General features: G+C 48.5%; 11 protein-coding genes, 1 long non-coding RNA gene and 1 pseudogene across 36 annotated transcripts; 8 read left to right on the plus strand and 5 right to left on the minus strand.

The window, feature by feature from the left end:
• The first annotated feature begins 14,537 nt into the window (after positions 1 to 14,537).
• Positions 14,538 to 167,021, plus strand: LOC125088827 (leukocyte immunoglobulin-like receptor subfamily A member 6). Of its 9 annotated transcripts, none has more exons than XM_047710350.1 (8): positions 14,538 to 14,645; positions 14,802 to 14,837; positions 163,137 to 163,424; positions 163,566 to 163,868; positions 164,092 to 164,388; positions 164,604 to 164,906; positions 166,421 to 166,471; positions 166,615 to 167,021. In XM_047710350.1, the coding sequence occupies exons 1-8, from the start codon at positions 14,612 to 14,614 to the stop codon at positions 166,749 to 166,751; spliced, it is 1,449 nt and encodes a 482-aa protein (XP_047566306.1). In that variant the 5' UTR covers positions 14,538 to 14,611; the 3' UTR covers positions 166,752 to 167,021. The 9 variants fall into 9 exon arrangements, with proteins under 9 accessions (XP_047566306.1, XP_047566308.1, XP_047566310.1 ...); XM_047710352.1 differs by lacking the exons at positions 163,137 to 163,424; positions 163,566 to 163,868; positions 164,092 to 164,388; ... (1 more) ...; positions 166,421 to 166,471; positions 166,615 to 167,021 and adding exons at positions 145,377 to 145,664; positions 145,808 to 146,110; positions 146,331 to 146,627; ... (1 more) ...; positions 148,877 to 148,927; positions 149,072 to 151,051; XM_047710349.1 differs by lacking the exons at positions 14,538 to 14,645; positions 14,802 to 14,837; positions 163,137 to 163,424; ... (3 more) ...; positions 166,421 to 166,471; positions 166,615 to 167,021 and adding exons at positions 144,883 to 145,012; positions 145,168 to 145,203; positions 145,377 to 145,664; ... (3 more) ...; positions 148,877 to 148,927; positions 149,072 to 151,050.
• TTYH1 (tweety family member 1) lies at positions 62,313 to 77,818 on the plus strand. Of its 2 annotated transcripts, XM_047710369.1 has the most exons (14): positions 62,313 to 62,535; positions 66,100 to 66,278; positions 68,228 to 68,339; positions 69,063 to 69,283; positions 71,430 to 71,525; positions 72,773 to 72,845; positions 73,214 to 73,289; positions 73,774 to 73,829; positions 73,996 to 74,088; positions 74,252 to 74,344; positions 76,849 to 76,991; positions 77,120 to 77,165; positions 77,254 to 77,334; positions 77,460 to 77,818. In XM_047710369.1, exons 1-13 carry the CDS (start codon positions 62,410 to 62,412, stop codon positions 77,290 to 77,292), a joined length of 1,353 nt encoding a protein of 450 aa, XP_047566325.1. In that variant the 5' UTR covers positions 62,313 to 62,409; the 3' UTR covers positions 77,293 to 77,334; positions 77,460 to 77,818. The 2 variants fall into 2 exon arrangements, with proteins under 2 accessions (XP_047566325.1, XP_047566324.1); XM_047710368.1 differs by lacking the exon at positions 77,120 to 77,165.
• LOC125088849 (uncharacterized) lies at positions 78,387 to 81,516 on the minus strand. The gene is made up of 3 exons (XR_007123796.1): positions 81,139 to 81,516; positions 80,257 to 80,311; positions 78,387 to 79,995 (listed from the first exon to the last, which is right to left on the minus strand). It is a non-coding gene; the product is annotated as an uncharacterized LOC125088849 (long non-coding RNA).
• Positions 81,612 to 93,291, plus strand: LENG8 (leukocyte receptor cluster member 8). 6 transcript variants are annotated; one of them, XM_047710321.1, is made up of 16 exons: positions 81,612 to 81,766; positions 83,315 to 83,407; positions 84,116 to 84,290; positions 84,608 to 84,709; positions 85,446 to 85,556; positions 86,371 to 86,623; positions 86,826 to 86,967; positions 87,186 to 87,374; positions 87,766 to 88,044; positions 88,138 to 88,278; positions 88,382 to 88,667; positions 89,215 to 89,316; positions 89,396 to 89,464; positions 89,554 to 89,683; positions 89,767 to 89,974; positions 92,043 to 93,291. In XM_047710321.1, the coding sequence occupies exons 2-16, from the start codon at positions 83,370 to 83,372 to the stop codon at positions 92,203 to 92,205; spliced, it is 2,388 nt and encodes a 795-aa protein (XP_047566277.1). In that variant the 5' UTR covers positions 81,612 to 81,766; positions 83,315 to 83,369; the 3' UTR covers positions 92,206 to 93,291. The 6 variants fall into 6 exon arrangements, with proteins under 6 accessions (XP_047566277.1, XP_047566279.1, XP_047566273.1 ...); XM_047710323.1 differs by having other exon boundaries at positions 86,374 to 86,623; XM_047710317.1 differs by having other exon boundaries at positions 89,767 to 92,185.
• Positions 93,015 to 95,192, minus strand: LENG9 (leukocyte receptor cluster member 9). Its single transcript, XM_047710360.1, has one exon. It carries the CDS (start codon positions 94,821 to 94,823, stop codon positions 93,378 to 93,380), a length of 1,446 nt encoding a protein of 481 aa, XP_047566316.1. The 5' UTR covers positions 94,824 to 95,192; the 3' UTR covers positions 93,015 to 93,377.
• On the minus strand, positions 95,974 to 100,439 carry CDC42EP5 (CDC42 effector protein 5). Its single transcript, XM_047710398.1, has 3 exons — positions 100,170 to 100,439; positions 99,802 to 99,917; positions 95,974 to 96,510 (listed from the first exon to the last, which is right to left on the minus strand). The coding sequence occupies exon 3, from the start codon at positions 96,508 to 96,510 to the stop codon at positions 96,049 to 96,051; it is 462 nt and encodes a 153-aa protein (XP_047566354.1). The 5' UTR covers positions 99,802 to 99,917; positions 100,170 to 100,439; the 3' UTR covers positions 95,974 to 96,048.
• On the plus strand, positions 111,305 to 137,209 carry LOC125088823 (leukocyte immunoglobulin-like receptor subfamily A member 6). 10 transcript variants are annotated; one of them, XM_047710332.1, is made up of 13 exons: positions 111,305 to 111,514; positions 111,669 to 111,704; positions 111,908 to 112,192; positions 112,645 to 112,947; positions 113,145 to 113,441; positions 132,086 to 132,388; positions 132,693 to 132,743; positions 133,621 to 133,737; positions 134,072 to 134,114; positions 134,193 to 134,230; positions 134,431 to 134,483; positions 135,239 to 135,283; positions 135,477 to 137,209. In XM_047710332.1, the coding sequence occupies exons 1-13, from the start codon at positions 111,319 to 111,321 to the stop codon at positions 135,621 to 135,623; spliced, it is 1,914 nt and encodes a 637-aa protein (XP_047566288.1). In that variant the 5' UTR covers positions 111,305 to 111,318; the 3' UTR covers positions 135,624 to 137,209. The 10 variants fall into 10 exon arrangements, with proteins under 10 accessions (XP_047566288.1, XP_047566289.1, XP_047566292.1 ...); XM_047710333.1 differs by having other exon boundaries at positions 135,242 to 135,283; XM_047710340.1 differs by lacking the exons at positions 111,305 to 111,514; positions 111,669 to 111,704; positions 111,908 to 112,192; positions 112,645 to 112,947; positions 113,145 to 113,441 and adding exons at positions 130,113 to 130,247; positions 130,404 to 130,439; positions 130,618 to 130,905; positions 131,049 to 131,351; positions 131,576 to 131,872 and having other exon boundaries at positions 135,239 to 135,403.
• A 21,132-nt stretch (positions 167,022 to 188,153) lies between the features above and the next one.
• On the plus strand, positions 188,154 to 192,366 carry LOC125088581 (leukocyte immunoglobulin-like receptor subfamily A member 6; annotated as a pseudogene).
• A 5,013-nt stretch (positions 192,367 to 197,379) lies between these two features.
• Positions 197,380 to 235,538, plus strand: FCAR (Fc alpha receptor). Of its 2 annotated transcripts, XM_047710372.1 has the most exons (6): positions 197,380 to 197,413; positions 197,570 to 197,605; positions 197,788 to 198,072; positions 232,632 to 232,955; positions 234,646 to 234,851; positions 235,119 to 235,538. In XM_047710372.1, the coding sequence occupies exons 1-6, from the start codon at positions 197,380 to 197,382 to the stop codon at positions 235,224 to 235,226; spliced, it is 993 nt and encodes a 330-aa protein (XP_047566328.1). In that variant the 3' UTR covers positions 235,227 to 235,538. The 2 variants fall into 2 exon arrangements, with proteins under 2 accessions (XP_047566328.1, XP_047566329.1); XM_047710373.1 differs by lacking the exons at positions 197,380 to 197,413; positions 197,570 to 197,605; positions 197,788 to 198,072 and adding exons at positions 224,826 to 224,903; positions 225,296 to 225,331; positions 229,694 to 229,978 and having other exon boundaries at positions 234,646 to 235,260.
• On the plus strand, positions 213,289 to 224,169 carry LOC125088834 (putative killer cell immunoglobulin-like receptor like protein KIR3DP1). The gene is given in 8 exon segments (XM_047710371.1): positions 213,289 to 213,363; positions 213,556 to 213,591; positions 214,386 to 214,527; positions 214,529 to 214,668; positions 215,345 to 215,622; positions 215,624 to 215,645; positions 217,474 to 217,773; positions 224,040 to 224,169. Coding segments are annotated over 8 exon segments (1,008 nt in total). The 5' UTR covers positions 213,289 to 213,329; the 3' UTR covers positions 224,096 to 224,169.
• Positions 235,539 to 241,667: 6,129 nt separating the features above from the next.
• Positions 241,668 to 248,841, plus strand: NCR1 (natural cytotoxicity triggering receptor 1). Its single transcript, XM_047710388.1, has 9 exons — positions 241,668 to 241,704; positions 242,125 to 242,317; positions 242,401 to 242,436; positions 242,620 to 242,904; positions 244,423 to 244,701; positions 244,947 to 244,997; positions 245,712 to 245,759; positions 245,883 to 246,088; positions 247,749 to 248,841. The coding sequence occupies exons 2-8, from the start codon at positions 242,284 to 242,286 to the stop codon at positions 246,056 to 246,058; spliced, it is 909 nt and encodes a 302-aa protein (XP_047566344.1). The 5' UTR covers positions 241,668 to 241,704; positions 242,125 to 242,283; the 3' UTR covers positions 246,059 to 246,088; positions 247,749 to 248,841.
• A 3,518-nt stretch (positions 248,842 to 252,359) lies between these two features.
• On the minus strand, positions 252,360 to 253,099 carry LOC125088846 (NADH dehydrogenase [ubiquinone] 1 alpha subcomplex subunit 8). Its single transcript, XM_047710396.1, has one exon. The coding sequence runs from the start codon at positions 253,067 to 253,069 to the stop codon at positions 252,551 to 252,553; it is 519 nt and encodes a 172-aa protein (XP_047566352.1). The 5' UTR covers positions 253,070 to 253,099; the 3' UTR covers positions 252,360 to 252,550.
• Positions 253,100 to 254,434: 1,335 nt separating this feature from the next.
• Positions 254,435 to 260,547, minus strand: LOC125088582 (NACHT, LRR and PYD domains-containing protein 7-like). The gene is given in 6 exon segments (XM_047709782.1): positions 254,435 to 254,480; positions 257,744 to 257,825; positions 257,828 to 257,913; positions 258,207 to 259,699; positions 259,702 to 259,844; positions 260,508 to 260,547. Coding segments are annotated over 6 exon segments (1,890 nt in total).
• Between the last annotated feature and the right edge of the window lie 23,968 nt (positions 260,548 to 284,515).

Below are 284,515 nucleotides of genomic sequence, written 5' to 3' on the forward strand. Positions count from 1 at the left end.
CTTCATTAGCGATTTTTCATCAGCTTTATTTAGGCATAATTTACATACAGCACACCGCAACCACAACTATGTGCAGTTTGATGAGTTGGGAAACCACCATCGTAGTGACGATTTCCATCACAGCCAAAAGAGTCCTTGTGTCCCCTTTGCCCTCCCAGCAGCCACTGATTTTCTTTCTTTCTTTCCTTTCTTCTTTCTTTCTTTCTTTTTTCTTTTTTGGAAAACATGTATTTGTTTGATGACATTTTTAAACAAATCTCTTCCCGTGAAATAATGTTAAGATTTGCAGAGAAGTAGCAGACACCCAGAGAGTTCCCCTATGCCCCTCATCCCATCTCCCCAACGTCAGTATTTTACATAACCGCACTGCATCTGTCAAAACCAAGCAATTCACGTTGATACGGTAATTAACTAAACTGCAGACTTCATTTGGATGGTATCCATTTTCCCTCACTAACGGTCTCTCCCTGTGCCAGGATTCAATTCAGACCACATATTGCATTTACTTCATTCTCTCTTTTTTTTTTTTTAATTTTTAATTTTTTATAAACATATAATATATTTTTATCCCCAGGGGTACAGGTCTGTGAATTGCCAGGTTTACACACTTCATAGCACTCACCATAGCACATACCCTCCCCAATGTCCATAACCCAACCCCCCTCCCTCCAGCAACGCTCAGTTTGTTTCGTGAGATTAAGTACTGGTTAGAGTCCAACCAGGAAAACAGAAACTCTCCCATTTATTTAAAAGAGTGAATGATCTCTTGTTTGTCAAACAAACAAATGTCAAACAAACAAAAAAGATGAATTCACATCATAATAACACAGAATGATCTCTCTTTTAAATAAATGGAAGAGTTTCTGATTTCCTGGTCGGACTCTAACCAGTACTCTCCACACACCTGCAGACCATACACCCAGGGAGGGTGGGGGATGGGCTGGCCGTTTAGAACAGGAATGGCTGACAGTACCAATACCTAGAGGCTCCTCTGAAGACTGAGGTCATAGGGTCCAACAAGTTGGCTCTTCTGGGTGGTTTTTTAGTTAAGGAAGGCGATGCGTTGCTGTCACCCCTCGCCCCTCTCAGACAGCCCCTCCACCATTGTATTCTTCTAAGATGTTGATCCCCAACTGGAGAATATTTAAGTCAAGGCTCACCACAGGGTAAGCATAGCACACCCTCCACCAGCAAAACCTTTCCTTGGGGGGTGCCTGGGAGACTCAGTGGGTTAAGCCTCTGCCTTCAGCCCAGGTCATGGTCTCAGGGTCCTGGGATCGAGCCCCGCATAGGACTCTCTGCTCAGCGGGGAGCCTGCTTCCCCCTCTCTCTCTGCCTGCCTCTCTGCCTACTTGTGCTCTCTCTCTGTGTGTCAAATAAATAAGTAAAAAATCTTTAAAAATAAACAAGTAAGTGAGTGAATAAGTAAGTAAATAAATAAAAACCTTTCTTTGGACCGTTGTGTGGCCTGACATGGTCCTTCCAATAGATTAAGATAGACACACAACATTTGCAAATTAAACATAAGCTGACTGTTTGCAAAGGCGAACGCTACAGACACACAAGATGTGGGGAGTGTAAGCTGCGACACGAAATGTTATTTAAGATGAGTTCTGAGAGAAACCAGAGTGTAAGGGTGGTCACCTAGGGGGTGGGCCCTTGCTGGAGACATTGGGCAAGGGTGTATATTTGCATCCTGGAGCCTTAACACAGGAGAGTGATTTTAGACAACAGAGCTGTATTCTAAACTGTTACACGAGCTCCGAGACTAGCTCTTAGCTGTTCCCACCGCAAGAAGAAGTGCGAAGTATGTAACAGGACCCAGGTGTTGGTTCAGAGCACAATGGCAAGCCTGTTGCAATGTAAATGTATCCACAACTTTGGGTGGCAATTGTAACTCAATTTATTTATTTTATTTTATTTTATTTTAGCCTCAGTAGAGGCAGATTTATTTGATTCTGTTTCCTTTTTTAAAATTTTCAGTTAGCCAACATACAGTACATCATTCGTTTTTGATGCAGTATTCACTGATTCATTAGCTGGGTATAACCCCCAGTGCTCATCCCGGCACGTGCCCTCCTTAATACCCATCACCCAGTTACCCCATCTCCCCACCCCCTTCCCTTCTGTAACCCTCAGTTTGCATCTCAATTAAAAAACAAACAAACGAAAAAGATGAATTCACATCATAATAACACAGATATTCCAAAAATATCACAGCGTGGTCCTTCCTTGCTGACCAGTCCTCCTCCTGGGACCTCGATGGGGTAATGTGCTTGTGGATATGCTGGGTTCCCAAGCTAGATCCCGGGCCTTGGGAGGTCTGCTTGGTGCGGCCCTGAGTCTCTGCCTCGTTACAGAGTACCCGATCAGATCCCAAAGTCCCCCATATCTGAGCGTCCGGAGCATGGCTCGGCCATCCAGGAGTGTCTGCGGGACAGAATCTGAGCCTAGCAGGCCCAAGGGTCTCCGATTCCTGCTGTTTCTAGAAAACTGGGCTGCAAAGTCCTCCCCAAGGCACCCGCATTAGCCCGCACCTCTGTGCTCCACAACTCTTGCCTTGATGTGTTCTCGTAAAACTTTTTTATTTTTTTAAAGAGCCTGGTGGTGGGTACTAACGAGGGCACATATTGCATGGAGCACTGGGTGTGGTGCATAAACAAGGAATCTTGGAACACTGAAAAAATTAAATTTTAAAAAAAGGTATAACAGCCCCCCAAAAAAGATTTGATTGATTTATTTATTTGAGAGAGCACACAAGCAAAGGAGGTAGGGGCAGAAGCAGAGGCAGAAGCAGGCACCCCACTGAGCAGAAAGCCTGATGGGGAACTCGATCTCAGGACCCCAAGATCATGATCTGAACTGAAGGCAGGTGCTTAACTGACTGAGCCACCCAAGTGCCCCTTAAGAATTTTTTAAATATACAAATTAAGGCAAAGCAACCTGGGGGTGGGGGTTCCAGATCCTCGGGCCTTGATGGAACCTTGGAGGGAAGTCTCGGGAAGAGTGACCTGCTTCCAAACACTTCCGAGCTCGCAGTAATGTGGCATTATCCCCGATCCACGCTGGAGCAGCCTGGCCAGGACGTGGATGATAGATGGATCCCATGTCCCACAGGCTCCCGTGTCTTCAGGACAGGATTTTCCACTATGACCCTGAGCTCCTGTCCCTTCCAGGGCTTAGGGAGACACACAGGTGGCCGATGTGGGCACGCAGACATGCGTCTGTAACCCCCGAGGCAGGGACCAAACATGAGTGAAAAAATGCACAGGATATGGTGTGGTTGGCACCAACACCATAGTTCAGAGAGTCTGCGTTTAGCAATCATCTGTGAAAATGAGTGGTTTGGTTCTGCTCTGGGTGGGTCTCTGATCTTCCCCACTGGGCTGGGCTGAGAAGAGAACTCAGCTTCCTGGAAAGTTTCTTCACAGGAGACCCAAGGCTATATTAGGCAACTCACATCCTCAGGCGTGAACATCCTCTTTGTCCAAGTGTCATATCAAAGGATCACAATTTGGTGTCACCAAATGCTTAACTCATATCAAAGTTTAAAATTTTTTTTGTCTTTTTCCTTAACTACAAGGTTTTATTATTTTTATTATTAACCAATTAAACATTCCCTTACCAACTAAATATGTAAGTATTTTTGTAAAATTTTTAAATTGTATCTTTTAAAAGATGTTATTTATTTATCTGAAGGGGGACAAAGGCAGAGGGAGAAGCAGGCTCCCGGCTGAGCAGGGAGCCCAATGCAGGACTACAAAGGCAGACGCTTAACTGAATGAGCCACCTAGGCGCCCTGTAAAATTTTTTTTTTAAACATACAAATTCAAATGATTATTTCAACTAGAATTCGGACTCAGTACCATGTATAAAACCACCAGTTTTCCTTCATGAAGCTCAGTGAGCTACTGAATGTAACTTGGAATTCCATATAATTAGGAATGTATGACACATATAAAAACTTTCTTGAGAATTTTATCTAAAATCCTTTTGTTCATTGGTCAAATAAGGGGTGTCCCTCCCTCCTTCCCTTCCTCCATCTCTCTTCCTTGCATACACCTCTCCCCCTTCCTGACCTTTATTTTTCTAGATGCTAGAAAATAGATGCTAAATGCTAGGCCCTTGTGAATACAATTTTCACCCTACTCAGGGCTGTGTTCAGTGGTGTGCCGGTCTCAGCCAGCTCAGACTGGATCCTGACACCTGACCGGGTGCCTCTGTTGGCGATAGACTTTCGGTGATGCCACTGTAGTAGCTTGGAAATCATCATTGTGTGAGTGCTTACACCCCAGAAATTGGCAAATGCTACAAACCGTGTTTTCTTTTAGAGAGCAGATTGTGAAACGTAGGACACCATGCTGATGGTCAAGGCTGAAACCCAACTTTAATGAAAATTAAACAGAACTCTAGGGACAAACCCTGTGAAATCAACATCCTACAGGAAAGCAGGAAATTTGTTAAGATTGTATCTGTGTCTGTGGTGTATCCTATCCTGCCCCATTCCTTCCTCCCTAAAGTAAGGGACAGCTGGAATCCCGCTACATTTCCCCTGTGCTTTTATAAATACAATGTTACCACACACACCTATGTACCTAGGTCCAATGTCATTGGTCACTTTATGACAAAGCATATTGATTATTGAAATCTCTTCAAATACAGAATCAGCACGTGCTAATATTTTATTAATTCATTAACAATGAGATCATGATTCAAAATTCTTATCCTTGGGGCGCCTGGGTGGCTCAGCGGGTTAAGCCTCTGCCTTCGGCTCAGGTCATGGTGTCAGGGTCTTGGGATTGAGCCCCACATCAGGATCCCTGCTCAGCGGGGAGCCTGCTACCCCCTTTCTCTCTGCCTGCCTCTCTGCCTACTTGTGATCTCTGTCTGTCAAATAAATAAAATCTTTTTTAAAAAATTCTTATCTTTACTCAAGTATTTACACTTTCCATGCCTCTTCCTTCCATCCTGTGTGTCTCCATTTCCACTGAAAAGGATTAATTTCCTTTTGCCTGAACCTTTTTTACTTGTGGTCCCCGTCTGTCACCAGATGTTGGTAAGATTTATCCACAATGACGTGCGAAATTGCAGACCACCAATTCTCGTTGTTCTAGAATATTCTGTTGTGTGAAGACCCGAGATGCATTTATCAACTGAGCATTAATGGGTATTTATTTAGTGCATGACCAGCATTTTTGGAGGTGATTGTATCGATTTAGACGCAGTCAGTGCCTTTGAGTGCCTTGGTTACCGCTGGACCGTCCGTTACTCACCAGCTGTGGAAGTTTCTACCTCTTCCGTTTCAGCTGCGCCGCCACTGGTAGTGATGTCTTACTGAGGTTTTGTTTTGCACTTCTTTGATGACTCATGCTGCTGGGAAATATTTTCATATGGTTTTGGTCATTTGCGTATCTTTTTTATTTGTGTGAAATGTCCATGGGAGTCTTTTTCTCTTGTCCTCATTTTAAAAAAACTGGGTTGACTCACCTGTTAGAGTAAATGGTAGGAAGCTTTCTGTTTTTCTTATTACACACATGAGGGCTTGGTCAGATATGGTTTCTGTGAAGAGCTATTTCAGCTCTAGTTGAAGTTTTACTCTCTTCTTGGTGTATTTTGAAGAATGTAACTTCTTGCAGATGTGGAGACCACGTCCCAACGATGGCGCTCCTCTGTGAAGGGGAAAACGCACACTTGCCTGCCTCATGTGGGAAATAACCTAAAGAAGAAATCCGTGTGGGTCTGTGTAACAAAGGAGTATGTTCGAATAACCCCTCCAACCTGTGCACCACCTGGGGTGGCTGACTCCTCAAGACATAAGAGGGACGGGCCACGTTGGGGTTCTGAGTCACATCACAGGGGCACAAAAAACAACATGCGTCTTGGCTAACCCGAAGAGAGTTGCCACAACCAACAAGAAGAGAGAGAAGTAGCCACATGAAGGGGGGTGAGTTTCCCATTCTCTTGGTGCTTGACTTTGGGCTTGAAGGGCTCTGCGTGGCACCTTCATTTCCCTTTCTGTCTGAACACAAGGAGCAGGACCCAAGACCAGACAGCCTCTGGATATGTGTCCCCTGGAAGTCACCAGCTGTGGCTTGGGCTGACACAGTGATTGCTGCAAAGTCCCAAACCGTCTAGTGCCGTGCCGTGGATGTGATGAGCAAGCTGGCCATTTTCCCACACTCCCAGCCATGAAGACAGAAGGGCAGAGCGTGGCGGTTAGGAGCTCAATCCCAACCATTGTGTGGTTTTTCTATCAAGTGTTTCACCGAAAGGTCATCCACATGACCTAGTTCCTCTTTCCCTTGACTGGGAGGATGGAAGAGAGCTGCCCCCCTCCACACTTTCTCATCCACACTCATGCCCTCCTTGAACATTATCTCAGGCCCAAACACGAAATCCAGATTGGCAACCCTAGCCCTGGGGTGTGGGAAGAGATTCTGAGCACTGACTTGGGTGTTAGACGGGTCTCACATAGAGTATGGTACCTCAGGGCACCCGGGTGGTTCAGTCCATTAAGCATCTGCCTTTGGTTCAGGTCATGATCAGGGGTCTGGGATTGAGTTCCACATCAGGTTCCCTGCTCAGCGAGGAGGCTCCTTCTCTCTCTCCCTCTGTTGCTCCCCCTGCTTGTGCTCTTTCTCTCATTCTCTCTCTCTCAAATAAATAAATAAAATCTTTAAAAAAATAGAATATAATATCTCCAACAAGTCACCTCCCCAAGGAACTTTCATCGATGTGATTTGGTGAATTTCCTTTTCCCCCGCAACCAACACCTATTTATTGGGTACCCATCAAAGGCATGCACTCAGAAGCAACCCTGTGTCCCAGAGGCTAAGAGTCCAGCAGAGATGTAGGGGGGAAGTCTCCAGGGGCTGAGGCTGGTCGATGAGGGTGGGGTGGTCATGGCAGAGGGAGAGGCTAGGCGGAGAGCAGCCAGGCTGAAGGGAGGAGCATGCCACCCTCCCTGTCCTGGGTTGACAATGTACCTGGTGGGGTCCATTGAGGGGCGGGGTCTCAGTGCTCCCTGAGATGGTGATTTGGGGTGGGTCCCTTTCCATCGGGGCCTCAGTTTCTCCATTTGTGATAGGGGAGAATCCTGGCTCAGATCCCAAGGACATGTCCTTTCGGACCTTCCAGGGATGCTGCCTTAGGACTGCAGAATGGGAAGGTGAACAGTGAGAGCTGTAGGATTCAGGGAAGGGCAGGACAGTGATGCTGGTGACAGCCCCAGAGCTCCTCTGTCTGTCCTGCAGTGCTCAGCCTGGCCGTATCCAGACAGCCCTGCTGGAAAGAAATCAGAATCAAACAGAAATAAGCAAGGGCTTGACGGTCGGGCTCCACGGGATGTAAATCCCAGATCTGCCCTTCTGGGCAGTGGGATTTCAGATGAGTCCTTTCACTGTGAAACGTGTCCCCTATGGTCTCCCTCATAGGTTTGCTGAGAGGTTTAGGTGAGATCTTGGAAATGAGAGCCCTGCACGGGACGGGCCCACCGGGTGTGCGAACCCTCGTGTTCCCTTCCCTCATGTGCTCACTGAAAACTGCAGCAGGCCCCACGTGCAAGTGTGGGGTCTGCAGGGCAGAGGACCAGTCTTGGCTGGACCTGGGGAGTGAGGAAGGCATGGAGTCCCTCCCACGCAGGGACGGTTCTGAGCACCCCAAAGCCTCTGACAATAGCAGACACATTCAGCTGGGGCTCAGGAGAAGGCAGGGTGCATGAGGACAACAGAACGGACCATTCCAACCAAGGCAGGAGCCCAGAGCCAGAAGCAGGTGTCCACTAGGGTGGGCATTGTGAGGAGAGCACAGGGAACCCACTGTCCTGGGTTGGAATCCCAGCTCTGCCACTGACTTCCTGGCCTGGTGACCTGGGGCACTGGACTCATCTCTCTGAGCGTTGGATTCCTTGTCTGTGAAATGGGTGAAGGTGGGGGTGGCATTTTCTGGTGCGTGATCGTTATAGAGATCAGAAGTGATGATGGCATAGACCCCATCACGGGTCTACATGCAGCAGTCGCCCAGTTAACTGACATCATGGTCCATTCATGGTTTCCCTGTGTCCAAGGTCATAAGCACCAGAGAAGCTGGATCCCAGCACCTGTGACCTTCTTCCTGATGCTCTTCCTCCTTCTCCTCTTCCTCCTTGTCCAACACCAGCACCAGAAAAAATGCTGCCAGTCAAGTAAGTAGACGATGGGGAGCTCTGGTCTACCTGAGACGTGAGACCCAACTCTGAAGATACAAAGTGGCTTCTTAGAGCACTGCCAAAATATGGCACCAAAACAGAAAGAACAGCACAGCCTTGTTCATTGGCTAAATCCATGGGCTATTTCTCTACCATCCTATCCCTCAGCTCGGCAACATCTGACCTCACCCCTCTTTCAGAGGTGATACATGCAGGCTACTGGGACATCATGTCTCAGTGGGTATTTCTGATACCACATGGGCCCCTCTTTCTTGGTCCCCTCCTTTGGGTCCTTTGAACTGTTGGTTGTCCATGTCTCATAATGGCAATGCTGCCAGGGACAGTTGTACAGTTTGTGCACTGCACAATAGGGATAATGGGATTTAAGACCCTACTGGTGGCTTCTGAGCACCGTGCCTCTTCTTATTCACACAAAGGCACTCTGTTGAATGGTCTGTCCATGAACAGAGATCCTCAGCCTGGCTTTTGCTCTGTTTACTCTCTTCCCTCTGGTTGTGTGGATTTAGATGCAATGGAACTACACAACCATGTGCTTTGAGTGTAATGATGTGTCATTTGTCTCCTAGTCCCGCAGGAAGCTCACCCGAACATCGTGTTGACCTCACTATGAGACAACTCCCTATTTGATGTTGTCACGTTTATTTAATCCCAGGTACAGCTGGACCATCTCCAGGCTCATAATTCCACAATTATTTCCAGCCTCAGATATCCAAGCTCCCGTGAGCCATCTCTGCTTGTCGGCCCAGTGGGCCTTTCAATGTCCCATGCGCCTAGTCTCCACTCTCCCCAGAAGAGTTTTCTTACCCTCGATATTTAGTACTTCCCCAAGTCCGTCTAGAGACACTTTGTTCATCACAGCTCGGAGGGGGTTGCCAATGACCTCTAGGGACCAGGTGTGCTGCTGCACATCCCACGACGTGTAGGACAGCATCCCCACCCGGAGCAAAGAGGGACTGGCCAGCTGTGCTGACACTCGGGGTGGAGGAGCTGTTGTAACAGAAGCAGGCTCTCCCCTGTCCCCTCCACTGCACTTACCCCTCCCCCAAATCATGGCTTCCTTGTTTGTGGGCGGCTCCTACCCCACAGCCATGAATTCCTTGAGCACAGGGTGCTGATCTGTCCTCTTCTTGGCCACCTGGCAAGTGCCCTGTCTCTATTTGTCTGTCTATGAGCATATGGGTGCAGACTGAAGTGGTTGAACCAAATCCCCCAACCTTAGTTCATTTATTCATTCAGGGAGGTGACAAATCCTTATGAGGAATCTCTGTTTGGCAAGGCTCTGTCTTAGACTGGGTGATAGAAACACATGCAAACCATGTCCCAACCGGGGATCCATCCAAGTGATCATTTAGGTCTTAAAATCGACCTTGGCTTCCGGGTGGACTTGTAAGTGAAGAGGGTCAAGGTGGAGGTCAGCCGCCCTCCTTGTTTCCCCCAACAGAGCCCTGACAGTGAGTCCACTGGGGTGACTGTGTCCCAGGGGGAACCACTCAGCCTTCAAGGGGGAGCGGCCCTCTTCCTTCCCTGTGTCGGACGGACTGCTGGACACAATGGACAGTAAGGGAAACAGGATGGTCAGGTGGGTCCATGCTGCTCCCGGAACCCTGGCTCCCCACCCATCACACACCTGACTCCCATTCTCCCACCCTCCAGGCCATGGCATCTGAAGACCCCCAGGATGTGACCCACACCCAGAGGAACAGCTTGAATCTCGGACAGGAGACAAGTGCACCCCCTTCCTCCCAGTCAATGGAGGCCCCAGCAGAGCCCATTGAGTGTGCTGCTCTGCCCATGCACTAGCCCAGGAAGGACCCAGACCCCACGCTCCCAGGAAGGGGACTGTAGAGACGCCAGGAGGCTGTGGCCCTGAGCCCCACCCCATGGACACTCAGCTAACACCCCTTGGCCTGGGGACCTCTCATAAGCAAGCAGGATATCCTGGAGCATTAGAAATCACTTAATTCTGCTGTAGATAAAAAAAATACCAGCTCCATATCTTCGGACATAAAGCAAAACCCTTCTAAAAACCCGCGGCAAGAGAAGCAAACCACAAATGAAGATAAGACTTTTTTTTACATAAATGACAAAGGAAGTATTCTACATTGATGCACAGTTTCACTAAATGGTCAAGTAAACGCTACAGGCCAAAGGGAAAATTATGAATGAAATTATTACAAAGAAAAGAGCGCCTGAAAATCAGGGGCTTAGGCAACATCTATAGAAGTCAGAAAAAGAACAGCAAATTCGTCCAATGGCACTGGGTGAAAATGATAATATATATTGGTCATGAAGGATAAAAGAGATAAAAATCAGTTGTATGAGCTTGGGCTGCCTTAACAAGGTACCATGGACTGGGGTTTGGGGGGAGGAGGGCTGACGACACAGAAATCTATTTCTTCATAGTTCTGGAGGCTGAAGCCTGAACCCAAGGTGCTGACAGGGCTGTTGTCCTTGGAGAGCTCTCCCTGTGGCTAAACAATGCCTGCTCACGCAGCCTTTCCTCTGTGTGCCGTGTGAGGTGGAGAGAGATCTCTGCTGTCTCTTCTTATAGGGTCGCCACCCTCTTTAATCTGGGCATGACCCTATGATCTCATGAGCATTCCTCTGTAGAGGCCCCGTCTCCAAACACAGCCAGCCCCGGAGTTAGGTCAGCAGCACGCATTAAAGTGGGGGGGGGGCATAAACATTTCATGTCATTCCATCCCAACAGTGACGCCCCCAAAATCTACACTCGCTCCAGCATCATCGATCAATCTAAAATCCAGAGTCGATTCTGAATTATCCTGTAAGTCAGACATGGGTGAGGTTCGGGGCACAATGTCTTCGAAAGCAGAATTCCTGTGCAGGTGTGATGAGTCCGTGACCCAGACCAGTGACGTGCCCGCCCCCAGAGGGAGTGATGGGAAAGAAGAAAAAGGGGACCACGTTCAAAACTGAGTAAAGCAACTTGCACAGATCTTAAGGCTCTGGAATGAACAGAGCCTTGGCTCAACGCGCTGCCCGCCAGGCCTTCTGGGGCGCCACCTCCATGGCTGGGGGGCTGCAGGGCCCTTCCCTCTGTGAGGGCCCCACTCCCAAGGCCTCGAGCAGAGCCTGCCCAGGGGAAACCAAGCCAGTAGCCCAAACTCTGAAACCACGGGGCCAGCCCTGCCCATCTCTGAACCGAGTTTGGCGTCGTCCTTCTCTTTCCCTGAAAACCAGCACATAGCCGGCTGACAAGGAAGCCTATGGTCGCATCCTGCAGAATCTGAGAAGTCTGACAGCTTTCACTCCTCCCTCCCGTCTCATCCCCTTCCATGCCCCTGGGCTGCGTTTTTGCTCTCACAGGTGCTTTCACCTTGGCTCCGCTTGCTCTCCCAAACCCTTTCCCTCATTTGTCCAAAGAATCTTCCAGGTCTCCCTTCGGAGTCTGTAGCTGAACAATTCGTTCTCCAGAGTCCTCAGTCTCTCATGGTTCCTCTCCACTCTGGTCTCCCCATCCCCCTTCATTTTTCCTTTCCTTCTCCTAATGTCCTCCCTGCTCTTCCTTCTGTCCCACAGGCAAGCGAAACCATATAATTGACTTTCTCTGCGTGACTTATTTCACTCAGCATAATCCCCTCCAGCTCCGTCCATGCTGAAGCAACAGCTGGGTACTCATCCTTTCTGATCAGAAACGAGCTGAGGGATTGGAGGGGGTGAGGGCGGGTGAGCCCGGTGGTGGGTATTCAGGAGGACACGGATGGCAGGGAGCACTGGGTGTTACACGCAAACAGTGCAACTTCGAACACTGCAGCAGACACTGACGATGGACTGTGTGGTCACTAACATACAACAAACTCATTCCTCCAGTCTCCTGGCTCCTCCGGAATTTCGCCATGAGCGCCCACACAGGAGCGCTCCAGGCACACGTCAAGCGCCACCGCCAAGCATGCCAAATTCTGCAGCTCCCTTGGCCTGTGCCGCGCTGACCTCTGGACAGGGTCCAGCCATGCTTTCTGCCCCTCCGTCACAAGGGCCCCGTTTTCTCCCTGGTGCAATGCCTCGTTCCTCATTGTGGCCGAGGCCCGGTGGGAGTGGACTTCGCGGTCCACGTCTCCGCCAGCAGCCGGGGCGCACGCAGCATTTCCAAACTCCTCCAGCCGCCCCCACCTCTTTTCTGTTTGGCTGCCAAGTCTGCAGCCCTCTGCTCCAGCTTCTGTGGCGAATGTCACAGACCACAGAAGTCTCCACGAACGTGCGACGGGGGTGTGGGGGAGGGTGTCCGGCGGGGACCTCCCCACCCACCCCCGGGGTGCAGACAGCCCCATCTTGCTGTGCGCCTTTCCCTGGTGTGAGCACGCGGACAGAGAGACACACTCGGAGCTCCCTGGACTCTCTCCTGAGGGCACTGCTCTAACCAAATCTGGACCACGCTTACAACCTCATTCTGTCCTAATTGCTTCCTTAGACGCCGTTTCCCAGTACAGCCAGGCTGGGGTCTGAGGCCTCAACTTACGACTCTGGGGAAAGAACATAAGCATCCAGTCCCATAACATTAATACAGCCACAAACATTTATCATCGAGTATTCCCAGAGTGTGTAAAGTCCTAGCGACCCTCGATAAGAAACAGAGAAAAGACACCAGGAACCCGCATCAGTAATGAAATATGGGACATCAGTACAAATCCCACAGGTTTTATGGTGTCAACCTAGATAAAAGAGGTAAATCGAGGCAAGCTGGATTACGAAAGATAGAGTGCATCTGGGAACAGCAGAGGACTTATACTTTGAGATGTGGAAACTCGCACACGATCTAAGGGCGAGTCTGCTGAGGGTTTGGGGCTGACTGTGTCTGGGGAAGAGAACAAAAAGGAGGGAGTTCAACCTGAGACCAAGCGGACACTTCCTGGCTTGAGTCTGGGAGAAGCTCTTGGTGGATGACCCATGGTCAGGGAATGGGTTTCCCTTTTCTCTAAAACCAGGCATTTACAGGAAATCAGTGTCTCTGACCTTGAATGTCATCGGCTACGGACACGTGCATGAGACTCTGCATGCGTGCCCTCCGGTCCCCTTCCGGACGGAGTCCTTTCAGGAGAGATGTGAGCGGACCTTAGAAGACCTTCATCCAATGTGGATAAAATGGACCAGGACCCCAGAAACAGTTCTAAAACCAGCTCGTGAATAAGTAGAAAACCTGAATCACCTTTTGAGCTCTTTAATAAAGTACCTCTGAAAATGAAACTCGTCCCACAAAACTAACTCCAGGTCCCACAAATCACAAGGTTCATAGAACAGACACATTCCCAAACATTTTCATGGGCTCACGTGAAGACCCAACAAGAAAACTGAAAGAGAGAGACATTGCACTTCCCTCTCCCACATAGAATGAGAAGTAAGATAACTTTTAAAAGGGGGGGAAATGGGGTGCCTGGGGGGCTCAGGCTGCTGAGGTCTGACTCTTGCTTTCAGCTCAGGTCATGACCTCAGGGTCAAACATCCGGCCCCAAGTCCAGCTCAGGCTGGGCTGGGTGTGGAGTCGGCTTGGGATTCTCTCTCTCTCTCCCTCTCTGTCTGCCCTCCCCCACCCCTTGTGTGCAGTCTCTCTCTCTCCAGAAAAGGGAAACATAAAAAATAAAAGTAAAAAATGGGGGAGAATATCTGATTACGACATTACTGCTCAATTCACATGGGCAATGGTTGGTAGAAAAATATTTTACTAAAGATCAACTTTTCCCCAACAAATCAGGACTTTCATCTACCCATTGTCCCACAGAGTGCAGGAAGGACCCAAAATCGGGAGGAAAACTCGGAGCCAGAAACAAGGGGCATGGAGGAGCCAGGAGGAACTCACACAGATATTCCCAAGAAGTGAGGGTATGGACAGAGTCACGGGAAAACAGAGAAGTCCTTGGAGGCTGAGACAGAAAGAGAGCCCACGCTCCAGGGCCAGGAGAGGGGTTGTGTTCCCTTCCCTCTGTGCCGGTATCTCTCCTCTGGGCTCATTGTCACCATGACTTTGACCTGAGCCATTCAAAGACGTCACAAGAAGAGTGTCTGTGCTGATATGAGCTCCCCAGCACAGCAGCAACCCACATCCCCTACAGCAGCTCTGGGTCTGGGGACCTGTCCATGGTGAGGACCCAAGGGTGTGATGGAGATAAAGGAGACCCATGGGGGAGGCTCTGGGAGGGAAGGACCTGCCCTGGTCTCCTCACCCGGATGGGCCATCTTAGGAAGCCTCGGGGTACCCCCGCTCTACCATCATGAACACCAGAGCCAGGCTGGGCGTGGGGAGGGGCTGTTCCCCTTCCTGGGGACTGCTGAGGTGACAACCCTGTGACAGGCAGGACTGGCCTCCGTGTGGCCACCCCCTGTGTCTCTGTCTGTCTTGTGGTCACAGTGGTCCCTCCATCTGCACAGGCGGAACCAGAGAGAGGAGACGCCATGAACCCCACCCTCACAGCCCTGCTCTGTCTCCGTGAGATCTGAGGAGGGGAGGGGACAACCTAGTCTGGAAGGGACCCACCCCACAGACAGGCCCTGGTCTGTCGGAGACCCCAGGCTCAGGAGGCTCAAGGGGAGGAGGGGATCTGCTAGCATTCAGGGCAAACCTCTCACAGGGACTCTCTTCCAGGGCTGAGTGTGTGCCCCAGGACCAGAGTGCAGGCAGGTGAGTCTGTCCCCAGGGGTCCCATTCCCACCTCCTCATTGGGGACAGGGGTCACCCACCAGGCAGCAGGGGATGGAGAACAGAAGTTCTGGGCTGACCGAGGGGAATGTCTGTGGATTTGGTGCTGAGCTGGGACCAGAGGGTGGGGAAGATCTGTGTCCCAGCCTCTGTTTCCTTCCAGGGACCCTCCCCAAACCCACCATCTGGGCTGATCCAGGCTATGTAATGCCTTGGGGGACACATGTGACCATCTGGTGTCGGTGAGGCCAGAGGCCCAGGAGTATCGCCTGCATAAAGAGGGAAAGTTAGAGACCTGGGACACATGGAAGATACTGGAGCCCAGGGACAAGGCCAACTTCTCCATCACACACATGACAGATGTATATGCGGGAAGATACCGCTGTGACTATCTCAGTCCCCCTGGCTGGTCAGAGCCCAGTGACCCCCTGGAGCTGGTGCTGACGACAGGTGCGAGCCCACTCAGAGTCCCAGCCCCAGGCTCTGCCCTCAGGAAGGGGGTGGGCTCTCCGGGGTCTCCCTCTCACACCCCTGCCTGGGGATAATGTGGGGGATCTGATCCACATTTAACACCACCCCCTCCTCCTCTTTTAGGATTGCTGGACAAACCCTGGCTCTCAGCCCAGCCCAGCCCTGTTGTGACCTCAGGAGGGAATGTGACCCTCCAGTGTGCCTCACCAAAGGGATCCCACAGGTTTGTCCTGATGAAGAAAGGAGAAAGCCAGCCCTCCTGGACCTTGGACTCCTAGCCAGCCCCTGTGGGGGAACCCAGACCCTGTTCCCTGTGGGCCCTGTGACCCCCGGTCTCAGGTGGACGTCAGATGGCTATGGCTATTACAGCAACACCCCCCAGGTGTGGTCCTAGTCCAGTGACCCCCTGGGCCTGCTGTCTCAGGTGAGGAGCCCACTCCTGTCGCTTCTGTGTCCTGATGATCTACTCAGGGCTCTATTACCTGGGCTGGGATGGGAGGGAGGGGCTCCAAGGAACATCACTCAAAGGGAGATCTGCCCCTCAGCTCAAAGGACGCCAACAGAGGTCCTGCACCCCTGCTCACCTTTTGTCCCTCTTCTGGGAATAAAGGTGTCCGATGGGCAGCTGGGAGGTCTTGGGGAGTCCACGGGGCAGGTATAGGAGAAGTCTAGTGAGATGAGGACTCCTGGGTCAGCGCCAAACCCCCATCCACAGGACCGCTCAATGTCAGGGCGTCCCCGCGGTCTGTTTGCTCAGAAGGAGCACACACCACCCTATATCAGCTCTGAGAGCCCCTCAGAGGATCTAACGCCCCCTCAAATACTCGGGAACAGTCTTGTGTTTCACAGGGGCTGAGAGCCCAGCAGAGACACCTGGGGCCACATGACTCTGAGGCTGGGCCACAGGGAACAGAGCGGGAGCAGAGACAGGGTCTCTGGGAGAAGCTCCAGAGCCCACCCAGCTACTGTCCAGGATCCTCTATAGACCCAGCCCCGACTGCCACCCCCTCCCCAGGCCCCGGGTCCATAGCTGCTGAGTCACGGGCTTCTGTGCAGGGGGTATAGTTTCGCAGTCTCTCAGGAGGAGGGCTGGGAGTCAGGTGAGTCATGGCAGGACCATCATGGGGCTCCAGGGGCTCCAAGGCCCACAGAGGAGGGCTGCATGGTCAGGGCAGAGGGAGAGGCTGGGGGCCAGGCCAGAGAGCAGCAGCCAGGGTTGGTGAGTGGGGAGCTCAGGAGCCTACCTCCTCCCCTCCCAGTCTTTGGATTGTGAGGTATGGGGGGGACTCACCAGAGGAGGGGTTCTCAGTGCTCCTGAGATGGTGATCTGGGCCAGGTCCCTGCTCCTGGTGAGGAGTCCCTGCTGTCCCTGTCCCCTCTGAGCAGAAAAGGTCAGCTCGGTGCCCTGTCAACAGGGAAGTATGAGACAGGATGCCTTAAAGGGTTCCCAAGGCATGGTTCACAGAGGAAGGTCCACCCAGGAGGGCGTGGGAATAGGCGGGACCTCTAGCCCCAGGAAGCCTGATCCCTGAAGTCTCGGGCAGGACTGAGGACGGAGGGTCAGAGAGGCAGGGACCTAGATGCCAGGACGCTGAGATGCCACCCACTGACTTCCTGGTGTCTCCTGCTCAGAAGCCCGGCGCTGGCTACCAGCCAGGGGCAGGGGTGAGGTAGCTGCTGCCTGGGAGGCCGGCCAAGGGCGTCCTGGGGCGGGGTCTGCAGGACTTCCCCTCTCCTGGGAGGTGGAGATTCTGAGAAAGGCGCCCCCTCCGAAAAGGGGGGAAGGGGCTGCTGCTGTGATCCCATTTCTGACCTGCACCTCGCTGCCTCTGCCAGGAACTGGGATCTGGGAAGGGCTGGGAAGCCGAGGGGATGGGGCGCGGGAGACTGTGTCCCTCAGGCCTGGGCCTCAGCAGAGCAGGAGGAAGACAGAGATTAGAAAACCCCCCATTGATTGAGCGTCTCAGACCCTCCTCATTCCACAGGAAACTGTGCGTTTTCTCCTAAAAACCACCTGCCCCTCGTCAGCGGACCGCAACGCCTAGGCCCCCAGCCGGGTTTGGAGAACGTGTGGGAGAGAGGAGAGAGAGGGGCGGGTGTGCCGCCCTTGGGGTCCAGGCCTGACCCGGCGCCCAGGGAGGATGCGGGGACTCTGGGACAGTTGCAGGGGACACACAGACGCCTCCTTCTCAGCTCTTCTTTCCCATTTCCAAGAGACCCGAGTATGCAGCCCCCCCCCCCCCACACTGAGGCGCCGCTGAGCGCTCTCACCCCGGGCCTGGAGCGGCTCCCACCGTTTTCTGAGGGCGCAGGTGGAGCTCATTCCAGACGCTGTCCTAGAGAGAAGGCTGCCGGCCTGTGGCAGCTCTCTACCGCCCCCTGCGCTCACCCCGGGGCCTGCACGCCCCCGGGTGCACACCTGAGAGCCAGGTGCGTTCCCCAGAGATGCTGCACCGCGTGTCCCTGTGCGATTCGTGTTCACGCTGCATTGCGTGTGGAAACCTGCCCAGTGTCCCTGTGCCTGCTTCTCGGAACTTCTAAAGGGATCCTTGCAGATATAAATTACAAATTTACGTAATGAGGATTTATGACTGAAAAAATTCTCCCATTTCATCGGGATTAGATGAAATGTATACATTTATTACAGAGAGCAATTTATGATGACAAAGTCTTGGGTTTTTTTTTTTAACAAAACATGCTTAGAAGCGAGCTTTATAAATGACGCAGGTGAATGCTGAAGTTTTTGTCATCAAATTTCTACATGCAAATCTTAACAATTGTTCAATTTTTCTTTATAAATATGATCTTTTATTTCTTCATACTTTCTTTTTTTACTTTATTTTAGGTTTTTAAATTAATATATAATGTATTATTTGCTTTGGGGTACAGGTCTGTGAATCACCAATCTTATACAATCAGAGCACTCACCATAGCACATGCCCTTCCCAATGTCCGTAACCCAGCCACCCTATCCCTCCCACCCCCCCAACAACTCTCAGTTTATTTCTTTAGATTAAGAGTCTCTTATGGTTTGTCTACCTCCCCTGTCCCATCTTATTTTTCCCTTCCCTACACCCAATGACCCCCTGCCCTGCCTCTCAAATTCCTCATATCAGAGAGGTCATATGATAATTGTTTTTCTCTGATTGACTTATTTTACTTGGCATAATACACTCTAGGTTCCATCAACGTCATTGCAAATGGCAAGATTTGGGAGCGGTTGATGGCTGCATAGTATTCCATTGTATATATATACCACATCTTCTTTATCGGTTCATCTTTTGATGGACACCTAGGTTCTTTCCATAGTTTGGCTCTTGTGGACATTGCTGCTATAAATATCCAGGTGCACCTGCCCTTTTGGATCACTACATTTGTATATTTAGGGTAAATACCCAGTAGTGTGATTGCTGGGTTGTAGGGTAGCTCTGTTTTCAACTTTTTGAGGAACCTCCGTGCTGTTTCCAGAGTGGCTGCACCAATTTGCATTCCCACCAACAGTGTAGGAGGGTTCCTCTTTCTCTGCATCCTCGCCAACATCTGTCATTTTCTGACTTGTTAATTTAAGCCATTCTGACAGGTGTGAGGTGGTATCTTATTGTGGTTTTGATTTGTATTTCCCTGCTGCACGTGATGTGGAGCACTTTTTCATGTGTCTCTTGGCCATCTGGGTGTCTTCCTTGCCAAAATGTCTGTTCATATCTTCTGCCCATTTCTGGATTGGATTCGTTGTTCTATGGGTGTTGAGTTTGATAAGTTCTTTATAGATTTTGGATAATAGCTCTTTATCTGATATGTATTTGAAAATATCTTCTCCCATTCTGTCAACTGTCTTTTGGTTTTGTTGACTGTTTCCTTTGCTGTGCAAAAGCTTTTGATATGATGAAGTCCCAATAGTTCATTTTTGCCCTGGCTTCCCTTGCTTTTGGTGATGTTTCTAGGAAGAAGTTGCTGCAGCTGAGGTTCAAAAGGTTGCTACCTGTGTTCTTTTCAAGGATTTTGATGGATTTCTGTCTCACATTGAGGTCTTTCATCCATTTGTTGGGGCCGATTCCACATTAAAACCTGTTAAACCCCTAGGGCCTACCTGGCCCTGCATAGCCAGAGTGATTCCATGTTGCCTAGATAGCCATTTTGTTGTTTAATAAATGCCTCAGCAGTTACTGATCCCGGATCCGGGTAACCATTGCTAAAACACATACATAAAACAAGGCCATTTTGTTGCTTAATAAACGCCTCAGCAGTTACTAGTATCAGTTCCAGGTAACCGTTACTAAAACACACAGGTAGAAGACATCCAATCAGCCAAAGCCACATATGTAGATGTCTGCGATTGTGCCCTATAAAAACTAGCCTGTAAGACCAAGGGGTTCGCTCTCTTCGGAGGCGGCCCTGGCTGGTCAGTCTGACTTCTAATGCTTGGCATAAAATAAGGCTTTGTGTAACTTTGTCTTAGTCTCGTTCCTTTGATAACGGACCCAACACATTTTAAGTCTATTTTTGTGTGTGGTATAAAGAAATGGTCCAGTTTCATTTTTCTGTATGTGGCTGTCCAATCTTCCCAACACCATTTGTTGAAGAGACTGTCTTTTTTCCATTGGACATTCTTTCCTGCTTTGTCGAAGATTAGTTAACCATAGAGTTGAGGGTCCATTTCTGGGCTCTCTATTCTGTTCCATTGATGTACGTGTCTGTTTTGGTGTCAGTACCATACCGTCCTGATGATTACCCCATGGATGATTAGAGCTTGAAGTCTGGAAGTGTGATGCTGCCAACTTTGGTTTTCTTTTTCAACATTCCTCTGGCTACTCGGGGTCCTTTCTGGTTCCATATAAATTTTAGGATTATTTGTTCCATTTCTTTGAAAAAAAAAAAGATGGCTTTGATAGGGATTGCATTAAATGTATAGATTATTTTAAGTAGCATAGACATTTTCACAATAGTTCTTCTTCTAATGCATGAGCATGGAACGTTTTTCCATTTTTTGCATCTACCTCATTTTCTTTCCTGAGTCCTTTATAGTTTTCTGAGTATAGATTCTTTACCTCTTTGGTTAGATTTATTCCTAGGTATCTTATGGTTTGGCTGCAATTATAAATGTAATCAACTCCTTAATTTCTCTTTCTTCTGTCTTGCCTTTGGTGTATAGAAATGCAACTGATTTCTCTGCATTGATTTTATATCCTGACACTTGACTGAATTCATGTATGAGTTCTATCAGTTTTAGAGTGGAGTCTTTTGGGTTTTCCATAAAATATCATATCATCTCCAAAGAGTGAGAGTTTGACTTCTTCTTTGCCAATTTGGATGCCTTTTATTTCTTTTTGTTGCCTGATGGCTGAGGCTAGGACTTCTACCACTATGTTGAATAGCAGTGGTGACAGTGGACAGCCCCGCTGTGTTCCTGACCTTACGGGAAAAGCTCTCAGTTTTTTTCCCATTGAGATTGATAATCTCTGTGGTTTTTCATAGATGGCTTTGATGATATTGAGGTATGTACCCTCTATCCCTACACTGGGAAGAGTTTTGATCAAGAAAGGATGCTGTACTTTGTCAAATGCTTTTTCAGCATCTATTGAGGGTATCATATGTTCTTTCTTTTATTAATGTATTGTATCACCTTGATTAATTTGCGGATGTTGAACCAACTGTACAGCCCAGGAATAAATCCCACTTGGTCATGGTGAATAATCCTTCTTGTGTACTGATGGATCCTACTGGCTAGTATTTTGGTGAGAATTTTTGCATTCATGTTCATCAAGGATAATGGTCTGTAATTCTCCTTTTTGATGGGATCTTTGTCTGGTTTGGGGATCAAGGTAATGTTGGCCTCATTGATGAGTTTGGAAGTTTTCCTTCCATTTCTATTTTTTGGAAACTTTCAGGGAATATGTATTAATTTTTCTTTAAATGTTTGGTAGAATTCCCCTGGGAAGCCATCTGGCCCTGGGCTCTTGTTTGTTGGGAGATTTCTTAGTTATAGGTTGCTGGTTATAGATGTGTTTTGGTTTCCTATTTCTTCCGGGTTCAGTTGTGGTAATTTATATGTCTCTAGGAATGCATCCATTTCTTCCAGATTGTCAAATTTGCTGGCATATAGGTGCTAGTAATATGTTCTTATAATTGTTTGCATTTCTTTGGTGTTAGTGGTGATCTCTCCTCTTTCATTCATGATTTTATTAATTTGGGTCCTCTCTCTTTTCTTTTGGATAAGTCTGGTCAGGGGCTTATCAATCTTATTAATTCTTTCAAGGAACCAGCTCCTTGCTTTTTTGATTGGCTCCAGTGTTCTTTTGGTTTGTATTTCATTGATTTCTGCTCTGATCTTTATTATTTCTCTTCTCCTGCTGGGTTTAGGCTCTCTTTGCTGTTCTGTCCCCAGCTCCTTTAGGTGTCGGGTTAGGTTGTGTACTTGAGACCTTTCTTGTTTCTTGAGAAAGGCTTGTATTGCTATATACTTTCTTCTCAGGACCACCTTTGCTGTGTCCCAAAGATTTTGAACAGCTGTGTTTTCATTTTCATTTCTTCCATGAATTTTTTAAATTCTTCCTTAATTTCCTGGTTGACCCTTTGATTCTTTAGTAGGATGCTCTTTAGCCTCCATGTATTCAAGTTCTTTCCAACTTTCCTCTTGTGATTGAGTTCTAGCTTCAGAGCATTGGGGTCTGAAAATATGCAGGGAATGATCCCAATCTTTTGGTACTGGTTGAGACCCAATTTGTGACCCAGGATGTGATCTATTCTGGAAAATGTTCCATGTGCACTACAGAAGAATGTGTATTCTGTTGCTTTGAGATTGAATGTTCCGAATATATCTGTTATGTCCATCTGGTCCAGTGTGTCATTTGAAGTCTTTATTTCCTTGTTGATCTTTTGATTAGATGATCTGTCCATTTCAGTGAGGGGAGTGTTAAAGTCCCTTACTATTATTGTATTATTGTTGTTGTGTTTCTTTGATTTTGTTAAAATTGGTTTATATAATTGGCTGCTCCTATATTAGGGGCATAGATATTTAAAATTAATAGATCTTCTTGTTGGACAGGCCCTTTAAGTATGATACAGTGTCCTTCCTCATCTCTTATTGTAGTCTTCTGCTTAAAAATCTAATTTATCTGCTGTAAGGATTGCCACCCCAGCTTTCTTTTGATGTCCATTAGCGTGGTAAATTGTTTACCACGCCCTCACTTTAAACCTGGAGGGGTCTTTGAGTGTAAACTGAGTTTCTTACAGACAGCATATCGAGGGCCTTTTTTTTTTTTTTAATCCATTCTGATACCCTGTGTCTTTTGATTGGGGCATTTAGCCCATTTACATTCAAAGTAACTATTGAAAGATATGAATTTTGCCATTGTTTTGCCTGTAAGGTGACTGTTACTGTATATTGTCTCTGTTCCTTTCTGGTCTGTTACTTTTGGGCTCTCTCTTTGCTTAGAGGACCCCTTTCAATATTTCCTGTAGGGCTGGTTTGGTGTTTGCAAATTCTTTTAGTTTTTGTTTGTCCTGGAAGCTTTTTATCTCTTCTCCTATTTTCAATGACAGCCTAGCCTGATATAGTATTCTTGGCTGCATTTTTTCTCGTATACTGCTCTGATTATATCATACCAGTCCTCTCTGACCTGTCAGGTCTCTGTGGGTAGGTGTGCTGCCAATCTAATATTGCTATCATTGTATGTTACAGACCTCTTGTCCAGAGCTGCTTTCAGGATTTTCTCTTTGTCACTGAGACTTGTAAGTTTTACTTAGATGATGGGTTGTGGACCTATTTTTATTGATTTTGAGGGGGTTCTCTGTGCCTTTTGGATTTTGATGCTTGTTCCCTTTGCCAAATTAGGGAAATTCTCTGCTATAATTTGCTCCAATATACCTTCTGCCCTTCTGTCTCTGTCTTCTTCTTCTTTGATCCCAATTATTCTAATATTGTTTCATCTTATGGTATCACTTATTTTTCACATTCTCCCCTCATGGTCCAGTAGTTATCTCTCTTTTTCTCAGCTTCTTTACTCTCTGTCATTTGGTCTTCCATATCTCTAATTCTCTCTTCTGCCTCATTTACCCTACCAGTAAGAGCCTCCATTTTTTATTGCACCTCATTAAAGCTTTTTTTATTGCAACTTGGTTAGATTTTAGTTCTTTTATTTATCCAGAAAGAGATTTTATTTCTCCAGAAAGGAATTCTCTAGTATCTTCCATGATTTTTTCAAGCAGCTAGCACCTCGATAATCATCATTCTGAACTCTACTTCTAATAGCTTACTAATGTCCATATTGATCAGGTCCCTAGCCATTGGTACTGCCTCTTGTTCTTTTTTTTTTTTAAGATTTTATTTATTTGTTTGATAGAGACAGAGATCACAAGTAGACAGAGAGGCAGGCAGAGAGAGAGGGGAGGCAGTCTCCCTGCTGAGCAAAGAGCCTGACACGGGGCTTGATCCCAGGATGCTGAGATCATGACCTGAGCCAAAGGCAGAGGCTTAACCCACTGAGCCACCCAGGCACCCTGTTCTTTCTTTCTTTTCTTCCTTTCTTTCTTTCTTTCTTTCTGAGATGAGTGTTTCCAGCTTGTCATTTTATCCAGATAAGAATAGATGAATGAGAGAACAAAATACTAAAAGGGTAGCAATCAGCCCAGAAAATATACACTAACCAAATCATAAGAGACTCAAAACCCAGGGGGAGAGGAAAGGAGGAGGAAAGAATATATGTGTGTATGTCTGTGTAGACTAGTGAATAGAACAGAGCCACACACTTGATTTTGGGTGTATTTTGGTCTTTAAGAAGAAACTGCTTCCCAAAGCTCACCCGGCCTGTGACTGAGCATTTCTGTCTCTGGCTTGCAGCATCCTTGGAGTCTCCAAACCAGCCATTTCCTGCTATATGCCCCCATGCCGCTCCTCCCAGAGGAAGGAGGGGTCTCCCTGGATCCGCCACTTGTGGGGTCCCTGCTTGAAGATAATGGTTTAAGGTAACCCCAAGCTGAGAGCCCCTCCTCAGCTCCATCTCTGCCACCAGCTTCCCCGCTCCCATACCTGGGGGCTCTGCCACACTCAGACACCACAGGTCTTTCTGTGACCCCGTGGGTCCTGACCCACACTGTCCCTGCAAGGGCTCCACCCACCCCCACACCCCATTTAGCCTCTGGAGCAACGTCCCTCAGTGTAGCCGACTTCTACAAGTTCAGATTTTGTGCTCTGCTGCTCCACTGCTTGTCGGGAGCCGGCCCTGCCCCCCACCCACCCACCCACCTCAGTCTATCTTCCTGTTGCCTCAGATTCACTTCCTGGCACATCCTACCTTCCCGAAAGTGGTCACTTTTCTGTTCCTAGAACTGATGCTCTTCTTCTCTTCCATCTCCTGTTAAATTTGTAGGTGTTCAGAAGGTTCGATAGCTATCTAGCTGGACCCCTGGGACCCAATATTTAGATCTCCTACTCCTCCACCATCTTGCTACTCCCCTATTTCCTTATACTTTCTAAATAATAGCTAAGTATATATAACAGTAATATTGGTTTGGTTATATTAATTTTATATTCTATTAACAGTACAGATACACCACCTTTTGGTGCTTTACCATTGATCTCCTTTGATCTACTGATGATCATTATATCAATCTCAAAAAAAATGAAACTTACCTCTTTATTTCCAGATTGTGCACTGGTGTTATTTGCAGCAAATGCCTTATGATAATGACGACAGAGTAAGATGTTAACATGAATCTAAGTGTTGCTTTAAGAAAACATTTTAACTGATAGCCCAAATTATTTAATTATTGTATGTCAAACACATGCTAAAAATCTGTATTTTTATGTATATAGCAATACTGACCTGTCTATTTCAGGTCATTTTTCTGTTATATTCAGGTTTTATTAGGAAAAAGAATTATGCTTTTCTTAATACATATTAGGAATAGAACTTTCCAAGGGCTTATACATTTCCTGATTTATTCTTCAAATTTTTTAGCCCTAATGAGATACATTTAAAAGACTTCTTGGTATTAAACATTTGGATATTAACCGACCAAATGATGTCTCTTCTTCATTCATACTTTCTGAATTGTGTAAGCTTATTTGAAATTTTCATGGAGAGATTAATAATTAGAACTCATCTACACTTTTTATTTTTGTTTTTTTTATGTGAAAACAGCTTAAAATAGGTTTGCAGAATTATCTAATTTTGTGTTCACCAGTTTTATAACAACACTGATTTTCTCTGTTCCTTAAGGTTTTGAGGTGAGAGGGGATGTCTTTGAAGATAAAAATCAAATGACTGGTGTTCTTCCTTGAAATCTTTTGGCAGTTCCTGGAGTTCTTTGTGACTAAAAGACAGAGATAGAGAAAGATGAGGAGGAGGAGGACAGTGATATGATGATGATGGTAGTGATGATCGGGATGGTCATGGTGATAAGGATGGTGGTGGTGGTGGTGATGATAAGGATGGGGATGGTGATGAGGATGGTGGTGGTGATGTGGATGGTGGTAGTAATGGTGGTGATGGGGATGGTAATGGTGGTGGTGATGATAATGGTGATGGTGATGGCGATGATAAGGATGGTGGTGGTAATGATGGTGGTGGTGGTGGAGATGGTGATGATGGTGGTGGTAATGATGGTGATGGTGATGATGATGACAGTGATGGTGATTATGGTGATGGTGACACCCTACCTAGGATAGTTCAAATATCTAACACACTTACATGGTATGTATTGAATTCTCTCACTGTCTCTCAATATATTCATATCTATATTCATATATATTAATTCATATATACATAAATATGAATATGCATCTTCAATATATTTATGGCCAATCTCTCATCCATGAACACTGGGTCCTGAATTGCTGAAAAAAGCAAGTTCTCCTATCTATGAGAGGTAGCTTACGTGCTCAGAATGAACACAAAAATTGAATAGCTCAAGTATTCCTACATTGAGAGACGATTTTACATACTGAATTTCTGAGCTAGGGGACACAGGAAGACTCCGCTCCAATGGGACTCAGAAGCAAAGGCTCAATTCATAAAACACGAGGAGACAGAAAGAATCCAATGAGAACAGAGACAATCCTTCGATAGCAGAGAAAGTGTCCATTAGGGGCTCCGTATTAGTTATATCACGAGAAATGGGGCAGGTACAAGAACACAGAGCCCAGGGGACAAGTTTGAGTCCCATCAGCACCTCATTTCCCCCCATACTTTTATGGTTCTCAGAAGTGGCTGATACTATCAGCCCGTCACAAAACAAGGCAGACACCAACACTGGGAGTAATGGATGGTATGGGGATGGCATGGATGGTTAAATGCTGTCAAGGGGAGCCAGGTGCCCCGGGTGGACATCTAGGAACCTGGGTGATTTTCATCTGCTGTGACCTTGGTGACCTCTCTACCTTAATTCATAGCCTCCCATCCCCCCCAGATTACACAGTAGAGACTCTCTTCTGCATGGCATGGCAGCCGAGGATCCTAGTGGTCCTCGGGACTCTCCTCTTTCAGGCTTGGTACAGTGAGAGAAGTGTGCAAGATGCGGCCAGGAGGCAAACACAAGAGAGAACGATGCAACGATCAGAATAGCAGAGACTGGGAAGTACATGTGTGCCCGGAAGTTTCTGGAAGAGCATGTGAGGTATGTGCCTTGTGAACTGTCTGCAGGTCACTGTGAGGAGGGAGAGGAATCATGGCTCCCAGTGCAGGGACAATGTATGCCCTCTTCTGCCATTGAATTATGGACTCCCCTTCCCAACCACTGGTGAGTTGTCTTCACTGGCTCTCATCTTCCCCCAACCAGCTGACACCCGCATGGCAGACTTCAGTCCACATCTTTGTACCCTGCCATGCTCTGGTTCCAGTTCCAATGAACACATTTTCTCATTTTCCTCCCTTGCAATCACCATAGACCTGGAGGCACATGAAAGGGTCTCCATCTTTTCAGTTCAATAATGCAGGCTGTTTGAATGAATCATAAATTGGCATCAAAAGATGCAGCCTGAAAGGGATAAATCCAGGAGATGCCCCCACACCCTCCGAGCATCCTTCACGACCACCAGATGGCCTGTCTGTGCTGCCTCCGAGAAACCCGTGTGCAAAATGCTGGCTCATGGCGTTGGCCAGTATCTCTGGTGTAGCTCGTGAGAATTAACCGGAAAACCCCCGGCGAACTCAATTCCAGCACGGCATGTCTGCAGGGCCGCCCCCTGGGTCTGGCCCAGGATCTCGAGTTGTCGCGACTTGAACCCTGCCAGAAAGCCCTCCGTGAGTCAGGCACAGGCGAGGCCAATGCCTCCTACTACTCAGCCTCCAGGGGTAACCTCCCTGGCGCTGGCAGATGGGGCCTGCCATGCCCCCTAGGTCTGGGCCCTAACCCTCGCCTGGTTTTTCAGTCTTCCTTCCAGGGTCCTGTCCCTCAAGCCCTCCAACTGGGGATCCCTGAGTCCCGCGCCACAAGTCCACCTGCCACCCAAGTGGAAACGGTGCCTTTTGGAGCTGCGGACAAGCCTCAGAGCGAGAGAAACTTTCGTGCCCCCACTGAGGCCATCCCCAACCTTTGGCGATACAGCAGTCCAAAAAGTCGGAGGCTGATGCCCGGCCACAACCCCTCCCTCAACTCTGCTCCGGGAAAGCTCACCTGTGCCAGGGCCCCTGGGTGGGCTGCATCGTCTCGGCGCGTTTTCCGGGTGGACGCGACATGCCCCAAGCAAGAAAGCGCTCTAGGCCATGGGGGACAGGGTGGTCCAAAGGACCGCCTGATGCTGGCAAATTCTCACGAGCATTCTGCCCAAACCTATACCTCCTTTCATAGGCAACTTCGGGTCCCAATGTGAGGTGCCCAATGGCAAGGAACGTGCAGAACTGATGTCACGAAACAGTACAAATCAACATAGAACCCATTAATGCCACTCCGATAGCCCTAAAGTGCACCCAGGTTTCCTTGCATTTTATGTGGGATGATTACTTCTATTTCTCTTGGCCCAGTTTGGTCTGAGGGTCCAGGACTCCAGATGAGATGTGAATACTTACGGTGTACTATCCGTCGTGGGAGGGCCACGAGCACACAGGCCCATGAAATTGAGAGATTCCACATCCTTAAAAACTTGAACCCAGAAGCATGTGTGTCACCAAGAAATTCCACTTCCGGGCCTAAGTTGTAGTTCTGCAAGTTAGACAGTTCTGGAGATCCCCATACACCCCATGCCTAGAGCGAACAAGAGGGTCCTGACAAATCTGTAAAGAGGGTAGATCTCGTGTTAAGCTCTCTTATTACCACAATGAAAAGCAGACATGAAGGAGAATTGCATCCATGTAACTGAGGAGACACTATTCCAGTGAGTTCATAGAAGGACTCACAAGGGACAAAAGGTGGTGGCAATCAAATATCCACCAGCTGACGATGGATTAACAAGCATTAACTGTGTCCAGCTACTGGTTTGCAAAAGGCATGGAGACAGATTCTAGATGAGCTAATGCCTGGGGGACAAGAGGCCGTGCAGGGACAGGAATGACTCAGGTTTTGCTGGAGAGAAGGTAGTGCTGTCCCAGAAACAGAGAACGTGATAGAGAGAGAGTGTGTGAAGGAAACAAACACAAACCCAAGTATAGAGCCAAGTGGTGGTTCCTTCTGTGAGTCAGTTTAGTCTAGAAATATGTTTCCCAAAATTCTCTGGGGTCACCCATCCGAGGTGGCCCCAATGGCTCCTCCAGTCAAATAAACACAGGATGATGTCTCCACAAGGTCTTTCCCTGAGCCCTCCCTCCATGAACCCGTCCACACCACAGTCAGGATCAGTGGAGACTAGAGAAGTCCTGTTGGAGCCACCCCATCAGCCTTCCGCTCTTGCTTATCCTCCAGGCCCTGACTCCCTGAGGAACTGTCTTACTCTCATGGCTCCATACCTTCTCATCACTGCCCCTCCCCTGCACAAAACCTGCCCACCTGTCTCTACCTTACTCCAGTGACACCCATTCTCTACACCTGACCCTCCACGGGCTGACAACCAGGCTGAGCTACCCGCTCCAGCCCCAGCAGGGCCCTCTCCTCCCCACAAGCAAGCTCATCCCAGTTCACCACCTACCCTCTACACACACACACACACACACACACACACACACACACACACACACACACTCATAACCACGTGCTTGTCTTCCTGGGATGTGACAGCGGAGACAATCCCAACAGAGCAGACTCCTTCCAAACCTCCTAAGTAATGAAAACAAAAAAAGAACCATTGCCGACTCTTCCTACCATCTGTGAATATATTTGTATTCCTGGGATTCTGTGAGCGGCTTAGAATGCCGGTCAGCTCATCAGGCAGCCAGCCGACGAAGATGAGGGTGTCATCGCTGCGGGTACCACAACCTCCTTCACAGAACACGGCCTCCGTAGTGGTGATCTCCTCACAACAGCAATCTGTTCACACGTTACCTTGCTGACGATTTTCCTGCTCCTGAAGGTAAAATCCAGGAACACGTGTGGGGCAGTAAGAGCCTGTGTGGGAGCGGGTCCCCCACTCCCTGAGGATGCAGTGCCTGGAGAGTTCAGCCTCTTGGGCAAGGATGACACCACTCAGCACACTTGCTTTTGCCCCGTCTTGTGTTGGACTCTCCATCCCAGAGGGTCCCCACCTGGGGCTCTCTATCCTCGGTTTCTCTCCTTCTCTTTGGTCTATCAAAACTATGGGCTGATTTCCCTTTGTCAAGGGTTTGTATGGTCTGCTGTCACTGTCACAGCCCCATGCATCCAGGGTGGAACGAGACTGTCCCCTCACCAATGAGTCTCCAGTGCCTGGTACCATGATGGGATGTGGCCACTGCCCACTGCACACGGACTGATTGCCACTGTGCTGGGAGGAAGGACGAAAATTTGCATTGACAGAAGCTCAGGAAAGGGAAGTGTCTCAGCCCAGTTCACATAGCCTCTGTGTGAGACAGGGCAGAAGTGGAACTGAAATGGGGCTGATTCCCAGGCCCTGCCCTACCTCCCCCAGCCTCGAGTCCTGGAATCAGTGTTGCTCGCTAGACTTGGGCTTGCTGGGGAGGAAACAGAGGGAGTGGGGTCTGGGGAGACTCAATCTGTCTGAAAGGTCCCAGGACCCGCTGCTCTCGGGTCACCCTTCAGGGAGAGCAGAGAGGGGCCCTGGCAGAGGCTCTTCCCCTTCCTGTGAGGCCATCCCTCTACGACCCGTGATGAGGAACTCGGGGCCTGGGTTGTACCACACCCCGTGCATCTGTCCATCCAGCACAGGCTGAGGACTTTATAGGCTGTCTGCATGGCTGGGGACCATGGGAGGCAGCCCCAGGACCCTGACCCTCACTGCTGTTCTCTGTCTCGGTGAGCTTTCTGGAAAGAGGAGGGATGGGGTCACCCCCCTACCTGCCCCCAGGTCCTGGTCCCTGGGAGACCTCAGGACTGTGGAGGATAAGTAGGGGCAGAACTTCTGGGGGGAGGCACGTGCTCAGCCCCAGCTGTGTCCCCAACACCCAGAGGCCCAGACCAGGCCTGGAGCAGCTACGTGTGGGTGTGGGAGGCACTCATGGGAACTCTCTTCCAGGGCTGTGTTGGGGCCTGTGGGACCAGGCACAGACAGGTGAGTCTTCCCCAGATCTCCTGTCTCCACCAATGACCTCCTAAGCAGCTGGGGGGCATAGAGGGTCAGGGCTGCAAAGTGACTCATGTGGGAGGGGCCTTGGGGTGACAGGTGGGAAGTTGAGAGGAGAAGGGCCCCCTTGCAACTCCCCATCTGATTCCTTTCCAGGGACCCTCCCCAAACCCTCCATCTGGGCTCATCCCAGCTCCATGGTCACCAAGGGGAGCCATGTGACCATCTGGTGTCAGGTGTCTCTGCAGGCTGACCGCTACTATCTGTATAAAGACAGGATCTCTGAGCCCTTGGAGACCTTGAAGACCTCACAGGGTTCCAGCAACAAGGCCGGTTTCTCCATTACATCCATGAGCTTACACGATGTAGGGCGATACAGATGTGCATATCAGAGCGGGGAGAGCTGGTCACAACTGAGTGACCTCCTGCCCCTGGTGATGACAGGTGAGGGCAGGAGCTGATCCCCTCCACCTGGGCCCCTCCTCCAGGCAGAAGGAAATGGACTGTGGCTTCAGGGGGACCCCTTGTTCACAGCCCACAGTACATGGGGTCCGTGGGGTCCGTGGGGTGATGGTCCTGTAACCAGCTCCCTCCTTCTCCCTCAGGACAGCATGACGCACCCTCCCTCTCAGCCAACCCAGGCCCTGTGGTGGCCTTGGGAGGGAACGTGTCCCTCTCCTGTAGCTCATCGTGGCCATGGGGGTCATTCCATCTGCTGAAGGAGCGGGGGGCTGATGCGCCCCAACACCTGGAACGGAATTTCCATCGTGAGAGGGGGCAGGGGCTCTTCCACATGGGCCCCGTGAACACCTCCCATGCGGGGACCTACAGATGTTACGTTTCTTCCGAGTCATACCCGGATTCGTGGTCACATCCCAGTGACCCTCTGCACCTTCAGGTCACAGGTGAGGGGGCCCCTGCCTCACCCCATCTACCTCCTGGACCCAGATGACTAACCTAAGCTATATGCACAGCAGAACCCTGAGGTTGATGAGGGGTGGGTGACACTGTTGTCCTGGGGCCAGAACCACAGGTGGGAGAACGTGGGAGGGGCCCATGAGAGCCTCACTGCAGGCTGTGGGCCATGCGGGGAGTGCGTCCCCAGTACCACTGTCCCCTGCTGTCCAGGTGTCTACAGGGCGCCCTCCCTCTCGGCCCAGCCGGGATCCCTGGTGCAGTCTGGAGACAGTGTGACCCTCCAGTGTCGCTCAGAGACCGGCTTTGACAGATTCGCTCTGACCAAGGACGAGGAGCTCAGAGGTCCCCAGAGTCTAGAAGGGCAACCCAGCCCCAACTTCCCCCTGGGCCCTGTGAACAGCACCCACGGGGGCCGGTACCGATGCTACTGTGGACACAAGCTCTCCTCCACCTGGTCGGCCCCCAGTGCCCCTCTGGTTGTCCTGATCACAGGTGAGGAGCTCCCTGACCCATGTCCTACTGTCTGCTCAGGGCCTGGGACCATGGTTGCCCCTGGGTGATGGGGTCCAGGCAGAGGGCCAGGATCCCAGGCTGAGGTGGGGATGTGGTCTAGAGACAGGTACTGAGAAAGGGACAGTGAGCGCCATGGAGATAAAGGACCCACTCAGAGAGATGGGAGGTGCCGAGAGGGGGTCCCACACAGAGTCCCTGGGAGAGAATGGTAGCCTCCCACCCAGGGTCAATGGCATGTGGGGGTGGCTCTTTACATGTCACGACCTTCCTCTCCCCCGGGAATGTATGTGAAACCGTCCCTCTTGGCCCAGCCTGGGACGTCAGTGTCCTGGGGAAAGAACATGACCCCCCAGTGTCGCTCGGAGATGCAGTTTGATACCTTCCACCTGTCCAAGGAGGGGTCCCTCGCTCCTCCTCAGGTCCTTCGTCTGCAGGACACAGGAATATCTTATCAGGTCAACTTCACCCTGAGTCCCATGACCTCAGACCTTGACGGGACCTACCGGTGCTATGGCTCACACAGCAATGCCCCCTACCTGTTGTCACAGCCTAGTGACCCCCTGGTACTCCTGGTCTCAGGTGAGGAGTCCACACTCCATGTCCATTGAGGGCCCTTATGCTTGAGTCACATCTGGTCCCTGAAGAGCTCTGGGCTGGGAAGGGAAGGAGGGAACAACAGGGAGCTCAGCCACTGGGTTATCCCCTCTGTGGGGCATGAAAAGACAGAAAGTGCCATGCCCTCTCCGTGTCTTACCCTGACCAGAGGAACAGAGGCAGGACTAGATGAGTGCAGGGAGGAAAGAAAAGAGTATAAAAGACAAGCAGCGACAAGGAGCAGTAGGGCTGAGTGGGACAGAAGACCCAGCACAGCCCCACAGCACCCTCTTCTTCTAAGCAGCATTTGCAGTCTACACTCCCAGACCCCATAGACAATCTTCATGTCTGCTGGGAACAGAGTCCTCTTAGCCTAGAGCATACACAGCCTCTCCAGTCCAGGGCTGAACTAAGTTGATCCTCCGCACTTCATATATTCACAGAGGGGTTGTTCCCACCAGATCTGGAGATGGGGTTGGGGGCATTTGAAGAGAGTCGCCTCATGTCTCCAGCAATATTGAGATCATGAGGGCGCACTGTGTGTTAGTGGGAGAGGAAAAGCCTGAGGAAGTCCAGGTCAGGTGCAGAGAAGAGCTGGCTGTCTCTGTCCTGGGTGCTGCTACGTAGAAAGTCAGACTATCACGGCACCTGTGGAACCAGGCCCACTGTAGGTAGAAAACAGTAAAGGGTGACTCTCATCTTCAGGTCAGGAGGCTGGGGAGTCCCTGGAAGTCGCAGCTGGAGCTGAGCTAGACCGGCCACCCCTGACTGAGACACTGACAAAACTCCATTCATATCTGAGACTTTGTTCTCCCAGTTACCAAAGGTTGAATCCTACCGTGGATTTCAAAAAACTAAACCAGATTGGAAAATTGGTACCAGTGAGTTCTCTGGAAGATGTTTCAGGAATTCCTCTTTCTTGGGACTTCTGTGCTCTGAATGTGCCCTTTCTCCATCAGTAACTCTTGGTGTGATGTGAAAGGAAAGAGAGAAAGGCTGGATTTCTGCCCAATTTCCATGAGCACCAAGGTGTCAGCCAGATCAGGCCATCCTCCAAAACATCTTCCATAAGAATTCATGTCTAGCGTTCCCTCCCCAATCTTAGAGTTACCTGGTATTCCTTGATATTCTGAGACCGATCTCTGTGTGTTCGTCCATGTGCCCATCTCAGTGCCCATCTTCTTTTATCTTTGATCAGGTGGTTTGTTGTGGTCTTTTCTGCCTGTTTCTCATCCACCTTCATATCTAGACAACACATTGAGTGAATGATTAGCAGTGATGTGAATTATGGAAATCCTTGCTCATAGAAAAAATGCCTGATGTGTGCTATATAATCCAATATTTATTTTTATTCAGTTCAATTAGCCAACATAGAAGTATATTATTAGTGTTTGGTGTAATGTTCAATGATTCATTAGTTGTGGATAACAGCCAGTGTTCATCAGATCACAGGTTATTTTCAAAAAGAACACATGTATAGATAAAGATGGAAAGTGATGTAGAAATATAGAATCCCAACTCAGGGACCAGAAGGAGCTGGCTGATGTGCAGGAATGAAAAGGTGGACCCTGCTTTTCCCTTCTCCATGTCCCTGGTCCTCAGGATAAAAACGAAGCTTCCCAAATTATTATTACCTCCTAATTAGATGGAAGGTGAGACCCTAGAGATGCTTACCTTAAGGGACTGGGATGGTATTAGCAAGATTCAGGGACTCCCTGGAGAGGAGGAAAGAGATTACTTACGTATTTCTATGTCTCCCCAACCACAGGCTCTGTTTTGGCCTCTCAGGGGTAGCTGGTGCCCTCAGAGAACCACAAAACAAGTCAGCCTCCAGAACGGATGAATAGGGAGAAATTCTGAGTTATGTGAGGGGCTCACAGGGACACATCCTGTCAATAAATGCAGGAACGTGGACATGCAGGATGCCAGGGTCATGTCAGCATGCTCTGACCACCACAATCTCTTTGTCCACGGTCTCTAGGGTCAAACAGCCAAGATTACACCGTGGAGAATCTCATCCGGTTGGGGATCTCTGCCCTGATCCTGATGGTTCTCGGGGTGCTGCTCTTTCAAGCTCGGCACCGTCACGGAAGCCCCAAGATGCAGCGGGACATACACGTGAGAGCGAGAAGACGGACAGTGAGGTAGAACTTTGAAAACGGAATGGATGATACCAAGAGTTTCTGGAAGAATATCTGTGCATAAGTTGGGGAAACTTTCTACTGAGAATATTCTGGGTGTTAACATGGTTTTGGTGCAGGAAAATGTCTGGGTCGGTGCTATAGCGGCTCTTCAGCAATTAAACTATGGTAATTTCTCGCCCCAGCACTTCTCCTTCCTGGCTTTTCCTTGACACTTTCTGGACTGGCTTCCTTCTTTCCTCAACCCTATGACATGGGGCTAATCCCCCCCAATAGCTCTGGGTCCACCCTGTAAGGACGTATTTAGTCAGAGCGACTCCATCCTGGTTAAAAGCCATTTTGTTGTTTGTGGAGTAAGACTTAAACTGACCCTGCCACCCTCCCCCGGGAGAAACTTACTTAAAAGCAAGTCTGGGAAACCAGTAAAATATGGTCAGCTAGTTCCTAATAACAGAGCCCAGAATACAAGACCCGGTTGGCCAGTTCTTGATAACAGAGCCCAGAATTCAAGGATGAGTTGGGCCAGGTGGAGACATCCAATCAGTAAGAAACACACATACTTTTTCCCTAACCACCAAAGAACGTAAACCCCGATGTTTGGGCGCCAACCTTGAGCACCAATTCTGACCAGAGTAATAGGTTAGGTCAAACAGCTACTAGAGAGTAAATTGTAATTCAATTGGCCACCTGCGTGTGACCTAACATGACTACAATCTCATTGGCCACCTATGTGTGGCCAGACTTTTGCTCTATAAAAGGTCGTCTGTAAGATGGGGAGGGGTCGCCCTCTTCGAGGTGGCCCTGACCAGTCAGTCAGTCAATTCTTGAGCCTGTAAGATGGGGGTGGTTGCTCTCTTCAGAGGCGGCCCTGGCCGGTCAGTCTGACTTCTAATGCTTAGCATAGAATAGAGCTTTGCATAACGTTCACCTTGTCTCAGTCTCATTCCCCTGACCAATCAGTCTGATTTCTAATACTTGGCATAAAATAAAGCTTTGAATAACTTTCACTTTGTCTCAGTCTCGTTTCGTTTAATAACGGACCTAACACACCCCTTTTCTCTGGTCCAGTTTCATGGAATGCTTTTTCCTCGATTCCCCGGTGTGTATACTCTTCAGCTCAGAACACAGATTCTGTTTTAAATACCGAACAGATGGATGTACAGCAAGTCCAGTTTGGAAAAAATACATTGAAAATCATTAAGGATCTGGACCCACAAGACACTCCCTCTTCATCACATGATAAACAATACAGTTTCTCCAGTGGTATCATCACTTGGGATGAGCATCCAGTGTGTGTAGTGAGAACCACAAGCTGTGGGTCAACTGGCTTTAAGAAAATGCCATTTTTGCAAAAGTCCTGATATAAGGCCTTTATTGATTTCTTTGGTGGAATACTGGCTCCATGGCCACTTTGAAGCCACCTGTGGGAATTCACTGAATACAGAGTTAGGAAGTCATGATTACAGTGGTCTCTCTCATGTGAGGAGGAGCCAAACGCAGCACACCTGCTGAGAATACCCATCAATGTGCGTATGTGTGTCCTATCTTCGAGGTTCTGGTCACTTCCACCTCGAGTGGGATGGAGTGAGTCTCAATTTTCTCTAGATCTTGAGTATCAACCAAAGTCGTTCTTGAATGAACATAGCCAATACTTCACATGTTGGCATTGAGGTCCCCTCAAAACATGTTCCCCATCTACCCATTCACCCTCACCTGAGTCTGACCAAAGAATGAGCTATGTCCCAAGTGAGAAGATGGGTCTCTCAACAAACACTTGAAGATCACAGGGTATGCAATTAAGGATTTAAAATCGGTTTGTGTGACTTTCAGACCTCGTCCTTCCCCATGAATCTGACCTGAGCTGAAGGTCATCCGTAAAGCTGTGGGGGCCACTTCAGAAGTAGAATTCAACCCCATCAGGACTCATTGGTCCCCAGTGAGGGGCATTTGGAGAAAGCAAATGAGAAAGGAGTGGCTCCCTTTTCCTGTAGAATTTCTACATCAAATTCCTCATATATACATCCTGTGACTCTCTTCTCTCTGACCCTGTTACCCCTTACAAGACTCAGAAAGAAACAAAGAAGCTAGAAAACAACAAATCGGATGGTAATGGCGAGTCTTTACATATCAATGTCCACTTTCAGTATAAACGGATTATCAAAACACATAAGGATACCTGAGTGAATAAAAAGAAACAACACCCAACCGTTTGCTGCCTATGACACACTCACTTCAGCTTGAAGACCCAGGTCTGGCAGAAATGGAAGGGAGCTGCTGTGGAGTGAAAACACACCTTATGAACATGGAAAGTTAAGGTATAAGGTGCTGATTGACAGATACTGTAAGGTGATTACTGCCATGTCTTTAACTAACACCTCCCTCACATCACAAAATTACCTTTTTTTTGTGGTGAGAACACTGAAGATCTGTTCTACAAGCAACTTTCTCAGATTTAATACAGTAGTATTAACTATCATCACAACGCTGTGCATGACATCTCCAGAACTTAGTCACCTTATAACTAGAAATTGGTAGCCTTTGACCACCATTTCCCCACTTCCCTCACCCACCCTGCCCCTGCTCATCACCCTTCTACCTTTCTTTGTTTCTGATTCTACAAGGATGATTTTGTAGCTTCCACACATAATTAAATCATCCTGTATTTGTCTTCCTCTGTCTGATTTATTTCATTTAGTATAATGGCCTCAAGGTCCATCCTTGTTGTTGCAAACAGCAGGACTTCCTTCTTTCTCATGACTGAATAATACTCGTATGTACATAAACGACATATTCTCTATCCATTCATCCATTTTTGGCCATTGATGGATATGGTTGTTTCCATATCTCGGCTATTGTGAATAAAGCTGCACTGAAGATAGGAGTGTCCACACCTCTTCAAGATCCTGTTTCCTTTCTTTTCACGCATACTGAGAAGTGACACTGATAGAACATTGAGCAGTTCTAGTATTAATTTTTTGATGAAACGCCATACTGTTTTTCCATCATGGCGCTACCAGTTTAAATTCTCACCAACCATGTACAGGATGTCCTTTTCTCCCCACGTGTGAAGATACCCTACATTCTCCTAGCTTCCTTCTGACTTTCCAGACTTCTTTTTTTTTTAAGATTTTATTTATTTATTTGACAGAGGGAGACACAGCAAGAGAGGGAACACAAGCAGAGGGAATCGGAGAGGGAGAAGCAGGCTTCCTGCAAGCAGGGAGCCTGTTGCCAGGCTTGATCCCAGGACCCTGGGATCATGACCTAGGCTGAAGGCAGATGCTTAATGACTGAGCCACTGAAGCACCCCTGACTTCCCAGACTTCTTGTTTGATGACAATTTATGTGTTTTCCAAACAAACAAAGATAAAAAAGAGAGAAACAAACCAAAATCCTCAGACTCTTAAATATATAGGGAGACTGGTGGTTGCCAGAGGGCACATGCATGAAGGGGATGAAGAGTTCACCTACTGTGATGAATGCTGAGTGATGGGTAGAAGCGTTGAGCCATTCTATTGTACACCTGGCACTAATACAACACTGTGTTAATTAGATGTCAATTTTTAAAAATTAAATTAAAAAAATAAATAGCTGAAAAAGAGATTTATTTGTTTTCTACAATTACACTAATGATTTTGAAAGTCATACATTGTGTTTCTAAATTTAAGTAGCTACCTGCATTGTTATTCTAGGAATTGTCATTTATAATTTTGAACAATTTTTGAGAGAGAGGGAGTTCAGGGATATGGTGCAGAGGGAGAGGGAGAGAGAGAATCTCAAAGCCAACTCCACATTGAGTATGGAGCCCATAGCAGGGCTGGATCCTGGGACCCTGAGATCATGACCTGAGCCAAAGTCTTGAGTTGGTGGCTTAAGTGACTGAGCCACCCAGACACAACAATTCTGAACAATTTTTAAGTCCATCCTCCACTTTAGTAAGAAAACAGCACAATTCAACATTATCTGAGCTCTTACTGCTTACTTTTTTTCCCCAAAAGCTCCATTTCTATCACCCACATGTTTCAAATATTTGCATGCAGCAAATAGTTTAATTCAGCTTTCTTAAATATATATGCATACATGTAATTAGATGCAAATGTAACCTTACAAAGCATTATTTTTTGCTGTTTCTTCTCAATATCTAATAGTCTTTCTTCATTAAGGATTATGTGCTTTTCTAATTGGATTTCACCATGCAGTGTTCCTTTCATTGAGGTAAGGGCAGGAAATAGCTAAGAATTTGCAGCTCTGGAAATAGCTTGTTTTCACTCTTTTTGAAAATCATAGCTCAGCTCTACAGTCAAATAATCTTCGACAAAGCAGAAAAAAATATCCAGTGGATGGGGCCCCTGTGTGGTTCAGTGGGTTAAATCCTCTGCCTTCAGCTCAGGTCCTGATCCCAGGGTCCTGGGATCGAGCCCCGCATCAGGCTCTCTGCTCAGCAGGGAGCCTGCTTCCCTTCTTCTCTCTCTGCCTGCCTCTCTGCCTACCTGTGATCTCTCTGTTAAATAAATAAATAAAATCTTTTAAAAATATATACAGTGGAAAAAAGTCTCTTCAATAAATGGTGCTGCGAAAATTTGACAGCCACATGAAGAAGAATGAAACTGGGCCAATCTCTTACACCATACACAAAGATAAACTCGAAATGAATGAATGACCTCAATGTGAGACAGGAATCCACCAAAATCCTGGAGGAAAACATAGACAGTAAGCTCCTCGACATCAGCCACAGCAACTTCATTCAAGACACGTCTCCAAAAGCAAGGGAAACAAAAGTAAAAACAAAATTTTAGGACTTCATCAAGGTAAAAAGCTTCTGCACAGCAAAGGAAACAGTCAATAAAACAAAGAGGCAGCCCATGGAATGGGAGAAGATATTCACAAATGACACTACAGACAAAGGGCTGATATCCAAGATCTGTAAAGAACTTCTCAAACTCAACACCCAAAAACAGATAATCAAGTCACAAAATGGGCAGAAGACAAGGACAGACACTTCTCCAAAGAAGACACACCAATGACTAATATACACATGAAAAAATGTTCATCATCATTAGTCATCAGGGAGATGCAAATCAAAACCACATTGAGATACCACCTTACACCAGTTAGAATGGCAAAAATCCACAATGCAAGAAACAACAAATGCCGGAGATGTTGTGGAGAAAGGGGAACCCTCCTACACTGTTTGTGGGAAGGCAAATTTGTATAGCCACTTTAGGAAACAGTGTGGAGGTTCCTCAAAAAATTAAAAATAGAGCTACCCTTTTAATGTACTGTTGAATCCTATTGGCTAGTATTTTGGCGAGAATTTTTGCATCTATGTTCATCAAGGATATTGGTCTGTAGTTCTCTTTTTTGTTGGGATCCTTGTCTGGTTTTGGGATCAAGGTGATGCTGGCCTCATAAAATGAGTTGGAAGTTTTCCTTCTATTTCTATTTTTTGGAACAGTTTCAGGAGAATAGGAATTAGTTCTTCTTTAAATGTTTGGTAGAATTCCCCTGGGAAGCCGTCTGGCCCTGGGCTTTTGTTTGTTTGGAGATTTTTGATGACTGTTTCAATCTCCTTACTGGTTATGGGTCTGTTCAGGCTTTCCATTTCTTCCTGGTTCAGTTGTGGTAGTTTATATGTCTCTAGGAATGCATCCATTTCTTCCAGATTGTCAAATTTGTTGGCGTAGAGTTGCTCATAGTATGTTCTTATAATTGTCTGTATTTCTTTGGTGTTCGTTGTGATCTCTCCTCTTTCATTCATGATTTTATTTATTTGGGTCCTTTCTCTTTTCTTTTTGATAAGTCTGGCCAGGGGTTTATCAATCTTATTAATTCTTTCAAAGAACCAGCTCCTAGTTTCGTTGATTTGTTCTATTGTTTTTTTTGTTTCTATTTCATTGATTTCTGCTCTGATCTTTATGATTTCTCTTCTCCTGCTGGGTTTAGGGTTTCTTTCTTGTTCTTTCTCCAGCTCCTTTAGGTGTAGGGTTAGGTTGTGTACCTGAGACCTTTCTTGTTTCTTGAGAAAGGCTTGTACCGCTATATATTTTCCTCTCAGGACTGCCTTTGTTGTGTCCCACAGATTCTGAACCGTTGTGTTTTCATTATCATTTGTTTCCATAAATTTTTTCAATTCTTCTTTAATTTCCTGGTTGACCCATTCATTCTTTAGAAGGATGCTGTTTAGTCTCCATGTATTTGGGTTCTTTCCAAATTTCCTCTTGTGATTGAGTTCTAGCTTTAGAGCATTGTGGTCTGAAAATATGCAGGGAATGATCCCAATCTTTTGATACCGGTTGAGACCTGATTTAGGACCAAGAATGTGATCTATTCTGGAGAATGTTCCATGTGCACTAGAGAAGAATGTGTATTCTGTTGCTTTGGGATGAAATGTTCTGAATATATCTGTGATGTCCATCTGGTCCAGTGTGTCATTTAAGGCCTTGATTTCCTTGTTGATCTTTTGCTTGGATGATCTGTCCATTTCAGTGAGGGGAGTGTTAAAATCCCCTACTATTATTGTATTCTTGTCGATGTGTTTCTTTGATTTTGTTATTAATTGGTTTATATAGTTGGCTGCTCCCACGTTAGGGGCATAGATATTTAAAATTGTTAGATCTTCTTGTTGGACAGTTCCTTTGAGTATGATATAGTGTCCTTCCTCACCTCTTATTATAATCTTTGGCTTAAAATCTAATTGATCTGATATAAGGATTGCCACTCCTGCTTTCTTCTGATGTCCATTAGCATGGTAAATTGTTTTCCACCCCCTCACTTTAAACCTGGAGGTGTCTTCGGGTTTAAGATGAGTTTCTTGTAGGCAACATATAGATGGGTTTTGTTTTTTTTATCCATCCTGATACCCTGTGTCTTTTGATTGGGGCATTTAGCCCATTAACATTCAGGGTAAGTATTGAGAGATATGAATTTAGTGCCATTGTATTGCCTGTAAGGTGACTGTTATTGTATATTGTCTCTGTTTCTTTCTGATCTACTACTTTTAGGGTCTCTCTTTGCTTAGAGGACCCCTTTCAATATTTCCTGTAGAGCTGGTTTGGTATTTGCAAATTCTTTCAGTTTTTGTTTGTCCTGGAAGCTTTTAATCTCTCCGTCTATTTTCAATGATAGCCTAGCTGGATATAGTATTCTTGGCTGCATGTTTTTCTCATTTAGTACTCTGAATATATCATGCCAGCTCTTTCTGGCCTGCCAGGTCTCTGTGGATAAGTCTGCTGCCAATCTAATATTTTTACCATTGTACGTTACAGACTTCTTTTCCCGGGCTGCTTTCAGGATCTTTTCTTTGTCACTAAGACTTGTAAATTTTACTATTAGGTGACGGGGTGTGGACCTATTCTTATTGATTTTGAGGGGGGTTCTCTGAACCTCTTGAATTTTGATGCTTGTTCCCTTTGCCATATTGGGGAAATTCTCTCCAATAATTCTCTCCAATATACCTTCTGCTCCCCTCTCTGTTTCCTCTTCTTCTGGAATCCCAATTATTCTAATGTTGTTTCGTCTTATGGTGTCACTTATCTCTCGAATTCTCCCCTCGTGGTCCAGTAGCTGTTTGTCCCTCTTTTGCTCAGCTTCTTTATTCTCTGTCATTTGGTCTTCTATATCGCTAATTCTTTCTTCTGCCTCATTTATCCTAGCAGTGAGAGCCTCCATTTTTGATTGCACCTCATTAATAGCTTTTTTTATTTCAACTTGGTTAGATTTTAGTTCTTTTATTTCTCCAGAAAGGGCTTTTATATCTCCCGAGAGGGTTGCTTTAATATCTTCCATGCCTTTTTCAAGCCCGGCTAGAACCTTGAGAATCGTCATTCTGAACTCTATATCTGACATATTACCAATGTCTGTATTGATTAGGTCCCTAGCCTTTGGTACTGCCTCTTGTTCTTGTTTTTGTTGTGAATTTTTCCGCCTTGTCATTTTGTCCAGATAAGAGTTTAGGAAGGAGCAAGTAAAATACTAAAAGGGTGGCAACAAGCCCAGGAAAATATGCTTTAGCCAAATTAGAAGAGATCCCAAATTGTGAGGGGGGAGAAAGGGGATAAAAAGGGGTTCAAAAAGAAAAAAAAAAGAAACTATTTAAAAAAAGAAAGCCGATAAAGAAAAAATATAAAAAGAGGAAAAAATATATATATATTAGATAAACTATTTAAAAAACGTTAAAAAAGAAAATGGTAAAAGTTAAAAAAAATTTAGCAGAAGAAGAGAAAAAGAATAGAAAAAAAAATTGAAAAAGAAAAAAAAATTAAATTAACTGCAAGGCTAAAGAATCATGGGGAAAAAGCCATGAGTTCCGTGCTTTGCTTTCTTCTCCTCTGGAATTCCGCCGCTCTCCTTGGTATTGAAACAGCACTCCTGGGTATGTGAACTTGGTCCTGGCTGGGTTTCCCGTAGATCTTCTGGGGGAGGGGCCCGTTGTAGTGATTCTCAAGCGTCTTTGCCGCAGGCGGAGTTGCACCGCCCTTACCCGGGGCCGCGCTGAGCCATCCGCTCGGGTTCGCTTTCGGGAGCTTTTGTTCCCTGAGCGCTTTCCGTAGAGTCCGGAGGACGGGAATGAAGATGGCGGCCTCCCGGTGTCCGGCCCGGAGGAGCCGAGAGCCCGGGGCCCCACTCCTCAGTGCGCCCTCAGAGAACAGCGCCAAATGACTCCCGCCACCCTGGCCTCCGGCCGCGCTCCGAGCTGACCGAGCCTGCGACCGGTTCAGGGCAACCCCGAGCTGAGAGTCACTCCTCGGCTCTGTCTCTGCAGCCGGCTTCCCCGTTCTAATACCGGTAAGCTCTGCGACACTGAGACACCCCCGATCCTTCTGCGACCCTGCGGGACCTGAGGCCGCGCTGACCCCGCCTGGGCTTCACCCCAGTTAAGCCTCTGGAGCGATGTCCCTCAGCGGAACAGACTTTTAAAAGTCCTGATTTTGCTCCGTTGCTCCGCCGCTCGCCGGGAGCCGGCCCCTCCCCCCGCGGTCTATCTTCCCGTCGCTTTGGATTCACTTCTCCGCCAGTCCTACCTTGCAGAAAGTGGTTGATTTTCTGTTTCTGGAATTGCTGTTCTTCTTCTCTTCGATCTCCCGTTGGATTTGTAGGTGTTTGCAATCTTTAGATAAGCTATTTAGCTGATCTCCCGCTACCCGAAGTAGTCTCAGCTGCTACTTCTCCGCCATCTTGACTCCTCCTCCTCGAAATCTTGCCATTTGCAATGATGTGGATGGAACTAGAGGCTCTTATGCTAAGGGAAGTATGTCAATCAGAGGAGGACAAATGCCGTATGATTTCACTCATATGTGGAATTTAAGAAACAAATCAGATACACATAGGGAAGAGAAAGAAAAGAGAGAGAGGGAAGGAAATCATAAGAGACTCAATGACAGAGAACAAACTGAAGGTTGACGGAGGGAGGTGGGTGGGGGGATGGGCATTAAGGACAGTAGTTGTGATGAGCCCTGGGTGTTGTATGTAAGTGATGAATCACTGAATTCTACTCCCAAAACCAATATGCACTGTATGTTAACTCACTAGAATTTAAATAAAACCTTGAAATTAAAAAAAAAAAAACAAAAAACAAGAACAATAATAACTTGATTAATGTGTTCAGCAAGTAAGAGGTAGACCTAGACTCCAACCCCAGGCAGACCCTGTATTCTCACCTAGTATTGCTACACTATGTTTAACAGTAATGTAATAAATTATATTTTACATTTATCAAAGGAAACAAAAGCTGTGTGGATAGACCAGTTAGGAAGCTCTCGACCTCCAAAAGAGAGAAGAGTTGCTCAGATTTATATAAATGCATGGACGTAAGACAGGGAGGGAGTCCCCAAAGAAAGGCTGATGGAAGGCCTGGTTTCCAGAAATGTCTGACTAGGTTGTTTCGAACTTAATTTTCCACTGTAAAAAATAAAACAAAACAAAACAAAATAAAATAAAAACATGTGTTTGCAGAACTTGGAGAGCTTCCAAGCAGGCAGAATCAATGACTCCAAGATGCAAAAGGGAAGAAAGCCAAGAGAGGTGAATTTATTATTTGAGGGTAGTTTTACATGGACTGATTCTGCTGATTCTGAAAGAAAAGGCAGCACATGTGAGGCTGAAACACTGAAGGAACATTCGGCAGTCTAATTAAGCAATATTTCAAATTGGGGACATCCAGCGGAAGGAACTATTGTGGTTAAGGGACGCCATAAACATCCCAGCCTCTGGGTTGGGACCCAAGAGGATAAAGGTTGATTGGACGTAAGCCAGACCTCAACAGGGCAGAAACCCAGTTTCAAACCAAGGCACCTGGTCCCCAGCCCATCTCCCAGCCAGAAGGAAAACCAAATCTTCCCTGGGGAGCTATTACCAGAGTGGCAAACCCGCACACATTTCTGGAGCATATAATCACAAACAATAATGTATCAAGAGGTAAGATGAGGCCAGAAAATTCAGAGGAAAGAAATGTGACATAGGTAGACCCCACTGGATTTTGAGTAACTGTCATTTACGGTGTCGAACAAACAAATGGCAAGCAGTAGGGAATACAAATGCCAGTAAAGAAAATTTACTGGCACCTGGGTGGCTCAGTGGGTTAAGCCTCTGCCTTCAGCTCAGGCATGATCTCAGGGTCCTGGGATCAAGCCCCGCATTGGGCTCTCTGCTCAGCGGGGAACCTGCTTCCCTCTACCCCTCTGCCTGCCTCTCTGCCTACTTGTGATCTCTCTCTCTGTCAAATAAATAAATAAAATATTTTTTAAAATTCTAGAATTTTGAAACCTGAAATAACTCCTGAAATTATGAATTCAACCAACAAGGTCAACAGCACACTGGACTCCACGAAAGAAGAAATCGTGAGCTGAGATGTGGTCAGAAGACAGGGACCAGGTGGAGGCACAGAGAGACTGAAGAATGAATATTCAGGAAAGGACATGAGACAGTATGGTGAGAAGGTCTAAGATTTGGGCAGAGCCAAGCGTGCACCCCCAGGTCCCAGAGCCAAGAGGAGGCTGTCAGGTGAGACCCCAGTCTGGCTCCTTTGACGGGGAAGGTCCAAGCTGCATGCCACCAGCTTTGAGTACCAGCCCCAGACAGGAAACGCAAGGATAATGCCTAGGTATTCATGCAGGGGTGTCTGAGAGGCAGGGCTGAGGCAGCTCACCTGAGAACATGGGCTTCGTCTCCCCATGCACTGAGCTTCTGTGAAAACCAGACTCCCCCACTCCTCAACCCAGCAATCCCATTGCCGGGCATGCTTCCAGAGGAAATGAAAACAGGGCGTGCAAGAGATTTCTGCATCCCCCTGTTCACTGTTATCTACAACAGCCAAGGTAGAGAGTCACCCTAAGTGTCCATGAGTGGGTGACTAGATGAAGAAGATGTGGGAAATATATACAATGGAACAATATTCATCCACGCAAGGAAGGAAATCCTGCCATTTGCAACAATATGGAGGGAACTTGAGGGTGTTAATACTAAATGAGAAAAGTCAGACAGAGGAAGTAAGTGTTCCCACTGCAAGAAGACAAGATGATTGTGGGACACATAGAGGTGTTGGCTGACACACAAGGGCAACCGCGATATAAGTGTATTGAGTCAACATGTTGTACACCTTAAACTTATACAATGTTATATGTCAAATATAACATATATGTGTCAGTTAAAGCCAATGCATGAGTCTGATCCCACAGAGTAAGACACGCTGATAATAAAATATAATTTTCCCCTCAGAAAGATGTACAGGAATCTGCATCCTCGGTCTCTCTCTTGGTTTACTGTTCTCATTGCATATCCTTCTACCACCCCACCTCCCCGGCCTATTCTACTCCCACCACACTGACATCTTTGCCATGCCCAGAACACCTCAAGCATGCATCTGCCCCAGGACCTTTGCACTTACCACTGTCTCTGCCTGGAATGTTCTTCCCTCAGAAATGCACACAGCTCACTCCTTTTCCTCTTGGAGTCTTGCTCCAATGTTCCCTTCTCATTTATACCTTTTCAGACCATCCTATCTAAAATTGCTTTACCCCCACCCTGATTTCATGTTATCTGTTACCACTTTGTTTCATCTTCAGCATGTATTATTAACCTGTTACATATTTTACATATTACTATTATTTCTTGTCTGTCTCCCCTAAGATATATCCTTATTTTAATTTCTAGTGGCTTTTTTTTACTGCAGTATTTTCTTCCTTCCTTCCTTCCTTCCTTCCTTCCTTCCTTCCTTCCTTTTTCCCTTCACTGTTTCCTGCTGTCTCCCTGCACCTAGAAGAGTACCTGGTATATAGTAGACATTCTGAGCAATGATGAATAAATAGACACATACAGGATAATAGGCAAACTAGGGAAATATTCAGTGTGTATTGAATATGAATCCAGAGGCCACATTTCGATGTTTGAATCCTGGCTCTGCCAGTTGCAAGCTCTGTAACTTTGAGCAGGTTAAGTAATCTCTTTACGCCTCTTCTGATTCCACAGAGACTGCGCCATTTTGCATTCCCGCCAACACCACACAAGTGTTCCAACTCCTCCTCATCTCCGCCAACACTTGTTATTCTCTGTTTTTTTTAATCATAGCCATCATAATGAGTGTGAAGCAGTTTTTACCCCCTTTTTAAGTCTGTTTCAAAATATCAAAATGTTGGATGAGAATCCTCCCCTCTGAGCTCATCCTGCCGTCTTTGGATGGTCTCCAGGTGGTGTGATGACTTGGAGGTGGGTTTCTTCTCCAGGTTACGCCTGTGACTGGATCCCCACAACACAGAGAGATAGGCACATGGGGACTGTGTGTCTCCCATGTTTCAAGGAGGTGCTAGAATCCAAGAAATGGACCAGGTTCTTCATCACCATGAGATCCCCCTCCTAGGGCCGCGTGGAATTAACATGTATCTTGTCCTCCCTCTTGTGGCCACAGTGAAGAAATTCCCTTTGAAGTCAAAGGGAAATTTTTTTTTTCATTTTTTTCATGAGAAATTAATTTTTTTTCATTCAATAAGTATTTGCTGATCCTCTACTGTGTGCTGGACAACATTCAAGACTCTTGAGATCCACCAGACCAGCAGGCAAGGATCCCTGCCCTCGGGGAGCTTGTATTTTCACAGAGGGAGACAGACCATGCCCCATGGACAGCAGTAAATTCGTGGTCTGCCAGAAGGTGAGGAGTGATTTGGGAAATGAGAAAGTGGAGGGGAGGTCCAAGGGATCTAGAGTGCTTGGGGGGGCAGGGGCAGGCTTTGATGTTACTAAGGAGGCCAGGGAAGGCATGGGGACGTGGTATGGGGGCAACCGTTGGGGCGAGAAGTAAAGCTGGTCAGCCGGGAGAACTCCAGCTTCGCTGGATCGAAGCCTGCAGTGGATGCGTGTGGAGCTCGTTCAGAGATGGCCAGGGGAGCGGTGCGGCTGAAGTCGAGGGACGGGTGGGGAGAGGAAAGCCCAGGGGTTAACTCAGAGAGGAAACAGTGGGTCACTGCAGTCCCCCTAAGGGAGGTGGGAGTGACCCTGAAGGCACCAAATGGAGCACACTTGGATCAGCAATTCCTTCCTGGATCTCTACTAGGAAGCGGAGTCCTTCTCCCAGCAGGGAGGTGTCATTCTTCCAGCCTGGAAAGTCTTCAGCAATTTTCTCCCCTCTCTTGCTAGGAGCCAGGCCTCCTCCCTCCCTCCTGCTCTAGACCTGTATCTGGCTGACACCTGGATGCCTGTCTCAGAAGTCTCCCTGCATTCAAAGTTTCCAGGGGGGTGTGTTGAAAATAGAGTTTGTGGGATGGTGACCCCAGAGTTGTGCAGAGCACAGACTACCCAGCTGTACAGGAAGCCTTGATGTCTTCCCTCCACAGTCACACCAAGTTCTGTGCCCCCTATGTCATTTCTCTGGGTGAATCAGTGTCTTAATCTCTCTCCTCCCAACGGCCTGTAAGCTCTTTGAGGATGATAGAATCAGAATTCCATCTATGTTCCTGGTACCAGAAAAGAGACTGAAATATTGGAGGCCTCAATAGCACTCTACGTAACAAATAAAATAAGCAAACTGGGCAATTACGATTGGATTTCTGCAAAAGGCCAGATATTACGGCAGCGTTCTAGGAATTGTCCATAATTATGCAGAGTCACCGAAGGATGTAAAGTCACTGGAATGAGCTAGGAAACCATGGCGTAGTCTTAGGAACCAGCTGGGTAATTGCACAAGGAGCTCCCAGAGCCAGCTGGGTAATTGCAGTGGCGTCCCTGGAATCCACTGGATAATTAGCATAGAGTCATGGAATCAGCAGTGATGATAGACGAGTCCCAGCTACAGACCTCAGGGAAAGTCTGGGGACGTCTTTGATTGTCACAGCTGAGGAGAGAGGCATCTCCTGGCATCTAGCAGGGGGAGGGCAGAGATGCTGCTAATCCGGGAAGCATCTGAGATGCACAGGGCGGCCCCCCACAGCAGAGCATCACCCAGTCCGGTCTTGGTTTGGGCTGCTGTCACAAGAAGACCACAGATGAGGTAACTTAAAACCCACGTTTACTTCTCACATTTCTAGGGGCTGGGAAGCCTGAGATCAGGGAGCCACAGGGCTGGGCTCTAGGGAGAGGTTTTCACCTGGCTCTTCCGGTGGCTCTTCACCTGGCGCAGAGAGAACAGACACCTGATTGCTGGTGACTTCTTCTGGGACTTCCAACCTGCGGAACAGAGGAATACATGTCTGCGGGTCTTTTGTTCTAGCAGCTGCACAGGCTACGGCAGTGGCCGGTGAGTGAAAATCCCGGGCCCTTGGTCCGGGTTGGTTGGTAAGAGCACCGGGAATGGTGAGTGACTACTCCTATTCCGACTGTACCCGCTCCGAGTCCTGGTTTACAAGCAGCAGAAAACGACGGTTAGTTTCAGCAGAGAAGAAATATATTGCCACGATGTTGGGGGTATTTCTTGGAATCTCAGGAAGAACTAGAGACTCGAGCCCCCCAGAATGGGCAGGAAACAAAGTGATGAAATATCCTGGTCTTGGGGCGCCTGGGGGGGGGCTCAGTCATTAAGCGTCTGCCTTAGGCTCAGGTTGTGATCCCAGGGTCCTGGGATGGAGCCCTGCATCAGGCTCCCTGCTCTGCGGGAAGCCTGTTTCTCCCTCTCTCACTCCCCCTGCTTGTGATCCCTCTCTCGCTGTGTCTCTCTCTCTCAAATAATAAATAAAATCTTAACCAAAAAAAGCCATCCTGGTCTTAACTCCCCCCAGAGGAATATATCACCATGTTGAGACTACATGATGGGTTGAGCCCGGAACCGAGCCCGCTATCTACCTGTGAGGCTGTGATCTATAATAAGAGATATGTGTTTGGTCTTCACCCCATTCCTGACACAGAGCTCCTAAAACCCTCCGAATTTCCTACAGGAGGCAAACAATAAAAATGTCTTTTGTTATGTGACTAAGTGACTTTGGGAAAACACCTAATGATGGCTGGAGGTAGAATCAGTCACCAGGAGCCAATGAGTTCGTTGAGCAGGTCTATGTAATGAAGACTCCATTAAAAGACCCAAAGGGTGGGGTTTGGAGACTCCCTTGGTTGGCCCAAAGCTGGAGGTGCAGGGAAAGAGAACGTAAGCCTCACGCCCTTTCCCGGTAACTGGCCCGGAGGCATCTCTCCCAGCTGGCTCTTCCCGAGTTGTATCCTTGTATAATAAACCAGTGATCGGATAAGCGAAACGTCATTCTGAGTTCTGTGAACTGCTCTTGCAAATTAATCAAATCCAAGGAGGGGGGCATGGGACCCTCTGACCTATAGCAGATGGTCAGAAGCCTGGGTGACAATGAGGACTTGGATTGGCCTCTGGGGGGAGGGTCAGTCCTGCGGGACACGGTCGTTCCTCCCCTGCAGGATCCGGACCCTGCCTCCAGGTAGACCGCGTCTGTGTCGGAATGGAGTTGAACTGCCGGACGTCAGCTGGGGTCAGCAAGTCGCTTTGTGGTGTAGAAAAGACGTCCGTTGGAATGAGCGTCAGAAGCAAGATCTCAGGGGATGGGGACAGCAAGCACCAGGGCTTCCCCGGAGGGAGGCAGAAAACACGTCCCACAAGGATTCGGATTGACAGGCACTTCCTTCCACGGAGAAAACAGTCCTTTTGCAATTCACCCCTTGGTGAATTCAGTTTCCCCTTCCTCCACTAAACCAGCTCTGATGCCATCTCTGCTCTGTCGCATGAGTCCTGCTGGCGCAGGACCCTGCTGCAGTCCCCAGCCCACAAAGGCAGCAAGGGCAAAGCAGGGAGAGCAAAAGAAAGGAAAAAGAGGAGACAGAGAGAACATCCTGGAAAGCTCCCCTTCCTGCGAGCACAGGTGAGGCATACCTGTCCACTGTCGCTCAGAAGGGATTACAGGAGTCATGGGTTATGCTGCCTTTTCTTGAGCTGGTGGCCAATCCCTGCCCCTCCGTGCCTGTCATGCTTTAAAGAAAATGGTTTCATTACAGCACACCTACTAGAGCTCAGCACATTCGCAGTGTCTGTGCCCACATACCTGTCCTGTCGAACTCCAGTCACAGACTCACTGCTGTGCCCAGAGTTACTCAGAACCCCCACCCATGTCTGTCGCTTGAAGCTCCAAGCTGCTCTACACTGCAGACCCTAAAGGAGGCAGTCCTGGCCACAGCCCCTGCCAGTGTCCTCTCTCTCTCGCTCACTCCAGCAGCCCCACCCCCACATACAAACTGTTTTTCCCAGGTCCTCCAGCCCTGAGCTTTTCTCTGCCTCAGGGCCTTTGCACCTGCCATTACTCTGGCTTGAAACTCCCCACAGCTTCTTGTATCACTTCCTCTAAAATATTTCCTCATCTGCCCCATAAAATGGGGCTCTGGTTATAGCCCCCTTGGCTGCCCATCTTTTCTCCCATGGCTCTGTTTTATATGTACTACAATTTATACACACATAGTCATGTACTCTGGGGTCCGCGTCACCACCAGAAAATAACAGAGCATCAGGGAAAAACAGCCTGTGTAACGAGAAGGGCACATCACCTCTCTGGTTTTCTCCCCCACCCCCAAATCCACAATTTCAGTCCACTGGTGAAAATAAATCAGACAAAACCAAACTAAAGGGGAAAAAAGAAAAAGAAAAATAGAACTAAGGGAGGCTGGACACAATGTCTCCTCCTCAAAGCTGTCAGGGTCGTGAGAAACAGGGAGAGAACAAGGGTGGTCAAGGACCGGGAGGCACCACACGTCCTGTGGGATCCTGGACTGGAGAGGAGACCTTCGTGGGAGCTGGGACTTTCAAAGGCTCCCGTGCCAGTGCGGGACCCTCATTTTACCGTGACCACGAGCCCTCCTGACATCAGACATTAACCTTGGGGAACACAGCGTGAGGGGTGCCTTGGGAACTCCAACCTGCCTTTGCCACTCTTCTCTACATCTAAACATTACTTCACAATAGAAGGTGGAAAACACAAAGCAAACACACCCAGTGATTCCAGTCCTGGGCACATATGCAGAGGAACAGAAGGCGAAGTCTCAAGCAGAAGTCTTGCCTCCTGCTCACGCACACGGTAGCCCGGAGGCGGCAGGAGCAGCCGGGGCGGGGGGTGGGTGGGTGGGTGCTGGTCCCAGCAGGTGCGTGGGGAAGCCAGACGTGATAGATCCACACGACTGAGTATTATTCAGTCTCGAGGAAGGAAATCGTGACAGGGGCTGTGACAGAGGGACTTGAGGACATTACGTGGCATGAAATGAGCCAGTCACAAAGGACCGTGTACGATCCCACTCACCTGAGGCAGCAGGAGTCACATTCACGGAGACAGAAGGTAGGACGGTGGGTGCCAGGGGCTGGGGGCGTGGGAACGGGGAGTCACTTTACGGGGAAGGAATTTCACTGTCGCCAGATGAAAAAGTTCTGGAAATTGGTTGTGTAATGCCACTCTTAAAAAAATGGTCAAGATGGTAAAGTTTGGGTCATGTGGATTTTACCGCCATTAAAATGTTTTTTAATTAAAAAATTTAAAACTTTAAAATTTAAAAAATTTAATAAAAAAATTTAAAAAATTTAAAAAGCAAAACAAAACGAGACCACCTAACCTATACGGAAAGTTCCGGAGAGCTGGGTGGTTGTTTTTCTGGCAGGACGCAAAACCCTTCCCAGAGGAGAGTGTTGGAAAGTGTGAGGCAGGAGGCAGGAGGACAAGGCAGGAGGGCACTGGGAAGTCTGGCCATGAGTGTTACCTGGACTGTGGTGACAGTGTCAAGGTGTCTGCACGTGTCCACAGTCAGCAAACTGTATGTGAGGCATTTGTGCAGTATCAGTTGCACCTCAGTTAAGCTGGTTTTAAGAAAGAGGGAGGGGTGCCTGGGTGGCTCAGTGGGTTAAGCCTCTGCCTTCAGTTCAGGTCATGATCTCAGGGTCCTGGGATCGAGCCCCGCGTCGGGCTCTCTGCTCAGCAGGGGAGCCTGCTTCCCTCTCTCTCTCTGCCTGCCTCTCTGCCTGCCTGTGATCTCTCTCTCTCAAATACATAAATACAAATATTTAAAAAAAAAAAAAAGAGGGAATTTTCAGGGCGCCTGCGTGGCTCAGTGGGTTAAGCATCTGCCTTCAGCTCAGGTCATGATCCCAGGGTCCTGGGATCAAGTCCCGCATTGGGCTCCCTGCTCGGCGGAGAGCCTGCTTCCTCCCCACAACCCCTCCACCCTGCTCATGCTATCTCAAATAAATAAATAAAATCCTAAAAAAAAAGGGGGGGGATTTTCCTGCTGTCTGTGCTCTTGGGTTGAGGTCTTAATGATGTCCTCAGACATCCCCAAGAGCCTGTCCCCAGCGCCAACAGTGGCATGGTGGCCCAGTCCCCCATTTTGAGGTGAGGCTCATAAGAGGGCGGTATTCCTTGACGGGTAGTTTGCAGAGTAGGACGTGCATTCTTGTAGGGTGCGACGGACTGAACGGTTGTCCCCCCCCCCAGACTTCCTGTGGAAGCCCTCCCCCGGATGTGGCCCCGTTAGGAAGGGAGGCCTTCTGGGACTGGTTAGCCGAGACCAGGGGAGTGGGGTGCCCGGGATGGGATTAGTGCCCTTACAAGGAGAGGAAGGGATGCTGGAGGACGCTGACCCAGTCTCCGTCTCTGTCCCGAAAGGCTGCGGTGAGAAGTCCATCCCCTGGAGCTAGGAGGAGAGCCCCTCCTCTGGGAACTGGTGACCGTAACAAGCCATCTTCCTAGTGCCAGCTACCTGCTCCTGATCCGTGGGCTTTTCTGTATCTGAATAACAGAATGTGGACTGTAAGGCATTGTGGTGCCTGCAGGGGACTGAGCTGGAGTCCGGTGTCCCCAAAACCGTGGGGTTCAGGTGAGCAGCTGGCTGGGCCGTCCTTGTAGGCACCCTGAGCACACAGCAGAAGCCTCGTCTGCCACGGCGGGGAGCTACGGCGAGAAGGGCCCCTCTGTGGTTCCCAGAGGGGAACCCCCCTGGCCTGTGTCCTGCGAGTGGGAATGGGAGGGGTCAGGCAGGACCACAGGGAGGAGCAGGTAAGTCACTTCTCAGGTTTGGCACAAGGGCCGGATGTCCACATTCTCATGCAGGCTGGGCCTCCCAGGGCCAGCCTGGACCCTGCTGCAGGGGGTGGGCGGGCAGGAGCTCTGGGCCAAGACTGGCACTCACACCCATCACCTCCTCTGGTGTTCCGGGGCCCAGATCAGTCTGGGCCTGGGAGGGACAGGAAGAGCGGAGAGCGGAGACCTGGCTGGCAGGGAATCCGGAGCTCTAGTCTTGTGCGGATGTGCAGCTCTCCGCTCCGCCAGGACATCTCACGGAATAGCTCCCACTCCCTGACAACACCCAAACCTGGAGCAAAGCCCTCTCTCCCTTTGACGCTGCTGCTCCGGTGACTCCCCTGCATGGGAATCCCAGGAGAGCTCTTTCCAGCACCCCCTCCCCCGCCCCCTGTGTTAGTCCACTGGGGCTGCTGTGACGGAGATCCACAGACCAGGGGCTTGGACCACAGACGCGTGTTTTCTCCCAGTGCTGGAGGCTGGAAAGCCAAGATCAAGGCGTTGCTCCAGCCGGCGTCTCCTTCCCTTGAAGACAGCTGTGGTCATTCTGCCGTTTGTCACCAGGACTACGTATGTGGGCTCTACCCAAGGCCCTTGCTGTCTCCAGAATGATGAGAGCCGGGAAGGTGTGCCGTTCCTGTAAAGAGGGGACCTCTGTGGACCCTGAGGAACAAACAGGGTTTTGGAGGGGTGGGGGTGGGGGATGGGTGAGTCTGGTGGGTACTAAGGAGGGCGCGGATTGCACGGAGCACTGGGTGTGGTGCATAAACAGTGAATCTTGGAACATTGAAAAAATTAAAAAATTTTTTAAAAGAAAGAGGTGACCTCTGGGCGGCTCCTCAGGGCAGAGGGGAGGGAGCTGGAGATGAGTTCCATCCCCAACAGACCCCCATGCACCTCTCCCATCTGGCTGTCCCTGAGTCATGTCCTTTAATCATACACTGGTGTAATGTTCCTCTGAGTTGTGTGAGGCACTCCAGCAAATCAGTAGAACCACAGCGGGGGTGGGTGTGGGTGTGAGGGGGTCAGGAACCTGGGTCTATATCTGGTGGGTAGATTGGAATCTGAGCTGGTCGGCGGGAGGTGGCGGGGGGGGGGCGTCTGTGGGACCGATGGTCTGATGCTGTCTCCACGTAGATAGTGTCAGAATTGGCTTGGCTTGGAAGATACCCAGCTGGTTGGTGGTGTGTGGGGGGGAAATACATCAGAATTGCCGTCAGGATCTGAGCCACCGCCTCCCCGTGTCCTCACACGGTCTTTCCTCTGTGCCCTCTTGTGTCTTAGTCTCTTCTTAGAAGGGCATCATCATATTGGATGAGGACCCACCATATGACCTCCGTTAATGGAATTACCTCTTTAAGAGCTGGTCTCCAAACACAGTCACTTCTGAGGCACTGGGGGGTTAGGACTGCAGCACAAGGATGTAGGGGGGACCCAGAGCAGCCTGGCGCTTGGTGTGGGCTCCCTCTCACCGCAGTGAGGAATAAACCCAGCGTGGGCGACTCCAGGTGCCTTCTTGGGGGTCAGTGGGCACCAGCAGTAATTTGGCTAATTTGAATAATGTGAATAATTTCCCCTGTGGAAGGGAAGCAGAAATTATTAGTGGGTAGAAGGAGAGGGGAGGTGGCTTCCCTAGGACTCAAAGAGGAGATTGGACAAAGTGACGCCGCGCCCCCCTCCCCACACTTGTCAGCTCAGACCTCCCCCAGGAGACAGGGAATGACTTTGGATGCCAGATGGTTTTGGTATTGAGTTCGGCTGGACTATTGACCCCCTGAAATTGGGACAGTTGGAAAACCCCAAAATGACAAGAAAATCTGGAAGATATGCTCCAGATATAGCCCTGGGGGAGGAAGAGGGGACTCAGACAGATGGTGTGTGAAGGCAGGGTGAGAGAGAATAAAGCTGTTTCCTGTTCACACCAGTGAGCCGACTTTTTTTTTTTTTTTTTACTATCCTATCTTTTTTTTTTTTAATTTGGATTTTTTTAAGTGAAATTTTTATTTTAGATTAGTTTTAAGTTTACAGAAAATCACAAGGCCGGTACAGAGAGTTCCCATATACCCTTCACCTGGTTTCTCCTGTTGTTAATGTCTTGAATGGCTGTGGTAGGTTTGTCACAGCTGATGAACCAATGTCAAGACATTATGATTAACGAACATCCATGTTTTATTAGGATCTCCTTTGGTTTTTTTTGTTTTTTTTGTTTTTGTTTTTTTTTTTTTACCAAGTGTCCTTCTGAGCCTGTATCCCATTATATTTGTCACCATGTCACTATATGCTCCTCTGGTCTCTAATAGTTTCTCAGACTTTTCTAGTTCTTGATGAACTTGACCGTTTTGAGGAGCGCAGCTGGGTATTTTTAGAATGTGCCTCAACTGGGGATTGACAGATGTTTTCCCCATAATTAGACGAGGGTCACAGGGAAGAAAACCACACAGGTAAGTACCACTTTCAACACACCATATGCAGGGCGTAATGAACACGACTGAGCATGGCTAAGGCTGGTCCTTATCCCTGGGAGGGAGTGTCAGTGAGGCTTCTCTACTGCGTAGTCCCTGCCCCCAATTTTCATGCTGTTCCCTTTAGAAGGAAGCTACCATGCTCAGCCCAACCTCAATGAATAGGGAGTTGTGCGCTCCATCGCCTTGAGGGTAGAATAGCAACACAAATCATTCGGAATTCTTCTCTGTGGCGGATTTGTCTATTCTCTCTCATTCGTCACATTGATTGCTTTCTCCGATCATTTATTTATGTCATTTGGGGTTTATAGATATTTATTTCACGTTTGGGTTATAATCCGATGCTAGTTTATCTACTCTGGTGCTCTACTTATAGTCCTGCTCTTTTCTTCTCAATATTTTGTTATGAAAAATTTCAAACATAAAGAATTTGAAGAAACATTCCAGTGGGGAAAACCCCAAAGAATCCAATTATAAGGTGGGCAAAGACGCTGAGTAGACATTTTTCTAGAGAAGACATACAGACGGCCAATGGGTTCGTGAAAAGGCGCACGACCTCACTTCTCACGAGGGAAATGCAAATCAAAACCGCCGTGAGATATCACCGCACACCCATCAGAAGGCTAGTATCAAAAATCCACAAGAGACAACAAGTGTTGTTGGTGGAGTTGAGGAGAACAGGGAACCCTCCTGCGCTGTTCATGGGAATGCTAACTGATGTAGCCACTGTGGAGAACAGTACGGAGACTCCTCAAAACATTAAACAGAAGTGCCCGTAATCCAGCAAACCCACCTTGGGTATTTATCGAAGGAAAACAAACCCAGCAACTCAGAGAACTCCTGCCATTTGTGACAACATGGTTGGACGTTGAGGGCATGATGCTAGATAAGTCAGATAAAGGTAAATATTGTATGTTCTTACTCATACGTAGAATAAAAACAAACAAACACATAGACACAGAGAACAGACTGGTGGTTGCCCAGCAGGGGGATGGGAGGGAAGGGGTGAAATTTGCTCTTATGACATGTATAAGTGCTGGGAATCTAATGGACTGCGTGTGACTATAATGAACTACCATGATGTAGAGTTGAGAGCTGTTAAGAGAGATTTTGGAAGTTCTCGCCAAACACACACATATAAAATGTGACTGTGTGAGGCCATGGATATGTTAACTAATGCTACTGTAATCATCATTTTGTAATATACACGTATACCGAATCATTACATTGTATACTTTAAATGAATACAGTGTTCTCTATCAATCATATCTCGGTACGGCTGGACAAAACAAGGACTGCCACGGTGAGTATCCAGATACCTGCCACCTAGATTCTACCTTTAATATTTTGGTTTGGTACATATCTGTCCCTCCCTCGATCCATCTTATTTTCTTTTTTGATCCATTTCAAAGGAAACTGAAGACCCAGTACACACACCCCCCCTTCCACAATACTTAAGCATGCATAGGGTTAGCTAGAGTTCTTATTTTCTTTGGAGGTAAAATTTGCAGTAAATGTACAGATCTTAGGTATAGTACAAATGCAGATCTCCGTGAAACCCAAATCCTTATTAAAATACAGAATGATGCTCCCAATCCATCCCTTCCCAGTCTGTCCTGTCCCCACCTACCCAGAGGTAACCCTTGCTCTGATTACTGTTGGTACCATAGGTTCGTTTTGTCTGTTCTAGAACACCGTCCTAATGGACTTATGCAATATATACCCAACCACCTGGTTAACCTGGTGAGTATCCCTGAGTATGAGTCCTGGGGAGTACATGCTGAACTCTTAAGCCAGGACCTGCTCTGGTCTTCCACCAGGAGAGATAGGTCAGGAGGCCTTCCTGGAGGAGGTGGCCTTCCTGCCTCTCTCTGGCTTCCTTTCTGCCTCTCTGGGCTGCTCCTCTGCAGCCTCTTCGTGGGCCCCTTCCTTTGCTTGCTGGTGCTGCTGAGCAGCTGGCTAGACCAGAGCTTATAAATCAGCCAGCTCCAACCCACAGACAGGTTTTATTTGGCCCACACAGTATTTTTTTTTGTATTTGAATTAGTTTTAACATTTAAGAGCTGAGGGATTTTGCTTTTAAAAATATCCAGATTTCTGTCTTCTCCTGGAAATTTGAAACACCTGGCAATGCTGTGTCCCTCTTCCCATATGGCCATCATTGGCTGAAACTAGAGAGGAACCACCCCATTCTCTGAGCCCTCCTCCACTGGGGGGTTCTCAGGCACCCCAGCCCTGAATTAACAGCTACAGAACTTGAGATGGTGTTGCAGTGGTATTCAGCCAAAAACCCTAGAAATGCTCAGGGCCCACCCTGGGAAAACCATTTATCTTTCCCAGGAGAAACAGACTCAGAGCAAGGGCAGGAGAAGGTCAAAGAGAACAAATTTCTATCAGACAGCATCTCAGCTCTCCCATTGACTGGGATGGATGCCTCGGGCTTAATCAGCAAAGGCCAGAAGCAATGCCCTACAGAATACAGACTTTCTGGACCCAGACTGTGTGTGAGAGAGACAGAGATAGATACAAGAGAAGGAGCCAGAGGGAGAAAGGGAGATTCAGTCAACAAACCTTTTCCTTAAGGGGAGTGAAAGGGAGTGGTGTGTGCCTGTGTTTGTTTGGGCCTATCTGTCCGTCTGTTCATGCGTGCACACATGCTGTGAGGAGGGGTGTGGGAGTAAACCCTGAGCCTCCATCCCCACCCCAGGAAGCCAATACAAGCTACTTCTGCTTAGTAAGAGTTACTCCTCATCTAACACCAACCCAGATTGTTCTCTAAAATTCAAGGTTAGTGTTTCTCAGATTGCAGGTCAAGACCTATTAGCCAGTCATGAAAAATGTAGGTTGTGACCAGATTTTTATTTCTGAAATAGAATAAGCATAGAAGAGGTCCGAGATAATTGTGCTTAGTGGAGGTCAGTTTTGTTCATGGAACTTTTCACTTTGTATTTGTGTGTACATGTGTGTGCGCACCAGGTCATGTTGTAAAATGTGTTTCTCAGGGTAGTTGAAGTACCACAAGTTGGAAACCCATCACTTTCAAATATCTATATCGGGGAGGGTGGACATAAAGCCAGAGGTGGAAGACTTGGAAGCAGGACTAAGAGGGTTTGTTTGACCTGAACCTGAGGGCAATAGGGAGCCACTGAGTGTTCTTGAGTCACTAAGTCACAATGGCCACCTCACCCCACCTGCAGATACATGAGCCCAACTACACACATTATGGAATTTGGAATTCTTCTTCCCCTTAGCAAGTCCCGCTGGTTCTGCAAACATCAGCTGCAGACATGATGTAGAAGATTATCCAACAAGGGCTCTTAGGACAGGCCAATCTCACCTTTCCCCCTCATTTTACAGATAGGGAAGAAGAGACTCCAAAATGGGAATTCACTTGCCTGGGGTCAATTAGCACAGCTCATGGGTTCTCATCTCGGGAGCTTTGTCACCTCTAGGCCCCATGCAGCCCATCTAATTGGGGACAGTGGAGTACATGACTCCAGCCACTGGAGTTGGAATTGGAGGTGGGCTGGAGAAGACCAGGATAGAGAGGATGAGAGAGAGAGTGTGTACAGGTATGTGTGTGGTGAGGGCAGTTGTCCTCACTCTTCCCTGTCTCCATCACCACCATCACTACCATCATCATCACTGTCACCACTATCACCATCACCATCATCTCCCTCATCATCACCATCACCATCATGACTATCACCATCTTCCTCATCTCCATTACCACCATTGCCACCTTCATCATGACTATCACCACCATCATCACCACCCCCATCTTCCTCATCATCACCATCACCACCATCTCCACCATCACCATCATCTCCACCACCATCACCGTCATCTCCATTACCATCACCATCACCACCATCATCATGACTATCACATCACCACCTCCATCTTCCTCATCTCCATTACCACCATCACCACCATCATCATGACTATCACCACCATCATCACCACCCCCATTTTCCTCATCATCACCATTACCACCATCTCCATCACCATCACCATCATCTCCATTACCATCACCATCACCACCATCATCATGACTATCACCACATCACCACCTCCATCTTCCTCAGCTCCATTACCACCATCACCACCATCATCATGACTATCACCACCATCATCACCACCCCCATTTTCCTCCTCCTCATCATCACCACCATCTCCATCGCCATCACCATCATCTCCATTACCATCATCACCACCATCATTTTGTGACTATCACCACCATCATCACCATTACTATCATTATTTTTCTCCTAGCAATGGGATAGGCAACTGCTATCTCCAGCCCTTTCTTACCAGTCTGGGGCACAATATTGGGATGAGAAAGGTGGAGTACTAACCTTCTAGGAGAGACCAGGTGTGGAGACCCCAGGTGGCAAAGTCTAGCCTAGGTCCACAAGGGTGGGAAGGATCCCTGGGTCAGATTCCCAGGAATCTTAGTTTTAGCTCCAACACTGACTGCCCGGGGGGTGATGTCAAATAGCCAGGTCCCCTCCAAGGGTCTCTACTTTCCCACGAATCAGTGTGGTTCAGTGGGCTCCTGTGAGACTCTTATAGACAGCAGCTGGGAAAAATACTCTGTGAACTGTAAAGTGAATGGCAAGAAGTGGGGGTCCTTGTGTACATTGAAGTAATCCTTAAAGAGTCTGGAGAGGTTCTTAAGCCCATGGCAGGCATTCTTATAAAGATAGGAGGGGTCCCTATTTCTAGATAGATGAGCGGGGTTCTTCTTGGGATGGGCGGGGTCCTTATACAGGTGTGAGGGGTTCCTTAACACCGGTATGCAGGCTTACATCCTGGAGTGGTCTGCACACATAGGAAGGTTTGTGTATAGAAGCTGTCTTCTTATGCAGATTTTAAAAGGTGGGGGTTTTACCCAAATGACAGCCTTTATAGATGAAAGGACACTTACACACAGAAGTGAGGGTTTTTTTTTTTAATTGATGCAACTGACCGTTATTTGTAAAGTGCTATGCAAATATTTAGTGACCTTTGCACAGACGTAAAGGTTCTTCCTAGAGATAAGGGAACCTTATGCTGCTCTAGGGTGATTGCATGGTACGAGCGGCCTCATTTGGACGGTGATGTCGCTGGACAGCGTGGTACCTGCGCCGGCCGCAGGTGGGAGCCGTCACTGAGGGGCGGAGCGCTGGGGGCCCGCTGGCAGTCCCCCCGGCAGCCACCAGAGGCAGCACCGTCCCCGTCTGGCCCGCGCCTCCCCCCTCCTCCCCCAATCTCCGCCCCCCACCCTCTTCCTCCCCCTGCTCCTCTCCCCTGAGCCCCGCCAGACCCCGCTCCGCCCGCGCCCCGCTCCACTGCCGAGGTTCCCGCAGCCCCGGCGTCGGCCCCGCTGCGCCCTCCCCGGGGGCTATGGGGGCGCCCCCGGGCTACCGACCCTCCGCTTGGGTGCATCTGCTTCACCAGCTGCCCCGCGCTGACTTCCAGCTCCGCCCGGTACCCAGCGGTTTCGCGCCCCAAGAGCAAGAATACCAGCAGGTGGGAGCGGGTGCGGGGTCGCGGGTGCGGGAGCGGAGGGGGGAGCCAGAGCTTATGGGTCCCGAGGGAGAAAGGGGCTGGGTGACAGATTCCTGTGTTCTCCGGGGGTGGGGGCCGAGCCAGGACTTTGGGGTACCTGAAAGGAAGAGGAGCATGGGGCTCCCATACCTGGAGGTTCCCCTGGGACAGGCGCTGGGAGACCAGAGCCCTGACTCCTTAAATAAGGAAGGGCCAGGGGTCTGGACCTCTTAGTCACAGAGGAGGGATGGGACCGGGGAGCCTTGGAGTCCAGGGTCTCTAAGAGCTGCCTGGGAGGCTAGCCTCCAGGGTCATCAGGGGGATAGGTCCACTCTCCGTGTCCTGAAAGATGCCCCCTCCCCTCATAGGATCCAGGGTGTCCAGTTAAGGTGGGACTCAGCAGAGACAGGAACTGATAATGGTGGAGAGGCTGGGGTGCCCCGGTTCAGGACAGGGTTGAGACCTGAAATGGGGAAGGGACCAGAGGATGTAGGGCCAGGGCTGGGAAGACAAGGCAGAGGTGCTGGAAGAGGAAGCTGCAGCCAGTCCCCAGCCCCAGGACAGAAGGGGTGCAGGGTGCTTGGGTGGGGGGCGGTGGAAACGAGGTTCCATCTGGGGACCAGAGGATGACAGAAATGGGTCCGGAGGGTGGGGCTGGGGTGGGAACCTTGCAGAAGCAGGGGTCCCTGGGGAAGGGGGCCCAGCCTGGGTCAGCTCCAACAGGGGTGAAACAACTGTCCCCTGACCCAGTTTAATTCAAGTCCTTGACTTTGAGATTAATGAGGAGCAAGGCTTAGCTGAGCCGGGGAAGGGTGGGGGAGTGTGTGCATGTGAGGGCGGGGGGGTGCCTGGGAGCCCTGGTGGAGCCCTTGGATGGGTCCTGGGCCCTGCCTCTAGGGTCCAGGCCCCTTGGATCTGGTTTAGGAAGCTCCTGGGATAAAGGGCTGGGGATTGGAGAGCTTGGGAAGCATGGGGGGCGGAGGTCCCAGAAAAGCAGAGAGGGGGATGTGTGCTGTTTTCTGAGCTATTTGGGTCATGGCTGTACCAGTCGGCCGCGGCTCCTCCCTGCCTTCTCCACGCTGCCCTCTCCCCACCAAACAGGGACGGCCATCCCCTTGCCCAGGGCCTGTGGTGTACACAGTCACGACCTCTAGGGCTGGTCACCCACGCCCGCTCACAGCGGAGACCTGCCCACACAGCCACGCAGGTTGCTGGCCCCAGGCTCTGCCCCAGGCGCTCGGAGAGGCTCACTCTGCCCCCCTCACCCACAGGCAGGGTGACAGCACTGGGACAGGCACGGAGTCACATGACCCAGAAGGGGACACTGCCCCCCAGGAAGATCACCACTGTGGGCACAGCTGGGAAAAGTCAGGCACTGGGTGACACGGGGCTGGAAGACAAACTCACACACTCACTTGTAGACACACACAGAGCCACATATCCATACACGTTTACACACACACACACACACACACACACACCATGTTTACTTGTATACACAGTGACACACGTTTACACATGCACACACACTCCTGTCCTCACTCACACACTCACACACATCCCGCATAGTCACATACACATGCCTCACACTTGTGTACAAACTGACACACGTTCACATGCACACACATTCCTGTCCTCACACACACATCCCGCATAGTCACATACACATGCCTCACACTTACTTGTGTACAAACTGACACACGTACACATGCACACACACTCCTGTCCTCACACACACACACATACTTACATATACATACCCTACACTTGCTTGTATACACAGTCATATATCCATACACACGTTTACACATACACACAATTCCTGCCCTCACTCACATGCACGCCCCACGTTTACTTGTATACACACTGACACATGTTTACATATGCACACACACTCCTTTCTCACACACTCACACTCCACCTAGTCACATATACATAACCCACACTCACTTGTAGACACAAACACAGCCACATATCCATATACGTTTACACATTCACACACACAATTCCTGCTCTCATTCACTCACACATTCACACACCCCAAGCTCACTTGTATACACTCACACATTTACACATTCTCATCCTCACTCACACACACACTCACACACACATACACACTCCTACACACTCAGATACCACATTCACTTGTATACACACTCACACACAATCTTACACACAAATTTGCATATACACATACATTCACTCATATATAACACACACATGTTCACACACACACACACACACACACACACCATGGAGGACCACTCAGACTCAAAGAATCATGCCCAGAAACACACAAATGCCAACAGATAACTCACACCTATAGACATAGGTGTTTCCACAGGGACACTCATTCGCTCTCTCCCCCTCACACACACAGGTGTAGTATCTCATGGCAGATAAACACAGTCAAAGATAAAACACCCAGTTTTATAGCCATAGGAACAAATATACCACACAGTTGTGTCATTCACACACATACACACTTGTGTCCTTCACATGTGCACACACACACACACACACACACTCCAGCCACACTGCAAGGACAAAGGCAGAGACACACTGTGGTTTACAGGAAACAGCATTAGTGAGTCTGGAGGGGTGACTGTGTTCTGGATATTGTCCCTACCTGCTGTTTGGCTCAAGGTAACCCCAGTCCCATTCTGGGTACCTGTGAAGGTGACAGGACCTCACAGCCGCTCTGTAAAGTCTTGCCTTGTGGAGAGCCCTGCTGTCCTTCAAGGTTTTTCCAACGACACATACCTGTTCCCCACCACCGCCCCCCTCTGCCTCTGCCCTCCCAGCTTTTGGTGTCTCTGTCTCCTTTCTCTGCATCTCTGCTTTTCCACTCCTCTCTGTTTCTCTCCCCCACCCCCACTCTGTGTCTCCCTGTCTCCAAGTCTCCATCCCTGAGTCTTGCACACACACTCTGTCATGGAGGCTGTCACGCCCCCCTCCCCGTGAGTCCCTGGGTGACAGACTCACACTGCGGTGGGTGTGCAGAGCTCAGCACAGGGGAGTGAGCGAGCAGTGAGTGGGGAGGACCCGCAAGGAGGAGGGAAGAGGAAGCCTGCCGCCCCTGACTTCACACCCGTCTCCAGGAACAGGCACCCCCGTCCGCCCCCTGATCCCACTTAGTTCCGGACGCAGGTCTCAGAAGGTTCCTGGGAGCTGCTCTGTTCCAGCTGCCTGGCTGGAACAGAGGACACAGGGGATGCCTGGGATGATGAGGACACAGTCTCAGAGAGGGGAAGGCTCCTGCTGAAGGTCACACCCAGAGCAGAACTGGACTCCAAGCTTTGGGCCTCTCAGCAGGAAGCTCCCTCCAGTGACCCAGCCCCAAACTGCCGAGCCCCAGCAGCCAGCCTGGGAGGGGCTGGGGACCCCATCTTTCCCCACAGACCTGGAAACCAGAGGCTGGGCTTGGCCCCCCTTTCTAGCCAGGGCTGCCTTCCACCTCCGCTGAAGTCCCCGATTCAGGACCTCTGGCCATGCAGGGAGGGAGCAGCGAGCCCCTCTGAGGCCTCACGTCTCCCCCTTCCCCAGGCCCTGTTGCTGGTGGCGGCCTTGGCAGGCCTGGGCTTGGGCCTGAGCCTCATTTTCATTGCTGTCTACCTCATCCGCTTCTGCTGCTGCCGGCCCCCAGAGCCCCCCGGGGCCAAAAGCCCCCCACCCGGGGGAGGCTGTGTCACCTGGAGCTGCATCGCTGCCCTTCTCGTCGGCTGGTAATGGGGCCCCAGGGTGGGTGGGGAGTGGGGACGGGGCTCCCCACAATCTCGGCCGGTCTTCCTGCGAGTGCCCTAGAATCCCACCTCAGCCTTGCGGCGCGGGAAGAACTGCTCCCATTTCTCGGATGGACAGACTGAGTTTCAAGAAGAGGAGGGACTTCCCAAGGGCAATCAGGCCGGCAGGAGGGGGTAGGGGTTAAGAGCTAGGGTTTGGTGGCTTTGTCACCGAAGCGCTGCACAGCTAGGGGAGTGGTGGAGTCAGTTGCTCCAGGACTCAGTTTCCACGTCTCTGAAATGGACATTATAGTAACACCCACCTCCTATTCTTACTTACGGTGGGATTAAAGGAGAGAAGGTACAGAGCCTGGACCACAGTCCTCCTCCGGGAGCAGTAACGCTTGATATCTATCATTCATTAATTCACTCGCTCATTCATTCATTCCACAACGATTTCTTGCGGATCCACTGTGTGTGGGAAGACACTGAACTGGCCAGGCGAGGCTCTTGCCCTCCTGGAGCTGATGTTCTAGTCCAGGAGACAGACAGCAAAGTAGTGTTTGCAGTCCAGGAGCAGAGCTGGGAGTTCAGATCTGAGCTGGTCTAACTCCTTCCCACTAACCCTGGGCAAGTCTCGGGGAGAGGGACAAAGCAACTTTTCAAGGTCCCTTCGCCCAAGTGGCCAGTGGAGATTCAGACCCGCAAGCCCCTCTCAGAGCCCGGGAGGGAGCTGGGGGGTTCTGTGCAGCGGGTGGGCACCGGGGGTTAGAGAGGAGGGAGCACTTGAGGACACGCCAGCTCACCATTTACCAAGAGCCGGCTCCAAGCCCAGCCCTCCCTGTCAGGCCACCCCCAGCAGCGCAGGAGTCCTATTGCACAGATCGGGACGCTGGGATCCGAGAGAGACCCGCCCCGGATCCGGGGGAGTGGCGGGCTGGGCCCTACCCCCACTGCCTCCCTGCGGGGAGCAGCACAGTGTGCTGGGGGTGTCTGTGGGGGGGGGGGAAGAGCAGGGCGTCCTAGATCCCAAATGCTTCCTCTTCGGGCTCTCCTGACTGGGGGTGGGCGAGGGTGGTGGACAAAGGCCCTGTGGGGGAGAGACACGGCCGGCCCCCAGCGGCCTGGGAACAAGAGCAGCTTTGTCCCGCCGGGAACAATGGGCGGGGGTGCCAGGGCGGGCGTGGGAGCCCAGGGTTAAGGGGGGGGGGCGGTGGCCGGCGCTGGGAACTGTGAGGACGTCCGGCTCCCTCCGCCCGGTCGGGCCTGGCCCCTCCGCGGAGGGACACTCTTGCGGGTGGGGGGGATGGGCTCACATTCAGACCCCACAATGGAGCTCTGTGTGCCGGCCGCGGAGGGGCGGGGGCGCAGGCTTCTGGCCCATCGGCCCACATTCCCTTGCTTCGCTCTCAGCTGGCCAGACGCTTGGGTCCTGGGGGCGGGGGAAGGCGGGGAGCTCCAGACCCAGCGGAGCTCCAGACCCAGGGGCCCCCCGGAGATGATAACTGGGGACCAGCGGTCCTAGGAAGCCCCAGGAGGCGGGGAGGGGTCAGCGGCACCCTCAAGGGACAGGTGCTGAAGACTCGGGATGCTTGAGGAAGGGATGGAGGGCTGGGTGTGGGCCGACAATCCTGGGGGGAGGGCTTCTCCTGGGGCTGGGCGTGACAGGGGTTCCGCTCCAGTAAGGTGCGGGTTAAATCCGCCCCCCCCCCCCCGCCGCGCCCCTCCCCTCCACCCACCATTAGCATCACAATGACGTCCCTAGGGCGGGGGAGGGGGGGCTTCCCGTTACCTTGGCAACCGGTGGGGGCCAGGCTGGAGACGTTCCTTTCCCACGACGGGCTGGACCAAGGGGGTGGGGGTGGGAGAGGGGATTGGGTGTGAGGAGGTTGGGGGGACGCGGCCCTAGGGTCCCAGGACGGGTTGTGATTTCCCGTCCCTCCCCCTCTCAGCGCCGGCATTGGCATCGGTTTCTATGGCAACAGCGAGACCAGTGATGGGGTGTCCCAGCTCAGCTCCGCACTGCTGCATGCCAACCATACGCTCAGCGCCATAGACCACCTGGTGAGGGGCCAGGCACCGGCCAGACCCCAGACCCACACCCAGACTCGTTCCACCTCCCAGAGAAATGGGACCCAAACTCAGAGCCGAGACCCCACACCTGAGACTTAGGACCCCAGACTCTGACCTCAGACTATACGCCCCACCTCCAACCCTGCCCGCTCGCAGCCAGGACCTTACACGTGGCACCCTTAGACCCTCCACCCGGATCTGGAACGTGTGGCTCAATTCTAGACCCCAATTCACACTTAGTCTCAGCCCTGGACCCCTGCCCTCAGGTCAGATCCAGGCCCCCAGACCCGATCTGTGCCCTAAACGAAAGCTCAGGGACCTCAGTGCTGAGACCCAGGACTCTGACAAGGGGTCTCGCTCCCATCCCCAGGCCCAGGGTTCCAGATCCAGAGCTGAGACCCAGGCTGACCTCAGACCTCAAATTTCGTGTCCAGGGCAGACCCTGGACCATGGAATCCAGACTTAGGACCTCAGATCCCGGCAGACAGATGCCAACTTCAGACTCAAATGCTCAGGCATAATTACAGTTCTGGGGCCTTTGTCTTACCTGGGACCCAAGCCACTGACCCCCAGGGCTCTTGATGGGAGCCACAGAACATCATTCTACAGATGTCCTAGTCCCCAGATCTCAGACACCTGCCACAACTACTCCACCCCAACCCCCGCCTCCCCAGGGCATGCCTGCCTCTGACCCCAGACTCCCCCCGCACGCAGGTGTCAGAGACGGTGGAGAGGCTGGGTGAGGCCGTGAGATCAGAGCTGACCACCCTGGAGGAAGTGCTGGCTCCGCGTACGGAGCTGGTGGCTGCCGCCCGCGGGGCTCGGCGGGAGGCAGAGGCCGTGGCCCGGCAGCTCCAGGAGCTGGCCTTCTGGAGGGGAGTGCCCTTGAGCCCCCTGCAAGTGGCTGAAGATGTGTCCTTTGTGGAGGAGTACAGGTGGGTGAGGGGGTTCTCACCCCGGGTGACTGTGCATCCAGGTGGCCATGGGGCAATGTCTGGGGACACTTGTCTGGTCGTCGCAGCTCGCGAGGGGGCGCTACTCACACCTGGTAGGTGGGGACCAGAGACGCATCCTGCCATGCACAGGATGGCCCCTGCAGCAGAGGATGGCCTGTCCGGAGTGTCCCAGTGCCCCGGCTGAGCCACGCCCCGCTCACATCCTTGCATCTGCCCGCTCAGTCGCTCTCCCCTCAGCCATCCATCTGACGCGTGCATCCCCTCAACAGATGTTTATCTAGCACCTTCTGGTGAGAGAGAGGGGTGCCTGGGGGTTAGGAACGTGAGCTCTGAAGCCAGGTGGCCACTCCGGGGGCTGTGGGACCGGTTACCTGTTCTGAGCCTCGATGTCCCGATCTGTAAAGTGGGAGTGATGGGTTGAATTGTTGAGGATCAGAGGAGTCTGTGCTCATTAAGTGCTTACAACAGTGACTGGCACGCACACATCGTGTGTGTAAGATGTATGTTTTTATAAGACAGGGCAGTGAACAAAACAGACACCAGTTCACGCCCATCTTCCAGTAAGGGGCTCAGTAATAAACGAACGCCTGTGAGGGGTGGGTGATAAGAGCTTTGGAGAAAAGTGAAGCAAGGGAGGGGAACGGGCTGGGGACAGAGGCTGGCAGTCTGCCTGTGGCCCGGGCCGGGGCGGGGTGGGGGGATGTGAGTGTAGGAGGGACCTGGGGAGGCTGCGCTGAGAGGTGGTGTGTGAAGGAGGGACACATTATGTGGCTATCTGGGATGGCCGCCCTTGCCAGCAGCCCATAGGATGAAGTCCTCATTGCTTCGGCTGCTGGGAATGAGGTCTCCTGTTTATCCGACTCTGTCTGGGGACCCAGCCCAGGTGTGGGGACAGAGGCAAGAGATGGGGTCCTGACTTCTGTGCTCCAGGGTAGAGGGCCCCCAGGGATGAAGCAGTCCGTGACGAGATTGCCCCAGTGGGGCATCAGACAAGCCTGGGTCCCAGGGAGTCCAGGTTCTGCGCTTTGGGTAGGCCATCCTTGGGCCAGGCCTCAGCCCCGCTCCAGGGGCCCCAGGCAGCCGCGGGTTGAGGCAGACCCACCCCCAACAGGAAAGGTCGCTCGAAGTTCCAGTGTGAGAGCCTGGCCCCAGGAGTCCTCCCTCAGGGAAGGTGGCCCGTTTCCTGCAAGGTTACTGGGGCCCCCAGAGGGAGAGCTTCCTGGCCGAGTTCCTAGAGGCCAAGACCGGGCGTGCACAGCGGCTTAGGGCAGAAGGGTGGGCTGCCCCTGATGGAAAAAGGGAGAGTGAAGCTGGGGTGCGCGGTGGGGACGCTGGGAGCAAAGGCCTGCAGGTCTCCTTGAGCCACGCGGCCCAGCTCAACCCCGGGAAAGCAGGGTCCGCTAGCTACTCGGGTGCCTCAGCTGGGCACAGCTGTGGGGAACCCGGCCGGTGGGGGCCCAGCCGGGGCCCAGCTGGGGCACACCATGGGCACTCACCCGGCCCGTGCGGCGATTTCCAGAACGCTTCCGCCATGCCAGTCCTCCGAGCAGAGGGAATCAGTCGTTAACACACGCTAACGTTGGAAGCTCCCTGAGTGACGGTCCAGCTCGAGTTTCAGGCCATCTGTGTGCCCGGCACCCTTCTAAGTTCACGCTCCTTAGCCTCACAACTCCCTCTAGGAGTGGGCGCTACTGTTCTCCCCCACGTTACAGGTGGGGAAACCGAGGCACAGAGGTAAAGCCCCCAAAACAAGGTTGCACAGGTAGGAGGTGGAGAGGCTGGCGCCCAGCTCCAGGGCATGCCATAGGACACTCAGCCCATGCCCAGGAACCACTCACTTCACTCTGCAGGTGCCGTGGCAGGTGGCGCTGGGGGATACCAGTGGCTCATGCCTGGTGACAGGGCCTGTGTGTGGTCCAGCCGGGGAGGCGCCTGGCCCCCGGCACCTGAGCTCTGAAGGGCCACAGTGGCTGCCTCCCAGTGCACCTGCTTCACAAGGAGCCAGCTGTGGCCTGGGGACAAGAGCATAAGTGTGGGGGGCCGTCCCCCTCTGCCGGGCTCCAGTCGGGCAGCTTGGGTCTGGAGGGCCGGATCTGCTGCTCAGTGGCCCTTGTCCCTTCTCCAGGTGGCTGGCCTATGTTCTCCTGCTGCTCCTGGAGCTGCTGGTCTGTCTCTTCACCCTCCTGGGCCTGGCAAAGCAGAGCAAGTGGCTGGTGATCGTGTAAGTCCAGGTGCCCTCCGAGTGGCCTCCGCTTTCCCTCCCGCAGAGCTCTGGCAGGAGGGACACTGTCCTCCTTCCCTCGTCCCACAAACTTCCAGGGAGGTCCTAGGCTGGGCCAGCACCTGCCAAGACACCAGACCTAGCGCAGGCCGGGTGGGCAGAGCAGGGAACACAGGCCCCGAGGCGAGCAAAGAGCTCCAAAATCCTAGGGAAAACGATATAATGTTTGCACTGAGGATGGGGCGGTTTCTGACTTCCCCCGACGGCCGTGCACACACAGCTCCACGAGGGAGGGACCCCTCAGGCACCTGACTTGCAGGGGGTACTGCAGGCAGAGGGCTTCCACCTCTAAGGCTGCGTGGCCCTTACGGGGCTCAGGGAAACTCAAGACCACATCCTTACTTAACGGCTCGTTCCGTGTGGCCAGCCCTGTTCTGGAACCCTCACACTGACCCTTCGCCCCATTAACATGGAGAGAGGGGCTCAGAGAGGTTGGGCCACTTGCCCCGGGCCACACAGCCAGGAAGAGCTAGAGCTGGTTTCCGACTCAGGCCAGTCCGTCCCATGTAGAAGAACCCCTGAGTCCTCGCTACCTCTGGGGGTCCTGCTGGTGCTCCCCAGTCTCCACACCCCCCTGGGTGAGAAGTCCTGCTGTGCCCTGCAGGCTCCCCCTGAGGCTGAGAGGTGGTGTCCACCCTCCAGTGCTGACCCTCGCCTCTGGACCCCTCCCCAGAGAAAAACCAGGCCGAAGTTCCAGCCCTGGTGGCAGCCAGGTTTTGGAGGAAAGGTGTGGCTGGCAGGAAGCTGACCAGGCCATGCTCCAAGCTGGGAGACATGCTGGGACTGCTGGGCTGCCGCGGATGCAAAGGCAGGAGGCAGAGCCCAGAAGTGGGCAGCAGCTCTCCCAGAATCCCAGAGCAAGGCGGGGGCAGAGCTGGGCTGGGATCTGGGCTGCTGGCTTGCCAGCCCAGGGCCCTCTTCTCACTGTCCTCCCCCTCACTCCCGGGGAGAGACCAGAAGTTCAGTTTGCTATGAACAATCACAGGTCTACCTGCACTCTCGTCCTCCCCACCCCCCCCCCCCCGCCCTCCAGTTTCTCTGCCCCTAATTCTGATCCTCGAGGCTCCAGAGGTCGGTAGGGAAGGAGGGGTGGGGCTGTGATGGGATTTGGGGTGGAGGAAGGGAAGAGATGAGGCAGGGAAATTAAGAACCCCATAACCGCAAACCTGTCCCTTACCCCTTTATAGGATGACAGTGATGAGTCTCCTGGTTCTTGTCTTGAGCTGGGGCTCCATGGGGCTGGAGGCAGCTACAGCTGTGGTGAGTGCTAGAGGCCAGGCCCCTGGGTCCCAGGGCAGGTCCTGAGGGGAAGGACTTGGAGCCAGGATCACATGTTCTGAGGTCTAGAAGCTGGAGACTTAGACACTTAGGTCCTAAGGGAAGAGGGGGCTGGGGGCCTGGACTCCCGGGTCTGAGGGAGGAGGGGCTGGAGGCCCAGATTCCTGGGTCTGAGGGAGGAGGGGCTGGGGGTCTGGACCCCTGGGTCTGAGATGGAGGGACTCGGGGCCTGGACTTTTGGCTCCCCAGGAATGGTGGGGGCTGGGGTGGTAAGCCAGACACCCCGTTCTGTGGGAGTATGGAATTGGAGCAGTGTCTGGTCCGAGCCCCCCTCTGCCTGCCTCCCTCAGGGCCTCAGTGACTTCTGCTCCAGTCCTGACACCTACATCCTGAACCTGACCCAGGAGGAAACTGGGCTCAGCTCAGGTGACCCCATCAACCCCATGCAGACCCTGACTCCTCAGGCCCTCGGGCAGGGTGGGTGCCCGGTCTCAGAAGCTCTCAGCACCTCTCCTGCTGGCCTGGGAAAGAGACAGGAATACAGATGCTGGACTTGGGGGAGAGCGGTCGGGAGACAAGGCTGGGAGTCCCTCCCCAGGAACAGGAGGATTTGGCCAGGAATGCGCACAATTTAGTCAAGGGCAGGACGGCAGAAGCAGAGGTTTGCAGGGAGTGTGGAGACCCTCCAGTTTTTGGCTGTGGTTGGAGCAGAAGTGATGGAACGGTGTAGGTAGCTTGTCCCTGAAGGCCAGGCGGCGGGCACCACAGGAGGCCCCTGGGCTTGGGAGAGGCCCCCGGTCCTGAGGGTGGGAAGGCAGGGCCCTGCCACTTCCTAGCTTCGCGCGGGGGGTGGGGGGTGGGCTGCGGGGACCCAGGCTCATGGGTGTCTCCTCTTTCCCTCCCACTTCAGACATTCTGAGCTATTACTTCCTCTGCAACCAGGCGGTCTCCAACCCCTTTCAGCAGGTTAGGGGAGCGGGCAAGGGAGCGGGGTGGAGGAGGGCGGGCTGGGGCGGGGACTGCAGGTCCTGGGGGAGGCTGCAGGGACCCCCGGGCCCGCAGTCCTGTGTCCCTGGGGAGGAGAGTGGGTTGGGGGCGCCCACTACCTGGCCCTCCCCCTGTCTTCCCGCAGAGGCTGACTCTGTCGCAGCGAGCTCTGGCCAACATCCACTCCCAGCTGCAGGGCCTCGAGCGGGAAGCTGTCCCCCAGTTCCCTTCTGCGCAGGTGGGCAGCCGGGTGCTCCCTCGACACCCGGACTCGGACCAGAAGTGGTGGGGAGGCTGTGGGCGGGGCCCGAGGCCTGTGGGCGGGGCCCGCCGAGGTGGGCGGAGCCTGGCCCTGCCCGGTCCCGAGGAGCAGGTGGGGGTAACCCTCCCGTCCCGCGCAGAAGCCTCTGCTGTCCTTGGAGGAGACGCTGAATGTGACGGAAGGACACTTCCACCAGCTGGTGGCGCTGCTGCACTGCCGCGGCCTGCACAAGGTGCGCCCCGTCCCCCAGATTCTTCCAGGGAGCCCGAGACAGCCCTGCGCTTCTCTCACCTGCCGTAGAGCTGATCTCTACCGCCCCGCCACCCCCGTCTGTCCGTCTGTCGTCACCTTCGCTCGCCCCGCCAGCCCTCCCTCATCGGCTCCCTCCCCGCCCCACCCTGCTCCCACCCGCCTCCTCCCCCCTTGCCCCCCCCCACCCCGTCTCTCTCCTGGAGCCCTGGCAGCTTCGTGAATTCTGGGGCCCGACAGCCTGGGCTCCTCACCGCCGGCCCAGGGGCCACAGTCTGTTAGAGTGACTCACTGTGCCCCGCTTTACTAGATGTGGCACAGGTGGGACGCCCCTGAGCCCTGGGTCATGCCCTCTGAAGGAAATGTTGTCATCACGGCACCTCACCATGACGTGCCTGTGAGCCTCCGCTGCCAGGCAGTCGTCCAGGGTCATCCCTTGGCTTCCTCACCCCACTCCCATTCCCAGGACCTGCTGCCCCCCAGGCCTAGTCTTTCCCCCCCCAGGGGAGCACCCATGCCTCGTCCCCTCTCTAGTCTGTCCCCCCAGTGGCTCTCCAACAGGACTGCCAGATTTAGCAAACAACAAATATCTCCTTCCTGTAGGTAGGTCCCATGCCATAGTGGGGACATGTTTGTACTAAATACTTTTTTGGTTGGGCATCCTGCCTTCGATCTGGCGACTGCATCAGAGGGACCCATCTGTCCCACAGCACGGACCTGACCTGGCCCTTGCTGGGATCCGCACCCCTTCCACAGCTCCCGCTGTCCCCAGAGCATCTCAGATTGGCACTGTAGCAAGGGGGCAGTGGCAGTGAGGGAGGGGCAGGGAATCAACACTCAGAATTGCCGAGTACCTGAGCTACAGGACTCCAGAAGGCAACCCTGCTCTTTTGTTCAAGGGTAAACTGAGGCCCACAAATTTCTCTCCAGTCCGGGCTGACCCTGGTCTGGATCGCACTTCCCGAGATTCACTGTGGACAGAGGGAAGGGGGGGGGATCAGTCTCACCCTCTACTTGTGCACCCCGTGACTCCGGGCCCCTGTTTCCCCTCTCTGGGCTTCAGGGTTCCCACATACTACATTCAGGATTGAGGGACATCAGGGATAAAGTGGCAGGAAGGTGTCTCTGGAGCCTGACAGATTTGGCTCTAATCCAGCTCTACCCCTTCCAGGTTGTGTGACTCTGGGGAAGTGGCTTGCCCTCTCTGGGCTTCAACTTTCTGCCCACAAAAGGCAGCAGTGTGAGGGGGCCCAGATCTCTGCCTTGCAGGGCTAGGAGGAGCATGAAAGGACATGGTCTAGGTGCCTGAAACAGTGAAAAGAGAATGCCCCATTGCTCTGAGGGGCCCCTGGCTGGGCTTTCCAGTGAAAGTACCAGACACAGCTGCCACCCCCCTTCCCCGCGCAGGGGCTCAAGCGGGAAACCTAGGATCATCCCTTTTGCCGTCTGTCCCCACTTCCCACACGCACTCCCCAGGCAAGCTCTGCCACCTGAAGCCCATCTGGACTCGGAGCACGGCTCCCTCCGCCACTGCTGCTAGCCTGGGCACCCTCCTCACCTCCCACCCAGGAGCCACAGAGCATTTTCCCTGTCCCCTGCTTGCCTCCCCCATCTGTCCTCCCCAACAGCCAGCAGCTGGGTGAGCCTCTCTCCCACAATCCGATCAAGTTCTTTCTCCACTAAAACCCTCCAGTGACTCCCCTGCTCACGGATTAAAGTCTGGCTCCTGGCGTCACCTGCAAGGGCCCCCCCGGCTGGTCCCAGGCTGAGGCCCTCGCACCACCCTCTCTGCACGGCCCACAGCAGCCCTCAAACCGCTCCTTCCTGTCAAGGTTCCTTCCTGTCAAGGGTGGTCTCTGCTGTTGGGGTCCGGTCCTGCCTTCTGGTCCCCTCTCAGTTTATGGTTACCTGAAATGACCTTCCGGAGCATGGGTACTCAAGCGTCCCTGGGACTGGGAGCCACATCTGGCACAGAGCAGGCCCCTGGCTACTCTGTGGGGTGAATGATGGCTGGGCGTTCAGGAAACACTCAGCTCGATTCCAGGGATGACGAGAGGGGCTGCCAGCGTTTACCAAGAGTGCGTTATGTGCAAGGTGCAGTTCTAAGTTGGGGGTGGGGGTTCTTCCAAGCAGTGTTCTAAGCCAGAGATGTTGCCCCGGGGGGCATGTGGCAGTGGTGGTCACAGGCAGAGTGGGGGTGCTCCTGGCAGATAGGGAGCAGGGCCCCAGGAAGCTACTCAACATCCTACTGGCGCGGGACGCCCCACCACGGAGAATCGTGGGGCTCACGATGTCAGAAGCCCCGCACTGGACCGAAGCTGAGCTGGCTTGGTGGCTGGCGGTGGGGTGGAGAGGGGGCCAAGGTTTGGGTTTATGCCTGCAGGTGTAGTAATGACAGTGGTCGGAGCACCTCCTGTGTGCTTGTCCGGAGGCACAGCCAGGGGTGGGGGGGGCGTGCCCGCTGACGCCCTCCCCCGCCCACCCCAGGATTACGGCGCTGCCCTGCGGGGCCTGTGTGAGGATGCCCTGGAAGGCCTGCTCTTCCTGCTGCTCTTCTCCCTGCTGTCTGCGGGGGCCCTGGCCACTGCCCTCTGCAGCCTGCCCCGTGCCTGGGCTCTCTTCCCGCCCAGGTCAGGAGGGGAGGGAGGGCGTGGTCCTGGGGGAGGCCGTGCAGGGCGGACTCCTGGGCTCCCGCTAGGGGGGGAGCCTCCTGATGGATCCCCCATCCTGCTTCTCTGCCACTCCCCTCGTCCCCCAGTGACGACTATGATGACACAGATGATGACGACCCTTTCAACCCTCAGGTACTGGACTCACCGGCCTGAGGGCAGAGGCTGGGGGCCTGTGCTATGAAGCGAGGTCCCCTCCATGCCCCCTCCCATCTCCCCACAGGAATCCAAGCGCTTCGTGCAGTGGCAGTCATCTATCTGAGCCCCTCTTCCCTGCCAGACTGGAGACTGGGCCCCCACCCCGGTGAGCTCCCAGAGCTACGCCCTGGCTCCCCCGCAGCCAGCCCTGCTCACCTCGCCCTCCCTCTGGGCGGGGGTGGGGGGGTGGCCCTGCCCACCTGCATGTGGCACTATCTGCTCTCCTTGCAGTTCCTTCCCTGGCTGCCGGAGGAGACCCCCCTAACCCAGCCTGATGGTGCTCTCAGCAACAACAGCACCTCTGGCCAGACAGCCACACGGGACTGCCTCCCTGCCCTGCCCCTTCTCCCACACGCCCTTGCCCCTGTGAGTCAGTGAGGGGGCAGGGCGGGCCCTGGGGCTAGCAGGGAGGGGAGGCTAGCCAGCCAGCCCCCCCCAGGCCTCATCCCTGGCCACCAGGCCCATCCTTGAAGGGATGTGAGTGCCCCCGCCCCTGCCGCACCCAGGGGGCTTAGGGCTATCATCCCAACTTGCAGCACTAACTTGGGAATGGGTTGATTTGAAATAAAAGGGAAAACTTTATTTTACAAGCAGCTGGGTCCTTATTTGTCTTCTCCCTGCTCTGGCCTCCTGGTTGGGGCTGGGAAGACCCCCTGCGCGCTCCCCCTGCAACCTCTAGGCTGCCAGGCATTTCCAAAGATGCTGGCTGGGTTTTTGTTTGTTCTGTTGTTGTTAAAATAATAAGACTTTTTTTGCCCGATTCTAAAAGCAGGACATATGTCCTGACCCAGGAAGAACTCTCAATGTGTGTGTGTGTGTGTTCGTGCATGTGTATGTTTGGGAGACAGAAGACAGATGTCAAGTCAGAGTGAAAGCCTGTGTGGTTTCAAAGTTTGGCAGACACAGCTGGTCTCTGTCTGGAAGAAAACGTTCTATACACAAGATGGGTGAAAATCCAGATGCAGACAAGGGAAGGGGCGGGCTCGTCACACAGAGGAAATAGGAGACTCTTGCTACATGCTGTACCTTGGCTGGAAAGGGGGTGTTTCCAGCAAGATACCCCAAAGCCGGCAAAGAAAAGGTAATTCATTTGACAAGTTGTGGAACTAAAAAGCCAGGAGGCAAATCGGTAGTCTTGGGAAAAGCTGATTTCACATGTACAGCAGAGAAATGGGATTTTATTACTACATAAACTATGCAGCTTACGTAAACTAAGAATAGGACAACTTAACTTGGAAACAAGCAACTGTGATGCCCGTTCGATGAAGCCAGCCCCCAAGGGCTGGTGTCCGAACCCTGAGAGGAGGAAGTGCAGTGTGAACCGAGGAGGGACGCCTTCCTTCCACCCCTGCGCCATGACACCAGAGCGGTGCTGGAACTGCCCGGGCCAGCCTGGGCTGTGGCTCCGGACGCTGGGACAAGTCTGCTCACGTGTCACCCCCCAGCCAGGCCATTCTACTCTGGGGATTCATTTCATGGAAATGGAACCTCAGGACGTGTATCAAGGGCTGTGAACTCAGAGCCGAAGGCCAGAGAGAGAGACCGGGTCCCATAAATCACCGCGTGGCAGGGCTCTCTGGACCACAATGGCTCTCGGGTTTAGGATTTCCAGGGACAGCCTAGGAAAGGAGAGGTGATCTGGGGGTGACAGACAGTGGCAACACAGTGGACAAATGCAGGGCCACGACTAAGGGCCCTGACTGCCGCTCACCACCAGATGGCTATGGGCAGTAGAAGCTCAGCCCAGCCCCAATGGCAGGGGCGGGGGGGGGGGGTGGCAACATAAAAGCGCTCCCCAGGCCCTCCTCTGAGATTCTCCTAGACCACAAGTCTCCCTGAACTCGCTGGGCTGTGGAAACAGGTTACTCCCCCGCCTGGTGTGGCGTCTCCCCTCGGGAAACACTGATGGGGTGACTTCCAAGTGCCATCAGCGTAGCATACTGTGTGGGACACAAACCACGCTGCCTCCCGGAACAGAAGCGAGCCGAAGCTCAAACCCATACACCAGGGTTTCGGGTCAGAACTGGGTAGCCCAGAGTGCCAGACGCCAGGCCCTCGAGGGGCATGTGCCACGGGGCAGCTGGTCTCGTGCTTCCTAATCGTCTCTGTCTTGCATACTGCAAGGAGTGTTCAACGAAGCTTTCCGTGTGGAGTGGCCTGAGGGTGGGAGGGAGAAATCGCCCGCAGGTGCCAGCGAGGGGCTCTGGGGGCCATGCGCGGACTTTCTCCTTTGGACTGCTGCTGGCTGAGCTTCTAGACCCTGGGCTGGCCCACCGCCATTCTGGCCACTCTGATCTCACACGCTGCCCTCTAGTGACCCTGAGTCTTTGTCCACAAGCTGAAGCAGATGCGTCGGGATATTCCAAGAGCACCCTAAGACTCAGGCCACCTGACTTCCCGCCAACAGGCCGGGCACTGCTCTTTAACCAGGAAGCTTTAACCAAGAAAGAACATTTGGCATGACCTGTACAAAAGGGAAACCGACTTTTATTTAAAAATCATACATATGAGGACTTTTCACTTTCAACCAAGATGGGAGGAACAGGGACTAGATTTGCTCTCCTTCCTGAAACCACCAAAAGTCCAGACAAAATAGATGAAACAATGGCGCTCAAGACTCAGCATCAGGCCAGGCAGGAGAGTGAACCTTGACATGGAAGACATCAAGCTGAGCCCTGGACATGGCCACTGCCCGTGGTCCCGAGGCCGGCTGCAGGGCCGCCAAGTGGAATGGAGGCAGAACACCTCTCAAAGACCCAACCTAAAACTGCTCAAAAAATAGACCAAAAAAAAAAAAAAAAAAAAAAAAATCTCAATCCAGAAGGCAAGAAAGGGGAAAGGGGAAACCAAGATGGGACAGGGACAGACAGAAACCCAATAGCAAGACAACAGATTTACATGTGATCATACCAAAAATCACATTAAAAGTACAGTTATAAACAGCTCTTTCAAAAGGCAGAGGCTGTTAGCTTGGATAAAAACAAAGATCCCACTACACGCTATTACGCACTACGTACCAGAAACCCACCTTAAATATAATGGTGGAAAGTACAGAGATACCAAATGCAGCGGGGTCCTCTGGACTGGACTCTGGCACGTAAAGGACACGTTAGTAGAAAAAGAAATTCAAACAAAGCTGCAGTTCAGTTATGAGTAACGTGCCAGTGCTGGTTTCTTGTTTTACCAAATGTACCACAGGAATCTGAGATAACAGCATTAGGGAAAGCCAGCTGTAGGGTTTCTGAATTACCTCTGCAACTTCTTGTAAACCCCAAATTATCCTGCAACAGTTTTTTTTTTTTTTAAGTGAAAGGACAGAAAAAGACCAGCTGTGCTAACAAAATGACACTCAGTCATCAATACGACAGTTTCTAACAGTAAAAAGCGGAAGGAAGCCACTTCTGAAATACTGTTCTACCACCAACCATGACTACACAGAGCGGTGCCTGAGCTGGACCAGATCACGTCATCGGACAGAAGCCTGGATGCAAACACATCACAGTGCTAAGGGCCAAGTCCACAGTCCCCAGCCTGGCCCCAGTAGGCTTCCACGGGACTGCCACCTGTGCAGACCCATCTGCTCAGTCTGGGACCTCTGCCCAGACCTATCCGCTCAGCCCGGGACCTCCACCTGTACACACCTACCCACCCGCTCAGCCCCGGTCCCCGCCCGCTCACCTGCACACACCCACCCGCTCAGCCCCGGTCCCCGCCCGCTCACCTGCACACACCCACCCGCTCAGCCCCGGTCCCCGCCCGCTCACCTGCACACACCCACCCGCTCAGCCCCGTCCCCGCCTGCTCACCTGCACACACCCACCCGCTCAGCCCCGGTCCCCGCCGGCTCACCTGCACACACCCATCCGCTCAGCCCCGGTCCCCGCCTGCCCGCTTGCCCACCAGCACACACCTACCCGCTCAGCCCCGGACTCCGCCGCAGCCATCTGCTCCCCCCATGGCCTCCCTGTGATCCCCAGGTCCCCAGGCTCTGCTCGCCGCCCGCCTCCGCGTGTTTGCACGCGCCGCGTCCTCGACCGGGGCGCCTCTGCAATTTTATGTAGTCGGCTGAGGGCTGTTCTCAACCCCTTTGTCCGACTTCATCATTCTCCGCCCTGGGCTTCCACATCGCTGCGCGGAGGCAACCTTAGAACCCACCTCACGCTAGCTTGTATTTGGGAACAACAATGGTTACCACTCACGGAGCCAAAATAGGAATGCTTGCGCGGGCACAGTGCCGGCCGACTCTGCAGCCGCGCAAGTCCCCTCGGGGCCACCGTCCCCACCCCTGGCTTCCGGCTTGCCTTCTACGCCCACGCGCCCTTGCGTAGGCGGAGGGCGGGCTCAAATCAACCCGCGGCGCCCATTGGTGGCGCAGGGCCGAGGGAGGTGGGGCGAGGCCTCCGCGTGACGTCAGGACGCCGCGGTCAGAACGTCGAAGCCCAAGGAAGACAAGAACCAGCCGGGTCTCGAGCAGTTCCGTGGCTGTGTCGCTGTCGCCTTGGGCTGCCGCTGACGAGTCCTGGGGGCGAAAGGCTGAGGTGGGTGTGGGGAGCGGCGGGCGGGCGAGCGGGCGAGCACGGCGTCTCCTTCCGGCCCGACGCCCGGCGGGTCCCGAGGCCTGGCGGGCCGTCGCACCAACGGACGCCGCGCGCTGAGCGACGACAGGGTGTGGCGGGCGCGGGCGGCCACTGCGCCTGCGCGCCGTCGCGCTTGCGCCATCGGCCAGGCTCCCCGCCCCCCGCCCTCGGAATTCCTGGGCCCCGAGCGCCCCTTCTCTCAACCCCCATTGACCCTGCGGTTCCAGTGGGAGGATGGCGTTGCCCCGGCGACGCGCGGGCCCGACGCCGCGTCCCCCTCGCCCTCCCGCCCCCGTCCCGTCCCGCGCCGCCGGAGCCATGGTGCGCACGCGCCGCGCGGCCGGGCGGTGACTCTGGAGCGGGTGGCCGGCATCTGGACGGGCTCTGCCTCCACCTGGCGCCTTTGCCCTGTCGGGGCCCTCGGGACGGCCAGGTGCCCCTCGCGTCCGGTGCTCGTGAGGCCCGCCCGCCCGCTCTCCCCACGCGCTGTCCCCACTCGTCCCCTCCCGCCCCTTCCCGAGCTTGTTCGTCCGGGGCGTCTTCCAGGCTCCGTTCCCGCACTTGCTGTGGGGCCGTCAGGGTCTCCGGCCTCGCAGCCCACCCATGCCTCTCGGCCTCCCGGGTTTCGGCCCCCAGGCACCCCTCGCTTTCTCGCAGCCCTCTCTGCCCCGCTCTGAGTTTCCGGAGGGCGGTTGGGCGTCTCGGGACCCCCAGCCCGTGGGGGAGGTTTCTGGTAGCAGTCTCCCGAGAGCCTTCCGGGAGCGCGTTTCTCCCCCGCGGGGCTCCCCGTGGGGCTCCCCGTGGGCGCTTCCGCTTCTCCTTGTTCCCCGGGGTAACTTCGCCCCCCTTCCTCTCGGGTTGGTTTTCCTCTGGATCTCTATCCGGATTCCTTCACAGACTTTGCTCCTCAGCCCACTCGTCTGGTCTCTCTTAGGGGCTGCCTTTCCCCCCGGAATGCTTTTTAGCCCTGCCCTGAGCCCCCCCCCCCCCCCCCCCCCATCCCGCCCTCTGCACCTTTCCTCTGTGGCAGGGTTTCCCTGGGGCCTTCCTATGCTCTTAAGGGTTTCAGGTCCTTCGCCTTCCCTTTGGGAAATGCTTTCAGCCTTCCCTGTTCTCCAGTCCTTCCTGTTCCACTCAGAGCACTGCAGGGAGGCGAAGGTCTTTGCCTCACGCACAGTCCTCTTCAGCGAGTCCTAATTTCACGGCTCCACGTCTGCCTGGCTTCTCATGAGCCCGTCTCCTGCTCTCCCGCTTCCTGACTTTTTTTTTTTTTTTAAGATTTTATTTATTTATTTGACAGAGATCACAAGTAAGCAGAGAGTCGGGGGGGGGGGGGAGCAGGCTCCCCGCTGAGCAAAGAACCCGATGCGGGACTCGATCCGGGACCCTGAGATCACGACCTGCGCCAAAGGCTAGAGGTTCAACGCACTGAGCCACCCAGGCGCCCCCCACTTCGTGACTTTTTCTTGCTCCTCCTCGAGTCTACCTAACTCCTTCTTTTTCTTGTAGACCGTGAGAAAGCAGTCTGGCTCCTGAGGCCCGCCCCTTATGCCCCAAGGTCCAGATGGCGGCCAACGTGGGTGATCAACGTAGCACAGATTGGTTAGTGTGGCTAGAGGGACAGAGGCGGGGGGGAGGGCAAGAGGAAGCCGGACCCAGTGTTGTCCTCTGGGATGGGAGTCCCATGGCGTGGAGGCTGGAGCAGTCCTTGTGGGCGGAGGGCGGATGAGCTCCTCCTCTGGCCACCAGGGTGAAGGGAAGCGTGTGGTTGTAGTGTGGACAGCCAGGTCTCCATCTCTGAGCATCGTGTTTTCACAGTGCAGTGCTGAGCTCTCAAAATTGGGATGATTCATTTCATGAGCTGTGATGAAGGCGCAGCCTCCAACGCTTAATGCTGTCCTTGCTCTGTTGTTAATACCTCGTTCTCCCCAAAACAGCGTGATGATAGCTCGCTGGCTGGGGAGGCGTCGGCACTGACTTGTAAACCATTTAGACCTAGGAGGCACCAGGTGCCGCATTAATTTCTCTGGATGCTGGTGATCATTTCGTTTGGCGCTTAGCACTGCCGAGTACCAAGCACCTGGAAAAGTGCCTTAGGTCTCTCTCTCACATTTTTCCCTTACAGGAAGGCTGAGACACAACGTGGTCGTCAGCACATTAACAGAGTCACACATCCTAGATTTAAAAACTCAGACTCCAGTAGGTCGTGCGAGGGCGTTTACATCTCAGGCCTTGCTGTATGCCCGTCTGCGTTTTGCCCACTGTGTGTACAGGGAGGGAGAGGACTGACTCGATATCCCTTCTTTGCAGGTCTTCTCAGTACAGCATGGTGGCCGGGGCAGGCAGGGAGAACGGCATGGAGGCCCCCATGCACGAGAACCCAGAGTGGGAGAAGGCCCGCCAGGCTCTGGCCAGCATCAGCAAAGCAGGAGCCGCCGGCAGCTCCTCCAAGGCCAGCAGCAATGGGCCTGTGGCCAGTGCACAAGTGAGACGGGTTGCTGGGGAGGGAAACGCTTGGTCTTCTCTGGGATCACAAGATCAGGGTGCCCTGAAGACGTTCGCAGAGCCTCAGGTGGGAGGGCAAGGGCTGTCTCCTCAAAGAGCCCAGGGCACCATGTGGGAATCCAGCCTGAGGAGGGGGACGTGCCCTGGGTCCCCAAGGTGCCCCGAGCTCATGGGTAGAGGCTATGGCTCTTTGGAGACAGGCGGACCCAGTTGTGTTCTCAGGAATTAACCGCATTGGGGGCCGTAGGGGGCGTGGGCTCCTGCCGCCAGTGCTGATGGCACACGGTCTGTCCACAGTATGTGTCGCAGGCGGAGGCCTCGGCCCTGCAGCAGCAGCAGTACTACCAGTGGTACCAGCAATACAACTACGCCTACCCCTACAGCTACTACTACCCCATGGTGAGTGCCCGGCCAGGGGGGGTGGATGGGGGGCAGGGGCCTACCTGAACAGCTGCTACTACCCCCATGGTGAGTGCTGGGGTGGGTGGGGGGCATCCATACAGTTACTAGTACTTCCCCATGGTGAGTGCCCTGCCCAGCAGGGACAGATGGGGGCTGGGGGGACTGGGTTCCAGGGGCCAGGGGAGGCCTTGAAGACAGCAGTGACAGCTTCTGAAACACCGTCCACTCACACATTGCCCTCACGATCAAGCCGAGAGCCCTTCCCAGGTCCAAGTGCTATGTTCCCCACTTCCGGCCGCCAGTCTGCCGGTGCTCCATCTGTCACCTGCGATGTCCGCCTGTGTTCTGCGCTAGCTCTCGTCCCGTAGTCCCATGTCCTTCTGTGTCCTCACCTTGCAGAGGGCTTCCCAGTTCATGCCTCAGGGAGCCCTTTCTCTTACTGGCCTGACTGGTTAAGGCTGCGTACCGCACCCCGGCTTGCTTTCACGGGGCTGACTGCCAGATATGCCGTGCATCTGTCTCAGCGGTGCACGTGTCTTGCGTAGACTTCGTTGGAGCGTGGACTTTCCTATTTTATTTTTGGTTGTGTTGTGGTGTTTAGTGAATGTTTGTAAGATAGAGGATGGACCGATAGAGGTTTCCTGTTCGTTAGTTGTTTTTAACACTCCTCAGCAGGCAGGAGAAGGGGTGGGAATCGGGCCTCTGCTGACCCTGGTTTCTGTGCCCTTGGCAGAGCATGTACCAGAGCTACGGTTCTCCCTCCCAGTACGGCATGGCCAGCTCCTATGGCTCCGCCACGCCCCAGCAGCCATCGGCACCCCAGCACCAGGGGGCTCTGAACCAGGTAACGCCCCGCCTAGCTTTGTGCCATGTTCAAGAACGGGAATGTTTCTGTGAGGGCCGTGCTCGGGGACGCCGGCATTTTTTAAGCTGCCCACACCCTGCCTTCTCTCCTGCCAGGCACCTCCTGATCTGATCACGAGGAGGGCAAAGCACAGTGTTTCAAACCAGGATGGGTTTGGGACTTGGGCGAAGCCACGGGCTCGGTGTTGGGGTGGCAGCGGGATGGTCTGCAGCATGGCGGCCTGTTTTCTGAGTTCCTGCCAGCGCGTGCACATATACGTGCACAATCACACGCGCGGTGTGGCCTCACACTTCGTGTCAGTGCGGAGGAGTGTGGAGCTGGTGCAGGGAGCCGGGTGGACCCGGGCTGGGGTCCCAGCTCCCCTGTGGCACTGTCGTTATGAGTCACATGATCCGCTCACCTCAGCCAGTCCTGTCAGGCGGGAAGGAGAGTCACTTCCCAAGGTCCCTGAGGACGTGTGATCACACGTGGGTCTCGAGTGGCACACGCGACGTGCTCAGTCTTCCTGGGTGGACGTGGTGTTGGGGCGGCGTTCTCCAGGAGGTGGAAGGCAGGGAGCAAATGCCCGCTGCCGCCCCTCCTGGCTGGGGCCAGGGGAGAGCAGCTCGGAGTCTGAGCTGTGAGGACTGGGCACTGATGCTCCCTTCCTCAGGGAGTCGCTCTGAGAGTCCAGGGCAGTTTGACGTGGACGTGTCACGGCGCAGGCTTGGGAGCTAAGTGGTGCCGTGACGGTGGGGACGGTGTGCGAGCCAGCACGGGCTCTCCTCCTGCCCTCAGCACCCACTTCTTCCAGCAGCCCCCTGTCCCTGGCATGGAAGAAAGCATGTCCTACCAGGCCCCCCAGCAGCTGCCGGCAGCCCAGCCCCCTCAACCCTCCACCCCCCAGCATGGGGCTCATACTCTGAACAGCGGCCCCCAGCCTGGAACAGCCCCAGCCACACAGCACAGCCAGGCAGGGCCTGCCTCGGGCCAGGCCTACGGGCCACACGCCTACTCCGAGCCTGCCAAGCCCAAGAAGGGCCAGCAGCTGTGGAACCGGATGAAGCGTAAGTTGGCGGAAGGAGAGAGGGCGTGGGGTTGGGCCTTGCGGGGCCAAGCATGGGGCGCTTCTGGGTGTTGTGCTCATCCCCAGGCTTCGGGTACCTGCGCTGGAGCCCTTCTCTGGAGCTTGGTGTCTCTTGTTCCTGGGGGTGGGGCAGCCTGAGATAGGGCACGGGCAGGTCTAACCCCGGCTCTTGGCTCTCACAGCAGCCCCTGGGACGGGTGGTCTCAAGTTCAACATCCAGAAGCGGCCCTTTGCCGTCACCAGCCAGAGCTTCGGCTCCACCCCCGAGGGCCAGCACAGCAGCTTCGGCCCCCAGCCCAACCCTGAGAAAGCCCAGAACCACAGGTGCCGGCCCCCCTCTTGCCCTTGTCCCAGCTCCCTCGCCTCTGCGGTCAGTCTGCGCCCCGAACCTCAGGCTGCTACTCCAGAACGGGGAGGGGTCGGTCCCTCCCCCAGGGTTGCTGTGAGCACGACATGAGGGGAAATAGAAAACGCTTCGGTCACGTCTGGCGTGTGTCTGCTGTGCGGGCGGCAGCAGTGACGGTCTTTGCTGCCCTCCCCAGGGGGAGCCTGTCCGGGAAGCCGGACGATTGGCCGCAGGACATGAAGGAGTACGTGGAGCGCTGCTTCACGGCCTGCGAGTCGGAGGAGGACAAGGACCGGACGGAGAAGCTGCTCAAGGAGCTGCTGCAGGCCCGGCTACAGGACGGTTCGGCCTACACCATCGACTGGAGCCGGGAGCCCCTGCCAGGGTTAGTCCAGGCCGGGGATGGGGAGGAGAGTCATTCTGGGTGCTGAAGCAGAGACCTGCAGACTTAGGTACCTGTGGCCCCAAGAATGAGCGAGAAAGTCGGATCCCGGAGGTGGAAAGCCAGGCGGGGAGAGCAGGGATGCGGGTGCTGCCCGAGGGTGCTGTCCTGGGGCGGGGTGAGGGCCCGGAAGCTGGTGAGTGCACGCGCCCAGTTGCGGAGAGCACTCTCTAGACAGGAAATGTTGGGGTCGCCTCTCATGTTCGCAGTGTATTAGCTGAGTCTCCCGGGTAAGTCCCTCTCCTGCCCGAGGTGGTGTGCTCCGGGGGCGGCTGGCTGGTGCTGGGGTGCGCGGGGCGCTGGGTTGGTGATGCCCTGCCCTGCTTATCCTCAGGCTGACTCGGGAGCCTGGGGCTGAGAGCCCCAAGAAGAAGCGGTGGGAGGCCCCTAGCAGCCTTCATCCTCCCAGGGGGGCAGGCTCAGCGACCAGGGGCGGGGGTGCCCAGTCCCAGCGAGGGACACCAGGGGCTGGGGGTGCTGGCCGAGCCCGGGGCAGCAGCTTCGCCAAGTTTGGCAACCGCAATGTCTTCATGAAGGACAACAGCTCTTCCTCCAGCACGGACTCCCGCTCCCGTTCCTCCTCCCGGTCCCCTACCCGCCACTTCCGCCGCAGGTGCGAGGGCTGGAGGTGTGGGGGTGGGGCGTGGAGGGTGGGCGTCGGGGGAGGAGCCACTTCAGTCCTTACCTCCCTGCTTCTTCTGTGCAGTGACTCCCATTCGGATTCCGACAGTTCTTACTCAGGGAATGAGTGTCACCCTGTGGGTCGCAGGAACCCACCCCCTAAGGGCCGAGGAGGTCGGGGGGCCCACATGGATCGGGGCCGAGGCAGGGCACAGCGTGGGAAGAGGTGAGACCCCGGGTAGGGGTAGGGCTAAGATTGGGATCTTGGGGTGTAGTTGGAGGGGCAGGCGAGGACATCTGCCTTGTTCACCCCTACCCTCCCTTCCTAGGCACGATCTTGCTCCCACCAAGCGCAGCCGCAAGAAGATGGCCGCGCTCGAGTGCGAGGACCCTGAGCGTGAGCTGAAGAAGCAGAAGCGGGCGGCCCGCTTCCAGCACGGACATTCGCGCCGCCTGCGCCTCGAGCCCCTGGTGCTGCAGATGGGCAGCCTGGAGAGCAGTGGTGCTGACCCGGACTGGCAGGAGCTTCAGATCGTGGGCACCTGCCCTGACGTCACCAAGCACTACCTGCGTCTCACCTGCGCCCCCGACCCGTCCACTGTGCGCCCTGTGGCAGTAAGCGCCTGGGACGGGCAGGGCCTCCCTGCAGGGTGCCAGGCCGGTGCGCCCACCCTGGAAAGATGGCAGAGACCACACGGAGGCTGTGGGGTGGCGGCAGGGGCCTGCGGCTGGGTGGGGACGTTGGGGCCTGGGAGCTCGCGGAGGGGTGACTTAAAAACTGAACTTGTGTTTCGGAGACTGAGAAGTCGGTCCCGTGGCTTCATCGGGAGACTTGCTGGGCTTTGAGCCTCTGTCTCCTAAGAAAGCGACCTTCCCAGGCCAGCTGAGGTGGGGGGATCAGGCTCCTGAGTCCTGCTGAGGCCGCAGTAGCAGTGTGTCCGCGTTCCATGCCAGGGGACGCGCCGAGGCAGCCGGGGTTGGGAGTAGTTACCCTTGCCAAACGCGTTGGGTTCTTCTTAAAGTTGCTAGTGGGGTATTACACGGGTGTGAGGTCACAGCTGTCATTTCGGAACGCGGCGTCAGTGGAAGCGTACCGGGTGTTAGTGACGGCTTTGGTCACCTGGCTGGAATCTCACTGAGCCGTAACGTGTTCCCTTCCCAGGTTTTGAAGAAGTCTCTGTGCATGGTCAAGTCCCACTGGAAAGAGAAGCAGGACTACGCCTTTGCCTGCGAGCAGATGAAGTCTATTCGGCAGGACCTGACGGTGAGGGGCGCCGGGGGGACCTGGGCTGGGAGAGTCCCGCCCGCCCGCGGTAGCCTTCACCGCTCTCCTGCCGTTGCAGGTGCAAGGGGTGCGGACAGAGTTCACAGTGGAGGTGTACGAGACGCACGCCCGCATCGCCTTGGAGAAGGTGGGTGGGGTGCTGAGGCCCTCCGGGTTCTTCCCAGGCTCCCCGTCCCAGCCTCATGGTCTTTCTCTCCCTCCGGCCCCGGGCTCTAGGGCGACCACGAAGAGTTCAACCAGTGCCAGACGCAGCTCAAGTCGCTGTACGCCGAGAACCTGCCAGGCAACGTGGGCGAGTTCACTGCCTACCGCATCCTCTACTACATCTTCACCAAGAATTCAGGAGGTGAGAGGCGCTGCCTGCAGGATGGGGTGGCCCCAAGCCCCCGGGATGGGGCGCTGCTGATCCTCGTTTGTCTTGGGCCGCAGACATCACCACGGAGCTGGCGTACCTGACTCGGGAACTGAAGGCAGACCCTTGTGTGGCTCATGCCTTGGCACTGAGGGCGGCCTGGGCTCTGGGCAACTACCACCGCTTCTTCCGGCTCTACTGTCATGCACCCTGCATGTCTGGGTACCTGGTGGACAAGTTTGCAGACCGGGAGCGCAAAGCTGCCCTCAAGGCGATGATCAAAACGTATGTGAAGCTGGGTTCTCCCCCACCCCCTCTGCTCTGCCGGCCCTGCCGCCGCCTTCCTCCTCCCCCTCCCGTTTTGCACACTTCTGGGCTGTCAGGCCTCCAGCTCCTGTGCCCTGGACGCTGGTCCTCTCTCCCTGTGTCTTCTTTCTATGCGTACCCTGCTCCCCCGCTCCTCCTGCTTCTCTTCCCGCAGTTGGCTCTCTGTCTCCTGGGCCCGCCTCTGCATCTCCTTTTTCCCCCATTCTGCCTCGCGGCTCCAGGGCTCCCTCTCCACCTGAGTCTCTCTCTCCTGCTCCCATCACCCTGGACCTTGGTTTCTGTTCTTGCTCTGGGCTCTTGGGTTTCCTCGCTCCGAGGTCTTTGTTCACTTTTCAAGGCTTTTGCTGATACTGAGCTCCCACTCGGTAGAGACAAACTAGAAAAGATGGCCGTTCTCTTGGTAGCTTCTGATCTAATGGGCCCCCAGCACCCCATTCAGACTTGAGCTCCTTCAAGGGTGCAGAAAATGTATAGGGAGACGGGTGACGCGGGGGCATGTCAGATCACGGACTATCTGCAGGTCAGAAGAGCCAAGTTCTCGGTGTGTTAGGTGTCCTGTATCAAGCGCGTGAGTGTGCGTGTGTGCACGTGGTGGGGATCCCGTGGTTCTCAGGGCAGTGAGGTGCGCTCAGGTGACACAGCTAGGCGTTGCTACTGGTGTCTAGTGGGTGGAGGCCAGGGACGCTGCTCAGCCTCCCGTAGGGCCCAGGACACCCCACAACAGAGAACCCCCGGCCCCGCTGTCCATCTCACCAAGGACCTTGCCGAGGTCCAAGGGGCCGCATCCGTTAGCTCAGGAGCCCCAGGAATGGGGTGGAGTTGGAGAGGGACAGTACCCTGAAGTTAGGAGATGCACACACTGCGGGGTCTGGTTTGGTCCGAAGATTTAAGGCAGAGGGTGAGCTAGGGCAGGGGCCGTAGAAGTAGACAGGGACGTGGGACAGAAACACGAAGGCAGCAGCATACACAGGACCTGGTTACCTACCCAGGAATGACAGGGAGGTGGTGTGTCTCAAGGCCCTGTGGGTCTGCCTTCTGCGGTGGGACAGCAGCTCCCAGGGGTGTCGTGTGGGCGGGTCACTGTTGTGGCTAGTTTACATGTGCTGCGTCTTGGTTGGGGCCATAGTCGTGAAGGTTCCTTGTAGGAGGGGCCTTGGCCTAGACTGGCCACCTGCTCTCATCCCCTCCCTCCCAGAGGCCCCAGACCAGGTCCCTGCAGTGTGGCGAGAATGCCAGCTCCGTTGTGGGAAGAAAGAGGCTCTCTTGTGTGTGGTCCATCCCCCCCCCCCAAATCCCAGAGCCGTGATGTGGCACGGACTTGAGGCGGGACTGGTTCGTGTCTTTTTTACTGTGTCCTTCCTGTGTTGACGCTGGCCGGGTGGCTCTGCCTTTGGAGCTACATACAGTTTGCTCAGCGCTTGTTTCTAAAGTGTAGGGCGACACGGTTTTGGGGAGAGAATTCGGCAAGTTCACAGCTGTTTTCTGGTATGCGCTGTTTTGTTGGCACCTGCACGTGACGTCACCAGCATGTAATACGTGTTGGCTGACCCTGTGCTTGGCATTCCCAAGGCACTGGGACCCAGGCAGGGCAGATAGCCAGGGCGGATACCCCAGAGTAGCTAGCTATCAGACCTGCCAACCCATGCCCATGCCCATCCCCTCCGGTCACCCCCTCTGCCTGGCCCCCTGCCCTTGGGCCACGGTGGGCCCTCTTCTGAGGGACTGCTCAGGCCCTTGAGCAGTGGAGGAGCCGGCTGGGCCCTTCCCTCCCATCCCCTCTCCTTGGTCCCCATGTACAGGTAAGTGAGGGTAAAGGGGGGCACAGCCGGGGCTGGGGCCACCAGCCCCACCCCGGGCCCCCCCAAGCCCCTGGAGGTGGGGAGGTTGGTGGGGAGGGGTGAGAGGTCAGCAGGTAATGTGCTGAGGAAACCCTTGGGGTGCCTGAAGGGGGGGCGCCCACTCCCTGCTTGTGGGGCCCTCCCCTGCCCACCGCCCGCCTCATCACATTCTCCTCTTGTCTCCGTAGCTTCCGCCCTGCGCTGCCAGTCTCCTACCTGCAGGCCGAGCTGGCCTTCGAGGGCGAGGCCGCCTGCCGGGCCTTCCTCGAGCCCCTGGGCCTGGCCTACACGGGCCCGGACAACGCCAGCATCGACTGCCGCCTCAGCCTGGCGCAGCTGTCAGCCTTCTGAGCACCAGCGCGGATGGGGGCGGGGCGGGGCGGGGCTGTGGCCCCCCAGCGCCACCTTTGCCGATTTTGTTTTTGAGCCATGGACTTGGGTTGTAAATTAATTCGTGGGGAGTGGGCTCCAGGAAGAGCCACCATCCCGTCCCCGTTTGCCCACCGGGGAGTCTGTACAGAGATTTTTTCTACATTTTTATTTTTTGCCTCCGAGGGCGGGGTTGGGGGAGGAAGGGGCGGGACAGCGGAGGGTTGGGGCGTGGTCTGTAGGCTGCTCGGTCCGCCCGGCACCCCCACTAATGCTGTCTCAGTGTTCTCTCTCTCTCTCTCTCGAGCTTGTACTCCGGTACCGACCTGGCCGCCCGGCCCATCCCATGCCGGGGGGGCCGGAAGAAGACTGGCCACGCCGCCTGTGCCCGCCCGCGGCGGGGGCACCAGCACCGCCGCCCGCCGCCTCACCACAGACTCTTGTTGCACAGCCCTCGGGGGCCTCAGTGTCCGGGGCTCGGGGCGCCGTGTAGAGACTGTGCCTCGCCCTCTGCCCCCCACGCCAGCAGTGCTGTCGCCAGGCCACCACCGCAGCCACGCCGACTCTGCGCGCCGAGGACCCCGGAGGCCGCCGCGGGACCCCGGCTGGGCCACCTCAGCTGCACTTGTGTCGTCTCCGTGGCCCCCTCCTCCCTCCACCCCAGTGTTTCTTCTGGTTTGTTTTCCTTCCCTCCCTCCTCCTCCTGCCCCCCACCCTTCTTTGGTTCAGCACAGGTAAAGCGGTTACCCTCCCTCCCTGCCTGCCTCCATGGATCACCAGCTCACGTCATGTTTCCTTCTCTTTTCTTTTTGTGTGTGTTTATTTAAGTTATTTTTCTTCCTCCCCTTTTTCTTTTTGGTCCTCCCCCTCTTCTGCCATGTAACTGGAGGATGTGCGATGAGTTTGCAAACAGCTGGACTGTCAGGCTGCTTTTTTTCCAGATGTTCCTCCTCTGCCTCCCCTCCCTTCCCTCTCCCCTCCCTTCTCCTTCCTTCATTCTTTCCTTGGATCACTGAGCACCATTTGGAAGCTTGAGAGAAACCAAAATTAAAGAGAGAGAGAGAGAGAGAGCACTTTGTCCTTTCCTGCTTGGGCGGGATCTTTCCAGGTTCTCCCGGTCGACAGTGGTCTCCTGGAGACGTCGGAGGGGACCATCACCCCAGGGGCAGCTCAGCCAGGGGCTGGTAGGTGTCCCCTGCCCTGCCTATGCGGCACAGCCAGACTTCCCCTAGGGCCTGGCTTCCCAGCTCCTGCGTTGGGCTGAACCCAGGCTCAGGGAGGCTGACTTGAGAACCGTGGGGCACCTTGGCTAGTGTGAGGTGGGGGTGCAGCCCCCCTTGGGGCCCTACTACTCTGAGCCCCTCAGCTTCCAGCCTCTGACTCAGCACTTGGGCCATAGCTTGCAGAGAGGGGGAAGGTGGGGCACAGAGCACATGCTGCCCCAGGAGAAGCAGGCTCCTAAAAGTCAGCTGCGGGGGTGCCTGAAGTCCCGGGGCCAAGAGCGCACGTCTGAGTGCGCCCACTGCGGCGGCTACCTCCCCAGGGCCTGTGAGCCTCAGGAGGGCCAGTGTCAGGTGGAGGGCCCCTGCGGGCACCAGGAACGCAGCGCACGAGGGTGCAGCTTGAACCAACTCTTCCTGGGCTTTGGCCACCCCAGCCTGCAGCCCAGGATCAGTTACCATGAGAGCCACAAAATGCGTGGGGCGGGGCTGGCGAGGCTCCGTGGCCCCGGCTCCAGTGGCCTCTCCACCTTCCGAGGGCCAAGCGCCAGGACCCCACTCCACTTCCGTCTCAGGAAAACCTGCAGGGGCCCGTCCTAAAGCTGTCTGTGCTTCTCCATCCCGTGGCTCCGCGGTGGCCGGCTTCAGCGCCCTTTCCAGCTCTGTCCGCGGGGCAGCCTGGCCTTTGGCCCTGCGCCGCTCCCTGGCCTCCAGCCCAGTGCAGTCGGGTGCTTGGCGTTCTGTTCTGGTGTCAGCGGGAGTGGCAGCTGCCCCTTCGTGCGCGCTCCCGCCGTCCTGGGCATCCTCAATGTCGCCGTGCGCGTCCTCGCCGCCATCGCGGGCATCCTCACGGCTGTCGTGCGCGCGCCCGCAACGCTCGTTCTCGCCGTCTTGCGCGTCCTCGCCGCCGAGCGCGTCCAGGATGGTGGGCCCACGGCCCGCCGCCGAGCCCGAGCCGAAGACGAGGTCTGTGCGCGACGCGCGGTCCCACACGACGCGGCCGCGGAAGCGGAAGTAGCGCACCCGGTGCTCCGGCACGGCCAGGACGCCGGGCCCCAGCGCCGCCAGCGGCTCGTCCCAGCAGAAGGCGGCGAAGGGCTCCTCGCGCACGCCCAGGAAGCGGTCGGCGTAGCCCACCGCGAAGTCGGCCGGGTCGAGGCGCGGGTCCCAGCGGATGCGCTGGATGACGGCCGCGGCCGTGCGCAGCGGCGGCTTCTTGGCCCCGGCCTCGTTCCCGGCCTCGCTCCCGGTCCCGCGGCTAGGCGGCGCGGGCGCCCCTGGGTGGGGCTGGCGGCAGCGGGCGCCGAAGCGGCAGCGGCCCTCCAGGAAGAAGCGGCAGGCCGGCGGCGGTGCGGGCTCGGCTGCGGGGACCGCCGCCATGGGAGTGGGGTGCGGGGGAGTCTCGCCGGGAGGTCACCGGCCGCGCCCCGTCCCCGCTGCCCTGGGAACCGCGCACGCGCTCTCGCGGGGCCTCGGATCCCGGGCCTGGCAGACGGCCCTGCGCGGGCGGTGTCCTCGGGGAGCCTGACCGCTGCCTGCGAGGCCCCGCGATGCTCGCGTGTGGTCCTCCCCGCGTCCAAAGGATTTCAAGGCTGGGCACGGCCCGCAGAGTGACCTCCTCCCCCCAGTGCCCTCGAGGAGCCGGACCTGTCCCCCTCCGCGGCCTCTGTCCACTAAGTTTACAGTGCGACCACGCCCTCTCAGCCCGCCCTCGGCGACGCTCTGCGGGTACGGTCTCGCCTCCTCCAGGTTCTTCACCAGGCTGGCTCCGCCCTCGCCTAGGGCTGTGAATGGGAGCCCCCACCCCCTCGGGGGCCCTCTGGGGCCTGGATTCCTCCCCTCGCCTAAAGATTTGCACGTGCTGCCCTGTCATTCTCTCTACGGGACAACTGTACCCAGCAGGCTCAAACTAGGTTTCCCAGACTTGGGACACCGCTGTCCCCCTCGGGCCGAGGCATCTTTCCGAGGGGTTAGGTGTCCGCTCCACCGGAACCCTGCCTCTTCCAGCCACTTTACTCAGCTGCCACTTACCGGGTAAAGGGCGGGTCTCCCGGAGGGGTTCACTGGAGAGGCGGGCCGGGAGTCAGTCTCACGGAGCCACTGCACTCGGCCCCCGGGAGCGAGTCAGGCCGGGCCTCCGGGAGCGAGTCAGGCCGGGTCCCTGGGAGCAAGTTAGGTGGCCCCTGCGGGACGAGACAGAGGGTCCCCTGGAGCGAGTCAGGCCGCGCCCTGAGCTGGTCTGGAGGGCCAGGCTCCGTCAAGGTTGATGAGTGAATGCGGCTGCCAGAGCGGCCACGTTGGGACACCGCCTCCGAAAGGGGCACCGTGTACTCAACGGCCCCCGGAGTTAAAGGGGCCACATCCCACCACTCCAGGCCAGCCGTCCGATCTCGACCTCGGTTAAGTCTCTGCGCGGAACCGAGCCACAGGTGACACACCTGGCCTTTAAAGGGGCCAGGACCCATCACCGACCCCCCCTTGCCCACCCCTCTGGCCTTCCCCTCCCACGTGCAAAGTGAAGAGACCGAACTCGCGCAGAGACCTTAGCCATTTATGTATAAAGAAGTGGGATGCCGGACCGTAAAGGCATCGGGAACGCGGGTGCCTACAGGCCGATGACGTCGTCCAGCTCGAGGTCCGCGTTGGAGCGGCAGTGGGCCCTGGGGTGCTGTGCCCCGGTGCTGGGGTCCAAATCGGGCTTGGCGGCAGCGGCCCCCGGGCGCTCCGCGTCCATGACGCCCAGCACCGCGTCCAGCATGGAGGGGCCCAAATCCAGGTGGAAGGACAGCAGCGGGTCCGCGGGCGCGGGCGCGCGGAGGGCAGGCGGCGGGGGCTGCGGCACGGCGGGCGGCGGCGCGGAGCGCGGGGCCCCGGCGGGGGGCGCTCGGGGCTCGGGGGGCGGCCCGCCGCCGTGACGGCTCAGGAACGAAGTGTCCCCGAAGGCGTCGCCGCCGCGCCCCACGTGCAGCGTGTGCCGGAAGTCGCCGAGCGGCGCGGAGATGGACAGGGCGCCGCGCTCAGGCCGCTTCTTGGGCTGCGCGGGGCCCAGCTGCTTCAGCACCGGCATCTGAGGGGTGGGGGTTAGAGCGGGTCAGCGCTGCCACCGCCGGCGGGAGCCGCTCCCCCGCCCCCCTCCCCGCAGCCCTCGTCCCCACCCTGGGCCTAGACAGCGGTTCAGGGGACGCTCTCCCGAATGACAGGTCAGGTCTGCCCGTGGCCACCGCGCCAGGCTGATTCCACTAAACGAATATTCCCGTCTTCCCACCCGCCGGGCCACAGGCAACATGCATCTCCAAATCTGAGCGTTTCCTAAGCTTGGCAGAGGAACTGTAGCTTCTCCGAGGCCGAGATTGCCCGGGCCCTTCCCTGAAGACAGGGCTGACTTTGTCCACCAAGTGCCCCAGGCACCGTGCCTAGCCCCCCCCCCCCACTTCTAGAGGCTCCAGAAAATGTTACCATGCTTTATTTTAAAATGACAGATGTCAGCCAATCTGTCTTTACACCAGCACAGCTATAAAATATAAATAAATACGGATGCATGAAAGCTTTGCCTAGGGCACAAGTCATGATGCAGGTCAGCCCAAAACCTCAAATTCAGGTTCAGGGTGGGCCCGGGGATCTATACTTGCACAGCATTTTATAATTCGAGTTATTTGATTTTGAAAGAGATGATATAATGTCTTGCATTTTCACAAGTTTCTCTAAAAATAGCAAGAATGGCGTAAATTTGAAACTGGCAGCTAGTACCGTATGAACTCGGTTCGCTATTGCCTCATTGCTGCCCTGCATTCTACGGTAAATACGGTAAATTGCCAACCTTTGCCTATATCCTGGAACCTGGTTGTTTTTATGGAACTTCTGGGAAGGCCTTTGGTGACCCTGTACTTTTGTTTTAACAATCACTGTTGTCCTAATAATAATAACTTGGTTTGAATCAAAGCCCCACCCTTGGTTTGCCAGCTGTATGATTGGGATAAATTATGTGATTTCTCTATGTTTCCTCTCTGTAAATGGGATAAAATAACACTACCTTCCTTGCGGGGCACATAGAAAAATCTCAATTAGAGAAAATTATATTTGTAATAGTGCCAGCTAATTAGTAAGTCTAGTGCTGAGGGGGAGAGGTGTCCTCATAGAACTGTAGAACAAGACCAAGATTTGGTAAAATCCTATGAATCAGTCAAAGCAGCCACCATTATTCTTTTAGTAACTATCACCCCCAGGAAATATCAGTGATAATGCAGAGAAAAGTGAAAGCTAAGAGGATTTAAAATAATTATAGCTGGGTGTGTTCTGAGGACCGCCCTGTAAAGACACACACACACACACACACACACACACACACACACACACACACACACCCCATTTATTTCTCTGGGAAAACCAGTCTCAATTTACCACCTCTGTAGTGTTTCTCAAACTTCTCTGACCTCTGCCTAGATGAATAAATATATTTTAATTGCAACGGGGCACGCCATCGCCTCTCCTCCCCACACCACCCCCAAGGAAAACAAACATTTTATGAAACAAGACTTACAACATGCTAGGCACTCAGATATTTTCGATTCTAATCTATTTTATTTTTTAAAAACGCTTACCTCTGCTCATTAATAAATCTCAATCCACAGTTTTAAAAAACCAAATAGCGACGACAACGACAACAAACTTCTCCCCATGCTAGCAGTGGCTGTCCTTACTCTGCAGTGAGTTGTGGGGGGAAAGAGCACACAACTCAGAGACAAATGCCTTGGTTTCCATCTGGCTGTGTGTGTGTGTCTGGTTTTGGGCATTTTTTACCTCATTTCCTCTTCTCAAAAATGGAACATAGGAATATAGGATGTTCCTATAAAACTTTGTAGTCTCCTTGCAAGATTGGTGGGATGTTGCCAGCAAAGTCTTGGCAGAGCTCAGGACACAGTCAAAGTTCGATGAAATGCTCAGTAGCCATCTGGGATCATTCTCCCATGTCCCAGAGAAGGACACACTCAGAGAGGATATGTGACTTGCCCAAGGTCACAAAGCCAGCTCTGCGGGACTCCAGAGCCCAGACTTACCACTTCCACCCCCTGCTGCCCCTTGAACGGACCCCTCCCCAGACAGCTCTCTGCCACTGGCTCTTCTCCCTGCCCATGCCCTACTTGGTCCCTCATCCCAACGCTCTGTTGTCCTATCAGCCAACACCACTACCATTTTCCAGTTCCTGGCAAAACACACCTGTCATTTCCTTTCTGTGGGAACCTGAACTCACTTCCTCAACCTTAAACCTCAGTTTAGTCCACTGAAAAACAGAAATCAGAGTGCCTCTTTGCTAGGGGTTTTGTGAAGTATATTCACGGTGCTGATGTTATATTTCCTAAGCGGGAACCTAAGTGTGTTACTCAAACAAACTCACTCAATCCTCAGAACAGCTCCATGAGCTCTACAAAGGTGGTGGCCAAGGTGTAGAGGTGGAGTAAGTTGCCCAGGGTCACACAGCAACAAATGTTAGGGGCTGGATTTGGAAACCAGGCAGAGACACTAAACCTGATGAGAGTCTGAAGATGATATCCTATTGCTCATAGCCCCCCACGGATAGGATGGGTGGGTGTGCATCCCCATGGAAACAATGTTTCCATATGCTTTAAAGGCCAGGGATTTTCTACATCCCTGACTATGTTTATCTGCCTTTCTTTTCCTCTTTTCCCATCCCAGACAGAGAATAATGAGTTAGAAATCCTTTCCGAGTAAGACCTCTTCTTGCTAGCTCTGAGGGCGTCGGGCAAGTCACTCCACTTTTCGGAGCCTCCAGCCTCAGGGTCCTCTTAAATAAAAGGCTCCAACCTCCCTCAAGCAGAGTTGTGTGCTTGAAGCAATGAGGTCATGCTAGGAAAAAAAGCCGTCAGCCACCCAGGGCTCCCACAGAGGGCTGTTTGTTGTACGCCACAAACGCGCGAGAGGCAGAGCGTGCAGGAGCGAGGTTGGGACCCCGAGGGGCCCGGGCCCCGCGACTAGAGGCTCGGCGCAGCCGCCCTCCTGCCGCCCCCTTCCAGCCTCCCTCTCAGCAGGCCCACCGCTCCAGCTGCGGGAGTGGAGGGCACAGCTGGTTCACCTCTGTCCTCTCTGGCCCCAGCCCCGCCGAGACGGAAATAACCGCCTGCTCCACGCCCGGCCCGACCGGTTCTCGGGTCCGGGGGTAGGCAGCGAGGCGGGCGGGGCCAGGCCCGGGAATGGGAGACCCCCGCCCCGTGGGCTCGCCGCGCTTGCTCGGGCCACGTGGCTGCCGCCCTGACTTGAGCGCCCGCGCCCCCTTTGCCCGTCTGTCCCGCGTCCCTCCGGACCTGACCCGGACCCCCAGGCCCGGCTCCCCGCGACCCCTTACCTCTTGGTCTTCGCTGAGAGGGGCAGGCGCGCTCTCAGGCTCAGGCTGGGGGACCCGCTCTCCTTTTCGAGGTCCAGGCCCGCGCCTTCTTCCTTCTTCCTCCCGACGGTTCTCACCTGGCAAAGGAAGTGTCATGCGGACCCCGGAGTGGGGGGTGGGGCAGGTGTCCAGGACCCAGGCGTTCGGGTCCACAGTGCCCCCTCAGGACCTCTCCTCTCTCAGGTCCCAGGAGTCCTGCCTCCTACCTTTCTTACTCCTCAGACCCAGGAGTCCAAAGCCCCCCTCCTTCAGGCCCTGGGGTCCAGGCCTCAGACCCAGGAGTCCGAGCCCTACCCCCGGCAGCCCCTGGCACCGGGTCCCTTCTTTACCTGCACCGGGGACCGAGGTGTCAGCCCCTCTCGGGGGCCATAGTAGGAACCCAAACAGGCTGCGGAGTCACCGTCCAGGCCAGCTCAGTCCGTCTGGGGCAGAGAGGGTTAAGTCACAGGCCCCTCCCAGCCTTCCTGATCCCGCCCCCCCCCCCCAAAGTTTGCCTCTAGGATTTAAAGGACTCCAAAGCGGTGGTGGAAACGCTGAGGCCTCCGGGCAGAGGGTAGAGTGTGGGGGCGGTGAGAGGCCTGACTGGGTGTGCACAGAGGACACGCAGAGGGGTGGGGGATGGCCAGGGCGCGCCCCCAGCCTGGCCCCTCCCCCTGCCCAGCTTGGAATTTCCTGAAGCTGGGGAAGTCTGGTTGTTTAGAAGAGTAATTTCTTCCAGATTGCAGCAGTTGGAGGAGAGAGTGTAGAGGGAGGACGGAAGAGAGGGAGGGAGAAAGAGAGACAGAGAGAGTTTAAGAGAGATAACGAAACAGACAAGGTCCCTGAGTCCTCAAGAGGATGGAGGTAGTGTTGGGGTGGGGTCAGGAGGCAGCTCTAACCCTGCTTTGGAGGGTTTCCTGGATGAACGTCCCGGCCCAAAGTGGCTGGTAGAAAGGTCATTACAGGACTCCGATCGCCTGTGCCTTTTGGTGACAAGAGAGTCTCAGATCTGAGTGTTGGGAAGATGGGTCCCAGGCCAGAGCGAGGGAGCGCTTTCCTTGGGAGGAGAGCAGAGTCCCCAGCGAGGAGGCTGGCTGGGAGGAGCAGTGTGGAGATAGAGGCCCAGGGCGGAGACTCGGTGGGGGGCGAGGCGGCGGGCGGGGGGGTGGGGGGGGTGGGGGGGTGGGGATGCTGGGGCTGTGGGGCTGCAGAAGAGAGTCAGTTTCACAGATCACAAGGAGTGCAGCTTGAACACAAACTCCAAGAAGTGGCAGGTTAGAGGGCGGAAGGAAGAAAGCTGGGAGCAGGCTGGGAGACGGGGCGGAGCAGAGGGCACTAACGTCTCTGAGGTCTCTAAGGTGGAGTTCTTTTTGCCTGGAGAGGTCAGCTCAAAAGCCACTGGAGACTGTGGCGTGCTGAATCAGGCAGGGTAAGGGACAGGATAACAGGGTCAGATCCCGGTGCTAGAAAGTGCCTTCTGGGATTCACGAGTGGGATGGACTGATGGGAGCGAGGCTGCAGTTCAAACCCAGAGCAAAATTTAAAGGGTGTGTGTTGGGAGAGGAGGGGAATTACAGAAAACTCAGTAACCAAGATAAATAATATATTTAAATACAGATTTTTATTAACTATCTTTACGGAGGTTAAAGTCACATAAAAAGGAACTATTTAAAAGCGGGGTTTGGTACATCTCCAGTGTTGTGCAACCACACCTCTATCTAGCTCCCAAACATTTGCATCCCCCCTCCCCCCACCCAGAGGAAGCCCCTTACTCATAACCAGTTCGTCCCTCTTTCCCCTCCCCCTGCTCCTGACAGCCCCCTCTCTGCCTTCCAGCTCTGTGGGTTTGCTTGTTCTGAATGTTTCGTATACATGGAATCCTAGATACGTGGCCTTCCGTGTTTGGCGTCTCTCACTGAGTGTGATGTCCTCCAGGTTCACCCACATCATAGCACGGTCGGTGTTTCATGGTTTTCATGGCCCAATAATATTCCATGACATGCATAGACCACATCTTGTTTAGGGTAAATAAGATTTTTAATGCACTATTTTAAGGATGGATGCAGGAAAAATCCATAATGAACAAAAAAATCAAAAACTTCAAATAAACAGGGTGCCTGGGTGGTTCAGTTGGTTAAGCGTCTGCCTTCAGCTCAGGTCATGATCGTGGAGTCCAGGGATGGAGCCCCGCGTGGGGCTCCCTGCTCAGTGGGGAGTCTGCTTCCCCACCTCTCCCTCTGTGCTCTCTCTCAAATGAAATAAATAGATAAATTTATTTATTTTAATCTTATTTATTTTAATCTTAAATTTATTTCAATAACTTTTAATAAATCTTAACAATTTATTTAATTTAATCTTAATCTTTTTAATTTTAAAAAGAAACTTCAGATAAAGACAGGATCAGGGTTGTGATAAACTTCATTGGATTGCTGGGGACATAAAGGAAAAATCCGTCACACTAATGGCATCTTCATTTAAATTTTTGATGTTTTGTTCATCATGGATGGGTTAGTAATTCTTTTTGTTGCATTTATTCATTTGTTGTGTCATATTGTTGTCAATCTTTGTTACTGACTCATTGATGTTGCTTTAATTTTACTTTATTATTATTATTATTATTATTATTATTTTATCACCCTCCTACCCTTCTTCCTGGCCCTGGCCGGGAGGCTGTGAGACTGGGTGTAGGGATCCTGGGGAGGGGCCTAAGTGGGAGCAGGGGCCACAGGGATGGAGAGGAAGGTGCAAACAGAAGGGATTCAGGTCGGCTTACTTGGACTTGAGAGCCAGGACAGACAGGATTTCCTGGAGAAGGAGGAGCCAAGGATGAGAGGATTGGTTTCCCATTGCTGGTGTAAGGAATCTCCACAACCCGTGTGGTTGACAGCCACCCACATTTTTTATGCCACAGTTTCTGCAGGTCAGAGTCTGGGTGGGACATTAGGTCTGCTGGGGCTAAAGTCAAGATATCAGCAGGGCTGTGCCCTTTACTTGGAACAACCCTCTTCCAAGCTCTTTGGGGGCATTGGGTGAATTCAGTTCCTTGTGGCCATAGGCCTGTGGTCCCTTGCTTCTGCTGGCCCAGCTGGGGGCTGGTGTGTGGAAGCTGCCTGCATCCCTCTGGTGCTTTCGGTGCTACTCGCCCCTGCTGGCGGTGAGTCAGATCCTTCTGACTTCCCATTCTGCTCCATTTCCCTCCTGCCTCTAGCCAGAGAGAGTTCTTTGCTTTTAAGGGCACATGTGATTAGATTGGGCCCACCTGGGTAACACAGGTGTACCGATCAGGGTTCTCCAGGGAACCAGAACTTACTCTATGTGTATATACATACATGTATTAAGACATATGTATTGGGGCGCCTGGGTGGCTCAGTGGTTAAAGCCTCTGCCTTCGGCTCAGGTCATGATCTCAGGGTCCTGGGATCGAGTCCCACATCAGGCTCTCTGCTCAGCAGGGAGCCTGCCTCCTCCTCCTGTTTCTCTCTGCCTGCCTCTCTGCCTACTTGTGATCTGTCGGTCAAATAAATTAAAAAAAATCTTAAAAAAAAAGACATATGTATTATTAAAATATATAATTAGGATACCTATATAGTTAAGATATATAAAAATACTAATTTTTATCGATTACCAAGTAATACATATCCCTGGTCATTCATATATATATATATATATATATAAGTTATGTATATTACATACATAATTGGATTCTGTGCTTGCAGGGGCTGGCTAGCCACAAATCCATAGGGCAGTGTGGAAACTCTATCGGGCAGGAGCAGATGGCTGCAGTCTTGAAGCAGAATTTCTTCTTCCCCAGAAAAACTTTTGTTTTACTCAACTGAATGGATGAGGCCCACCCATGCTCTCAAGGGTAATCTCCTTTAGTTAGAATCAAGTGATTGTAGGTATCAACCACATCTAAGAAATGCTTCCACCAGCAACAATTCGGTTGGTGTTTAAGTCAATAAACGGACCCTGTAGCTGGGCCAAGTAAGATTCACCACCACACCAGGAGAATCTATTTTAAGGTCTGCAAGATATTTTAATCCTATCTGCAAAGTCCCTTTGCTATGTGATCAACATAGTCATATGTTTCAGGCATTCACGGACATCTTTAGAGGTGCATTCTGTCTACCCCACAACCCTCAGAGAGTAGGTCTTGGGCAATTGTGGAGCCAAAACCAAGGTGCACAACATGGGGTCAGGGGGAGCAGGCCAATGAGACAGGCTGGGGATTAAACCCAGGAGAGTTGGAAGCCTGGCCGGCCTTGTGGGCAACTGACCTGCCCAGTCCCTTGGGGCCCCCAGCTCCAAAAGGCTCTGCACTTGGTTTAATGATTTACTGTGACCATCTTGAAATTGTTAATGATGGGTGAACAAGGGATGCTACATTTTCACTTGTAACACACCCCAACTGAATGTGTAGGTGATTCCTGGATGAAAATGCAGCAAGAGAAGAGGCCTGGGACAAAGCGTCTGAGAACGGTGACATTGAAGGGATAGCAAGAAGGAAAGGAATTTGAACAGGTCCTGGGCGGCAGCCAGAGGAAGAGGGCCAGAGAGACAGGCTCCAGGAGGTCAGGGAGATAGCACAGTTCCTCCCTGCAGTTTCAAAAGCAGGTCAACTATGATAACAAGTTTCACTGGATTTAGTAACAACCCAGAGACAGCTGTGGTCTGGGTGAGCTGCAGGGGACTGGCACTGGAAGCCAGACTGGGGTGGGTGGGGGAGGCAGGGGAGAGGAGGTGAAGACCCCGGGGGGTCTGGCAGTGATAGGAAGGAAGGAGAAATAGGGTATCTGGAGGCAGAGGTAAGGGTCAGAGAAAGAGTTCTGTTTCTTTGGTTGGTTTGGATACATTTGGTATCTTTTTGTTGTGGCTGTTTTTTATTTTTAATGTAATTTTTAGTTACACAGATAATACATAGTACACCCTGTTTGTAAAGAGAGAGAAGGAGAGAAATAAACCTTGACTAGTAAGGTTTTGATGACCTCCTCCAATCCAATCTCCATCTCATGTATCCCCCTGAAATTAGTTTGGGGTGTACATCTCCCAAATAGGCTGGGTCCTTGCAAACACACAGACTAGCATTTTTCACCTGTTTGCTATTGTCTTTTGGGGCCGGATCATTCTTTGTCATGGGTGGGTTGTCCTGTGTGTTTGGAATGTTCAGCCACATCCCTGGCCTCCACCCACTGGAGGCCAGTAGCTCCCCTTCCCCCCACCCCCAGCATGGTCGACCAGCAGTATTTCCAAATGTCCCTGGTCGGTGGATATTGCCCCTTTCTGAGACCTGCTGATGGAGATGGTGCTCCAAGAAAACATTTTAATGCACAATGAACAATATGAATTGCACAATGAACAATAATGCACAAATGAACTCCTACTGGATGATTTGGAGCTACTGCTGTTTTCTTTCCCACTTAGCCATTTCTTTTGGGAATCATTGATTGTTACCGCAGACAGATTTTGTTTTACTTTATTTATTTTAGGTGATCTCTACACCCAACACAGGACTCAGACGCACAACCCCAAGATCAAGAGTCATATGCTCTACCGACTGAGCCAGTGAGGTGCCCCTACATAAAAGCTTTTTTTTTTTCTCAAAAGATTTTATTTATTTATTTGACAGACAGAGATCATAAGCAGGCAGAGAGGCAGGCAGAGAGAGAGAGAAGCAGGCTCCCTGCTGAGCAGAAAGCCAGGGTCTCAGGACCCTGGGATCATGACCCGAGCCGAAGGCAGAGGCCTAACCACTGAGCCACCCAGGCGCCCAAAGATTTTTTTTTAATTAATTTTTAAACATGGTTGGATAACTTAGCTACTGCGGCTATTAAGGTGTGCAGGTGGGATTTGAATTCAGGCAGGCCGACCCTGACAGAGAAGGAGGATGGAATATACAGGAGAGGCATGTTCTGTGATGGAGGGGACCCCCCCTGGAATAAAGAAGACAGGGATCTGCCCAGTGGGACTTTCTGGAAAGATGAGAATGTCTTATTATCTGCGCTGTACACTATTAGCCCCATGCGGTGGCTGAGTACTTGAAATGTGGCTAACAGAACTGAAGAACTGAAATTTAAATTTTACTTAATTGACTTAGAAGGAAATTGCCAGTAGTGGCTGGTACTGGCTGTTCCAGGTCCAGAGCACATAGAGGGGAGTTAGCCCAGGGCAGGGGTGCTGCTTCTTGAAAGAGCAGGTGGAAGGTGGAGGGGTGACTGCAGCCTAGGTCATCTTATGAGGGGTTAAGATAGGGGTGGGCAGGTGCTGGGGAGGCTCCCCCCTCAGGCCTGGATCCTGGCACCAAGGGGGCTGGGGTGGACAGGCAAGGTGTTCGTTCAGCTGTGCTAGACAGGAAGGGGAAGCGGGCTCAGATCTGAGCCCCAGAACTGGTGGACAACATCTATGGAGCCCTTGCTGTGTGCCAAGCCTTGTTCTAAGTACTTTTCAAATATGATCTCACATAGTCCTCACGTCACCCTCAAAGTATGTGCTATTATTATGTTCACTGAACAGATGAGGAAATGGAGGCCAGGAGAGTAGGGGTCATAGGGTGCAGTGACCAATGCACAGGCTATGGGATGTGAATGGGGGAGGCTGAGGGACGGGGTGACCCAGAGTCAGGTTTTGCCATCAGAAAGGTTTTCCAATACCCAAAAGGACTTCAAAACCCTCCCATCTAGGTTCAGAGGGAGAGGAGAAAGACCCAGAGAGGAGAGGGACAGGGACAGAGATAGAGAGGCAGAGATACACACAAAAAGGGAGAGAAATTTATGGAGAGAGGAGGCTCTGGAAAGATGGTGACAGAGAGAGAGGGAAGGATGGAAGAGGGAGTGAGGGCCATGCCAGCAGAGGGAGCCCCAGGAGAACAATTGCACTGAGACTGTGACCTGCAGCCAGTCTGCCTGCTTTCCAGGACAGCTGAGCTCTGTCTCTGGGGTTCCCTCTCATGAGTCTCAACTCCTTCCTCTTTCTGCTGAGCCATCTCACCATGCCCCATGCAACCAAGACCATTTACAGTTCCTTCCTCCTCTGCCCCAACCCCACCAGGAAAAGTTCCTGGGAGCTACTGCAGGTTCTGTGAGAGAGAGGAGCAACTTTTCTGGTACAGGTGGCAAAGGTGAGGAAGGAGGGAAAGGCCAAAAGGTGATCCTTGCAAACTCCTGGCCAAAGTGCTGTGAGACCTGGTCTTCCCTCTAGGGTGGAGGAGGAGATTCCTAAGGTCCTTCTCTTCTTGATGCTAAATGTGGGCAGGTGGGATTGTGGCAAAAGCCCATTTGTTGGCATCAGACAGGTTTGGCTGCATGTCCCGCTTCCACCAACTCTTGCCCTGTGGCCACAGGCTGATCACTTTCAACTCTTAGTTCCAGTGTCTTCATCTATGTCAGCTATCAGCAATCTTCACAGTAATCTACAAAAGCAGCTACCATTTCTGAACACAGGCAGTTTTTCAGGCTGTGTCTTGGCACATAGCGACTAGAGTAATGACGATGATGATGATGATGGTGATGGTAATAATGGTAGTAACAGCTCCCATTCTTGCATGACTGCTAACTATACATCAAGCACTCCACGCCACACATCACACATAGAAACGGTTTAGTTTCTTACCAAAACCCTATGAAGTAGGTCCTAGCATTATCCTCATTCTATAAATGACAACACAGAGACATGAGGGTGGCTTCCCCTAAGTCACAGCATAGTTAATGAGACAGAGCTATGATCAAATCCTGGGCTGCCTGGCCCCAAATCCTGCCCTCATAGCTAAACTTTTTGCCTCCTGTGAAAGGCAGAGTATAATAATAATAATCTTTGACCATTAATCTTCCAAACATTCCTATGAAGCAGGAACCATAATCACTGCAGTCTTACAGAAAATCAAAGTGAGCCTCAAAGAAGTGAGATGATATTCCCAAGGACACAGGGCTAACAAGAGGCAGCTCTAGGTTTTGAAGCCAGTTTGATGGGCCCCCAAATCTGATATCTTTTGGTCATACCCAATAGCTGGTACCCTGTACTTGGTCTGGTAAGATATGTTCTGAGGCAGATAGGGAGAGCTAACATTATATGACACCTCGAGCTGTCCCAGTGGCTGGCATGTTGGGTGTGGGGCCAACATCCTGAGCTTCCAAATTCTATCTCCATTCAGGATGCACAGATTGCCAGGGGAGTTTGAATTAATGTCAACTACAGACATCCTCCTGTATTTTTCCAACTTACCTTCACGCTCCGACTGAGTATTTTCTTTTCTTTTTTTTTTTAAGATTTTTAAAAATTTATTTATCAGAGAGAGAGAGCGCGAGCGAGCGCAGAAGCAGGCAGAGAGGCAGGCAGAGGCAGAGAGAGAAGCAGGCTCCCTGCCGAGCAAGGAGCCCGATGCGATGCAGGACTCGATCCCAGGACGCTGGGATCGTGACCAGAGCCAAAGGCAGCGGCTTAACCGACTGAGCCACCCAGGCGTCCCTGACTGAGTATTTTCTATTTGACTCCTGCGTGGAGGCTATATAGGACCAACCATGGGGGCTCACTGAGGCAAACTTGCCAACCAAGATATGAGAATAGGGTAACTTTGTTGCTACCATAGACTCTGGCCGTGGTGCTGAAATGGATGGTACAGCCAAGTACCAATCAGCACCATGGACAGCAACACAGAGCCCACCCTCCTGGAGTGGGGTCCCCATGGATGAGATGGGGATGGTGTCTATACACAGGTCCAGGGGTGTTAGGGACACCCAAAAAAAGACAATTGTGCAGTAGGCAGGGAAGCTCAACATGTAGATGAGAATGACCTTGACCACAGAACGCTGTCATCTGGGGAACTTAATTTCTTTTCTACTGTACACTGAGAGACAGCAAACATCAAATCACACTGGACTTGGTTTGGTCCTAATGTTGTCCTTTCTGGATACAAGTGTATAGTGTGACTGTGATAAAAATCCACACTCAAAATGTCAGGGCTGTGCTGCTCGCTTTACAAACAAACATTACATCTTTGCTTTTTTCCCTATTGGTGTAAAGTTCATAAATGTAAAATTGACCGCTCACCATTTAAAAAGTGTACAATTCAGTGGCATCTGGAACACTTAGAATCTTGTGCAACCATCACCTCTAACTAGTTCCAAGGTATTTTCACCCCCAAATTAAACCCTGTACCCATTGTATCATCTAGAGGACCAGATGCTTTTTCCCTGAAATCCACCAAAGGCATGCTTGCACACGTGGACTTCCATGGCACCGTCTCATGGTTTGTAGCATGTCCTGCTGAGCCCCTACCCTCTCCCCAAGGTCCTGCTCAGCTGCTAAGTACCTCCTGCTCCCTCTGGCATCACCTCCCCACCTGGACAAGGTCACCTAAGCAAGGGTCACTGACTGGGAGGCGGTCAATGCCAACACCTATATCTATAGGGCTGAGTTTCAGCAGAGTGTCACCACACTTTCCTCCTGCTTCTTCAGGAATCAAGGGTGGTTGCTTTCACATAGAAATAGAACTGCCTTTCTGGGGAGAGTGGCCCTGACCCCAGGCCCCAGTTTCCCTGCAGCAGGTGGGGGAACACTCTCTGTGGGAGCCACATGGCCTCTGAACCCACAGGGTTGCTTCCTGGGCTGTGTCCATGGCAGAGCTCATAGGTCTGGCCTTCTGTTTCTTTGAGGCTGGGGAACACGGAGGTCAGGGCATCAGACGTGCAATTTCAGGCCAAGAATCATAGAGCACGTGGGCCTTGATGCCCGGAGGGATGGCGGACATAGAGAGCTTGATTCTCTTGTCCTGGAAAAACAGTGGCGACAGAGGCTGGGTCTGCCCTGGGCTTGTGCACCAGGTCTGAGGAGAGCCTCACATCTATGCCCCTGATCCAGGAACACACCACAGACCCCTTTCCCTATAAGACCTCGCCTTGCTGACCCCAGGATCCCCTAGGCAGTCCCTTCCTCAGGACTTGAGCTCTGCCTGGGAACCCTCATTTCTCTCTTTGACTATGACCAAACGTTTTATCCAGAACTTCTTTGCATTTGGAGCAGAGGGGGCCTCTGAACATGGGCCTGGTCTGCTACCTTGACTGTGAAGTCTGACCCCATAGTCATTGTCTTTTTAAAATTCATACTGGGGCACCTGGATAGTTCAGTCAATTAAGCATCTGCCTTTGATTCAGGTCATGGTCCCAGGGTCCTGGGATCAAGCCCCACATTGGGCTCCCTACTCATCAGGAAGCCTGCTTCTCCCTCTCCCATTCCCCTTGCTTGTGTTCCCTCTCTCTCTGAGTCGCTTTCTGTCAAATAAATAAATAAAATATTTTTAAAAATAAATAAAATAAAATTTATATTGGTAAAAACAATTAACAGGAGATCAACCCTCTTAACAAATTCCCAAGTCTATAATCCAGTATCATTACCTAAAGGCACAATGTTGCACAGCAGGTACTTAGGGCTTGCTCATCTTGTAGAACCGAAGGTCTACACCTGTGGAACGTCGTCCCCCTACCTCCCCTCACCCTGAGCCTTGGCAGCCACCATGCTACTCTCTGATTCTATGTGTCTGACATTTTAGAATCCTCACGTCAGTGGATTCGTGCAGTATCTGTCCCTCTGTGACTGGCTTAGTTCACTTAATACTGTGTCCTCAGCATCCATCCATGTTGTTACAAATGCTAGATTACCTCCTTCTTAAGAATATTTCCGGAATAATACCCCATGGTAGGTGGGTACCACATGTACTTTATCCTTCCAACCACTGATGGGCATTTAGGTTGTTTCCATGTCTTGGCCACTGTGAATAATGCTGCAATGAACAATAGAGTGCTAATTTTCCTTTGAGATTCTAATTCAGTCCTTTTGGATCAATATCCAAGGGTAGGATTGTGGGGATCATATGGCAGTCCTATTATTAATACTTCGTAGAGCCTCCATACTGTTTTCCAGCAGTGGCACCATTTTGCCTTCCCACCAACAGTGTACACAGGTTCCAATTTTTCTGTATCCTCTTCAGTATTTTTTGTCTTTGTGTGTGTGTGTTTTTGAGAATAGTCATCCTAATAGATGTGCAGTGATATCTCCCTGTTGTTTTGATTTGCATTTCCCTGACGATGAGTAATGGTGAGTGCATAATCAGTCCTTAAGGATACCCCATAAGAATGGGTACAAGGTTTTTATTTTTTAATATACAGCTTATAATTCCCTACTGCTATATATTTTCATATTTCTGTGCATTTCTCTTTTTCAGATAAGTAACTGTGAGATCCGTTACTAAATGGCTGTCTTCTGATAATCTGAGCCCTCACTGTGACTACATCTTCTCGTTCACAGATGAATGTTCAGGGCCTGGAAAAAAATCTGAGGGTTCAAATGGACTTTGGCTGGGTGAAGGGCTGGCAGAAAGACATCCCCATAAATGGAAATCTTGAGAAGGGAAGTGGTATTCCCTTGGGCACACCCAGGTTGTAGTGGCCAACAGGGCCGACTCAGGACTGGAAACATCCCCACCCTCTTCAGGAAGAAGGTCACGCCTGGTAGATGGAAGGTTGGGCACACCACAGATCAGGTCTCACTTGTCTGCAGGGAAGCAGGCGTCCTCTGGAGCCCCTTCCTCTGAGCCCGACGATGGGAAAGCCCCCTGCTGCCTGCATCCTGTCCAGGCATCTGTCTGTGCAGGCTTGTCCAGTGGGAGGCAGCACCATGACCATCACCCTTATGGTCCTTCTCTGCCTTGGTGAGTTTTCGGAAGGATGGGGATAGACACCTGTGTGGGAGAGGGGAGCCCTCTCAAAGCCAGGCTTTCAGGAGACCTCATGAACTTGGGGTGCTTAGAAAAGGTGGGGATCTGCTCAGGAGTCAGTGGCCTCTCACTGGGATCTCTCTTCCAGGACTGTGTCTGAGCCAGATGACACATGTGCAGGCAGGTGAGCCTATCCCCAGGGGTCCCAAGTCCCACCTCCTCCTTGGGCACAATATAGGACCCCCCGCCCTGCCAGGACATCTGGAGGATAGAGGAGAGGAATCTTAAACTGATCAATAAAAACGTGTACAAGGGGCCCCAGGGCTGAGAACCAGGGGAAACTGAGGCATAGAGAATACCAGGACTGCAACTCTGACTCTATTCCAGAGACGCTGCCCATACCCATCATCTGGGCAGAGCCAGATCCTGTGGTGGCCCAGGGGAAGCCTGTGAGCATCTGGTGCCAGGGATCTCAGAATGCTGACCAGTACTGCCTGTACCGGGAAGGGGTCCCAGAGCCCTTGAGGAGGGAGTTTCCCCTGGAACCCAGCAACAAGGCTAAGTTCCCATTCCCACACATGACCTACCACCTTGCTGGTCGCTACTCCTGCTTGTATCACAGACAAACAAGCTGGTCAGTGCCCAGCAAGCCTCTGGACTTAGTGGTCACAGGTGAGCCAGTGTTTCTGTCTGCACAGGTGAGGTGGCTGTGCCCCGGGAGGGACCTTCCTTTCTATAGCACAGTCCCATCGACCGTTGGGGGTGGTGTTCCTCTCCCTCCCCAACCCCCTCCCCCCCACAACATGAGATCTACCTTCTTCACAAACTTCTGAGTGCCCAGCACAGTATTGTTATAGGCACAGGGCTGCACAGCAGATCTCCAGAACTGAACCGTCTTGCAAAACTGAAACTCTGTACATATGGCCCTCCCTCATCCCCTCCTTGCAGCCCCTGGCAACCTCCATTCTACTCTCTGCCTCTACGAATCTGACCATCTTTAGGTTCCTCATAGATGCAGAATCATGCAGTACTCATCCCTCTCTGCCTACCCTATTTCACTTAACGTGATTTCCTCAGGCGCCCCCCCCCCACCCTTCTAACACACCAGGCTTGTTCTCTTCCAGGAATGTTCAACAAACCCAGCTTCTCAGCCCTGCCCAGCCCCATCGTAACCTCAGGAGGGAGCGTGACCCTCCAGTGTGGCTCATGGCAGGAATTTGACTGGTTCGTTCTGTGCAGCGAAGAAGGAGAGGGCCACCCCAGGCACTTGGACTCACAGCACCAAGCTGACGGGTGGTTCCAAGCGCTCTTCACCGTGGACCACGTGAGCCCAAGTCACAGGCAGGCATACAGGTGCTATGGTTATTTCTCGAGCTCCCCCTATGTGTGGTCTACCTCCAGCCACGTTTTGGAGCTCCTGATCTCAGGTGAGGAATTCAGGGCATGACTCTAGAACTCCTTGGTTCTCCAGACCAGTGAGAGGAGCATCATCCCAGGTGGCGCACTGGGGACGATGAGGTTGGGGCAAGAGAGCTCAGGACGCTGGGAGCCAGCAGTGGGAGGCCTGTTGGAGGAGCAGGAGAAACCTGACCCTCTTGGAAACCAGAACCACCTTTTCTCCCAGGTGTATCTAGGAAACCATCCCTGTCAGTCTTGCCAGGGCCCGTGGTGGCTCCTGGGCAGAGCCTGACCCTCCAGTGTCACTCTGATGTCGGCTACAACAGATTCGCTCTGTCTAAGGAGGGCGCAGGTGACCCTCCCCAGCGGCTTGCCTGGCAGCCCCAGGCTGAGCTCTCTGGGGCAGACTTCCCCCTGGGCCCTGTGAGACCCTCCCACGGGGGCCGGTACACGTGCTACGGTGGACACACCCTCTCCTCCGAGTGGTCGGTCCCCAGTGACCCCCTGGACATCCTGGTCGCAGGTAGGAGCCATATCCCAGCCCACACTCCCACTTTTCCTGGGCTGGCATCTCAGGCACTTGTTGGAAGTGTGGGCGGGGAGCACAGGCAGAGAGAGGCGCCAGGGCGGGAAGCGCGAGTTTAAGACAACTGGACAGAGAAGCCAGGAGCCGTGCTTGGGTGGGGCGCTTGCGGAGCCGCCCCTAACACCCTACTCTCTCCTCCCAGTCCAGCTCCCACAGGGGCCACCTCCCACCCTGTCTGCGCAGCCGGGCCCCGCCGTGGCCGCAGGAGAGAATGTGACCCTGCGGTGTCAGAGTGCCAGCTTCTTTGATGCGTTCCTTCTGTCCAAGGAGCGGGAGGCTGGGCCGCCCCTGCACCGCAGGTCTCAGCACCAAGGTGGGGAATTTCAGGCGGACTTTCCCTTGCTCACCGTGACTCTGGACCGCGGCGGGACTTACAGGTGCTACGGATCACTGAGCAGCACCCCTTTCCTGCTGTCGCACCCCAGCGACCCCCTGGAGCTCGTGGTCACAGGTCAGGGGCTCTCTGAATGTCTTCCTCCCCATCCCCTCTGTCTCGTGTCTGGAAGTCCTCCAGCAGGCGCCTCTCTGGAGGCAACTTGTCCTTCCGTCCTCTGCCCCACACCTCCCACTGGTGCGTGGGATCCCACTGGGTCGGGATCCATGCGTGAATGCAGCATCTCTGAAAAAGCCAGAAGCCAGGAGTGCATTCGCATGGTGCATCCCGGAAACTGTTCACAAATGGGGTACAAAAAGAGTAGTTACCTTGCAGTCTCTGCTACCACTTGCTCAAACCCCAAATCAACCCCACCACACTCGTCTACCTTTTCCCCCCAAACATTCAGGGAGACCCTACAAACATCTTCCGTGAGTGGACAAACATCAGCATCTTACAGACACAGTTCTGACCAGCTCTGTTTTGTTTGTTTTTTTTTTTTTTAATGAAATGATACATTCTAAAGAATTATCTGGTATCAGTAATATAAATCTCTTTTAGACTTTTTAATGGTTGTATGGTAGTTTCTCGCTTGAATGTGTCAGGATAAATGTATCCAATACCCTATACTTTGGCAGTTCGTTTGTTCCCAGGCTTTTGATATTTCAAAGTAACCTATGATGAATATCCTTGCACATACCGATGCACAGGGGTATGCAGAAGCAATCACTCCTTCAATCTTGGTTAAATTCTTAGAACAGAATAGCTTAGGCAAAGGACATGGACATTCATCGTGTGATAAATATTGGCACTCTCTCTTCCTATGCCTCACTGTCACCCTTCCGTGTTGACTTAAAATCCTCTTCCAAATGTCACATTGGCTGTGACCCTATACAAACCCCCCATTAACACCTTTTGTAATTTTAAAAAAGTGTTTGATCAGTCCTAAATGTATTACAGACTTTTTTATTTATAGCTCCACCTTATCTGATACACATTTTCCCCTTCCTTCTCCTCCTTCTTTTTCTTCTTCATTGGGTATGGAGCCCAATGCAGGGCTTGAACTCACAACCCTGAGATCAAGACCTGAGCTGAGATCAAGAGTCAGATGCTTAACCGACCGAGTCACCCAGGCACTCCACATTTTTCTTCTTCCTCTTCTTCCCCTTCTTCTACTTCTTCTTCTTCTTCTTCTCCTTCTTCTTTCTTAAGATTTTATTTATGTACTTGACAGAGATCACAAGTAGGCAGAGAGGCAGGCAGAGAGAGAGGGGAAGCAGGCTCCCTGCTCAGTAGAGAGCCCGACGCGGGGCTCGATCCCAGGACCCCAAGATCATGACCTGAGCTGAAGGCAGAGGCTTTAACCCACTGAGCCACCCAGGTGCCCCTCCACATTTTTCTTCTTAATAAGAACATTGATTATTCTTTATTACCTTCACCAAGACACACTTGGGCATGCTGGTACCACATACCGATGTGTATTGTATACTTACAAGTGTCTCACCACATATGTCTTATTTACATACAGATATACATAGTATATAAAATACATTATATAATACATAATATGTATATCATATGTATTTATGTGTAGTATGTATTTCATACATTTTTATGTATAAACACATCCTATACCATACGTGTCGATAATGTACATAAATACACACATATGTATGTAAGTATGTCTATTATATTTCCAAACGGTCCATAACTAGTGGCTCTAGTGAATGAATGAATGTGTGAATGAATGAATGAATGAAATAACAAAAGAAAACCATTTGAAGGTTCTTTTGTTTTAAAGATTTTATTTATTTATTTGACAGACAGAGATCACAAGTAGGCAGAGGGGGGGGGAGCAGGCTCCCTGCTGAGCAGAGATCCTGATTCGGGGCTCAGTCCCAGGACCCTGAAGACCATGACCCAAGCTGAAGGCAGAAGCCTAACCCACTAAGCCACCCAGGTGCCGTGAAGGTTCTTAACATAGGTGTAAGATGAGACTGACTGGGCTGAGGCTGAGGAGAGACTGTTAGCCTGGGGTGCCCACCCCTTCGTGTTTTGACCCTCAGGAATCCGTGGGTGCCCGCCTCCCATCCCTAAACCCAGGATTCCCCGCTGAGGGTTAACTCGGGACTCTCTTCTCCAGGAAATCAAGCTCAGGGTGGGCTGTTGCTTAGTCTGATGAGAGAGCAAGAAGGACATGAGGGATTTCCAAACAGGTGCAGTGTCCGCTCATGGCATGGGGTGTGGCTGAGCCCTTTTTTGTCATCAAGACTCCAAAGCAAAGTCTAAATGCAAAGGAGTTGGAGACAAGGGGGTTCACACCTCACCTGTGGCTGCAGGAGGGATCACTGTGAGGACGAGCTTGTTCCTCAGGACAGAAGAAGGGAGAATTGATCATTCAGATCCTCAGGGGAATGCTGGGCTGAGCAGCCCCAACTACTCATGTTCTCTGCTTTCCTCTCAGGGGTTCCTGCTGCTGTCACCTCATCACTGCAGATCCCAGACTCCACAAGTGGTGAGTAATAGGACATAGGCATCCTGGGGTGCATATGACCTGTTCAAGGGGAGAGAAGACCTAGATCTCCCCTGTGCGTGCAGTGATAGGCGTGACCTGTCCTGCCCTGCATGACCTCTCTGCCCCATTGTCCCTAGCCCCACGCCCAGATCACACGCTGGAGAACCTCATCCGAATGGGTCTGTCTGCACTGGTGCTGGTGGTGCTAGTGGTGTTGGTGTTTCAGGCATGGCACAGCCAGACAGGTTCCCAAGGTGAAACCAAGAGGTAAACAGAGGATGACGCTGCACATGCTTTGGGGTTTGAGAATCTTAGAACAGAATCACACATACACAGAAGGTTGCATTAACCCAGAAGATTCTGAAGCGGTCCATGAACTGTGTGAACTCTGTGCTGAAAACCTAAAGGCAATGAAGCGGTGTTGTCTGTGCAGGAGGCAAGGACAAGGCTGGGAGAGCTCCCCGGAGGAGGGTCCTCTACCATGAACCCTGCCCCTGCCTTGCTGTCTCCTTAGTGTCTGGCTTCTCTTATTCCCTCACCCTGATGACATGAGGCTTTATCCACATGAACGTTTGTGTCCATAACTCCACTCAATTTTTTTTGGTTCTGCTCCAACACTGTGTATCACAAAAGTCTTTTTACCACAGGCACACTCCCTGATGTGAGTTTCCAGGTGGTGCCTCCAGCTCTAAGTGCAGAGACTCAGGTAATGCGGCTGAGCAACTGTTTCGATGGATTGAAATTTATATCCAGCCTGGAAGGTGCAAGCCCAGAATGACATCCCAACCCCTGTCTGGATTCTGCAGGCTTCTCTCTCTTCACCAGGTGCTTCCTGCATGGCTCCTCCCCCAGCATCAGCACCTGGAATCAGCACTCTCCCGAGTGAGCCTCTGGTCCTTTCCCATGTGACTGTTAGTGATGATGGCTCTTTCAGGGCTGTGGTGCCAATTAAATGAGATTGTGAATTCCAAGATGATAGACAGATGTTTGCTGTTTGTTTTGATTTCAATATTAATTTCTGGGGAGCAGGTGGCATCTCACAGATCTCTGGTAGGTGTGTAAATTGCTCCAGCCAGTTTGGTAGGGGGTAGTGTGGATTTCCTGGTTTGGGAGAAAAGATATGCAGCTATGATCAGGCAGTCCGGCACCTAGAGGTTTGCCCTGGAGAACCCTGTGCACATATACCCAAGGATATAAAGCACCATAGTCAGGGGAGAAGCATTGCTCCCACTAGCCAAAAACTGTAAACAACAAAATTCCACCAACTGAAGGATAAATGAGTATGTTGTGTTACTTTTATACAGTGGAATGCAATACAACAGTTAAAATGCATAAAGTAGGATGACAAACAGAAAAAAAATACAGCTTGATCTCACAAATACAATGCTGAGTGAAAGAAGGAAGCCAAAAAGAATGTATGTGATACTATTGCATTATTAACAGGACACAACATAAATTATGTAAGAGTCATAAAATGTACAAAAACCATGAAAAGGGGTGAAATGATTAATTTAAAATGATGGTCACCTGTAGAGAGGGTGCAACCGCAGGGTATGATCACAGTGAACATTACTACGGGAAACCATGTGGGAAATAGCAGATTGTCTGAATCCCCAACCCAGGCTCTGGTCTAGAGAGGAATCCAGTACCCTGGTTGTATGTTAACATCAGGTGGGATAGCCTTGTATGGGGTGGACGTCTGACTTTTTAAGTCTTATGGGAATGATCAATATTGCACAGGGGTTATGGGGCAAAGATGGTCAATCTGGACTTTGGGGTTTAATTCATTATCCATTGGGCCCAGTACAGTTAAGCAATGGGTGGGGATCAGGCATGGGATTTATTCTATTCTGATAAAATTTTTTCTTTGTCCCACTAAATTTTTTTTAAAAGATTTTATTTATTTATTTATTTATTTATTTATTTATTTAACAGACAGAGATCACAGGTAGGCAGAGAGGCAGGCAGAGAGAGAGACAGGAGGAAGCAGGCTCCCCACGGAGCAGAGAGCCCAATGTGGGGCTCGATCCCAGGACCCTGGGATCATGACCTGAGCTGAAGGCAGGGGCTTTAACCCACTGAGCCACCCAGGCACCCCTGTCCCACTAAATTGATAGTCTAAAGAGAACTATGTACACATGGAGAAAGGCAGAATCTAGCAAATTGTCAGAAAGACCTAACTGGGGGGGACAACTGACAATACTCCACAGACAATACTCTAATGTTGGCATTTTGGGGTCTCCCCACCATGTGACAGTAAACTCCCTGAATGGTCCACATTAACTAAATCCAATCAGAACACCAAGCAACTTGAAGTTAGAGCCAGGACTTTTCCTTCCCAATGTCATGTAAGTTACTACTGAAGATGAATCCCAGAATACCCATGTCCCCCAATTAAAATGGAAGTCAACCATTTATTTCAATTAGGTAGTGTTTTGAGTATCTCACAAAGGTTTGATTTTAATGGAACACACTCAGGAATCAGCTAAATTTTTTTTATTTCTTAGGATTTTTTATTTCTTCTTATGTGTGAAGATTCACCCATTTGAAGACCTTTGCTCAAAATAGTCTACAGTACTTCCTTCTTCCTCTTAACCCCACTTAATTTCTGTAATACCAATTCATTCTTGGCATGTAGCTGCAACTTACATAATTACATAATTACATAATCATCGCCTTCAATCTGAAATCCATAAAGTAGGTTATATCTTTATCTTATGTTGTCCTGTTGCTTTAAAGCTTTCCTCCGTGGGACTAATCCTTGTCCCTATGTTAGACTTATTTGTGTAATTGGTTTATTATAAAGATTTTATTTATTTATTTGACAGAGATCACAAGTAGGTGGAGAGGCAGACAGAGAGAGAGAGAGAGAGGAAGCAGGCTCCCTGCTGAACAGAGAGCCCGAGGTGGGACTCGATCCTAGGACCCTGGGATCATGACCTGAACTGAAGGCAGAAGCTTTAACCCACTGAGCCACCCAGGTGCCCCATGTGTAACTGGTTTATTAATTGGGCTTTCCCAAAGACTCTAGACTTCGCATGAGGCCAGAGAATATATCTGCTTCGCTCAATGTTGTCTCTTCATTTCCTGGGGCAGCTGCGGGTTGACATGGTTAGAGATTTCTGAAATGTACAGGGGTAAGATTCCTGAATGGTGAATGAGTGAATAAAGGAGTAAGAAGTCTTGGGCTGGTTGTGGTAAGGAATCATATCACCGGGGGGGAAAAAAACTTCATGGCATTTTCTAGTCTTTAAATTAGTGTGAGTGACTCTGAAAGCAGGATCTAAGACAAGAATATGACTGCAGGTGGTTTATTTGGAAGCAAGAGTGAGTGAGATGGGGAGAGGGGTTCCTGAAATAGGGATGCATTCTTAAGATCACTGCAGTAGGTCACGTGGATAAGACTCCCCCAGATCTCTAAGACAGAACAGAATACCACCCAGAATTTTCCTTCCAAACAAGGAGACATTTGGGCATATACTTACAGGCTCCCATTCCCTATTGCTTTGAGTTTTCCTCCAGGAATTGTTAGATCCTTCAGTTTGGGGTTCAGTTTTCTTCTGATGAAGTCCTTATTCCAAATGTGGGGAGATGCATGGGCATCTTTGAGATGGGGTAAACACACACACACACACACACACACGGTTCTGAATTGTGCTGGTCTGTCAACGATATCTAAGAGGAAGTCAGCAGTCATCCAGAGGGAGATGAAATGGGGATGCTTTAAAACATAAATTCAGTGGATTTAATGCAATATCTGCTAATTTGACTCCTGGCCCTTCTGCAAGTTTCCTTTTTTTATGCCTTCGTGTGTATTTTACTAGTATATAAAAAATTGATTTATCCCAGAACACTCAGGAATCACAGAAAAGTAGGAAGAAGTAAAAACCTAATAATCCCATAATCCAAATCAAACTGCATTAATCCTGGTGTTTTCCTGCTAGTCTTTTCTCTCCATGGGCATAATAAAAAATTAAGATCACCTGTAAATATATATCCCTTCATTCCCTGACTTCTTCGCTCAGTAAGATCTGTTTCTTCTCAGATAATTGAACGTCCTTAACTCTGATTTTAACTAGCTGGGGGTGGTCTGTAACCAGAACTGGACTGACCATATCTTCACTGAAAGGTGGGTATTCACAGCATTTCCACTTTTCAGGGGTCATAAACAGTCACCTCAGGCAACACAGAGCTCACTGGTCATTGTCTCCTTTGCTTTGAGCGTCTTCAAAGACCCAGTCATTTGACCAAAGAAGCCAGAACCTGCTCCCACAAATGTAGGAAAGAAAGCCCTCAATTTCCGCAGCGAACACACAGGTTAGCCTGGGGATAACCTTCAAGTTTGGCTTTGATCAAGCCTCTGCTTCTTTGCCTTCTGGACCACAAGGTGGAATGACTTCACTTTTGCTTTGAGCCCAGCTTCCTCTTTCCCCTCCATCTTCTGTTTCACTTCCGAAATCAGAAGCCCCTCTCATCCTTTTTAGGGAGAACGGAGCTGAACGGCGGCCTAGCAAAGACCACAACATCAGATCATTCCAGGTCATACCCGTTGGAATGGATAGTCAGCTGGAGCTAGATGCTTGCTGGGCTCACTACAAGTAGGCATCTGAGGGTGGAAACCACACCCTGGCCAGTGAGGACAGCAGTCTGAGCAAAGCAGAAAGACAAGCAGGCGCTGGTTGCTTGCCTGCACCTTCAGCATGTGCTCAGGGGTGGCTGAGAGGACAGGAGAAACCTGGAGGTGGAGGGGGCTGATTATGCTATAGGAAGAAACATCTAAGAATTTTCTGGAAGGCCAAGGTAAAGAAAGCATCATAGCCAAAGGGCCTCCTGCCTCAGCATGTCACTGGGTCCCCTCAGCTCTTTAAGAAGCTCTAAGAGGGAGCCTGGCTCATTCAGAGGAGCATGTGACTCGATCTTACGGTCATGAGTTTGAGCCCCAGTAGAGACTACAAAAGAAAAAAACGAAAAGAAAAGAGGAAGAAACTACTTCTGGAAGTTCTGGCTTAGGAAAAAGCATTTATTCCTTTTGTTTTTCTTATCATTTTGTACTTTTGGATTCTTTTTTTTTTTTTTTTTTGTAACACCATTGACTCTCCAGATTAGACATATATTTACAATGCTTGCATTTCCACAAATTTTTCATTGTGCTCTGTGCTAGGAAAACAGGCCAGTTGCCAAGGAAAAACAAGGAGGGTATAAGGCTCAGAATGGGCCATAGCCACTTTTTTGTTTTTACTGAAATTTTGGCAATGCAAGACCTTATGCTCTTGTGGATTGTGGTGGTTCTTCTCTGGTGGCGACATTGAGTGGAAAACAGAGCTGGAAATGCAGGATGAGCCAGTTCTTTGAAGACTTTGAGTAGCGGGAGAATTTGGTTGTGTGGTCGTTAGGGAACTGGACAAACAGGGATGTGGGTGAGGAGGGCTGTGTCGTGAGTGAGAGTGCATGGCAAGAAAGCCCTAGGAATGCCATGATAAAAGCCACTCAGTGGTAAAAAATATCAAATACACTCAACGAATAAATCATTGAACATTATATCAAAAACTAATGGTGTACTATACCTTGGCTAAATGAATTTAAATAAATAAAAAATATCAAATGTGTTAGCTGTTACAAAATTAATTTCTAGGAACTAACAGCTCTCATACACACAAATAAAACCCAACCACATTTATTGAAGAGATTGTCTTTTTTCCACTGTATATTTTTTCCCGCTTTGTTGAAGATTATTTGACCATAGAGTTGAGGGTCCATATCTGGGCTCTCTACTCTGTTCTACTGGTCTGTGTTTCTGTTTTTATGCCAGTATCATGCTGTCTTGGTGATCACAGCTTTGTAGTAAAGCTTGAAATCAGGGAACGTGATGCCCCCACTTTTGTTTTTCTTTTTCAATATTTCCTTTTTAAAAAAAAAATTTCTTTTCAGAGTAACAGAATTCATTGTTTTTGCACCACACCCAGTGCTCCATGCAATACGTGCCCTCCCTAATACCCACCACCTGGTTACCCCAACCTCCCACCCCCTGCCCCTTCAAAACCCTCAGGTTGTTTTTCAGAATCCATATTCTTGGTTCACCTCCCCTTCCAATTTCCCCCAACTCCCTTCTCCTCTCCATTTCCCCAAGTCCTCCATGCTATTTGTTATGCTCCACAAATAAATGAAACCATATGATAACTGAGTCTCTCTGCTTGACATATTTCACTCAGCATAGTCTCTTCCAGTCCCGTCCATGTTGCTACAAAAGTTGGGGATTCATCCTTTCTGATGGAGGCATAATACTCCATAGGGTATATGGACCACATCTTCCTTATCCATTTGTCCGTTGAAGGGCATCTTGGTTCTTGCCACAGTTTGGCAACTGTGGCCATTACTGCTATAAACATTGGGGTACAGATGGCCCTTCTTTTTACTACATCTGTATCTTTTGGGTAAATACCCAGTAGTGCAATTACAAGGTCATAGGGAAGCTCTCTTTTTAATTTCTTGAGGAATCTCCACACTGTTTTCCAAAGTGGCTGCACCAATTTGCATTCCCACCAACAGTGTAAGAGGGTTCCCCTTTCTCCACATTCCCTCCAACACATGTTGTTTCCCATCTTGCTAATTTTGGCCATTCTAACTGGTGTAAGGTGGTATCTCAATGTGGTTTTAATTTGAATCTCCCTGATGGCTAGTGATGATGAACATTGTTTCATGTGTCTGATAGCCATTTGTATGTCTTCATTGGAGAAGTGTCTGTTCATGTCTTCTGCCCATTTTTTGATATGATTCTCTGTTTTGTGTGTGTTGAGTTTGAGAAGTTCTTTATAGATCCTGGATATCAACCTGCTGTCTGTACTGTCATTTGCAAATATCTTCTCCCATTCCATGGGTTGCCGCTTTGTTTTGTTGACTGTTTCCTTTGCTGTGCAGAAGCTTTTGATCTTGAAGAAGGCCCAAAAGTTCATTTTAACTTTTGTTTCCTTTGCCTTTGGAGACATATCTTGAAAGAAGTTGCTGTGGCTGATATCGAAGAGGTTACTGCCTATGTTCTCCTCTAGGATTCTGATGGATTCCTGTCTAACGTTGAGGTCTTTTATCCATTTTGAGTTTCTCTGTGTATGGTGTAAGAGAATGGTCGACTTTCATTCTTCTACACATAGCTGTCCAGTTTTCCCAGCACCATTTATTATTGTAGATGTTTTAACAATTGATGCAGAAAAAGCATTTGACAAAATCCAGCATCCGTTCCTGATTAAAACACTTCAAAGTATAGGGATAGAGGGAACATTCCTGAACTTCATAAAATCTATCTATGAAGGACCCACAACAAATATCATCCTCAATGGGAAAAAGCTCGCAGCCTTCCCGTTGAGATCAGGAACACGACAAGGATGCCCACTCTCACCAGTCTTGTTCAACATAGTATTAGAAGTCCTAGCAAGAGCAATCAGACAACAAAGAGAAATAAAAGGTATCCAAATTGGCAATGAAGAAGTCAAACTCTCTCTCTTCACAGATGACATGATTCTTTATATGGAAAACCCAAAAGACTCCACCCCCAAACTACTGGAATTCATACAGCAATTCAGTAACGTGGTAGGATACAAAGTCAATGTACAGAAATCAGTGGCTTTCTTATACACTAACAATGAAAATACAGAAAGGGAAATTAGAGAATCGATTCCATTTACTATAGCACCAAGAACCATAAGATACCTGGGAATAAACCTAACCAAAGAAGTTAAGGATCTATACTCGAGGAACTACAGAACACTCTTGAAAGAAATTGAAGAAGACACAAAAAGATGGAAGACCATTCCATGCTCTTGGATCGGAAGAATAAACATTGTTAAAATGTCTATACTGCCTAGAGCAATCTATACTTTTAATGCCATTCCGATCAAAATTCCACCTGTATTCTTCAAAGAGCTGGAGCAAATAATCCTAAAATTTGTATGGAACCAGAAGAGATTCCGAATTGCTAAGGAAAAGATGAAAAACAAAAATACAACTGGGGGCATCACGTTACCTGATTTCAAGCTTTACTACAAAGCTGTGATCCCCAAGACAGCATGGTACTGGCATAAAAACAGAGACATAGACCAGTGGAACAGAGTAGAGAGCCCGGATATGGACCCTCAACTCTATGGTCAGTTAATCTTCGACAAAACAGGAAAAAATATACAGTGGAAAAAAGACAGTCTCTTCAATAAATGGTGCTGGGAAAACTGGGCAGCTATATGTAGAAGAATGAAACTCGACCATTCTCTTACACCATACACAAAGATAAACTCGAAATGGATAAAAGACCTCAACGTTAGACAGGAATCCATCAGAATCCTAGAGGAGAACATAGGCATTAACCTCTTCGATATCAGCCACAGCAACTTCTTTCAAGATATGTCTCCAAAGGCAATGGAAACAAAAGCGAAAATGAACTTTTGGGCCTTCTTCAAGATCAAAAGCTTCTGCACAGCAAAGGAAACAGTCAACAAAACAAAGCGGCAACCCATGGAATGGGAGAAGATATTTGCAAATGACAGTACAGACAGCAGGTTGATATCCAGGATCTATAAAGAACTTCTCAAACTCAACACACACAAAACAGAGAATCATATCAAAAAATGGGCAGAAGACATGAACAGACACTTCTCCAATGAAGACATACAAATGGCTATCAGACACATGAAACAATGTTCATCATCACTAGCCATCAGGGAGATTCAAATTAAAACCACATTGAGATACCACCTTACACCAGTTAGAATGGCCAAAATTAGCAAGACGGGAAACAACATGTGTTGGAGGGAATGTGGAGAAAGGGGAACCCTCTTACACTGTTGGTGGGAATGCAAGTTGGTGCAGCCTCTTTGGAGAACAGTGTGGAGATTCCTCAAGAAATTAAAAATAGAACTTCCCTATGACCCTGCAATTGCCTTTTTTTTTTTGATGGCTTCCTTTGCTGCATTTTATTTTGATGTAGTCCCAATCATTTAATTTTGCTTTTGTTTTTCTTGCCTAAAGAGACATATCTGGAAGAAGGTTGCTATGGCCAGTTTTGAAGTAATTGCTGCCTGTGTTCTCTTCCAGGATTTTCATGGTTTCAGGTCTTACATCAAGGTCTTTAATCCATTTTGGGTGTATTTTTGTGCATGCTGTTAAGATAGTGGTCCAGTTTCCGGGACTGGAAGAGATTATGCTGAGTGAAATAAGTCAAGCAGAGAGAGTCAATTATCATATGGTTTCACTTATTTGTGGAGCATAACAAATAGCATGGAGGACAAGGGGAGATGGAGAGGAGAAGGGAGTTGAGGGAAATTGGAAGGGGAGGTGAACCATGAGAGACTATGGACTCTGAAAAACGATCTGAGAATTTTGAAGGGGTGGGGGGTGGGAGGTTGGGGGCACCAGGTGGTGGGTATTGTAGAGGGCACGGATTGCATGGAGCACTGGGTGTGGTGCAAAAATAATGAATACTGTTATGCTGAAAAAAATAAAAAAATTAAAAAAAAAAAAAAGATAGTGGTCCAGTTTCATTCTTTTGCAATAAAGTTATCTTTACATACAGTGAATTTTAGGGTGGACTTTTATTTATTTTTTTTAAAGATTTTATTTATTTATTTATTTGACAGACAGAGATCACAAGCAGGCGAGAGGCAGGCAGAGAGAGAGGAGGAAGCAGGCTCCCTGCTGAGCAGAGAGCCCGATGCGATGCGGGGCTCGACCCCAGGACCCTGAGATCATGACCTGAGCCGAAGGCAGCGGCTTAACCCACTGAGCCACCCAGGCGCCCTAGGGTGGACTTTTAAATGAAAAAAGGAAATGGTAAAGAGAAGAAAAATAGTGCTGGGAGAACATCAGATACCACTAATCAGAAAGCCAGACGCCTTTGTTTATTACGGCAGAGAGAAATACAAGGAGGATCAGTCACAGTTTCACAAGCATTTAACAGCAACAAGATACTATCAACATTGTTATTTCCATAGCAGTGAATCCAGAGGGGGAAAGAGAAGGCGTTTGCCTCAGCATAATGGTCAGTGGCTGATAGAATGAGCTAAGTGGAAGCTTAATGGGGAACATGTTGTGTACACACTCTCAAAGTATCTCCCTACAAATCAAGTAATAATTACAAAAGGCAAATAACAACGTTACTGTGGAGAAACCTGGGGGATGCCAAATTAACCAACTTATGAAAATGAAAATCACCCATAAGGAAAAATAAGGATAGTGTCGCTGGAGTGGTATTCCACTGTCAAATGCACGACCTGAATCTAAGTGGGAGGTGCCCTTGGACAAAGCTCTTCTTTTGTATGCATCATGGTTTCTTTCTCTTCAGAGCGTTCCCCTTCTCCTCTGCCCCTGAGTCATTGCCCCTCACCACAGCCCCATGACCAATGGCTGGGAGGAAAGGCACCCAAGGTCTCCATTCATGCACTTGTTTTAAACGTCATTAATTTGGATGGCATTCCATGAGCTAGGGGAGCTCTGAAAGTGCACACAAACCACACAAGTGTGGGGAGAGGTGGTGACTTGGGCAGGACCCAGGAATCTTCTGAGCGTCCAGCTTTGAACCAGGCACTGGGCAGTCTTCCCTCGATGGCTCATTTGGACAGTGCCTAAAATGTAGAACTGTGCACTTACGGCAGGTAGAAATGGTTTTCCAAAAAAGGAGAAGTCCACATTTTCTTTGGGACCAGTACAGAGACTGACAAATGAGGAAATAGCCATTCTGCTTCCGGTAAAGTGTTGGTGTTGAAACGCAGCTGGGATGGGCGGGTAATGCATGCCTACCCACACATCCTGTTGCTCAGCGTGGCCTTTCAGACTCTGCCCCCGGGGCCCTTGTGCACAGCTGGGGCAGGCAGGAAAGTCACCAAGGTTGCAAAAATCACCATCCTGCTCTGCCTTATGCTGCAGGGAAGGAAAGTGAGTCATATTTTTATGATATCATTTTGTACTTTTAGAATGAGCCTTGAATTCAACTTTAAAATTCTCCTTAAGTCATCTTCTCGGTGGTGTCTTACCAATTTACTATTCATGAATAAATAGTCTTAAATTGAGCATTGGCAATCAATTAAGCAATTATCAACCAATCATTGATAAATGTAGTCGTTTGCTGTGTAAATGTTCGTTTATTGTCTTCTACAGGCTGAAGTTCAGTGTGAGGTGTTCAACGATGAGAAGATACAGCTTAGAATTCCATGGGTGATTTATGGCTTAACTCCTGCTTGTTTACAGAATAATTCTAACAAATTCTCAGATATAACCCCCTACCTTACCAGGGACGATTATTTATGAGCCAGGGAGAGACACTGACTGTGTAAGTAGCATAAGATCAGTTTGAAATGCAAAATTAGTCACTTCTGTGTAGGTCCTAGACACCCATGAGATTATGTTGGATCTGTAGGGGAAGGGGACCCTTGGGTGGGACTTCAGGAGAGATGGGAGTGGGGACACCAAGAGATTCAGATCTGGTATTGACTTTGAAATGGGAAGTCAGAAAGTGGGAACTTCTATTTAGGAGAAATGGGGTGAGGAGTTCTTTCCAATAGAGTCTGTTTCTTCAGAGAGGAGGAAGATCAAATGAGCTGTGCGTCATGCACAATCAGTTTTCAGAAAGTGTGCAGGAAGTTGAGAGTGGACAGAGTCTCCACTCCCTGGGCACAGGCTTCTCCCCTCATTTAAAAACAATGTCATTGCCTTCTTCACTGGTAAAATAGTAACCTGTTTCCTCCTGCGGATATTTTCCCCCCTAAAACGTGCCTTGTTGATCTTACCATTTTGTTAAATATTCAATTACTTCTGGAGGCCCCCAAAACACTGAGCCTTCTGCGTGGACCAGTGAGAGTGGAAGCTCTAGGAGGAGGTGTGATTAGTGGGTCCCTGGACCCACCCTTGTGGTTATTTCTCTCGTTCTGGAACAGACACCCTCAACAGCAGACACAGGTTTTCTGATGCATGGAGTAAGAGATTCAGTGAAGGAAAGGCCTGGTGGAAGGTGCTGGAAACACCTTCCCTACCAAAATAGGGAAACAGAAGTAAGTCTGCACTCTTGGAGAGATTACAGATTCATGCCATCTCCAAGAACTCAGAAAGACACAAGTGCCAGGGACACCTCCCACTCCCCACTCGACCTGCCTGCTTAGTTTGCACAAAAGAGAGACGGGCCTTGGAGAATTGAGTTCTTGTACACCAGGTGATTCTAATTTCCACTTCTGTCCCGCTGAAAACTCATATAGAAACCTATCTCCTGGCACCTGGTGCACAGCTGTAGATTGGTGTGTTTATTTTCTTGGGTCCGCCCATAAAGGTCTTCAGGTTCAGTTTGCCTTTAGTTCTCAGAGCCAGCCACACACTGTCCGTGTCCACACTTGTTCTGGTCCATGTCACGTGTTCAGCCCTGCACACCTCTCCAGCCCTGTGCGTGTCTCCAGCCCTGCGCGCATCTCCAACACTGCGCAGGTCTCCAGCTCTGTGTTATCCAGGCTGCGGGGACCGTGACTGTCTCTCCATTGCAGAGGACATCACTCAGGTCCAGTACACACCATGTGGATTCCATCTGTGAAACAGGTAGTAGCAACTATGCTAGTGCTTTGTAAGATGGTGGGAAATAAATCTCCCCAGATTTCAGGTTCTTGCCACCTTGGTGACATTTCCTGGACTCCAGCTGCCTGAGACATGTTGAGATACCCCACCCAAGGTGAAGACTCATTGCTCCATCTCATCCTCCTACTAATGAGACAGTAGCTCAGTCCCTAGTGGGCCATCTTTGGAAGGTGGAGACAACATATAGCTCCCTGGGCGTGCTACTGCTATGCACTTACTGAGTGTCTGGAGAGGCTGTTGCTTTTGAGTGCCATCCCGGACAAGAGAAGTCCTTGCGACGGGCCCAGGCTGCAGAAAGCCCGAGATTTATGATCCCAAAGATCCAGTGGTGTTTGGAGCTTTGGTGGCAGATGGGGTCAACATGGTTTGGCAGGGAACTATATAGATGAAGCACAACACAGACATTAAAGATTTTGGAGCCACACTATGCCGATTCTGCAGAGAACTACTCTCCTTTTGTGAAGCAGCTCAGGGTTGCTCCTGGGCTTTAGTGGAGGCAGAGTGCTTGGCGTGAGTCATCACAAGGGTCCTCATGAGTGAAGGAGGGGGTCAGGGGGCCAGAGATGAAAGGAGGGCGGCAAGGCATACGAGCAAGGCACCCAGCTTAGAAAGGAAAGGGAATGGATTCGCCCCCAGGGGCTCCAGAAGGAGCACAGCCCAGGACACCTCAACTGTAACTCAGGGGTGTCCATGTTGGAATTCTGCCCTTTGGAATGATAAGATAATACGTCTGTGCTGCTTTAACCCACCAGCTTGTAGTGATTGGTTATGGCAAGAAAGCAACAGGAAAATAATACACCAGACAGTCCTTTTTTGATTGTGCTTTTTTGCTTTTAGTTTTCTGTTTTGCTAATCTGAGCTCCGCAAACTAGCTCGAATTAGGCTAGTCCAGTCTAGTGTTTCTGGACCAGACAAAATGCAAGCATTCAATAAAACCTTTTGGAGCTTGGTCCACAAGGGGGGTTATCGGGCCAGGAAGACAGGAGTTCATGGTCGGGAGGGAGCCTCAGATGTGGTCAGAAACATCTGCAAAGCCCATTGCCTGCCCTAGCCTCAGCCCCGGGGAAATGACAGCCACACTGTTCCCCTTCCTGTGGGGCAGCTGACATGACAAACCCGTGATGGGGAGGGCTGGCCTCCGAGTGCCCACACCGTGTGTGTCTGCCTGTCCTGCAGTCACAGGACAGGTCACCTCCTTCTGCACAATCGGAACGAGGAAGAGGAGACGCCATGACCCCCACCCTCACAGCCCTGCTCTGTCTTGGTGAGATCTGAGGAGGGGAGGGGACACCTTAGTCTGGGAGGGACCCGCCCCACAGCCAAGCCCTGGTCTGTCAGAGGCCCTAGGCTCAGGAGGCTCATGGGGAGGAGGGGATCTGTGAGGATTCGGGGCAAACCTCTCACAGGGACTCTCTTCCAGGGCTGAGTGTGTGCCCCAGGACCCGAGCACAGGCAGGTGAGTCTGTCACCAGAGGTCCCAGTCCCTCCTCACTGGGGACAGGGGTCACCCACCAGGCAGCAGCGGATGGAGAACAACAGCTCTGGGCTGACGGAGGGGAATGTCTGGGGGCTTGGGGCTGAGCTGGGACCTGGGGGTGGGGAAGGTCTGTGTCCCAGCCTCTGTTTCCTTCCAGGGACCCGTCCCAAACCCACCATCTGGGCTGAACCCAGCTCTGTGATGCCCTGGGGGACACCTGTGACCATCTGGTGTCAGGGGACCCTGGAGGCCCAGGAGTACCACCTGTGTAAAGAGGGAGAGTCAAGGACCTGGGACAGACAGAAGCCACTGGAGCCCAGGGACAAGGCTAAGTTCTCCATCACACACATGACAGACATATATGCAGGAAGATACCGCTGTGACTATCTCAGTCCCACTGGCTGGTCAGAGCCCAGTGACCCCCTGGAGCTGGTGGTGATGACAGGTGGGAGCCCACTCAGGGTCCCAGCCCCAGGCTCTGCCCTCAGGAAGGGGGTCGGCTCTCAGGTGCCTCCCTCTCACAGCCCAGCCTGGGATAACGTGGGGGGTCTGAACCCAATTTAACACCACCCCCTCCTCCTCTCCTAGGATCCCAGGGCAAACCCAGCCTCTCAGCCCTGCCCAGCCCTGTGGTGACCTCAGGAGGGAATGTGACCCTCCAGTGTGCCTCATGGATGGGAATCCACAGGTTCATCCTGATGAAGGAAGGAGAGCGCCAGCCCTCCTGGACCCTGGTCTCCCAGTCAGTCCCCAGTGGGGGGACCCAGGCCCTGTTCCCTGTGGGCCCCGTGACCCCCAGCCTCAGGTGGACGTTCCGATGCTACGGCTATTACAGCAACACCCCCCAGGTGTGGTCGGCCCCCAGTGACCCCCTGGAGCTGCTGGTCTCAGGTGAGAAAGTCTGACTGGTGCCCCATCCGTGTTTTGAGGCACCAGACAGGTTAACGGGGACTCTGCTCCCAGGGGAGCCCCAATGAGAGGGTGGGTGAGGGGACCATGGGGACTCACAGGTCAGAGTCACTGGAGGTGACAGACCATGAGACCTAGGGGTCAGGACGGGAGAAGGGAGGTTTGGGGAGAAGCAGTCCCTGCCATCCAGGGCTGGTCTTTCCCAGGTGTGTCGGGGAAGCCCTCCCTCCTGACCCAGCAGGGCCCTGTTGTGACCTCTGGACAGAGCCTGACCCTCCAGTGTCGCTCTGATGTCAGCTACGAGAGATTCGCTCTGTCCAAGGAGGGGGCACCTGACCCTCCCCAGCAGCTTGGCCGACAGCCCCACTCTGGGATCTCTGGGTCAGACTTCCCCCTGGGCCCTGTGAGACCCTCCCACGGGGGCCGGTACACGTGCTACGGTGGACACAACCTCTCCTCCGAGTGGTCGACCCCCAGTGAACCCCTGGACATCCTGGTTGCAGGTGAGGGCTATGGCATTGGTCAGGACCCCAGACTTTGCACAGGTCCTACCAATGGAGCCCCAGGTGGTGGCTAGGACCAGGGGTGTGGGGTCCCCTGGGAGGGAGAGAGACAGAGAGAGACAGGGGATAGGACAGCACAGACTCGGGGGACTCAGACAGACACAGTTCAGAACAAGGTCTGGACAGCCCCTCACCCGCCCTTCCTCTCTCTAGGACAGCTGCCCTACACACCCTCCCTCTCGGTGCAGCTGGGACCCACAGTGGCCCCAGGAGAGAATGTGACCCTGCTGTGTCAATCACGGAGCCCTGTGGACACTTTCCTTCTGTCCAAGGAGGGGGCAGCCGATCCCCCTCTGCGTCTTAGATCACAGTACCGAGCTGGGCAGCACCAGGCTGAATTCCCCATGAGTCCTGTGACCTCAGCCCATGGGGGGACCTACAGGTGCTATGGCTCTGCCAGCACCTCCCCCTACCTGTTGTCCCAGCCCAGTGACCCCCTGGAGCTCCTGGTCTCAGGTGAGGTTTGCTGACCCTGTCCCCTCTGTGTCCCAACATTGCTTCAGGGCCCTGTGTCCAGGAGGGTTCTGGTCTAGGATGGGAGTGAGGGGCTCCAAGGGAACATCAGTGGAGAGGGTCCGCCCCTCACGGTGCAGGAGGGAAACAGGTCCTCTCACGCTTGCCCATCCCTCGCCCCAGCCCCAGGATTCTTCCGGTGGAGGAGGAGCTTGGGGGTCACAGGGCACATGAGGAGGAAGAGTGTGAGCAGAGACAGGGTCTCAGGGGAAGCTCCAGCCCCTCCACACTCCTGTCTTTTCCCCAGGACCCTCTATGGACCCCAGCCCCCCGACCACAGGGCCAGGCTCAGCAGATGGTGAGTCACAGGAGCTGCTTTCCAGGGGATTTTCTTCTAGGCTCTCAGAGATGCCTGGGGGACGACAGCGCCCCGGGGCTCTGAGGCTTGTGGGGGGCAGGGGTCCCTTGTGGGGGAGGAGCAGCCAGGTGCAGTGTGGAGCATGGCAGGTCCCACCCCTCACCCTTGCTGACCCCAGGAGGCTCTAAGGGTGAGTGAGGGTCTCTATCAGCCTTGGTGGATGGGTCCATGGAGAGCTCTGAGTTGCCCCCTCAGTTCAGGGTCTTCTGGAGGTGCTGGCTGGCACATGCCCCTCCCCTGTGTGGGCCTCAGTTTCCCCAAGTGTAAAGAAAAGAGTCGTGGACAGAGTAGATTTCCCATTAGACCATGGCTCTCATCCTGGGAGAGGAGGGCTCACGGGGAAGCCCCCCAGGTCGTGATCTATGGGGAGTTCTGTCCCTTTGCAGCAATGACAGTGACATTGTACGGGGAGGGGAGGGAGGACAATGGCTGGGGGCATTCAGGTAATAAGGGGACTCTGGAAGGACCCTCAGCTCCAGAAGAAGATGCTGAGACAGGCCGGGCCCCATATGAGGAGCCCAGAGCCCTGAGCTGGTGTCTGCACAGGGGACAGCATGAGGAGAACACAGGGAACCCATAGCCCTGGTTTCAGTCTCAGCCCTGCTGCCTCCATGCTGAGCGACCTGAGACATGTGCATGACCTCTCTGTGTCTCAGTTTTCTATCTGTGGAGTGGGCAGGAGGGGCAGCAGTCGTCTGCTGGGTGATCATTGACAGGGTCAGAGCTGAGTGCACAGAGCCCAGCAGGTGCCTTGCACACAGTAGGTGCTCAATTAAATGGCATCACTGGTTCATTCATGGTGTTGCTCCTGCATAAGGTCCCCACTGGTACCTGTACGTCCTCATCACGGCCTCAGTGGCCTTTGTCCTGCTGCTCAGCCTTCTTGTCCTCCTCCTAATTCACCACCAGCGTCGGGTCAAAGGCAGGAAGCCGGGTGAGAAGGGAAGGAGGTGACATGTCCCAGGGGGTGGTGGCTGCCCTGTGGGCCAACCAAGGGTGGGCTCAGGGCAGCAGTCAGGAAAACCAGAGCGATGGGAAAGGCCGGTGTAGAAAGACACCTGTGCAGAATCTCAACCCAGAGAATCTAGAAAGAAACCCCCAGGATGGTACCCACGAGCCAGTTGAAGGTACTTCCCTCCACTCAATCTGGGGAGTTGGAGAAACACACAGAGAGTATGTGTGAAGGGTGCCTTTCCCTGGAATCACATGGTTGGGGGCAGGTTGTAACCTCCCAGCCCAGAGGGAGACTGATTCCCAACGTCCTTCAGGGGCTGCAGACCTGGAGCCCAAGGACAGAGGCCTGCACAACAGGTAACTCCTGCCTGCAGTGCCCCAGACTCCCACCCACCTGCCCCCACTATGCCCCCTAACATGCTGTCTCCTCCCCAGCTCCAGCCCAGTCCCTGCCGCCCAGGAGGAGAGCCTCTGTGAGAGGAAGGGGGCCACCCTGGGGGTGGGCTGGGAGGGTCCGGGTCCGGGGTGAGGACTGAATTCCCACATGCCCCTCAGCCCACTGCTGAATCCCTGGTATGGGAGAGGCCCTATTTGGGAGCAAGGTGGGGTCTGCAGCCCTGAGAGGGGGCTCAGGGGACCTTGCCAAGAGACACACCCCGTTCTGTCCCAGCAGACGCTGCCATTCAAGACATTCAGCCTGAGGAGGGGGTGGAGCTGGACCATCGGGTGAGACCCCCGCCCTCGTGCAGACACCAGGGCTCTCGTGGTGCCAAACTGAATCCAGTGGACACTTCCGTGTCCTCACACCACCCAGTCTCAGTAGTGTCCCTCAGATGCCTTCACGCTCCTTGGGCACTCTGGGTCAGCCCACTGTGAAATCGTGGGGCCTCCTTTGTGCTCCCTTGTGTGGCTCCCCAACCACTATCTGACTTCTGGTTGTCGGGGTGCATGCCCACGTCTCAAGAGGGTGCATGAAGAAATGATTCTCCCACTGGTCACTAAGCCCCTTCATTCATTCAGCCAGCAAAAGGCATAGGGAGCCCAGCATTTGCCAGGCCCCACCTAGTGCTGCCTGCATAGCTGTGAGCAAATCTGACCCATCCTCCGTGAGCTTGCCTTGTGGGTCGTAGACAATATGCACGGAAGTGGGCAGCATCCTCGAGGGCAACATGGGGCCAAGGAAAATAAAGTAGGGTACAGAGTAGCAGGTGCAAAGGTCCTGAGGCAGCAACATGCTTTATCAGGAGCATGGCCCATGCAGCTGCAACCAAATGAGCAAGAAACACTGTCCGGAATAGAATCAGAGCCAGAGTACAAATCACACACCCCAAGGCTCAGGAAGCCCCTGCAGAGCTCACCAGGAAAGTGACCCAATGGGCAGGAAAGTTTGGAAGCATTGCTCTGGCAACCATGGGGAAAATTGTCTGAGGCCATAGAGGGAAATCAAGGAGACAAACCTCCCCCTCACTGTCTGTCCGCAGCAGAACACACAAGATGAAGACCCCCAGGGACCAACGTACGCCCAGGTGAGCCGGTCAAGATCAAGACTCAGCTGGGGACTGGCCACTTCTCCTTCCCCCATGTCAGAGGGATTGCTGGACTCGGAGGACAGACAAGCAGAGGAAGACAGGCAGACAGATTGTCAGGTGGGTCCCTTCTTCTCCAAGCCTCAAGGCTCCCCCTCCTCAATCACAAATCGCCCCTTCTCTCCCACTGCAGGTTACTGCATCTGACACTCTCCAGGATGTGACCTACGCCCAGCTGAACTGCTTGACCCTCAGACAGGAGACAAGGGCATCCCCTCATTCCCAATCAGGGGATCCCCCAGCAAAGCCCAGCGTGTATGCTGCTCTGGCCTTCCAGTAGCCCAGGAGGGTCCCAGACCCCACACCCCAGGGAGGGGGGAACCACAGGGACCCTGGAAGGCACAGGAGCTGCCCATAGTGGGTGTCACCTAATGATGACCCCAGCCAGCCTGGACTCTTCACATGGACCAGTAAGAACTCCTGGGACCCTCTGGGAGTCACTGATTCTGCCATCAAAGATAGAAATACCCCTACACTTTGGAAATCAAAGCAACAGACTTCCCAATTACCCATGAATGAAATGACAAAATCCTAATGGAAATGAGAGAATGTTTACACTGAAGGACAGTGTAAATGTTACAAATCAAACCTAAGAAATGGGAAAATAAGAACCAAGAACCAATCTATTAGAAAAGAAAAAGCCTAAAATAATTAATGACAGAACCTATTCTATCGAGAATTTGGAAAAAGAAGAGCAAGTTATTCAAACAAAAGTAAAGACAAGACCTGGCTAGAAATGAGGACAAATTTAAAAATAGAGAAAAATCAATAAAGCTGAAAGTGTTCCTTTTTGTAAGCAGTGGTAACATTTATAAATCCTAGCCACAAAACCAAGAGGTGAGAGAGAGAGAAAGGGAGGAGGTACACATCACCATTATGAGGATGGCATCCCATCCTACAGACTTTAAATTTAGAATGGAACATTATTAACTCTTTTATGCTGATATATGAGACAATGTAGATGAAATGGATAAAATTCTTGAAATAGAAGCTATTAAATTGATGGAGAAGTAGTAAATATGTATCACCTTATGAATACATTGAATGCATTGACTGTGATCAAACCATCCCCCATCTGAAGTATGTGGAAACTGAGAGAAATAGAGAGCAAAGTTGTGGCTGGCTGTGCTGCAGTGTGGAAATGGGGAGGTGTTGGTCAGGATTATAGGTAGATGAACAAGGTCTCTAAAGTTATAAGACCACAAGATCTGGGGAAATCATGTACCACATCATGACCACAGCTTATAACACTGTAACCTATTCTTGAATGTTGCAAAGAGTGTAGATCTAAATGTTCTCATCACATACAAGAAAGGCAGATATGGTATGGCATGGAAGTGTGAGCTAATGGCATGGCGATAATCATTTTGTAATATACATTTGTGTCTATTGAGGAAGCTTCATTGGCAATTTCCTCCAAACACTGATGCCCTTAGGAAACACACATGCTCTGGCGCCCACGTGGATACAATGCATACATGCACACACGCATACTCACATGCAAACATATACATGCAAACACTCACACACACGCATATGCTCAAACACACACATGCATACACACAATGAAATTATACGTGCCCTTCCTGAGAATAAAAAAAGAAACAATATTGTATCATTCTACGAAGAAATAGACACCAAACTAGGCAAGGAAATTCCTGAATGGAAAGATACAGAAAGTTCCCTGACATTAACTCCAATGTGAATCTCTAAACAAAATGTTCACAGATGAGATTCAGCAATGTATAAAAAGCCAAAATAAACTTTTGGGACTTCATCAAAATCAAAAGCTTCTGCACAGCAAAGGAAACAGTCAAGATAACAAAGAGGCAACCCATGGAATGGGAGAAGATATTTGCAAATGACAGTACAGACAAAAGATTGATATCCAGGATCTATAAAGAACTCCTCAAACTCAACACACACAAAACAGAGAATCATATCAAAAAATGGGCAGAAGACATGAACAGACCCTTCTCCAATGAAGACATACAAATGGCTATCAGACACATGAAACAATGTTCATCATCACTAGCCATCAGGGAGATTCAAATCAAAACCACATTGAGATACCACCTTACACCAGTTAGAATGGCCAAAAGTACCAGGACAGGAAACAACATGTGTTGGAGGGGATGTGGAGAAAGGGGAACCCTCTTACACTGTTGGTGGGAATGCAAGTTGGTGCAGCCTCTTTGGAGAACAGTGTGGAGATTCCTCAAGAAATTAAAAATAGAACTTCCCTATGACCCTGCAATTGCACTACTGGGTATTGACCCCGAAGATACAGATGTAGTGAAAAGAAGGGCCATCTGTACCCCAATGTTTATAGCAGCAATGGCCATGGTCGCCAAACTGTGGAAAGAACCAAGATGCCCTTCAACGGACGAATGGATAAGGAAGATGTGGTCCATATACACTATGGAGTATTATGCCTCCATCAGAAAGGATGAATACCCAACTTTTGTAGCAACATGGACGGGACTGGAAGAGATGATGCTGAGTGAAATAAGTCAAGCAGAGAGAGCCAATTATCATATGGTTTCACTTATTTGTGGAGCATAACAAATAGCATGGAGGACATGGGGAGTTAGGAGAAGGGAGTTGGGGGAGATTGGAAGGGGAGGTGAACCATGAGAGACTGTGGACGCTGAAAAACAATCTGAAGGGTCTGAAGGAGTGGGGGGTGGGTGGGAGGTGGGGGAACCAGGTGGTGGGTATTGGAGAGGGCACGTATTGCATGGAGCACTGGGTGTGGTACAAAAACAATGAATACTGTTAAGCTGAAAATAAATAAAAAATGTTTTAAAAATTTTAAAGAAAAAGATTTAATTTATTGGACAAGAGTGGTGATAGTGGGCATCCTTGGTGTGTTTCTGATCTCAACGGTAAGGCTGTGAGCTTTTTCCCATTGAGGATGATATTTGCTGTGGGTCTTTCATAGACAGATTTTATGAAGTTGAAGAATGTTCCCACTATCCGTATACTTGAAACCGTTTTAATCAGGAACGGATGCTGAATTTTGTCAAATGCTTTTTCTGCATCAATTGAGAGGACCATGTGGTTCTTCTCTCTTCTTTTATTGATTTGTTCTATCACATTGATTGATTTGCGAATGTTGAACCATCCTTGTAACCCAGGGATGAATCCCACCTGGTCATGGTGGATAATCTTTTTAATGTGCTGTTGGATCCTGTTTGCTAGGATCTTGTTGAGAATCTTAGCATCCATATTCATCAGTGACATTGGTCTGAAATTCTCCTTTTTGGTGGGGTCTTTGCCTGGTTTGGGGAATAGGTAATGCTGGCTTCATAAAAGAGTCTGGAATTGCAGGGTCATAGGGAAGCTCTATTTTAAATTTCTTGAGGAATCTCCACACTGATTTCCAAAGTGGCTGCACCAACTTGCATTCCCACCAACAGTGTAAGAGGGTTCCCCTTTCTCCACATCCTCTCCAACACATGTTGTTTCCTGTCTTGCTAATTGTGGCCATTCTAACTGGTGTAAGGTGGTATCTCAATGTGGTTTTAATTTGAATCTCCCTGATGGCTAGTGATGATGAACATTTTTTCATATGTCTGATAGCCATTTGTGTGTCTTCATTGGAGAAGTGTCTGTTCATATTTTCTGCCCATTATTTTTGACATGATTATCTCTTTTGTGTGTGTTGAGTTTGGAAGAGATTATGCTGAGTGAAGTAAGTCAAGCAGAGAGAGTCAATTATCATATGTTCTCACTTATTTGTGGAGCATAACAAATGGCATGGAGGACAAGGGGAGATGGGGAGGAGAAGGGAGTTGAGGGAAATTGGAAGGGGAGGTGAACCATGAGAGACTATGGACTCTGACAAACAATCTGAGGGTTTTGAAGGGCAAGGGGTGGGAGGTTGGGGGAACCAGGTGGTGGGTATTAGAGAGGGCACGGATTGCATGGAGAACTGGGTGTGGTGCAAAAACAATGAATACTGTTAAGCTGAAAAGAATTAAAAAAAGAGAGACTGGAAGTTTTCCTTCTGCTTCAATTTTTTGAAACAGCTTCAGGAGAATAGATGTTATTTCTTCTTGGAAAGTTTGGTAGAATTCCCCAGGGAATCTGTCATGTTCAACATAGTATTAGAAGTCCTAGCAAGAGCAATCAGACAACAAAGAGAAATAAAAGGTATCCAAATTGGCAATGAAGAAGTCAAACTCTCTCTCTTCACAGATGACATGATTCTTTATATGAAAAACCCTAAAGACTCCACCCCCAAACTACTAGAACTCATACAGCAATTCAGCAACGTGGAAGGATACAAAGTCAATGCACAGAAATCAGTGGCTTTCTTATACACTAACAATGAAAATACAGAAAGGGAAATTAGAGAATCGATTCCATTTACCATAGCACCAAGAACCATAAGATACCTGGGAATAAACCTAACCAAAGAGGTTAAGGATCTATACTCGAGGAACTACAGAACACTCTTGAAAGAAATTGAAGAAGACACAAAAAGATGGAAGACCATTCCATGCTCTTGGATCGGAAGAATAAACATTGTTAAAATGTCTATACTGCCTAGAGCAATCTATACTTTTAATGCCATTCCTATCAAAATTCCACCAGTATTCTTCAAAGAGCTGGAGTAAATAATCCAAAAATTTGTATGGAACCAGAAGAGACCCCGAATTGCTAAGGAAATGTTGAAAAACAAAAATACAACTGGGGGCATCACGTTACCTGATTTCAAGCTTTACTACAAAGCTGTGATCCCCAAGACAGCATGGTACTGGTATAAAAACAGACACATAGGCCAGTGGAACAGAGGAGAGAGCCCAGATATGGACCCTCAACTCTATGGGCAAATAATCTTCGACAAAACAGGAAAAAATATACAGTGGAAAAAAGTCTCTTCAATAAATGGTGCTGGGAAAACTGGACAGCTATATGCAGAAGAATGAAACTCGAACATTCTCTTACACCATACACAAAGATAAACTCAAAATTATAAAAGACCTCAACGTGAGACAGGAATCCATCAGAATCCTAGAGGAGAACATAGGCAGTAACCTCTTCGATATCAGCCACAGCAACTTCTTTCAAGATATGTCTCCAAAGGCAATGGAAACAAAAGCGAAGATGAACTTTTGGGACTTCATCAAGATCAAAAGCTTCTGCACAGCAAAGGAAACAGTCAACAAAACAAAGCGGCAACCCACGGAATGGGAGAAGATATTTGCAAATGACAGTACAGACAAAAGGTTGATATCCAGGATCCATAAAGAACTCCTCAAACTCAACACACACAAAACAGACAATCATATCAAAAAATGGGCAGAAGACATGAACAGACACTTCTCCAATGAAGACATACAAATGGCTATCAGACCCATGAAAAAATGTTCATCATCACTAGCCATCAGGGAGATTCAAATTAAAACCACATTGAGATATCACCTTATACCAGTTAGAATGGCTACAATTAGCAAGACAGGAAACAACATGTGTTGGAGGGAATGTGGAGAAAGGGGAACCATCTTACACTGTTGGTGGGAATGCAAGTTGGTGCAGCCACTTTGGAGAACAGTGTGGAGATTCCTCAAGAAATTAAAAAGAGAGCTTCCCTATGACCCTGCCATTGCACTACTGGGAATTTACCCCAAAGATACAGATAGAGTGAAAAGAAGGGCCATCTGTACCCCAATGTTCATAGCAGCAATGGCCACGGTCGCCAAACTGTGGAAAGAACCAAGATGCCCTTCAACGGACGAATGGATAAGGAAGATGTGGTCCATATACACGATGGAGTATTATGCCTCCATCAGAAAGGATGAATACGCAACTTTTGTAGCAACATGGACGGGACTGGAAGAGATGATGCTGAGTGAAATAAGTCAAGCAGAGAGAGTCAATTATCATATGGTTTCACTTATTTGTGGAGCAAAACAAATAGCATGGAGGACAAGGGGAGATGGAGAGGAGAAGGGAGTTGAGGGAAATTGGAAGGGGAGGTGAACCATGAGGGACTATGGACTCTGAAAAACAATCTGCGGGTTTTGAAGAAGCAGGGGGTGGGAGGGTGGGGGAGCCAGGTGGTGGGTATTAAGGAGGGCACGTATTGCATGGAGCACTGGGTGTGGTGCAGAAACAATGAATTCTGTTATGCTGAAAAGAAATTTAAAAAAAAGAAAAAGAAAAAAGAGAGAAACAAAAAAAAGAGAAATTGAAATTTATTTTCATTTTGCTGTATTTATTACAGATTTTTTAAATTTCTTTTGAGTGTAACAATTCATTGTTTATGCACCGCACCCAGTGTTCCATGCAATACGTGCCCTCCTTAATACCCACCACCTGGCTCCCCCAACCTCCCACCCCTGCTCCTTTAAAAGGGTTTTGAAGAGAAATGGAAAATTTTAAACTGAAAGAGAATGAATCGTGAGGGGGGAAAAATGGAATTCTCTCTACTATGTTCCCATAGTGCTGGAGTTTTACACTCTTCTGAAATCCATTAACTTGTGCACCTGTGTCTTCTGGGGGAGGGCCTGCTGCGATGCTGCTTCTCAGATGTCCTCCTCAGGGTGGGAGTTCACTGCCCCTTGCCAGTGGGCTAGGCTCAGTGTAAGCTCATTCTCTGTGTGCCTTTTTTCCCCTGAAGGCTTTCTGTGGCTCTTTAGAGGATCAAAATAAAAATCGCTGTGCCCCAATCTGCAGTCCAGAGCTGAAAAGACTGTGGTCCCCTCCCTTCAGTGAACCCTCTGAGATAAAAGGTTCTGACTTCTCCTCTCCTTCTCCCCTTGTTTAAGGTGAACCACAAGAGACTATGGACTCTGAAAAACAATCTGAGGGTTTTGAAGGGGCAGGGGGTGGGAGGTTGGGGGAACCAGGTGGTGGGTATTAGGGAGGGCACGGATTGCACGGAGCACTGGGTGTGGTGCAAAAACAATGAATACTGTTACGCTGAAAAGAAATAAAAAATTTAAAAAAAAACTCTGGATCAGGCTTCCTGCTCCACGGGGAGCCTCCTTCTCCTTCTCCCTCTCCCTGCTGCCAACCCCTAACCCCACTCATGTTCAATATCTCTTAATCTGTCAAATAAATAAATAAAATCTTAAAAAAAATAAAGGTCCTGACTTTTATGTGTGCCAAACTCAGCAGACTCCTGCGGTGCATGACCACCTGATCCTTCAGGAGAAAGTCGAGGGTCCCACGATACTGCCCTTTGTAGGGTACTGGAACTGAGAGCAGTCACCGTATGGAACGCACAAGCTCTGCCCCTCCTGGGGGAAGGCAGAGGGCAGCTCTGTACTGTCCTTTAGTGGCCTGTCACCCTCAGAGCTGCTGCCCAGTCGAGAGTGGACCCATTTTGCCCATCCTGGAGGATGGTGGGAGGTCCCCATGTTCCAGTCCTCTGCAGGGTGCCCAGGCTGACAGCAGTCTCCGCAGTTGACACAGCTCGGGGTTTGTGGTAAGTCAAGCTGAGAGTCCCCCCGACCCCCAGGCTCACTGACCATAACCAGTTTCCCCGCTCCGCTGCTTAGGAACTCTACCGGCTCAGGCACTACATTATTTTTGAGGCTCCTGGGGTCCAGGGACCACACTGACCCACCTAGAAGTCTGTCTGTTTCATCCCAAGAGCCCCTTTCAGGCAGCCATATCTCTCACTGGAGGAGATTTGTAAGGGTTCATATTTTGCCCTCGGGGGCTATAACACTTCTTAGTGGAGGACACAAGAAGGCTCCCGTCCCTCCCTTTGTCTTTGGTATCTCCCCTCAGATTCACATCTCTGGACATCCCACCTTGAAAAAAGTGCTCTCTTCTCCACTTGTAGAGTTCCAGGTATTTTTTTTGCTTGGATCTCAGGTTGAATTCATGTTGTGCAGAATGGATTGATAGTTACGTAGTTAAATTCAAGGGATCGGATGAGACGGGGTCTCCCACTCTTCCACCTTCTTGTCTCTTCCCTTCAATATTTCACATTCTTAGTGCAAAATGTCTTTCCCACATTCCTACTGTTCCATGACCTGGACGATGACGGACCACTCTGCACCCAGTCTTCCATAGCACTGCTCACATATCGGGGCCACTCTCTGATGTCCATTCACCTCCCACACCCACACTCACCTCCCACACCCCTGAGTTCCAGACACAGTTGATTCCAGAGCTGCCCTGATTTCAGGACTGTAAGGGGTGGATGGTCCCTGTCGCTCTGCCCTGTGCATCCTCTCTCCGAACTTAACGTCTGAGCAGGAATGTGTCCATCAGGGATGGCTCTCATGGGAACCGCACACCGACCCATGGGCAGACACCAGTGGAGGGTGGGTCCACGGGACAGAACCATTCCACACACACACAGAGGGGATGTGGCTCAGGGCTGACCTCTGGGCTCAGGCAGAGCACAGAGACATGCCAGTGGCCACCCCACACATAGTGGAGGGGTCTCGCTGATTCCACAGTCACCCTGAAACTCAATACCCTTCCTGCCTGCTAGAATGTGGCACCTCTTCTGGCCACACAGAGGCGGAAGTCATATTTGACCACCCTCAGCTGGACTCCAGGCACTGTGGTCACTCAGCTTTCATCTCTGTTCTGTTGTAGTCCCCCTCAATTCCCGAACTCTTCTTTCATATTTCCTACAAAATGTTATTGTAAACCTTTCAGAAACATCACCAACAGCATTTCTCAGCTGTAGGGACACATAGGGTCTCTCGAGGGCGAGTATCTCTGGTCCACCCTGATTGTGGAGTCTGACACATGGACCTCTTGTATCTCAGCCACACCCCTCTTAATCAGGTCAGGAAACTATCAATGACTGATTGCACCCACGTTTAAGGTCCCCCTGACCCCACAACCACTTTGAGTGGGGTTCAGGGCAGCAGGCTACAGACCAGGTGATGTGCACAAGGTCACCAGGGCAGCGGACACAGCAGTAGTACTCACATGAGAATCAGCTTTGTTCCCCAAATCACAGCACTCACCCATGAATTGCTCCCTACAGCTCACGGAAAGGACACCGGATGTGGGGAGGACGTCTCTGCTCCTGGATCAAGGGACAGAGGAACCAGCCCAGACTCAGAGATGTGCTCCCAGGAAGGGGAAGTGGACAGTGTCAGAGGAAAATAGAGAAATCCACAGAGGCTGTGCAGAAAGAAAGCCCACGCTCCAGGGCCAGGAGAGGGGCTGTGTTTCCTTCCTTATTTGCCCCTATTTCTCCCCTGGCCTCATTGCCACCATGATTTCATCCTGAGCAGAGCAGATTTGTCACAGGTGTCGGTGCTGACATGACCTCCGCAGGGCAGCAGGAACCCACATCCTTCACAGCATTCCCGGGGTCTGGGGACCCTTGCCATGGTGGGGACCCCGGATGTGCTGAGGAAGAAGGAGACCAAATGGGCTACCTCTGGGAGGGAAGGACCTGCCCTGGTCCCCTCACCTGGATGGGGCATCTCAGGAAGCCTCAGGGTCCGCCTGCCTCACCGTCATGGACACCAGAGCTAGGCTGGGTCTCGGGAGGGACTGTTCGCCTTTCTGGGGACTGCTGACGTGACAACCCTGTGACAGGCAGGACAGGCCTCCGTGTGGCCACACCCTGTGTGTCTGTCTGTCCCACGGTTGCAGTGGGGCCTCTGTCTGCACCGCCAGAACCAGAGAGAGGAGACGCCATGACCCCCACCCTCACTGCCCTGCTCTGTCTCGGTGAGATCTGAGTAGGGGAGGGGACACCCTACTCTGGGAGGGAACCGCTCCACAGTTAGACCCTGGTCTCTCCCAGGCCCCAGGCTCAGGAGGCTCAGGGGAGGAGGGGTTCTGCTAGGATTCGGGGCAAACCTCTCACAGGGACTCTCTTCCAGGGCTGAGTGTGAGCCCCAGGACCAGAGCGCAGACAGGTGAGTCTGTCCCCAGGGGTCCTAGGCCCACCTCCTCAGTGGGGACAGGAGTCATCCACCAGGCAACGGGGGATGGAGAATAGAAGTTCTGGACAGACCGACGGGAATGTCTAGGAGTTTGAGGCTGAACTGAGACCTGGAAAGTCTGTGTCCCAGCCTCTGTTTCCTTCCAGGGACCCTCCCCAAACCCACCATCTGGGCTGAACCAGGCTCTGTGATTCCCTGGGGGACACCTGTGACCATCTGGTGTCAGGGGGCATTGGAGGCCCAGGAGTACCACCTGCGTAAAGAGGGAGAGTCAAGGACCTGGGACAGAGAGAAGACAGTGGAACCCAGGGACAAGGCCAAGTTCTCCATCACACACATGACAGATGTATATGCAGGAAGATACCGCTGTGACTTTCTCAGTCCCACTGGCTGGTCAGAGCCCAGTGACCCCCTGGAGCTTGTGGTGGTGACAGGTGGGAGCCCACTCAGGGTCCCAGACTCAGACTCTGCCCTCAGGAAGGGGGTCGGCTCTCAGGGGTCTCCCTAACACAGCCCAGCCTGGGGATAATGTGAGGGTCTGAGCCCCATTTAACACCACCCCCTCCTCCTCTCCTAGGATCCCAGGGCAAACCCAGCCTCTCAGCCCTGCCCAGCCCTGTGGTGACCTCAGGAGGGAACGTTACCCTCCAGTGTGCCTCATGGATGGGATTCCACAGGTTCGTCCTGATGAAGGAAGGAGAGCGCCAGCCCTCCTGGACCCTGGTCTCCCAGGCAGCCCCCCGTGGCGGGACCCAGGCCCTGTTCCCTGTGGGCCCCGTGACCCCCAACCACAAGTGGAGATTCAGATGCTACGGCTATTACAGCAACACCCCCCTGGTGTGGTCGGACCCCAGTGTCCCCCTGGAGCTGCTGGTCTCAGGTGAGAAAGTCTGTTGCCCCATCCGTGTTTTGAGGCACCAGACAGGTTAACAGGGACTCTGCTCCCAGGGGAGCCCCAATGAGAGGGTGGGTGAGGGGACCACAGGGACTCACAGGTCAGCGTCACTGACGGTGATGGACAGTGAGACGCGGGGGTCAGGACGGGAGAAGGGAGGTTTGGGAAGAAGCAGTCCCTGCCATCCATGGCTGGTCTCTCCCAGGTGTGTCGGGGAAGCCCTCCCTCCTGACCCAGCAGGGCCCTGTCGTGACCTCTGGACAGAGCCTGACTCTCCAGTGTCACTCTGATGTTGGCTATGACAGATTTGCTCTGTCGAAGGATGGAGCACGTGGCCCTCCCTGGAAGCTTGGCTGGCAGCCCCAGGCAGGGCTCTCTGGGGCAGACTTCCCCCTGGGCCCTGTGAGACCTGCCCTCAGAGGCCGGTACACGTGCTATGGTGGACACAACCTCTCCTCCGAGTGGTCGGCCCCCAGTGACCCCCTGGACATCCTGCTCACAGGTGAGGGCTCACGGCATCAGTCAGGACTGCAGACTCTGCATAGGTCCCACCAGGGGAGCCCCAGGTGGTGGTGGCCCAGACCAGGGGTGGGGGCTCCCCAGGGAGAGAGAGACAGAGACGGGGGATGGGAAGGGACAGACTCAGAGGACACAGACAGACTCAGTTCAGAGCAAGGTCTGGACAGCCCCTCACCCGCCCTTCCTCTCTCTAGGACAGCTGCCCTACACACCCTCTCTCTCGGTGCAGCCTGGACCCACGGTGGCCCCAGGAGAGAATGTGACCCTGCTGTGTCAGTCACGGAGCTCTGTGGACACTTTCCTTCTGTCCAAGGAGGGGGCAGCTGATCCCCCGCTGCATCTTAGATCACAGTACCGAGCTGGGCAGCACCAGGCTGAATTCTCCATGAGTCCTGTGACCTCAGCCCACAGGGGGACCTACAGGTGCTACGGCTCTTCCAGAATCTCCCCTTACCTGTTGTCACAGCCCAGTGACCCCCTGGAGCTGCTGGTCTCAGGTGAGGGTCCCTGACCCTGTGCTGTCTAAGCTCTGTCAGCTCAGGACACACGTCTCAGGAAAGCCTGACACAGTAACACATGTGGGGGTCACGGGGGCTCCACAGAGGAGGGTCCTGCCCTGGAGAGGTTGGGAAGATCCACAGTGTGCACCCGGTGTCCCCCATCCTACAGTCTCAGCAGACTAAGGAGTAGGGGCCACGTGGGGGGTGAGTGAGGATGATGGTGAGTGGACAGCGCCTCCCACTACCTCCTGTCCCTCCATAGCAGAATATGATGGTGTTGTCAGCCCCATGGGACACTCTCCTGCACAGAAGTCTCCCCACCTGCGGGCACTGCTCTGCTGCCCCCGTACTCACCTGGGAGCCTCCATGCCCCTCAGTGCACACCTGAGACCCAGGAGGGGCCAATCCCGGCTCACAGGAGTCCCCAGGGAGGCTGTACCCTGTGTCCATGTGCACTGGTTTCCACTCTGCGTTGTGTGTGGACCCTGGTCCAGTGTCCCTGTGTCTGCTTCTCACACCTTCTAGAGCAGCACCTGCAGATGATGACAAAGGGAACTCAGGTGACAGGGACGCCAGACTCAGAAACCAGTCCTCCTTCTCCTGTGTGCATTGGGGTTAGATGGATTCACAGGGTCCTTGTGGGGCACAAGCTCTGGGCACTCCCGGGTCTTAGCATGTTTTCAATGAGTCTCATTTATTTTTTGTTCATTTATTTATTTATTTATTTATTTTATTTGTCAGAGAGAGAGAGGGAGAGAGAGCAAGCACAGGCAGACAGAATGGCAGGCAGAGGCAGAGGGAGAAGCAGGCTCCCCAATGAGCAAGGAGCCCAATGTGGGACTCGATCCCAGGATGCTGGGATCATGACCTGAGCCGAAGGCAGCTGCTCAACCATCTGAGCCACCCAGGCATCCCATTTATTTATTATTTAATTTTTTATTTACTTATGTAGCTCTTTTTCCCATCTCTATCCACACTGCATGAAAGCAATAAGGGTGTTCCTATGACCTAGTGACTGACCATCACCTTTTGTGGATACATATTTATATGTCTGTTGTAGATGTGCGCACACAGATCCCTCTCTCTCTCTCTCTCTCTCTCTCTGTGTGTGTGTGTGTGTGTGTGTGTGTGTGTGTGTGGCACTGTGGGTATCTGTAAGTAAATGAAGAATGAATTAATGAACATAACCAAGGAGGAATACTGTAGGTACAGAATAAAGTGCTGACCCTGAAGGAAGGGAGCTGGTTGACATGGAGGGACAGGGACCCGGCCCCAGACATCAGCCCCTCTGTACTCCTGACAGTCAGGAGCCCCTGCTCCAGACCCTCACCCATGGATGCTGCTGGGACCTCGGCTACTGAATAAGTAGGAACTGTCATCTACAGGGACAAGAGCCCAGGAAGTCTTGTGTCCCAGACTGAGCGGAGAACGTGTGAGGACATGATGATTTCTGGGCTGGAGGCCATTTTTCTCTGCAACCCTGAGCTGGTGGGGCACAGCCAGAATCTATCTATCCCGAGTGACTCAGAAGCAGAGTCTGAAATCAAAGAGAACAAGGAGGCTGAAGGAATCCAGGGAGGAGAGCAGAGGAAAGCCCCTAGTGCAGAGAAGGGCTAGTTCAGGAACTGTACAAAAACCACATAGTGACAGGCTGAGGGATAGAGACACAGAGCAGAGGACAGGCTAGAAGGGGGTCTCTAGCTCCTTCCATCTGCTTCCATCTTCCCTGCAGAAGCAGCAGGCACCGTGAGCCCACCCCAAAACAACTCAGACCCCAGCAGTGGTGAGTAGGAGAAAGTCCCAGTGATGGGGCTGCTGTGGAGGGGGGTGTTCTCTTGGGGGAGGCAGGTACCTTGGGTGGACATGCAGGATCCTGGGTGGTTTGGGTCCACCCTGACCTCTGCAACCTCTCTGTCCTCATTCCTAGCCTCGGATCCCAGAGATTACACGGTGGAGAATCTGACCCGCCTGGGCATGGCTGCCTTGATCCTGGTGGTCCTCGGGATTCTGCTGCTAGAGGCTCAGCACAGCCAGAGAAGGACCCCAGACGCAGCCAGGAGCTAAACACGAGTGGGAACAAGGCCACCACTCCGTGTGGCAGAGCTGTGGGCATGCGTCCCAGGTGCCCAGAGGGATCTGGAAGAAAGCCTGCAGCTCATGCTTGCTGATCTGTCTGCTGACAACATCGAGGGCGAGCATGGTTCAGGTGGTAGGACATGTCTGGGATGCTCGCTGTCCGGGACTGATCCCTCGTGACTTGTGGTGGTTTCCCTCCTGCATTGTTGGACATCCTTGACTGCCCCTGTCTTTCCTCATCCCTGTGACTTGAGGGTTCGTCCCACACAGCAGGGCTGGTTCATACCTTCCAACAGCGGCAGCTCTGGTCCAGCTTCGTGGGATACATTTTCCTTCACTTTCCATTTCCACTTTCCCTGATGGGCGCTACTGTCCTCCATCCCTTCAGCCCAAAACACGGACTCTGTTTTCATAAGTAAATAAGTGGGTGAAAATTTGGACCACGTTGTAACAGATGAATCCAAAACTATTCCCTGAACCCTCTCTAGACTCACAGAGCTCTTCTGTCCTCATGTGGCGACACCTGGTGGAATCTTCCAGAAACACCATCAGTTTGAGTGAGTTTAGGGGTGTTTGAAGTGTAGCCAGGTGGGGAGCTGCTACACTGACTCCATGGATTAAATGTTTGTTTGTTTGTTTGTTTTAAAGTTGTGATTTGTAGTATTTGCCCACTTCTTTGGTGTAAACACTCCCGTCATGGGCAACATCAAGGAGCCGTGTGAACGCACTGTGCACCCAGGTGGGAGTCATGGATACACCGTCATCACGAGTGAGTGTGATCCAGCTGTGGGCTCACCTCACTGGTCATCCCAACGTGCACGTGTGCCTCCCTGTATTGTAAACATCCTGGTATTTTCCAGCTCAGTGTAATGCCACGGTTTCAGGGAAACTGTGACACACAAATCCTACTACAGCCACAGGACAGGCAAGAGAACACAATGGCAACAGCCATCGTTGGAGAAAATACTGTGTACTGAGATCCCAGCACATTCCTGGTAGGAGTATAAACTGCTAAGGACAGGCTGGGGAGCAGATCAGAGTCACCTGGTGAAAGTAAGGGGCGCAGCTCCGCCCCAGGAGCCCACACCCTAGCAGCAGCCGTGTGTCGGCGTGGCGCCTGTGGGAGAATATTGACAAGTGTGTTGCTCAGTGTAGACACAAACCATAATGTTCTATCCCACACAATTAGTATTTAATGGCAAATGTGGAATGGGATGTTTTAAGGTTGAAAAATCACAAACTGAAACCACCAGCAGTGTACAGATCAATTTCATCCTCCACATCGTGTATAGGAAAGCACATGTCAAGAAGCCTGCATATAGGATTAATCCATCACATACATAATGTTCATGAAGAGACCAGTCATTTTTTAAGCACAACTGACTAACTTCAGCCCCATAAATAATGGGAGGAAAAGCTTCCCATAATCCATTATGGCGGTAAACCATACAAATGTCCGAGCTACGTATAGGTCCCTCTCTAAGAATCTGTCTGTTCTTCCTCATGGACTCGCCCTCTGTCCTACCAGACCGTCATCCTGAGCAGCTGGGAGGAACCTCGGTTCCAGCTCATTCCTCATCTGTCCCATCCCTAATCTCTGAGAGTTCAGGGCAGAAAGCTGTGTGCAAGGGTGCTGGTCTCCAGGGTCAGAGTTCTCTCCACTCCATTCCTAGATGGAAACTTATTAGGGGCTTGACCTTGAAAACAGACACAGAACCCCTCGACCTTAGTGTTGTATTAAAAAGTGGAAATAGGGGGGCGCCTGGGTGGCTCAGTGGGTTAAAGCCTCTGCCTTCGGCTCGGGTCGTGATCCCAGGGTCCTGGGATCGAGCCCCGCATCGGGCTCTCTCCTCAGCGGGAAGCCTGCTTCTCCCTCTCTCTCTCTGCCTGCCTCTCTGACTACTTGTGATTTCTGTCTGTCAAATAAATAAATAAAATCTTTAAAAAAAAAAGTGGAAATAGGGCACCTGAGTGGCTCAGTGGGTTAAGCCTCTCCCTTCGCCTCAGGTCATGATCTCAAGGTCCTGGGATCAAGGCCCATATGGGGCTCTCTGCTCAGCAGGGACCCTGCTTTCCCCTCTCTCTCTGCCTGCCTCTCTGACTACTTGTGATCTCTCTCTGTCAAATAAATAAATTAAATATCTTTAAAATATATATAAAATAATTTTTTTTTAAGTGGAAATGACTTTTGGGTGGCAGAGAGCTTCCAACACAGGAAAACCTCTAATGACAATCCCTGGAATAATTCTTGCCCCACAGTTAATAGTTCCTTTCCTTATGGATCTTACTTCTGGAGCGAGAAAAGAGTGGGACCCATGAAGAAAGACCCCCATTTCCTCCGGGGTTCACCATACACGAGGGTCCTAGATATGCTGACCCATTTCCATGGCAATGGCAATATGACCCTCTACACCTCTACACCTGCAGGAAGAGAAATGCTCTGAGCTCGAGGATAACCAGGCTCTATGAGATCCCAGAATAAGCCAGCAGGCCCCAAGCAATGACTGTGGGCATTGCAAATGCCACCAACAGAAAGTGCCCCTGGTGAGTGGAGTTGTCAGGTCAGGGTCCTGTGTCTCCACATGAAGGCCATCTTAACCCTTGTGACCTGAAGTACCGTAGGGACCAGACCTCGGTCCAGTGCTGCTGATTCTCACAGTAGCCCCACAGACAAATCTCTGTATGCTGTTCCACACCCTTCAAATAACAAGGTGACATGCACTTTTGCTTTAAGTGCAACAAACAGTTTAGTTCTCTCATAAACCTCAACAGGACTTTAGCAATACCGTTGTCATTTGGGAGAATGGTTTTCCCATCAAAATCCAAAATTTTTTGGTGAAAAACACATCCACAGGGTTTGGGTGAGGCCAGGTGTTGCTTTTTAGTAACTCAAGCCCAGAGAGATGAGTTAACTCTTGAAGGAAATGAGATTGAACTTGTATCAAATTCAGCTGCTTCCATTCAGTAGGCCAGAAGAGTTAAAATGAAGGATTACCAAAAAACGTTTGGGTGGTATCTATGTTTCTGAGAAAAGAACAGCTCAGCATGCTGATAAACAAGATCTAAGTTGTCCAGCTACAGAAACTGCGAGATGCCAGATGATTTTTCAGACTTATTTGTGATACTTTATTTTTTATTGTTATTTTTTATTGTGTTATGTTGTGACAACCATAATACAATATTTGTGATATTTGAAAGATACAATAAAAGCTGAATTGATGTTGAAGGGGAGGAAACAATCTCATTTATAATAACATCAATAATAAAATATTTGGGAATAAATTTAGCCAAGGAGGTGAAAGCTATACCCTGAAAACCGTAAGACTTTTGATGAAAGAAAATGAAGAAGACCCAAACAAATGAAAGATGTCCCATGTTTATGGGTCAGAAGAATACTGTTGTTAAAGTATCTCTATCACCTGTATTATCTAGATATGCATTGTAGCCAGATATCTATAATAATGGGAATGGAAAAATACGTGTTGATATATTCATGCAAGAAATACTATATTGCAGTCCAAAACAATGAAATGGAGCTATAAAAATTGTTATGTGTATATCCTAGCAATATAAACTGAAACACAAAAAAGGTGGCACATGTTGTGATGAGACTGGGGGTTATACACAGCTAATGAACCACTGAACTCTACCTCAAAAACTAATGGTGTACTATATGTTGGCTAACTGAACATAATAAAAAATGTGCGAAAGCTGATAATTTCAAAAATGTGAAACAACTGTATATGCATATATGGACAGGAGAGACTGTGGACTCTGAGAAACTAAACTGAGGGGTTTGGAGGGGAGGAGAGTGGGATGGGTGAGCCTGGTGGTGGGTACTAAGGAGGGCACGGATTGCATGGAGCACTGGGTGTGGTGCATAAACAATGAATTCTGTTACACTGAAAAGAAATTAAATTTTAAAAATGATGTAAAAAAAACTTAGCACTTGGTGTTGTACATAAACAATGAATCTTAGAACACTGAAAAAATAAAATAAAATTTTTAAGAAACCCACTTATTGAAGAGACTGTCTTTTTTCCACTGTATATTTTTTTCTTGTTTTGTCGAAGACTATTTGACCATAGAGTTGAGGGTCCATATCTGGGCTCTCTACTCTGTTCCACTGGTCTATGTGCCTGTTTTTATGCCAGTACCATGCTGTCTTGGTGGTCACAGCTTTGTAGTAAAGCTTGAAATCAGGTAATGTGACGCCGCCAGTTTAACTTTTGTTTTTCAATATTTCCTTAGTCTTTTCAATAAATGGTGCTGGGAAAACTGGGCAGCTATATGTAGAAGAATGAAACTCGACCATTCTCTTACACAGTACACACAGATAGACTCAAAATGGATAAAAGACCTCAACGTGAGACAGGAGTCCATCAGAATCCTAGAGGAGAACATAGGCAGTAATCTCTTCGATATCAGCCACAGCAACTTCTTTCAAGATATGTCTCCAAAGGCAAAGGAAACAAAAGCGAAAATGAACTTTTGGGACTTCATCAAGATCAAAAGCTTCTGCACAGCAAAGGAAACAGTCAACAAAACAAAGAGGCAACCCACGGAATGGGAGAAGATATTTGCAAATGACAGCACAGACAAAAGGTTGATATCCAGCATCTATAAAGAACTCCTCAAACTCAACACACACAAAACAGAGAATCCTATCAAAAAATGGGCAGAAGACATGAACAGACACTTCTCCAATGAAGACATACAAATGGCTATCAGACACATGAAAAACTGTTCATCATCACTAGCCATCAGGGAGATTCAAATCAAAAGCACATTGAGGAGATGGAGAGGAGAAGGGAGTTGAGGGAAATTGGAAGGGTAGTTGAACCATGAGAGACTATGGACTCTGAAAAACAATCTGAGGGTTTTGAAGGGGCGGGGGGTGGGAGGTTGAGGGAACCAGGTGGTGGCTATTGGAGAGGGCACGGATTGCATGGAGCACTGGGTGTGGTGCAAAAACAATGAATACTGTTACGCTGAAAAGAAATAAACTTTTTTTTTAAAAGCACATTGAGATACCACCTTACACCACTTAGAATGGCCACAATTAGCAAGACAGGAAACAACATGTGTTGGAGAGGATGTAGAGAAAGGGGAACCCTCTTACACTGTTGGTGGGAATGCAAGTTGGTGCAGCCACTTTGGAGAACAGTGTGGAAGTTCCTCAAGAAATTAAAAAGAGAGCTTCCCTATGAACCTGCAATTGCACTACTGGGTATTGACCCCAAAGATACAGATGGAGTGAAAAGAAGGGCCATCTGTACCCCAATGTTTATAGCAGCAATGGCCACGGTCGCCAAACTGTGGAAAGAACCAAGATGCCCTTTAATGGACGAATGGATAAGGAAGACGTGGTCCATATACACTATGGAGTATTATGCCTCCATCAGCAAGGATGAATACGCAACTTTTGTAGCAACATGGACGGGACTGGAAGAGACTATGCTGAGTGAAATATGTCAAGCAGAGAGAGTCAGTTATCATATGGTTTCACTTATTTGTGGAGCATAACAAATAGCATGGAGGACAAGGGGAGATGGAGAGGAGAGGGGAGTTGAGAGAAATTGGAAGGGGAGGTGAACCATGAGAGACTATGGACTCTGAAAAACAACCTGAGGGTTTTGAAGGGATGGGGGGTGGGAGGTTTGGGGAACCAGGTGGTGGGTATTAGGGAGGGCACGTATGGCATGGAGCACTGGGTGTGGTGCAAAAACAATGAATACTGTTACACTGAAAAGAAATTTAAAAAAAATTTTTAAGAAACCCTATGGAATAAAAAAAATTAAAATTTAAGAAATAACTTCAACAGATGCAGACTAAGCACTTGTTAAAATATACGAACAATTCATAATGAAAACAAAAACTCAGCAGAAATAAAAAGGTGTTTCCTACCATCTATGAAGGCATGATTAACCATCAGTAACTGGACATCATCTTTTATGGTGGGAACCCTCTTACACCATAGGTGGGAATGCAAGCTGATGCAACCACTTTGGAAAGCAGTTATAGAGGTTCCTCAAAAAGTTAAAAATGAAGCTACCCTAACACCCAGGAATTGCACTACAGTGTATTTACACCAACAATACAGATATAGTGAAAAGAAGGACCATATGCACATCAATGTTCACAGCAGCAATGTCCACAATAGCCAAACTGAGGAAAGAACTGAGATGCCCTTCAACAGACGAATGGATAAAGAAGATGTGGTTCGTATATACAAGGGAATATTACTAAGCCTTCAGAAAGGATGGATACCCACCATTTACATCAGCATGGAGGGGACTGGAGGGGATTATGCTGAGTGAAATAAGTCAAGCAGAGAAAGACAATTAGCATATAGTTTCACTCATATGTGGAACATAAGGAATAGCATGGAGAACATTAGGAGAAGGAAGGGAAAAATAAAGGTGGGGAGGGCGAAAATCAGAGGAGGGGGGAACCATGAGAGACTCTGGACTCCAGGGAACAAACTGAGGGTTTCATAGAGGAGGAGGTCAGGGTGATGGGTTAGCCTGGTGATGGGTATTGAGGAGGGCATGTGTTGCAGTGAGAACTGGATGTTATATGCAAACAATGAATTATGGGACACCACATAAAAAACAAATGAAGTGCTATACAGTGACTAACATGACATAATTAAAAAATTATATATATGTATATGTACTTGAAGTTCTTTCCTCTGTGATGAGGAATGTTCCAAGTATGTTTCTTTTGAGCATTTGTATTCAGCACAGCAATCAATTCATAATTGGAGGTACCAACTAATTAAATGAAACAAAACAAAGGGAGAAGCACTGAAATGGATAGAATGATACTTGTATTGCTCCAAAATTTCACAGTTTTGAGCATAACTAATGAATCACTGAACGTTGTATAAAAAACTATGATGTTATACCTTGGCTAATTGAATTTAAATGAAAAAATAAATGAAAAAAGTGAATAAAATAAAAAATAATATAAAGATGTATTGCCCGAATTGAAAAGGAGAGGGGAAGATGAACCATGAGAGACTATGGACTCTGAGAAACAAACCGAGAGTTTTGGAGGGGAGGGAGATGGGGGGTTAGGTGAGCCTGGTGGTGGGTATTAAGGAGGGCATGTTATGCATGGAGCACTTGGTGTGTTGCATAAACAATGAATCTTGGAACACTGAAAAAATAAAATTAAAATTTTTTAAAAAACAATGAAAAGGAGTTTTCCAGATTCACTAAATGCATGGTCAATATTTAGAAGTCAATTGCATTCAGAATTCTAGTTCTGAATGAAGATGAAGTAAGTGAATGTTGCCCTATTCCTTGACTTTATACCTGTTAGACTCTATTTGTATTTCTGACCTCCAGAATTTTAAGATAATCTATGTTGTTTTAAGACACCAAGTATGTAGTCATTTGTGACAGCAGCAGTTAGAAGCTAATTCAATGACTTCAATATTCTTTGGATTAGTGTTTCTCTTATACATTTTTCTTTCTCCTACTTTTTATAATATGGTTGAATATACAGAACATAAAATTTACCATTTTAATCACTATTAAGATATATAATTCAGTGGCATGAACTACATTACCAAATTAGACAATCATGACCACTATCCATTTCTAGAACATTCTTAATATCCCAATGGAAAGTCCCTACCCATTACATAATTATTTACAGGTGGTGCTTTTGCCACCAGCCCCTGTCAATCTCTGCTCCACTTCCTGTCTCTTGAATTTGCCTCTTCAGGTCATATAAATGGAGTCACACAAGATGTGACCTCTGTGTCTGGATTTTTTTTCTTAGCATAGTGTTTTCGTGGTTCATCCACTTTCTTCATTCTTTTACTTTTAACCTATTTACATCATCACATTTGAAGTGAATTTCTTATAGACACAAATAGTAGAGTCTTGCTTAGAGTTGTTTTTCTTGAACCTATCTTACAATCTTTGTCTTTTAAGTGCTGTGTTTAGACCACTGACATATAATGTAAATACAGATGAGATTGTTATTAGATCTCCATTTTATTTTTGCTTCTCTCCTCTTTCATTTGTTCTACTATTTCCATTATCTGCCTTTTCTTGGCTTTGAGAAATCTTTTTAGGATTCCAATTGAATATCCCTATTGGGGTTTTAACTACACCTCTTGGGTGCTGTTAAGCAGTAATCTAGATATTATTATATGCATACCTAACTTAACACAGTCAACTTAGAATTAGTATTTTACCTCTTCAAGTGAAATGTAGGAACCTGAAAACATCTAAATGAGTGTATTCTCACCCTTTTACATTGTAGTTGTTATATGTATTGTATCTAATGACACTTTCAGGATGTGTCAGGCCCCATGGGACCAGGCACAGGTGGGTGAGCCCTCCCCAGAAATCCTGCTTCAACCCAACAACCCCACTGGGCAGCCCAGGACACAGAGGGGCAGGACTGATAATGACCAATATGGGAGGGCCCTTGGGGTTACAAGTGGGGAAATGAGAGAAGTCCCCCTTGCAACTCTCCATCTGATTCCTTTCTAGGGGGTCTCCTCAAACCCTTCATCTGGGCTGATCCCAGCCCCATGGCCACCAAGGGGAGCCCTGTGACCATCTGGGGTGAGGCGTCTCTGCAGGCTGATGTCTACTCTCTGTATAAAGAGAAGGTCTATGAACCCTTCTTAGTGAAGACCTTGCAGGATTCCAGCAACAAGGCCAGTTTCTCCTTTGCATCCATGAGCTCACACGATTCAGGGTGATACCATTGTGCATATCAGAGCAGGAATAGCTGGTCACAGCAGGGTGACCTCCTGTCCCTGGTAGTGACAGGTAAGAGCAGGAGCTGGCCCCCTCCCACTGGCACACCTTCTTCAAGCTTAAAGGAAGAGAGTGTAGCCTCAGGAGGATCTCTTGCTCACAGTCCACACTAGGGATAGGAGGGTAATGGCCCTCTTTAGCACACTACCTCCTTCTCCCTCAGGAGTGTAGACTACAACTCTTTTTGATCATTTCCTACATCACTCTATCTAGATGGCAAACTGAATGAGTAATTGGATTTATGTTAATGTGGTAATCCTTCCTCCTAGAGAGATTGCATGTCATTCCTTAAATCCCATGTCATTCCTTAAAACAATAGATGGACAGATTGAAAAATAGAAAGTGCTGTGGAAATATATAATCCCAAGTCAGGGACCAGAAGGAGTTGGCTAATGTGTGGGGATGAAAAGGTGGATCCTGCTGTTCACTTCTCCACCTTCCTGATTTTAAAAACTGATTATTTCTTTGAGCCCGTGTAGCAGCTCACCACCAGGCTGTCACTTCGAACACCGCTGGGTTCCCTCAAACAGATGGTAATTCTGGAAAGCTCTACCAGGTCTCATCGGATGAGCGGAGAAGAGCTCTATGAGTCCAGAGAGGGTTTAGGGAATGGTCTTCCATTATCTGTTTCCAAGTAGACTCTCTTTTTACCCCATCTATTCAGTGATTCAAAACCAGATTTTGTGTCTATAAGGAACAGAAGTATACTTCAAAGGATGTGGTTAATCAAAATGAAGGAGAATGTGTATACATATAGAAGTGGACCAGTCTGTGAGGGTGTGCATATGTGTGGGTCCACACCTGCAACATGAATGCAGTCTCATGTCATGGGATTGAGAAAGGCAGGGACCAGTCAGGGACAATCAGTATTGGTAGACAGGAAATTACCAGCTTAATGGCACAAAAGTCCACTACAAACAAGAAATGTTCTCTCCACACATTTCCTACATGCGAACCATATTTACTCCTCTGGACATTCTCAACACACAGTTCCCTCAGTGTAATGCTCCAGATTTTCTTCCAGAATTTGCCCCACTCAGTGGTGAGGATCTACCTTGCTGAACAGACAGTCTTCTCTCTCTCAGATTTATCTCCTGGCTGCATCTTGGGGTCTTCTCTGACTGCCACGCTTGAAAGAGAAGCACCCCGAGAACCATCAGGATCACAGCAGACATGCCCATCTGGTTGACATTCTCCACTGTGTAATCCTGGCTGTTTGAGGCTAGAGGTTGTGGTGGTCAGGGCAGACTGAAATCACCCAGGGATCCCTGCATGTCCACTGGGGTCAACTACATCTTTGAAAGGATGTGACCCTCTAATCCCAGTCAGATAACCCACAATTCCTTCTCACTCACCTCTCTTGGAGTCTCACTTGTTTTGGATGATCTGTGGGTATCAGCTACACCAGAGAGTCAAATATAGAGCCTGTGATTGAGGAGACAGGAATGGCAAAGTATTCCCTTCCCTCACTTCTAGGGAGTTCCTGAAACTAACTAATACCATCTCAATCCCTTGAGGTGAACATCTCCAGTGTCTCACCTTCCATCTAATGAGGAGGCAAAAATAAACATGTGAGACTTCATTTTGTCCCAAGAATTAGGAATCAGATGTCTCTGTTCATCCGGTAGAGTTTTCCAGAATTCCAAATTCCAGTTTGAGGGAACTCAAGGGTGTTCAAAGTGACAGCCTGCTGGTGAGCTGCTACACTGGCTCTAAGAAATAATCAGTTTTTAAAGAGCTGTCCTTCGTGGCATTTTACCTTTTCTTTAGTGTAAATATGCCCATCACGGCCAATATCAAGGACCTCTGTGAAGGCACTGTGTGCCCAGGTGGGAGTCATGGATACACTGTCTTTCACATGTGAGTGTGATCCAGCTACTGACACACCTCACTGGTGACCCCAACATGCTTGTATGCCTTCTTCTATTTTATTTTTCCACTTTCTTTTATAAGTAGACTTGGTCCAGCATGGAGCCCAACACAGGGTCTGTAACATGAACCTGAGATCAAGACCTGAGCCAGATCAAGAGTCAGATGTTCAATGGACTGAGCCACTCAGTGGCCCCTCCTTCTATTTTAAACATTCATTTTATTTATTTATTTATTTATTTATTTATTTATTTATTTAGAGAGTAGGGGAACATTTATTTTATTTATTTGAGAGAGAGAGAGAGAGAGAGAGAGAGAGTAGGGGAAGGGGACGATGGTGAAGCAGAGGGAGAGGAAGAGAGAGAGTCTCAACCTGACTCATCTCTGAGCATGTTCACTGACACAGGGCTCAATCTCAAGTCACTGAGATCATGATCTGAACCAAAACCAAGAGTCAGACACTTCACTGAGTCACCCACCAATGTGCCCCTTCTTCTAGTGCCCAGAGTCTCCTTGGACTTGGGAATGTGGGCCCTGCTGACCCTTTTGCCTTTCTCCCTTCACAATCCCAAGGGTGAGTAAGCATTCTTCACTCATCATTCCTTACAGGTGTTTTTCCCAAATCTCTATTTTTCTTCTGCTCAAAGGTCAGCTTCCATCAACTTCCTTCACTCCACCATGAGATATGGAAACACAGATTTCATGGACACTTCCATGAACACCAGCACCTGCCTCTTTTGTCTCCATCTGTAAAACACCTGACTATTGGACAATGCGACTGTTGCCTGACACCCTCCTCACTGCTTTCCTTCTGGAACTCACAGTACCCAGTGTCCTTCCTGTTCCCCAGATATCTGCAGGCTTTCATTTCAGTCTGTCTGTTTTGCACCTCACAAAGCATCCTCAGCATTGTCTTCCAGTTTCATGTTCTGCTCTTCAGCTGTGTCTTCTCACAGATGAAACAAGTACTTGCATTCTGTTATATCAAAGATTTATTTATTTTTATTATGTCCAGTTAGCCAATATATAGTACTACATGTTGGCTAAGTTTTTATTATTATTATTATTATTTTACCTCTAGAGTATATAACTAGTGCATTTCCAATTTCTACCTTTTTCCACAATATAACTTCTGTTATTATTTCAAAAATCCAATGTTCACTTTTTCAATATTTCATGTGCTTAAAGGAAAATGAGTTTCTCATATTCTGGCTGTTCCACTGGACTATGATTGATGACTCTGCACACAGTCTTCCATAGCACTCCTTATCACATTGGGGCCACTCTCTGATGTCCCTTCCTGTTGGACACTCACTTCCCACACCCCTGAGTTCCAGACATAGTTGCTCCCAGAGCTGTCCTGAAGCTCAGGACTGTAAGGAGTAGATGGTCACAGCTCCAATTACCCCTTGGCATCCATCTTCCAGCTTAGAAATGGAGCTTGGATGTGTCTGGCAGGGATGGCTCCCATGGGGAGCCACACACTCTTACATGGGCAAGACACCACTGGGGGTGGTGCACTGGATGGAACCATTCCACACACATACACAGAGGATGCGGCTCAGTGCTGACCTCTGGGCTGGGTCAGTGGGCATAGACATGTCAGTGCCCACTCCACACAAGGTGGAAGGGTCACTACTTCCATAGTCAGCCAGAAACTGGATGCCCTTCCTGCCTGTGAAGACCTGGCCACCCACCTGACCTCAGAGAGGCAGAAATCAAATTTGACCACCCCCAACTTGACCCCAGGCACTGGCGGTCACTCAGCTTTGGCCTCTGTTCTATTGAAGTCCCCTGAATTCCAGAAACGTTTGTTTCTCTTTTCTGAAATAGGCTGTTGTCAATAATTTCAGACACATAAATAGCATTTCTGAGTGCTAATAGCTCATGGGGTCTCTTGAGAGATGCATCACTGGTCCACTTTCATTGTGGGATCTGACACATGGACCTCTTTGGTCTTAACCACACCCCTCTTAATCAGGTCAGGAATCTAACAAGATTCTTCCCATCCACATTCCAGGTCCCACTGACCCCCAGAACCACACTGAGAGTGGGGTTTAGGATAGGCTACAGACCAGGTCACTGTGCTCAAGATCGCCTGGGCTGTGGACACTGGAGTAGTAATGACATGAGAATCAGCTCTGTCTCCCATATCAGATCACTCACCCAAGTATTGTTCCCTACAGCTTACAGGCAAGACCCCAGGTGGGGAGCACAACTCTGCCCCTGCAGCAAGGGGCGCTGAGGAGCCAGGAGGGACTCACACAGGTATGTGCCCATGAATGGGGTGTGGACCATGCCACAGGAAAATAGAGAAGTCCTTGGAGGCTGTGACAAAAGGAAGCCCACACTCCGGGGCCAGGAAAGGGGCCGTGTTTCCTTCCCTAATTGCCCGTATTTCTCCTCTGGGCTCATTGCCACCGTGACCTTGACCTGGACCATTCAGAGACATCACATGTGTGTCTGTGCTGACATGAGCTCCCCAGCACAGCAGGAGCCCATGTCCCCTGCAGCGTCTCTGAGTCTGGGGACCCATCCATGGTGAGGATCAAGGGTTGTGGGGATGAAGGAGACCCATGAGGGAGGTTCTGGGAGGGAAGGACCTGCCCTGTTCCCCTCACCTGGATGGGGCATCTCAGGAAGACTTGGGGTCCCCCTGCTGCACTGTCATGGACACCACAGCCAGTCTAGGCCTGGGGAGGGGCCATTCCCCTTCCTGTGAGGCTGCTGATGTGACAACCCTGTGACAGGCAAGATTGGCCTCCGTGTGGCCACACCCTGTGTGTTTGTCTGTCCTGTGGTCACAGTGGGCTCTCCGTCTTCAGAGCCAGAACCAGAGAGAGGAGACGCCATGACCCCTACCCTTACGGCTCTGTTCTGTCTCGGTGAGATCTGAGGAGGGGAAGGGACACCCTAGTCTAGGAGGGACATGCCCCACAGACAGGTCATGATCTCTTGGAGACTCCAGGCACAGGAGGCTCATGGGGAGGAGGGGATCTGCTAGGATTTGGAGCAAACCTCTCACAGGGACTCTCTTCCAGGGCTGAGTGTGAGCCCCTGGACCCAAGTACAGACAGGTGAGTCTGTCCCCAGGGGTCCCAATCCCACCTCCTCACTGGGGACAGGAGTCACCCACCAGGAAGTGGGGGATGGAGACCAACAGCTCTGGGCTGACAGAGTGGGACGTCTGGGGGTTTGGTGCTGAGATGGGACCTGGGGGTGGGGAAGGTCTGTGTCCCAGCCTCTGTTTCCTTCCAGGGACCCGCCCCAAACCCACCATCTGGGCTGAGCCAAGCTCTGTGATGCCCTGGGGGACACCGGTGACCATTTGGTGTCAGGGGAGCCTGAAGGCCCAGGAGTACCGCCTGCGTAAAGAGGGAGACTCATGGAACTGGGACTCACAGAAGCCGCTGGAGCCCGGGGACAAGGCCAAGTTCTCCATCACACACATGACAGATGTACATGCAGGAAGATACCGCTGTGACTATCTCAGTCAGACCAGCTGGTCAGAGCCCAGTGACCCCCTGGAGCTGGTGGTGGTGACAGGTGGGAGCCCACTCAGAGTCCCAGCCCCAGGCTCTGCCCTCAGGAAGGGGGAACTCTCAGGGGTCTCCCTAACACAGCCCAGCCTGGGGATAATGTGAGGGTCTAAGCCCCATTTAACACCACCCCCTCCTCCTCTCCTAGGATCCCAGGACAAACCCAGCCTCTCAGCCCTGCCCAGCCCTGTGGTGACCTCAGGAGGGAACGTTACCCTCCAGTGTGCCTCATGGATGGGAATCCACAGGTTCATCCTGATGAGGGAAGGAAAGCGCCAGCCCTCCTGGACCCTGAACTCCCAGGCAGCCCCCCGTGGGGGAACCCAGGCCCTCTTCCCTGTGGGCCCCGTGACCCCTAACCACAGGTGGACATTCAGATGCTATGGCTATTACAGCAACACCCCCCAGGTGTGGTCGTACCCCAGTGACCCCCTGGAGCTGCTGGTCTCAGGTGAGAAAGTCTGACTGGTGCCCCATCCATGTTTTGAGGAGCAAGACAGTTAACAGGGACTCTGCTCCCAGGGAGCCCCAATGAGAGGGTGGGTGAGGGGACCACAGGGACTCGCAGGTCAGAGTCACGGAGGTTGACAGACAGTGAGACCCGGGGGTCAGAACAGGAGAAGGGGAGGCTTGGGGAGACTCAGCCCCTGCTATCCATGGCTCGTCTCTCCCAGGTGTGTCGGGGAAGCCCTCCCTCCTGACCCAGCAGGGCCCTGTTGTGACCTCTGGACAGAGCCTGACTCTCCAGTGTCGCTCTGATGTTGGCTATGACAGATTCGCTCTGTCCAAGGAGGGGGCACCTGACCCTCCCCGGCAGCTTGGCCGGCAGCCCCAGGCTGGACTCTCTGGGGCAGACTTCCCCCTGGGCCCTGTGAGACCCTCCCACGGGGGCCGGTACACATGCTACGGTGGACACACTCTCTCCTCCGAGTGGTCGGCCCCCAGTGACCCCCTGGACATCCTGCTTGCAGGTGAGGGCTTATAGCATCAGTCAGGACCCCAGATTCTGCACAGGTCCTACCCCGGGATCCCCAAGTGGTGGTGGCCAGGACCAAGGCTGTGGGGTCCCCAGGGAGAGAGAGACAGAGAGAGACAGGGGATGGGATGGCACAGACTTGGAGGACACAGACAGACGCACTTCAGAACAAGGATTGGACAGCCCCTCACCTGCCCTTCCTCTCTCTAGGACAACTGCCTTTCACACCCTCCCTCTCGGTGCAACCAGGACCTACAGTGGCCCCAGGAGAGAATGTGACCCTGCTCTGTCAGTCACGGAGCTCTGTGGACACTTTCCTTCTGTCCAAGGAGGGGACAGCCAATCCCCTGCTGCGTCTAAAATCACAGTACCGAGCTGGGCAGCACCAGACTGAATTCTCCATGATTTCTGTGACCTCAGCCCATGGGGGGACCTACAGGTGCTACGGCTCTGCCAGCACCACCCCCTACCTGTTGTCACAGCCCAGTGACCCCCTGGAGCTGCTGGTCTCAGGTGAGTGGCCCTGACCCTGTCCTGTCTGAGCTCTGTCAGCTCAGGACCCACATCTCAGGTAAGCCTGACACGATAACAAACATGGGGTTCATGGGGTCTCCACAGAGGAGGGTCCTGCCCTGGAGATGTTGGGAAGATCCACAGTGTGCACCCGGGTCCCCCATCCTGCAGTCTCAGCAAGTAAGGAGTAGGGGCTGCGTGGGGGGTGAGTGAGGATGATGGTGAGTGGACAGCGCCTCCCACTTGCCTCCTGTCCCTCCATAGCTGAATCCAATCCGTGGTGTCAGCCCCACAATACTGTGTCCAGGACAGAAGCCTCCGCACCTGTGGACACCCCTCGGCTGCCCCCGTGCTCATCTGGAGGTCTCCATGCTCCTTGGTGAGCACCTGAGACCTGGGAGTGTCAATCCAGGCTCACAGGAGTCTCCAGAGAGGCTGCACCCTATGTCCATATGCAGCTGGTGACCACTCTGCATTGTGTGTGGACGCTGATCCAGTGTCCCTGTGTCTGCTTCTCACACCTTCTAGAGCAGCACCTGCAGATGAGGACAAAGGGAACTCAGGTGACAGGGACGCCAGACTCAGAAACCAGTCCTCCTTCTCCTGTGTGCATTGGGTTAGACTGGATTCACAGGGTCCTTGTGGGGAACAAGCTCTGGGCACTCCTGGGTCTTAGCACATTTTCAATGAGTCTCATTTATCTTTTTTGTTTGTTTATTGGTTGGTTGGTTTATTTAACTTATGTAGCTCTTCTTCCCATCTCGATCCACACTGCATGCAAGTAATAACGGTGTTCCTATGACCCAGTGACTGACCATCACCTTTTGTGGATACATATTTATGTCTGTTGTAGATGTATGCACACAGATATCTCTCTCTCTCTCTCTCTCTCTCTCTCTCTGTGAGTGTGTGTGTGTATGTCTAGCACTGTGGTATCTGTAAGTATTTGAAGAATGAATTAATGAACATAACCAAGGAGGAATACTGTAGGTATAGAATAAAGTGCTGACCCTGAAGGAAGGGAGCTGGTTGACATGGAGGGACAGGGACCTGGCCCCAGACATCGGCCCCTCTGTGCTCCTGACAGTCAGGAGCCCTTGGCTCCAGCCCCTTGTCCATGGATGCTGCTGGGACCTCGGCTACTGAATAAGTGGGAACTGTCATCTGCAGGGACATGAGCCCAGGAGGTCTTGTGTCCCAGACAGAACAGAGAACATGCGAGGACATGATGATTTCTGTGCTGGGAGGCCATTTTTCTCTGCAACCCTGAGCTGGTGGGGCACAGCCAGAATCTATCCCGAGTGACTCAGAAGCATACTCTGAAATCAAAGAGAACAAGGAGGCTGAAGGAATCCAGTGAGGAGAGCAGAGGAAAGCCCTCTAGTGCAGAGAAGGGCTAGTTCAGAAACTGTACAAAAACCACATAATGACAGGCTGAGGATAGAGACACAGAGCAGAGGACAGGCGGGACAGGGGTCTCTAGCTCCTTCCATCTGCTTCCATCTTCCCTGCAGAAGCCACTGGCACCGTGAGCCCACCCCAAAACAACTCAGACCCCAGCAGTGGTGAGTAGGAGAAAGTCCCAGTGATGGTTCTGGTGTGGAGGGGGTGTCCTGTCCGGGGGAGGCAGGTCCCCTGGGTGGACATGCAGGATATGGGTGATTTGGCTCCTCTCTGACATCGGCAACCTCTCTGTCCTCATTCCTAGCCTCAGACCCCAAAGATTACACGGTGGAGAATCTGACCCGCCTGGGCGTGGCTGCCTTGATCCTGGTGGTCCTTGGGATTCTGCTGCTAGAGGCTCAGCACAGCCAGAGAAGGACCCCAGACGCAGCCAGGAGCTAAGCATGAGGGGGAGCAAAGCCACCACTCCCTGTGGCAGAGCTGTGGGCATGCATCCCAGGTGCCCAGAGGGATCTGGAGGAAAGCCTGCAGCTCATGGTCGCTGATCTGTCTGCTGACAACATCAAGGGGGAGCATGGTTCAGGTGCAGGACATGTCTGGGCTGCTCCCTGTCCAGGACTCGTCCCCCTTGACCTGTGGTGCTTTCCCTCCTGCATTGTTGGACATCCTGGTCTTGCCCCTCCTTCCTCATCCCTGTGAGTTGAGGGTTCGTACCACAAGGCAGGACTGGTTCATACCTTCCAACAGCGGCAGCTCTGGTCCACCTTCATGGGATACATTTTCCTTCATTTTCCATTTCCACCTTCCCTGATGTCCACTACTGCCCTCCATCCCTCAGCCAAAAACACAGACTCTGTTTTCATAAGTAAATAAGTGGGTGAAAATCAGGTCCACATTGGAACAGATGAATCCAAAACCATTCCCTGAACCCTCTCTAGACTCACAGAGCTCTTCTGTCCTCATGCGCCAACACGTGGTGGAATCTTCCAGAAACAACATCAGTTTGAGTGAGCTCAGGGGTGTTTGAGGTGAAGTCAGGTAGGAGCTGCTACACTGGCTCCAAGGAATAAATGGGTTTTCCTTTTTTTTTTTTTTAGTTGTGATTTGGGCGCCTTTGAATTTCATTCTGTGAGGCACCTGCCTTGGGCTCAGGTCATGATCCCGGGTCCTGGGATGGAGTCCTGTGTTGGGGGACCGCTGCTCAGTGGGGAATCTGCTTCTCCCTCTGTCCCTCCTTCCCGTTTGTGTTCGCTCTCTGTCTCTCTCTCTGTTTCTGTCTCTCTCTCAAAAATAAACAAATAAAATCTTTAAATAAATAAATAAGTAAATGAATGTACGAATGAAGATAAAGTTGTGTGTAACCGTCCCTCAGAACAAGGTACTGACCATACAAGCTTGATCATGGACCAGCAGGGGCGCCTGGGGAGAGGATGATACACGTCCTTGCAGTGGAGCAGCTGAGGTCACCCGCCTGCTCAGGGCGGTACTTCTGTTTTCTCCCCTTCTCCAGAGATCACCTGTAGTTAATTAGATGATTCCTCCAAATGCCTTTACTCAACCACTAACCCCATCCTGCTTGGTCAGGCATATCTGGTTTATCTATATCTGCTTCCTCCTTTGTTGATTGTTATCTCGTATCTAACAAATAAGGGACTGAGGAGTTGTTTTGGGCTGCAGTCTCCGCACCTGCCGACCCCTGCTCCCACTCTCTGGAAGCGGACTTGTTTGTGCCTTGTTCTTCCCCCAAGTGCCGTTGGGAAGTGGCAGTTGTCATTGTGGCTTCTGCCTGTTTCCTTGCATGTTTATGTAAGGTAAGTTATGAAATACTTCATAATTGTATACATTTGAGCAAGCATTTAGCGTAAAAATTGATTTTGTGCACTCACCACATCTTAGGAATAGATTTGTAAATCTGATAAACTTATGCAGATTTTTTGTTATTTAGTCACCACACAGTACATCATTAGTTTCTAATGCAGAGTTCCATGATTCATTGTTTGCATACAACACCCAGTGCTCCCTACAACCCGTGCCATCCTGAACACCCAACACCAGGCTTACCCATCCTCACCTTCCCCTCTAAAAACCTCAGTTTGTTTCTCAGAGTCCTCATGGTTCATTCCCCCTCTGATTTACCCGCTTCATTTTCCCCTTCCTTCTCTCGATGTCCTCCATGCTATTCCTTATGTTCCACATCAGAGTGAAACCATATGATCATTGACTCTCTCCGCTTGACTTATTTCACTCAGCATAATCCCCTCCAGTCCCGTCCATGTTGACTCAAAAGTTGGATATTCATCCTTTCTGATGGCTGAGTGATATTCCATGTATATATGGACCACATCTTCTTTTAATAGTGACTCTGAATTAAATGGGCCTAATCCTCCAATCAAAAGAGACAGGGTATTGTTGGGCTGGCAGATAGAAAGGGCTACTTAAGATAGCGAAAGTTCCCGCCACAAAACCTGAGCTCAGACAGGAGAACAAAGACCCAAGCAGGAATCTGAAAACCCCACCCCCCGCCCGGGGCTCCCGTGGACCAATAGGACCCTGACAAGCGGGAATCTGAGACCCCCCGCCCCGGGCTCCAGTGGACCAATGGGACCCCGACGAGCAGGCAAAATATCCAAGTAGGGGAAACTTGCCAAAAGACCCCTGAACTCCCCTCGAGGCCCCTTAAAAGCCCCCTTCTCCCTGCCTTGGGCGCGACTTCCGCCACTCTGCTTTCCAGAGTCGTGGAACCTCGCCCGCCCGAGGGTGCCCACCTCCTCCCGCGCAACTTTCCTGGCTCCCCTTCTCCTGAGCCCTGAAACTTCGCCAGAGAGTGCCTTTAATCAATCTTGCCTTGCACCCACTTTGCCTGGTGTAGTGTTTATCTCGCCGGAAAAACTTTACAGGTATCAGATTGAATAAAAAAGTAAGAGCCATCCACATGCTGTCTAGAAGAGACCAGCAGAGTTTCACTCACTTGTGGGGCATAAGGAATAACATGGAGGACATTAGGAAGGAAAAGTGAATTGAGGGAAATCGGAGCGGGAGATTCTGAGAAACAAACTGAGGGTTTTGTAAGGGTGGGGTTGGGGGAGCCTGGTGGTGGGTATTAAGGAAGGCAGGTATTGCATGGAGCCATGGGTGTGGTGCATAAACAATGAATCTTGGAACACTAAAAATATAAAATTTAATTCAGATGTTTAAAAACATTGAAATAATAAATAAATAAATAAAACTTCATTGATTTCCTAGATTAAAAAAAAAAGAAAGAGAAAGAAAACATTGCCTTATTCCAAGTAAAAGAGGGGACCCAAAGATGAGAAGCTGTGAACACACCTGCTGGGGGGCTCTCCTCCTCCCTCACAGAGATGAAGCCCAAGGCTACATGAGGTCCCTGTCTCCTTGTGCTTGAGGATGTGGGCCCTGCCAACCCTTTTACCTTTGCCCTTTTACCTAAAGCTCCCTTGGGTGAGTAAAGCATCCCTCACTCATAATTCCGTATAAGCGCATGTCCTGAATCTCTCTGCTTTTTTTTTCTGCTCAAAAGCTCCCATCAACTTCCTTTGCTTTATTGGGAGATATGGAGACACAGATCTCAGGGACACAACCATGCATACCAGCAGCCTCCTGCTCTGTCTGTGTCTCTTTACAACACCTGACCACGGGCCCTGGGACTGTTGCCTGACATCCTCCTCACTGCTCTCTATCCAGACTCACAGTATCCACCGGCCCCCTGTTCCCTGGGTATCTGCATGTTCTCATTTCAGTCTGTCTGTCTGGCATTGCACAAAACATCCTCAGCATTTTCTTCCAATTTCGTGTTCAGCCTTTGAGCTGCCGCTTCTCACAGATGTAATGATTAGTCACATTAGTTTTTATTTTTATTTTTTTACCTCCAGAGAATTTAATTAATTCACTTCCTAATTTCTATCTTTCCATAATATAACTTCATTATTGCTGCAAACATTCAACGTGCTCTAATTTTTCAGTAGTTCACATTTTTTAAAAATTTCTTTTCAGTGTAACAGAACTCATTGTTTATGCACCACACCCAATGTTCATGCTATACGTACCCTCCATAATACCCACGACCAGACTACCCCAACCTCCCACCCCTCGCTCCAACAAAACGCTCAGATTGTTTTTCAGAGTCCACAGTCTCTCGTGGTTCATTTCCCCCTCCAATTTCCCCCAACTCCTTAGTCCTCTCCAAATCCCCATGTCCTCCATGTTATTTCTTATCCTCCACAAATAAGCGAAACATATGATAACTGACTCTCTCTGCTTGACTTATTTCACTCAGCATAATCTCTTCCAGTCCGGTCCATGTTGCTACAAGTTGCGTATTCATCCTTTTGATGGAGGCATCATACTCCATAGTGTATATGGACCACATCTTCCTTATCCATTCATCCGTTGAAGGGCATCTTGGTTATTTCCACCGTTTGGCGACCGTGGCCATTGCTGCTATAAACATTGGGGTACAGATGGCCCTTCTTTTCACTACATCTGTATCTTTGGGGTCAATACCCAGTAGTGCAATGGCAGGGTAATAGGGAAGCTCTCTTTTTAATTTCTTGAGGAATCTCCACACTGTTTTCCAAAGTGGCTGCACCAACTTGCATTCCCACCAACAGTGTAAGAGGGTTCCCCTTTCTCCACATCTCCTCCAACACATGTTGTTTCCTGTCTTGCTAGTTGTGGCCATTCTAAGTGGTGTAAGGTGGTATCTCAATGTGGTTTTAATTTGAATCTCCCTGATGGCTAGTGATGATGAGCATTTTTTCATGGGTCTGATAGCCATTTGTATGTCTTCATTGGAGAAGTGTCTGTTCATGTCTTCTGCCCATTTTTTGATATGATTGTCTGTTTTGTGTGTGTTGAGTTTGAGGAGTTCTTTATGGATCCTGGATATCAACCTTTTGTCTGTACTGTCATTTGCAAAAATCTTCTCCCATTCCGTGGGTTGCCTCTTTGTTTTGTTGACTGTTTCCTTTGCTGTGCAGAAGCTTTTGATCTTGATGAAGTCCCAAAAGTTCATTTTCGCTTTTGTTTCCTTTGCCTTTTGTCACAGCCAGTGCAACAAATTGACCAGGGTCGAGAGGGTAAGAGGATGGTGAAAAGAAATTAAGAGACAAAGAGATGGGGCAGGAGGAGCACCAAGGAGGATGTCAATAGTGCCAATTTTATTCAAGGCAGCAAGGCATTATATAGCTAACAGAAACAATCATAAGAAAGTATCTATTTTTAGCTGATTACTAAAGAGTTTGCAACATGCACAGAAAACCCTTCATGCTTTCCCATTATCTATTTCCCAAGCACCAATAGCAGACCCTCTAGCGCCAGATGTACTGACTTCAAGGCCACTCAAGACATAGTTTATGTAAGCACAGCACAGTCTTGCAATGGTGTAGTCTATAGCCCGTGCAAGGACAGCAAGGACCAGCCAAGAATTTCTGACCCCGACCAAATCGCCTCTATCTGACTAGCAAACGTGTGGGAAGTCACGTAGGTGTGCGCACAACACATAGCCCAGACCCTTTCTCAGTGCTACTTGACTTTATCGACCTAAGCCTTTTGTTCGGCTATTCAGCCTTTAAAGGAGGCACAAGTCAGCGCCTGGTTTGGTCCTCGTCTCAAGCCTTACCGTGGCCTCCCACAGCCTTTGGAGACATATCTTGAAAGAAGTTGCTGTGGCTGATATCAAAGAGGTTACTGCCTACGTTCTCCTCTAGGATTCTGATGGATTCCTGTCTCATGTTGAGGTCTTTTATCCATTTCGAGTTTATCTTTGTGTATGGTGTAAGAGAATGGACAAGTTTCATTCTTCTATATACAGCTATCCAATTTTACCAGCACCATTTATTGAAAAGATTGTCTTTTTTCCACTGTATATTTTTTCCTGTTTTGTTGAAGATTATTTGCCCATAGAGTTGAGGGTCCATATCTGGGCTCTTTACTCTGTTCCACTGTTCTATGTGTCTGTTTTTATGCCAGTACCATGCTGTCTTGGGGATCACAGCTTTGTAGTAAAGCTTGAAATCAGGTACTGTAATGCCCCCAGTTTTGTTTTTCTTTTTCAACATTTCCTTAGCAATTTGGGTTCTCTTCTGATTACATACAAATTTTAGGATTATTTGCTGCAGCTCTTTGAAAAATACCAGTGGAATTTTGATCGGAATGGCATTAAAAGTATAGATTGCTCTAGGCAGTATAGACATTTTAACAATCTTTATTCTTCCAATCCAAGAGCATGGAATGGTCTTCCATCTTTTTGTGTCTTCTTTGATTTCTTTCATGAGTGTTCTGTAGTTCCTTGAGTACAGATACTTTACCTCTTTGGTTAGGTTTATTCCCAGGTATCTTATGGTTCTTGGTGCTCCAGTAAATGGAATCAATACTCTAATTTCCCTTTCTGTGTTTTCATTTTTAGTGTATAAGAAAGCAACTGATTTCTGTACATTGACTTTGTATCCTGCCACATTACTGAATAGCTGTATGACTTCTAGTAGTTTGGGGGTGGAGTCTTTTGGGTTTTCCATATAAAGTATCATGTCATCTGTGAAGAGAGAGAGTTTGACTTCTTCACTGCCAATTTGGATACCTTTTATTTCTCTTTGTTGTGTGATTGCTGTTGCTAGGACTTCTAATACTATGTTGAACAAGACTGGTGAGAGTGGGCTTCCTTGTCATGTTTCTGATCTCAACAGGAAGGCTGTAAGCTTTTTCCCATTGAGGATGATATTTGCTGTGTGTCTTTCATGGATGGATTTTATGAAGTTCAGGAATGTTCCCTCTATCCCTAAACTTTGAAGCGTTTTAATCAGGAATGGATGCTGGATTTTGTCAAATGCTTTTTCTGCATCAATTGAGGACCACGTGGTTCTTCTCTCTTCTCTTATTAATTTGTTCTATCACATTAATTGATTTGCGAATGTTGAACCATCCTTGCAACCCAGAGATGAATCCCACCTGGTCATGGTGGATAATCTTTTTTATTTTTATTTTTTTTTTAATTTTTTTATTTTTTTTTCAGCATAACAGTATTCATTATTTTTGCACCACACCCAGTGCTCCATGCAATCCGTGCCCTCTACAATACCCACCACCTGGTGCCCCCAACCTCCCACCCCCCACCCCTTCAAAATTCTCAGATCGTTTTTCAGAGTCCATAGTCTCTCATGGTTCACCTCCCCTTCCAATTTCCCTCAACTCCCTTCTCTCCATCTCCCCTTGTCCTCCATGCTATTTGTTATGCTCCACAAATAAGTGAAACCATATGATAATTGACTCTCTCTGCTTGACTTATTTCACTCAGCATAATCTCTTCCAGTCCCGTCCATGTTGCTACAAAACTTGGGGATTCATCCTTTCTTTCTTTTTTTTTTTTTACAGCTTTATAAACATATATTTTTATCCCCAGGGGTAGAGGTCTGCGAATCGCCAGGTTTACACACTTCACAACACTCACCATAGCACATACCCTCCCCGATATCCATAATCACACCCCCTCTCCCAACCCCCTCCCCCCATCAACCCTCAGTTTGTTTTGTGAGATTAAGAGTCACTTATGATTTGTCTCCCTCCCAATCCCATCTTGTTTCATTTACTCTTCTCCTACCCCCTCAACCCCCCATGTTGCATCTCCTCTCCCTCATATCAGGGAGATCATATGATAGTTGTCTTTCTCCGATTGACTTATTTCGCTAAGCATGATACCCTCTAGTTCCATCCACGTCGTCGCAAATGGCAAGATTTCATTTCTTTTGATGGCTGCATAGTATTCCATTGTGTATATATACCACATCTTCTTTATCCATTCGTCTGTAGATGGACATCTAGGTTCTTTCCATAGTTTGGCTATTGTAGACATTGCTGCTATAAACATTCGGGTGCATGTGCCCCTTCGGATCACTATGTTTGTATCTTTAGGGTAAATACCCAGCAGTGCAATTGCAGGGTCATAGGGTAGTTCTATTTTCAACATTTTGAGGAACCTCCATGCTGTTTTCCAGAGTGGTTGCACCAGCTTGCATTCCCACCAACAGTGTAGGAGGGTTCCCCTTTCTCCGCATCCTCGCCAGCATCTGTCATTTCCTGACTTGTTCATTTTAGCCATTCTGATGGTGTGAGGTGATATCTCATGGTGGTTTTGATTTGTATTTCCCTGATGCCGAGTGATATGGAGCACTTTTTCATGTGTCTGTTGGCCATTTGGATGTCTTCTTTGCAGAAATGTCTGTTCATGTCCTCTGCCCATTTCTTGATTGGATTATTTGTTCTTTGGGTGTTGAGTTTGCTAAGTTCTTTATAGATTTTGGACACTAGCCCTTTATCTGATATGTCATTTGCAAATATCTTCTCCCATTCTGTCAGTTGTCTTTTGGTTTTGTTCACTGTTTCCTTTGCTGTGCAAAAGCTTTTGATCTTGATAAAATCCCAAAAGTTCATTTTTGCCCTCGCTTCCCTTGCCTTTGGTGATGTTCCTAGGAAGATGTTGCTGCGGCTGACGTCGAAGAGGTTGCTGCCTGTGTTCTCCTCGAGGATTTTGATGGATTCCTTTCTCACATTGAGATCCTTCATCCATTTTGAGTCTATTTTCGTGTGTGGTGTAAGGAAATGATCCAATTTCATTTTTCTGCATGTGGCTGTCCAATTTTCCCAACACCATTTATTGAAGAGGCTGTCTTTGTTCCATTGGACATTCTTTCCTGCTTTGTCGAAGATGAGTTGACCATAGAGTTGAGGGTCCATTTCTGGGCTCTCTATTCTGTTCCATTGATCTATGTGTCTGTTTTTGTGCCAGTACCATGCTGTCTTGATGATGACAGCTTTGTAATAGAGCTTGAAGTCCGGAATTGTGATGCCACCACTTTTGGCTTTCTTTTTCAATATTCCTTTGGCTATTCGAGGTCTTTTCTGGTTCCATATAAATTTTAGGATTATTTGTTCCATTTCTTTGAAAAAAATGGATGGTACTTTGATAGGAATTACATTAAATGTGTAGATTGCTTTAGGTAGCATAGACATTTTCACAATATTTATTCTTCCAATCCAGGAGCATGGAACATTTTTCCATTTCTTTGTGTCTTCCTCAATTTCTTTCATGAGTACTTTATAGTTTTTTGAGTATAGATTCTTAGTCTCTTTGGTTAGGTTTATTCCTAGGTATCTTATAGTTTTGGGTGCAATTGTAAATGGGATGGACTCCTTAATTTCTCTTTCTTCTGTCTTGTTGTTGGTGTAGAGAAATGCAACTGATTTCTGTGCATTGATTTTATATCCTGACACTTGACTGAATTCCTGTACAAGTTCTAGCAGTTTTGGAGTGGAGTCTTTTGGGTTTTCCACATAGAGTATCATATCATCTGCGAAGAGTGATAGTTTGACTTCTTCTTTGCCGATTTGGATGCCTTTAATTTCCTTTTGTTGTCTGATTGCTGAGGCTAGGACTTCTAGTACTATGTTGAATAGCAGTGGTGATAACGGACATCCCTGCCGTGTTCCTGACCTTAGCGGAAAAGCTTTCAGTTTTTCTCCATTGAGAATGATATTTGCGGTGGGTTTTTCATAGATGGCTTTGATAATATTGAGGTATGTGCCGTCTATCCCTACACTTTGAAGAGTTGTGATCAGGAAGGGATGCTGTACTTTGTCAAATGCTTTTTCAGCATCTATGGAGAGTATCATATGGTTCTTGTTCTTTCTTTTATTAATGTGTTGTATCACATTGATTGATTTGCGGATGTTGATCCAGCCTTGCAGCCCTGGAATAAATCCCACTTGGTCGTGGTGAATAATCCTTTTAACGTACTGTTGAATCCTATTGGCTAGTATTTTGGCGAGAATTTTTGCATCTGTGTTCATCAAGGATATTGGTCTGTAGTTCTCTTTTTTGTTGGGATCCTTGTCTGGTTTTGGGATCAAGGTGATGCTGGCCTCATAAAATGAGTTTGGAAGTTTTCCTTCTATTGCTATTTTTTGGAACAGTTTCAGGAGAATAGGAATTAGTTCTTCTTTAAATGTTTGGTAGAATTCCCCCGGGAAGCCGTCTGGCCCTGGGCTTTTGTTTGTTTGGAGATTTTTGATGACTGTTTCAATCTCCTTACTGGTTATGGGTCTGTTCAGGCTTTCTATTTCTTCCTGGTTCAGTTGTGGTAGTTTATATGTCTCTAGGAATGCATCCATTTCTTCCAGATTGTCAAATTTGTTGCCGTAGAGTTGCTCATAGTATGTTCTTATAATTGTCTGTATTTCTTTGGTGTTCGTTGTGATCTCTCCTCTTTCATTCATGATTTTATTTATTTGGGTCCTCTCTCTTTTCTTTTTGATAAGTCTGGCCAGGGGTTTATCAATCTTATTAATTCTTTCAAAGAACCAGCTCCTAGTTTCGTTGATTTGTTCTATTGTTTTTTTGGTTTCTATTTCATTGATTTCTGCTCTGATCTTTATGATTTCTCTTCTCCTGCTGGGTTTCTTTCCAAATTTCCTCTTGTTATTGAGTTCTAGCTTTAGAGCATTGTGGTCTGAAAATATGCAGGGAATGATCCCAATCTTTTGATACTGGTTGAGACCTGATTTAGGACCAAGAATGTGATCTATTCTGGAGAATGTTCCATGTGCACTAGAGAAGAATGTGTATTCTGTTGCTTTGGGATGAAATGTTCTGAATATATCTGTGATGTCCATCTGGTCCAGTGTGTCATTTAAGGCCTTGATTTCCTTGTTGATCTTTTGCTTGGATGATCTGTCCATTTCAGTGAGGGGAGTGTTAAAATCCCCTACTATTATTGTATTCTTGTCGATGTGTTTCTTTGATTTTGTTATTAATTGGTTTATATAGTTGGCTGCTCCCACGTTAGGGGCATAGATATTTAAAATTGTTAGATCTTCTTGTTGGACAGTTCCTTTGAGTATGATATAGTGTCCTTCCTCATCTCTTATTATAATCTTTGGCTTAAAATCTAATTGATCTGATATAAGGATTGCCACTCCTGCTTTCTTCTGATGTCCATTAGCATGGTAAATTGTTTTGCACCCCCTCACTTTAAACCTGGAGGTGTCTTCGGGTTTAAGATGAGTTTCTTGTAGGCAACATATAGATGGGTTTTGTTTTTTTATCCATTCTGATACCCTGTGTCTTTTGATTGGGGCATTTAGCCCATTAACATTCAGGGTAAGTATTGAGAGATATGAATTTAGTGCCATTGTATTGCCTGTAAGGTGACTGTTATTGTATATTGTCTCTGTTTCTTTCTGATCTACTACTTTTAGGGTTTCTCTTTGCTTAGAGGACCCCTTTCAATATTTCCTGTAGAGCTGGTTTGGTATTTGCAAATTCTTTCAGTTTTTGTTTGTCCTGGAAGCTTTTAATCTCTCCGTCTATTTTCAATGATAGCCTAACTGGATATAGTATTCTTGGCTGCATGTTTTTCTCATTTAGTACTCTGAATATATCATGCCAGCTCTTTCTGGCCTGCCAGGTCTCTGTGGATAAGTCTGCTGCCAATCTAATATTTTTACCATTGTACGTTAGAGACTTCTTTTCCCGGGCTGCTTTCAGGATCTTTTCTTTGTCACTAAGACTTGTCAATTTTACTATTAGGTGACGGGGTGTAGACCTATTCTTATTGATTTTGAGGGGGTTTCTCTGAACCTCCTGGATTTTGATGCTTGTTCCCTTTGCCATATTGGGGAAATTCTCTCCAATAATTCTCTCCAATATACCTTCTGCTCCCCTCTCTGTTTCCTCTTCTTCTGGAATCCCAATTATTCTAATGTTGTTTCGTCTTATGGTGTCACTTATCTCTCGAATTCTTCCCTTGTGGTCCAGTAGCTGTTTGTCCCTCTTTTGCTCAGCTTCTTTATTCTCTGTCATTTGGTCTTCTATATCGCTAATTCTTTCTTCTGCCTCATTTATCCTAGCAGTGAGAGCCTCCATTTTTGATTGCACCTCATTAATAGCTTTTTTGATTTCAACTTGGTTTGATTTTAGTTCTTTTATTTCTCCAGAAAGGGCTTTTATATCTCCCGAGAGGGTTGCTTTAATATCTTCCATGCCTTTTTCAAGCCCGGCTAGAACCTTGAGAATCATCATTCTGAACTCTATATCTGACATATTGCCAATGTCTGTATTGATTAGGTCCCTAGCCTTTGGTATTGCCTCTTGTTCTTTTTTTTGTTGTGAATTTTTCCGCCTTGTCATTTTGTCCAGATAAGAGTTTATGAAGGAGCAAGTAAAATACTAAAAGGGTGGCAACAACCCCAGGAAAATATGCTTTAGCCAAATCAGAAGAGATCCTGAATTGTGAGGGGGGAGAAAGGGGATAAAAAGGGGTTCAGAAAGAAAGAAAAAAAAACTATTAAAAAAAAAGAAAGCCGATAAAGAAAAAATATAAAAAGAGGAAAATATATATATATATTAGATAAACTATTTAAAAAAACGTTAAAAAAGAAAACGGTAAAAGTTAAAAAAAATTTAGCAGAAGAAGAGAAAAAGAAAAAAAAATTGAAAAAGAAAAAAAAAATTAAATTAACTGCAAGGCTAAAAAATCATGGGGAGAAAGCCATGAGTTCCGTGCTTTGCTTTCTTCTCCTCTGGAATTCCGCCGCTCTCCTTGGTAGGTGAACTTGGTCCTGGCTGGGTTTCCCGTAGATCTTCTGGGGGAGGGGCCTGTTGTAGTGATTCTCAAGGGTCTCTGCCCCAGGCGGAGTTGCACCGCCCTTACCCGGGGCCGCGCTGAGCCATCCGCTCGGGTTCGCTTTCGGGAGCTTTTGTTCCCTGAGCGCTTTCCGTAGAGTCCGGAGGACGGGAATAAAGATGGCGGCCTCCCGGTCTCCGGCCCGGAGGAGCCGAGAGCCCGGGGCCCCACTCCTCAGTGCGCCCTCAGAGAACAGTGCCAAATGACTCCCGTCACCCTGGCCTCCGGCCGCGCTCCGAGCTGACCGAGCCTGCGACCGGTTCAAGGCAACCCCGAGCTGAGAGTCACTCCTCGGCTCTGTCTCTGCAGCCGGCTTCCCCGTTCTAATACCGGTAAGCTCTGCGACACTCAGACACCCCCGATCCTTCTGCGACCCTGCGGGACCTGAGGCCGCGCTGACCCCGCCTGGGCTTCACCCCAGTTAAGCCTCTGGAGCGATGTCCCTCAGCGGAACAGACTTTTAAAAGTCCTGATTTTGCTCCGTTGCTCCGCCGCTCGCCGGGAGCCGGCCCCTCCCCCCGCGGTCTATCTTCCCGTCGCTTTGGATTCACTTCTCCGCCAGTCCTACCTTGCAGAAAGTGGTTGATTTTCTGTTTCTGGAATTGCTGTTCTTCTTCTCTTCAATCTCCCGTTGGATTTGTAGGTGTTTGCAATCTTTAGATAAGCTATTTAGCTGATCTCCCGCTACCCGAAGTAGTCTCAGCCTGCTACTTCTCCGCCATCTTGACTCCAATCGGATAATCTTTTTTAATGTGCTGTTGGATCCTATTTGCTAGGATCTTATTGAGAATCTTAGCATCCATATTCATTAGTGATATTGGTCTAAAATTCTCCTTTTTGGTGGGGTCTTTGCCTGGTTTGGGGATCAGGGTAATGCCGGCTTCATAAGAAGAGTCTGGAAGTTTTCCTTCTGATTCAATTTTTTGAAACAGCTTCAGGACAATAGGTGTTATTTCTTCTTTGAAAGCTTGGTAGAATTCCCCAGGGAGTCCATCAGGTCCTGGTCTCTTGTTTTTTGGGAGGTTTTTGATCACTGCTTTGATCTCGCTACTAGATATTGGTATATTCAGGTTGTCAATTTCTTCCTGGTTCAATTTTGGAAGTTAATAGTTTTCCAGGAATGCATCCATTCCATCTAGGTTGCTTAACTTATTGGCAACTTATTACCAACTTATTAACTGTTGATAATAACGTCTGATGATTGTTTCTATTTCCTTGGTGTTAGTTGTGATCTCTCCCTTTTCATTCATGATTTTATAAATTTGGGCCTTCTCTCTTTTCTTTTGGATTAGTGTGGCCAATGGTTTATCGATTTTATTGATTCTTCCCAAAAACCAGCTTCTAGTTTCATTGATGCATTCTACTGTATCTCTAGTTTCTATCTCAGTGATCTCTGCTCTAATCTTGATTATTCCCCTTTTTGAGTGTGGAGTTGGCATAATTTGTTGTTGATTCTCCAGTTCTTTAAGGTATAGAGAGAGCTGGTGATTTTCTGGATTTTTCAATTGTTTTGAGGGAGGCTTGGATGGCTATGTATTTCCCCCTTAGGACTGCGTTTGCTGTATCCCGTAGGTTTTGGGCTGAAGTGCCTTCATTCTCATTGGTTTCCATGAATTGTTTCAGTTCTTCTTTGATCTACTGGTTGATCCAAGCATTCTTAAGCAAGGTGGTCTTTAGCTTCCAGGTGTTTGAGTTCCTTCCAAACTTTTTCTTGTGATTGAGCTCCAGTTTCAAAGCATTGTGATCTGAGAATATGCATGGAATAATCTCAGTCTTTTGGTATCAGTTGAGTCCTGATTTGTGACCCAGTATGTGGTCTATTCTTGAGAAGGTTCCATGTACACTTGAGAAGAATGAGTATCCTGTTGTTTTAGGGTGGAATGTTCTGTATATATCTATGAGGTCCATCTGGTCCAATGTGTCATTCAATGTTCTTGTTTCTTTATTGATTTTCTGCTTGGATGATCTGTCTATTACCGAGAGTGGCATGTTAAGATCTCCTACTATTAATGTATTCATATCAATATGACTCGTTCTCTTGATTAACAGTTCTCTTATGTAATTGGCTGCTCCCATATTGGGGGCATAAATATTTATAATTGTTGGATCTTCTTGGTGGATAGTCCCTTTAAGAATGATGTAGTGTCCTTCTGTATCTCCTACTACAGTCTTTAGTTTAAAATCTAACTTATCTGATATGAGAATCGCTACCCCAGCCTTCTTTTGAGGCCCATTGGCATGAAAGATGCTTCTCCATCCCTTCACTTTCAGTCTGGGTGTATCCTTACGTTCAAAATGGGTCTCTTGTAGACAACATATGGATGGGTCCTGTCGTTTTATCCAATATGCAACCCTGTGTCATTTTATGGGTGCATTCAGGCCATTCACGTTGAGAGGGATTCTTGAGAGATATGTTTTTATTGACATTGTGTTACCTGTGAAGTCTTTGTTTCTATAGATTGTCTCCATATATTTCTGTTCGATGATATTATTGGGATTTTTCCCCTTTAAAGAACCCCCTTTAATATTTCCTGCAGTGTCATCTTGGTGGTCGCATACTCTTTTAAAACTTGCCAGTCTTGGAAGCTCGTTATCTCTCCATCCATTTTGAATGTCAGTCTTGCTGGATAAAGTATTCTTGGCTGCATGTTCTTCTCATTTAGTGCCTGAATACGTCTTTCCAGCCTTTTCTGGCTTGCCAGGTTTCTGTGGACAGGTCTGACGTTATTCTGATTGGATTTCCTCTGTTCGTAAGGAATTTCTTTGTCCTAGCTGCCTTCAAGAGCTCCTGTCTACAGTTATGATTCATCATTCTCACTATCAGGTGTCTTGAGGTCTTTCTAGATTCTATAATCTTGGGGGCAAACCGTTCTGCCTCCAGTACATGAACGCTGGTTCCATTCGCGAGATTGGGAAAATTTTCATGGAGAATTTGTTCAACTATATCTTCTAGTCTTCTTTCTTTCTCCTCCCCCTCAGGGATTACAATAATTCTGACATTGGAACGTTTTATGACATCATTTATTTCCCTAATTCTGTTTTTGTGGCTTCTAAGCTGTTTGCTCCAGGCTTCCTCCTGATCCTTTTCCTTGTTTTTCCTCCAGATCACTAATTCTATCTTCCGTCTCAGTTACCCCAGCTTTTAGAGAATTTAGATTAGATTGGAACTCAATGAGAACATTATGAATATCATCCCTGGTGGCTTTCAATTCTGCCCTAATCAATTCCATTTCATCATCCATGGCTTTCTCCAACCTAGTTATTGTCTGTATAATTGTTAGCCTGAATTCCCTTTCTGACATATTGTCTATGTCCATAGTCATTAGCTCTGTTGCAAAAGGCCCAGTCTCTGAATTTTTCTTCTGTTGGGCATTCCTCCTCCTAGTCATTTTGCTGAGAGATGTCCGAACAGATGTAGCTGAATGTATTGACCATGGTACAGGCAAGGTGCACCCTGGAATGCTTCTGAGCAATCAAGAGTCCCCACCCAAAAGAAAGAAAAAGGAAAGAAAAAGAAAAAAGAGAGAGAGAGAGGGAAAAAAGAAAGATAAAATAAAAGAGAAGGCCAGCCCAAATCGGCCCAAGGTAAGATTTATGAAGTATACAAACAAAAACAGACAAACAAAAAGGCTGATAAAAGTAGATGACAAGAGAAAAAAATAAATTATGAAAACAAAGAAACAAAAAAAGTACCTTGTCAAAAAGAACCCCAAGTATAAGATTTATATACTACCAGGACAAAAACAAATACACAGAAACACTGGCAGAAGAAAAAGATGGGAGAGTGGTTATAAATTCTCAGTGTAGGTGAGGAAGGTTATTTTGATTCTTCCTGGATGTATCTTGATATCTTTGTTAAAGGATTCAACTTTCCTGAGATAAAGGGGGATTAAAAACTGGTTTACCTATAGGGGTGCATTGATGGGGAAAAGGGATTACCTTGGAGTTTAACTCTATATGAATGTTAAAAAATAAAAATAAAAAAAGAAGAAACTAAACTAAAATTAAATTAAAAATAGAAAAGCAAAAGAAAAACACAGGTATATGTATCAAAAAGTTCTGGTTAAAAGGTTATTATGGAATTTGATGTACTGGACATCTCACTGTGATGATAAGTAGTTTTAAAAATTATCTATAAACTCAACACACACAAAACGGACAATCATATCAAAAAATGATCAGAAGATATGAACAGACACTTTTCCAATGAAGACATAAAAATGGCTATCAGACACATGAAAAAATGCTCATCATCACTAGCCATCAGGGAGATTCAAATTAAAACCACATTGAGATACCACCTTACACCAGTCGAATGGCCACAACTAGCAAGACAGGAAACAACGTGTGTTGGAGGGGATGTGGTGAAAGGGGAACCATCTTACACTGTTGGTGGGAATGCAAGTTGGTGCAGCCACTTTGGAAAACAGTGTGGAAATTCCTCAAAAATCTCAAAAATTCCTCAAAAATAAAAAGAGAGCTTCCCTATGACCCTGCCATTGCACTACTGGGCATTGACCCCAAAGATACAGATGTAGTGAAAAGAAGGGCCATCTGTACCCCAAGGTTTATAGTAGCAATGGCCACGGTCGCCAAACTGTGGAAAGAACCAAGATGCCCTTCAACGGACGAATGGATAAGGAAGATGTGGTCCATATACACTATGGAGTATGATGCCTCCATCAGAAAGGATGAATACGCAACTTTTGTAACAACATGGACGGGACTGGAAGAGATTATGCTGAGTGAAATAAGTCAAGCAGAGAGAGTCAGTTATCATATGGTTTCACTTATTTGTGGAGCATAACAAAGAGCATGGAGGACAGGGGGAGATGGAGAGGAGAAGGGAGTTGGGGGAAATTGGAAGGGGAGGTGAACCATGAGAGACTATGGACTCTGAAAAACAATCTGAGGGTTTTGAAGGGGTGGGGGTGGGAGGTTGGGGGAACCAGGTGGTGGGTATTAGAGAGGGCACGGATTGCATGGAGCACTAGGTGTGGTGCAAAAACAATGAATACTGTTACGCTGAAAAGAAATAAAAAATTAAAAAAAATTATCTATGAAAGAATGAACCAGAATAGTGGGAACGAATTAAAAATAAAAGCTATATCTATGAAGTAGTAGTGGTTGTCTTCTTTCTTTCTTTCTTTTTCTCTCTTTTTTTTTTTTTTTTTTTTTTTTTTGGTTGGCCTTCTGGGGGAGGGGCCTGCCACATGGGTTTTCAGGCAGTCTTCCCGGAGTTAAGTCCTCCTGCCCCCATCAAGGGGGTGGGCTCTGAGGAAACCGGTTTTTCAGGCTTTTGTTCTCTGGAGGTTTTGATTCCTTTGTTTTCTCTCCCCTTGGTGGCTCTTGATGGGTTTGGAGGAAAGCAAAGTGCCCCCAGACCTCCCTCTCAGAGACAAGCCTCAGTCTGTTCCCCTCTGGGTGCTCCAGGCACATCAGTTCCCCCTTGGCCACGGGCAGAGCATGTTCCCAGTCACAGTCTCTGGGGTCACAGGACCTCCCGCTTGTATCCAAAACCTCGATATCCTCAGCCGTCTGGGTAGCTCCAGACCTCCAGAGGGGTCCCAAGCAAGGATAGCGCACTGAGATTCTCCCACTGGCCAGGGCTGGGAGCGCTCAGATTCTCTGGGGTCCCAGAGACCTCCAGCTGGCGCCTGCACGCACCTCTCTCAGACAGGGGTGTGGGGCGTGACTCAGACTCTGGTAGTGCAACAGAGAGTGCAAAAGGCTGTGGTTCTCCTGGATGGCGAGGCTCCCTGCCCCTCACAGGAGCGGCCACCCAGATACTCTCGGGAGCATTGGCGACTCAGGGACCAAGACCTGGCTTCTTCCCCACACTCTCTCTGGCTCAGGACCAGGGGTGGCTGTGCTGGTTCCGGGGACTTAAGCCCCTGTCCCTAACCGCCCAGATTCCCACAATTTCACCCCACAATCCTTTGTTCTTTTTCAGTACTTTCAACAGACTCCAAGTTAATGCTGGTCCCCAGTCACAGGGCACTCTCGTATTGGGGTATTACTTTCCAATGGTCACTTCTGGTGGTTCTCTCCCCCTTTTGTTTATCTTCCAATATCAGTCCAATGTTCCCACTCTGCTTTACCTGATCACTGGCATCTTCTGCCCCCATCGAGATCCAGAAGAGTATAATTCTAATCTCAGGCTGATTTCATGGGTGATCAGAGTTCTTTGGTAGGTAATCAGCTCACTTTAGGGTACAGGTTGAAACAGCGCCTCCTCCTACTTTCCCGCCATCTTGTCTTGTTTTTCTCATTTCCAATTCCTTCTTCTTCCATAATATAACTTCTGTTATTACTTCAAAAATCCAATGTTCAGGGCGCCTGGGTGGCTCAGTGGGTTAAGCCGCTGCCTTCGGCTCAGGTCATGATCTCAGGGTCCTGGGATCGAGTCCCTCATCGGGTTCTCTGCTCGGCGGAGATCCTGCTTCCCTCTCTCTCTCTCTGCCTGCCTCTCCATCTACTTGTGATCTCTCTCTGTCAAAATAAATAAATAAAATCTTTCAAAAAAAAAATCCAATGTTCACTTTTTCAATACTTCATGTGCTTAAAGGAAAACGAGTTTCCCATATTCTGGCTGTTCCACTGGACTATGATTGATGACTCTGCACACAGTCTTCCATAGCACTCCTTATCACATTGGGGCCACTCTCTGATGTCCCTTCCCGTTGGACACTCACTTCCCACACCCCTGAGTTCCAGACATAGTTGCTCCCAGAACTTTCCAGAAGCTCAGGACTGTAAGGAATAGATGGTCACAGCTCCAATTACCCCCTGGCATCCATCTTCCAGCTTAGAAATGGAGCTTGGATGTGTCTGGCAGGGATGGCTCCCATGGGGAGCCACACACTCTTACATGGGCAAGACACCATTGGGGGTGGTGCACTGGATGGAACCATTCCACACACATACACAGAGGATGCGGCTCAGTGCTGACCTCTGGGCTGGGTAGAAATGTCAGTGCCCACTCCACACAAGGTGGAAGGGTCACTACTTCCACAGTCACCCAGAAACTGGATTACAATGGAGAATCTCATCCAGATGGGCATGTCTGCTGTGATCCTGATGGTTCTCAGGTGCTGCTCTTTCAAGCGTGGCAGTCAGAGAAGTCCCAAGATGCAGCCAGGAGAGAAATCTGAGAGAGAGAAGACTGACCATTCAGCAAGGTAGATCCTCCCCACTGAGTGGGGTAAATTCTGGAAGAAAATCTGGAGCATTACACTGAGGGAACTGTGTGTTGAGAATGTCCAGAGGAGTAAATATGGTTGGCATGTAGGAAATGTGTGGAGAGAACATTTCTTGCTTGTGGAGGACTTTTGTGCCATGAAGCTGGTAAGTTCCTCTCTACTGATATTGACTGTCCCTGACCGGTCCCTGCCTTTCTCACTCCCATGACACGAGACTACATTCACGTTACAGGTGTGGACCCACACGTATGCACATCCTCACAGGCTGGTCCACCTCTATATATACACATTCTCCTTCATTTTGATTGACCACATCCTTTGAAGTATACTTCTGTTCCTTATAGGACACAAAATCTGGTTTTGAATCATTGAATACATGGGATAAAAGTAGGGTCTAGTTGGAAAGAGATAATGGAAGACCATTCCCTAAACCCTCTCTGGACTCATAGAGCTCTTCTCTGCTCATCTGATGATAGCTGGCAGAGTTTTCCAGAAATACCATCCGCTTGAGGGAACTCAGGGGTGTTTGAAGGGACAGCCTGGTGGTGAGCTGCTACACTAACTCTAAGAAATAATCAGTTTTTAAAAACCTGTCCTTCATGGCATTTCACGCTGGCCAGGGGGTGCACACACATACACAAAGGACATGGCTCAGTGCTGACCTCTGTGCTGGGTCAGTGAGCATAGACATGTCAGTGCTCACTCCACACAAGGTGGAAGGGTCACTACTTCCGCAGTCAGCCAGAAACTGGATGTCCTTCCTGCCTGTGAAGACCAGGCCACCCACCTGACCACACAGAGGCAGAAATCAAATTTGACCACTCCCAACTTGACCCCAGGCACTGGTGGTCACTCAGCTTTGGCCCCTGTTCTATTGAAGTCCCCTGAATTTCAGAAATGTTTGTTTCTCTTTCCTGAAATAGGCTGTTATCAATAATTTCGGAAACATAAGTAGCATTTCTGAGTGCTAACAGCTCATGGGGTCTCTTGAGAGATGCATCACTGGTCCACCTTCACTATGGGATCTGACACATGGACCTCCTCATCTTAACCACACCCCTCTTAATCAGGTCAGGAATCTAACAAGATTCATCCCATCCACATTCTAGGTCCCACTGAGCCCCACAACAACACTGAGAGTGGGGTTCAGGATAGCAGGCTACAGACCAGGTCACTGTGCTCACGGTCACCCGGGCAGTGGACACTGGAATAGTAATGACATGAGAATCAGCTTTGTCTCCCATATCAGAGCACTCACCCACGTATTGTTCCCTACAGCTTACAGGCAAGACCCCAGGGTGGGGAGCACGACTCTGCCCCTGCAGCAAGGGGCGCTGAGGAGCCAGGAGGGACTCACACAGGCATGTGCCCATGAATGGGGTGTGGACCATGTCACAGGAAAATAGAGAAGTCCTTGGAGGCTGTGACAAGAGGAAAGCCTACACTCCGGGGCCAGGAGAGGGGCTGTGTTTCCTTCCCTAATTGCCCGTATTTCTCCTCTGGGCTCATTGCCACTGTGACCTTGACCTGAGCCATTCAGAGACAACACACGCGTGTCTGTGCTGACATGAGCTCCCCAGCACAGCAGGAACCCCTGTCCCCTGCAGCATCTCTGAGTCTGGGGACCTGTCCATGGTGAGGACCAGGGGTGTGCTGTAGATGAAGGAGACCCATGGGGGAGTATCTGTGAGGGAAGGACCTGCCCTGGTCCCCTCACCTGGATGGGTCATCTCAGGAAGCCTTGGGGTCCACTTGCTGCACCGTCATGGACACCAGAGATAGCTGGGCCTAAGAAGGGGCTGTTCCCCATCCTGTGGCACTGCTGATGTGACAACCTTGTGACAGGTAGGACTGGCCTCCACGAGGCCACACCCTGTGTGTCTGTCTGTCTTGCAGTCACAGTGGCCCTCTGTCTGCACAGCCAGAACCTGAGAGAGGAAACACCATGAACCCCCACCCTCACAGTCCTGCTCTGTCTCGGTGAGATCTGAGGAGGGGAGGGGATACCTTAGCCTGGGAGGGACCCGCCCCAGAGCCAGACCCTGGTATGTAGGAGGCCCCAGGCTCAGGAAGCTCATGGAGATGAGGGGTTCTCCTAGGGTTCAGGGCAAACCTTTCACAGGGACTCTTTTCCAGCCCTGAGTGTGGGCCCCAGGACTCAAGCGCCGGCAGGAGTCTATCCCTAGGGTCCAGTCCCACCTCCTCACTGGGGACAGGGGTCACCCACCAGGTAGCAGGGGATGGAGAACAGCAGCTCTGGGCTGACGAAGGCAATGTCTAGGGGTTTGGTGCTGAGCTGGGACCTGGGGGTGGGGAAGGTCTGAGTCCCAGCCTCTGTTTCCTTCCAGGGACCCACCCCAAACCCACCATCTGGGCTGAGCCAGGTTCTGTGATGCTGTGGGGGACACCTGTGACCACCTGGTGTCATGGGAGCCTGAAGGCCCAGGAGTACCACCTGCGTAGAGAGGGAGACTCATGGAACTAGGACTCACAGAAGCCGCTGGAGCCTGGGGACAAGGCCAAGTTCTCCATCACACACATGACACATGTATATGCAGGAAGATACCGCTGTGACTATCTCAGTCAGACCGGCTGGTCAGAGCCCAGTGACCCCCTGGAGCTGGTGGTGGTGACAGGTGGGAGCCCACTCAGGGTCCCAGACTCAGACTCTGCCCTCAGGAAGGGGGAACTCTCAGGGGTCTCCCTAACACAGCCCAGCCTGGGGATAATGTGAGGGTCTGAGCCCCATTTAACACCACCCCCTCCTCCTCTCCTAGGATCCCAGGACAAACCCAGCCTCTCAGCCCTGCTCAGCCCTGTCGTGACCTCAGGAGGGAACGTGACCCTCCAGTGTGCCTCACGGATGGGATTCCACAGGTTCGTCCTGATGAAGGAAGAACGCCAGCCCTCCTGGACCCTGGTCTCCCAGTCAGTCCCCAGTGGGGGGACCCAGGCCCTGTTCCATGTGGGCCCCGTGACCCCCAGCCTCAGGTGGACGTTCAGATGCTACGGCTATTACAGCAACACACCCCAGATATGGTCGGACCCCAGTGTCCCCCTGGAGCTGCTGGTCTCAGGTGAGAAAGTCTGTTGCCCCATCCATGTTTTGAGGCACCAGACAGTTAATGGGGACTCTGCTCCCAGGGGAGCCCCAATGAGAGGGTGGGTGAGGAGACCACGGGGACTCACAGGTCAGAGTCACAGAGGGTGAGGGACAGTGAGACCTGGGGGTTAGAACAGGGGAAGGGAGGTTTGGGGAGAAGCAGCCCCTGCCATCCAGGGCTGGTCTCTCCCAGGTGTGTCGGGGAAGCCCTCCCTCCTGACCCAGCAGGGCCCTGTCATGACGTCTGGACACAGCCTGACCCTCAGTGTTGCTCTGTCGGCTATGACAGATTTGCTCTGTCCAAGGACGGAGAACGTGATCCCCCCCAGCAGCTTGGCAGGCAACCCAGGCTGGGCTCTCTGGGGCAGACTTCCCCCTGGGCCCTTTGAGACCCTCCCACGGGAGCCAGTACATGTGCTACGGTGGACACACCCTCTCCTCTGAATGGTCAGCCCCCAGTGACCCCCTGGACATCCTGCTCTCAGGTGAGTGCTCTCAGTGTCAGTCAGGACCTCAGACTCTGTACAGGTCCTGCCAGGGAAGCCCCATGTGGTGGGAGTCCACAGGGAGAAAGACAGACAGAGAGAGATGGGGGCTGGGAAGGGACAGACTCGGAGGACACAGACAGACGCAATTCAGAACAAGGGCTGGGCAGCCCCTCACCCGACCTCCCTCTCTCTAGGACAGCTGCCCTACACACCCTCCCTCTTGGTGCAGCCGGGACCCACGGTGGCCCCAGGAGAGAATGTGACCCTGCTGTGTCAGTCACGGAGCTCTATGGACCCTTTCTTTCTGTCCAAGGAGGGGGCAGCTGATCCCCCCCTTCGTCTTAGATCACAGTACTGAGCTGGGCAGCACCAGGCTGAATTCCCCATGAGTCCTGTGACCTCAGCCCACGGGGGGAGCTACAGGTGCTATGGCTCCGCCAGCACCTCCCCCTACCTGTTGTCACAGCCCAGTGACCCTGTGGAGCTCCTGGTCTCAGGTGAGGTTTGCTGACCCTGTCCCTTCTGTGTCCCAACATTGTCTTCAGGGCCCTGTGTCCATGAGGGCTCTGGTCTAGGATGGCAGTGAGGGGTTCCAAAGGAACATCAGCAGAGGGGTCCGCACCTCACAGTGCAGGAGGGAAACAGGGTCTTTCCACCCTTGGCCTTCCCTCACCTCTAGCCCCAGGATTCTCATGCCCTGGAGAGGTTGGGAAGATCCACAGTGTGCACCCGGGTCCCCCATCCTGGAGTCTCAGCAGAGTAAGGAATAGGGGCTACGTGGGGTGTGAGTGAGGACGATGATGAATAAACAGCGCCTCCTACTCACCTCCTGTCCCTCCATAGCAGGATCAGATGGTGGTGTCAGCCCCACGGGACACTCTCCTGGACAGAAGCCTCCCCACCTGGGGGCACCACTCTACTGCCCTGCCATGATCACCTGGGCTCCTCCATGCTCCTCGGTGCACACCTGAGACCTAGGAGGGGCCAAGCCTGGCTCACAGGAGTCCCCACGGAGGCTACACCCCATGTCCATCTGCACTGGTATCCACTCTGCATTGTGTGTGGACCCTGGTCAGGTGTCCCTATGTCTGCTTCTCACACCTTCTAGAGCAGCACCTGCAGATGATGACAAAGGGAATTCAGGTGACAGGGATGCCAGCCTCAGAAACCAGTCCTCCTTCTCCTGTGTGCATTGGGCTTAGACTGGATTCACAGGGTCCTTGTGGGGCACCAGCTCTGGGAACTCTCGGGTCTTAGCACATTTTCAATCAGTCTCATTTTTTTGGTTAATTTATTTATCATTTATTTGTTTATCTACTTATGTAGCTCTTCTTCCCACCTCGATCCACACTGCATGAAAGCAATAAGGGTGTTCCTATGACCCAGTGAGTGACCATCACCTTTCGTGGATACATATTTATATGTCTGTTGTAGATGTGCACACACAGATCTCTCTCTTTCTTTCTCTCTCTCTCTCTCTGTCTGTCTGTCTCTCTCTCCTTCTAATTGTCTGGGACTGTGGTATCTGTAAGTAAATGAAGAATGAATTAATGAACACAGCCAAGGAGGAATACTGTAGGTACAGAATAAAGTCCAGACCCTGAAGGAAAGGAGCTGGTTGACATGGAGGGACAGGGACCCTACCCCAGACATCGGCCCCTCTGTGCTCCTGACAGTCAGGAGCCCCTGCTCCAGCCCCTCGTCCATGGATGCTGCTGGGACCTCCGCTACTGAATAAGTGGGAACTGTCATCTGCAAGGACATGAGGCCAGGAGGTCTTGTGCCCCAGACAGAACAGAGAACATGCGAGGACATGATGATTTCTGTGCTGGGAGGCCATTTTTCTCTGCAACCCTGAGCTGGTGGGGCACAGCCAGAATCTATCTATCCTGAGTGACTCAGAAGCAGAGTCTGAAATCAAAGAGAACAAGGAGGCTGAAGGAATCCAGTGGGGAGAGCAGAGGAAAGCCCTCTAGTGCAGAGAAGGGCTAGTTCAGGAACTATGCAAAAAACCACATAGTGACAGGCTGAGGGATAGAAACACAGAGCAGAGGACAGGCTGGACGGGGGTCTCTTGCTCCTTCCATCTGCTTCCATCTTCCCTTCAGAAGCAGCAGGCATCGTGAGCCCACCCCAAAACAACTCAGACCCCAGCAGTGGTGAGTAGGAGAAATTCTCAGTGATGGGGCTGGTGTGGAGGGGTGAAGTCCTGTCTGGGGAAGCAGGTCCCCAGGGTGGACATGCAGGATATGGGTGATTTGGCTCCTCTCTGACATCTGCAACCTCTCTGTCCTCATTCCTCGCCTTGGACCCCAGAGATTACACGGTGGAGAATCTGACCCGCCTGGGCGTGGCTGTCTTGATCCTGGTGGTCCTCGGGATTCTGCTGCTAGAGGCTCAGCACAGCCAGAGAAGGACCCCGGATGCAGCCAGGAGCTAAACACGAGTGGGAACAAGGCCACCATTCCGTGTGGCAGAGCTGTGGGCATGCATCCCTGGTGCCCAGAGGGATCTGGAGGAAAGCCTGCAGCTCACCCTCACTGATCTGTCTGCTGACAACATTGAGGGGGAGCATGGTTCAGGTGCAGAACGTGTCTAGGCTGCTCCTTGTCCAGGACTCATCCCCGTGACTTGTGGTAGTTTCCCTCCTCCATTGTTGGACATCCTGGTCTTGCCCCTCTTTCCTCATCCCTGTGACTTGAGGGTTCGTACCACAAGGCAGGGCTGGTTCATACCTTCCAACAGCGGCAGCTCTGGTCCACCTTCATGGGATACATTTTCCTTCACTTTCCATTTCGACCTTCCCTGATGGGCACTACTGTCCTCCATCCCTTCAGCCCAAAACACAGACTCTGTTTTCATAAGTAAATAAATGGATGAAAATCAGGTCTCCTTTGGAACAGATGAATCCAAAACCATTCCCTGAACCCTCTTGGACTCATAGTTCTGTCCTCATGTGGTGACACCTGGTGGAATCTTCCAGAAACAACATCAGTTTGAGTGAGCTCAGGGGCGTTTGAGGTGAAGTCAGGTGGGAGCTGCTACACTGATTCCAAGGAATAAATGGGTTTTGCTTTTTTTTAAAGTTGTGATTTGGGCGCCTTTGAATTTCATTCTGTGAGGCATCTGCCTTGGGCTCAGGTCATGATCCCAGGGTCCTGTGTTGCGGGATGCCTGCTCAGTGTGGAATCTGCTTCTCCCTCTGTCCCTCCTTCTGGCTTGTGTTCGCTCTCTGTCTCTCTCTTTGTTTCTGTCTCTCTCTCAAAAATAAACAAATCAAATCTTTAAAATAAGGAAATAAGTAAATGAATGTACACTAAAGATAAATTTGTGTGTAACCATCTCTCAGAACAAGGTACTGACCAAACATGCTTGATCGTGGACCAGCAGGGGCACCTGGGGAGAGGATGATACATGTCCTTGCAGAGGAGCAGCTGGGATCGCCCGTCTGCTGAGGGTGGAACTTCTGTTTTCTCCCCTTCTCCGGAGTTCACTTGTAGTTAGATGATTCCTCCAAATGCCTTTACTCAACCCCAAATTCTGTACTGCTTGAACAGGCATATCTCGTTGTTCTATAATCTGCTTCCTCCTTTGATTGTTATCTCGTATCTAATAAATACAGGACTGAGGAGTTGTTCTGGGCTGCAGTCTCCACACCTGCCAGGCCTTGCACCCTCTCTCTGGAAGCGGACTTGCTTGTGCCTCGTTCTTCTCCTGTTCGCCATCCAGAAGTGGCTGTTGTGATTGTGGCTTATGCCTGTTTCTTTGCATGTTTAGATAACATAAGATATGAAATACTTCGTAATTGTATACATTTGAGCAAGCATTTAGCGTTAAAAATTAATTTTGTGCACTCACCACATCTAATGAATAGATGTGTAAATCTGATAATCTTATGCAGATTTTTTTGTTTTTTCATCATCACACAGTATGTCATTAGTTTGTGATGCAGTGATCCATGATTCACTGTTTTCCTACAACACCCAGTGCTCCCTGCACTCTGTGCCCTGCTGAATACACATCACTGGGCTCACCCATCCCGCCTTTTCCCTCTAAAACCCTCAGTTTGTTTCTCAGGGTTTACAGTCTCTCATGGTTCATCCCCCCTCCAATTTACCCCCTTCATTTTCCCCTTCCTTCTCCTAATGTCCTCCATGCTATTCCTTATGTTCCACATATGAGTGAAACCATATGATAATTGACTCTCTCTGCTTGACTTATTTCACTCAGCATAATCTCCTCCACTCCCGTCCATGTTGATACAAAAGTTGGGTATTCATCCTTTCTGATGGCTGACTGACATTCCATTGTATATATGGACCACATGTTCTTTTAATAGTGACCCTGAGTTACATGGGCTTAATGCTCCAATCAAAAGACACAGGTAACAGACTGAATAATAAAGTAAGAGCCATCCACATGCTGTCTAGAAGAGACCAGCAGAGTTTCACTTACGTGTGGAGCATAAGGAATAACATGGAGGACATTAGGAGTAGGAAAAGGAAAAGTGAATTGGAGGGTGAGACGATCCATGAGAGATTGTAGATGCTGAGAAACAAATTGAGCATTTTGTAAGGGGGGGATGGGAGAGCCTGGTGGGAATTAAGGAGGGCAAGTATTGCATGAAGCAATGGGTGTGTTGCATAAACAATGAATCTTGGAACATTAAAAAAAATTTTATTCACATGTTTAAAAAACTTAAAAATAATAAATAAATAAATAAATAAATAAATAAAATCTTCCTTGATTTCCCAGATTAAAAAAAAAGAAAAGAAAAACTTAGAAAACATTGCCTTATTCCAAGTACAGGAGGGGACCCAATGATGAGGAGCTGCAAACACAGCTGCTTGGGGGCTCTCCTCCTCCCTCACAGAGATGAAGCCCAAGGCTACATGAAGTCCCTGTCTCCTTGTGCTTGAGGATATGGGCCCTGCCGACCCTTTTACCTTTGTCCTTTCAAGCTCCCTTGGGTGAGTAAAGCATCCCTCATTCATGATTCCGTATAAGCACATGTCCTGAATCTCTCTGCTTTTTTCTTCTGCTCAAAACTCAGCTCCCGTCAACTTCCTTTGCTTTATCGGGAGACACGGAGACACAGATCTGAGGGATACATCCATGCATACCAGCAGCCTCCTGCTCTGTCTGTGTCTCTTTACAACACCTGACCACTGGCCCTGGGACTGTTGCCTCAGACCTTCCTCGCTGCTCTCTTTCCAGACTCACAGTATCCACCAGCCCCCCGTTCCCTGGGTATCTGCATGTTCTCATTTCAGTCTCTCTGTCTGGCATCGGACAAAACATCCTCAGCGTTGTCTTTCAATTTTGTGTTCTGCCTTTCAGCTGCATCTTCTCACAAATGGAATGATTAGTCACATTTAGTTTTTATTTTTATTTTTTTTACCTCCAGAGAATTTAATTAATTCATTTCCAGATTTCTATGTTCTTTCATAATATAACTTCATTATTGCTGCAAACACTCGATGTGCTCCAATTTTTCAGTAGTTCACACTTTTAACATAAAATGAATTTCCTATATTCCTGCCATTTCATGTCCTGGACTATGATTGACGAGTCTGCATACAGTCTCCCTGAGCACTCCTTATCACATTGGGGTCACTCTCTGATGTCCATTCCTGTTGGACACTCACCTCCTACACCCCTGAGTTCCAGAGACAATTGCTTCCAGGGCTGTCCTGAAGCTCAGGACTGTAAGGGCTGGGTGGTTACAGCCCCACTGACCTCTGGCATCCACTGTCCCAAATTAGCATCTGAGCAGGGATGTGTCTGGCAGGGATGACTGCCATGGAAGCCGCACACTCACACAGGGACAGCTGCCTATGAGGGTTTCACTGGACAAAACTCTTCCACACACACACACAGAGGGGACATGGCTCAGTGCTGATGTCTGGGCTGGGTCAATGGGCATAGACATGCCAGAACCCACCCCACACATGGTAGAAGGGTCACACTGCTTCCACAGTCAGTGAGACACTGGATGCCCTTCGTGCCTGTGATAATGTGGACTCCTGTTCTGGTCACACAGAGACAGAAATCAAATTTGACGACTCCCAACTTGACCCCAGGCACCAGCGTTCACTCAGCTTTCACTTCCGTTTCTATTGTGGTCCATGTCAATTTCAGAAACTTTTATTTCTCATTTCCTGCAAATACCTGTTTCTAATAATTTCAGAAACATTATAAATAGCATTTCTTGGTGTTAAGAACACATTGGGTCTCTCAAGGATGTGGAAACCTAACTGCAAGCTGACAGGGTCCTTGCAGTCTAGGGAGTCTTGCCAAGCACTAGCTCTTGCAATCCCTGCAGTTCATTCAATACTTGATTGGGATCACATTAGCTCTCGCAGTCATGCTGACACAGACCTTGAGCTCCTCTGTAAATATGCTTTAGAAAAGTTTCTTGCTTTGAAGAAAGGCGGTCACCTGGGACTTGTGGTCCTCCAACCTCAATCTCCCTAATAAGCATTCTTCTTATTAAAGTATAAAATAAAGTCTCTTAGGCATGTTGGGGCTCTGCTGGGTCATCAGCCTGTGGAGAACTCCTGATCCCAGCTTTCTCTCTCTTGTTTTTCTTAATTCCCACCTTTCTCTGCCAGTCTTCCCTGGGACTTCTCACAATGATCAGTGATCTAACCTGACTGTGGGGTCTGACACATGGACCTCTTCTGTCTTAACCACACCCCTCTTAATCAGGTCAGGAATCTAACAAGATTCATCCCATCCACAATCTAGGTCCCACTGACCTCACAACCACTCTGAGGAGTAGAGTCAGGATAGCATGCTACAGACCAGGTCACTGTGCTCATGGTCACCTGGGCAGTGGACACTGGAGTAGTAATGACATGAGAATCAGCTTTGTCTCTCATATCAGAGCACTCACCCAAGTATTGTTCCCTATAGCTTACAGGCAAGACCCCACGGTGGGGAAGACGTCTCTGCCGCTGGCACTGAGGAGCCAGGAGGGACTCACACAGGCATGTGCCCATGAATGGGGTGTGGACCATGTCACAGGAAACTAGAGAAGTCGTTGGAGGCTGTGACAGAAAGAAAGTCCACACTCCAGGGCCAAGAGAGGATCTGTGTTCCCTTCCCTATTTGCGTCTATTTCTCCTCTGGGCTCATTGCCACCGTGACCTCGACTTGAGCCATTCAAAGACATCACACGAGTGTCTGCGCTGACATGAGCTCCCCAGCACGGCAGGAACCCATGTCCTCTGCAGCAGCTCTGGGTCTGGGGACCCATCTGTGGTGAGGACCAGGGTTGTGGGGATGAAGGAGACCCATGGGGGAAGCTCTGGGAGAGAAGGACCTGCCCTGGTCTCCTCATCTGATTGGGCATCACAGGGAGCCCCAGGGTCCCCCCACCCCGCTGCACTGTCATGGACACCAGAGCCAGGCTAGGCCCCTGGGCAGGGGTTGTTCACCTTCCTATTGTCATATCCTGTGTACGTGACAACCCCATGATAGGACAACTACCTCTGAGAACCACACCCTGTATGTCTGCATGTCCTGTGGGCACCGTGGTCTCACCCTCTGCACAGCTAGAGTTGAGAGAGAAGAGACACCATGACCCCCACCTTCATGGCCCTGCTCTGTCTCGGTGAGATCTGAGGAGGGAAAGGGAGGCCTTAGTCTGGGAGGAAGCCACCCCACACTCAAGCCCTGGTCTGTCAGAGACCCCAGGCTCAGGAGGCTCATGGGGAGGAGGGGTTCTGCTAGAATTCGGGGCAAACCTCTCACAGGGACTCTCTTCCAGGGCTGAGTGTAGACCCCAGAATGCAAGCACAGGCAGGTGAGTCTGTCCGCAAAGGTCCCAGTCCCACCTCCTCACTAGGGACAGGGGTCACCCACCAGGCAGTTGGGGATGGAGAACAGCAGTTCTGGGCTGACCGAGGGGGGCACTTCTGGGGGTTTGTGGTTGAGCTGGTACCTGGGGATGGGGAAGGTCTGTATCCAGCCTCTGTTTCCTACCAGGGACCCTCCCCAAACCCACCATCTGGGCTGAGCCCAGCTCTGTGATGCCCTGGGGGACACCTGTGACCATCTGGTGTCAGGGGAGCCTGGAGGCCCAGGAGTACCACCTGCATAAAGAGGGAGACTCATGGACCTGGGACACACAGAAGCCACTGGAGCCCGGGGACAAGGCCAACTTCTACATCACGTACATGACAGAGGCATATGCAGGAAGATACTGCTGTGACTATGAATGCCCAAATGACTGGTCAGAATACAGTGACCCCCTGGAGCTGGTGGTGACAGGTGCGAGCCCACTCAGAGTCCCAGCCCCATACTCTGCCCACAGGAAGGGGGTCAGCTCTCAGGTGTCTCCCTCTCACAGCCCAGCCTGGGGATACCTTGGAGTCTGAGCCGATTTAACACCACCCCCTCCTCCTCTCCTAGGATCCCATGGCCAACCCAGCCTCTCAGCCCTGCCCAGCCCTGTCGTGACCTCAGGAGGGAATGTGACCCTCCAGTGTGCCTCACAGATGGGATTCCACAGGTTCGTCCTGATGAAGGAAGGAGAGCACCAGCCCTCCTGGACCCTGGACTCCCATTCAGTCCCCAGTGGGGGGACCCAGGCCCTGTTCCATGTGGGCCCCGTGACCCACAGCCTCAGGTGGACGTTCAGATGCTACGGCTATTACAGCAACACCCCCCTGGTGTGGTCAGACCCCAGTGACCCCCTGGAGCTGCTGGTCTCAGGTGAGAAAGTCTGACTGGTGCCCCATCCGTGTTTTGAGGCACCAGACAGTTAACGGGGACTCTGCTCCCAGGGGACCCCCATAGAGAGGGTGGGTGAGGGGACCACGGGGACTTACAGGTCAGAGTCACGGAGGGTGATGGACAGTGAGACGTGGGGGTCAGGACGGGAGAAGGGAGGTTTGGGGAGAAGCAGCCCCTGCCTTCCACAGCTGGTCTCTCCCAGGTGTGTCAGGAAAGCCCTCCCTCCTGACCCAGCAGGGCCCTGTCGTGACTTCTGGACTGAGCCTGACCCTCAAGTGTCGCTCTGATGTCGGATACGACAGATTCGCTCTGTCCAAGGAGGGGACACCTGACCCTCCCTGGCAGCTTGGCCGGCAGTCCCAGGCTGGACTCTCTGGGGCAGACTTCTCCCTGGGCCCTGTGAGACCCTCCCATGGGGGCCGGTACACATGCTATGGTGGACACACACTCTCCTCCGAGTGGTCGGCCCCCAGTGACCCCCTGGACATCCTGCTCACAGGTGAGGGCTCATGGGTTCAGTCAGGACCGCAGACTCTGCACAGGTCCTGCCAGGGGAGCCCAAGGTGGTGGCAGCTGGGACCAGGGTTCTGGGGTCCCCAAGGAGAGAGAGAGACAGAGAGAGATGGGGGATGGGAAGGGAGAGACTCAGAGGACACAGACAGACTCAGTTCAGAACAAGGGCTGGACAGGCCCTCACCCGCCTTTCCTCTCTCTAGGACAACTGCCCTACACACCCTCCTCTCAGTGCAGCCTGGACCCATGGAGGCCCCAGGAGAGAATGTGACCCTGCTGTGTCAGTCACGGAGCCCTGTGGACACTTTCCTTCTGTCCAAGGAGGGGGCAGCCGATCCCCTGCTGCGTCTTAGAGCACAGTACCAAGCTGGGCAGCACCAGGCTGAATTCCCCATGAGTCCTGTGACCTCAGCCCATGGGGGGACCTACAGGTGCTATGGCTCCGCCAGCACCTCCCCCTACCTGTTGTCACAGCCCAGTGACCCCCTGGAGCTCCTAATATCAGGTAAGGGTCCCTGACATTGTCCTGTCTGAGCTCTGTCAGCTCAGGACCCAAATCTCAGGAAAGCCTGACACAGTAACAGATGTGGAGTTCAGGGGGGCTCCACAGAGGAGGGTCCTGCCTTGGAGAGGTTGGGAAGATCCACAGTGTGTACCCGGGTCCCCCATCGTGCAGTCTCTGGCAGGGTAAGGATTAGGGGCTGCGTGGGGGGTAAGTGAGGATGATGGTGAGTGGACAGCACCTCCCACTCACCTCCTGTCCCTCCACAGCAGAATCCAATCCGTGCCGTCAGGGACACTCTCCTGGACAGAAATCTCCCACCTGCGGGCACCACTTGCTGCCCTCCATACTCACCTGGGGGCCTACATGGCCCTCAGTGCACACCTGAGACCCAGGAGGGTCGAGTCTGGCTCATGGGATTCCCCAGGGAGGCTGCACCCCATGTCTGTGTACACTGGTGTCCACTCTGCATTGTGTGTGGTCGCTGGTCCAGTGTCCCTGTGTCTGCTTCTCACACCTTCTAGAGCAGCACCTGCAGATGAGGACAAAGGGAACTCAGGTGACAGGGACAGCAGACTCAGAAACCGTCCTCCTTCTCCTGGGGTTAGATGGATTCACACGGTCCCTGTGGGGAACAAGCTCTGGGCATTCCCAGGTCTTAGCACATTTTCAATGAGTCTCTTTTTTTGCTTGTTTGTTTGTTTACTTATATACCTCTTCTTCCCATCTCGATCCGCACTGCATGTGAGCAATAACAGTGTTCCTATGACCCAGTGACTGACCATCACCTTTCGTGGATACATATTTATATTCCTGTTGTAGATGTGTGCACATAGATCTCTCTCTCTCTCTCTCTCTCGCTGTGTGTGTGTGTGTGTGTGTGCGCGCGTGTGCATGTGTGTGTGTGTGTGTCTGGCACTGTGAGTATCTCTAAGTATATGAAGAATGAATTAATGAACATAACCAAGGAGGAATACTGTAGGTAAAGAATAAAGTGCTGACCCTGAAGGAAGGGAGCTGGTTAACATGGAGGGACAGGGACCCGGCCCCAGACATCGGCCCCTCTGTGCTCCTGACAGTCAGGAGCCCCTGGCACCAGCCCCTCATCCATGGATGCTGCTGGGACCTCGGCTACTGAATAAGTGGGAACTGTCATCTGCAGGGACATGAGCCCAGGAGATCTTGTGTCCCAGACTGAGCAGAGAACATGCGAGGACATAATGATTTCTGTGCTGGGAGGCCATTTTTCTCTGCAACCCTGAGCTGGTGGGGCACAGCCAGAATCTATCCCAAGTGACTCAGAAGCAGAGTCTGAAATCAAAGAGAACAAGGAGGCTGAAGGAATCCAGTGAGGAGAGCAGAGGAAAGCCCTCTAGTGAAGAGAAGGGCTAGTTCAGAAACTGTACAAAAACCACATAGTGACAGGCTGAGGGATAAAGACACAGAGCAGAGGACAGGCTGGATGGGGGTATCTAGCTCCTTCCATCTGCTTCTGTCTTCCCTGCGGAAGCAGCTGGCACCGTGAGCCCACCCCAAAACAACTCAGACCCCAGCAGTGGTGAGTAGGAGAAAGTCCCAGTGATGGGGCTGCTGTGGAGGGGGGTGTTCTCTTCGGGGAGGCAGGTACCTTAGGTGGACATGCAGGATATGGTGATTTGGGTCCTCTCTGACATCTGCAACCTCTCTGTCCTCATTCCTAGCCTCAGACCCCAGAGATTACACGATGGAGAATCTGACCTGCCTGGGCGTGGCTGTCTTGATCCTGGTGGTCCTCAGGATTCTGCTGCTAGAGGCTCAGCACAGCCAGAGAAGGACCCCAGACGCAGTCAGGAGCTAAACACGAGGGGGAGCAAAGCCACCATTCCGAGTGGCAGAGCTGTGGGCATGCATCCCAGGTGCCCAGAGGGATCTGTAGAAAAGTCTGCAGCTCACCCTTGCTGATCTGTCTGCTGACAACATCGAGGAGGAGCATGGTTCAGGTGCAGGACATGTCTGGGCTGCTCCCTGTCCAGGACTCGTCCCCCGTGACCTGTGGTGCTTTCCCTCCTGCATTGTTGGACATCCTTGACTGCCCCCGTCTTTCCTCATCCCTGTGACTTGAGGGTTCGTCCCACAAGGCAGGGCTGGTTCATACCTTCCTACAGCGGCAGCTCTGGTCCACCTTCGTGGGATTCATTTTCCTTCACTTTCCATTTCCACTTTCCCTGATGGGCGCTACTGTCCTCCATCCCTTCAGCCCAAAACACGGACTCTGTTTTCATAAGTAAATAAGTGGGTGAAAATCAGGTCCACGTTGGAACAGATGAATCCAAAACCATTCCCTGAACCCTTTCTGGACTCACAGAGCTCTTCTGTCCTCATGCGGCGACACCTGGTGGAATCTTCCAGAAACACCATCAGTTTGAGTGAGTTTAGGAGTGTTTGAAGTGTAGCCAGGTGGGGAGCTGCTACACTGACTCCATGGATTAAATGTTTGTTTGTTTGTTTGTTTGTTTGTTTTAAAGTTGTGATTTGTAGTATTTGCCCACTTCTTTGGTGTAAACACTCCCGTCATGGGCAACATCAAGGAGCCGTGTGAACGCACTGTGCACCCAGGTGGGAGTCATGGATACACCGTCATCACGAGTGAGTGTGATCCAGCTGTGGGCTCACCTCACTGGTCATCCCAACGTGCACGTGTGCCTCCCTGTATTGTAAACATCCTGGTATTTTCCAGCTCAGTGTAATGCCACGGTTTCAGGGAAACTGTGACACACAAATCCTACTACAGCCACAGGACAGGCAAGAGAACACAATGGCAACAGCCATCGTTGGAGAAAATACTGTGTACTGAGAGCCCAGCACATTCCTGGTAGGAGTATAAACTGCTAAGGACAGGCTGGCGAGCAGATCAGAGTCACTTGGTGAAAGTAAGGGGCGCGGCTCCGCCCCAGGAGCCCACACCCTAGCGGCAGCCGTGTGTGTCGGCGTGGCGCCTGCGGGAGAATATTGACAAGTGTGTTGCTCAGTGTAGACACAAACCATAGAGTTCTATCCCACACAATTAGTATTTTTTTTAATTTTTTATTTTTTCAGCGTAACAGTATTCATTGTTTCTGCACCACACCCAGTGCTCCATGCAATCCATGCCCTCTCCAATACCCACCACCTGGATCCCCCAACCTCCCACCCCCGCCCCTTCAAAACCCTCAGGTTGTTTTTCAGAGTCCATATTCTCTCATGGTTCACCTCCCCTTCCAATTTCCCTCAACTCCCTTCTCCTCTCCATCTCCCCTTGTCCTCCATGCTATTTGTTATGCTCCACAAATAAGTGAAACCATATGATAATTGGCTTTCTCTGCTTGACTTATATGAACAGACAGTTCTCCAATGAAGACATACAAATGGCTATCAGACACATGAAAAAATGTTCACAATTAGTATTTAATGGTAAATGTGGAATGGGATGTTTTATGGTTGAAAAATCACAAACTGAAACCACCAGCAGTGTACAGATCAATTTCATCCTCCACATCGTGTATAGGAAAGCACATGTCAAGAAGCCTGCATATAGGATTAATCCATCACATACATAATGTTCATGAAGAGACAGTCATTTTTTAAGCACAACTGACTAACTTCAACCCCATAAGTAATGGGAGGAAAAGCTTCCCATAATCCATTATGGCGGTAAACCATACAAATGTCTGAGCTACGTATAGGTCCCTCTCTAAGAATCTGTCTGTTCTTCCTCATGGACTCGCCCTCTGTCCTACCAGACCGTCATCCTGAGCAGCTGGGAGGAACCTCGGTTCCAGCTCATTCCTCGTCTGTCCCATCCCTAATCTCTGAGAGTTCAGGGCAGACAGCTGTGTGCAAGGCTGCTGGTCACCAGGGTCAGAGTTCTCTCCACTCCATTCCTAGATGGAAACTTATTAGGGGCTTGACCTTGAAAACAGATACAGAACCCCTCGACCTTAGTGTTGTATTAAAAAGTGGAAATAGGGGGCGCCTGGGTGGCTCAGTGGGTTAAGCCGCTGCCTTCGGCTCAGGTCATGATCTCAGGGTCCTGGGATCGAGTCCCGCATCGGGCTCTCTGCTCAGCAGGGAGCCTGCTTCCCTCTCTCTCTCTCTCTCTCTCTGCCTGCCTCTCTGTCTACCTGTGATCTCTCTCTGTCAAATAAATAAATAAAATCTTAAAAAAAAAAAAAAGTGGAAATAGGGCACCTGAGTGGCTCAGTGGGTTAAGACTCTGCCTTCGCCTCGGGTCATGATCTCAGGGTCCTGGGATCGAGACCCATATGGGGCTCTCTGCTCAGCAGGGACCCTGCTTTCCCCCCTCTCTCTCTGCTCGCCTCTCTGACTACTTGTGATCTCTCTCTGTCAAATAAATAAATAAAATATATATAAAATAAAAAAAATTTTAAGTAGAAATGACTTTTGGGTGGCAGAGAGCTTCCAACACAGGAAAACCTCTAATGACAATCCTGGAATAATCTTGCCCCACAGCTATAGTTCCTTCCCTTATGGATCTTACTTCTGGAGAGAGAAAGAGTGGGACCCCGTGAAGAAAGACCCCCATTCCTCCGGATTCACCATGCACGAGGGTCCTAGATATGCTGACCCATTTCCATGGCAATGGCAATATGACCCTCTACACCTCTATACCTGCAGGAAAAGAAATGCTCTGAGCTCGAGGATAACCAGGCTCTATGAGATCCCAGAATAAGCCAGCAGGCCTCAAGAATGACTGTGGGCGTTGCAATGCCACCAACAGAAAGTGCCCCTGGTGAGTGGAGTTGTCAGGTCAGGGTCCTGTGTCTCCACATGAAGGCCATCTTAACCCTTGTGACCTGAAGTACCGTAGGGACCAGACCTCGGTCCAGTGCTGCTGATTCTCACAGTAGCCCCACAGACAAATCTCTGTATGCTGTTCCACACCCTTCAAATAACAAGGTGACATGCACTTTTGTTTTAAGTGCAACAAACAGTTTAGTTCTCTCATAAACCTCAGCGTGACATTAGCAATACTGTTGTCATTCAGGAGATTGGTTTTCCCATCAAAATCCAAAATTTCTTGGTGAAAAACACATCCACAAGGTTTGGGGGACGCCAGGTGTTGCTTGTTCAATAACTCAAGCCCAGAGAGTCCAGTTAACTCTTGAAGAAAATGAGATTGAATTTGAATCAAATGCAGCTGCTTCCATTCAGTGAGCCAGAAGAGTTAAAAATGCTGATTACCAGGGGCAACCGGGTGGCTCAGTGGGTTAAAGCCTTTGCCTTTGGCTCAGGTCATGATCCCAGAGTCCTGGGCTCGAGCCCCACATCAGACTCTTTGCTCAGCAGGGAGCCTGCTTCCTCCTCTCTCTGCCTACCTCTGTCTACATGTATTCTCTGTGTGTCAAATAAATAAATAATCTAAAAAAAAAAGAAGGATAACCAAAAAATGTTTGGGTGGTATCTATGTTTCAGAGAAAAGAACAGCTCAGCATGCTGATGAACAAGATCCAAGTTTTCCAGCTACAGAAACAGCAAGATGCCAGGTGATTTTTCAAACTTATTTGTGATATTTTATTTTTTATTATTATTTTTGATTGTGTTATGTTAGTGACAACCATAACACAATATTTGTGATATTTGAAAGATACAATAAAAGCTGAATTGATGTGGAGGGGGTGGAAACAATCTCATTTATAATAACATCAATAATAAAATATTTGGGAATAAGTTTAACCAAAGAGGTGAAAGCTATACCCTGAAAACCGTAAGACTTTTGATGAAAGAAAATGAAGAAGACCCAAACAAATGAAAGATGTCCCAAGTTTATGGATTGGAAGAATACTATTGTTAAAGTATCTCTATCGCCTGTATTATCTAGATAAGCATGCTAGCCAGATATCTATAATAATAAGAATGGAAAAATACATGTTGATATATTCATGCAAGAAATACTATATTGCAGTCCAGAACAATGAAATGGAGCTATAAAAATTGTTATGTGGAGAACGGTGTGGAGATTCCTTAAGAAATTAAAAATAGAGCTGCCCTATGACCCTGCAATTGCACTACTGGGTATTTATCCCAAAGATACAGATGTAGTGAAAAGAAGGGCCATCTGTACCCCAATGTTCATAGCAGCATTCATAGCCACAATTCATAGCCACAGTTGCCAAACTGTGGAAAGAACCAAGACGCCCTTCAATGGACGAATGGATAAAGAAGATGTGGTCCATATACACTATGGAGTATTATGCCTCCATCAGAAAGGATGAATACCCAACTTTTCTATCAACATGAACAGGATTGGAGGAGATTATGCTGAGTGAAATAAGTCAAGCAGAGAGAGTCAATTATCATATGGTTTCACTTATTTGTGGAGCAGAACAAATAACATGGAGGACATGGGGAGATGGAGAGGAGAAGAGGGTTGAGGGAAATTGGAGGGGGAGATGAACCATGAGAGACTATGGACTCTGAAAAACAAACTGAAGGTTTTGAAGGGATGGGGTGGGAGGTTGGGGGAGCCTGGTGGTGCATATTATGGAGGGCATGTATTGCATGGAGTACTGGGTGTGGTGCATAAACAATGAATTCTGTTACACTGAGAAGAAATTAAATTGGGAGACAAGATGGTGGGGAAGTAGGAGGAGGCGCCGTTTCAACCTGTACCCTAAAGTGAGCTGATTACCTACCAAAGAACTCCGATCACCCATGAAATCAGCCTGAGATCAGAATTATAGGCGTCTGGATCTCTACAGGGGCAGAAGATGCCAGTGGGCAGAACCGTTCGAAGGTGCACCTTGACTGCACCATGGTCAATACATCCAGCTACATCCATTCAGCCATCTCTCACCAAAATGACTAGGAGGAGGAATGCCCAACAGAAGAAAAATATAGAGGATGGGCCTTCTGCAACAGAGCTAACGGCTATTGACATAGACAATATGTCGGAAAGGGAATTCAAGCCAACAATTATCCAGGCAATAGCTAGGTTGGAGAAAGCCTTGGATGACCAAATGGAATTGATTAGGGCTGAACTGAAAGCCACCAGTGATGATGTTCACAATGTTAGGGCAGAACTGAAAGCCACCAGGGATGATGTTCACAATGCTCTCAATGAGCTCCAATCTAATCTAAATTCTCTAAAAGCTAGGGTAACTGAGACAGAAGATAGAATTAGTGATCTGGAGGACAAACAGATAGAGAGAAAGGATCAGGAGGAAGCCTGGAACAAACAGCTTAGAAGCCATGAAAACAGAATCATGGAAATAAATGATGCCATGAAACATTCCAACGTCAGAATTATTGGAATCCCTGAAGGGGAGGAGAAAGAAAGAAGTCTAGAAGATATAGTGGAACAAGTTTTCCATGAAAATTTTCCCAATCTCACAAATGGAACCAGCGTTCATGTACTAGAGGCAGAATGGTTCCCCCCAAGATTATAGATTCTCAAAAGTCCTCGAGAAACCTAATAGTAAGAATGAAGAATTGTAATTATAGGCAGACCCTCTTGAAAGCTGCTAGGACAAAAAGCTCCTTATGTACAGAGGAAAGCCCATCAGAACAATGTCAGACCTGTCCACAGAGACCTGGCAAGCCAGAGAGGGCTGGCAAGATATATTTAGGGCACTAAATGAGAAGAACATGCAGCCAAGAATACTTTATCCAGCAAAACTGAAATTCAAAATGGATGGAGATATAAAGAGTTTCCAAGACCAGCAAGGTTTAAAAGACTATGCAACCACCAAACAGACACTACAGGAAATATTAAGGGGGGTTCTATAAAAGAGGGAAAATCCTAAGAATAGCATTGAACAGAAATACAGAGACAATCTACAGAAAGAAAGACTTCAAAGGTAACACAATGTCAATAAAAATGTATCTATCAATAATCACTCTCAATGTGAATTGCCTAAATGGGCCCATAAAATGACACAGGGTGGCAGATTGGATAAAACGACAGGACCCATCCATATGTTGTCTACAAGAGACCCATTTCGAACCTAAGGATACACCCAGACTGAAAGTGAAAGGATGGAGAAGCATCTTTCATGCCAATGGGCCTCAAAAGAAGGCCGGGATAGCGATACTCATATCAGATAAATTAGATTTTAAACTGAAGATGCTGAAAAACAATCAGAGGGGTTTGAAGCGGTGGGGGGTGGGAGGTTGGGGGAACAAGGTGGTGGGTATTAGAGAGGGCACAGATTGCATGGAGCACTGGGTGTGGTGCAAAAACAATGAATACTGTTATGCTGAAAATAAAAAAAAATTGTAATAAAAAATAGTAAAAGTAAATAAATAAATAAATTTTAAAAATAAAAAAATAAATAAAGATGTCTATCAAAAACAAAACAAAACAATGAATACTGTTATGCTGAAAATAAATAAATAAATAAATAAATAAATGGCCAGGGTAGCAATGCTCATATCAGATAAATTAGATTTTGGTTTCACTTATTTGTGGAGCATAACAAATAGCATGGAGGACAAGGGGAAATGGAGAGGAGAAGGGAGTTGAGGGAAATTGGAAGGGGAGGTGAACCATGAGAGACTATGGACTCTGAAAAATGATCTGAGAATTTTGAAGGGGTGGGGGGTGGGAGGTTGGGGGCACCAGGTGGTGGGTATGGTAGAGGGCACGGATTGCATGGAGCACTGGTTGTGGTGCAAAAATAATGAATACTGTTATACTGAAAAAATAAAAAATTAATTAAAAAAAAAGATAAATTAGATTTTAAACTAAAGACACTGAAAAACAATCTGAGGGGTTTGAATCGGCAGGGGTGGGAGGTTGGGGGAACCAGGTGGTGGGTATTAGAGAGGGCACAGATTGCATGGAGAACTGGGTGTGGTGCAAAAACAATGAATACTCTTACGCTGAAAATTAAAAAATAAAATAAAGACTGTAGTCAGAGATACAGAAGGACACCACGTCATTCTTAAAGGGACTATCCACCAAGATGATCTAACAATTGTAAATATCTATGCCCCCAATATGGGAGCAGCCAATTACATAAGAAAACTGTTAATCAAGAAAAAGAGTCATATTGATATGAATACATTAATAGTAGGAGATCTTAACACGCCTCTTTCAGTAATAGATCATCGAAGCAGAAAATCAATAAAGAAACAAGAGCATTGAACAACACATCGGACCAGATGGACCTCATAGATATATACAGAACATTCCACCCTAAAACAACAGAATACTCATTCTTCTCAAGTGCACATGGAACCTTCTCAAGAATAGACCACATAGTAAATGAAATCGATTCTCTAATTTCCCTTTCTGTATTTTCATTGTTAGTGTATAAGAAAGCCACTGATTTCTGTACATTGACTTTGTATCCTGCCACATTACTGAATTGCTGTATGAGTTCTAGTAGTTTGGGGGTGGAGTCTTTTGGGTTTTCCATATAAAGAATCATGTCATCTGCGAAGAGAGAGAGTTTGACTTCTTCATTGCCAGTTTGGATACGTTTTCTTTCTCTTTGTTATCTGATTGCTGTTGCTAGGACTTCTAATACTATGCTGAACAAGACTGGTGAGAGTGGGCATCCTTGTCATGTTCCTGATCTCAGCGGGAAGGCTGCGAGCTTTTTCCCATTGAGGATGATATTTGCTGTGGGTCTTTCATAGATAGATTTTATGAGGTTCAGGAATGTTCCCTCTATCCCTATACTTGGAAGTGTTTTAATCAGGAACGGATACTGGATTTTGTCAAATGCTTTTTCTGCATCAATTGAGAGGACCATGTGGTTCTTCTCTCTTCTCTTATTAATTTGTTCTATCACATTGATTGATTTGTGAATGTTGAACCATCCTTGTAGCCCAGGGATGAATCCCACCTGGTCATGGTGGATAATCTTTTTAATGTGCTGTTGGATCCTGTTTGCTAGGATCTTGTTGAGAATCTTAGCATCCATCCATACTCATCAGTGATAATGGTCTGAAATTCTCCTTTTTGGTAGGGTCTTTGCCTGGTTTGGGGATCAGGGTAATGCTGGCTTCATAGAAAGAGTCTGGAAGTTTTCCTTCTGCTTCAATTTTTTGAAACAGCTTCAGGACAATAGGTGTTATTTCTTCTTTGAAAGTTTGGTAGAATTCCCCAGGGAATCCATCAGGTCCTGGGCTGTTGTTTTTTGGGAGGTTTTTTGATCACTGCTTCAATCTCGTTACTAGATATTGGTCTATTCAGGTTGTCAATTTCTTCCTGGTTCAATTTTGGGAGTTTATAGTTTTCCAGGAATGCATCCATTTCATCTAGGTTGCTTAGCTTATTGGCAATAACTGTTGATAATAACTTCTGATGATTGTTTCTACTTCCTTGGTGTTAGTTGTGATCTCTCCCTTTTCATTCATAATTTTATTAATTTGGGCTTTCTCTCTTTTCTTTTGGATTAGTGTGGCCAATGGTTTATCGATCTTATTGATTCTTTCAAAAAACCAGCTTCTAGAAAAAAAAAAAAAGATTATCCACCATGACCAGGTGGGATTCACCCCTGGGTTACAAGGATGGTTCAACATTCACAAATCAATCAATGTGATAGAACAAATCAATAAGAGAAGAGAGAAGAACCACATGGTCCTCTCAATTAATGCAGAAAAAGCATTTGACAAAATCCAGCATCCATTCCTGATTAAAACGCTTCAAAGTATAGGGAAAGAAAGGGAAATTAGAGAATCGATCCATTTACTATAGCACCAAGAACCATAAGATACCTGGGAATAAACCTAACCAAAGAGGTAGAGGATCTGTACTCGAGGAACTACAGAACACTCATGAAAGAAATTGAAGAAGACACAAAAAGATGGAAGACCATTCCATGCCCTTGGATCGGAAGAATAAACATTGTTAAAATGTCTATACTGCCTAGAGCAATCTATTCTTTTAATGCCATTCCGATCAAAATTCCACTGGTATTTTTCAAAGAGCTGGAGCAAATAATCCTAAAATTTGTATGGAATCAGAAGAGACCCCAAATCGCTAAGGTAATGTTGAAAAAGAAAAACAAAACTGGGGGCATCACATTACCTGATTTCAAGCTTTACTACAAAGCTGTGATCCCCAAGACAGCATGGTCCTGGTATAAAAACAGACACATAGACCAGTGGAACAGAGGAGAGAGCTCAGATATGGACCCTCAACTCTATGGGCAAATAATCTTCAACAAAACAGGAAAAAATATACAGTAGAAAAAAGACAGTCTCTTCAATAAATGGTGCTGGGGAAACTGGACTGCTATATGTAGAAGAATGAAACTCAACCATTCTCTTACACCGTACACAAAGATAAACTCGAAATGGATAAAAGACCTCAATGTGAGGTAGAAATCCATCAGAATCCTAGAGGAGAACATAGGCAGTAACCTCTTTGATATCAGCCACAGCAACTTCTTTCAAGATATGTCTCCAAAGGCAAAGGAAACAAAAGCAAAAATGAACTTTTGGGACTTCATCAAGATCAAAAGCTTCTGCACAGCAAAGGAAAAAGTCAGCAAAACAAAGAAGCAACCCACGGAATGGGAGAATATATTTCTAATTGACAGTACAGACAAAAGATTGATATTCAGGGTCTATAAAGAACTCCTCAAACTCAACACACACAAAACAGATAATCATATCAAAAAATGGGCAGAAGATATGAACAGACACTTCTCCAATGAAGACATACAAATAGCTATCAGACACTTGAAAAAGTGTTCATCATCACTAGCCATCAGGGAGATTCAAATCAAAACCACATTGAGATACCACCTTACACCACTTAGAATGGCCAAAATTAGCAAGACAGGAAACAACGTGTGTTGGAGAGGATGTGAAGAAAGGGGAACCCTCTTACACTGTTGGTGGGAATGCAAGTTGGTGCAGCCACTTTGGAAAACAGTGTGGAAATTCCTAAAGAAATTAAAAATAGAGCTTCCCTATGACCCTGCCATTGCACTACTGGGTATTGACCCCAAAGATACAGATGTAGTGAAAAGAAGGGCATCTGTACCCCAATGTTTATAGCAGCAATGGCCACGGTAGCCAAACTGTGGAAAGAACCAAGATGCCCTTCAACGGACGAATGGATAAGGAAGATGTGGTCCATATTCACTATGGAGTATTAGGCCTCCATCAGAAAGGATGAATACCCAACTTTTGTAGCAACATGGACGGGACTGGAAGAGATGATGCTGAGTGAAATAAGTCAAGCAGAGAGAGTCAGTTATCATATGGTTTCACTTATTTTTGGAGCATAACAAATAACATGAAGGACAAGGAGAGATGGAGAGGAGAAGGGAGTTGAGGGAAATTGGAAGGGGAGGTGAACCACAAGAGACTATGGACTCTGAAAAACAACCTGAGGGTTTTGAAGAGGTTGGGGGGTGGGAGGTTGGGTGAACCAGGTGGTGGGTATTAGGGAGGGCACGAATTGCATGGAGCACTGGGTGTGGTGCAAAAACAATGAATACTGTTAAGCTGAAAATAAATTTAAAAAATTAAAAAAAATTAAATCATGCATCTATGGCAGGAATACCACAGAAATGAGGCTGTAAGTCCTTTCCTCTTTGTAATTAGAAATTAGTTTTGTGAGAAGCTTCTTTTAAACTATGTAAGAATTTCATTTCTCATCATATTGTCTATGTATTCATTTATTTATATCAGGATAGACTCATGCATTCTAATATTATTAAATGGCATACATCCATTATTACTATTGCCTATACTGATGTTCAGTTTATCCCAAATTTAGTTAGTGGCAACCTATTTCAGCTGGATCCGACACCCTTCTGATATGTCCCTGTCATCCTTTGAGTATTCCTTTAGTTTATGGCATAATATGTCCCAGCATCATCTTGAAATCCGCCATCCAAGCCCTGAAATCAGCCATTCTTTCCTTTCATGTCATTCCTTTAAATAAATTGTGTTTAGAAAAATAAATAAAGAAATAATAAAAATAAAAAATATTAAAATTTAAAAAGAAGAAATTAAATTTAAAATTTTTTTAAAGAAGGTGAATTTACCATAGCATTAATTTACCATAGCATATATTAAAAAGAAGAAATTAAATTTAAAATTTTTTTAAAGAAGGTGAATTTACCATAGCATTATATTAAAAAGAAGAAATTAAATTTAAAATTTTTTTAAAGAAGGTGAATTTACCATAGCATTATATTAAATTTATGTAACATTGAGAGAGATATATATATAGATAGACACAGACAGATGAATCTCTGAGTTTGGATTTCTGGGTCATACAATGAATTTCAGGTAAAACCATATGATCCAGAATTTACATGCACTGTTCTTTGCTAATAAAGTGATATTCTATGATTCTAAATGAGTGCATAATCCTTCAAAAGGGAAATTAAATAATTTTTAATAAATATGGGTTCAGTACCAGAAATGTCAGCTTAGAAAATCATTTTGATTCATATATTATAATTTTTTTTATAATAGTATCTACTAGATATGTTGTATGTTACATACAGAGATTTTGAAACTTAGATTTTAAAAAAAAACTACTATCCTTTCATCATTCTGGGTATGAGACATTGTGTCTGAGATGTGTTTCAAGTCTGACCACAGTAAATGATGTGACACGACAGGTCCAGTCTAAACAATTTCCAGGAAGCCCAACTTTACCCTCCACTGAGTCCCCACAGCCACCTAGATGCAGAGTAAGAAGAGTGTCTGTGCGTCACCTTTCCTCGCTGCGGTCAGCTTATGAACATGAACAGGGCCCCATTTCACGACATCCTGTGTACTTGTCAACTCTGTTGGGTCACCGTGCAGCAGGAGCAGCACCATGTCCCCTGCAGTCATCAGCCTCACATGTCTTGGTGAGTCCCAGAAGGGGACGAGAAGAGGGAATGCATGGTGGGAATATTGGCCTGGGAGGCTTGGTCTCCCCACAGCAGAACATTCCCATGGGGACAAAGCAGACCTGATGGTGACGCTCAAGCCAGGTCGGGGGAGTGGGAGGCTAGGTCTTCTATGGAGATGGACAATCCATCGTGAGTCTTTCTTTCCAGGGTTCTTCTTCAACCAGAGGATCCGGGCACAAGTGGGTGAGTCCTTTCCCCAAACCTTGGGCTGCCATCCACTCAGAATAAGAGAATTCCTGTAATAGGAAGGCAGACGGCACAGGAAGTTGGGTGATGGTTTGACTGTGGGAGGAATTGTGGGTGAATCTCTTGTGAACTAGAAAGTAGGGGGCCCAGGGAAACCCTAGTCCCAATTTTGGTCCAGAGACCCTTCCTACACCTTCTTCCCCTTGGCTGAGCCAGGCTCTAAAGCCATCTGGAGGATACTGCTGCTCAGACATGGGACGTCTAGGAGGAACTGGTGCTGTCTGTAGATCAGAGTTGGCAAGCAGTGCCAGGAACAACAGACTGTCTGAAGTTGGGACAATTACTCGAGCTCCCCAGCACACCCACGAGGGTAGGAGCCCCAGGCAGCTGCCACTGATGTTCTCAGCAGAGGGGAGAGATCCCCATGTCAGGACCCCTGGAATTCCAGCACATTCCGACATGGCACTATCATGTAACCTGCTTCATGGGTTTTGGCATGTTATGCTGATGTTATGGCATATACATAGGTCATTACTCTTCTGTTCAGCATCTCCTTTGTCTTCTTTTACATAATTGACTTACATTACTAACACCTAGGAAGAGCCCACTGTTCAGTACTCACCCAGAACTGTCAGCTGACATGTGTGTTGTAGGAGAGGCCTACATGTCTGTGTGGTGTGGGGAGTCTATGTGTGGTGTGGGCATGATGGGAGTGGAAAGGAGCCATGGAGACTTGGAAAGAAGGGAGGCCTCTGAGTCAAGGGAGGCCTCTGTGCCTCCTCCTCCCCCAGGTGGTCAGAATAAGCCCTCCCTCTCTGCCTGGCCAAGCCCCGTAGTTCCTCAAGGGCAGCATGTGACTCTTCATTGTCGCTCCCATCACAAGTTTGAAACATTCAGACTGTACAAGGACAATGACATCTTCATCTCCAAGCTCCACCACAATATCGAAAAACAGTGTCCTCATTGGCCCTGTAACCCCAGAACATGCAGGGACTTACAGCTGTCGTGGATCCTATCGTGATTCCCCCTCTGTGTGGTCAGCACCCAGTGACCCCCTGGTGATTGTGGTCACAGGTCAGAGAACACCTGTCTAGAGGGGCTAGTCACTATCCCAATCTTTCTAATGTCAGAGTTTCCTGATGGGTGTGTTAGTCAAGTCCAGTTAGAACAATGGGAATGGCTCCAAGTATTGTTGATGAAAGGGCATTTCATGAAGGTGGGCAGAATAATGGCCCCCCAATGATGTCTATATCATAACACTCCACGTCTATGAATAGTCCAAGGGCAATTAAGGGTGAATATGGAATTAAGGTTATTAAGCAGGTGACCCTGACATGGGGAGATTATCCTGGATTATCCAGGTGAGCTTACTGTAATTACAAAGTAGAAGGAAGCAGGAGAATGAGCTTCAGAGTCATGCTGCCTGAGAGAGTCCACCAGCCACTGCTAGCCCTGGTGATGGAGGAAGGAGTCACAAGACAGGGAATACAGGCAGCCCCCAGGAGCCAGAAAAGGCTCAAGTTCAAATTTTCCCCATCAGCCTCCAGAAGGATCCCAGTCCTGTCAACCCCTCCCTTGATCCTAGCCCATAAGACCCATGTGGGCAGAGATAGACAGGGACATTCAGACAGAAAAGGACACAGAGGAGAAGGAGACAGACAGACACAGGGCACCCTCAGTCATTTCAGATCCCAGGGAATGGGGTGAGGCAGGGTGGCTCCTTCTCAATTTACAACATCTATGTTCTTAGGAATCTACAGAAAATCTTCCTTGTTAGCCCAGTCGGGTCCCCTGGTGAAATCAAGAGGGAACATGACCTTGGTCTGTTGCTCAGAGATCCTGTTTGAAAGCTTCATTCTTCACAGAGAGGGGGTATCCAAGGACCCCTTGTACCATGCTGGTCAGCACCATCATAGGGGCTCCCATGCTAACTTTTCCATGGGTCCTGTGACAGCTGCCCATGCAGGGACCTACAGGTGCTTCGGTTCTCTCAGTCGCTCCTCCCATGTGTGGTCTGCCCCCAGTGACCCCCCTGGACATCGTGATCACAGGTGAGACTGTCCAGACCTGTCCTCATCCTCTTGGAGATACAGATAGGATGTTCTAAGACCTGGAAGCCCCAGGTGGTGAAGAAAGAGATGAACGTGGGTTTTGAACAAGAGAGGCAGCCTTGGTGAGAGCTACACCAAGAGAGACAATGACAGAAGAGAAACTGCTTGTTATAGGGGGCAGAGACAGAGTCAGTAATGGAGGCAAAGAGCAAAGGGACAGATAGAGTCGGATACACCCCCATCAGAGATAGGGTGCTCTTCCACCCTGAGTTTGTTCAGAGACCTGGGACAGTTTAGAATGTGGTTTCCAGTTAATGTCCATGCCCTTTTCTCTACCAGGTGAACCCAAAGACACACCATGTATGTGACCAAGTTTCAGGGCCAGGCTGGCCTGTCTCATGCTGGTGACCAATGGGCCCCGGGTCCTCACCACATGTGGCACCCACAGACGCTGCATGCACTCTCACATGCCTTCATCCCATGTCGTTGAGCCACAGTAGGCCCCAGGAAACCATGCTCCCGGGTGGAGGAACCTGAACCAGCCCCTGTATGTGGTGTGTTTTATGGGTTCCCAAAGCTGACTCTCAGGCCGATGTTGAAGGTCACCCCAGATGTTACAGGATTACTGAGGTCAAAGCCTGCAGAGAGTTGCCATCAGAGAGAAAGCAAAGTGGATGTGTGTCAATGTTCATCAAAGTTTCTGTGTAAATAGACCAGACATGCATGTGTGCATGTGAACACACACACAGAATGGAGGGATGACAGAGAAAGACAGACAGATAGACAGACAGACACTGGCTTGGAGGCACAAAACACAAAAGAAAGAAAAAGGGATAGAGAAATAGAAAGATGGAGAGTGCAGATAAAAGCCCTAAAGGACTGAGACCTGAGAGTGGGGCAAAAAGAGGAAGATGATGTGGGGGTGGGCGACAGAGGTCCCAGAAGAGAACTGGGGACAGAGAATCAGAGCAGGTCACAGAAACCAAGGTGATGGAGATAGATGATAGATAGAGAAATGATGATAGATGATAGATAGATAGATAGATGATAGGTAGATAGATAGATAATAGACTGATAGATCATGATAGATAGCTAGAAGATAGATTGATAGATGATAGATAATAGATTGATAAGTGATAGATAGATGATAGATAGATAATAGGTTGATTGATAGATGATAGATACATAGATAGGTGATAGATTGATAAGTGATAGATGATAGAGATGACAGATGATGATGATAGATGATAGTAGAGAGATAGATGATAGATTGATAGATGATAGAAAGATACATAGATACATAGATAGATAGGTGATAGATTGATAGATAATGCAGAAAGACAAAGACAAGGTGGAATGAGAGACTCATAATTAAAGTAAAAGGCATCTCAAACCAACAGACCCCAGGAAGGGCAGAGAGAGTAAGGCAGCACAAAATGGAAAAAGGAGGGGTGCCTGGGTGGGTCAGTGCATTAGGCCTCTGCCTTCGGCTCAGGTCATGGTCCCAGGATCCTGGGATCAAGCTCCGCATCAGGCTCTCTGATCAGCAGGAAGCCTGCTTCCCCTCCTCTCTCTCTGCCTGCCTCTCTGCCTACTTGTGATCTCTCTCTCTCTGTCAAATAAATAAATAAAATCTTTAAAAAAATTTTTAAAAAGGGAAAAAGGATAGGAGGGAGGCGAGCACAAGAAACAGTAGGAGAGGTGGACATGAGGGGACACAGTGGGTCTTGGGCTCTGGGAACGGGGGAGAGAATTCTCAGTCCAGGTGTGAAGGACACTATGAGCAAGGAAGAGCCTCTCTGTACTGAACCGCCTCCACTTCCTCCAGGTCTACATGAGAAACCTTCTCTCTGGGCCCAGCCAGGCACCATGGTGAGGACAGGAGAGAACATGACCTTGTCCTGCTGCTCAGAGAGGTCCTTTGATGTGTACCATCTATCCAGAGATGAGCAGCCCCATGAGTGTTGGCTTGCTAAGGGGCAGAAGCACGGCAGTGCAACCCAGGCTGACTTCCCTCTGGGCCCTGCACACCCAGCCCTGGGTGGGACCTACAGATGCCATGGCTCCTTCAACCCCTCTCCTTGTGAGTGGTCAGGCCCAAGCGACCCACTCTACCTTTCTGTCACAGGTGAGGAAGTCCAGAACCTGCTCTGTGTCCAGTGATTCAGGATAGATTTGAAGGCCATACGACAGGGGCGTCCTGCTGGTACTAGTGGGATGCTTAGGAGTTCTGGGGAGATGGAAGCATAGATAGAGACAAGGAAGGAGAGACTGAGGACTCACCTCCAGCATCCTCCTGCATGGCTTGTGTGGTGACCCAAACTGGGGATCTCTGTCCCTAGGAAGATGGAAAGAGGTCAGGGCAAACCCAGGATCAGGAGAGAAGAGGCTCAGTTTAACATCGATATCAGATGTTGCATTGGCCCATCACCATTACCCACTTCCTAGTGGCCCTTCCTCAACTCTCGCCCACAAAGTGCTCTCCCAGGTTGTATGAGTGTCTTTACCACAAGATGGAGAAGCCTCCTCTGTAGTAGAGGCCCTTTTCATCATCAACCTCTCCCATCTCCTCTCAGCAGCTTGAAGCCCTAGGGAGTCAAGGCCCCAGAGATTCTGGGGAGGGGTTCTAGGAGCTCCCAGGAGCTCAGTGTTAGATGATGAGGAGTTTCAGTGGGTAGAAGACAGTCAGTTCTTCTTCTCCACCTCTCTCCTGGCTTTTTTTTTTTTAATTTTTTTATTTTTTTTTCAGCATAACAGTATTCATTATTTTTGCACCACACCCAGTGCTCCATGCAATCCATGCCCTCTACAATACCCACCACCTGGTGCCCCCAACCTCCCACCCCCCACCCCTTCAAAATTCTCAGATCGTTTTTCAGAGTCCATAGTCTCTCATGGTTCACCTCCCCTTCCAATTTCCCTCAACTCCCTTCTCCTCTCCATCTCCCCATGTCCTCCATGTTATTTGTTATGCTCCACAAATAAGTGAAACCATATGATAATTTACTCTCTCTCTGCTTGATTTATTTCACTCAGCATAATCTCCTCCAATCCTGTCCATGTTGATACAAAAGTTGGGTATTCACCCTTTCTGATGGAGGCATAATACTCCATAGTGTATATGGACCACGTCTTCCTTATCCATTCATCCCTTGAAGGGCATCGTGGTTCTTTCCACAGTTTGGAAATTTTGGAAGGCTAATTTTGGTCATTCTAACTGGTGTAAGGTGGTATCTCAATGTGGTTTTAATTTGAATCTCCCTGATGGCTAGTGATGATGAACATTTTTTCATGTGTATGATAGCCATTTGTATGTCTTCATTGGAGAAGTGTCTGTTCATATCTTCTGCCCATTTTTTAAAACATTTTTTATTTATTTTCAGCATAACAGTATTCATTGTTTTTGTACCACACCCAGTGCTCCATGCAATCCGTGCCCTCTCTAATACCCACCACCTGATTCCCCCAACCTCCCACCCCCCCACCTCTTCAAACCCTTCAGATTGTTTTTCAGAGTCCATAGTCTCTCATGGTTCACCTCCCCTTCCAATTTCCCCCAACTCCCTTCTCCTTCCAATTTCCCCCAACTCCCTTCTCCTTCTCCACAAATAAGTGAAACCATATGATAATTGACTCTCTCTGCTTGACTTATTTCACTCAGCATAGTCTCTTCTAGTCCTGTCCATGTTGCTACAAAAGTTGCGTATTCATCCTTTCTGATGGAGGCATCATACTCCATAGTCTATATGGACCACATCTTCCTTATCCATTCGTCTGTTGAAGGGCATCTTGGTTCTTTCCACAGTTTGGCGACCGTGGCCATTGCTGCTATAAACATTGGGGTACAGATGGCCCTTCTCTTCACTACATCTGTATCTTTGGGGTCAATACCCAGTAGTGCAATGGCAGGGTCATAGGGAAGCTCTCTTTTTAACTTCTTGAGGAATCTCCACACTGTTCTCCAAAGAGGCTGCACCAACTTGCATTCCCACCAACAGTGTAAGAGGGTTCCCCTTTCTCCACATCCCCTCCAACACATGTTGTTTCCTGTCCTGGTACTTTTGGCCATTCTAACTGGTGTAAGGTGGTATCTCAATGTGGTTTTGATTTGAATCTCCCTGATGGCTAGTGATGATGAACATTTTTTCATGTGTATGATAGCCATTTGTATGTCTTCATTGGAGAAGTGTCTGTTCATATCTTCTGCCCATTTTTTGATATGATTATCTGTTTTGTGTGTGTTGAGTTTGAGGAGTTCTTTATAGATCCTGGATATCAATCTTTTGTCTGTACTGTCATTTGCAAATATCTTCTCCCATTCCGTGGGTTGCCTCTTTGTTTTGTTAACTTTTTCCTTTGCTGTGCAGAAGCTTTTGATCTTGATGAAGTCCCAAAAGTTTATTTTGGCTTTTGTTTCCTTTGCCTTTGGAGACATATCTTGAAAGAAGTTGCTGTGGCTGATATCAATGAGATTACTGCCTATGTTCTCCTCTAGGATTCTGATGGATTTCTACCTCACATTGAGGTCTTTTATCCATTTCGAGTTTATCTTTGTGTACGGTGTAAGAGAATGGTCGAGTTTCATTCTTCTACATATAGCAGTCCAATTTTCCCAGCACCATTTATTGAAGAGACTGTCTTTTTTCCACTATATATTTTTTTCCTGCTATGTCGAAGATTATTTGACCATAGAGTTGAGGGTCCATATCTGGGCTCTCTACTCTGTTCCACTGGTCTATGTTTGAAATTTAATCCTATCCATGCATGTAAGAGAAGTGTCTTCCCTCCTGTGTAGGAATCTATTGTGTGACTATGTCACAATTATGTATCTAGTCATGGTAAGTCTCTCAAACTCTGATGTCTTAAATTTCTTGCCCTCCTTCATCCTTCTAGAATCATCTGGATGGGTCTACCCATTCCTACTGGAATCTAGGAAGCCATGCTGGGGCAGGTCCAAACATCCTCAAGTGAGAGACACCTGGTAACTCTGGTTGGTTGCCAGAGAGCACCTGGCTGGTGTCCCCAGCATGGGGACTGGCTTTCTCCCACCACCTCTGCAGCTCCCACTTCAGGGCACATTAAAGAGTCCCATGCACACCATGTCTCAACTCAGTATAGACGATTGCCCCCAAGGCTCAATCAAGGAGATCCAGTAGGAGCAAGTGGATCTATCTGGATGATTCTGGAAAAACAAAACAGTGTAAGAAAATAAGACATCTGAGTTTGGGAGGCTCATTAGAACATAGGTCTAGCAATATTTTGAATGCAGAATTAGCATCAAAGTTAGTAAACATCTTTGTTAGTGAACAATAGTGAAAATGATAGGTGTCTTTGTGGCAATGACAGGAATGCCACCTTTTTGAGCACCTGTTTAATGAAATGTGCTTTACGTATGTTTCCTTGATGAATCTTTATGGAAAATTTGCCAGAGCTCCTTGTTTTTTTTTTTTTTTTTAATTTTATTTTTTATAAACATATATTTTTATCCCCAGGGGTACAGGTCTGCGATTCGCCAGGTTTACACACTTCACAGCACTCACCATAGCCATACCCTCCCCAATATCCATAACCCCACCCCCCTCTCCCAACCCCCCTCCCCGCATCAACCCTCAGTTTGTTTTGTGAGATTAAGAGTCACTTATGGTTTATCTCCCTCCCAATCCCATCTTGTTACATTTATTCTTCTCCTACCCCCTTAACCCCCCATATTGCATCTCCTCTCCCTCATATCAGGGAGATCATATGATAGTTGTCTTTCTCCGATTGACTTATTTCGCTAAGCATGATACCCTCTAGTTCCATCCATGTCGTCGCAAATGGCAAGATTTCATTTCTTTTGATGGCTGCATAGTATTCCATTGTGTATATATACCACATCTTCTTTATCCATTCGTCTGTTGATGGACATCTTTCCATAGTTTCTTTCCATAGTTTTTCTTTCTAGGTTCTTTCCATAGTTTGGCTATTGTAGACATTGCTGCTATAAACATTCGGGGGCACGTGCCCCTTCGGACCACTACGTTTGTATCTTTAGGGTAAATACCCAGCAATGCAATTGCTGGGTCATAGGGTAGTTCTATTTTCAACATTTTGAGGAACCTCCATGCTGTTTTCCAGAGTGGTTGCACCAGCTTGCATTCCCACCAACAGTGTAGGAGGGTTCCTCTTTCTCCGCATCCTCGCCAGCATCTCTCATTTCCTGACTTGTTAATTTTAGCCATTCTGACTGGTGTGAGGTGACATCTCATTGTGGTTTTGATTTGTATTTTCCTGATGCCGAGTGATATGGAGCACTTTTTCATGTGTCTGTTGGCCATCTGGATGTCTTCTTTGCAGAAATGTCTGTTCATGTCCTCTGCCCATTTCTTGATTGGATTATTTGTTCTTTGGGTGTTGAGTTTGCTAAGTTCTTTATAGATTTTGGACACTAGCCCTTTATCTGATATGTCATTTGCAAATATCTTCTGCCATTCCAGAGCTCCTTGTTATCTCCACTTTGCAAAGTAGGGAAATTCAAAGAGATTAAGTGCCTTGTCAAAGAGAAGATGTGTTTTGTCAAAAGCCACACATCACAGCACAGTTGTTGACCATCATGGAGCCCCAAAGAGAAGACCCCTGAGCCCATCCATACCACCCTCTGTAAACAAAGGTCACACCTTGGATTTAGGGGATTGTTCCAGATATGGACTTTAAAACACACTTGAGTTTAGGAACCAAGTATGGCCTTGGACTTGGCTCAAAAAATTTCCAGGAAGTCAGTTAATTTTGTTCATCACACATTGTGGGAAAACAGCTACAATTAGAAAGGAAGTTTTTCAGCTTCCTCTTCCTCTACATCAGTTTGTAGAGGGACCTGAACAGTGATGACAGAGCCTGACAGACCGCACTCAGGGTATGGATCAGTTCTGTGGGGCTCCTGGTTTCTGCACAACATAGGTGTACAATAGCCAGGGAAGGAAAACAAGTATATTATATCTTACTGAGATCTCCAAGGGGAAACATGGTGGAGTTACCTGGAATTCCCCAGACATCAGGGCATGCATGAACCCATAATGATCACATGGACAACAGAGGTTTTCTGCAAGCCCAGCCTAGATATGGCTTTTTGAGCAGAGTTTCAGCATGGATGCTAGGGTTAAGGCAAGAGTTTGGAAGAGAGGTTAAGTCTCCAGGTAGCTTCTCATGAAGTGTTATGAATGAATGTGAGAAGGCAAGTTTTTCCTCCAGACTACAGTGTCTTCCTCCTTGGTAGAGAAGCAAGAGATTCCTTCAGGGTAGTTGGGAGGAAAAAACAGGGTGTTTAGGATAGGTTTGATTCTGGGAGGAACTTGTTGAGACCTCAGGGTTAAAGGAACACTTTGAGGATTTGTGCTTGGAAATGTGCTCTAGAGGCCTTCCCACTGGACTGATCTACATTCTGTGACCCTAAGTGGGGCCTACATCCTGTAGAACCTAAATGCCTCAAGGAAGGGAGGTGGGATGCTGTGGGATGTATGAAGCTAAGTGATGTCTCAGGACAAGGTCCAGTTCCACAGCCCGCATGTGCCAACAGATGGTGCAGGACACTGGTTCTCAGTTGGGGCAATATTGCCCACCAGTATTGCCCACCACCAATATTGACCATTATGGCAATATCTGGAAACATTTTTAGTTGTCATGACTGTGGAGGGGGTTACTACTGGCATCTACCACGCAGAGGTCAGGGATGCTGCTCAGCACCCTTCAGTGTCCAGGATGGCCTCCTCCACACACACACGGAGCAGAGAATCCTTCTCCAGCCCCAAATGTCAATAGTACTAAAGCTGAAAAAACCTTTGTCTAGGATACAATGCTGGTCACCATTTCAAAACACTAGCAGCTGGGAAATGTGATATATCCTGAAGTAAACTCATTTTTTTTCAATGACAAAGGCATATTTTATTAGACAGTGATCGATATATATTATAACTATATATATAGATAAATAGATATATGATGTAGTTATATAGATAGATAGTATAGTTATATGTATATCTAGATATAAATAGATATTGTAGATAGATATATCTTATAGCTAGATAGCAACACTTCCATTTATTCTCTGACATACAACATAAAATGTTCACATATCAGTATATACTAAGAAAAGCAACTTTCACCATTTCTCAAAGTAGATCCCTCGGGTCTTTTCAAGTCGACCCTTCCCTCAAGGGTAAGTCACTATGTTCCTACAAGCAAATAGAAAAATCCACGCTCTATCGATCATTGGAATGTAACATATTGGTCATGATCATCTCATCCCAGGATGAAGTGGTCAAATAACCTTGGCATCTCCCCAGGAGAGTCCAAGACATGCTTCAGAGATGAATATTTTTTGGATGTTTAACAATTAAATTTTGTTTTGCTCCTTCTTAGCTGCAGGGTCTTTGGCAAAGTCATTTCTCTTGAAGACTCATTTTCACTGTTTTTAAAATCTGACTGTTGGTGGTGCCTTCCAAAAGATGGGAGAAGTTCAAGACTTTGGGCATTTGGTGTATTGGAAGGCAAGAGTGTATGTATTATAATTAAAATGTGGCAAATGTTAGAGAATTTGATTTGGAATATTTGACTTCCCATCCCATCTTAGCTAAATATCTATCTATCCAGTATCTGTATCTAGATATATAGATAAGAATAGGTATAGGTATAAGAGTTTCTTTCCCTACAGATGATGAATAGCTCCTGAGAAAATTCCTCTGCATGCTGGCATAAAAAAAATCCCCTGTGTAAGAGTATATTGTCTTCCTGATCAAGCCCAAAGGGATATACTTAGTCCCTGAATTCCAGAGAGGGCACATGGGTCCATAACAGGCAAAGACATGTGGCTTTTGACTAATGGTCCAATGAAGACGAATCTCTGTCTGTATGGTACCATCTGACACTCTGTCCCAGGCCCCTCCACTTGGATGTGGGCTCTGGTTTAAAGAAGGATTTGAGCCCCAATAGACATCAGTTGAGGAAAACACTCACTTCTCATAGGAAACATAAGCAGTAAGATTGGTCTCCTCTCAGGCCCCACCCAAGAGCTATCCAGAACTAAGTTCTTGGGAAGGAACCATTATTTGTGGGGCAATAGATGGAGAAATTCTCTGACCAGAGACTCTGACCTCATACTTCCTGCTGATCTATCTTACTGTCTACAAGATCTCTCATTCTGCAAATGTACACCAACAAGAGACTAACTGGGCTGAGCCTGTTTCAGAATCATGGATCCCAGAGACACCATCCTTCTCTGTTTTGGTGAGTCCTCAAAAGCAAGTGGGTCCAGGGGAAGGAGGGGGAGTTCCAAAACAGTAAATGTCCCTCTTACTATGAGGACTCAGAAGATTCTAACCACCATATTGGAGAGTTGGCCTTTGCCCAGGTGTCTATAACTGTGTCTGCCCAAATCCAAGTAGCTTATGGGACCTATTCAACCTATGTAATGCTGTCTAGAGATCCATGAGGGGTCCAGAATTCCTATAGATGAGAGCCGTAGGGCCTGGAATCTAGAAGATAAAACTAAAAGATGAGCCTCAAAGCGATGCTTGCTGTGAAAGAAAAAAATTACACCCTGCATGTCATTAAGCAGGGTGACTTGAAATAAAGATAGAAACTGGAGAACTGATCTCTCATGAATCTCTCTCTTCCAGTGCTCTGTCAGAGCCAGAAGATTTGGGCACAGGAAGGTAAGTGTTCTGCTATCTCTCTCCAAGCTACCTTATATCTTGGGACAGAAGGGTTGGAAGAGCAGTCAAAAACCCAAGCAAATTCCAATTTTATTCCCCATCCCAGCCATCTCTGCTGTGTTCCCCTCTCCAAACACATCTCACTCAGACCTGGATTTAGTGTTTTCTTCCATTAGTGTTTTCTTCCATTGTCTTCCCCAATATCAAAGACACATATTTAACTGACTATTCACAACTGCAGGGGTGAGGAAGTTGGGAACCATTGGTGATTGCCCAATATCTGTCCCTGTGTCAGACCTGCTTGTTTTCACAATCTAATTCTCTCCACTCTAACCACTTTGCTTCATCTAATGGGATGTAACCTTAGTCCCACCCTCACAAGCTGTCTCTGTACTGGACACCAAGTAGCTCTCAAGTATGAGTGTATGTTGTCCCCTCCACTACTGTCTTGTCCATCCATGTCTTCTCTCTTCCAGCTCCTTCCAAAGATTGTAGACTGGATTACTTGAGTGTTTAAAGCACAGGTATCTTTATCTCCCTCCAACCCCTCAGGGGTCAAACTTCAGATAAATCTACTGACGTGACTGGTTCTCCCAAGTGCTGCCCGCACAAGCTGCATTTGCTCCTCCAACCCATCTTCTGCTCTCCCACTGAAACTCTGCTCCACACCCATGCAGAACTTACTTTAATTTGTCCCTCACTTATTTGTACTTTATTAACCCTTCTCCCATCATCCCTTCTATCCACAATGCTCCTGATCTACCCATCCACATTGCCTAGTCAAATGCTACTCATCCTCATGTATCAGCTGAACCCTTACACTATTATCAGACTTCCAAGATCTACATCTCTGCATTGCAAACTGTGTGTCATGACCTGTGATTATATACTTTTTTTTAAAGATTTTTTATTTATTTATTTGACAGAGAGAGATCACAAGCAGACGGAGAGGCAGGGAGAGAGAGAGAGAGAGGGAAGCAGGCTTCTTGCTGAGCAGAGAGCCCAATGCGGGACTCGATCCCAGGATCCTGAGATCATGACCTGAGCCGAAGGCAGCGGCTTAACCCACTGAGCCACCCAGGCGCCCCGATTATATACTTTTTTTATTTTTAAATTTATTTTATTTTTATTTTTAAAAAATTAGTATTGAGTTTGAGAAGTTCTTTATAGATCCTGGATATCAATCTTTTGTCTGTACTGCCATTTGCAAATATCTTCTCCCATTCCGTGGGTTGCCTCTTCGTTTTGTTGACTGTTTCCTTTGCTGTGCAGAAGTTTTGATCTTGATGAAGTCCCAAAAGTTCATTTTCACTTTTGTTTCCTTGACATATCTTGAAAGACATATCTTGAAAGAAGTTGCGGTGGCTGATATCGAAGAGGTTACTGCCTATGTTCTCCTCTAGGATTTTGATGGATTCCTGTCTCATGTTGAGGTCTTTTATCCATTTCGAGTTTATCTTTGTGTACGGTGTAAGAGAATGTTTGAATTTCATTCTTCTAGATATAGCTATCCAATTTTACCAGCACCATTTATTGTAGAGACTGTCTTTTTCCCACTGTATATTTTTTCCTGCATTGTCAAAGATTATTTGAACATAGAGTTGAGGGTCCATATCTGGGCTCTCTACTCTGTTCCACTGGTCTATGTGTCTGTTTTTATGCCAGTACCATGCTGTCTTGGGGATCACAGCTTTGTAGTAAAGCTTAAAATCAGGTACCGTGATGCCCCCAGTTTTGTTTTTCTTTTTCAATATTTCCTTAGCAATTCAGGGTCTCTTCTGATTCCATACAAATTTTAGGATTATTTGCTCCAGCTCTTTGAAAAATATCGGTGGAATTTTGATCAGAATGGCATTAAAAGTATAGATTGCTCTAGGCAGTATAGACATTTTAACAATGTTTATTCTTCCGATCCAAAAGCATGGAATGGTCTTCCATCTTTTTGTGTTTTCTATTTCTTTCATGAGTGTTCTGTAGTTCTTCGAGTACAGATCCTTTACCTCTTTGGTTAGGCTTATTCCCAGGTATCTTATGGTTCTTGGTGCAATAGTAAATGGAATTGATTCTCTAATTTCCCTTTCTGTATTTCCATTGTTAGTGTATAAGAAAGTCACTGATTTCTGTACATTGACTTTGTATCCTGCCACGTTACTGAATTGCTGTATGAGTTCTAGTAGTTTGGGGGTGGAGTCTTTTGGGTTTTCTGATATTTCCCACATCATCATTCCCTTAAAGGTCTTACCCCAGTTGTGTAGATCAGGGTTTGTCAACCTCAGACCTATCGACATTTGGGGGCAGATAGTCCTTTGTTGGGAAGGAAGTCCTGTGCATTATAAGACCCCTGGCCCTTACCCAGTAGATGCCAACAGTGCTTCCCGTCCCATTTCTGACAACCAAAAATGTCCCCAGGCATTGCCATATTGTCCCCTGGGAGGCAAAATTGCCCCCAATTGAGAACCACTGGTTTAGGTCATGGTATTAAATGAACATTGTGTCTGCATTAATGGAGGCATCACTCCACATACTTTGGAAGAAAAAAAAAGCACTGTTGTATTGGTGAATGAATAATACTGAATAACAGGAAATCCTGCAATTTTTGGTAAATACAGTCAACACCTTCCACAGCCACAGGGAGTAGGCTGGTTGTCCTTGATGGCAATCCTCCTGAGCATGGCAGAGTCTTTCCTCCTTCAGAGAGCTGCAGTTGGGCACATCACTATCAAGTCTAAAATAGATGATAAACCTCAATAAAGGAACCAGCAGGTTGTGAGTTGTTGAGGAGGATTTCCATGGCAACAAAACACTACTCAGACTTTGTGGCAGACTCATGGTTGCTAAGGGAGGGGCTGTGGGAAGAAAGAGTGGGAAGTGACCTCTTAGTGTGTACAAAATCTCCTCTGGGGTGATAAAAATGCAACAAGGTAGAGGTGATGGTTGGACAACATTGTGAATGAACTAAATGCCACTAAATCATACTCTTTAAAAATGGTTCATTATACACTATGTGAATTTTACCTCAAAAAGAAAATTAACATGAAAAGGAAGAAGTTTGTTTCCTCAAAAGGTGAAACAGAATTATCATATGACCCACCAGTTCCATTCCTATGTATATAACCAAAGGAATTGAAAGTAGGGACTCGCATAGACGCCTGTACACCAATGCTCAAATCAGCATTATTCACCATAGCCAAAGATAGAAAAACCCAATATCCATTGGCCTGTGTGGATAATCAAAATGTGGTCTACACAGACATTGGAATGTTATTCAGCCATTCAAACAAAGGGTATTCTGACACATGCCACAACATTTGTGAACCTTATTCAGGATATTATGTTCAGTGAAATACACCAGACATGGAAAGACAAATATTGTATTATTCCACTGATATGGAGTACCTTGAAAGTAGAAAGTAAATCAGCTATTACTGGTGGTTGAAGAAAGAGGGAGTGGGGAGTTTCTGCTTAATGATTATAGAGGTTCTGTCTGGAGTCATGAAAAAATTCTAAAAATAGAGGTCATGTTTTCACAATACAATGAATGTAATTAATGCCATTGAACTGTTCACTTAAAAAATGGTTAAAATGGGGGGTTGGGTTGGTGCCTGGCTGGCTTAGTCAGTAGAGCATGTAATTCTCAATCTCGGTCAGGAGTTCAAGTCCCACGTTGAGTGTGGTGCTTACCTAAAAATTTTTTTTTAAAAGTTGAAATAGTGAATTTTACATTATATATATTTTACTACATTTAGAAAATACCAAAAGAAAGATTTTCTTATTTTTTATTTTTTTTATTTCTTTTCAGCATAACAGTATTCATTGTATTTGCACCACACCCAGTGCTCCATGCAATCCGTGCCCTCCATAATACTCACCACCTGGTTCCCCCAACCTCCCACCCCCCCGCCCCTTCAAAACCCTCAGATTGTTTTTCAGAGTCCATAGTCTCTCATGGTTCACCTCCCCTTCCAATTTCCCTCAACTCCCTTCTCCTCTCCATCTCCCCTTGTCCTCCATGCTATTTGTTATGCTCCACAAATAAGTGAAACCATATGATAATTGACTCTCTCTGCTTGACTTATTTCACTCAGCATAGTCTCTTCCAGTCCCGTCCATGTTGCTACAAAAGTTGGGTATTCATCCTTTCTGATGGAGGCATAATATTCCATAGTGTATATGGACCACATCTTCCTTATCCATTCATCCGTTGAAGGGCATCTTGGTTCTTTCCACAGTTGGGTGATTTTTAAAAGGAAAGAATTTCAGGTCCTTCACACCTTAATTTATTTGTATTCTGCCCACAGATAAGGAAAGAAGTATGGTTTCTCTACAGCAGACCCCCTGAGTCTGGGCTCTATTTTCTTCTAGGGGATTTTCCTATTCCTGTCATATCTGCCACACCTGGTTCTATGATTCCCTGGAATGAGTCTGTGAAGATCCTGTGTTGGGGGACTCCTGAGTCTTACTTGTACCAACTGGAAATCCTGAGAAACTTCACTTTCGAGGTGGTGGAGAAGAAACTGGGATTTCAGAATGATGCTGAATTCCTCATTAAACACATGAATCCAAACACTGCTGGGCGTTATCAGTGCCAGTATAGGAAACAGGACCACTGGTCAGAGCACAGTAAAGCCTTGGAGCTGATGGTGACAGGTGAGAACACATCCAGAGTCTCCAGTCCTTGGTTGTTTTTTCTTTCTTATTTTTTCATAGACTTGACTTTTAGAACAGGTTTTCAGGTTTCAGAAAAAATTGAGAAGATAGGACAGAGCAGCCCCATATACCTATCACCCACCCTCCCCTTTTGTTGACATTCTGTTGGTATGGCACTTTTCTTACCATTAATGAACCCCTCTGGGTAGCTAAGCATGTGCCAGAGTGCACAGTTTATTTAGATTTCCCTAATAAGGATGGGTGATGGAGAATGGCCTGAAGGAGGCATGAAGGAGGGCGCCTGATGTGATGGACACTGGGTATGGTAGGCAACAGATGAATTATTGATCAGTACATCTGAAACTAATGATGTAGTATATGTTGGCTAATTGAATTTAAATTAAAATTTAAAAGAGTTCCATACACACAATGGAATATCACTCAGTCACCAGAAAGGATGAATACCCAACTTTTGTATCAACATGGATGGGACTGGAGGAGATTATGCTGAGTGAAAAAAAGTCAAGCAGAGAAAGTCAATTATCATATGGTTTCCCTTACTTGTGGAGCATAAGGAAGAGCACGGAGGACATTAGGAGAAGGAAGGGAAAAATGAAGGAGGGGTGGGGAATCAGAGAGGAAGATGACTAATGAGAGACTATGGACTCCAGGAAACAAACTGAAGATTTTAGAGGGAAGGGGGTCGGGGATGGGTGAGCCTGGTGATAGGTATTGAGGAGGGCACATGTTGTGATGAGCACTGGGTATTATATACAAAAAATGAATCACAGAACACTACATCAAGAACTAATGATGTACTGTATGGTGACATACAGTAACATAATTTACATTATGTAAATTATATATAAATATATACATACATATAAAATATACATATATATACATATATACATACATATAAAATACATACGTAACATAATTTAATTCATTAATTAAAATAAAATGTAAAAAAATTTTCTTAGCTTTTACGCAGCATCCTTCATCTGCCCTAGGATCCCATCCCACACTGCATGCAGTTGTCATATCTCCTTGGGCTCCTCTTGGCTATGGCAGCTTTGAGGAGGGCTGGTCAGGCACTTCGTAGGATGCCCCACCATTGGAAGTTGTCTGATGTTTCTCTCGTGGTGGGACAGGGGTCCTGGGCATCTTGGAGGAAGACCACAGAAGCACAGTGCCATTTTCACCACTTCACATCATGGTACACACCATACACATGAACACAGCTGTTGGTGCTGAGTCTGAGCACCTGGCTGAGAGAGCACATGCAGGTCTCTCTCCCTGACCCTTCCTGTATGGGAAGAAATCAGTAAAGGCAGCCTGTGCCTAAGGAGGGGGAAGTTATGTTCCCCGGACAAGTCCAGCCCTAGATGTTAAACTCTCTGTCCTCAGGGTGGCTTGACCGTGTGTTTCTAGAAGAGTTTGTTTCTAGAAGTGTTCATTCTGAATTTCCCAGTCTTTTCACCTGCTAACGTTCTTTTTACACAATGTTGCCTCTCTCAGCCTCTGACACAGCTCCTCAAACTCTGGATACTATCCCCCACTTTCCCCAAATATGGCTTGTGGTATTAGGATTTATAATAATATCTATATATTTGGTCTTTGCTCCTGTTCTGGCACAGAACTCTTAAATCCCTTGGAATCTCCTGAATGATTAAGAAAGGTAAAGATGTTTTGACATTCCTAACAAACCCCTTCCCACCGTAGTTGAGGTTAGGTTAATGAGGTGATTTTGGACTCCACAGTAAGGACAGAGGCTGGTTGCCAGGAGAACCAATCATGTGACTACAATGTTAGAACTTTCCATCCCACTTACCCCCACCTCAAGGGAGCAGGGAGGGGCTGGAGGTTGAATCAATGGCTAATGGCCAAAGATTTAATCAACCATACCTAGGTAATGAAGCCTCTGTAAGAATCCAAAAGCTCAGGGTTCAGAGAGCTTTCAGGTTGGTGAGCACGTGGTAGAGCAGCACACCTGAAGAGGGCACCCGGCCTTATGCATCCCTACCATCTGGCTGTCCCTGATTGTATCCTTTACAACAAACCAGGGATCTAGCGAGTAAGCTGATTTCCTGAGCCTGTAAGAAGCTCTGGCAAATCAAATGAACCCAAAGACGGCGTTGTGGGAACTTATGATTTACAGCCATTCTGCCAGGACCACAGGTGACACAGGGGGCTTGTGATTGGCATCTGAAGTGGGAGCAGTCTCAGGACTGAGCTCTTAACCTTCGGGATCTGATGTTGCCTCCAGGTAGATAGTGTCAGAATTAAGTTGAATTATGGGATGCCCACTGGGTGTCTCAGGATTGCTTGGTGGTGTCAGGGGGAAACCCCACATGCTGTACTTGGAACAGAATCACATGGGTCTTATGGCTCTAGAAACAAGATCTCTATCTCTTGAGGATGGCGTCTCATCCAAGCCCCAGAGGCTGCTCGTTTGCTAAGCTCTGTCTGCGATATTCTGGAACAGAGTAAGGGTCCTGGGGCAGGGAAATGGGATGTTCCCAGCTCCCACTCCTTTGGGTCAGGGACCATCAGCATGTTCCCTTCTCTTACCAGGGCTCCAATAGGAGTGGTGGGTATAACGGGGAAAGGAAGAAAAATCTTGCTAAGAGCTCACTCTCTTCTCTTTCAGGCTTCTACAACAAACCCTTCCTTGCTGCTGACCAGGGTACTGTGGTGATGCTAGGGAAGAATATCTCCCTGCGGTGCAGTTCAGCACACATCCCATTTGATAGATTTTCACTGACCAAGGAAGGAGGAGCTGCCCTGGGGGACAGAACCAAACTGGGGAACACCAAGGCGACTTCACAGAACCAAACTGGGGGACACCAAGGCGACTTCATTCTAGGTCCTGTGAACCAAAGCTTCTCAGGGAACTACAGGTGCTATGGTTGGTACAGTAGAAGCCCTTATGTGTGGTCAGCCCCCAGTGATGCCCTGAGGCTTGAGGTCACAGGTAGGTGCACCCCAGCCCAGCCCTGTGTCCTCCTCCCCTGGGGCCTTGGCCTCAGACAGGAATACAAAAAGAATCACTGAGAAAGAACAGTGGGACAGTAGAGACTGTGAAGAGAGACTTTAACCCATGCCCCATTAGATTTTCATATCATCTCCTAGAGCTCTCCAATGGTGCCCTTTATTTTTTTTCTTTGCCTTTTTTTTATTGTGCTCTGTTAGTCACCATACAGTACATCATTAGTATTTGATGCATTAGTATTTGATGCAGTACCCATTGTATGCATATAACACCCAGTGCTCCATGCAATCCATGCCCTCCTTAATACCCATCACCAGGCTCACACATCCCCTCACTCCCCTCCCTTCTAAAACCCTCAGTTTGTTTCCCAGAGTCCACAGTCTCTCATGGTTCGTCTCCCACATGGTCTGTTGAGAATGGAGCAGCCAAAGTTCAGAATCATGTTAAGGGGTATTGTTGAGACAATAGATCTCAGGCAGCACTTCAAAGACTAACCCATCTCTCTTCACATCCTTAGTTGCGTCTGGAAACCCTTAAACTGACCTTCTGTACTAGAGTCTGCTCTGAGTGATTGGCTGGAAACTTATGGCTCATGGGAAGAACTCTAAAAACTCTAACATGAGCCCCATTATCACAGCAGTTGCATCCCTCTACTAAGCAGGAGAAGACAAGTTACAGAAAGAGAAAGCAACTGCTGACTGCTGAGCAGGCCAACCACATTCATCTCTTGTGCCCACCTTGTCCAGTCACTCTACAAGCTGAGCACATATAATGGTCATGGTACTGTAAGATCATACAGGCTAGAGTGCTCTTTTCATTTAACAGTGCATGGATAATTGGGCATCAATGGAGGAGTGAATTTATTAGTCTTTTTCTTTAGAGCTGATAGTCATTGCATTTTGTCTTAGAAATCATCTATCCCAGTGTCTGGATAATACTAGCCTGTATTATCCTCTCAAACTCAAAATATTTTGCATTTTGTAAGTAGGAACTAATTTGAAATTCCAAATCCATTTGAAATTACTTTCTGAATTTTAACAAGAGAGTTACTATGATTTCTGAGCATTGTTATTTCACAGTATTTTATTACGTCTTTGAGAGAAACTTGGGCCCAGAAAGTCCATATAACAAATGAATCTTTTTTAAAGATTCAGAGAATAGCAATGTCTAGTGAACAATCACACAATAGTGGAGATGCAATTTACCTAAGAGTATCTGAAAATTTTCTCCGAGCTACTTCCCAGATACCAACAGTGCTGTATCCTTTGTCATGTATGAAAGAGGAACACAGGTTGTTATGTGGGGTGAAGAAAGTGTGGAGGAAAAAATTTAGCCTTCCAAGTGTATGGAGGTGTTGCGAGGATATGACTAGACTTCGAGGGAAATGAAGAGGGAATGAAAAACAAACACAACATCCCCTAAGCACCTCATTTCCCATTCACAAGACTCCCCTTTGACCCAGGTTCAAAGATTAGGTATGGCGCTCATGAATGCATGATCTCATTGAGGAGGGGTTCTGACTATAATGATGTACCATATGGTGACTGAAATAAGACAATAAAAAATTAAAAAATAAAAGAAATAGGGAAATGAGCTCCTTTTCAGGGCTTCTGGGTTGGGATAAAATGGAACATGACCAATGATTGCTATCTCCTTTGAATTGCATCTGCAGATATAATGAAACAAGATTACACAATGGGAAATTTGATCCGAATGAGTGTGGCAGTGCTGGTCCTTGTGGCTCTCTTGGTCATACTGGTTGAAAATTGGCACAGCCATCAGACTCTAAACCAGGAAGACAGAGCAGATTTTCCTGAGCTGAGCTGGAGTAAACTGAAAGACATGTGGACCTTTGAACAAACCCCTGACAGCCACAAGGTAGACACAAATCACTGAATTAGAAATGAGTCAGCACTTGTGGAGTCCTGCAGAGCTACTGGGAGAACAAAAGAGAGAAAGAGGCACTAACAATTTTGGATCCATTTTCAAACCAATGGTATTTTCTTACACATATCTGATATAGTTATGCACCACCTTTCTAGATGTTGGTGATAAAATTCTTGGTATAGTCTTGGTTTAACTCATTCCTTGATAAAAATCATGCAATGCATTCTCAGTTCTCATTGCTGACTGTTTTTCTCCCAGCCTCTACAGAAGGTCTGGCTCAAAATTTCAATCTGTCTGGAATTTATCAGCAAAACTAGATATCCTCACCACCTTCTAGGTAAGACCTTAACACTTAGAATTCCATAAATTATTAATGCTACTAATTAATTATTAATAATGTCCATTCAACATACCATATATTCCATTACATGTATGCTTCTAGTTTTCCCTACACTGACATTTTTGTATTAACACATGCTTTCCCCATAGTTAAGAAGACTCTCTTGTTCTTTTGAAACTAACATTTCTTTTTTTCTTTTTGTTTATTTGTTTAAAATAAATTAATTAACATATAGTGTATCATTAGCTTCAAAAGTAGAGTTTAGTGATTCACCAGTTGCATATAATACTCAGTGCTGATTACATCGAGTGCCCTCCTTTTTGCCCATCACCCAGTTACCCATCCCCCCCGCTTCTCCTCCAGCAACCTTCAGTTTGTTTCCTATAGTTAAGAGTCTCTATGGTTTGTCTCCCTCTCTGACTTTGTCTTATTTTATTTTTCCTTCCCTTCTCCTGTGTTTATCTGTTTTGTATCTTAAATTCCACATATGAGTGAAGTCATAGGATATTTGTCGTTCTCTAACTTATTTCGCTTAGTATAATACCCTCTAGTTCCATCCACATCATTGCAAATAGCAAGATTTCATTCTTTTTGATGGCTGAGTAATATTCCATTGTATTTATGAAACATTTCAAAATGTCTCATGCCTCCAGTGCAAAGTCAATAGACTTGTGAAAACAACCCAAACAAGCATCTCCTCTGGGAATTTTCAATATACTGCTTAGTCTGTTGATTCATCTCTTTGTAGTGTTTCTCATGAGGTCTACATGGCATAAAATATCAGAAATATTTATTGAGATTATGAATAAGGAAGTTGATGAAGGACATGTTAGAGATTGGGCCAGTTAAACTACAAGGAAGTGCCATAGTTTCAGAGGAGGGCTAATCAGAGACTTTACATCAGAGCCAGGATTTGGGCCCAAGAGATGAAAGGGGGTTTGATCCTGACAGAGGGAAAAGATTAGCCTCACACAAATGGTTTTATCCACACCAGGGGCTTGTTTGGAAAAGCATTGTGTAACCCTGGGAATAAAAAGATCCTCCAATCCTAGGAAAATACTATATTATCCTGTAGCCATGGTGACAAGGAGCCACCAGAACTGGGTTTTCACCCATCAACAATGACCACTCGCCTCAGGGAAAATGCCTTGGCCATTCAACCCACCAGCTCCTTGCTTCTAAATGTCAGCCAATCAGAAACAGGTTTACTCGAGTAAGCACTCCTGTGAGTGATAGCCAATCAAAAGTCCCCTTTAAACAAACACCTTTGGCAAATAATTCCAAACCCCAAGAGGCCCAGAGAATCCCAAAAACCATGTCTAGGATCATCTGTAGGCTCTGCTCAGAGTCCCAGAGACATCCCATCTGGCCAGCATACCAGCATAACTCTCCCTTAATGTAGTAAAAATAAATTCCAGTCTTCCTTTTTTATTCCAGGCACTGAATGGTGAGTGCATTGGCCTACACAGTTCTTATGTGTAAGGCTTGGCTTAGGGACAGAGTATGGGGACTTCTAGTCACTTCTTTGCAGGAGCATAATGCAACACTGTGAATTTTATTTTATTCAACCCACCTGTCACGGGAGCAAACACGCTCACAAATGATAAGATTTGATGGGCACCTGCTGGCTCAGTTGGTAAAGCATAGGACTCCTGATCTCAGGGTTGCAAGTTTGAGCCCCGCACTGAGTGTAGAGATTACTTTAAAAAAAAAAAAAAAAAACTTTTAAAAATGTTATGATTCGAATAATGATACAAATATATATAGATACAGAGTTTCAGTTTTGGATGCTGAGAAAGTTCTGGAGACAGATCCCCACAATGTGAATGGGCTTAATGCCACTGAACCGTACACTCAAAAATGGTTAAAATGAAACCCTATGTCTGTCAAGGAGCAACTGTCTTTTGGGGTATAGAGTTTAGTTGTGAAAGATGAAAAGTTCCGGAGCAACAATGTGAATGTCTGCACACTAATGTATAATTGCTGAAGATGGTAAATTTCATGTTATGAATTTTTTGTTACAATAAAAAAAATTTAATAGTTAAAATGGTAAAAAAAAAAAAAAGTTACGTATTTTTTACCACAATTTGTGAAAAGTTCGTTGTGGTCTGTAGAAACTGAAAGTAGATTACTGGCTGCCTGGATCCTGCAGAGGTGGGGGTGTGGGGGGTAAGGTAACAGGCAATGATGGTCAGTGGGCATTGGGTTTCTTTTTGTGGTGGTGAAAAAATTTTAAAATTACATGGTGGTAACGGTTGAGCAATTCTGTGAATATACTGAAAACCATTGAATTATATAAATAAGTAAATTGTATGGTATGTAAGTCATACCTCAATAAAGTTTTTTTTTTTCAAGTACCAAGCGAATAAATTGTTAGTGACATCCTTGGAGTTGCTCACTCTTTTTTTTTTTTTAATTTTTTTAATTTATTTTCAGCATAACAGTATTGCTCACTCTTTAAGAGATTGAGTGATGGCTTGAAATCCATCATCTCCAACATGGCTTAAAGTCTCTAAACAGAGATAGTCCCAGGAGTGTGAGCTTAAGACAGAAATGGGCTCAAGAAAAACACGTGGACAAAGTCAAGTCTTTGGAAGGATTTCCCCCTTAGAAAAAGTGGCTGTAGAATTGCTCCTATCACATCTCAGAAAATGACAAGCAAACCTGCCTGTCTGCAAGTCTGGATGCAGACTTATGAAAAATCAGAAACACTGATATCTTGCACAAGAGTGTGAGGTTAAATTCCATTTCTGAGCCATGTAGGACCAAAACCATAAGTGAATGTAAGATTGATTACAGCCTGCTGAGACACCTGGGCCCTCCAGAAGAATCAAATAGAAGGAAACACTTCCGCTACAAGTACACACAACAATATATATTGGAATCCCATAGGTAGGAAAACTCACTGTGAATGACCAGCAATTAAAAATTGTAAACTTCTTCATTGCCAATTTGGATACCTTTTATTTCTCTTTGTTGTCTGATTGCTGTTGCTAGGACTTCTAATACATGTTGAACAAGAGTGGTGAGAGTGGGCATCCTTGTCGTGTTCCTGATCTCAACAGGAAGGCTGCAAGCTTTTTCCCATTGAGGATGATATTTGCTGTGGGTCTTTCATAGATAGATTTGATGAAGTTCAGGAATGTTCCCTCTATCCCTATACTTTGAAGCGTTTTAATCAGAAATGGATGTTGGATTTTGTCAAATGCTTTTTCTGCATCAAATGAGAGGACCATGTGGTTCTTCTCTCTTCTTTTATTGATTTGTTCTCTCACATTGATTGATTTGCGAATGTTGAACCATCCTTGTAGCCCAGGGATGAATCCCACCTGGTCATGGTGGATAATCTTTTGTTGGTAGGAATGCAAGTTGGTGCAGCCACTTTGGAAAACAGTGTGGAGATTCCTCAAGAAGTGAAAAAGAGAGCTTCCCTATGACCCTGCCATTGCACTACTGGGTATTTACCCCAAAGATACAGATGTAGCGAGAAGAAGGGCCATCTGTACCCCAATGTTTATAGCAGCAATGGCCACGGTCACCAAACTGTGGAAAGAACCAAGATGCCCTTCAACGGACGAATGAATAAGGAAGATGTGGTCCATATACACTATGGAGTATGATGCCTCCATCAGAAAGGATGAATACCCAACTTTTGCAGCAACATGGATGGGACTGGAAGAGATTATGCTGAGTGAAATAAGTCAAGCAGAGAGAGTCAATTATCATATGGTTTCACTTATTTGTGGAGCATAACAATAGCATGGAGGACAAGGGGAGTTAGAGAGGAGAAGGGAGTTGGGGGAAATTGGAAGGGGAGGTGAACCATGAGAGACTATGGACTCTGAAAAACAATCTGAGGGTTTTGAAGGGGTGGGGGTGGGAGGTTGGGGGAACCAGGTGGTGGGTTTTAGAGAGGGCACAGATTGCATGGAGCACTGGATGTGGTGCAAAAACAATGAATACTGTTACACTGAAAAGAAATTTTTTAAAAAAGGAGAAAGAAGATACAAAACAAAACAAAAAAAAGAAGCTAAAAAAATTGTAAACTTCATAAGGAAACAAAGAAACCACAAAATATAATGAAGGAATTAGCAATACTAAGGGAGAGATACAGAACTGTCATATGCCTATGCAAATTATTAAAATAGTAGTTAGAGAAGAAAGCCAAAGGGAATCAAGATTAGACCCATTCTCTAAAGTACAGACCAAACCCCAATTAGGGCCATGCCATAGAGATAATAGCCTGATCCTTTCTGGTGCCAGGAGGTTGACTTGAATTCCAAGGATCTTCCCCAACTTTTGAAACAGTCTCACAGGAACATGTTATCAGGCAACCAACCTCTTGGATAGACTCTCAAACTCTCTGAAGGGATAAGTAGGAGATCTTTCTCACCATACCAAGAGAACTACTTCTCTGCCCCTGGTCACTTTATCCCCAAAGGACAACTAGCTCTTTCCTGACATAGGAACCCACTCACTAGGAACCTTACCTTCATGCTATGAATGAGCTTTAGGCTGATAATGATGAGTAAATTAAGATGTATTATGGGAGAGAAGTGAGACAAGATGCCCTCTTCGCCCAGAGACACCTTTGTCATCTACAGGCAAGCCTGCCTCATTGTCTCCTTTGAACTAGCAACCACTGCCTTCCTCCTCCATGGTTTGGTATCTAAACGTTTCCATAGGTCAAATGTGATTTTAAAAATAAAAAACAAAAAAAAATAAAACAAAACAAAACCATAGCATATAACCAGGTTTCTCACATGCATTGGGTGTGCCCTCTCTCTAGAAATGTGGTCAACATAAAAAAAACTCCAGTGGGTGGCCCTGGGTCCTCACCCACTACTTCTTCTGCACCCATATTTCCTGTAAGTTTATTGAGGCTAAGTCTCCTAAATGATGCACACAGGAAGTCAGCTGGAAGAAACCCCCTGCTGCATCCTTGGCAAGTCTTAATGGGGAGTACAAGACAGTACCAATCCAGTCTATGGCCCTTTATACAGGGAGAGCAGAGCTTCTGATTTTAGGTCTAAAATCTACTCCCAGGAGTAGATGCACAAGCTATGATCTCAATCAAAAGTGACCATCTCACTTGAGCTTTTTTTTCTCCAGCCTGGCTTCTGAGAAAGATGCTGTAGATACATGAGAACGATGCCCTCCCTCAAAATGTAAGGACATTCTGGTGGAGACCATCTAGACAGGTGGGGGGCGTGGGGAGGGTTGTTGGCTGGCTGGAGAAGAAGGGTTCTGGAATTTGGAGCCAAGGATTGGAGGCAACAAAAACGAATGGAATAGAAACCCTATCATTTGCAACAACAGGAATAAACCCACAGGGCATTCGCTAAGTGAGATAAGTCAGACACACAAGAACAAACACTAACAATACCATTAATACAAGGGCAAATCTGTCCTATATTTTGACTTAGGTGTTGGTTACATGACTATATACATTTATCAAAACTCATATAGAACTGAACAGGAAATGAGTGGGTTTTACTAAATGTAAATAAGAGAGTGAATGGAATATATTCAACCACAAAATCAAGAAATAAGAACAAAGGTAATAGATTGGGTGAGATTTCCTCATAGAATGTAAGGCAGAATATAAATTGGCATTATATTTCATTTTCAATAAAAAAACTTTTTTTAAAAAATTTATTTATTTATTTGACAGAGATCACAAGTAGGCAGAGAGGCAGGCAGGGGGGTGGGGGGGAAGCAGGCTCCCTGCTGAGCAGAGAGCCCTATTCGGGGCTTGATCCCAAGACCCTGGGATCATGACCTGAGCCAAAGGCAGAGGCTTTAACCCACTGAGCCACCCAAATGCCCTTAAAAACACATTTTGAGTTTTAAAATATATTCAAATAATTAAGATTTTAATATTTGATTTCTGTTTTATAACAGACTAAAGGAATATACTTATGTAAGAAACAACATTTTGTTTCAAGTTCAATTTGTTGTTGTTGTTGTTGTTTATGTTGTTTTTGTTTTTGTTTTTCTTTTCAGCGTAACAGTATTCATTGTTTTTGCACCACACCCAGTGCTCCATGCAATCCGTGCCCTCTCTAATACCCACCACCTGGTTCCCCCAACCTCCCACCCCCCCACCTCTTCAAAACCCTCAGATTGTTTATGTTTTTTTTTAATTACATTAGTTGCCATACAGTACATCATTGGTCTTTGATATCGTGTTCCACGATTCATTGTTTGCGTATAACACCCTGTGTTCCGTGCAATACATGCCCTCCTTAATACCTATCACCAGGCTCACTCATCCCCCACTCCCTCCCCTCTAAAGCCCTCAGTTTCCCAGGGTCCATAGTGTCTCATGGTCCGTCTCCCTTCCAGTTCCCCCCCTTCATTTTTCCCTTCCTTCTCCTAATGTCCTCCATGCTATTCCTTATGTTCCACAAATAAGTGAAACCATATGGTAATTGACTTTCTCTGTTTGACTTATTTCACTCAGCATAATCTCCTCCAGTCCCGTCCATGTCAATGTAAATGGTGGGTATTCATCCTTTCTGATGGGTGAGTAATATTCCATTGTGTGTATGGACCACCTCTTCTTTATGCATTTTGTTGAAACATTGTAACAAATCCTTGGAAAAGATAGTGTTATCATTTCATTCTGTTGAAGCCACCCCACTGACCCAAGCATATGCACCAAACAAAGGGGAGCCAAGATTAAACACATATTTTTTTAAATGATTCTAAGGTTTCTGCTCTGTACACTACTCTATCCCTTTCCTGGGCATAATGTCCACATTTCAAAATAGGTCAAATTTTGACCTATTAGAAGAGGACCCTAATATGAGTTTCAGGTGGGGCAGACAATTGTCAGAGGATCTGGTTAGAGCACAGAGATGATCGAGATGATCAGATGTGTCATGGGGACCATGACCTGTCTTTATGCCTCGTGGTCAGAGGTAGAAGGAAGACTGTGAATCTTCTTGTAAGAAGTCCGTGTGAAAGCCCCATGGCGATTAGTGCTGGGCTTCACCCACCACATCCTGTGCACCTTCCTGCCCTACTGGACTCAGTCTCCACCCAGCTGCTCCACATTCGCCTGGTAGGATCAGTGCTATGACCTCTACACTCACTGCCCTGCTCTACCTCGGTGAGTTCTTGCACATGAGAAAGATGGCATCCAGGGGTCTGGGTGTGGATGGGGCAGCCTGTCTCACTGTTTCTATCTTCCAGGGCTGTTCCTGAGCCAGACCGTCAGGACCGAGAAGCGTGAGTCCATCCCTCATAGGCCCAGAGTCTCTCTACTAGGCTCAGACAAAGTGTGCACCTAGGAGCCACCAGAGGAGAGAGCAGGGCCTCTGGTTTTCTAGGAAGGCTTGGTGCCAGCAACCGGGTGGACATTTGGGTGGGAAGTTGCTATATCTGGAACTCCAACCTCTGATTCCCTTCCAGAGAATCTTTCAAAACCCATCATCTGGGCCAAGCCAGATTTCATGATTCCGAAGGGAAAGCAGGCACTTATCTTCTGCCAGGGGACTCCTGAGGCTGTGAAGTACCAGCTGTATTTCGAGGGACACCTCTTTCTTCAGCAGAGCCCAAAGCAACTTGGAAGGAGGAACATAGCCATGTTCCACATCCCAGCCATGACCCCACTCACTGCAGGGCAATACAAGTGCATTTACCGAAGCAAGAAGCTCTGGTCAAACCCGAGTGACCCTCTGGATCTGGTGGTCACAGGTAACTGTCCCATCCTCGGCCTGAATCTGGGGAGGGTCATCACGTATTTATTAATCCTCTTCAGTGTCATTCAGCCTCTCTTTGTGGTTGTCTGTGACCTAGAGGCAGGTTGGTCATAGGTCAGGTTCTCCAGGTGAGAGGCCCTGAGATGGCTGTGTGTATGCATGGGGCAGGGGCTGGGGGGGACCCTGGGGGGTATCCTCAAAAGTGACCCCGGTGATGAGGAGTGAGGGGAACAGGCCAGGCAAAAGGCAGGAGCTGACCACAGTGCAGTTTCAGCAGTCACCTCAGCCGAGCAACGGAGTTCTGGACTTGGGATGGTCCTTCTGGATCTGGGATGGTCCTTCTGCATGGTCTCAAGATCTCAAGATGAGGCTAGGGGTTGTGTACCCACCAGTGTCAGCCCCTCCTGGGGAGGAGGTTCCATTCAAACATCCATGCTTTTGTGGCACTTGTACCCTAGCAGGGGGAAGACAGACCATGAGTCTAAGTCAGGACAAATCAGTCCGTCATGGGCACCTGAGGAATAAATGATATGGAAACAGACAGAGTGGAATGAGGCTGGGAGGGAAGGCAGTCTCAGGTACAGGGGTTGCCTTCAGCTGAGGGATGTGGCTCTCAAACTCAAGCAGGTATCACAATCATCTGGAAAACACGGATGTCTCTAGTGCTCCCAGGTTCATGAAAGCATTGTTCACAATAGCCAAAAGCTAGCAACAAGCCCAGTGTCTACTGACAAAGGAATGGATAAACAAAATGTGGTCTACCCACACTAGGGAATATTATTTGGCCTTAAAAAGGAAGGAGACTCAAACACCTGTTATGTCATGAATAGACCTTGACGGCCTTATGCCGAGTGAGATAAGTCAGTCACAGAAGGACAAATACTGTAGGGGTCACTTCCATGTAGGACTTAGGATGGTCAAATTCGTAGAGACAGAAGGCAGAATGTGGGGTGCCAGGGGCTGAGGGATGGGGACGGAGAGAGGGTGCTTAGTAGCAGGGACAGTTTCAGTTCTGTAAGATGAAAAGAGTCCTGGAGATGGATGGTGGTGATGGTTGCATGACAATGTGAATGTAGTCAATACTACTGAATTGTCCCCATACAATTGGTTAAGATGGTAAATTTTATGTGTCATGTATTTTATAGCAATGGAAAACAATGACAATTTTTAAAACACAGTTGGCTGCCTTACCCCTGAGTTTCTGATGCAGTGGGTCTGGGGTGGATCCTGGGAATCTGCATTTCTAATAAGCTTCCAGCTGATGGTGATGTCACTGGCCCCAAGGATCTCTAACTCTGAGAACCACTGATGTCAGGCAATCCCCACAGAGAGAAGGCTAGAGGAATGAGTGTCTCAGTCTTGAAGGGTGAGATCAGCGAGGGCATGTCCATGACCAAAGCGGAGGAGACAGAGATTCTGGGGAGTGACATCCCAGTCTCAAGGCCAAGGAGGAAAGGGCACATAGGAGGCGGGATAAAGACTGTCTTAAACTACCTGTCTCCTTCCCCCACAGAATTGTATGACACGCCCACCCTCTCTGTCCATCCTGGGCCTGAGGTGACCTCAGGAGAGAACGTGAGCTTCTACTGTCAGCTGAGCACTGCAACAAACAAGTTCTTTCTGCTCAAGGAGGGACAATCCCCTCACCTTCAGCACAGATACGGGAACACCCAGGTGGAGTTCCCCATAGGTCCTGTGACCACAGCCCACAGAGGGACGTACAGATGTTTTGGCTCTTATAACAACCATGCATGGTCCTTTCCCAGTGAGCCTGTGAAGCTCCAGGTCGCAGGTGAGGAAACCCCCAGATTTCCCCCACGTCCTCTCCAGAACCCCAAGTGAACCCCAACCAGTGATGAGGAAGACAGCAAAGGGACAGGTGGGAAGAGGCAGCAGGCACCTCCCTGCAGTGCCCTCCCCCACATGCAGCTGATTGTTTCTGAGGAAGAGGAACAAGGAGGGGGAAGACGCAAGGACTCGGTGGGAAGATGGGAGGAAACCCAAAACCCTTATGGTTTTCTTTGTTTCCACTGCTAGAAGATTTTGGGGACATGAGCCTTGCACCCACAGAGCACACCTCTTTTTCTGGTGAGTAAGTTACCTCTAAACTTGGGGGTGTGATTAGAGCCTCCCAGTGACACTAAGAACATGTTGCTTTTGTGGCACTTGTATCCCAGTGGGAAACAGACCTTGAGTCAAAGTCAGAGAAACAAGCCCAACATATAGCACAGGGGGAGCAAACAGTGGTGTGGAGGAAAGACAGAGCAGAACAAATGGGGTCAGGGTAACCAGGAGGGCAGGTGGCAATACTAGAACTGTCTGAATCGGCCTCACAGTGGAGCAAATACCTGAAGAACTGAGGACATTTGTTCTGTGGCTACCTGAAAAAGAATATTCCAGAGAGAGGGAATGGCCACTGCATATGGCAGGGGGAGGGCGAGCCCCAGGATTAATTCCCTGCACCGGGAGGGACCTTGCATGCATATTAGTGGGGATGGGGAGTGGGCTCAGAGCTTGGAAGAAAATGGGGAGACTGTGAGTCATCCAACGTGTGAGGAAGAAGCCATGTTGACCGAGGTAATGAGGAAGCTGAGGGCCGGAAGGAAGACATGCCTGGCATGGGGTTCTGGAGCTAGATTCCCCCCGGGTCTCACCAGACAGATGAAGCCACTGGGACCTGGAGGGTAGGGTGTGGACCTGGAAAAGCTGCACAAGGCCATGGGTCCATCCTAGGGAGGAGAGGAGGCCTGGTGGCCAACACGCTCTCTTTTTCTCACTGCTTTACTTCCCTTTCGTCCGCAGACTATTGGGATCTTGACTTGGTAACCACAGAGGCAGAATTCCAGCAAGGTAGGCAAGCAGCGGGCGCTGCAGGCTGTGAAGGAGTGTGATCTAGAATGGGGAGAGGGAGAGAGGCGGGGCGAGGTATGTACACCCATTCCTGTCAGTCATCAGTCTGTCCTCTGACCCCAGACCTTGCCTCCTGGGATCACACTGCCCAGAATCTCCTTCGGATCATTCTGGCTTTCCTGGTCCTGGTGGCACTCATGTGCCTCCTGGCTGAAGACTGGCTTTGGAGGAAGAGGGCACAAGAGAAAGCCAACGGGGCTTCAAGTCAGGAACACAGGAGAAGGTTCAGAGACGCCTGAACAAATGACCAAGAGATGTGCTGGTCCCAGGTAGAGCTGAACACTGGCCTTGACCCTGAGCTGAGCGAGCTCTGTGTTGTACCCACGAAGGGGGTTTCTCTGCAGGACACTGAGGGACAGCTGCATGGAGTCTGGCAAAGCTTCCAGGAGGAGTTGGGCAGGGTGGGATGAAAGAGCTAAATTTCCCTCCAGACAGACCCTCTTGTCTCTTCTGGGGTGTAAGCATTTTTGTGCCTTCCTGATGCGAACCAAAGCTTTAACCATCCTGGTTTTCCCCCAAATATCTCCTTTGTTAACAGCATGGCCACAAATATTTCCTTCCTACTTTGGTCTTCACTCCTACTTCTTCTTTCCATTACTGCAGTATGTCATTCAAGATATTTAATAACCAGTACAGAAAATAATAGTAATAACCAGTACAGAATAGTCATTTATCAAAAGCAACAGGAGCCAGTGAGGCACCAACAGGTCGAAGGAGATACAGGCTGTGAGCACACGTATGGCTGAATGTGTCCTGGCTGGGTCTCAGCCTTGCCCCGATTCCTCTGTCCTACACCACTGCAGGCTTCTGTCTTCCTTGCTTCTTTTTTTTTTTAATATTTTATTTTTTTATTTATTTGACAGAGAGAGGGAGATCACAAGCAGGCAGAGAGGCAGGCAGAGAGAGAGGGGGAGGAAGCAGGCTCCCTGCTGAGCAGAGAGCCCGACGCGGGACTCGATCCCAGGACCCTGAGATCATGACCTGAGTCGAAGGCAGCGGCTCAACCCACTGAGCCACCCAGGCGCCCTCTTCCTTGCTTCTTTATCCAGACTTTGCCTTCTTCCTCGGGTCTCCCCCAAGAGAGCTCCCAAACCCTCCATCTCAACATCAGATATCACCTCCATGCTCCCAAAGCACTTTCTGTTCATCTATAACAGCACCGGGGCTCTAACATTGCATACATATCCATTTTCCCATCTCTACCATGAACTTGTGTGAATTAAGTCTGTGCTGGGTCTGATTACTGTGCTCACAGCTCCTGCCACTAAGAGAGCTCTCCAGAAATATATGTCAGGTCAGTCGGTACACAAATGGGACAGTAGTGCAACTTAGCCCTTGAGACTCCTGACTATTGTCCTTGAAATGCTGTCTGGATCCTTTGTTCATTGAGAACTTCTACTGGATCAACCCATTAATATAACCATGATGTGGGTCCCTTCCCCTGTCAAGACTCTGATGCCTCACACAGCTCAAATCCATTCTCTAAATCTGAGTTTTCTGTTACGCATCAGAGAACATTAATTCCAACCTCAAAGGGGTGACATGCATGTTTAACAAGATAAAGAATGTCGGGGCACCTGTGTGGCTCAGTGGGTTAAAGCCTCTGCCTTCAGCTCGGGTCATGATCCCAGGGTCCTGGGATCGAGCCCCGCATCAGGGTCCCTGCTCAGCAGCAAGCCTACTTCCTCCTCTCTCTCTCTCTCTCTCTCTGCCTACTTGTGATCTCTGTCAAATAAATAAATAAAATCTTTACAAAAAAAAAAAAGAATGTCAAGAAACCAGCATAGGCTCTGACACATGGAAGTTAACCCAATGCACGGCAGCTGTGACTGTCCTGAGTACTACAGGGAACTGAAACTCATACCAGTTGTTACCTCAAAACCAGTGGACCAGTACTGAACATCCTTCTTTCTGTTCTTCATCTGCTAGGTGTTCACGGACCAAGGACATCTGTTGATACTAAATCATAATGTTCTTTATCCCAAGACATGACGGACTTCTTTGGAGTATGTTTATGACATCCCAGATTTTCCATATTCTAACCTGTGGTAGGAAACCTACAGTTTCAAGGGGGGAAAAAAGGTGTAAGATAGAAGAATTTTGGGTCTCCAGATGTTAAGTGCGGGGGCCTGAGAGCCTCCTCAGAGAGGTGGGGGGGGGGTCTTTTCCACACAAGGCTGTTCCCCTCACTCAAAGTCTTCCAAAACTGGCCAACAGGAGTAGACCGGGTGGTTAAGTAGAACATTACTCTTCTTGAAATGTTAACCCAGTTTGTATTCCAGACAGCAAAATGAAGCATGGGGAGGGACGGAGGGAGGGAAAAGTAGAGGAAGTACCGGCCAATTGTTTGTCATGGAGATTTATTGGAAACACTCAAAAAACACTCCCATTATTTCTCAGTGGTTAGAACCTAATAGCTTGCCCCACTTGGATACAAGGGAGGCTGAGAAAGATAGATTTTATTTCAGGCATCTCTGTGACAAGATAAATAGTGGCATTCCTATGACCAATGGAGTGAGGAGGGACGTGACAGAGTTGTGATAGGCAGCAGCAGTCTCTTTGACAAGACCCTACTATGTGCTGGGCACTGGTGAAATGACCACATCCCTGGGCTGATTGTCCAGGAGAGCAGATCTTCAAGAGAGTGAGTAAATGCAGTGAAAGTGTTTCAGTTGGGATCGAAGAACTACAGGATGTTAGTGGAGCTTCTTTTATGCAAAACTCCATTCTGTAGAGACATTGAGGCAGGCATACAGAGGAATGGGGATGACGGTGGCAGGTGTCCTCACCAATTCACGCTGAGACTCACAGGCAGGACAGAGGGTGAAAGCACAATGTGTAAGTAGAGTTTTGAGCCTGGGTGACGCTGGGTGCACCACGCCAAGCACAGCCATGGAAGCCACATCTTAAATGCCCATTTCTTCCTTCAGGCTAAGGGAGCTCATTGAGCGCTTTGATCATGGCTGTAGTAAGATGACTTGTGCACTGCAGAAAGACCCTTCCAGTGACAGAGAGAAGGGAATGCGCAGGAGAAAACAAAACCATGGAGAAACAGCACAGTCAAGAATGTCACCTGTTTTTGGAGTTGACAACCAGGGCAATGACTGTATTGATAACCCAGAGGGAGGTCCAGCAATGGGTGATGGGTCCTGGTCCTGAGATTGGTAATATTTGTTGGTTTTGTTATTTCTCAGGATTGCTTACGTTATTCTGGGCCCTTTAGATTTCAATATTAACTTTAAGATGTCAGTTGTCACAAAAGAACAGCCTGGGTTGTGCATGAAATTGTACTAAAGCCACAGATCAATTTAGGGGGGGATTATCATCTCTTCAATCTTTCAGTCCATGAAAACTTGCACCCTAAATGCGTCATATTTCGCTATGTATTTATATGTTCTCTGATTTCTTTAAATAATATCATGAAGTCCTCTATGTACAAAATGTGCATATCTTTTGTTAGATTTCCATGAGATATATCTTCCAGTTTTATCAGCCCCAGATAGATCCCTAGGTACGTGACTTTTATTTTGCAAGTGGTATCATTCTTTAAATAATTTTACCGCCATTGTTTGTACTGGTGTTATAAAAATAAAACTGGATCTTGTTTACCGAATGTGTACTCAGTTGTCTTGCAGAGTTCACATCTTAAAAATTTTAACATTTTTAGATTATTTTAGATTATTTCTAGCTTTAAAAAATGTTTAGGATTTTTTTGTAAAATTGATTTCTTTTTTATTGTCTTACTATCCGGCTGGAACCTCCAGCACATTAATAGATAGTAAGAATCCTTTTCTTATTACCAATATTATGGGGAATATTTTTAATGTCTTACCACTGAGTAAGCAAATGGCTATAATTTTTTGTAGATATTCATTGTCCCAGTTAGAAAATACTTTTGAGTTATGAATGGGACCTCAAGGTTCAGAACGCAGACAGTTATGTGGGGAAAACTTCATCCCCTCTACTCTTACTGGTCTATGGCTCTGAAGACCAGTTTTCTGCTTTGCCCCTCACACTCAGGCATCAGCCCACCAGAAGGTGGTTTCTCCCCACACAAACATTTCCGCTGAAGGTGTTTTTGTGATAAACATTTATGGCTTCCTAGAACTGGTAGTGGATGCTTCTCAGCCTCGTCTCACCTTTGTGCCTGTGTCGGTTGTATGACCACTTCCTCCCTGAAACAGCTGGCTTCAGCTGGCCTCCTCCGCTCGTTTTCTGACTATCCTGCACTACCAGTTTTGCAGGGTTTCCACCACCAGAGTTTGTGGTTCCCATGGTAGACCTGCCTTTCTCCGGACACAAGCTGGGTAGATCTCATTTAATGCCATGGTTCCAATTTCTCTAAGACAGATGCCCAAGTCAAGTCTGTCTCTCTGAACCCTAGTTTTTTGGGATTTTTTTTTTTTTTTGGAACTTTGGATTATTTTATCAGGTTCTTCCAACCAACCTGGACTCATCATCCTCCTACCACCAAAGTTGTTCTTCTCATTTGGAAAACTCCCAGCTTTGCTCTCTTTTCTGTACCTATGCTTGTGCTCTGATCACTGCTGGGAAGAAGTGCTGTACAAATTAGCAGGTAATGGAACATTTGTCATTTACGTGCTTGTGGGTAGAGATCGATATTTTTATTATTTCTCATAACAACTGTCCCTCTGGCCATTTGCCTTTTGGAAGTTCAATCAGGTAAAGATCTTATACATAAATATTTTTAGGGGCATCTGGGTGGCTCAGTCGGTTAAGCGTCTAACTGGTTGTTGTTGTTGCTTTTTAATTCAAGTTAGTTAATTCAAGTTAACGTGTAGTGTAGTACTGATTTCAGAATTTAGTGGTTCATCACTTACATATAACCCCAAGTACTTATCCCAACACATGCCCTCCTTAATGCCCATCACCATATTAGCTCAGGACTGATCTCAGGGCTGTGAGTTCAAGCCCTGCATTGGGCTCCATGCAGGGCATGGAATCTACATAAATAAATAAACATTTTTAAAAGATTGTCTTATTTTTTTAATTTATTTTAATTTTTTTTATTTTTCATTATGTCAAGTTAGCCAACATATAATACATCATAAGTTTTTTAAAATATATATAGTATGTTATATATTGGAGGTATAATTTCCTCAGTTACATTCATATCACAGTGTTTTTCTGATATATGGTATCAACTGCAACTCACACTTTGATTTATGTGTCATTGTTGGTAAATGCCTTTGACCTCTCTTCCTCTATTCCATTTAAAAGACCTCAAAAACCCCAACACAAAGGTCCTCAATCTTTCCACCAAACGTCTTTGTCTTTAGATTAGCTATTTCCTCACATACATGCATACATCATATGTCCACACTGTAATAGTTGTTTAACTTTACAATCAACTTAATGTAACTATTATGTACATCGTGGCTAGTGTGAAGCACTAGGACAGTCAGCTGCCTGCCAATCAGACACCCACTGGGACAACTCTACTTGCACGTGTATGTCTGAGACCCTCAAATGCAGCATGTTGGGGCGCCTCTGTACTCCTCTCTTCTGGGGCCAGATGATCCTGTATTGTGGGGGAATTGCCTCCCTCAGCTCAACTGCTGTAACAAAATACCATAGACTCGGTGGCTTAAACAACAGAAATTTATTTTCTCGTAGTCCTGAGATTGGCAAGTCCAAGATCAAGGTGCCAGACAATTCAGCTCCTCAATAAGGATTACTTCCTGCTGGGGAGATGGCCTTTCCTCAGTGCTGGCACAGATTCTGAAAAGACCACCCATCCTATCAGATCAGGAGCCCACCAGTATGGCCTCATTTAAACTTCATGATCCAGGTCGCCTGGGTGGCTCAGTCAGTTAAGCCGATGACTTCAGCTCAGGTCATGATCCCAGGGTCCTGGGATCGAGTCCCCACATCAGGATCCGTACTCAGCAGAGAGCCCTCTTCTCTCTCCACCTCTGCCTGCCACTCTGCCTGCTTATGTGCGTTCTCTCTCTCTCTCTCTCTCTCTCTCTCTGACAAATAAATAAAATCTTAAAAAAATAAATTATGATCCCTTAAAAGCCCTCGAACCAAATACAGTCCCAGTAGCAAAGGCTTCAACCTATGCAACTGGGGGAGGGGGGTACAATTCAGTCTCTATCCACAAGATGCCAGGTGCACCCCCTTAACCTTGACTCTGGATGTTACTAAATGTCCCTTTGGAGACAAAATCACCCCCGGTTAAGAACCTCAGGCCTAGAAGGATATAAAGAGGGCACTGGGAGTAGTGAGTGGCATGAGGCTGGTGACCATGTGAGCCCCTACCAACCCCCCAGGCAGAAGGAACAGGAAGGCAGGCCAAAGGGAGCGTGCTTGGGAAAATAGCAGGTGCCCAGCATGGCTAGAGCGATGAGCTCCGGGAAGGTGGGTGACTGGGTCAGCAAGGCCAGGTTAGACGTGAAACCTAACGCCAGTTCTCTAAAAAACAGAGATGTCTTACTCAATGCTGAGTCTGGGGAATTGCCCTAGAATTGTAACCCTACATCTACTCCGAATTGAGGGGTGGAAGGTGGTTCTTGCTTTTTTTTTTTTTCCTTTAAAATTTTTAATGGCCAGGAAATGATATAGAATATCTGCCAAGTCACATAAATTAACTTTTTTGTTAAGTTTGTAATCCCGGAAAGAACACTCTATCGGTCGATGCAAACTGCATGGGAATTTCACCAGTGGTTGTCTGGGCATGTGACTGAGTGTGGGCCACGGAGCCATCTTTACATGGTCCAGAAAAAAACGCGGCTGCCATGTTCGGCAGGCTTCAGCTCCCCTTCGGTCTCAGGATTGGGCTCTGGTCTTGCTCTTGAGTGATAGGGATTCTCCGGTAAAGGTCGATCTGTTTTCACTTTGGTGACCTTGGACAGCTCTCCCAGGTCAGGTCGCACCCATCCCAGCTTGTCCAGCACACACTCGTCAAACTTGGCCTGCTGTTTGCGGCAGCGACGAAATAGCTGCAGGCCGGAATAGTCGATGCAGGTCCAATAGTCTGTAAAAGGCTCCGCACAGTGAAGCTTTATCTGCCTGAAGAAGTCCAGAGCACACTTGTTGACGAGCTTGCCTTCCTCTAAACACCGCCTGGGGTCTTTTTCTTCCCAGCGGCAGAGCATGAACTCCTTGTTGGGCTTATCACACTGAACTCCATAGTGATGGGCGGCAGCTTTGAGCACTGAAGAACTGACTTTCACCTCCTGCACTTTCAGATCCTCCAGAGTAGGCAGCTCCACTATCCCCGGCATGATGGCGGCAGCCCCAAACCCGAGGAGGCGCCTGCCTGGTTCTTGCTTTCTGGCAGAGAGTCATCTCAGCCACCATTTCTCAACCTCAACACTACTGAGATTTGGGGCCAGACCATTGTTTGTGGTTGGAGCATTGCAGGATGTTTAACAGCATCTTGTCTCTGCTCCTCGGACACCAGTAGCTCCCCCTCCCTCAGTGCTGACAACCAGAAATGTCTCTGGACATCAAGGGGGTGGGAGAAGGATCACCCCAAGCTGAGAACCACTGGGTCTGGGGAGAGAGGCTAGTCTAAGCGTCAGAGCTGGATGTCAGCAAGCTCTGAGGGAGAGTCTGAGGGGGACCCCAAAAGACAGAGATGTCAAATGGGCTGCTGGGCAATGGATCTGCTGCAGAGAGCCCAGCCAGCCCTGCCCCTGCCAGTTCCATTCACCCATCACCCATCATTGTCTTCTCCTGGGTCCTGAGCCCTGTCCAGAATCCTCTGCCTCTGCAGGAAGAAGGGTATTTCCCTAGACTATCTGGACCCATCTCTGAGGTGTGCATTGTGTGTCTGTGCTCTGGACACTGCAGATTTTTCTCTCCCCAAGTGTGAGGGCTCCCCACCTGCTCTATCGTGGATTGTTCCACTTCTCCCCCAACCCTGGGTCTATGATGGATTGTTCCACTTCTGGTTCCCCCATGGGTCTATGATGGATTGTTCCACTTCTGGCTCCCCCCTCCCCAGTCTATGGTGGATTGTTCCACTTCTGGTTCCCCCCTCCCCTACCCCCCACACCCCACACCCCCCACACCCCTCCCGTCTATGGTGGATCGTTCCACTTCTGGTTCCCCCCTGAGTCTATGATGGATTGTTCCACTTCTGGTTCCCCCATGGGTCTATGGTGAATTGTTCCACTTCTGGTTCCCCCCTTCCCTACCACCCGTCCCCCCATCTATGGTGGATTGTTCCACTTCTGTTTCCCCCTACCCCCTCTATGGTGGATCATTCCACTTCTGGTTCCCCCATGGGTCTATGGTGGATTGTTCCACTTCTGGTTCCCCCCACACCCCTTATGGTGGATTGTTCCACTTTTGGTTCCCCCATGGGCCTATGGTGGATTGTCCCACTTCTGGTTCCCCCCTACCCTCCTATGGTGGATCGTTCCACCTCTGGTTCCCCCCGTGGGTCTATGGTGGATTGTTCCACTTCTGGTTCCCCCCTGGGTCTATAGTGGATTGTTCCACTTTTGGCTCTCCCCTGAGTCTATGGTGGATTGTTCCTCTTCTGGTTCCCCCCCTGAATCTATGGTGGATCCTTCCACTTCTGGTTCCCCCCCACCTTGATCCATGATGGAATGTTCCACTGCTGGCTTCCCCGGAGCCGGTCACGGATTGACCCAGACCACCTGTTTGCAATTACAGGCCACGCACCTGCAATCACGGAATTGGGAAGACCTGCAAGAGAAGGGCTGGCAAGTGTGCCTGGGAAGTAGGTTCCAGCCCCGAATCTTCCTGTATTCAGGGCTCCGGGCCATCTTCTATCCTGAGGCTTTTTATGGGAGAAGGAAGCTTAAAACCCCACATCTGTCTCCCCCAGCCACCCTGTGTTAACCAAGAAGAAGTTCAAGTAGGCCTGAGGTGGGGGGCAAGATTCTCTGACTCGGGGACCCTGGGCCTGGACACAGCGCTGGACGAGAAGCCCAAGTAAGCTCACCCCACACCTGCAGGGTTTCTGTCTCATCCTGGGCACAGGATGGCCTGGCACTTTCTTTCTAGACTCCCCAGGCTCAGCAGGGTAGGAGAGTTCAGAAGGTGCAATGGCCAGCCCCAGCCCACGTGCACCTGCAGGGCTGAACTGGTAAGGGGTGATTTCTGTGGGGAGTGTCTCATGGAGGCACAGATGTGGAGAGTGGAACCCACTAACCCCAGGAGGCTGAGGTCTCCAGCACCTGCCCTGTGGACCCTAGAGAGAAGGAAGGGGAGACTCCTTCTGGGGGGTTTATTTTCCCAGCAGGGCACAGTGTCCTGAAGACACAGGATCAAGCAGGAAGACGTACAGCTGTCTACCTGCTGTGGGGTGTTCAGCCCCAGAATGATGGAATTATTTTAATCACAATTATTGACATATAGTTGGCCATGTTTGGTTAGTTTCAGGTGTAAAGCATAATGATTCAATTATACACAGTGCTCACCTTAAGTCTAGTCACTATATGTTATTATGATATTGTTTATACTCACTATACTGCGCTTTTCTTCCCCGTGACATGTATTTTATAACTGGAGGTTTGTACCTTTTAACCCCTTTCTTTTTTTTTATTGATTTGATTGATTATCCCCACACCCTCCTCCTCCCCTCGGGCAACCACCAGTTTGTTTTCTGTATTGATGAGCCTGTTTCTGTTCTTTTGGGGATTTTTGTAGGGCTGTGGTGTGCCTTTTAGGATGGTCAGCAGCACCCTGGGTCTCTGCCTGCTAGAAGCTACTGGCACAACCAGGTGCAGCCAATGAAATCGGAGACAGTCACACACAGAGGGACAGAAAACAGATTAGTGGGCATGTGGCTTCCCTTTGGGGTGAAGAACACATTCTGAGACTAGATACTGGGGATGTTTGCATAGTGTTGAATACACTCAGTGTGGCTAAACTGTACACTTTAAAAGATTACAATGGTAAATTTGATGCTATGTGTGCTTTATCACAGTAAAAAAAAAAAAAAAAGTCTCCAGGTATTGCCAAGTGTCCTCTGGTTGAGGTCAAATTTTCTGTGGTAATGAATGCAGAGACCATAGAGTTTCTTAATTTTAGCCCTACTGAAATTTCGAGCCAGACCATTCTTTGCTGTGGGGCTGTCCTGCGTGTTGTAGATGTTTAGCACATCGCCGGGTTCTGCCCGTTAGATGCCAGGAGCACCCCCTTGTTGGGACAAATATCTCCCAACATTGCCCAGTGTCCCATGCATGGCAAGTCACTCCTGCTGAGAACCACTAAGACTCTGTGCTGTTTTGCCCACTGAATCCCTAGCAGCATAAAATAAATAAAAAATAGGAAAGGCGGAATAAAGACAGTCTCTTCAACAAATGGTGTTGGGAAAATTGGACAGCCACGTGCAGAAAAATGAAACTGGACCATTTCCTTACACCACACACAAAAATAGACTCAAAATGGATGAAGGAATGTGAGAAAGGAATCATCAAAATCGATCAAAATCCATCAAAAGAGGCACCAATCTCTTCGACCTCAGCCGCAGCAACATCTTCCTAGGAACATCGCCAAAGGCAAGGGAAGCAAGGGCAAAAATGAATTATTGGGACTTCATCAAGATCAAAAGCTTTTGCACAGCAAAGGAAACAGTTAATAAAACCAAAAGACAACTGACAGAATGGGAGAAGATATTTGCAAATGACATATCAGATAAAGGGCTAGTATCCAAAATCTATAAAGAGCTTATCAAACTCAGCACCCAAAGAACAAATAATCCAATCAAGAAATGGGCAGAGGACATGAACAGACATTTCTGCAAAGACATCCAGATGGCCAACAAATACATGGAAAAGTGCTCCACATCATTCAGCATCAGGGGAATACAAATCAAAACCACAATGAGATACCACCTCACACCAGTCAGAAGGTACCTTCACCTGTCTTTACGTTGTACCTCCAAACCTGGCACTACATTCCCTGTTGGGGGAGTGGATATTCTCTTCTCCCAACCCCTCACTTCTTCCTAAACCCACAGCTGGTCTTATAACGCTTGACCCTTCATTGTCAGATAATGAACATTCCCTGCAGCTTATCCAAAAGAGGCTCCAAATGAAATTTTCAGCACAGAGCCAGAGTAAGGGGGATGCCAGCCTTTCAGAACTTCTGCTTACATTGTCGTAAACACTTAGCAGAACAAATTACAGGTGTCTTCTGTTTCTTGTTTCTCACATAATGCCTTGAGCATTACAGAGCAATGTAAACTTTCAAGGCCATACGGAAGACATTGCCATCTTTTCTGGCACCAACCTGTGTCAGACTTCATTGCTTCAAATGCACAAGGCCCGCGGCATTCTGAGATCAGCAAGTCAACTGACGTGGGCATAGCTATTTGTTCCAAGCAAATAGCACGTTTTCAGGACCTTAATTAAACTAAGACATGCTGGTGTGGGGAGGTAGGGGGAATTTCAGTAATGTGTCTGTAATCTTCAACAGAACTTACGGAGTTTATCACTTGGGCATGTGTTGATTTAACCTTTTAAACCTAACCGTGACCTGCCAAGTGGCTCCATCATGATTTGCTTCTGCGCCGACCTACCTTACTCAGACTCCTTTCTCAGAACTGTTCCACACACTAATTATTACTCACCATTGCGTCGCCAACACGTTCTTATTCATGTATTTAAAACCATGCTCTCTGGAACAGTTCCCAAGTTCCCACCAGCTCTCCTTCTGATATGCATGTACCTATATTTTCCACAGGCTGAGTTTCAAATATGCCCATAGCAGATACATGGAAATATCCAGATGCTTGGCCGAATTTTGTCACAATAACTCAATGCAACGTTGGATTTGCCCACTAGGAACCATTTCAATTCTTTGTATTCTGAGCACCTGATTGGTCAGAGGCTTCTTGAGCATTCAAATACTGCTACCACGTTTTAAAAGAAAAAAAAAGCTTGGGAATCATTGTTACAGGAGTAGTATCTACTTACATCACTTTCTGGAGATGACAGGTGACACAGGTGATTTGCTCACAAAGAATCCTCACTGAGGAGTGACGTAGGAAGCTTGGCTCACATCCAAGAAATGCAGGTTCTTGTTTGAACTGAACACGGAGCAGAGATGGACCCAGAGATGGAGAGAGACATGGTCGTGCTGTGAGCTAGAAGGAAGGGATAGGCCAGAGCATCTACAGAAAAGCATGTATGGGAAAAGTAACAAGAATTGGTACACTATTCCCCGAAGGAAACCACCAACAAAATGAAAAGGCAGCCTACAGAATGGGAGGAAATATTTGCAAATCATACATCTGACAAGGGTTAGCATCCAAAACACATAAAGAACTCATACAACCCAATTTTAGAAATTGATTGAAAAGGGGCGGAGGAACTGACTAGGAACAGGGCATGAGGCTGAAGCCAGGGCACTAACAGAGTGAACAGGGCAGGTCCTTACCCATCAGCCTGAGCCTCTGATCCCCATGCGGTATCGTTCTCCAGGAACGTCCCCTTTGCCACCCGCAGCCACATTTTCTGCAAGCGGTCACAATGCTTGAGGCAGAACGATGCGTGCACCAGGTCCGAGGTTTCTTCCAAATGCAGGGACACTTCTGTGACCTGGGCCATGGCCTCCTTCACAAGCTGCTCCTCCTGGGATTCGTAGAGACAATACAAGGTCTCCTTCATGTCTGTCACCGAGGAGAAGGGTCTGTGTTCAGGGGGCCCCACTATGCATTCCAGTAGCTCCCGCTTGACCTCCGTAGACACCGGGCAGCCAAAGGTTGTCCCCAGCTCCCCGGCCCTCTTTTCATTGGCGAGGCAGAACAGGAAGCGCCCCACAGGGGCCAGGTAGGGGTTCTTGAAGACTTCTTCCTTGGAGAGCAGCCTCTGCACACCCCCAGCGTGCCAGACGGGGCTCCCCGCGTCTTGGCGGCTCTCGTTCCCCAGGATGCAGAACACAGGGGCCAGGAAGTGCTGGATGCTCAGGTGGACGAAGCGGTAGCAGCCCCCAATGTCTCCGTCCTTCTGGAGGATGCCCCGGTCCAGGAAAGGGCGCAGGTCAGACTCGTGCACGCGCAACCAGCGCAGGTCATGTCCATCGAACGGCAAGGTCTGCGCCCATGTGTCCTCAGCGGCCAGCAGGCACAGGACTTGCAGGGCAGCCGCGAGGTGCAGACCCGGGCCTTGGCCCCGCGCAGGCGCAAACCGGCTGCAGAGGAAGTGCAGCAGCAGGGACGTGGCGGTCTGGCAGGTGGGCCGGGGGTCCGCGCCCTCGGCCATCTGCAGCCTCAGGCAGGTGCACGCCATCCAGCACACCGCGGGCGCCGCGCCCATGCGGAACAGCGCCGCGTTGCTTCTCATCAGCTGGAAAGCGCGCAGCGCCTGAGCCTCCTCTCCCAAGTGTCGCAGGAAATACGCCCTCCTGTCGCGCTCGGAGAGCCCCTCCATCTCCACCAAGAGCGGCTGCTGCACCAGGAGCCGCAGTTCCCTCAGGGCCTCGGGCCACGTGGTGACCAGCAGGGTGGTCGTGGGGAAGAGCTTTCTCTTCAGCAGGCTGCCCAGGAGGACCGGCGCAGGCCTCGGTGTCCTCCAGTCACCCCTCAGGTCGTGCTCCAGCGCGCCCGTGCCCCAGGGTACGCGCAGCTCCTCGAAAGCATCAATGACCAGCAGGAGCTTGTGCGCCTGGGCCAGGACCTGCGGAAGGGCGCGCTGCAGGTCTGGGGCGCTCTCGGCCAGCAGCTCTGCGAAGGAGCAAGTCCCCTTGCGGCTGAGCACCTTGCCGCTGAGACGGAAGGCAACGGGGCGGGTCTGCGCTAGGCTGTCCTGCGTCCAGTCCAGCATGCACTTCTTGGCCAGAGTGGTCTTCCCCACGCCCGCCGGACCGTGCAGCACCACCGTGTGTGGCATTAGCTGTATGGGTGTTTGGAGATTCAAAAAAGATAAGAACTTTTCTGGCTTCTCTGGGTGATGTTGTAGTGAAACTCATCCCCCTCTCCTGGCCCAAAGGTATTCTGGATAGAAGATTCCTCCCCTGCCTTTCTATCTCGCTCCTCTTCACCAGTAGTGATATGGGATGGACAAAGTGGGGGTGCCACTGATTATACTGACCTTGAAAATACACTTTATAAAGGGCCAGAAATGAGAAACACCAATAACAGGAAGTTATCTTGCACACTATCAAACACCAGCCTAAGACAGTGCTGACCCACCTGGCTTTTCTTTTTCTTTTTCAATTTATTTTTATTTATTTATTTATTTATTTTTATTTTTTAATTTTATTTATTTATTTGACAGAGAAAGAGAGATCACAAGGAGGCAGAGAAGCAGGCAGAGAGAGAGGGGGAAGCAGGCTCCCTGCCGAGCAGAGAGCCGGATCCCAGGACCCTGAGATCATGACCTGAGCCAAAGGCAGAGGCTTAACCCACTGAGCCACCCAGGCACCCCACCCACCTGGCTTTTCTAACCAGGAAGTCCCCTTTGGCTTCCCCCAGCTTCCAGTCATCCAATCTTTTTTCCACTTGTGCACTTTGGAAAATAACCCACAGGGGAAAGCTTGACCCACAAGGTTATCTGTACTTTATAGATCATACTACTGTAGATTAAGAGAACTTGAAATATCTTCAGTCTATTTCATCTTTATCATGGTAAAGATATGCATAAAATATTTAACCAGTTTAAAGTGTACGATTCACCCTTGGAAACATTCACAGTGTTGTGCACCCACCACCTCTGTCTTGTTCCAGAACATTTCCATCACCCGCAAAGATACCCAGACACATGAAGTAGTCACTGCCCATTCCCCCTTACCTGGGCTCTGTCTACCACTAATCTACATTCTGTTTCTGTAGATTTATCTACTTGTTAGGTTTCAAGTTTATGTGGAAATGAAAAGATGTAAAATACACAAATTCATGTATGTAAGTTTCAAGTTTATGTGGAAATGCAAAGATATAAAGCCACGGGCAGAGAAACAAGAGTTGGAAGGGGCAGGGGGTGGGAAGTTGGGTGAGCCTGGTGGTGGGTATTATGGAGGGCACATTTTGCATGGAGCACTGGGTGTGGTGCATAAACAATGAATTCTGGTACACTGAGAAGAAATTTAAAAAATTAAAAATTTTTTTTAAAAAGAGTTGGAAGTCACTCCAAGATAAACATGAGGGCCCAGACTGGAGGAGACATGGTGACACACTCTTCCTCTACCCTAGTACTGACTCTGGCAAAGATTTACTATAACTTAGAGCAGAAGAAAGGAAACCAGTGTAAGGTACGAAAAGGACCCATGAGACAGAATGACTAGCTCACTGGAGATGCACAGTCAGCATCATACTGCACAGAGCCACAGGAAAGAGCCGTCCTCCATAGACGGTGCTGCATCAGTTGTGTGTCTGCACAAAAAATAAACTTGGATCCCTGCCTCACAGCACACACAATGAATCAAAGCCTGATTATAGTCTCAGTTGTGAGAGGTAAGTCAATAAAGCCCATAAAAAAGAAAAATAAAGAGTATCTCCATTCTTGGAAATAATCAAGGTAATGTAGCAACTGTAAAGGTAAAAACTGATCACCCAAATTTGATTTTAAGTGGGGACCTTACAAGATGCCTTCAACAGATGAATGGATAAGGAAGATGTGGTCCATATACACTATGGAGTATTATGCCTCCATCAGCAAGGATGAATCCCCAACTTTTGTAGCAACTTGGACGGGACTGAAGGAGATTATGCTGAGTGAAATAAGTCAAGCAGAGAGAGTCAGTTATCATATGGTTTCACTTATTTGTGGGGCATAAGGAATAACATGGGGGACATGGGGAGCTGGAGAGAAGAAGGGAGTTGGGGGGAATCGGAGGGGGAGATGAACCATGAGAGACTGTGGACTCTGAGAAACAAACTGAGGGTTTGGGAGGGGAGAGGGTGGGGGGATGTGTGAGCCTGGTGGTGGGTATTCAGGAGGGCACGTATTGCATGGAGCACTGGGTGTGGTGCATAAACAATGAATCTTGGAACACTGAAAAAAATTAAGTTTAAAAAAACAAAAATAATAAATAAGTAAATAAATAAGTAATAAATAAGTAAATAAATAAATAAGTAAATAAAATAAATGGGGACCTTAGGTTTATCCAAAAAAAGAAAGAAAAAAGCACGAAAGCTAAAAGGACAGTAGCAAGCTACAAGCCGGGAGGCTATGCACTCAAATACATATATTTTGAAATATATGTTTTCAGAAGGAATGTAACACATGTAAGGAACTGCAGCGAGTGTGTGTTAAAACAAAATAAAACTCCATGAAAGAAATCAGAAAATTGGAAAAAGCACCTCAAAAAAAGGGAATGACCAATAAGCACACAGAAAAGGCATTCAACCCCTTTAGAACTGAGGGAAATGCAAATTAGGAGCCTAATGATATGGGGTGCCTGGGCAGTTCACCCATTGAGTGTCTGCCTTCAGCTGAGGTCATGATCCCAGGATCCTGGGATTGAACCTTTCATCAGGCTCCCTGCTCAGCCAGGAGCCTGCTTTTCCCTCTGCCTTGTTACTCCCCCTGCTTGTGCTCTTGCTCTCTCTCTCTTTCTCTGTCAAGTAAATAAAATCTTTTTTAAAAATTATGATGGTTGATATTAATGTGTATAAACAGCTAGAGATTTATATGTACATACACAGAAATGCACAAAGAAATGCAAACACATTTTCCAAAAATTTAGAGGAAATTAGCATAGCTTTTTGACTCAGAAGTGACAGAATCAGAGAGGGAGACAAACCATGAGAGACTCTGGACTCCAGGAAACAAACTGAGGGTCACAGAGGTGGGTGGGGAGGGAATGGGGTAACCAGGTGATGGGCATTGAGGAGGGCATGTGTTGCGATGAGCACGGGGTGTTATAGGCAATTAATGAATCATTCATTGATCATCACATCAAAAACTAAGGATGTACTATATGTTGGCTAATTGAATTTAAATTAAAATAAAATTGTATTCTAATGCAAGAAAAAGTGACAGAATTCAGCAAAGGGCAAAATATGACTGCATTGTGTGTTCACCTTATAAATGTAACCCCTCTGACTGGACAGTTTCCTTCACATGTTTCTGTAATCCCTGTCTTTTTAAGGAGCTATGATGATCATTAACGTCTGAGTATTTTCCATCTGCTGAGGACCATTATAGGCTCATCTGTAGATCCCATTTAATCCTTGCATCAGCCAATGCGGTAAATTCTATTATCTGTGCTTCTCATGGTGCATCTGAGGCCTAGGGCTGTGGTTCCCCAAGTGTGGCCTTCAGACCAGCTGCATTTTCTGGGAACTTGTGCGGGAAAGAGCCTCGAGTGGAGCCTTGCCAACACAGAGCCTCCTTCCCTGGGTGAGATGCCCTCTGATCATAGCAGCAGACACACCTTTGGTGTTGCCACATGCAAGACGTTACCCCACCCCAGAAGGAATGAGCGTGGAAAATTAGGGGGTCAGCGGCTGGGAAGCTGGGAATGTGCAGAGTCAGATAAAAGTAACCCTTGAGAGGCAGCCTTGGAGAAAGGACAGCCAGTGGGTTGGCTGAGGAGCTGAATCCCCATGGGCTCAGGGTTGGTCAGACCCCAGCCTGGAGGGCAGGCCTTTGTTTTAGAGAAGGGTCAGTGACACAGGAGGAAGACCAGGCTTCAATCTGCCCTGAGCCTGCCTAGCCCAAGGGTTTCGGTCCTGGATGCAGAGTAAAGCAAAGCTGTGCCCTGCAACTGCAGAATTGTTGGTGCCACACGCATGATTAGCAGCAGCCCACCTCTGATGCTGTCACCACAGGTATTTGGGGGGGAAATACCCCTAAATTGCATGAGCACATGGCGGTCCTTCAGTCTAGAGAAACAGCTGACACCACACTGGTCTTTGGAAATCGAGGAGTTGCCCCAGATTACAGAGGGAAGACGGAGGCTCCCAGGCAGGGTGCCCTGTCCGCGGTGACCATGGCAACACAAGGACACCATGCCTGGGCATGAAGGTGCCCTTTGGGGTGAGGCAGACGTTCTCACGTTGGTTTGTGGGTACGGTTGCACAGCTCCGTAAGTCTCCTTAAAAAACTGTTTCCTTAAAAAAAAAAAAAAAACTGTTTCCTTAAAATGGGTGGATTTCACAGGATAACACCTCAGCGGACACTTCAAATAATGTATGAAAAAAAATACATCTGGAATCACTGGCAGCCATCTGTTCCAAATCTGCTTTCTCATACTTGGACACTTCAGCTGGAGGACCTCAAAAACCCTTCTAAAATCCTCTGGCCACCCCATTAATCTTGAAAAGTTCTGTGGTAGAGACCCAACCAAGCACTGCTGTTCACTTAAACAGGTACAAGGGCTGCACTATGTCAGTGATACAGTCCGAGCACGGCATAGTGTATGACTTGTAGATCTCTGTCGTACATCTGAAACTAATGTAGTATTGTGTGTCAACCATACTCAGATAAAGGGAATGAAAAATATCGTAAGTTAAAAGAAAATTAGAACTGGCACTCACCTCTCTTGGGATCAGCGTCCTTGCAGCCCAAGGGTATTCTATGCAAACAAAATCTCCAACAAGAATTACTATCTGTTGGCCCACATTCCACGACTGGCCAGCAGGACCCTGGGTAGGGCAGACCTTCCTTTCCAGCGTGGAAGGGCTCCCACTATGATTACCAAGGGGTGGTTTTCAATCTTTAAAACGGGACCCATTCAGAGTACTAAATGAGAAAAACATGCAGCCAAGAATACTATATCCAGCTAGGCTATCATTGAAAATAGAAGGAGAGAAGCTTCCAGGACAAACAAAAACTGAAAGAATTTGCAAATACCAAACCAGCTCTACAGGAAATATTGAAAGGGGTCCTCTAAGCAAAGAGAGACCCTAAAAGTAGTAGATCAGAAAGAAACAGAGACAATATACAATAACAGTCACCTTACAGGCAATACAATGGCACTAAATTCATATCTCTCAATACTTATCCTGAATGTTAATGGGCTAAATGCCCCTATCAAAAGACACAGGGTATCAGAATGGATAAAAAAACAAAACCCATCTATATGTTGCCTACAAGAAACTCATCTTAAACCCAAAGACACCTCCAGGTTTAAAGTGAGGGGGTGGAAAACAATTTACCATGCTAATGGACATCAGAAGAAAGCAGGAGTGGCAATCCTTATATAAGATCAATTAGATTTTAAGCCAAAGACTACAATAAGAGATGAGGAAGGACACTATATCATACTCAAAGGAACTGTCCAACAAGAAGATCTAACAATTTTAAATATCTATGCCCCTAATGTGGGAGCAGCCAACTATATAAACCAATTAATAACAAAATCAAAGAAACACATCGACAAGAATACAATAATAGTAGGGGATTTTAACACTCCCCTCACTGAAATGGACAGATCATCCAAGCAAAAGATCAACAAGGAAATCAAGGCCTTAAATGACACACTGGACCAGATGGACATCACAGATATATTCAGAACATTTCATCCCAAAGCAACAGAATACACATTCTTCTCTAGTGCACATGGAACATTCTCCAGAATAGATCACATTCTTGGTCCTAAATCAGGTCTCAACCGGTATCAAAAGATTGGGATCATTCCCTGCATATTTTCAGACCACAATGCTCTAAAGCTAGAACTCAATCACAAGAGGAAATTTGGAAAGAACCCAAATACATGGAGACTAAACAGCATCCTTCTAAAGAATGAATGGGTCAACCAGGAAATTAAAGAAGAATTGAAAAAATTTATGGAAACAAATGATAATGAAAACACAACGGTTCAGAATCTGTGGGACACAACAAAGGCAGTCCTGAGAGGAAAATATATAGCGGTACAAGCCTTTCTCAAGAAACAAGAAAGGTCTCAGGTACACAACCTAACCCTACACCTAAAGGAGCTGGAGAAAGAACAAGAAAGAAACCCTAAACCCAGCAGGAGAAGAGAAATCATAAAGATCAGAGCAGAAATCAATGAAATAGAAACCAAAAAAACAATAGAACAAATCAACAAAACTAGGAGCTGGTTCTTTGAAAGAATTAATAAGATTGATAAACCCTTGGCCAGACTTATCAAAAAGAGAAGAGAAAGGACCCAAATAAATAAAATCATGAATGAAAGAGGAGAGATCACAACGAACACCAAAGAAATAAAGACAATTATAAGAACATACTATGAGCAACTCTACGCCAACAAATTTGACAATCTGGAAGAAATGGATGCATTCCTAGAGACATATAAACTACCACAACTGAACCAGGAAGAAATGGAAAGCCTGAACAGACCCATAACCAGTAAGGAGATTGAAACAGTTATCAAAAATCTCCAAACAAACAAAAGCCCAGGGCCAGACGGCTTCCCGGGGAATTCTACCAAACATTTAAAGAAGAACTAATTCCTATTCTCCTGAAACTGTTCCAAAAAATAGAAATAGAAGGAAAACTTCCAAACTCATTTTATGAGGCCAGCATCACCTTGATCCCAAAACCAGACAAGGATCCCAACAAAAAAGAGAACTACAGACCAATATCCTTGATGAACACAGATGCAAAAATTCTTGCCAAAATACTAGCCAATAGGATTCAACAGTACATTAAAAGGATTATTCACCACGACCAACTGGGATTTATTCCAGGGCTGCAAGGTTGGTTCAACATCCGCAAATCATCAATGTGATACAACACATTAATAAAAGAAAGAACAAGAATCATATGATACTCTCCATAGATGCTGAAAAAGCATTTGACAAAGTACAGCATCCCTTCCTGATCAAAACTCTTCAAAGTGTAGGGATAGACGGCACATACCTCAATATTATCAAAGCCATCTATGAAAAACCCACCGCAAATATCATTCTCAATGGAGAAAAACTGAAAGCTTTTCCGCTAAGGTCAGGAACACGGCAGGGATGTCCGTTATCACCACTGCTATTCAACATAGTACTAGAAGTCCTAGCCTCAGCAATCAGACAACAAAAGGAAATTAAAGGCATCCAAATCAGCAAAGAAGAAGTCAAACTATCACTCTTCGCAGATGATATGATACTCTATGTGGAAAACCCAAAAGACTCCACTCCAAAACTGCTAGAACTTGTACAGGAATTCAGTAAAGTGTCAGGATATAAAATCAATGCACAGAAATCAGTTTCATTTCTCTACACCAACAACAAGACAGAAGAAAGAGAAATTAAGGAGTCCATCCCATTTACAATTGCACCCAAAACTATAAGATACCTAGGAATAAACCTAACCAAAGAGACTAAGAATCTATACTCAGAAAACTATAAAGTACTCATGAAAGAAATTGAGGAAGACACAAAGAAATGGAAAAATGTTCCATGCTCCTGGATTGGAAGAATAAATATTGTGAAAATGTCTATGCTACCTAAAGCAATCTACACATTTAATGCAATTCCTATCAAAGTACCATCCATTTTTTTCAAAGAAATGGAACAAATAATCCTAAAATTTATATGGAACCAGAAAAGACCTCGAATAGCCAAAGGAATATTGAAAAAGAAAGCCAAAGTTGGTGGCATCACAATTCCGGACTTCAAGCTCTATTACAAAGCTGTCATCATCAAGACAGCATGGTACTGGCACAAAAACAGACACATAGATCAATGGAACAGAATAGAGAGCCCAGAAATAGACCCTCCACTCTATGGTCAACTCATCTTCGACAAAGCAGGAAAGAATGTCCAATGGAAAAAAGACAGCCTCTTCAATAAATGGTGTTGGGAAAATTGGACAGCCACATGCAGAAAAATGAAATTGGATCATTTCCTTACACCACACACGAAAAGAGACTCAAAATGGATGAAGGATCTCAATGTGAGAAAGGAATCCATCAAAATCCTTGAGGAGAACACAGGCAGCAACCTCTTCGACCTCAGCTGCAGCAACATCTTCCTAGGAACATCACCAAAGGCAAGGGAAGCAAGGGCAAAAATGAATTATTGGGATTTTATCAAGATCAAAAGCTTTTGCACAGCAAAGGAAACAGTGAACAAAACCAAAAGACAACTGACAGAATGGGAGAAGATATTTGCAAATGACATATCAGATAAAGGGCTAGTGTCCAAAATCTATAAAGAACTTAGCAAACTCAACACCCAAAGAACAAATAATCCAATCAAGAAATGGGCAGAGGACATGAACAGACATTTCTGCAAAGAAGACATCCAAATGGCCAACAGACACATGAAAAAGTGCTCCATATCACTCGGCATCAGGGAAATACAAATCAAAACCACAATGAGATATCACCTCACACCAGTCAGAATGGCTAAAATTAACAAGTCAGGAAATGAGAGATGCTGGCGAGGATGCGGAGAAAGGGGAACCCTCCTACACTGTTGGTGGGAATGCAAGCTGGTGCAACCACTCTGGAAAACAGCATGGAGGTTCCTCAAAATGTTGAAAATAGAACTACCCTATGACCCAGCAATTGCAATTGTATCTTTGTAAAGATACAAACGTAATGATCCAAAGGGGCACGTGCCCCCGAATGTTTATAGCAGCAATGTCTACAATAGCCAAACTATGGAAAGAACCTAGATGTCCATCAACAGACGAATGGATAAAGAAGATGTGGTATATATACACAATGGAATACTATGCAGCCATCAAAAGAAATGAAATCTTGCCATTTGCGACGACGTGGATGGAACTAGAGGGTATCATGCTTAGCGAAATAAGTCAATCGGAGAAAGACAACTATCATATGATCTCCCTGATATGAGGGAGAGGAGATGCAATATGGGGGGTTAAGGGGGTAGGAGAAGAATAAATGTAACAAGATGGGATTGGGAGGGAGACAAACCATAAGTGACTCTTAATCTCACAAAACAAACTGAGGGTTGATGGGGGGAGGGGGGTTAGGAGAGGGGGGGTGGGGTTATGGATATTGGGGAGGGTATGTGCTATGGTGAGTGCTGTGAAGTGTGTAAACCTGGCGATTCGCAGACCTGTACCCCTGGGGATAAAAATATATGTTTATAAAAAAAAAAAAAAAAAAAAAACGGGACCCACATTGAAATTGTCTGGGGCCTCTTTCAGGGATCCTAATTGAATCGGTCTGGGGTGGGCTTCTGGGAAGCAGGGGTCTTCACACTCTCCCCAGGCAGTTCTAAGGTGCAGTCTCTGTCCTAGACCGTCTGGATCATGGTTTCCAACTTCCACACCATCCACATTTTGAGATTGGTGATTCCTTGCCCCCTTTGAGGGGACCAACCCACGCCTCTGTGGGATGTTTGCCAGCACCTTTGGACCCCTCTCCCTAGATGTCAATACCACCCTCCTGTTTTGACAACCAGAGATGTCTCCAAACATTGTCAAATGTCCCCTGGGTGGTAGGTCATATCACCCCTGGTTGAGAATCACTGATTAGCTCTAATTAGCCACCCCCTGCCTTCACACCAAGTATATTAAGATCCATCCACAGTCTGTTAACTAAAATCCATCATAACGGTCAACGGTCATTCTACAGTCGATGGTGTTGATTCGTGTTGATGTTCAAATGTGTATTTGTTTGACTTATTTTGTATTAATTCTTTTTTGTTGTTTTGTTCTTTGGTTTGGTTTGGTTTGGTTTGTGTTTTTTTTTTTATGTTATGTTAGTCACCATACAATATATTGTTAGTTTTTGATGCCGTGTTCCATGATTCATTGTTTGTGTATAACACCCAATGCTCCCTGCAATCTGTGCCCTCTTTAGTACCCATCACTAGGCCAACCCATTCCCCCACCTACTTCTCCTCGAAAACCCTTAGTTTGTTTCCCAGAGTCCATAGTCTCCCATGGTTTATCTCCCACTCTGATTCTCCCCCTTTATTTTCCCTTCCTTCTCCTAATGTCCCCCATGCTATTTCTTATGCTCCACATATGAGTGAAATCATATGATTTTAACTTTCTCTGCTTGACTTACTTCACTCCACATAATCCCCTCCAGTCCCATCCATGTTGATGCAAATGGGGGGGGGTATCCATACTTTCTGATGGCTGAGTGATATTCCATTGTACATGTGGACCACATCTTCTTTATCCATTCATCCGCTGAAGAGCATCTCAACTCCTTCCACAGTTTGGCTGTTGTGGACATGGCTGCTATGAACATTGGTGCATGTGCCCCTTCTTTTCACTACATCTGTATCTTGAATTAATTATGTGCATTAATTTTGAAGGAGGTATGATTAACGTTTCAGTTTTACTGATGTTAAAAAGTAATGCTCAGGGGCACCTGGGGGGCTCAGTCAGTTAAGCATCTGCCTTCAGCTCAGGTCATGATCCCAGGGTCCTGGGATCGAGTCCTGCATCAGGCTCCCTGATCAGCGGGGAGTCTGCTTCTCACTCTTCCTCTCCCTCTGCCCCTCTCCCCCCAGCTCATGTTCTCTCTCTGCATCTCAAATTTAAAAAAAATAAAATCTTTTTTAAAAGCTAATGTTCATTTAGTTAGAGGACTATAACTTGCTGATCCAGGATTCAAAGCAAGATAGTATGGTATGACCACCAGTGCCTTGAACTAGAACAAAGCCCAATAACTAGCTAGCTAACAAACCAGATGTACAAAGTGTATGCTTGTTATACAAACACACATACACACACACACACACACACACACACACACTTTAGGATTCAGAAAATCAACTAGAAAGAAATCCCACATACATCCCTGCACCATGAGCTAGTCATTACAACTTTTCACTTAATCATCCTATAATTCTGTGAGGTACATGCACTCTTAACATCCTCATTTATGCATGAAGAAATTGAGACAGAAATCCCCAAGTTGATGGGCAGCAGAGGAAAAGGTTGGGTTGAAGCAGACTTCTGTTGGTGTAAGTGAGTTTTATGGGGGGCAGACGGTGCCTGCAGAGCTGGTTGAGTTTGTAAAAGAGGAAATGTGTGTCCAGAACAGACTACTGCGTGAACTGATAAGAAACCATGATTCAAAAATAATTCAACAGAATGCCCAGTGCCATTAGAACCTGTCTGAGCCAAGCCATGAGTCTCTCCCGCACAAGGAAGGACTGTCATCCCCAGAGGGAGAAAGAAATCTCACCCTTTAAATTGCCTCCACCACCTTCTAAGTGGGCTCTCAAACCCTGCCACTTGCCACAATGTGGATGGACTGTGGGGGTGTTTCTCTAAGTAAAGCAAGGCAGACAGAGGAAGACAAATGCTGTATGATCTCACTTTTATGTGAAATCTAAGAAAGCTGAGCTCTTAGAAACAGATTATGGGGCGCCTGGGTGGCTCAGTGGGTTAGGCCGCTGCCTTCGGCTCAGGTCATGATCTCAGGGTCCTGGGATCGAGCCCCGCATTGGGCTCTCTGCTCAGCAGGGAGCCTGCTTCCCCCCACTCTCTCTCTGCCTGCCTCTCTGCCTGCTTGTGATCTCTCTCTGTCAAATAAATAAATAAAATCTTAAAAAAAAAAAAAAGAAACATAGATTAGAGTGGTGGGGGCCAGGGGTTGGTGGTGGGGGAAATGGAAGATGTGGGTCAAAGGGTACAAACTTCCAGTTATAAGATGAATGAGGATTTAATAGCATAGAGATGACAGTTAATCATATGGCGCTATGGGGGCACATGGGTGTCTCAGCTGGCTGAGTGTCTGACTCATGGTTTCAGCTCAAGTTTTTTTTTCTTTCCTTTTGTTAAAGATTTTATTTATTTTAGAGGGCGTGAGCAAGTGGGCAAGGGGCAGAGGGAGAGAATCCTTAAGCAGATTCCTCACTGTCAGCTTGGGTCTTGATCTTAGGGTCATGAGATCAATCCCCACATTGGGCCCCATACTGTCCCCTCCAAAAAACACACAATATGGTATTATGTACTTGAAAGTTGCCAAGAGAGTGGATATTAAATGTTCTCACGTGGGGCACCTGTGTGACTTAGCCGAGAGTCCAACTCTCGGCTTCAGTTCAGGTCGTGATCTCAGGGTCATAAGATCAGGCAAGGAGTTTGCTTGAAATTCTCTCCCTCTGCCCCTCCCCCCACTCATATGCATCCTCTCTCTCTCTCTTTCTCTCAAATAAATAAATAAATCTTTAAAAAATAAATGTTCTCACCAAACACACACACGCAGTGTAGGTGTTAACTAATGCTTTGGTGGTAATCATATTGTAATATATAAACGCATCAGGTCAATGTAAATACAGAGAACAAACTGACGGTTGCCAGGCAGAGGGGGTAGGGGCATGGGCAAATGGGTGAAGGGGAGCAGGAGATGCAGGCGTCCAGTTACAGGATGAATAAGTCACAGGAAGAAAAGGCACAGAATAAGGAACACAGTTGATGATACTGCAATAGCGATGTGATGGGACAGACGCCAGCTGCACTTGCAGTGAGCACAACATAACCTATAGACTTGTGGGATTGCCATGTTGCACGCCTGAAACTAATGTTACATTGTGCATCAACTACACTCAAATAAAAAAATTAGTGAACATTTCTTAAAAATAAATGTATCAGGTCAACAGGCTTGCACACTATAAACTTACATGGTATAATATGTCAATTCCATCCCAATCAATCAATCAACAAAAATAAATTAAAAGGAAGGAGATACTGACACCCCTACAACATGGGTGAACCTTGTAAACTCTATGTCAAGGGAAAGGAGCCAGATGCAGAACACCTCTTACCATAAGGTTCATTCGTAGAGAACTCCCAAGAAAGTTAAACCTACAGAGACCTGAGGTAGATTTCCTGGAGATGGAGGTAGAAATGGGACAAACTCTGCTTGGCTTGTTTCACTTAGCATAATACCCTCCAGTTCCATCCATGTTGATGCCAATGGTGGGTATTCATCCTTCCTGAGTAATAATAGTCCATTGTATATACGGACCACATCTTCTTTATCCATTCATCTGTTGAAGGACATCTCAGCTCCTTCCATAGGGTGGCTGTTGTGGGCATTGCTGTTATGAATGTTGGGGTGCACGTGCCCCTTCTTTTCACTAGATCTGTAACTTTGGGGTAAATACCTAGTAGTGCAATTGCTGGGTCATAGGGTAGCTCTATTTTTAACATCCTGAGGAACCTCCATACTGTTTTCCAGAGCGGCTGTACCAGCTTGCATTCCCACCAATAGTGTAGGATTCCCCCTTCTCCACAACCTCACCAAGCCGAGAAAGACAATTACCATATGGTTTCACTCCTATGTGGAACATAAAAAATAGAGCAGAGGACCTCAGGGGAAGGGAGGGAAAACTGAAAGGGAAAAAATCAGAGAGGGAGACAAACTATGAGAGACTTCGGACTCTGGGAAACAAACTGAGGGTTACAGAAGGGAGGGAGGGAGGAGGATGGGGTAACTAAGTGATGGATATTAAGGAGAACACGTGTTGGAATAAGCACTGGGTGTTATATGCAACTAATGAATCATTGAACACTACATCAGAAATTAATGATGTACTATATGTTGGCTAACTGAATGATGACTAATGAAAATAATAAATAAATAAATAGGTGGGACAAACTGAGGTAGGTAAGAGGAGGGGCAAGATAGATCAAAGGGATTAAGAGCACACTTACCGGAGTGAGCACTGTGTAGTGTGCAGAATTGTTGAATCACTATATTGTAGACCTGAAACTAATATAACACTGTATGATAATTATACTGGGATTAAAATGAATGAATGGATGAATGAATGAATGGATGAATGAATGAATGGATGAATGAATATTTTGATGGGATAAACCATGAAGGGGAATTAGAGATCTTATTGGGGGTATAGAATGTTCTAAAACTGGATGGTAGTGATAGGATGTTCTAAAACTAGATTGTAATGATGGTTGCATAAACTGGTAAATTTACTAAAAAGCATTGAATTGTGCATATGCATAACTTTTTCTAGGATGTTTTCTCCAAATGTCTTCTCAGACTCTGCGAGCTGTCACTGTCATGTTCTAAGTCAGGAGTTAGCAAACACTAAAGGCCAAACACTAACCTACAGAACATTTGGTCTCCTTTGCAGATACTCAGTTCTGCTGTTCCAGCAAAAAGCAAGTGAAGATGGTGCATAAATACATGAGCACAGCTGTGTCCCACTTCAAGTTTGTGTATGGACACTGAATCTCAATTTCTAATCATCTTCCTGGGTCACAAAATACTAATTTTTGTTTTATTTTTCTCAACCACTTTAAAATGTATAAATCATTCTGAGTCCTCAAGGCATACAAAAACAGTGTTTAAAGACAGTAATTCATGGGGCGCCTGGGTGGCTCAGTGGGTTAAGCCGCTGCCTTCGGCTCAGGTCATGATCTCAGGGTCCTGGGATCGAGTCCCACATCGGGCTCTCTGCTCAGCAAGAAGCCTGCTTCCCTCTCTCTCTCTTTCTGCCTTCCTCTCCGTCTACTTGTGATCTCTCTCTGTCAAATAAATAAATAAAATCTTAAAAAAAAAAAAAAAGACTTAGTAATTCAGTCTTAGGGACTGTAGTCCAAAAAGTTGGGGCCAAAACGACTTGAGAGCAAAGAAATGCTAAGGAGAGTGTCTGTAAATGGTTCTACTAGAAAAAAAGTGAGTGCTAAGCTCACGGTCTCCCTTTGTGGCTCTAGGAGACAACAATGACAGATGATAGACAGATGATAGAAGATGAATAGAGAGATAGAGAGATAGATAGAAAGATGATAGATAGAGGATTGATAGATGATAGATAATAGAATTGATGAATGATACAGATAGAATAGATAGATACATATGACTGTTAGATACATAGATACATAGATGATGGACGGATGGATGGACAGATGGGTGGACAGATGGATGGATGGATGGATATATAAAAGTGACAAAGTTTGATAGATGTAGATGAATAATACAGACATACATGGTGTGTGTGTGTGTGTGTGTGTGTGTGTGTGTGTGTGTAAAGAGAGAGAAAAAGAGAGAGAAGATGTTGGTGGATTGATTGATTAATTGATATGGATATGGATATTTCCCCTAGTGTCAGAGAAGGGAAACCCTGTCTAACCATTTTGACCTGTCTGCCTCTTCCTCTGAGTTGGAATATTGGATTCCCTTCTCAGTCCTTGGGGAAACCCCTTCTCCTTAGCCACAGGCAATTTCTGAAATTGAAGAACTATGTATGGTTCTACCACTGTTTACAAAGGCCACAGAAGTAAATAAAATAAGAGCTGTGGCTCTGGGGTGTGTGGGCCAGTGTTAGGGACTTTGGCAAGAGATGGTCAAGGTCAAAGAGAATATAAGTCTTTGCATGATAAAGTTGCTTAAACATGGAAGTATTTTAAGTAGGTAAAGGTGATCCCTAAGTAAATGGTAGCACAAGTTTGGCTGCCATAACATCAAGCACTCTCTCTCTCTCAAATATATAAATATTTTTTAAAAGAGAGAGACTTAACCAAATTTCCCGTTGACTCTGAAGTCAAGGCTTACTAGCCATTTAATGTCATTTCTCAGTGATCTACCTGACAGGTTATCAAAAGAAGAACATGACTAGCTAGGAAAGGAATGAACTTCAGTGGACGGATTAAAGACCTCTGTCCCCTCTACCTGAGAGGGGATCACACATGTCTAGTTGTATGAAGAGTATTAGTATCACATCAAGTGAAACCATGGTTTTGCTGTTGCCATTTTTGGGAAGGAAGTATGGTTAAAAGGCTTGTGTTTGGAAACCAAGGTGATGAGGAGCAGACTGGTGGATTTGTACCACATCAGTTTAGCTAAGCATGAATTATGCTTCCTAGAATTTTCTTCCCTCTCTTGTTCTGGGTCAGGGATGACAACAGAAATTGGCACAAGATGTAGAAGGTGGAAGGGAAGTCACAGGTTTGCTGGCCCTCAGGCGGCACATGTAGGAAGTGTGGTGTCTGTTGTGTTGCTGCCCACACATGTCTCATAGGACCCATGGCTTACCCATGGGTGTTAGGCCACGACCACACCCACTGGCACCTGCACCATCACTATTGAAGGTCATTGAGGTTGGAGGGGATGATAGACAGACTGACACTGATTTCTCTTGAAGGTTCTAGCATGCCCTTGATCTGCTCCATACCACATCCAGCTTTTGCTTCCAACACCCAGTCTGGCTGATGTTCAGTGGCATCAGGGTGACTACCAGTTGGATCTACAACCACAACTACATACATTCTAATCCCTGTGATAAAGCCTGTGTTCCACTCACAGTAGTTCTGATGTTCTGATGGAATCCAACTGGAAAAGGATAGACCCACAGTATGATTACAGGGATGACTACATATTTGGGGATAATAACCCAAACTACCATCCTTTTTGTGAAGACTCATTGCAAACCTGCTCCATGTAATGTGCCTGTCTGGAGTGAAATGAAAACTCATAAAAGATTGGTTATACATTATTTTGGGTTTTTTGCAAAGATAGCATCATGGAGGTATAACAGGGGAAGATTTTAAATCATCACTACATGTTTATCCAGGAGAAAAGATGGCCCAGCTCTTCAGGGAGATTCAGCCAGTGAGAACGCTCAAGAAGAAAGCTGTGATTCAACCTAATGCACGTAACTTTAGGTTCAACATTGACACTCATGGACAGAATCAATGCTGACATTATGTTGGGAATAGAGACAGAAGCGGAGTGTGAAGGGGATAATAATTACTCTACTGCCTCTAGCAAGGTCTATTTGGGACCATTTGCATACTGTGTGGTTGTAGCTTTTCAGAAACTCATTACCACTCCTTCCACTTTGTATATAAAGAAGGGAATTCAGAATTAAGAAGCAAGGATTCACAGTATTTGAGTTGGCAGTATTTCAGAGCAGGGCTTGGACTGGAAATTCTTTCTTTCTTGTTCTTTATCTTGTGATAAAAGGGGACCCTTGCATTATATAGAAAGATTGAAAATCTGATATGGAATTTGGAAACAGGAAATAGGAATCAGATTAGACTGAGTGTAGTTTGAAGTTCAGATGATTAAGTCTTCGTGATGTCTGGTAATCCTGGGAGGCTCCTCCCCACCGGAGAGGAAGAAGGAGGAAAGAGGATGTGGATTGCCTGTGCTCCCTGTTGGAAGTGGGGTCACTCTCACACTTCCTGGGGGTCTGTGTCACTTGCCAGAGAAGTCTGTTCCTCATAAAACAGCATTGCTGAGTCCATGGGGTCTCTGGGACATAGGAGCATGTCCATGGTTCTTCCCAACCTACTGTATCTTAGTGAGTCTGGAAGAGAAGGGTCAAGGTGCAACAGAAGTCTACAGGAGTGAAGAAAAATTAATTTACCCTTTTGTGTTTTCTGTCAGGGGATGTTTGCCAACATCTTATCTCATCTGAGGAATGTGGGGAAAATACTCCTCTCCTTTGAGCCAGATGCTGTAGTTATCCCCATCTTACAAATAATAAACTGGGGCACAGAGTTAGGAAACCTCCTTACCTCCTCTTACTAAGGGACTCTTGATAAATAAATCAAGAGCCTTGGAAAAATAAACTCATGCCAGGAGACCAACCCTTTCAATCTCTTGACCCTCCTGTTTTAAAATGAGCAGTCACTTTCTGTCCTTGGGTCTAGACCTAACCCATATGGCAGCCACTAGCCACCGGCGGCTATTGAATACCAGAAATGTGGGTCATCTAAACGGAAATGTGGTATGAGTGTGAAGTACAAACCGGATTTCGAAGCCTTAACACAAAATGTTGAATGTAAAATATCCCGATTATTTTTACATTGACTATGTGTTGAAGTAATATTGTGGATATATTGTATGTAAAGTATCATAAAAATTAATTTTACCTTGAGGCGCCTGGGTGGCTCAGTGGGTTAAGCCTCTGCCTTCAGCTCGGGTCGTGATTCCAGGGTCCTGGGATCGAGCCCCGCATCGGGCTCTCTGCTCAGCGTGGAGCCTGCTTGCCTTCCTCTCTCTCTGCCTGCCTCTCTGCCTACTTGTGATGTCTATCAAATAAATAAAATCTTTAAAAAATTAATTTTTCCTTGTTCTTTTCCCTTTTTTAATGTGTCTGAAAATTTAAAATCACACATGTGATTTATAATCCACACATATTGTTATTTTATTGTATTAAAGTATTTTATTGTGTTCCACTTGTTGTGTAGTAAATTGTATTGGCCTGGAGACTCTTCAAATTTGATCAGATAGATGAAAGAGAGATGTAGATATATATTTGTTCTAAAACACAAAAACTCTGAACTCCAAAATTTTGAAGTCTTATTTACATATCTACAAAAATTAATATTATCAGTGTAGAACTGATGAACTTGGCTATTGATGAACTTTTTGTATTTACATGTCACTTATATTTAACATAAAATGTGGGTGAACTCTTAAATATCTGGTATGACAGAAGGGGAGACTATTCACAGCTGAAGGCTCTGAGCAGTGCTTTTCAAGATCGGCTGCAATTACAATCATCTGGGGCTCTTTTTTAATTTAAATTCAATTAGCCAACATACAGTACATCATTAGTTTCAGATGTAGTGTTCAATTTATCAGTTGCATATAACACCCAGTACTCATCACATCACGTGGCCTCCTTAATGTCCATCACCCACTTACCATCTGGAGATCTTTAAAGAACCCTGACATTTCAGCAGCCCCCATCTGATTCATAAATCAGAATCTCTGGGAATGGATAATTTGAAATGATGCCCCAGGGAGGTGGGGTTAACCTCTAGTCTAGGAGAAGGCATGGCTCACCTTCATGAAATGGTCCCCGCCTGCTAGGTGGAGGAAATTCTCTGCACTTGGTCCCACGAGCCAATCACAGAGCTTGGGGCGGGAGGAACTCCTTTATAGGAGGCTCTGTGTACCTGTAGCACTCACAGCCAGAGAGGAGGTCCGGTGCAGGGGAGGTGAGTAAGTACCCTGCTTCCTTATTTCATTTCTCCATTTCTTTATTCAACTGTTAAGTCTCTACAATAAAAACTCCTCTTCCCTTTCTTTGAATGTTTGGGTGTCACACCTTTAAAGGGTTGTTGAGATTTCAAGTGAAACTCCTCTCTGTGCAAAGTTTTCTCTCTCCCGAATTGAGTCTCTAGAAGTAGTGTTCTACACCCATATCCCCAAGAATTTTATGCATGCTTTTATTCATTGCAGTCTAGGTGCTTGTCCTATTGGTCTCATTAAGATCTCGTCTGCTACATGGAAGGATATTTTTTGGTCCTTCTCTGACAAGTCTCCAAAATGTAGCCAAATTTTTTGCTATTAAGTATGTCCTCCTACAGGTAAAATGCATTCTAATTAAAGACTAAGATAAGGCTGGCAGTAAGGCCCCCCCATTGTTTTGCAATGCAAATACAGCTTCAAATGTTTGGGTATATGTATACCATTTCCATGTAAGATTCTCTTTGTTGGGGGCACCTGGGTGGCGCTGTGGGTTAAGCCTCTCCCTTCGGCTCAGGTCATGGTCTCAGGGTCCTGGGATAGAGCCCTGCATAGGGCTCTCTGCTCGGCAGGGAGACTGCTTCCCTTCCTCTCTGTCTGCCTCTGTGCCTACTTGTGATCTGTTTGTCAAATAAATAAATAAAATCTTTAAAAAAAAAAAAGATTCTCTTTATTGCAGCCATTGTAAACACCACTGCAAGGATAACTTTTCTCTTTCTACTGTAATTATACAGTGAGTATTATCTAATGATCACCAGCCTTGAAAATCCATCAGGTTTTGACATACTTTGCTGAATCTGTCTGCTGGCTTAACGGAATATTCTGTGTTTAGCTGGTTGGCTTTACTCTTCTGAATTGTCCTTATTTTTTCTGTATAATTACTGCAGCCTTTAGAGTGGCCTCTATTTGGATCCATTCAAGGAATCAAGATCATGGATTCTGGGATAAGACTCCTTTGAGCAGAATACTGGCTTCAACACTTAACAGCGGGGTGAGATCTGGCACAATACCACTGTAAATTCCCCTTCTCCGCATCTTTTTTTTTATGATTTTATTTATTTATTTGACAGAGATCACAAGTGGGCAGAGAGGCAGGCAGAGAGAGAGAGGGAAGCAGGCTCCCTGCTGAGCAGAGATCCTGATGTGGGGCTCGATCCCAGGACCCGGAGATCATGACCCGAGCCAAAGGCAGAGGCTTAACCCACTGAGTCACCCAGGTGCCCTCCCTTCTCTGCATTTTAAAGGATCCTTTTTACCCAATGACCCCATCCAATTCTTTCAACAGGGCTCAATTGTATGCTAAACACCCGACCTGACTGGCCTATAAATGGCACTTGGGCAGGGGACACTGCCATCATCCCTTTTGAAAAAGGAAGATCCATGACCTTTGTTGGTAAATTCAACCTGAGGTCAAATTTGAGAAGACTGTAGGGCCAAGAAGGACTCTGAAGACATAGGGGGTAGAGCAGGAGGAGAGTGGATCAAGGTGTTGAGGTTCTCAAGCAGTGGCTCTCAGCCTTTACAGGGGGAAGGGAGGTGGGGAGGGAGGATCATAGTTGTCTATTAATATGAGAAGAAACACTAGAAAAATGTCCTTTTTCTTAAGCTAGTATAAAGCTTCAAGCAGCTCATAAACACCTTGAAATGTGAGGTGTTTTTCCCCCTTACATCAGGCCTTTAGTCTGTTCGTTTTTGTACATAATGGGACTATTTATGGGAACTTTCCAGGAGAGGTAAATCCATGGGGACGGGAAGCAGACTGGTGGTGTCCAGCGGCTGCGGGGAGGGGAGAATGGGGAGCAAGTGTTTAATGGGTATGGGATGTCCTTTTTGGGGGATGAAAGTGCCTGGAACTCATCCAAGGTGGTAGTTACACAATCCTGTGAGTGTACTAAGTACCACTGAACTGTTCACTTAAAATGGCTAGTGGTTAGTTTTATGTGAATTTTACCTTAAGAGAAATGAAATCTTTCTGCCATTCTAACTGGTGTAAGGTGGTATCTCATTGTGGTTTTGATTTGAATCTCCCAGATGGCTGTTGAAGGTAGACCTTTTTTCATGTGTCTGTTGGCCATTTGTATGTCTTCTTCCTTAAGAGAAATGTCTGTTCAAATCTTTAAAAAAAAAATGAAACATATGCTTATATGGGGGAATAAAAACATTGAGTGGCCAACAGGATTTGTTTCAAACCCAATTCAAACAGAATTACTAGTTCTGTGTCCAGCAGGCTTGATGTGTGGAAGGTGGGACGAGTCTCCCATTTTTAGAGTAAGATGTGGACCCGTGGGATGCTCCAGTTCACTTCATCCCTCACTCCAAGGTCTGGAGTAGATGTAGGAGGTGCAGGCCAACCCCACAGGGTCCAGCTTCCCTCTTGCCACTGCATTGCAACTTCCCAACTGCAGGGACCCTCTCCACATGCCTGGCAGGGTGGAAGGACAAAGGTCAGAGGCCACTCTGCTGTATCTTCCCCCTTTTTCATCAGGACAGAAATAATATCCTTAAAAGCCCCACCAAAAAGACTTAAGCGGACCTCATTGGCCAGCAATGTTCCTTGGCCACCCTTGGCTGAAACATGGTTTTGTGAACGGAGTTGGTGACAAAGAAGCAAGTAGAGTGGGCTTGCACCTCAGGAGCACAGTGGAGGGGCTCTTGACCCTATCCCTAGAACCAACCCCTTCCTCACTGGGAAGGGCATGTGGAAGTCCAGGTGGCCAGAAGTGGAAGGAGCCCAGCTCAGATGGGTGCCCCTATCCTGGGTGCTTGCTGGGTTCTCACACCTTCTTCCTCTCCCTCCCTCTGTGTCTAGAAACTGCTGATTTCTCTCAAAGATGTAATTCAGTTGGTTCTCCACAACTGTGCCCAAGTGAAACCACCATCCTTGTGGGGTGATTAAAATCTGGAGCTATTCGTTTTGTCTGGTCAGAGTCCATCTGCCACTTGGTGGTCATGTGACCTTGAAAGGTCTATCTGACCTCTCTGGTGCTTTAGTACCAATATCTGACACAGGGAGAATAGAGCTCTTGGAAATATTGTAAGGATTCAGTGAGCCGAGGCTAAAGGGCTGATTGCAGTACCTAGCATCTTGCAGGGGCTCCCAAGGTGTGCCCTGACCCCACCATGCTCAGGAGGTATTCAGATTCCTAAGTCAGGCACTGACAAAGACTCTCTCCTCAACTCAAGTGGAGTCAGCATCCTGGGTTTTCTTTTTCACTAGACCTTGTCCTTGGGCTCCCTCCTTGTCCCACTTAGTCCAGCTTGGCCAGAATCCTGCTGAGTCGGTTCAGCAAAATCCCCCCACCCCTGGTATCTGCTCAAATCCCTCCTCTCCCAGGTGATGGCTGCTCACCCTGGTCTGCTCTGGGTGTGAATCTTGTCGAACGGATCTACCTCTTGGTGACTGCTCCCCCATTGGCCCCACCTCCTTGGATCCGCCTCACTTGTCCTTACTGAGCCTGGAGCTGAGCTCCACATCTCTCCCCTACCTCCAAATCCTAGCTGCAGCTCACTGTCTCCAATAAAGCCTTCCTTACCATCTTCAAGGGTCATGACAAAGTTTCCTTTACCAGCTCCTTGGTTTGGCTCTCCATCCTCCCCACGCAGCAAGAAAAAGTGCTTCTGAGTAGAAGTCAGATTGTGTGACATCCCTGCTAGAAACCTCTAGAAACCTCGGACCTGCTTCCTCTCATACCTGGAATCAAATTTTTAAAACCCGAATATAACCTCCCACTGCCTTCATGACCAGAGACCTGACCCTAGGGTGTGAGTCCCTTCCCATGTTCCTCTGCCCCAGTGAGTGCCCATGCTGAACTCCCCTCAGTCACGAGTTTTAATACTCATTCACTCTAAGACTTTACCCCCCCCACAAAACTCTCACAGCTAGCAGCTCCTTGTCTTCATGTTCTTAATGACCCATTTCCTTTGAGAAAATGTCCATGTTCACGTGATGCAAAACCTGTCTCATTCTGCTGTGTCCTCTTGTCTTCATATTTTTTTCAGATGTTTTAAGAGAAATTTTATTTTTTAATCCAATTACATTCTGTATAATAAATGTGATGTGTGGGAGTCTATCTTTAGATGCTGTTTCTCATAACTGGTGCTTAATCTCAATGATTCCTTAAAATTCTTTTATTTTTTCAGTGTCTTCCTATTTTTATGTCACTTGTTTGTTTGAATTTATCTGTGAAGGGTCTGTTTCTCCCACACCCTATACGTGTACCCAAATTGAGTATAAGCCCCAAGTGAGCAGGGTTCTTACCCATCTTTATTGCTGTCCCTTCAGTTCTAAAATTGTTCCTGGCACCTAGTGGGAGCTTTTACTTGAAAAAATGAGCGCCCATGGCCACTTAATAAGGTGGGTGATGGCATATTTCTTTTACAACTGGAAATCTGGGCCTAGGACTCTTGGCTCAAATGCTCAACTATTCAATGACTTTGTTGAGGTCAGGAAATAACTCTGTAAGCCATAGCGAATTGAAAAAGCATACCACTCAACTGCTTGGGGAGTCTCTGTTGAGATTTTTTTAAGGATTTTTTTTATTAACCTATAATGTATTATTTGCCCCAGGGTACAGGTTTGTGAATCATCAGGCTTACACATTTCACAACACTCACCATAGCACCTACCCTCCCCAAAGTCCATCACCCAGTTACCCCATCCCTATCCTCCCATCCCCCAGCAACCCTCAGTTTGTTTCATGAGATTAAGAGTCTATTATGGTTTGTCTCCCTCCCGATCCCATCTTGTTTCATTTTTTTCACTCCCTCCCCACCATGGTCCCCCACCCTGCCTCTCAAATTCCTCATATCAGAGAGATCATATGATAATGTCTTTCTATAATGGACTTATTTCATTTAGCATAATACCCTTTAGTTCCATCCATTGCAAATGGCAAGATTTGGGGAGAGGGGTTGATGGCTGCATAATATCCCATTGTATATATACACCGTGTCTTTATCCATTCATCTGTTGATGGACATCTAGGTTCTTCCCATAGTTTGGCTATTATGGACATTGCTGCTATAAACATTCAGGTGCACATGCCCCTTCAGATCACTACATTTGTATCTTTAGGGTAAATTCCCAGTAGTGTGATTGCTGGGTCGTAGGGTAGCTCTATTTTCAACTTTTTGAGGAAGCTCCTTAGTTTTCCAGAGTGGCTGCACCAACTTGCATTCCCACCAACAGTGTAGGAGGGTTCCCCTTTCTCCGTATCCTCACCAGCATCTGTCATTTCTTGTTAATTTTAGCCATTCTGACTTGTGTGAGGTGGGATCTCATTGTGGTTTTGATTTGTATTTCCCTGATGCTGAGTGATGTGGAGCACTTTTTCACGTGTCTGTTGGCCATTTGGATTTCTTCTTTGCTGAAATGTCTGTTCATGTCTTCTGCCCATTTCTTGATTGCATTACTTGTTCTTTGGGTGTTGAGTCTAACTAAGTTCTTCATAGATTTTGGATACTAGCCCTTTATCTGATATGTCATTGGCAAATATCTTCTCCCATTACATCAGCTGTCTTTTGGTTTTGTTGACTGTTTCCTTTGTTGTGCAAAAGCTTTTGATCTTGTTGTAGTTCCAATAGTTCATTTTTGCCCTTGCTTCTCTCGCCTTTGGCGATGTTTCTAGGAAGAAGTTGCTGCGGCTGAGGTCAAAGAGGTTGCTGCCTGTGTTCTCAAGGATTTTCATGGATTGAGGTCTTTCATCAATTTTGAGTCTATTTTTGTGTGCGGTGTAAGGAAATGATCCAGTTTCATTCTTCTGCATGTGACTGTCCAATTTTCCCAACACCACTTGTTGAAGAGACTGCTTTTTTCCATTAAACATTCTTTCCTGCTTTGTTGAAGATTAGTTGACCATAGAGCTGAAGGTCCATTTCTGGGCTCTCTATTCTGTTCCATTGATCTATGTGTCTGTTTTTGTGCCAGTGCCATACTCTCT

This window comes from Lutra lutra, chromosome 17 (genome assembly GCF_902655055.1).
Source record: "Lutra lutra chromosome 17, mLutLut1.2, whole genome shotgun sequence".
NCBI classification, from domain to species: domain Eukaryota; kingdom Metazoa; phylum Chordata; class Mammalia; order Carnivora; family Mustelidae; genus Lutra; species Lutra lutra.

Coding starts and splice junctions, on each gene's coding strand:
- LENG9 (XM_047710360.1), bottom strand. CDS start 94,823: ATGGCGGCGGTCCCCGCAGCCGAGCCCGCACCGCCGCCGGCCTGCCGC.
- LOC125088823 (XM_047710332.1), top strand. CDS start 111,319: ATGGAAGGTTGGGCACACCACAGATCAGGTCTCACTTGTCTGCAGGGA. Junction 112,948..113,144: donor TTTGGAGCTCCTGATCTCAG/GTGAGGAATTCA, acceptor CTTTTCTCCCAG/GTGTATCTAGGAAACCATCC. Junction 132,744..133,620: donor AGGGCCAGGCTCAGCAGATG/GTGAGTCACAGG, acceptor CTCCTGCATAAG/GTCCCCACTGGTACCTGTAC.
- TTYH1 (XM_047710368.1), top strand. CDS start 62,410: ATGGGGGCGCCCCCGGGCTACCGACCCTCCGCTTGGGTGCATCTGCTT. Junction 62,536..66,099: donor AAGAGCAAGAATACCAGCAG/GTGGGAGCGGGT, acceptor CCCCTTCCCCAG/GCCCTGTTGCTGGTGGCGGC. Junction 71,526..72,772: donor AGCAAGTGGCTGGTGATCGT/GTAAGTCCAGGT, acceptor ACCCCTTTATAG/GATGACAGTGATGAGTCTCC.
- LOC125088846 (XM_047710396.1), bottom strand. CDS start 253,069: ATGCCGGGGATAGTGGAGCTGCCTACTCTGGAGGATCTGAAAGTGCAG.
- CDC42EP5 (XM_047710398.1), bottom strand. CDS start 96,510: ATGCCGGTGCTGAAGCAGCTGGGCCCCGCGCAGCCCAAGAAGCGGCCT.
- NCR1 (XM_047710388.1), top strand. CDS start 242,284: ATGACCTCTACACTCACTGCCCTGCTCTACCTCG. Junction 242,905..244,422: donor TCTGGATCTGGTGGTCACAG/GTAACTGTCCCA, acceptor CTTCCCCCACAG/AATTGTATGACACGCCCACC. Junction 244,702..244,946: donor TGTGAAGCTCCAGGTCGCAG/GTGAGGAAACCC, acceptor TTCCACTGCTAG/AAGATTTTGGGGACATGAGC.
- LOC125088827 (XM_047710359.1), top strand. CDS start 162,730: ATGACCCCTACCCTTACGGCTCTGTTCTGTCTCG. Junction 163,425..163,565: donor GGAGCTGGTGGTGGTGACAG/GTGGGAGCCCAC, acceptor CTCCTCTCCTAG/GATCCCAGGACAAACCCAGC. Junction 166,475..166,587: donor CTCAGACCCCAGCAGTGGTG/AGTAGGAGAAAG, acceptor CCTCTCTGACAT/CGGCAACCTCTCTGTCCTCA.
- LENG8 (XM_047710317.1), top strand. CDS start 83,370: ATGGCGGCCAACGTGGGTGATCAACGTAGCACAGATTG. Junction 89,465..89,553: donor CCCGCATCGCCTTGGAGAAG/GTGGGTGGGGTG, acceptor CCCGGGCTCTAG/GGCGACCACGAAGAGTTCAA. Junction 89,684..89,766: donor CTTCACCAAGAATTCAGGAG/GTGAGAGGCGCT, acceptor CTTGGGCCGCAG/ACATCACCACGGAGCTGGCG.
- FCAR (XM_047710372.1), top strand. CDS start 197,380: ATGACCCCCACCTTCATGGCCCTGCTCTGTCTCG. Junction 198,073..232,631: donor CCTGGAGCTGGTGGTGACAG/GTGCGAGCCCAC, acceptor CTTCTCTTTCAG/GCTTCTACAACAAACCCTTC. Junction 234,852..235,118: donor AAACCCCTGACAGCCACAAG/GTAGACACAAAT, acceptor TTTTTCTCCCAG/CCTCTACAGAAGGTCTGGCT.